Below are 288,358 nucleotides of genomic sequence, written 5' to 3' on the forward strand. Positions count from 1 at the left end.
GAGCACATGCATGCTTAAAGCCACAGGTTGGATCCTGATGTCTGCAGGTGGTGCTGGGAATAGACCCATGTCTGAAATCCCAAAGAGCTGCTGAGTGAGTTGGTTCTGACTCCATCTGCACTATATAGATTTAAAGCAGTATCGTAGCACCTTAAACAGTCCTGGCTCCACCCACCCCCCACCCCCCAGAAAAAAGGGGGGAAATCCTGGAAACTGCCATTTGTTAACAGAGGAAACCCCTGTTCCCACCACAGAGCTACAGTTCTCCAGGTGGTTTAACCAGTGATTCCCCCCCCCCTAAAAATAAAAATGTTTAGGAGTTCTCTCATTTTGACTCAAGAAAATCACCATTTTATAGTTCAAATCAGGGGAAATAAATACAGTAAATGGGCAAAAGTACAAAGAACATGCACAACACCCTTGGCCCATCTTTTGTCTTCACAGAGGCATCATTAACTTTATGCTTCTTTGCTGGCTGTGATGATGAAAAATAGTTAGTAATTTTCCTGCTCAGATTGAAATACTGCCCCTCAATGAGGCCAAACTTTCATCAGTAAAACACCACACACTGCTTCACACATTAAACGCTCGCTTCCGTCTGAGAAAACACAGGGAAAGGAAATGAGGCCACCATTGGGGGTAGCAACAGAACTGATGATTCACCATGCTATTCAACAGAACTGACGCTAGAGAAGAAACTAAATGGGTTTTATTTAAAAAATGTTTCTTCTCTCGTTAGATTCACAAAGTGTTTAGGGGCATGCAGAAAAAAGCACTGGGTTTAACAGGCAATCTTTCCTCCCAGGGAATTCTGGGAACTGTCACTCTGTGTTGGGAACAAGGGTCCCCCTCACAACTTTCAACACCCTTAACAAACTACATTCCCTAGGTGATTGTTTAAAGTGGCCTGTTGCTTTAAATGTTGCTTTGCAGATGGGGCGTTAGTATAAGGCAGTTTCCTTTGTTCAAATAAAGTAGCGGACATGAATTAAACAAGGCCCTTGTGTGCGAAAGTGAAAACAAGATAAATGACTGCAGTTGACAGATTTCGAATTTGTAATCGTTTTGAATTGTTTTCATTTCAATCAGGACGCCGAAACTTGTGATATGAAAAGCAAGAGAGGCAGGAAGGAATTGAGCAGGCAAATGATCATGTAATACAAGTCGACCCCCCCCCCTCCTGCTTCCTAACAACAGTTCCATAAATGTGCCATACAGAGGGGGAAGTCTGCCAAAATTGCCACCAGGGTTTAATTACATTTTGTGGAGTCACCTCATATCGCTGCATACACATGGCACCGAGAGCTTTTAGCATTTGTAATGGGAAAACAGCAGCTGAAGAGAGTCGGCTCGGTTTAATTAGTCTACGATGTCCAGAATTCAGACTCCTTGTCAATGTAATGTCCACGTCTGGACGTAACCCCTGGACACGGCAAAGGAGCATGCCAAGCAGATCATCATGTCTCTAATTAAAAGTTCACTTGTGTCATAAACTCAACCGGGTAGCCTTGGGCAAGCCACATCTCTTAGCCTATTCTCTTATCCTAGAGTTTAGGATTAATGATACTGACCACCTTGGAGGGGTAAGTGACCTTTTTGGCTAGGTGGGTCAGATTTTTTTCACACCGCACCCCGTGGGTAAACTTTGACAGGTAATGATGATGCCAGGTAAATGATAGGTGAATATTTCTGCCCACCTATCAAGGTTGCCAGTACATTCATCACAGGAAATGTGCTAGAGAAGCCTCACCCAGCACGATTGAACTCTCCCTTCACCAGCACAGTGCTGAGTTCAATACTGCTCTCTGCCGCCTTCTGTTTTGCCAGCACATTCCCCCCAAGGAATATGCTGGTGAATTAGCACCCAGCAGGATGGAACATTGCCCATCAGCTGTTGTCACCCAGCAACGTCATCTGATTGACAAGTGGGAGTGGTTTGGGGGAAAATGTCCACATGGGCCAAATTGAAACCCCCTGGCAGGTCAAGACTGACCCATGGGCTGGAGGTCCACCACCCCTGATGTAAGGATCACTGAGATGACTTTGTATTCCCCGAAGAAGGATGGTAACATGCACAGACATCTGCAAATGATCAAGTTTAGATCTCTGGCAAGAACAATCTGCCCCTCCACCAGTTGCCCACTGGGTGGGAAGGAACAGAGGGTGAGAAATGTGTTTTTGGGGGAAAGAGAGAAGAAAAAAATAGGTGATCCTGTCCACCACCCTGGTGATGCATAAAGCCGCTGACAGATTATCCCCACGGAAAGGCAGCCATCAAAAGAAAATGGCCCCCACCCCTGTTCTTAAGTAGTTTGTATAAAAATGCCCTCCAGAAGACCTTAAACCTCAGTTGACCCTTTTGTGCCAGAAAACAGGGCTTAGATCTGCTAGTGGTCTCTGCTCTTGGACCAACAAGGGCCCCCAACTTATCATAGGGTAGGGATAGGGGATACAAGCTTTGTATCACCTACCTTTGACTAATGCCAGTGTACTCCTCAATTTGTCCTTATGTTCTTCGGAGATAGGGGGTGGAAGTGTCTCGTAGCGGTCCTTGGTCCACTGGCTGGTTGCTAAACCATTGAGCTTCCCTTTAACTCTGCAGTCCTAGAGTAGCTATCTTTTCACAATGTAGCTCGTTTCATAACATTGCAGATACTTGGTTCTTTCATTTCACTGGCAAGCAGGTTGATGATGGGCTAATGAGGCACAAACAAGTTACACAAAGAATGAAATATAAAAGTGAGGGCAAGACATGCATTATAGGAAAACATCATCCTATGTACCAGTGGTGGAAAATATAGAACTCTTGTTCCGTTCTGTAATAGTATGCTGATCTCGCTTACAGTCTAATTGCCTGCACTCTGCAATAATAAAATGTGCAAATCAAATTCCAAATACATGAAGGAGGTTTTTGATAGTTGCCATATTTTCATACACCATCCAGATGAAGCATCTGCAGAAGGAGCCATTTTCTTTCACATATCTTTTCATTTCCTATTTTATTTTTCCAGGACAGCTGTTTTTTAGTAAAGCATTGCACAATTTTGAAAGTTTCGGTGCTGTTCACACAACATAACTTTTTCTATTGTGTATGTCGCTTCCTGTCTGAGCTTCACATTTCTGCTCTTTATGACTGAATGGCTTTTCCTTAGCATTCCACAAGCAGTGAAATGTGGAGAAGTAAAATGCAATGAGGAAAATGTGAAGTATTTAGTGCAAGAAGAAACATGAAAGAAACGTCACCAATACCCTACTTACTGTTCTCATTTGTTATCAGGTGGAGCTGCCAGCAAAGTGTTTCCAACAGCTAAATTCAAAGTAAAGTTTTGCATTCCTCTTCAGGTGGAATTCTGAAGAAAGTGAACAGAAAGCAAAAAAAAAAGTTCAGATAATTCTGACAAAAACGAATGGGGAAAGAACAGTCTGCAAAGCCTTAGCTGTGGTAGATCAATAGTAGAACAGCTGTTATGCATGCAGAATGTACCAGATTTGACCCCTGGCAACTCCAGTGGTGGTATTGCATTAAGTGTTACTCAGAGTAGACCTATTAAAAATAAAGCACCCAAGTTACTTATGTTCTCTAATTTCAATAGGGCAACTCAAAGTAAAATTTAGTTGAATGCTACCCTTAGTTCTTTGAATGTAAGTACCATTCATGTGCTTGCTGGTGTTGTTATTTTGCTGAGGACATCCTGAGCCACTTACTCATGTGTAAAAGTCAACACATGGGTGGAGAAAACAGGGGAGAATTTGTTTGTTTATTTTGTAAAACCGATATGCCCTCAAAGTGGTGAATGTGTGGTGTGTGTTAAGCTCCACCCCCTCTTGCCTTCCACAAAATGGAGAGCAAAATCCAGTTCAGATGGAGGCTGTGTGAAGGTTATTTGAAATGCAGGTGGCAGTTTCTCGGCACAGTTCCTTCAGGCCCTGGGTGAAGTCCATCGACTCAGCCAGAACATTGGATCCTCCTGGGCAGGAATGAGTATCAGAAGATGTCCTGTTCCAGCTGAAAGTTGCTTGAGCAGCAAGCCCTTTCTGAGCTCTGGTGTGCTCCTGAATCCTTTGGTCCATGAGAGCCAGCATGGTGTAGTGGTTAAGAGCGGTAGACTCGTAATCCGGGGAACCGGGTTCGTGTCTCCGCTCCTCCACATGCAGTTGCTGGGTGACCTTGGGCTAGTCACACTTCTCTGAAGTCTCTCAGCCCCACTCACCTCACAGAGTGTTTGTTGTGGGGGAGGAAGGGAAAGGAGAATGTTAGCCGCTTTGAGACTCCTTAGGGTAGTGATATGGCGGGATATCAAATCCAAACTCTTCTTCTCAACTCTACTCTTCAGTCCTCACAAGCTCTTTGGACTGAGCTTTTGGCTCACTTCACAACCAGACCTCAAACCTCTGAAAATACCACGTACGTTGACATTGCTGTGTAAATAACAAATCATCCTAAATCTCCTTGGTGTTGCCACTGCTGAACTCAGTACTGGCTATGATCTTCTCCATGTTTACTGTCTCATCGCCAAGCAGTGATCGCGTAGGGCCCCCTTCAGGAAACACCTCAAGTTGCAAAGAAACCTTCGTGCCCCGTGCAATTCTCTCTCTTTTTGATTCCTCTCCTTCCCAAATGTATCAAACCAGTTGAAAGCACACTTTAATCTTCCCAGAGATAAAAGGTGGAGGAGGAGGAAAGATGAAGGCTAGGGCTAATAAGATATCAGAAGAGCCTGAGGGAGACAGTGAACGTAAGATGGAACAGTAACTCTGACAAAAGAAGGGTTTGCAGAAAGACAAGGGGGTAGTATATGAAGCTATAAAGAAAAATTAACAAAGCCAGGAGACCATTGAAGAAAATGCATTAAAGGACCCAACTTGAAGCCAGATGAGAGCTGTCACTGAGTAGCAGTCTTCTGAGCAGCAATTTGTACCAAAAAGTACAGGAAATATTCAAGAGGGCATGTGTGTGCATAAGCAGTGCAGCTTTAAACTTGCACTATAATCGCCTCAAAATGGTTATCTGTTTTGGGAAGGTGAATCAACAACTCTGGCTGTAAATTTGATGGAGGAACATTTCGTGGCCTTTGCTGTATAGATGGGCATGGCAAACATCCCTCCCTTTATCAAAGGGATGGGGGAGCTTCCGGCACTTTACCAGCTGAATAACTCCCAGGGCATATGCTGACAATGCAATTGGACACATTAATTAAAAACATAAGGAGAGACCATCTAATCATGCATCCTGTTCTCACAGTGGCCAACCAGGTGCCTGTGGGAAGACCACAAGCAAGACAAGAACAGGAGAGCCCTCTCCCATCTTGTGGTTTCCAGCAGCTGACATTCACAAACTTTACTGTCTCTCACCATTGAGACAAGTGTAGCCATTATGGGCAGCAGCCATTAAACCAGGCATCCCCAAACTGCAGCCCTCCAGATGCTTTGGCCTACAACTCCCATGATCCCTAGCTAACAGGACCTGTGGTCGGGTATGATGGGAATTGTAGTCCAAAACATCTGGAGGGCCGAAGTTTGGGGATGCCTGCAAACCCTCTAGGGACTTCCCACTCCCCAACAGGAGGTTGTCTCCATGGTCTATCCCCTGGTTTTGCCCCTTTCTGCCCAGTCTCTGTTGGCATAGTTTCTATTTGATATCTGTTTTTGGAGAGAATGGGGTGGGGAGTCCTATTTCTTAAATTGCATTATCGCCATCGCCATCATTTGAACTTGTTAGCTACCCAGTTACACACAAAGATGTCCCTAGGTGGTTTACATTTTTAAGAGCACAAGCGTAGGTTAAAAATACATGAGAGTAATAATGCATATAATTTATAAAAATCGACAAAGCAATAAGGAGCTCTGACTGCCCCATTAACAGCAAAGATCACTGTCGTCCATTGAAAGCATGGGAACAGTGTTTGGTTGCTGATGAAATGATGTCACCATATAGGTTTGTTTGTTTGTTTGTTTGTTTGTTTGTTTATAAGGTGTATATAAATTCATTTAATTAATAAATAATAGCAGCACTGCTAGAACAGCGGACCCTCAGTCGGCCTTGGGGTCTCGGCAAATGCCCAACCTCACCACCAGCTCTGACTGATATTCCCTAAAGTTTGACATTTGCTAAAGAAAAATTACTCATCCACTTAAGTAAGCAGAACTCCATCAAGGCCCCAAGGCCTAGAAACAGAGAAGTTTGGTATGTGGTACTTTTATTTTCCTCTTTCTAAAAGAGCCATAGAAGAGCTATTGTGAACGATATTTATGATTATACTGCAAGAAATTCTAAAAATAGTCAGCCAACTGGAGAGACCACAATTAACTATAATTCGGCAGTTGCCTGGCTGCTGCACGCACTTGGTATTTCTGCTGAAATGTGGCTAACTAACTTTACAATCCCACAAGGTGGTATTATGTGTGAAGAGAAAAGCTATTACCTGCTCTCCTCTTCATTTATGACATTTTTTCCCTTCGCAGTAAATGCTACGCTGTGACTCTATCTGTTTCTAAATCAAGATTGAAATTGTACCTTTTCATGACTTTGCTTCCATCATTCAAATAAGCTGAAAAGGCAGTTATTTTACTCCAGTAGCAGGCTATTGTCCTAGCATCTTTCAATGTCTCATATTTAAGGAAGTGCTTTGTGGTGAATTGTTGGGAAAGGCTTTCAGAACTGATGCAGATTTCAGCTCATTTAAAGCAGGCCACTAGCATTAGACAATGATAGTTTTCCCAGACAGGAGTCCTCGCTGGATGCTGATAGTAGCCAGATTATTTCCAGCACTCCTCCCTCCAACAGCAAACTTGAGTGGTGAGTGACAACAGGACTAGAGCCAGGGGCGTCTTAGCCATAGAGGCTAGTGGCACAGGGAACCACGGTGCCGGGCGCTGGAGGGCGCCAGGGAAGAGGTCCGGGGGCCATGGCTCGGTAGGGGCGGCAGCCTGCCCGTGAGCCAGGTGCACAGCGATCAGCCCTCCATCCTTCCCTCCCTCCGCCCGTCCCTCTCCGGCTGGTCAGCGCCGCAATTGGTGGCTGGAGCGCTTCTCCAGCCTTCCACAGCAGCCAGCCAGCTCCCTCAGGGGTCGCCCTGCCGCTTCGTGACGGAGGGTGCATAGCACGGAGGTGAACTGGCACCAAGCGGTGGCTGCAGAGGAGAACAGCGGTGGAGAGAAGAGCTTCCCGGGGACGTGGCATTGCCATTTCCCTCAGCCTCGCCTGCGCAAAGAGCCCCGCTGCCTTTTCCCACAGCCCCGTGCCTGCTGTTGCTGCTGCTGCTGCCGCCTCCCCCCCCATCCCAACCGCCATCTTCCAGCCCCCACGGCAGCGGTGTCTTCTGTCTTCGTTTCCCTCCCTCCCCAATGGCGCCCTCTGTCCCAGGCTAAATTTTGTGAAGGGAGGGGGCGCCGGAGGGACCTTTGCACCACAGCGCTGGATGTGGTTAAGATGGGCCTGACTAGAGCCAAAATAGGACCACCAAGAAACATCTACAAGATCTTGCCAGAAATCAGTGTAACTGTCACGGTCCAGTCGGCGGGCAGTTGAAGCCCTGGCGGAGGACATCAGAACCAGAGGCAAGATGGTGGTGTAGAAGCAGGAACAGGTGCAGGGCTGAGGGTCCAGCAGCAGGCAGTCGTAGGGTCAAGGAGCAAGGCAGAGGCGAAGATGAAGGTCTGGGAGTCAAGGAGCAAGGCGTCGGCAAGGCAAAGGTCCAAGGAGCAAGGTGTCAGCAAGGCAAGGGAACAAGGAGCAAGAGACCAGATGCAACAAGGCAGGGATAGCGTTGCTGTGGCAAAGAGCTGAAGGGAAATGCTGAGCTTTTATCCCTCCCAGCTCTTGCCACCAGGTGCAGTGATTTATCAAGTGGCCTCACCTGAGTGGCCACTCCTTGCTTCTCCAGCACAAGCTGAGGCAGGCCCCAGTCCTGCAAAGCACTACAGGCCCCAGAGCCTGACTCCTGCCCATACTCCTGACAGTAACCTCACTTGAAATCCCTGCTGATGCTGGTGCTGCTTCTCTGCCAGTAGCTGAGAGGGTGGGGTGGGTGGTGCAGGTGGCAGAGGCAGCAAAGGACAGAACTTCCCGTTTCACTTCATGTGGCAAAACAGGACGCGCTGGCCCTGCTTGAGGTTTTAAGTTTCCTTCCTTAAGCCTCAGAGGACTAACAATCCTGGCCTGACACTGCCTGCCAATTAGTTTATGGGCCCCATTCAAAGTGCTGGGCTCAAGGATTGCTTCCCCCCTAATAATAATAATAATAATAATAATAATAATAATAATAATAATTTATTTATACCCCACCCATCTCCAGCCACTCTGAGCGGCTTCCAACAGAAGATTAAAATGCAATAATCTATTAAACATTTAAAGCTTCCCCAAAAAGGGCTGCCTTCAGATGTCTTCTAAAAGTCTGGTAGTTGTTGTTCTCTTTGACATCTGGTGGGAGGGTGTTCCACAGGGCGGGTGCCACTACCAAGAAGGCCCTCTGCCTGGTTCCCTGTAACTTGGCTTCTCGCAGCGAGGGAACCGCCAGAAGGCCCTTGGCACTGGACCTCAGCAGATCCTGCAAACCACTATTCCTGCCCACAGAGTTTTCCTTGTAAGGATGCTATGTTGTCATTCCATGGGCACCATCCCAGACTCTGCGTTCATCGTCTGAGGCCCTTCTCTGTGTGCTGCCTCCACATAAACTGTGGAGGGTGGCAACACGAGAATGGGCACTTTTCTGTGGTGGCTCCCCATTTGTGGGATCATCACACATGCTCATTGGAAAAACCACCATGGCATTCAGGAAACCCTCAGATTTCACAAGTTTCCAGAGCTTCAGCAGTGTATTTTCTGCTGAAATTGTTTACCTGGTGACTCCATGAAGAAGGGATGCATCCTGCCCGCTGATCAAAGTGAACAGAGATTCCTAATGCAAGAACTGCTAGCAGCAGACCAGTCCACTACACACTCTTGCCACTGCTTTCTAATAACAAAGTTATTTTGTTGATCTGTACAACAAAACTTTGAGGGTAGTAATGGAAAAGGCAGTGTGACATCTAGAAGGAGCTTGCCAAAAGAATAAAATACCAACCAGACAACTGCTGCACGAAAAAGGTAAAGGACCCCTGACAGTTAAGTCCAGTCACAGACGACTCTGGGGTTGCAGCTCTCATCTCTTTACAAGCCAAGGGAGCCAGCATTTGTCCGCAGACAGTTTTTCCAGGTCATGTGGCCAGCATGACTAAGCTGCTTCTGGTGCGATGGAACACTGAAACCAGAGCAGTGCATGGAAACACTGTTTACCTTCCCACTGGAGTGGTACCTATTTATCTACTTGCACTGGCATGCTTTCGAACTGCTAGGTTGACAGGAGCTGGGATGGAGCAATGGGAGCTCACCCCTTCACGGGGATTCTTACTGCCGACCTTCTGATCAGCAAGCTGAAGAGGCTCAGTGGTTTAGACCACAGCGCCACCCACGTCCCATTGTTGCACTACGTCGCCACAAAGTTTTTTATATTTTCACCTTATTTGTCAAGTGAAGCTCCCACGTTTTCAGCAAACCATTCAGGCATTGCAGGGATTTCCTTAATGCTCCTAGAAAGGGCACTTAACTTTTCAGCGGTCAGAGACTGCACTTCTGAGACATCCTTTAATGGGCTCTGTGACCACTGGACAGTCCTTGTTAAATAGATCGAAGCTCTGTTTGGAAAATGCATCACATTAAGAGAAGGAATGGATTCCCAAATGTCTGCCTATGCCAGACAGTTTAGACTGCCTTCCAAAGTGTTTTTTTTTTTTGGAGTTGTTAATGAGTTACGTGGCAACCCTCCACTTAAAAAAGGAAGTTAACTTTAATGAGGAGGAAACTTCTAACTTCTGATAGTTTGGTAGGAACGGCTGGGATCTGTGGGCAGCTGCCCCAAGTGAGGAGCCCCTGAACTGCAGGTGCAAGTTTCTCAGTGAAGTTCCTTCAGGTTCTGTTCTGACTCTGTTCACCCAGATTGGCTATTGGATCCTGCCCCACGTGAAGGACCATGAAGCGACTTCCTGCTCTAGTTGAGCCTTGCTTGAGCAACATGGTCTTCCTGAATCCTGGGATGCCAGATTATAATTTGCTTCTGATTTAGTCTTTGGTCTTGACTTACCTCAGAATGTTGCTTGTGTCCCAGCCCTGATGCAAGTGTGTGTGTGTGTCTGTGTGTGTGTGTGTGTGTGTGTGTGAGAGAGAGAGAGAGAGAGAGAGAGAGAGAGAGAGAGAGAGAGAGAGAGAGAGATGCGCAAGAAGCAGGATACTTAGGAATCAACCTATTTTGGAGGTGACACCTCAATGGGCTACAAAGGATAACTAGTCAAAGGTCGGATTTCACTTTGGGTGACAAAGTATGGCTGTATGGAATAGGAATACAAGAAGCTACCTTATGCTGAGTTAAACCATTGGGCCATCTAGCCCATGATTTTCTATGCTGGCTCTCAAGGGGGACATTATTGTCCCTGTTGAACTAGGATACCCTGGGGGCTTCTGTATACAAAGCAGATGCTCTGCCACTGAACTATGGTCCTTCCCCATCCTGAGAAATGTCACTACATCAGAGAATCACAGACTTGTAGAGTTGGAAGGGATCGCGAGGGTCATCTAGTGCTATCAGCTTTATTCATTTCCCTCAGATGTTTCACTCTGGCAAAAAGACTATGCGTACACACTCCGCATACTGAAGATAAACTGGAGGGAGCACTGGATTGGCTCTACTGGTGTGTTCATGTAGCCTGAACTTTCCCACTGCCCTCTTCCCCCCCCAGCCCACACCCCACTCAGAAATACTGCAGTGATGCCAGTGATGGGGAAGCATCTCTACTGCATTGACCACTAATGAAGTTGGTTTTGCGCAAAAGGCGTATAGGTGGAGTGATTGTGCTTTCTAATCAAGTTCTAATCTATCATGATGTCCACCACCAAGGCAAGTTGATGGCAGATGAGTAGGCCCAGGATTCTGGAAGTTCAAGCTAAGATCAGGACCATGGACAGCAGTCCTGCAGCTGATAAAGGAAAATAAAACAAGTACTGTAGTCTCACCAATGTTTTTGAGTAACCAGCAGAGTTTTGCAGTCTGGGCTAGGTAATCAAGATGAAAGCACCACTCCATGAGTGTTGCATCTAGCTAGTTCAAGGGATGGTGCCTTTCTCTGCAGCTGTTGGCTTCTTCCTCGCAAAAGGGCTTTCACATTTTAGGGACTTTGAGGAAAGTTTTGTGGTCCAGCCCTCAGAGTCGAGTGGCAGAGATGTCTCCTGGGTTCCGGTTTCTGCCTGCAGGAATGGCGGACCTGTTTTCCATCCCTCTGACCTTCGTAAGGAATTTGGCGGTTGCTAGGGGAGTAAATGGCAACCCCCTACCCTCTCCGGGGGTTACGGAGAGGGGCCGCTGGCCCGCGATGCCCCCAGACCCACTCCGACTGTTTATGGAGTGGGGGGAGCTTGGGCTGAAGCACTTATGAGGGCCAGGACTCCCGGACGCTAATCTGCATGGCGGGGATTTCCATGATTAAAGAAGATAATTAGGCTTAAATCTATGGACATACTTCAGAAGGAGGGGCAGAAGCGCTGTTTACTGCCGAGAAATCTATGCTGCTGAGGGTGAGGAGTTAAAGGCTGTATTTCATCTGGAAGAAGGATTGATGGGGACGGAGCGATAAGGGAAGCGAGTCTTTCTTTTTTATTTTTTTTCATATGAGTTACTTCGTACCTTCCCAGACGTGATGTCCTGGCTTGTTTGGAGTGAAAGAGAAGCAAAAGACTGTGTGAGTTGAACTTTATAAACTGTTGTTATTGAGTATATTTTTTGAAGATGAGGAGTTGCTGACGAGAAAAGCCCCCCTCTAGTTGGATGGGAGGAGTGCCTGGACGCGTTCGGAGGATTTATGAGTTGTGGCGCACTTTGAATTGGAGCAGCGACCTGAAGCTAAGTTCAGCTATAGGGCAAGGAGATCCATTAATTTACCAAGAGTCTATGCATGGTGTGAGGTCTGGTTCTTCTGCCTGGAAAAGCTGTAAATTTTATAAAGATCGTTAATCTATGAGAGAAAACGAAAGTGATTTGAGTTTTTTTAAGATGGCACTGCTTTGTGTTGAGAGTCGACGCAATAGGGACGCTCCAGACCAAGAAGATTTATGGGGAGGCTGGACTGATTAACTCACACAGGAGAAAGAACATTTGTGAAACTTTGTTTGACATTTATCTCAGCAGCTGGGAAATAATCGGTTGAAAGAGGAAAACATCTATGTGACTGTAAGGGAAAGATCTGGATTATTATGAACTCGGAGAGACGATTTGAACTTTAGAAAAAAGACGGCAGTGGACGGTTGTGAGGAATCCCCAATTTCTTGAAGCATGGGAACCCCAAAAAAATTTTCTAGATGATTTGGCATAACATTTGGTTTGATTGATATATATGTGTATAATTTGAAATAATGAATGTGATATAATTGGTTTTAATTGGAAAATTAATAAAAATATATTTTAAAAAAAAGAGTGGCAGAGATGTCTCCTTGGGGTTCTCAGGGGACAGGTTATGGGCCCCAGTGCCGGTAGATCCACAAACATGGATCAGTACAACCATGTATTGCTTGATCTGTCTCTTTGCAGTGTTTTATCAATGTGTACGAGTGTGCATGTGTAAAACCCTACACTAAATGAATGTGGACACAATCGTGCAATTTGGGTGGCTCAAGGCGCATTTCTCTTTCTGAAGTGCTTTATCAGTGCAAACATATATCGTAATAATGTAGTGTTGTGGGGGGAGGAGAGAACAGCAATCTTTTCATGCACAGTACTCAGCATAAAAATAGGAATTTTTTTAAAAAAGAGGAAAATGAGATTTTCCTAATGCATTGGTTGGTCCCTCATTAATAATAAGTGCAGGTAGCTCAGAACACCAAAATCTGGGGAGAAATTTGGATGGCAAAAATACTCAGAAACTTCCCTAAACAGGAAAGATTAACTGTGACAGATACAAACCAAACACAATCTATATCAATAAAACCATTGAGGAAAGGTTGAAAGCAAAATATTCAAATAGCATGCCCAAAGGCAGGCTTTCCTCGTTTGCCATTAGCCCCAGTTTTGCTGACTGTAAAGCTATAATTTGATGCAAGATAGTTTGTAATTATTATTATTACTGAAATAAATATAAAATAAAGAATATATGCTTTTTATCAAGGCCCCAGTGACCTCTTCTTATTTCTGGATTGAAAATTATTCCAAACATATTTATTTTGTTTGATTTGTAATAGAGGTTGGGGGGGGGGGTAGAATTAAAAAAAAACATTGTCCTTGTTGGCTTTCATCTTTTTGCATGCATATGTTGCTCTTTTGTCAATCATAACTGGGTTGCAACTTTTCTTTTATGCAGTGCTATTCATAGTGTGATGATATACAAGAAAATCACATTATGCTCCCTGCATATGCTGTTATCCAAGCCTCTCTGACTTGACCCTGGTGGAGGGTTATCAGTAATATGTGTCAGCCCAACATAAACTCAATAAACTCCCTTATTTTGCTGTTTTCCTGGGACTCCTGAAAGGTCACGACATGTGCAGTACTAGGCTTGGTGGGTTGCAAGTTGTGCAGGTCTACTGTAAGGCATAGCTTCAAAAATAATTGTACTTTCCTTCAGGACCAGAAAGAAAGGGAAAAAAGGAAACAAATTGGATCAACTCAGAGTTATTACAGGTTAGATTTTGTGGACAGGTTGACCACTTCTCTGGGAAATTGGACAATATTGTTACACAGCTCTGTCAGTTGCTATACACATTGCTGAATTTGCCTCCTGCTGCTTCTACTGCTGAATCGTGAGCGTGGGGAGGGAGGGAGTTGACTGCCTATTGGTTGCATAAGGAAGCTTTCACCAACGTGGTGTCTTCCAGAGAAGAACAAAATAAGATCTTGCTGGATCAGGCCAATGCTCTATCTATTTAGTCCAGTGGCTGACCAGAGGCCTGTAGGAAACTCACAAGCAGGACCTGAGCACTCTATTCTTCTGTGGTTCCCACTAACTGGTACACTGAAGCATGGCTGCCTCCAACCATGAAGGCACAACATAGCCTTCATCATGGCTTGCAACCGTTGATAGCCTTATCCCCCATGAATTTGCCCAATACTCTTCTAAAGCTATCCAAATGGGTGGTCATCATTTGCCTCCTGTGTGAGCAAGTTCCATAGTTTGACTATGGGCTTAACTACGGTAAGTACTTCCCTTTTCTGCCACAAATCTTCATTGGGTGTCCACAAATTCTAGGGTTATGAGAGAGGAGGATTCCCTCCCCCATATCTACTTTCTCCATGCAATGTATAATTTCACGTGCGTCTATCATGTCACCTCTTAGTTGCCTTTTCTCTAAGCTAAAAAGTTCCAGAAGCTGCAATGTTTCCTCACAGGAGTGCCACTCCACCCCATTCATCAGGTTGCTTGTCCTATTCTTCTTAAGGATAATGGTTTAATTTCCTGAAATGGGAACGTTGCTTATGTTGAATTGCTGTGTATTTTTAGCATGGGGTTGCTCCGTCTTGTGACTGGCTGACTGCGAGTCACATGAGAGAGGCATTCCATTCTGGTGTGACTGTTATTCAAGTAACTGTCGTTTTTAATTGTTTTCTGTTCTTCTCTATGTGTGAGAGGGAGAATGGCATCTGAGAGAGGTTTCCTTGGATGCTGCTGAGGATGGTGTGTGTCCGAGTGGTCTGCCTGGGGTGAAGCACACAGATGAAGATCCCTAAATATTAACAGAGTGAAACCTGTGCTAGCTATAAGGACCAAAGTGATTAAGGATGAGATTGTAGATATGTTCTTCTCAGTTATATGTTTATGAAAGTAAAGCTCTTTTGAAGATAGAGAGTCTGGACATTACATACCTCTCATATATATATATATGGTAAAAGGTAAAGGACACCTGGACGGTTAATTCAGGTCAAAGGTGACTATGGGGTTATGGCACTCATCTCACTTTCAGGCCGAGGGAGCTGGCATTTGTCCACAGACAACTTTCTGGGTCATGTGGCCAGCATGGCTAAACCACTTCTGGTGCAACGGAACACCGTGACGGAAACCAGAGTGCACAGAAACGCTGTTTGCCTTCCCACCGCAGCGGTACCTACTCGCACTTGTGTGCTTTCAAACTGCTAGGTTGGCAGGAGCTGGGACAGAGCAACGGGAGCTCACCCCGTCGCATGGATTTGAACTGCCAACCTTCTGATCGGCAAGCGCAAGAGGAGAGGCTCAGTGGTTTAGACCACAGCGCCACCCGCATCCCTTATATATCACACACACACACACACACACACACACACACACACACACAATTCTGACCCTTGTTTTAGACTATACCTTCCATCAGCTGTATCTCTATCACTGGAGGTTTTTAAACAGACATTAAATTGCCATCAGCCAGGGATTCTTGAGTTGTTATGACTGCTCTGCAGGAGGTTGGACTAATGTCCCCTTGGGTCCCTTCCAACTCTACAGTTCTATTGTTCTATGAGCTGTAGTCCAAAGGATCTGGAGGGCACCAGGTTGGCAAAGACTAGTATAGGGCATGTGTGCCTCTTAGGGATATTGCCAACCATAAGAGCATAACTAGTAAATCTGACTCAAGGGAGAGGGGGAGGCGAGAGGTCATTTTCCAGTGACTTGAAATATTTTGAAAGGATTTACATTCCATGCAAGTAATTTCCTGCATAGCCTCAGGGGTGTGGAAAGCATTCAGATCTAATTCACCCTCTCCTCTTCATCAGCCTTTCAACTCCTCTCAAGCTTCAGTTGGATGGACTTTTGTTCAGACATTTCAACTCTTCTTCAACCCTCCTTGGCACAGACACACACATGCACCCAAAAACCGCACTCAATATTCTCTTCTGAAACCACAATAAAAACAACCAGGAGCCTTAAATAAAGGGGGGGTGTCATATGAGAATAGGTTGCAGACTGAGGTGAAGGGACATGATAGCTTTCTTAAAATATCTGGAGGGCTGTCATGTCTTATTAGTACTACCCACCTTCATAAGATTGTGTTGGTGGCAGCCTGGGAGAAGACATTTGCTGTGGCAGCCCCATAGCCACTGAAGGAATGCAGCCTATTACTTGCTCTCTCCAGCCTCGTGGCTTTTAAAATCTAGCTGGAGGGGATTGATCAGGTGAGCACATGTTCTAATTTAAGAATGTAAATCAGAACCTGCTCAATAAGGCCAAGGGCGCATCTAGTCCAACACCTCGAATAATGCAATCTTTCCTCATAGGGTACACTTGGGAAATAATTAACTGTGATTATAACTGAAGACCTGGGATACCTCCATTGGTAAAGGTAAAGGTAAAGGGACCCCTGACCATTAGGTCCAGTCGTGACCGACTCTGGGGTTGCACGCTCATCTCGCATTATTGGCCGAGGGAGCCGGCGTATAGCTTCCAGGTCATGTGGCCAGCATGACAAAGCCGCTTCTGGCAAACCAGAGCAGCACATGGAAATGCCATTTACCTTCCCGCTGTAGCGGTTCCTATTTATCTACTTGCGTTTTGACGTGCTTTCGAACTGCTAGGTTGGCAGGAGCTGGGACCAAGCAACGGGAGCTCACCCCGTCACAGGGATTCGAACTGCCGACCTTCTGATCAGCAAGCCCTAGGCTCAGTGGTTTAACCACAGCGCCATGACAATTTTAAGCTCCGGGTCAAGGGTTTGAGCCCCACATTGGGCAAAATATCTCAGCATTGCAGGGGGTTGGACCAGATGATGCTTTGTGGTTCCTTCCAGCTCCATGATTCTATTATCACAGCTCAAAGCTACACAAAGCTGCCCATAAAAATGAAAGAAAGTGCCCCCCCAAATGCATCTGCCCCCTCCACTCTTGAACTACAGCCATTTCCTCAGTCAGATTGGTTTCATTCATCAGAAAAGAAAGGGGGAAATGACTGTGGGTTCAACCGTGGAAAAACTGCGGCAGCAGATCTACTTAGGTGGTTAGGTACTTCCTGATCCACTACAGCATGCCTTGTTAACAGTATGGACTTGTTGACTTGTTAAGTTGAAGAATTGCCCCAAAGCAACCCAATTTGCCTTGTTATCCAGGGCGCACCTGAACTGATGCACACCTCTGCTTTATGATACTTCATGGACTCGGACCCATTAGAGCTTATGATGCCACAATAAATCCTTTAAGATGCTACAAGGATAATTGCTTCTGCTGCAGCAGCACACTAGCACAGCTTCACCTCTGGAACTTGTCCATGAACATATTTAAATTTTTATCCTCCCTTTTCAGTCAGTGTTCGAAAATTAGAAAAGATGGCCGTCGTTGAATCAGACCAAAAGGCTGATCTAGTCCAGCATTCTGTTGATATAGTGACCAAGCAGGTGCCTGAAGGGAGCCCACAAGCCAGACCGGAAGGTAGCAGCAGTTTCCCCTCTTATGTTCCCCAGAAACTGGTATTCGGAGGCAACACACCGCTGGAGATAGCATATATAGCTATCATGGGTTGTAGCCATTGGTAACCTTGTCCCCCCACCAATTTGTCTGGCCCCCTGTTAAAACCACCCATGTCCCTGGCCTCCGTGGCATCATGTGAGATCAAATGCCATTGTTTCAGAAGGTACCATGTGAAGAAGAGCTTCCTTTTGCCTCTGATGAATCTTCCAATTTTATTGAGTGCTACTTAATGTCTAGCAGCCATATTTGCTCCACTGAGAAACCTTTCCGCCTTTTTTTTTAAAAAAAGGATCAAAACAGGAAAATAAATAAATAAAAGTATACTCCTCGTTCTGAAATATAAAGAAATAAATGAATGGAAAGATGAAAAGAAACAATACAGCAAAAGAATGCATTCTACAAGGTTCAGTTTCTGCAGAACACAGTTGTTTGAACATGTTTGAAAGCTACCCTTTGATTCACTTTGATATCCACTCTGTTTGGGAGCTGATGGTTATGACAGAAACAAATAATGAAGGGAAAGGAGGAGGGAAGGGTTTTTTATTTTATTTTTATTTTTGATTTATCTCTATGAGTGAGGCAGAACAGATTGCTGGGCATCTCCTTACAGGAAGAAGAAGGTTAACCAGGACCATTATTTATTTCACCACATTTTGGACGAGAGACGTTGAAGCTCAAATCAAGTAATGCTAGGATGTTGTCTCCTCATTAGTCCAACAGCCACAGCATCCATACATTAGTCGATTACTCAGCTTAATTGCTTCTTAATTTCCAGCAATGTTTGTTTGCAGTTGGTTTTTAATTAAGTGACAGAGGTTAGTGGAATGTTAACTAGCACTATCGTCCTTTGTTTGATGGGATGGTATCCTCTACGGCAAAGATGGAGAAACACAGCAGATGCCATTGGGTTTCATTTCCCATCAGTCCCATCTAACTTAGCCAGTGTTCAAGGATGGTGACACTTCAAGTCCATCACATCTGGAGGGTCACAGGTTCCCCATAATCTATGGGTTGCATCCCGATGTAGACATGCTTAGAGTAGACCGTTTGAGGTCAGTGGGGGAAGGATAGTTATGACTAACTCGAGTCCCATTGATTCCAATGGGTTTAGTCTAAGCACGGTCAAGCCTGGATCCAACCCTATTTCCAACATTCAGCTTCTGAATGTTTCTCTGCAAGGCTTGGATTTCACCTCCTCAGAGCGCAGAGGGGAGGAAGAAAAGAGGAAGACCCATTTGTGCAAGCAGAAGTTCAGTGTGATGCAACAGCTGGTTATCACACAGTGAGGAGAAGAAGAAGAAGAAGAAGAAGAAGAAGAAGAAGAAGAAGAAGAAGAAGAAGAAGAAGAAGAAGAAGAAGAAGAAGAAGAAGAAGAAGAGTTTGGATTTGATATCCCACTTTATCACTACCCTAAGGAGTCTCAAAGCGGCTAACAATCTCCTTTCCCCTCCTCCCCCACAACAGACACCCTGTGAGGTGGGTGGGGCTGAGAGACTTCAAAGAAGTGTGACTAGCCCAAGGTCACCCAGCAGCTGCATGTGGAGGAGCAGAGATGTGAACCCGGTTCACCAGATTACGAGTCTACCGCTCTTAACCACTACACCACACTGAGAGGAGAACCATCAACCATTAACCAACATATTAATCTATTTTGCTCAAACATTTGCCGGGTGTCATTCAATACAATACCTGGGATTTTCATCCTACATTTATCTCTTATGCTCACTAATTGCAAATTTTTGTTTACTGAGAATGAATCACATGGGTCTATGCAGGCAATAAACCATGTGACATACCTTCCTAGATTCTGTGGAGCAAAATTGCTGCTGGTGGTGGTGATACTTCTTCCACTGTTGATGCCATATGCTTCTGAATACCAGTTGCTGGAAACCACAGGAAGGAAAAGTGCTGTTGTGCTCAAGTCCTACTTGCAAGCTTCCTCTCGGTAGCTGGCTGGCCACTGTGAGAACAGAATCCTAGACTGGATGGGTCACTGGCTATTTTATGCTTTTACGATGTTTATGTGGTTTGATATTATTTCATTTACTTTTGTATATATTTTTTGCTGTTTATATAATTTAGAATGTTGGCTATTTCATAATAGTGTTAATATTATGCAAGCCTTGGAATATTTTTCACGGCTTCTTCCCCCCCACCGCCCCACCCCAAAAAAACTAAATAAAAATTGAATGAATAATTGAATGAATACCCTTTACACACAGGAATTGTTGAGCATTGGCACATCGCATAAACAGGAAACCATCAGCACATTAAATCACATTGGCCGGGACAATAATTGACATGCTGTCTCCACAACTGCATGCCATAACATGGTAACATGATTACAGCCGGATGACCATAGCTGCCAAGTTATCCCTTTTTTTAAGGGATTTTCCCTTATGCTGAATAGGCTTCCTCGCAAGAAAAGGGAAAACTTGGCAGCTATGCGGATGACTGTGTTGGCAATGTTGCACAAAACACAAGTGAATATGGTTGAACATTTTGCAAGAGCTACTGGAAGGGGGCAGACACTCAGCCCTCTGAACCAGAGATCAGTTCTCAGCAATAGAAAAAAAGTAATCTAGACATGGGTGAGTGATTTAAACTCAGCTCTAATTTTAACCAACTAGCAATCTGTGTGGTATACATTACAGAAGAAAGGAACATAAATAAATAATTGGCTTGGAGTGTGTACATATGGAGGAATTTGGAAACTTTGCCAGCTTAATTGGAATCCTGTGTGTGTGTGTGTGTGTGTGTGTGTGTGTGTGTGTGTATTCTCCACCAGGGAAGTTGTATCCAATTAAGGAAGCATATTAAATTGGAGGTATTAGTGTGCTGTAGTCTCTTACTAATTCAACTTTTTATGGGCACTATCAGAAAGCCTGATCCCTAGCAGGTGGCATATATAAATCATCAATAAATGAAAATGACCTTAACATCTGGGTTTTTTTTTTTACAAAAATAAAATAAAATTACAGAACCTTTAACAAGTCTGAAATCAAGGCTTGGGGAAGTAGGAATGGACTCATTATTCTCTTACGGCTGTTCAGTCCCAATTTCTAGACATCTGAATAGGCTTTAATCAGTGAGAAATTATATTTGCATTGCAGGTGACCCACAGCACAACCGTATGCATACATTGAATAACCCTACCAGGAAACTGCTTTTACCGTACTTTAAACATTTTTTGCAAGGGAAACGGAAGGGTGTCACAAAAAACCTGCAATGCATCAATGTTCAAAATGTATTGAGGGGGGGAGCAACGTGAGCTCCTTTCATTTCAAATCTGGCTAGTTTTGGTTTAGAATCAGTTTAGCCTGTGGGCCATTTACCATATTGATAGCCCTTTTTTGCTGATAAGCTTGATTTAGTACACAATCATCCTTTGAATCATAGAATTATAGAGCAGGAAGGAAGCCTATAAGTCAAGCATAGGCAACCTTGGCCCTCCAGATGTTTTGGGACTACAATTCCCATCATCCCTGACCACTGGTCCTGTTAGCTAGGGATCATGGGAGTTGTAGTCCCAAAAACATCTGGAGGGCCGAGGTTGCCTATGCCAGCTGTGAGTCATCTAGTCCCCTGCAGTGCAGGAATCTCAACTAGATCATATATGGCAGATGGTCACCCAACTCCACAACCTCCCAAGGGAGTCCTTTCCACTGTCAAACAGTTCTTAGTGGCACAAAGTTCTTCCTGAAATTTAGTCGCAATCTCCTTTCTTGCAGTTTGAAGCCATTAGGTTGGGTCCTACCCTCCAGAGCAGGAGAAAACAAGCTTGTGCCATCTTCCATGTGACAGCCCTTAAGATATTTTTTGGGTGGCTATCATATCTTCTCCCAGTCTCCTCTTTACAGGCTAAGCATTACATTCGGTTATTGAACACCGGCATGAAAAGAACACCTCATAGTCAACATAGTCTAATTAGATGTATCTAAACTGCAGGGGGGGGGACATAGTAAGTCTGATAGGGCAATTTGATTTTGCTATGTGATAAATGGTTCAAAATTATGTGAAAGTTCTTAACAGTAATTGGAATGTATTTCCAGGTTTTGTTTTTTCACCAGAGCTTCCATGTACAGATTATTCTTTATGATGATTCCCAACCCCCTGAATTCACAGTTGCTCCTTTTCTCTTCCATCATGGTATTTTGTTAAAAAAATAAAATAAAATCCCTCCCCTCCCCCCATCAACTACGAGGATGGATCAGACAAAAGGCTCATCTAGTCCAGCATTCATCAGAAGCCTTCATTCACATTTCTTCATGCTATACTATAATCATCCACTCTCTTTCTTAATCTGCCTTTTGCTTGGAGTCTGCGTCACTGTGACCTTGATCAGCCTCAAAACTCTACAGGAAAAGTAAATGGAGCAGTTCATGTCGGGAAAAAAGATTTCAGGGAGATTTGCAAATATCCATATGGCCTCCTTCTGAAGCCTTTTGTGATACATTTATTTGCAATGGGTCCTTTCCAATCCTACAGTTCTATGATTCTAGGATAGAGAAAGCCGGGTGTATTCAGACATGCACTCTAGACTTTAGAGAATGCTGATTTCAAAAAGTTTAAGGAACTTACTGCTTGAGAACCTATGGTAAGAAATACTCAAAGAGAAGGGAGTCCAAGATGGATGGGAGTTTCTTAAAAGTGAAGCACTGAAGGCACAAATGCAGTCAATTCCAAGAAATAAAAGTGCAAGGCACCTAAAAACAACAACCCAGTGTGGCTACATAATGAGCTTAAAGCGAAGCTGAGATGTAGCCAACAGTTGTAGGGAGAACATCAGGCAGGCCAAAGATCAGAATAAGCTCAGGCTTGCAAGAGAGGTTAGAAATAATTACAAGGTTTCTTTGGCTGTGTTCAACAGAAGAGGAGGAATAAGAAGGTAGTAGGTCCTCTGTGTGGAGAAGACAGAGAAATGCTATTGGGTGACAGAAAGAAGACGGAACTGCTCAACACTAATAATAATAATAATAATAATAATAATAATAATAATTTATTCTTTATACCCCGCCCATCTGGCTGGGTTTCCCCAGCCACTCTGGGTGGATTCCAACCGAATATTAAAAACAGTACAGCATCAAACATTAAAACCTACTTTTCCTCTGTCCTCATCCAAAAGGAAAACAGTGCCCAACCTGGCAATAACAGATTAAATGATGCAAGGGAGAGCTGCAGCCCAAGAAAGGAAAAGAGGTGGTAATCTATGATTCTATGAATTCCAACCACAACCAAAATACAGTGGTACCTCGGATTACAAACACTTCAGGTTACAAACTCCACTAACCCAGAAATAGTACCTACCTCAAGTTAAGAACGTTGCTTCAGGATGAGAACAGAAATCGCACGCTGGCAGTGCGGCGGCAGCAGGAGGCCCTATTAGCTAAAGTGGTGCTTCAGGTTAAGAACAGTTTCAGGTTAAGAACGGACCTCCGGAACGAATTAAGTTCTTAACCAGAGGTACCACTGTACTAAATTAATTGGTTTGTAGTTTGCTAGAATGTCCCAGTAGTGTGTTGTTGTTTTCTTCCACACACAGACACATCTACACACACATAGCCTAATTTCAAAATGCCCTCAGGAATATTCTGGAAACGGTGGGCAGTATCTCCTATGTGTCTCCAGCTTTCACTTTTAAAGCAATATTCCATATTTTCATGTTCTGGAAACAACAATGCATAAATATTTTATTCATAGGTTCTTTGGGGTTCCAGACATAGTTGCATGAAGCATTTCCCCATACCGCCACTGCTAGCACATCTGTGCATTAATGTTTTTAAAAGCTTTTGCTACTTGGCTGAAACTTCCAGAAGGAATCCCACATGGCTGGCCTTTATTTAGATGCAAAACTTCATTCATCTCTCTCTCTCTTTCTCTGCCTTCATTCCCCACAGCACCAATGACAAGTTTGGAAGCTTTGTGCTCATGACTATTGCACTGATGGGAGAACTGGATGCCCACCTTAATCCGTCCTGCCTCTGCTGAGCCATCAGTCTGATTCTCCTCCCGTGTTCAGTCAGCACCTCTGGAAGCAGAGGCTCTGGAGAGCTTTTCAGAGTTGCTGATTTAGTGCGCTGGAAAGGCGCTCAAGCAGATGAATGGCAGCAAACAGATCAGCGCGGAAAACTAATGAAGGCTTTAAAGCCATTAAGTCCTGCAAGTGAGGAGGATAATCACCATAATCCTTAGCGCTTATAGGGCCCACACTTCCAAAGGGCTAAGCACCTTCACCAAAGTACATAGCAGCTGGGAGGCTGAGAGCCGCACAGCGCTCTACAGACGTGGGAAAGTTATTGGGGCATTTCCACACAACTCTAATGCAGGGATAAGGATTTTCTGGCCTGCAGGCCAGATGTGGCCCATGGAGCCACTGGATTGCAGTGTGAGTAGAGTATATCCAAAGGTGACCTAAAATCAACTGTAAGTTTGATCATAAAAGCATCTTGCTACACATTCTGGCTGCACAACTAATACTAGCAGTTTAATTGGGGAAAGATTCAGGTAGGTAGCCTATTTGGTCTGATGCAGTCGAAATATATATACAGTGGTACCTCTACTTACGAATAACTCTACTTACGAATGTTTCTACTTACGAACAGAGCTCCGTTCGCCATCTTGGATGCGGTTTATATAGGATTTTTCTACTTACAAATTTTTAGATAGGGTTGCTTCGACTTACGATTTTTTTCTCCCAATGCATTCCTATGGGATTCGACTTACGAATGTGCGTTCGGAACGCATTAAATTTGTAAGTAGAGGTACCACTGTATGTATGTTCTGGGTATGAGTTTTTGTGTGCATGCATGCACATTTCTTTAGATAATTGGGGGGGGGTCCTTGGGGCAATGGTCCCCTTCATGGATCACTGCCTTGTCATGGCGAAGGGGCTTGGATAACTCCAAGAAGCTAGGAACTATGCCGTGCAGGGCCACCCAAGACAGACAGGTCATAGCCGAGAGTTTAGACTAAATGTGATCCACCTGGAGCAGGAACTGGCAATCCACTCCAGTATTTTGCCAAGAAAACTCCATGGACATAAAAAGGGAGAAGCTTTGAGAAGAAAGTGAGAGTTTCAAAGTCATGCTCTGGTTCATGGGGTCACGGAGAGTTGAACGTGACTAAGACAACTAAGGGACCCAGGTGGCGCTGTGGGCTAAACCACTGAGCCTAGGGCTTGCTGATCAGAAGGTCGGCGGTTCGAATCCCTGTGACGGGGTGAGCTCCCATTGCTCGGTCCCAGCTCCTGCCAACCTAGCAGTTCGAAAGCACATCAAAATGCAAGTAGATAAATAGGAACCGCTATAGCGGGAAGGTAAACGGCGTTTCCATGTGCTGCTCTGGTTTGCCAGAAGCGGCTTTGTCATGCTGGCCACATGACCTGGAAGCTATACGCCGGCTCCCTCGGCCAATAATGCAAGATGAGCGCGCAACCCCAGAGTCGGTCATGACTGGACCTAATGGTCAGGGGTCCCTTTACCTTTACCTTTAAGACAACTAAACAGAGGGCAAGGGTAGTATGGTACCTCTGGTGGGGGACATGTCATGCTCCTTCTGGGCTAGTTTGTCCATCTTTTGTCCACCCTGGGCTAGTTTGTCCACCCTGCACTCAGCTCCCACCTGTGGCTCCTAGAAGCTGTCAGCCAGCCACAGCTACACCCCAGGAATGGCTTTGACTGACCAGCTAATCCAGGTGAGGCTAGCTAATGGGTCTGAAACCCTCGGTGAGTTAGGGACTTCCCCTGCCTGTGAAGACAGACTTTGGAGGATTCAATGGATGAGACCAATAGTGGGCCCAACAGTTTAGCAAGCAGTTCCTGCACATGGCTGGAGAGGGAAATGAGTGGCAGATGGGGCTCGTCAACCTAGGAAGGTAGCCCATCTAGGAGAAGGAACACTCTGATCCTAAACCTCTGCTGTCTTGCATGATATCTTTGGAAGAAGAAATGGCTAAGGAGTGAACCTGACACGAATTCAGAGTGGAGCCCTTAAGATGGTTCAATGGCATCTTGTACGCCTATTTCCGGCAACTCCTACAGCCAAGCTGGTGCCAAATATATTGCTCTGCTTTCCTTTGGACCACTGAAACAAGGGTGAGGGTGGCAGGTCTTGTCAGCTATGCAGTCCAGGACCTCCATACGCACTGGCCAGGCTGCCAGTGCAGCAGTCTGACTCCATCCCCAGAGGCATACTCCATTGTCTCTTGAGACAGAAGGAAGCCAACTAATTGCCACCACTCTCAGTTAGGTTCATTTATATTCCGTGAGATTTTCATGCATCCAAATATGATTGGATATAATACTTGAGTTCTGACTGGCTGGGCTCACATAGTGAATGAGAAAATAACTTCACTGGGAGAAGAATGTTACTGAATCAGCACTACCACCTTAGGCAGCAAACAGGTGTGGGAAAAGATGACCGTTCAGGGTTGGGGAAAGTTTGCTGAAAGGTGAACATCAAGGGAAATCTCAATTCAAGCTTAAAGGAGAAAAGTAGGGTTAACTCAGAGGAAGCAAAGCACAGAAGACATGTTGGGGGGGGGGGGGTGAGAACAAAAATGAAGGAGTTACAAAGAAGCTGTATATCATAGCAAATAAAAAAAACAGTCATCTGAATTATTGAGCTATAATTCTATCTCGAGTCATTGATGAAAACATACATCACAGAAGCTTTGCCCTTGTGGTTCATAATTTCAGTGGTGCCCCTCTGGAGAATTTCAACCTATAATTTATGCCTTTGATATGGGCTCCCCCCCCCTTTGCTCCTTGCAAGTTCAAAAGGCCTGCATGCTAAGTCATAACTGTGCATAGTACTAGCAATCTTAAACAAATTCTCCACATATTTTTAAAGTCAAGTGTATATTCTTGTTCCAATGACTCCAAGTCCGGTAAAATGAAGGCTCACCCAGACTTCAAGGTTCATTAACTTGGGCCCTGTTAAAAACTGGCAAGATCCTTAAGAATTAACATGCAAAATTGTACACCATTTCCCCAATTAACTCTTTAAGGGTAAGGTTGTATCAAGTTAATGCCTTTTTATAACACAAAGGTTTCTTTGCTCTGCGTATATGTGCAAAGTCCAAATATGAGACATGTCCTTTAAAAACATTCTTCCCGAAAAATGACTTTCGGCTTTTTTTAAGTTTTAAAAATAAGTTTTATTTCTTATTAAAGCATCAGCAAATCATAACAAACAAACAAACACATACATATAACAAATCATAACAAATCATATCAACTTCCATCCAAATAAAGAAAAAAGGAAGGAAGGGAAAGAAAAAGAAAGGGGGGAGAAGAAAGAAAAGGTATAATAGAATAAAATTCAACATCCAATCATTTGAGTATCGCTTCCCTTTTTCAAGATATTACAATTACTATGCTTCTTCCTCAGTAAGTATAATTAAAAGTAAAACATATCATATTTTTCTTACTTTATCTATCTTTGTATTTATATTCTTGTGGGCAAGAATGATGGCGGTAATTAGGAGTGTCCCGAAACAAAAACAAAAAGAGGAATGAAGATATGTGGAAGATTATCTGTGCAAAGAAGGTATAAATACAAAATTAGTGATATGCTTAGACTAAGACCCACAAGACTTTCGTTATGATATTGCTGGAATTGGAACCTTTGAATGGGGAGCTGCAGTGGTAGTTTTTACCCAGTTTTACAAACCTAGACAGATTTACAAACTAGACTTAAAAAGCAGAGTCATCACCTTGCTGACAAAGGTCCGTATAGTTAAAGCTATGGTCTTCCCAGTATTGATGGATGGAAGTGAGAGCTGGACCATAAAGAAGGCTGATCGCCAAAGAATTGATGCTTTTGAATTATGGTGCTGGAGGAGACTCTCTTGAGTCCCATGGACTGCAAGAAGATCAAACCTATCCATTCTGAAGGAAATCAGCCCTGAGTGCTCACTGGAAGGGCAGATCGTGAAGCTGAGGCTCCAATACTCTGGCCACCTCATGAGAAGAGAAGACTCCCTGGAAAAGACCCTGATGTTGGGAAAGATTGAGGGCACTAGGAGAAGGGGATGACAGAGGACAAGATGGTTGGAGAGTGTTCTCGAAGCTACGAACATGAGTTTGACCAAACTGTGGGAGGCAGTGGAAGACAGGAATGCCTGGCGTGCTATGGTCCATGGGGTCACGAAGAGTCGGACATGACTAAACAACTAAATAACAACAACATGCACTTTGAGAACAGGATGCTGTGCTAGATGGGCCTTTGGTCTGTTCAAGCAGAGTCTTCTTACGTTGGAAAATGTGCTTGACTTTAAGGTGTCCAAAGGGTTGTGGTTTTTCCTGCAACAGACTAGCCTGGGTACCATGCTTAATGTTAGATTATACACAGCCAGCAGTGCAGAAAGGAACCTCCACATTGGTCTTTATAAAGCTAAGAATATGGAAAATCACTTCCCCCAAATGTTATTGCCTTATCAATACTCTGTTGGCTTTCCTTGAAACTTCTCAAACATTTCAACTAAGGGAGGATCAAACCCTAAAGTCATTTTGAAAGTTGCTTCAGTCAAAATTTCAGCGGCGATGCCACATAAAATTGTGTTAGATTAATGTCGTACTACATCAAAGCAAAACCTCCTCTTCTTTTTCCTCCCCCCTCCTTCATTTTGCCATCTAATCATTTTATGTATAACATCCATCGACCAGCATACAGGACTTTTTTTTTAACTGCTGCTTGCTGACTCCAGTAGCTTTTGTTTATAGTCTAATTTACAGACCTCAGGAGAGAGAAGAACATTTGTGCCAAGAATCTCTTTAATGGATGCAATTTTTCCCCACAACACATTTATACGTGGAAAACTCACATCATTTACTAGATCACACATGCAAGTATAAAAAAGAGAGATTATTATAACATTCCTTTAAAGAAAAGAGGAAACTGAGATGCTGAGATATATATTAGCTGCTGTCTTGTGTTCTGTTTACTGCAATTTAATAACAGAATGTTTGGGGTAATTATGCTGACCAAAAAAAGAAGTTAAGATTCAGGAAGATTTTAAATCATTGTGACCACAAAGTAAAAGCTTTTGATGCAAATGAGGAGGGAAATTACTCTGGAAGTTTAGAATCACAGATTTGTAGAGTAGGAAGGGACCCCAAGGGTCATGTAGTCCCACCCCCTGCAATGCAGGACCCCCAACTAAAACATCCATGACAGGGAACCATCTATCCTCATCTTGAAAACCTCCAAGGAAGGATAGATAGATTCTTTATTGCGGCTAAAAGCCCACACAAGCGAAATACATCAAACACAAAAAGCAAAAAAACTGCATTTCAGAACAAACCAAAGACAAACAGAGGCAGCATCTCTATAAAAGTTACACCACAGCCATTTGGGGTGAACGCAGTCGAATATATATATATATATATATATATATATATATATATATATATATAATTCCCGAAGAATAATAGAATAAAATAACGTATTAAAAAGTTTCAATAATCACACAGCATTCTGGTTCGTCTCTTGTAGGAGAGAACTGAGGTTAAGAACCTTGCCACCTGCAGAGTTCTGTTTGAGTCACTGTCTTGCAAAACAAGTGCAAGACGGGACTCTGATGGTTTATCCGCAATTTCCTGAATTGTTGAATTCAATATATTTGCGCGGGCCACACTGTATAAGGGGCAGTTGAACATTATATGCTGGAGAGATTCTATCGTTCTATTGTCGCAACCACATAAAGCACAGACATGACCTTTGGGAAATCTGTGACTCAAAACATTTGAGGGGAAAACATTAAATCTTGCTCTGATAAACGCAAACCTATGTGACGCAACAGAGAGAGAGGGAAGATATGCTGGAACCTGATAAATTGGGGTGATACCAATATTCAGTGGTGAACAGACCCCTCCACCCGTCATAAGATTGTACTGTAAGTCAACATCATCCAGTCTTTGTTTAATGGACCTTTTGGCTGAAACAAGGTCTAAATTTAGAGAGTCTGACGGAGAGATTCCATAAAATAGGAGTTTGGCATGGATTTTACTCGCCCATGGGCTAGAAAATTTGTCTCACACCTCCAAGGAAGGAGAGTCCATAACCTCCTGAGGGAATTTGTTCCACTGTTCAGCAGCTCTTACCACCAGGAAGTTATTCCTTTAGTCATTGTTTTAAAAGACCAAAGTGTCATATAAGTCACTGGGTTTGTGAGTGTGATGGGTTGGTGTAGATTGGGAGTGGGAGGGAAATTTGATTCCATTCACATTTAAGAGCGAACCTACCAGATTTGCGCTTTGTGAAACAATGCATGGACTGAAACATAGCCATCCTTTGACATTTGCATTTCTCGAATTTTGCAAGGCAGTTCTCCAATGAGAACGAGCGATTGTAAAGAAAAAGACTACATCTGTGATTTATGAGTTTGCTTGTTTATACTCCTTTTCATGGAGCAGTTGCCCTCGGTGACATATTTAGGTGTGACTTTGCATTTTGCTATCACTAGTGACCCTGTGTATTGTTTGCAAGAGGGCCTTCTCATCAGGGGAACGCTCCCTGCGGAACACCCTCCCATCAGAAATCGAGGAGATAAATAGCTACACAACTTTTAGAAGACATGTGCTGGCAGCCTTGCACTGGGGAGTTTTTAATGTTTGGTTTTTTAAAATGTTTTTACTTGTGTTGGAAGCTGCCCAGTGTGGCTGGGGCAAGCCAACCAGGTGGGCGGGGTATAAATAATAAAATTATCATTATTTTTATAAGTCCAGAACATGCATTACAATAGCCAGGGAGGGATACTTTCGAAAAATGGTATCATCACTGTGAGCAGCACCTGCCCCAGCCATAATCTGTAGGACTATCTGCCACCTGGATTCCCATCACTGTCATGTGAGTCTCCTCACCATCCCTGGGTGGGCTGCTCAGAGCAAAGGTGCAAAGACTCACAGCGTGGTCGTGGTGGTACCTTAGAAGATGATGAGATACAGACAATGTAGCACAAAATACTGAGAGAATTTGGAGTCTTTGATTTCAACTCATCTTCTCACGGTGTCCATTGGCATTCACCGTGTGAGGATGAATAAAATATCAGGGCAGGAATGGATCTGCTCAAGGAATAACGGACTGCGCCAAATGAACCTCTGTGAGCTTGACCTCCATCAGCTATGCCCAGGAATGTGAGTCCTTAAGTTAAGCATTAGCCATAAGATACTTCGGGAAATCTAATTGTTCGCGAGTCTGTGGCACAGCTAGTTTTACGGTGTCAAGGTTCCGCGATGATTTCTTTAGATTAGAATGTGCAGATGTAAGATTTGTATAGGGAATGGTACACTTAGGCAAATCGGGATGCACATGATCAGCCATTACGAGCTGTCTTTGTAATCGAGTCGGTATGACTGATAGGCAGCTATTGTCGAGTCTTTGGGGTATATCAAATCATTATTGCTCTCCTTTTAGACATGTCATGTTGTCTATAATGCCTACAAAGGAGACAAGGCCTTGATTTAATGTTTTATTCAAAGGACAGGTCTTTCAGCAGGATTACAGCAGCCCCCTTAATCCTTTGCAGATATCACTGGATTCTGCACACCAGTTGAATCGCAATTTTAGGGTTGGAGTCATACAATTGCATCTCTCTGCAACATGTGGCAATTTTTTTTTAAGTGATGAGGATTTTGCATGCGAGGCCGTGTGCTGAGGCTGAATAAAGAGCTCCCTGTCAAACTTTTCCAACTAGATACAGAGACATGGAGGGGAGTGAGATGAGTTTTGCTCACCAGTTCCTTTCATCACCTACTTGTGGAACTGGTTGTGGCCACCATGCTGTTTGGCACTATTTCCCTCTCCCTTTCTTTCTGCTTCCTTGGAGGTTTGTCAGAGGTTGGATGATCATCTGTCATGGATGCTTTAGCTGAGATTCCTGCATTGCCGGGGGTTGGACTTGTTGGTTTTTTCTTTATCTTCAAGTGCTCAGTGATGCTACACAGGAACGGGGTTGGTCAATTGAAGCTCACAGGTGTATGTTTGTAGTTTGACCTACTTAGCTGCACACCTGTGGTCTCTTGACTTCTTGCCTAATTAGAAAGGGGAGTTCCTTTCTGCACCAGATGCAGGAAGGGATGTGATAAGATAATTGATTATTTGAAAACTGTATTTAAGTTGATTAAATGTTTTGTACGTGTACTGGTGAGGAGGAGTGACGACTTGCAGCATTTGGCTGTCACGTTTTTGAAAATAAAACTAAGCAAAGATATTGCAGACAGCCTTTTATTTCTATGCTATAGTCACTGTGAACATTCTGTGTTGGTGCAAAAGTCCAACAGGACTTGGTGGCCCTTGGGGTCCCTTCCAACTCTACCGTTCTATGATTCTATTTATAAGCCATCAGGAAGTGCTTCCCTCACTCTGATTTGGCTTCAGATCCTGGCATAGTTAAATCTCATTAGCCGCTACATGCCATGAAGCCAAATCAGATGAAGAGCAAGACTTTCTGCCCTCACTCTGCTGCATGTGAAGAAGAAGAAGAAGGAGGAGGAGGATTGTGATGATGATGAAGAAGAAGAAGTTGCATTTTATGAAAATCCCTCTGCACATCCCTTTCAACAAGCTAATAATTGGGAACCAATTGGGAGGATCAGGTAAGTAATGCAATGAGCACAGCCTTGAAACCCAGTTCACTGGTGTGAATTCATTTTATTCAGCATAAGAGGTATGTGATTTAAGAAAGTTGCTACTCATCTTGGGCAATATTTCTTCTGTTTTTTGACTGATATAAGGAGAAACTAGTAAATAGCTTTGGGCAATAAGAAGAAACTAGTAAATAGCTTTGGGCATAAAAATTTGAGTATGCATTGCTGTATCTTCGCCATCACTCTGAAATGTAGGGACAAAATACAAGTTCTCTGGGCATCAAAGGTTTTCAAAGGGAGAGGTTGTGAATGATGTTCCCCCTTCTCAGTAGGGACCAATTTCATACCTTCCAATATGAAGTGGCCCAAAACTGGGACACCATCTTCTGGATCTGCACTCCCATAAGAGTCACATGACATGTGCAAGATTACTGCCCCCCAAAGTGCTTTTGGGAGGCACAGTGCCCCAAAATGTGTGTTTTGGGGTACCACACAAGATTGCTGCCCCATAGATGCACCTTTTTGGTTGCAGCAGTCTTGCACAGCATCCCAAAATGCACATTTTTGGGCGTCATGCCTGAAAAAAGTGCAGCCTGAAATCTTGTGAGATGGTGAAGGCCATTTTGGCCACTCATGAGAAAAAATTTAACGTCTCATTTTTTCCTGGGCAGTTGACGGGTATGAAATTTGCATTCACACACACACACAGAGAGAGAGAGAGCGCTGAAAGGCACTCAGGTTGGTTTATCCCAAGGCAGGGGGTAAGTAGTCACATGGGCAGAAGCAGTCAATCAGAACTACAATTCCCAGAGTTTGCTGGGGAAAGGGTTTGACTGTTAAAGCACTCTGAGAATTGTGGCTAGATGAGGGGAATAGGGGTCTCCTGAGAACTCTCAGTACCTTTAACAATTTACAGCTCCCAGGATTGTATGGGGGGAACCACAGCTCTTTAAAGGTATTGCTCTTTAAAGGTATGGTAACGCGCTTTTAATGTTTAGTGCAGATGGGGGCTGAGTCATGAAACAAGGTAATGGGGTAAGGGGTAAGGTGGGGTAAGGAGAGAAGACTTATATAAGCACACAATACAAAGGCAATGTGTTTTTCATTTACACCATCACCGTGCTCTGAATACTGTTAAAGATGGCTGGTTGTGGATCTCCATAGTTATTCCTGCATTGCACATTGCAGGGGGGTGGACTGGAAGACCCTCGGCGTTCCTTTCAACTCTACAATTCTGTTTTTTAACTCCAGATTTATTTATTTGTATTGGCTGGTGGAGCTTTAGACAATGAATTTGCACTTCATTGAACTATTCAGTACCTTACGACCAGGGGTGTAGGAAGATAGAGGTGGTGGGGGCAGGCCGCCCCGCCCCCAAAATGCACGCCCTGCCCCTGCCACACGTGTGCCACATCCCTGGGGGCACCGCGCCTGCTCTCTGCTCCCGGTGGCATGAAGTTCCGCCGCTGCTTACAACCATCTTGTATTTCCTTTTCGCCTTGCAGTTTCATCTTGCAGGAGATGTGGCCCTGCTCCCTTACTGTTATATAACTCATATGTGGAGGCACACATGAAAAGAGTTTGGTCTAGCTAGGTATCTATGCTCGGTAGCAAAGCAGATAAGAAAAACAGCAGGGGCAGATTTGGGGCAGGGTGAGCATTTGTGGTCGCGCCAGACAGAAAGCTAAGAAGGGCACCTTCTCAAAGCCTGCTAAGCACTTGCCCAGCTTCTGGAAGGAGGAGATTCTGACATGGTCCTTGTGCCTCCTTCTCAAATCCAGGAAACTGCTTACAGGCTTTGGGAAGAAGCTTGAAGGGCTCTAGGACCCTCCCAGAGCCTCACACCTCCTTCCCAAAGCCCAGCTTAAGTCCAGCACTGTGAAAACTGGGGGAGGAGGGAATCAAATGACCTCGCACAGGGTGGTATATTACCAAAGGTGCTATATTATCAATGAAAGCAGGGATAAATTTGGGATCTGTTTTAATTTGACTACTCCTTAAGCTGGAAAATGTAAATCCTTGGCTGCGCTCATGCATGCAACCAGAGCAGTGAAACCTCTGCAACATTGCTAAAGAAAAATAACAGGAACACAAATCATCTTCATTTCCTATCATTTGCTGTGTCCTGTATCCCGAAGTTGCATAGACTGGGGCTCGTGCATTTTCACAAAACTCTTACACTCATTTCCCTGCATTTGTAGCAGCTTCTAGACTCTTACATGGTTAAGAAGATGAGGTTGTCGAATGGGGTGGGGGGTGGGGAACACGCAGACATTTATCCAGGGGAAAAGTGCTATAACTTAATTGTTCCCATAAATAATGTTCACTTCAAATAATCATTTATAAACACTAAAGTCAAATGGTATTCCACTAACGTTTATCTGTAGGCTGCCCAGAAGGCTTATGGGTTATTCATTTTTATCGGTGTTCCTGCTACAAGTAGCAGAAATATTTTTATCCTAGTAAATCTTCATTACTTGCCTTGACAAAATAACTGCTACATATTATTTACTTAAGTGCTGCAAATCAATGTATTTTTTATTTTAAAGAAGATAAAGACTGTCTGCTCTGTTTTTCCGCTATATTAAAAGTCTTTTTCTCCCCCGCCCTAAGCTTTCATACTTTTATCTTCCCTCAAATGCCTCAATTTCTTTCCGCGGTCACATTTTTCATTAAATGACATTTTCATTTACCGAGAGCATTTTCCAAAAATAGTGTGATGGTCTAGAAATACTGTGGTGGCCTCTACAAGGAAAAAGTCATGTAAGTGGTTGTTCTCTCTTCATTTCTTACCTACCAGCTGGGATTATTTTATTTGTTTGTAAAATTTATTTATAGGCTGCCATTTGGAGCAAAGGCCATTGAAGGCAGCTTTCCATCTTACAAAAGCACAGTAACATTCAAAAGAAGCACAGCAAATTAAAATACACAGAACAGAAAAATATAACCGCTATATACTGGAATGTCAGATCATTTTCATCCATAGGTGGCAACTCCTAGGGGAGTTCCGCCCCCACAAAGTTGATTGACATTGCTATTCAAAGGGTGTCTTGTGATTGATGATGCAGGGCAGGGCTTACCTGGCTGCCAGGGACCGTGCTGAGGAGGACTGCACTGAGGAGGAATGGTGGGAGGAACCCCCTCCCTCCTCCCCCTGATCCTGAATCTTCCCAGGAGCAGGAGGACAGTATAGATTCCAAACAGTGGTTTGCAGAGGGGCATGGTTCAGAAGGCAGAAGCTGGGAAATACTGGATGGGGAACAGATAGGAGAAGAAACACTGGAAGAGAACGAGTTAACAGATTCACAGTCTCTGGATAGTATGCACCCCCCTTTCCCCAAATCCCAGAGAGTTTTGAAAGTGTCAGAACAGAAAACACAACAGCTCTGAACTCAGATTACAAGATGTAGGAGTGCCGTAGATTAAATTGAGAGAACCGCCATTTCTAGGTGATGTGTTCTTTGTTCTCTTGCCGCGATTATTAAAGTTTCTAACTGGTAAGAAGACTCCTTTTCCTTTGTTCTGCTTATCTACTGCCACGGGAGGAGGAAGCCGATTCCCTGAAGCTTGACACTGGCCCTCCTCCCCAATATTTTATTCAAATTGGCACCCCTGTTGTCAATGCATACACGCTGAAGAACTAATGACTGCATATTTGCTTAGGGAGGAATCCTATGCACAGCAAGCTGGCATAATGCAAGCCAGTGTAAGGGCCCATCCAGACTTCCTTTTGTGCCACGTTTCTAGGCACAGCTCTGTGCTTTAAAGCTCCAGGTACACGCACTCCCCCCCCCCCCCGCCCCGTGAAAACCCACTCTTTACTGCTGAATCAGAACAAGCAGTGATCCATGGAAAAACCAGATTGCCAAGTTTCAGCATGGCCAGCTTCAGGATGGGCAAGTTATGCCAGTGTGCCAGGGACTGGCTGGATGAGGAAAAGCAGGGGAATCCACCCAATCAAGAGTACCCTCCCACGAGGAAGGGACAGAGGAAGAGGATTTTGAGCCTGGGGACTGGTGGTGGCACACTGGCCACACCTCAGAGGAAGGGATAAGCTGGGAAGTGCTAGAAGCAGGAAGCTTGAGGGATAGCGAAGCAGGCAGGTGACCCAGCACAGGGCAGGGTGAGAAGGTTTCCTGTTTCGATGCAGGCACCAACAGCAATGGCAAAGAGGAGTCAGACCCTCCAGTTCTCCCTCAAAGCCACTCTGACAGCTTCTCTGCTGGTAGTTCGGCAGCGCCCCGCTCCCCTACGGTAGAATGAGGCATTTACTGCATGTTGCCCAGCAGTGAGCCAGGCAGAGGGGGTCCCTTGGAGCTCTCCATAACAAACGATCACAGAAGGAAGGGCCTGACACAGAGAACCAGAGAGCGAGGAAGGCGTTACAAGCCACTTCGAACAACGGCTCCATTTAGACAGCTTTACCCTTTAGAAGTCTCCATGTGGTCTTTGTTTTGCTTTCCTTAATAAAGAAACTAACTCGGGGGTCCCCCCCAAACTAAGGCCTGGGGGCTGGATGCGGCCCAATTGCCTTCTAAATTCGGCCCGCGGACGGTCCAGGAATCAGCATGTTTTTACATGAGTAGAATGTGCCATTTTATTTAAAATGCATCTCTGGGTTATTTGTGGGGCATAGGGATTCGTTCATTATTCCCCCCAAAAAAATATAGTCCAGTCCCCCACAAGGTCTGAGGGACAGTGGACCGGCCCCCTGCTGAAAAAGTTTGCTGACCCCTGAACTAACTGAAAGTCGCCCTCTCTTTCTCCCCCCCTCCCTCCCCCCCCAACCTATGGGCTCCGTGACACAGTGTATCTTTGGCTAAGCCAAGCCTGGGGAGCTAACTCCAGCTGAGCCCAGCTGAACCAGGAAATCCACTGCTTCCTAAACTGCTCATCCCAGCAGATTTTTTTTAAAAAAAGAAAAGAAAATCCACTCAAAAGGGCAGACCTCTTTCTAAACCAGCAGTGAAGTAGCTGTGGCCCTATAAATGTCGCCAGGCATCATCCCTGATTATTAGTCATGCTGGCTAATTGCCCCTTGTTGTTGTTTAGCCGTTTAGTCGTGTCCGACTCTTCGTGACCCCATGGACCATAGCACACCATGCACTCCTGTCTTGCACTGCCTCCCGCAGTTTGGTCAAACTCATGTTCGTAGCTTCGAGAACACTGTCCAACCATCTCGTCCTCTGTCGTCCCCTTCTCCTAGTGCCCTCAATCTTTCCCAACATCAGGGTCTTTTCCAAGGATTCTTCTCTTCTCATGAGGTGGCCAAAGTATTGGAGGCTCAGCTTCAGGATCTGTCCTTCCAGTGAGCACTCAGGGCTGATTTCCTTCAGAATGGATAGGTTTGATCTTCTTGCAGTCCATGGGACTCTCAAGAGTCTCCTCCAGAACCATAATTCAAAAGCATCAATTGCCCCTTACAATATGACTAATACACAAGAGGACACGACCTGAAATTTGGAAGTTGCATTGGGGCTTTGGGGCTCTAGTTCAGTGCAGACACAAGGAAGACCCATGATGTGTCTACTGTACTACACTTTCGTTCTGAAGATACAAGCTACAGTACAGCTACAAATGCACTGAGAAATGTGAATTACCTCTTCAGAATTTGATGGATACTCAGAAAACAAAGGTTCTTCAGCATTTTCATAACGGTTTCTGTGACCTTTTAGGGTAACCTTTTGTCAAAACAACAAAAAGAAAACACCAAATGACAAAAAAAAACGTAACTAGTAGTTGTAGCAGAAGTAAGATAAACCAGGGATTGATGGAGGTCCCCCAACTACCGGTTGAGAAGAACAGAAATTTATTTTTCTCCTCTTTACTCATTTCATTGAATTAAAAAAGAAAAGAAAAACCCACTCCCAGTGTGTTGGGAACTACATATTTCAATCTAACAAATAAACTTGAAGTCAGTCCACCCTCAGTAAAAACTATTATTGCTTTCACAGTTTGGCATGTGAAGTTTAAGCTTTATTGATTTAGGCCACTGGATGGATTAATAAATATATGAAATCTCATTCCCTAGAATAACATGTGTTTGAAAGAGGAAATAATCTTTCAAAATAGGGGGGGAAAATTAAATTACATTTCCTCAGGGCAGTCCATTGCAATTGATTTCTGAGACACTAAATGAAATTCTTTTGAAAGCCTAAGCAAGTGCCCTAGATACAGCTCACAACTGTGGTGAGGAGTTTAAAATTAACAAAAACCACACACACCAAGTGTTGCACAATAGGCAGTTCTATTTTAGAACTTGGAGATCATAGCAACGTATGAATATTCATCGTACCATTTTTACTGCTCCTCTTGGGGAATATTTACGAGGCTCACAGAGAGAGAGGGATTGACATTGACAATGAAGAAAACAGGAGAGAGAAAATGGCTGAATCAATTTGTTGAAGCAGTGAGGGATGGATTGAAAGGTTCAGTCTCCTTGGCAAATTATGTAAATTGCTAGCAAAGACTACAAGGTGGGGAGGGAAGAATCTTTGCAATGGGTACAAATATAAATGTTTAGGCTGCAGTGCTGTGAACCCTTGAAGATGGCTCACACAAAAGCCTGTAAACCACTGCTGAAGTGTACAGAAGCCTCTAGGTGAGTGTGATAGTAGTTCTGAGAACTGCTACAAGCACCTGCAAAGAACCCAATTCCAATCTTTTGAGTAGCCGCAGTGCCATTACTGCCACAAACCACTCACTCATCATCAGTGTTTGACTTCTGCAGTCAACAGGGAGGAAGAAGGAAGCTTCACCTATTTCTTTATTCTATTTCATTTTTTGAATAAGCCAGCTGTTATGAAGCAAGTGACGGCAGCACAGGTTATGTGTATATGGCAGAAGTGAGGCTCTATGCTCAAGTGCCTGTAGCAGCTGTCAGAAATGATAGCTACTGCAGACAGCCAGAGGCTTCTTTACGCACGGGATCCAGTTCACAGAATTTGCTTCCTAGTACAGTACCGGTAATATGCATTACATTGGCAACGAACCCTTCCTGTTGAAAGCAGCAACAGAGAACTTTAGAATTGTGGCATTGGAAGGGACCAAAACACTGGCAGTTCTGCAATGATCAGTAAGTCCATATAAACCGATCGCTGTGAAAGCAGTAATGATTGAATTAATATTATGGAGGGAATTAAGGAGACGCGATTGCCTTGTTTCGGTTGTTTTGAAGTTAAATTAAGCAAAGGGTTTTTTAAAAATAAAAAACCTGTTAGGCAATACCTCCTGTGGTGCTTAATTATGTATAGTGATTCATTATGTAAGGGAAATGCTTATGAATCAAGCAAGGGAATTTTTCATACTGATGAGCAAGTTGTACGTAATCTGGAAGCCATTGAAAGTGCCACAATAATTGGAAAAGCTCTGGACGTTGCATAATGTTCCCAGAAGAGCCTGATGCAGGGACCTGATAAAGAAACTTGAATAGTTGCATGCCTTGAGTTGGCTCCCCTTTTCTCACCATTATGCATTTAGAAACTCTCCTAATCAACAGTAATGAGGAAAGAGGATTATTAGTTATCGTTTCTGAAATAGGCATGAGTTGGAAGCCCCTTGTGAAGAAAAAGAACAGTGGGGAAACTGTAGGGGATATAGCAGGGGCATTGTTGCAAGTCTTTGGGACTGGGGTCTGAATCTCATACCTCCCCCAAACTTAGGCCCATATTTTTAATTACTTGAGGGCACTGCAAGGCACAGTTATGGTGAAGTACCAGATGACCATTATCTTAACTTGCCCAGAAGCAAATTTATGCCATGGGCCTATGCCATGAATCTATTAAGTACCCAGTAACATCCTTGACATATAGGACCAAACAGACACATCATGTCAGGGAGCAGGGAGCTGGGAGAGACAATGGAAGCTGGATGACATCAGAGTAGGGTGGGTGGATATACTGTGAGAATGTTGGTAGTGAAAGGTGAATCCATCTGTTTTGATTACCTTCAGATTCTCATTTTTATTAAATTCAATTCCCATAGACATGGTGGGGGGGGTTAAGTCCTCACGAAAATACATAAGGATTTTAGCATGTAATTATTCTAATGTGCATAAATTAGCAGGCCAGTGTGGTAAAGTGTTGGTCAGGGACTTAGGTGACCAGAGTTCAAATCCCCACTTCAGTCATGAAACTCATTTAGGTGGCCTTGGACCAGTCACAGTCTCTCAGCCTTACCTACCTCACAGGATTGTTGTGAAGATAAAATGGGGAGCAAGAGCAAGAGCACATGACATCATCTTGAGCTCCTTGGAGAAAATGCAATAAAATGAAATATTTTGAAAATATGTAATTTTGTCTAATATATACATTTTTTCAAGCATATTTCCCCCTAATATTTGCAATTTCCCCAATACGATGCATTTTGTATCTTATTTTCACAAATATGTGCATTTTCTTTTGTTCTTGCTTCAGTCAGTATTTTACTCTCATCTCCTGTTGTCTTCCCTTGTTTTTCCCTGGTTACTATATGTCAGGCATGTCCAACAGGTAGATCGTGATCTACTGGTAGATCACTGGATGTCTGCAGTAGATCACTGGTAGATCATTGGCTCCCTCCAAAGAAGCTGAACAACTGTGGCTCTCCTTAAAAAAGCTCAACATTTTACCTCCTCCCTGAAAAAACTCAACAACTTTCACCTGAACACCCCCCAAAAGGGGGCAGATCACTGCCAGTTTTTAACTCTGTGAGTAGATCGCAGTCTCTTGGGAGTTGGCCACCCCTGCTATATGTCTCTCTGCTTGTTCCTCCTGTTCCTCCTTCCACCTCATCCTCGCTCAATCACTCCTCCTCCCGTCTTGTTCTCCCTTCTCTTTTTCAGTGAACAGGACCAATACCCAATGCATCCCTCAACCCACTCTCAACCCATCCTCTGCTGCATCCTCAGTGTGGTCCCCTCACTTCATCCCTTCCAGCCAGACTGTCAACACCTCTACCAATTGGAGAGGAAGCCTTCCTCACCTCTCCTCACGACCATGTGCATTGGGGGGGGGATACTAGACGATTTCCTCTGCTGTCCTCTTCCCCCCTCTCCTTTTGACACATTTGATATTCTGAAGTTTGTTTTTGTACTAAAATTCATTGCTCCCTTAAGAGTCCTTGCTCCCTTAAATCACTTCTTTGAGCAAGGAAAAGACAGGAAATGAAATCTGATGGTGCAGACCTTTGAGTCCCTCTGGAAGACAGTAATTCCCCAGCGTACGTAAATCCAGATGGATCTACCTGAAAAGATTTCTCACCCAGACACATTTTCTTTCTGTCCCCGCTCCCCCCTTGCTTGGCAATGACACCGACGGGCTGTTAAAAAAAAGGATGTTTGCCAGCAGGAGCAGTCCCTTTGGCTTCATGCGCTTGCCTGGCAGATCACATGTGCTGGGAGACCTCGAGACAAAGCTCAGCGATGGTTCCACTTAATGTAATGAGCAGGAGAGCATGTTGCTCTCTTAATTAAAGCAGGTCGGCAGGCCACCTTTCGAGACGAATATCTGCATCAGGAAACACTGCTTTCAGGAACACACTCTGCTGACCCTTTCTAATTAGAACTGACAGGAATGAATAGGTTCAAGAAGACTTGATACCTTCAGGGCATGGGGTTCAATTGAAAAAGACTCAAAAAGTTGCCCATCTCGTCCACTTTTTTCTCTCTCTCCTCTGTCTGTCTGTCTCTTGCTCTGTTTTCTTTCCCTCTACAGTACCTTCAGCATTCTTCTAAATTGGAGCTAGAATGAAGAGCAGCTTGGGCAACAGAAAGGAAATTGCAAAGCATTGTTGCACTCTGGCAGGAAGAATATCACTAAAGCAGAGCAGATGTGTTCGGTGGTTATTGATGCTGGTCCTTACCTGAGACCAGATTCATTACCTTTGTGTGTTTGTGTGGTGTTCTTTGAACAGCATGCAAAATGGCAGGCATTGCTTCCTTGTGATAATCCACATGACTGTGCAGACTCCCATGTGACCAACAGACCCTTCTAAGGTTGCTTCCAAGGTTGATTCCTTAGAAGAATATTTACAACCAAGGGTCTTGTGTTGCCTCGAAGACTAACAGATTTATTATGACATACACTTCTGTGGACAGGAGTAGATGTGGAGAACCTGTGCCCCAACCCCCAAGATGTTGCTGGACTCCCATCATCCAACTGGCAATGCTTAACGTAGATCAAGGAAGGGCCTCAGCTCCGTGGCAGAACATCTATTTTGCATTTTTTAAAAAATAAATTTTATTGCAAGTAAATTAATAATACATATCTATAGCAAATACAGTGGTACCTCGACTTACGAAGGCGATCCGTTCCACGGCACTCTTCGTAAGTCGAAGTCTTCGGTTGTCGAAGCGCCTGTTTTGTGCATGAGCGAAGAGTGATGTTGCACTTCTGCGCAGGCACTGACCACACACGCTGCTTCTGCGCAGGCACAGAATGCACACGTGGCGAAAAGATTTCCGGGTTTGCCGACTTTGGAAGTCGAAACCTTCGGAAGTCGAGTCATTCGGATGTCGAGGTACCACTGTAATATAATTCCACTAATACAAAAACCGATAAAACCAAAAGCATTTAAACCCACTGTGAGGGACAGGGGATATCGCGAAGTCCCTCCCCTCCTGAGTTCAAGCCAATCACCGAGCACAGGGGAAAGCAGAGAGAGTTCCGATTCCAGTAGGGAAGCAGGAAGTCGGGTCCGAGGCTCAGGCAAGGTAGAGGAGCCAGGGTCCCAGGCGGGACAGGAAGGGGCGAATAAGGGAGGGAGACCCATCCCCCCAACGCCAGAACTACGCAGAAAGAGGAGGGGAAAGAGGATGGGTCTGCCAAAGCTTTTGTGTTGGAGAAAGACGCGCCAAAAGCCATTAGGAGGTTCTGAAACCGACTGATCACATCACTCCGTGTAAATAGCAATGACTTTAGCACTGTAAATACGCAGCACCAATAAAAGAATAAAATGCAGAGCTGCGTAGCGTCGTTACTCTGAAGTAGTCCGCTCCGGCCACTGTGACAGCAACCTCCTAATCCTTTTTGGGCTACTTTGGAGTTGCCGGGATGAGCGTGTCAGAGGCGGAGAAATGGCGGCAGATCGCGGAGCAAGCCCAGCAAGAACTGCAGCAGCTGTCGCTGCAGGCGCAGGGGGAATTGAAGGCAGCTAAAGAAGAGACTAGGAAGGTCCAGGACGACCGGCTACAACTTGCGGAACAGGTGAGAGCGCTACAGGAAAGAGAGCAGGAATTAAGGGCGGTGGCGGTAGACCTCCAAAACAAGCTGGATGCAGAGAAAAACAAGGCGGGAGGGGCACCCCAAGTCCAAGTGCTGCCAGGAAGGAGAGCCGGGACCCTAGTAAGTAAGTTCAATGGAGACCCGAGGGAATATCAGGGCTTTGAGACTGAGATTGTGTATGCTCTTGAGCTGCACCACGCTGAGTTCCCTGATGATGAGCACAGGGTAGCGTTTATTGTGGAGCACCTTACCGGGGCAGCCAGGGAGTGGCTAAGACCGTTAATCGCAACAAAGAATCCTTGCATGAAGAATGTCAAACTATTTCTAGAAGGTTTGAAAACGATGTATTCGTCCGATAGTCATATGGACCAGACTAAGGAGGAACTTCATAATTTACGCCAAGGAAATATGACAGTTCGCGCGTATTGGGCGAAATTCACCATGCTGGTGCACAGATTGGGGTGGGAACTCGAGTCACCCCCAATGCAAGCGGCGTTCTACTTGGGGTTGCATGAGGAGGTGAAGGATGAGCTCTCAAGAGGTCCAAAGCCCAGTAATATGGATCAGCTGAGCAAAGTGGCTCTGGCGGTGGGGGTGAGACAGGAATCCCGGTGGAGCGACAAGCAAGCAACGCGCGCAAAGCGGGCTTGGTTCCCACGGTCGCAGGAGAAGCCACTCCCCCAACAACCCTTTCAAGCCACGCCTGGGGCCAGTCAGGACCAGGAACTCATGCAGATTGATAGCGCGCGCGCACGGGCTTTTCAAACCCCAGCGGCGCCAAGACGCAAGGAGGGAAGGGGCGGGAATTGCTTTCTCTGCAACTCCCCCCAGCATCTCGTCAGAGACTGCCCACATCGCAGGGAGTGGCAAGGAAAGGCGGGAACGGTTGTGCCCTCCCCCACTGACGCAGCACCACAGCAGGGAAACGGGAAAGCCTGGCTGCAGGAGACAAGGGGCAGCAGCCAGGCACAGTCAGCAGACAACAGCCCCAGCCCACCCACCCGCACAGACAGGAGCAGAGCCAGCCCACCCCTCCCAGAGCAGGAGTGGTTCTAGAAGTGACGCTCACGCTCCCAAATGGCTATCCCCTGACAGTCCTCGCCTTAATTGACAATGGGGCGTCAGCGAACTTCTTCTCGAGAAACTTTGCAGAAGAGCACCAGATCCAGCTTCTGCAGCTGGATTTTCCTCTGCACGTGGCAACCATTGACGGCAGAGAGCTGCTGGGAGGGGCCATCACTCATCAAACCCCCCCCATGAGAATGACGGTGGGGAGGCACTCAGAGACACTGGCTTTCAACGTCACCACCATCTCAGACCCCCCCATCGTCTTGGGCATGAGCTGGCTGGCGCGCCACGACCCCTCCATCAGTTGGCACCAAAGATGCATCACTTTTGGATCGGACTTTTGCCTGGAACATTGCATGCAGCACCAACCAGGGGAGGGGCCTCCCATAGCCACGGTGGCCACCATGCACGTCAAGGGGGGTGAGGTGATACCCAAGCCGTACTGGGACCTGCAGGAGGTCTTCAGCGAAGCGGAGTCCGACCACCTACCCCCACACAGGCCTTTTGACTGCCAGATCAACCTGGTGCCAGGGGCAACTATACCCCCAGCCAAGCTGTACGCCATGTCAGACCAGGAACTGGAGGATCTGCGCGCTTTCATCGACAAGAACCTCAAGCGGGGGTTCATCAGAGAAAGCAAGGCAGCAGGGGGCAGCCCGGTCTTCTGGGTGGACAAGAAAGACACGCAACAGCGCCGTCTTGTGGTGGATTTTAGACGACTGAATTCAGTGACAGAGGCAGTGGCTTTCCCCATGCCCAGAGTGGATGATCTCCTGACAGCGGCACGCAGGGGCAAGATTTTCACCAAGCTAGACCTGAGGGGGGCGTACAACTTGATCAGGATCCGGGAAGGCGATGAATGGAAAACCACGATGTTCACGCCTCTGGGCTCCTTTGAATATCTCGTGATGCCCTTCGGGTTGCAAGGGGGCTCAGCATGCTTCCAGGCCTTCATGCACCACGTCCTGGGGTCCCTCCTTTTCAGGAAATGCTTGGTCTTCCTGGATGACATCCTTATCTACTCCGATGACCCAGTGCAGCATGTGAAGGATGTCAGGGAGGTGTTGCAGCGCCTGAAGGAGAACCACCTGTATGTGAAGCTGGAGAAGTGCAAGTTTCACACCAAGGAGGTGGACTTCCTAGGCTACAAGCTGTCAGACAAGGGGCTGGCGATGGACAAGGACAAGGTGCAGGCCATCCTGGACTGGCACAGCCCCAGGACGCGCAAAGATGCCCAACGCCTACTAGGCTTCGCCAACTTCTACAGGAAGTTCATCAAGAACTTCTCTCGCGTTACGGCTCCCATCACTGACTGCCTGAGAGGCAAGCAGAAGTTCAGGTGGACACCAGAGGCGCAAGCAGCGTTTGAAAGCCTCAAGAGGGTGTTCGCCTCAGACCAGAACCTGTTCCACGTGGTTCAGGACGCGCCCCTACGCGTGGAGACAGATGCTTCTGATAAAGCTGTGGGCGCCATTTTGTTGCAACTGGACGCCAACAGAGAGTGGAGACCCTGTGCCTTCTTCTCCAGGAAGTTGACCCAGCCAGAGCGAAACTACACGGTGTTTGATCGGGAACTTCTTGCGATCCACGCTGCGTTCCAGCACTGGAGACACTTCCTGGTGGGCGCCAAGCACCCCATCCAGGTGTGCACAGACCACAAGAACCTGGAGTTCTGGAGAACTGCCAGGGTGCTCAACCAGCGGCAGATACGGTGGGCAGAGTTCTTCTCGAACTTCAACTTCTCCATACACTACATCCCGGGAGAGCAGAATGTCAGGGCGGATGCCCTCTCCCGCAAGCCAGAGTACATGGAGGAGGAGGCGCCACCGGCACCCAGGCACATCTTCCCCCCGTCAGCTTGGTCCTGCGGAGCAGCAGTGGTAAGCGAGGCAGAACTCACAGCACTGACGGCAGCGGAGGAATTTGCCAACCGCATCTTCAGAGAACTGAGAAGGGGGGGGAGCAGGCAAAAGACTTTGCAGAACGCAGGGGGCTGCTTTTCTACAAGGGTGCACTGTACCTGCCCACCACCCAGCTCAGACGTACGGTCCTCAAGCAGATGCACGACAACCCAACGGCGGGTCATTTTGGGAGGGATAAAACCACTCACCTAGTCATGAGACACTTCTGGTGGCCAGGGGTGCGGGAGGATGTGAGGGATTATGTAAGGGGCTGTGACACCTGCCAGCGGGCAAAGGTGGTCAGAGCGCCACCAGCAGGTTTGCTGGAGCCCTTAGCCACACCGCACAGGCCGTGGGAAGTAGTGTCCATGGACTTCATCACAGACCTGCCCTCATCCAGGGACAAGACCGCAGTGTTGGTGGTGGTGGACCTCATGTCCAAAATGTGCCACTTTATACCGTGTGCCAGGGCGGTCTCTGCAGAAGAGACAGCCAAACTGTTTGTGGATCACGTATTCAGACTGCATGGATTACCTTTAAGGGTTATTTCGGATCGTGGCCGCCAATTTGTTTCCAGGTTCTGGCGGCGGCTCATGAACCTCCTGCAGGTGGAGGTCAGCTTGTCGACGGCTAGACACCCGCAGACCAATGGACAGGCGGAGAGGGTCAACGCCATTCTGCAGCAGTACCTGAGATGCTACGTCAGCCAGCGGCAAACGGACTGGGTGGATCGCCTGCCACTGGCAGAATTTGCCTACAACAATGCGGTGCACGTCTCCACAGGGGTGTCGCCCTTTAAGGCCAATTACGGGCGTGACCTCAGATCTTTCCCAGAGAGGGAGGGGGAGGAGGAGGAGGAGGGCCCACAGGCTGAGGATTGGGCAGAGGAACTGGAGACGGTGCACCAGCAGCTCAGAGAACACTTGGAGAGAGCCAAGGAAGCGTACAAGAAGGGGGCAGATCGCCACAGGCGACCGGGGGAGGTCATTAGGGTGGGGGACAAAGTGTGGTTGTCCTCGGAGGGCCTTCCCATCAGAGGGCGATGCAAAAAGCTGGCGCCCAGAAGGTTGGGCCCCTTCACGGTCACGCAACAGGTAAACCCGGTGGCATACAGGCTGGCACTGCCAGAGGACATGAGGGTGCACCCTGTGTTTCATAGATCGCTGCTGTCGCCGTACAGGGAAAGCAGCAGGCTCCGAGACAGCGAACAAACCCCTGAGGGAGGGGGGGAGAGGGAAAGCAGGGAGCAACTCAATGAGGCCACGGCCATCCTGGATTCAAGGTGGGGGGTGGGGGGACTGGAGTACCTCATGGCATGGGAGGATGCTCCACCGTCCCAGAATGAATGGGTCCCAGCCACTCAGATACAGGAGGAATTCCTGGTAGAAGAATTTCACACCCTCTTTCCCCATAGACCCAAGCCCTGGCACATGGAAAGGGAGGGGGAGGGGGAGGAAGCACGGGAGAGCAGTTCACCATGGCGCTGGGAAGCGGAGTTTGAGGAACCAGAGGATGAGGTATGGGTGTCACCGAGATCCACCCAGTCAGAGGAAGGAGCAGATTGGCAGAACATTTTTACCCCCACCAGCTCTGACGCCACGGACTTTTTGGGATTCCCATCCTCCCAGGCGGAAGGGGGGGGCTTGCAGGACTGGGGGGAGGTGTTCACACCAACGGGCTCGGAAAGCACTGAGTTCTTAGGCTTCCAGTCGTCACCGACACCTGGGGGGGACCTGGGGAGGGGTGAAGGAGAGCTTGGGAGGGGGGTGGATGTGAGGGACAGGGGATATCGCGAAGTCCCTCCCCTCCTGAGTTCAAGCCAATCACCGAGCACAGGGGAAAGCAGAGAGAGTTCCGATTCCAGTAGGGAAGCAGGAAGTCGGGTCCGAGGCTCAGGCAAGGTAGAGGAGCCAGGGTCCCAGGCGGGACAGGAAGGGGCGAATAAGGGAGGGAGACCCATCCCCCCAACGCCAGAACTACGCAGAAAGAGGAGGGGAAAGAGGATGGGTCTGCCAAAGCTTTTGTGTTGGAGAAAGACGCGCCAAAAGCCATTAGGAGGTTCTGAAACCGACTGATCACATCACTCCGTGTAAATAGCAATGACTTTAGCACTGTAAATACGCAGCACCAATAAAAGAATAAAATGCAGAGCTGCGTAGCGTCGTTACTCTGAAGTAGTCCGCTCCGGCCACTGTGACACCCACCATCTTCTCTCCACCCATTCCCACCACCCTTCCCTCCACCCCCGCTAGATTTCCTTTTATGTATCTATATATTCTTTAATCTTTGCATTCTATACTCTCTATTTCTTCAATTCTATTTGGATTTCGATTTTAACTCTCTATCTATACACATTTTACTCTAGACATGTCAGCGTGTTTGTTTTTTCCTGAGCAGTGTTTTACCATGTATTCATCAAAGCATTTCCACTCATCTTTCAACTTTTAAATAGATTGGTTCCTTATTATCGCAGTTAGTTTTGCCAAGAGTAGATATTCATTTAGTTTACAGATCCATTCCTCTTTTGCTGGTGCTATTTGTCATCTACTTTGCATTTAGGAGGTCCCAGTTTCAATCCCTGGCATCTCCAGGTGGAGCTGGAGAAGCCCTTAGACCCTAGAGAGCTTTTGACAGCTCAGGTTATACTGAGCCAGGTGGACAGGGTATAAGACTGCTCCCTCCCTATGTTCCTATAAGCTGGAAAGAATGGGACTTACTAAAGTCTCATTGATTTCAATGGACATAGCTGCCAAGTTTTCCCTTTTCTCGCGAGGAAGCCTATTCAGCATAAGGGAAAATCCCTTAAAAAAGGGATAACTTGGCAGCTATGTCAATGGATCTACTCCTGCATGACTAAGTCTGGATCCATCCACTACGTCCTTCACTGGGGTGTGCTGACCAGGAGGGCCCAGGGGCTGGGCACGTAGGGTAAACAAAACCCACCATACCAGCCCAACCCTTGCCGCCACTGCTGCTGGGCAGGCGGGGGACACAGAGGGTTCACAGGGCTGTGCTGCCTGTCCAGCCACCTGCGCACTGCGGAGCCAAGCCGGCCAACGCAGCCCCTGGCATGTGCATCCCCTCAACACTGGCCAGGCGGCCATTCAGTGAGGGGACTGGGGACGCAGTGGCAAGGCAAGGCCAGACTTCTAGACCCAGAGAACCTTGGCAGCAGGCAGGGTGGGGATCCCTGCGCTTGGCTCACAGCCCCTCAAAATCATGTGTCTTGGCCTTCTGCACGCTATGGCCCTGCATTTAGTCTTTGCCCTCCCAACTCATCCATTCCCAACAAACAACTGATTAGAAATATTTCAGTTCTTTAGGAAAGCTATGCATCCAACTGCTCTGCACACGCTCGCTCGCTCTTGGATCAGTGCCCATGTGTTTATCTATCTTTCCCCATCTAATCCTAGGAATAAATACTTGGTCTCCCATAAAAATGCTGAACTTTGGAATTATTGGAGCAAATCAGAGCAGCTAGCGAGAAAAGCTCTCTGGAGATTGCAAGGGTCTTAAATACTACAATGATTGTAATTTGATGGTAATTTAATTAAGGATCACGGTTGGAAATTGCAGAGAAATCATTATTCCTTTAATACAGAACTAGCAATGTCTGGGCTTTTTGAAAAAATAAAGAGGGAGAAAAAAAAGAAAAGGAGTATTAAATGGTGAAATATAGGGAGTTCATAAAGTGACCATAGTTCTTCTTGAAGCAAAACACATATATTTATTCCATTCCCAATGTAATTGGCAAACGCATTAACATTTTAAAGGGGTTAAGAAGAATTCTGGCCAAAACTGAAGGCTTAATCCTTAAAGGGGGGGGGGGGGGAATCAAGATAAGAATGACTGCAAATACAATAAGATTAGTGAAAGAGCTTAACTGGCAGAGATCCGACATGCAGCTTATTTCAAAGACTGCATTTAGATTTCTACCTTGAACATGGGAAAAGAGAATGGGAAGGGGCTGTATTTTATGCCCCCAATCTGCCTCTAGCAGTGGGGCAGTTCTTCCTACAAGAATTGACACCCCCCCAGGGGTGTAGGAAGATAGGGGCGGTGGGGGTGGGGAGCCTCAAGCAGTGCAATCCCAGGGGCGCCATCGCAGCTGCCCGCCCCAAAACCCACGCCCTGCCCCTGCGCACAGTGCACGCCCCACCCCATAAAGCATGCCACGTCCCTGGGGTCAGTGCGCCTGCTCTCCGCCCCCGGTGGCGGAGCATGAAGCTCTGCCGCTGACACCCCCAATGCTCTTCTAAATCCCTATGTTCCTTTACACTTTATTAGAAGCAGAGAGAAACTAATCAGCTCATAGAAGCCAATCAGAAATCTCAACATATTCTGCCTGTAGTATCAGGGGACACCATAGCGTATATCTGGGACAGGAGGGCTGACAGTTCTTGCAAAGTCTAGGGAAGGGGTAGCCAATGCAGTTTCCTCTAGATCAGGGGTCCCCAAACTAAGGCCCGGGGGCCGGATGCGGCCCAATCACCTTCTAAATCCGGCCCACAGATGGCCCAGGAATCAGCATGTTTTTACATGAGTAGAATGTGTCATTTTATAAAAAATGCATCTCTGGGTTATTTGTGGGGCCTGCCTGGTGTTTTTAAATGAGTAGAATGTGTCCTTTTATTTAAAATGCATCACTGGGTTATTTGTGGAGCATAGGAATTCGTTCATATTTTTCCCCAAAATATAGTCTGGCCCCCCACAAGGTCTGAGGTACAGTGGACCGGCCCCCTGCTGAAAAAGTTTGCTGACCCCTGCTCTAGATGCTGTGGCCTACAATTCCCATCAGCCCCAGCCAGGATGGCAAGTAATCATGGACAATGGGAGTTGTAGTCCAAGGCATCTGGAGGAAACTGCATTTCTCCTGATAAACCCTCTCTTTAGCGCTAAATCAGAACAAACAGCCATTTGCAGAAAACCCAATTGCTGTTTGTTCCAATTCAGTACTAAAGATCAGGTTTCCCTGGGGTAAAGCGGCAGAGCAAATGGGGGTGTGGAGTGAGGTTGCTAGGAGTGACGGGATCACGCCCCCCCCCAAAGTAATAGCAGCTGGCAAATTTGGAGCAGATTTGTGCTCCTGTGGTTAGGAGGAAACTGCTGGGGGGGGAAGTATGTTTGTGTTCAGGTCCTGCTTGCAGGTTTCCCACAGAAACCTGTTTGGCCACTGTGAAAACAGGAAGCTGAACTACATAGGCCATTTCAGGCTCTTCTTATGTGTGTACTCAGCCTGATACATCTGGAACTGGACTCCTCTATTAATGGGAGGGGGAGTACAGGACCCCTGGATGGCTAAGTCCAGTCAAAGGTGACCATGGGGTTGGGGCACTCATCTCGCTTTCAGGCCAAGGGAGCCGACGTTTGTCCACAGACAGCTTTCCGGGTCATGTGGCCAGCATCACTAAACCACTTCTGGTGCAATGGAACACCATGATGGAAGCCAGAGCGCATGGAAATGTCATTTACCTTCCCGCCGCAGCGGTACCTAATTACCGACTTGCACTGGTGTGCTTTCAAACTGCTAGGCTGGCAGAAGCTGGGACAGAGCAACGGGAGCTCACCCCATCACGGGGATTCAAACCGCCGACCTTCTGATCGGCAAGCCCAAGAGGCTCAGTAGGGAGCTGGCTTATACCACTGGTCCATCAGTATCGATGACACTAACTGCCAGCTGCTCTCCCATAGCTGCCAAGTACCCCGTTTTCCCCGGGAAACCCCTGTATTTTCTTACCGTTTCCCGCAGGTGTCCCGAATGGCAAAATACCCCCGTATTCCCCCGGATTACAGAGCTCCTGCCGGCGGCCATGTTCTTCTGGTGCCACGCCAGCACCGGAAGTCGCTTCTATGCACTTCTGGACATGCGTAGAAGCAACTTCCGATGCCGCTGTGCCCATTTCCAAAATGTCTGCAGCGCCAGAAGTCGTTTCTACGCATGTCCGGAAACCTATGTGCTCTCCTGGGTTTTAGACAAGGATCTTTTCCCAAAAAACTACCTGGAGATGCCAAGAATTGAACCTGGGACCTGTGTGCTCTGGCTCTGAGTTACAGCCTCCCTCCCCTAAGAATGGATTCAGGAACTGGTTAAATTCCCTTTCCCCAAGCAGCTCATGATTTAAGTCCACGTTTTAAATGCAGGACATTTATGGCTTGTTCCCCATGTGCTTTGTTACAGGAGTTTGATAGACGTCCTGATTTCATGCATTCCTATTTGATGCATGTCTTCGCATCAAGATAGCTACACTGAATATTGTTGCTTTAATAATCGTTGCCCTTTGATGATAGCAAGTACTGATCGTCGTATCAAAGAAAGCAACACCAAGAGTTTGACACACTGAAATATGCGACCGGGAAAGCTTTATTAAGAACCTTTCCTGCACACACCCCACAAAAAATAAAAGAATACCATACCCTTCCTTTTTTATTAAAAAAAAAAGAGGGGGAGCTGCAATAATATTTTTTTCAAAAGAACAGAGCTATTTCATTGTGTTCACGCAGGAAAGCAATCTGAGATATAGCTTTGGTGCACTGCATGTGTTACTGGTAAATGTGGAGTCAAAGTAACCTTTATCTTCATAAAATACAGTGCCCACTGGGGTGGCTTTCCTATCAGAATGCTTATAAACTCCTACAAGAAAGCGTTTCGTTCTGCGGAAGTGACACCACATGGTATATTACCATTAAGGAATGACCTGGGGCCCTTTCAACATTTCTCACAATAAAATTAAATGTGAACCTACACTTGGGAGGGTTTCCTTCTTCTTCTGTACTTGTAAAATAAAATGCTGTTCCACGGTGTGTGAAAAGGGGATGCTGTCTGAGAATCGTAAATGGCAGAACCACCAGGCCTACTGTAGCACTGTATTGAGAGGAGCTCGCTTTCTGTCTGAGAATTAGGCCTCATCCACACCATACATTTAAAGTAGCGTCATCCCACTTCAGTCATGACATCTGCGACAGCCTCCATCACTGAACATGGGAGCTGGGTAACATGGCCGATTTCCTGGATGTTTAAAATATTCAATTCTCCCTGTTAATAACACTAAAGAAAAGTCTGTTTTAACTGTTTTTATATGCCTTCAGCTCGACTGAAGACGGCGTATACCTTCCACCTGAGGAGTGACAAGGGTCTGCTCAACTTGGCACATCAGGATGCCAAGACAAAAGTGTGGCAGGTCCGTATCTGAGAGATGCTGTTTGCAGATGATGCAGCCTTGATAGTGGACTCCCAGGAAGCTTTACAGAGACTCATCAATGGCTTTTCCCTAGTCTTGATGGAAACCAACATCCTGGGTCAGGATGTCACCAGGATGTCACCAGCACTCCATGCATCAGCATTGGTGACCACACAGATGGTTTGGTCTACCGTGTTTCTCATATTATAAGACATGTCTTATATTTATTTTTTCCTCAAAAAAACACACTATGGCTTATTTTCAAGGGATGTCTTATTTTTTTCCTCCTCCTCCTGCCGCGGCCGGCATTGCTGCTGCGCCTATCACTATGTCTTATTTTCGGGGTATGGCTTATATTCCTTGAATGCTTAAAAATCCTGCTATGGCTTATTTTATGGGTATGTCTTAAAATATGAGAAACAGGGTACCTGGGTTCCACCATAACCAGCAACCTCTCCATTGACACTGAGCTGGACAAGCATATTGGCAAGGCAGCTATGGCAATGGCTTGTCCCAAACCAAGATGAAGGTCTACCAGTCTTGCGTGTTGAGCGCACTGCTTTATAGCCGTGAGTCGTGGGCAATTTACAATTGCCAGGAGTGACACCTCAACGCCTTCCACATGTGCTGCGTCAGGAAGATTTTGGGCATCACGTGGCAGCACAGAGTCTCACACAAAGATGTGCTCTCCCAAGCCCACATTCCCAGCATGTTCACACTCCTGTCTCAGTGACATTTACGCTGCCTTGGTCCTGTCCACAGAAAGGAAGATGGCAGGATCCCCAAGGGCGTGCTCTACAGGGAGCTGACTTCAGGCCCCAGGCCCCTTGGTTAACCAACTCTGTGTTACAAAGCTGTGACATGAAAGCTGGCAACATCAACCCCGCCCTGTAGGAATCCCTTGCAAATGACCGCTGTGCCTAGAGACAGTCAGGTATCCATAGCAGTGACCAGAGGAGGAATGACCGCTGAGAGGAGCACAAAGAGAAGAAACTGGATACCTTCATCTGCCTCAGCTGCAACAAAACATGCCTTTCCCATATCAGTCTCTACAGTGGTACCTTGGTTCTCAAACGCCTTGGAATTCATGTGAACTTGGAACCCAAACACTGCAAACCTGGAAGTAAGTGTTCTGGTTTGTGAACATTTTTCAGAAGCCGAACGTGCTCCATTTTGAGTGTTACGCTTCCGATTTGAGTGCCACACTTCCATATTGAATGCCACACTGAGGTCTGTTTGTTTTTGCTATTTATTATGTGTTTTTGTTTTTGCGGCTCTTTTGTGTGTGTGTGTGACTGTGTGGAACCCAGTTCAGCTACTGACTGATTGATTGTGTGACTGCAGTACATTGTTTATTGCTTTCATTTTATGGATCAATGGTCTTGTTAGATACCCTGTTTCTCATATTTTAAGACGTAGTCATAAAATAAGCCATAGAAGGATTTTTAAGCATTCAAGGAATATAAGCCATACCCCGAAAATAAGACATGGCAGGAGGAGGAGGAGGAGGAAAAAAAATAAGACATCCCCTTAAAATAAGCCATAGTGTGTGTTTTTTGAGGAAAAATAAATATAAGACGGTGTCTTATTTTCGGAGAAACACGGTAGTAACGAGGGGTTGTTTTAGGGGTTGTTTCCAAAAAGTCTGGAACGGATTGTTATTATTAATAATCCGTTTTGCATTACTTTCTATGAGAAATAGCGCCTTGATTTTGGAACGCTTTGGTTTTGGAACGGACTTCCAGAATGGATTAAGTTTGAGAACCAAGATACCACTGTATAACTATCAGGGCCGTGTCTCAAGCAGGTCGAGCACCCTGGCGCTGGGGCGCGGAGATCGCTCCGGCGCCCCTGCCCTCGCAGCGCGGCTTTGCCACGCAGCGCCACCCTGCCACCGGCCCCGCACCACTGGGACTACACCTAGAGCCGGGCCTGATAACTATTAACCTTCCAACAGTTTTACTTCACCTTCAAAGGCCCACTCCTCCATTGCTTCCTGAGACTGATGGATGGCAACCATAGAATACCAGCTAGGAGAGGGCTATTACCTTCAAGGCCTGGAGACCTCCAGTTGCCTGCTGGGAGAACAAGGATGCGGGATTAGATTATCATCATTAGATGGTCATCATCCCATGTTCTTTGGCTCTAAACCAGGTGTGGGGAACCCTCACTGTTGGACTCCATCTCCCATCATCACTCACCATTGGTGAGGCTTGCTGAAGCTGAGGGGAGTTGTAGGGCAACAACGTATGGAGGGCCACAGGTCCCCCAAACTCACTCTAAACTTTTTGCATCTTCAATGTCAACAACAGAATTTGCTTCTCCTTTAGTAATGAAATTGTCTCGGTTGACCTCTGTCCAAGGGATGCAGAGCATCTAATGCCACCTCCATGTAGCAAAGGCTAGGTAGTGGCATTAATATTCTACAGATACATTAGTAAAACTATAAACCACATCCTCCTGTTGGGCATTCAGGAGAGCACAATTTGTTTGAGCCTGGGAAGAAAGGAAGAAGGGGGAGGAAACACCCCAGTTCATTTCATATGCAGTTTATCGGCGCAAAGCAAAGTAAAAGTTGTTAAGCCTACCTCACCCACCCACAAAAGAAAACACATCCAGATTTATTCCCAGAGCAATGGAAAGAATATAGAAAGGTGAATCAAAAATTTCATGGGCAAGCTTGGTGTACATTTACTAATTAGTGTATCTACATTAAAATACACCAGAAAGTCAGCTGGCTGCAACTTCATTAATTAAAATTTATGTGTTTAACCTTCTCTACTAGTGAGAAGGTTACCTACTACTGTACATATATAGATTGCTTTAGTAATTACCTTCGGTGGAGGGCAATTCCTGGCATGCATGAGGGCCGCAGAGAACCTTGCAGAAAATGTAAGGCTTTTGCAGACCTGTTACCTGAGATCTTGGGAAAGATAGCCGGCTGAGGAAATTTGGGGTCCATGTTGTTTAAAATATTACCCTCTTTATGTGTTCCAAAGAATATGTGTGAGTATGCACTTCCACTCAACCCCAACATCCCTGCATGTGCCAAGCGTTTTGTTTTAGTCTCTTGCCTAACAATCCCTAGCATGGAAGTTGCCTTTTGGGGAGGGAAGTTACTGCAGATTGGGTTGATGTTTTGCGTGTAAAGGTAAAGGTAAAGGGGCCCCTGACCATCAGGTCCAGGTGTGTCCGACTCTGGGGTTGCGGTGCTCATCTCGCTCTATAGGCCGAGGGAGCCGAGAAGCATGACAAAGCTGGTTCTGGCGAACCAGAGCAGCGCACGGAAACGCCGTTTACCTTCCCGCCGGAGCGGTCCCTATTTATCTACTTGCACTTTGATGTGCTTTCGAACTGCTAGGTGGGCAGGAGCTGGGACCGAGCAACGGGAGCTCACCCCATTGCAGGGATTCGAACCGCTGACCTTCTGATCAGCAAGCCCTAAACTCTGTGGTTTAACCCACACCTGGGTCCCACCTGCCTGCGGAAGTCAAGGCGAGGAAAACAAATTGAGGAGAGAATGGAGACAGGGGTCTGAGACTCTGCTCTCCTCAACTGCTCCCAGGGGCTCTTCCGTGGCCCTAGCCCCTTGTAGGGGGTACGGACGAAAGCAGGGTAAGCCCCTGGAATTCCCCGCAGCAGCGGCATTGTAAGGTCAGGCATGGCCAACCATTTCCCCTACAGCAACCATTGGAGGGTCAGGCACAGCCAATCCTGACCACTCCACCAACCAATTTATTTAACCAATGCCTAACCGCAACCTTACAAGTTGCGACGAATTGCTATGCAGTAGGCAAAACCCAAGTGGCACCAGCCAATCGGAAAAATTCCTACCAGGCCCCTGCCTCAAAAGCAGATGACACCATGAAAGGCATAAGCAAGGGCCTGTCTAACTAAAGGGAGGGTGGGTGGGTGATCCGAAGCTCGCAGCAAAGAAAAGTCCCCTCCCCTCTGCGAGCCCAGAATATAAAGCCAGTCAATCAAAAATGGCAACATAGAAATCTCCCCAACAACCTAAAACCTCCAATCACAGTTGTGGCCATGCAAACAATCCCGCCCCAACAGCAAGAGGAGGGTGTTTTGCCAGCCCCAACTGCAACACGTGCTCTCCATGAAGGAGAACACGCTTTGTTACAGAGGAGTTCAGCCTTGCTGTTATTCTCAGTATCCATCTATCAGCTTTATTCCGGAATGTCCCCAAGTGGCACCATTGAGCAGAGACACTTAGGGCAAAGTTCCTTTGTTTTTATTTATTTAAAGGGTTTAAGAACTGCTTTTTGAGAAACTTAAGAAGAGACCAGTTGGATCTGGCTGAAGGCCCATCTGTTCCAGAGTCTTGTTCCCACAGTGGGCCAACCAGATGCTTATAAGAAGTCTGCAAGTGTGACCTTAGCACAGCAGAGTGCTCAGAAAGTCTCCAAAAAAGTTCGTTTTCCTAGAGGAAATTTCCCAAACTCCTATTGCGACTTTACCAATACCTCGGTTTAAGTACACAATTGGTTCCGGAAGTTCGTACTTAACCTGAAGCGTACTTAACCTGAAGCGAACTTTCCCATTGAAAGTAATGGAAAGTGGATTAATCTGTTCCAGACGGGTCTGCGGAGTACTTAAACTGAAAGTACTCAACCCGAAGCGTACTTAAACCGAGGTATGGCTGTATTTAGATCTCCATAAATAAGCTGCTCCCATTTGTTTGCTATCTTAAAGACAGGATTTGTCAGCTATCTCAGTGCGTCAGCCCAGGGGGGTTAGCTCAAAGTCAGTGCAATGCACTGAGGGAAATGTTGCTTTCTAGATTTCCTTTTCCTACTTTAGTGGAAGATCTCTGTCTCCCCTTCTTCATAACCCACTCCTATTCTTATTTGATCTATGACAACCTGCCAGGCATTTCTGCTTCCCTACACATTTGCAAGCCGGCAACATCATGCTGCTATGTTGCTATTGTCAGCTCGGGGAAAAGTATTGCTCAGACATTTCGAAACTAGGGAGAGAAAATGTCTGATAGGAGGGCACAGAAGGAAGTTATTTGGTATTACTTTTCAGGACGGTGAGAAGTGTAACTGATGAAGATGGGGCTGTGTCTCTCATAATTCATAGCTGCACTGGGTTTGAGACTTTCCCAAAAAACCTGTGGTGTTTTGTAAAAATGCGTGCTTGAGTTTCTGCGTATCTTAGATTAGGCACACCAGCCAGGAACCGGAGGTACCTGGTCAGATGCAAATGAAGAGAGAAAAGAATGCAACAAACTAGAACCCATCAGTGCCAAATCATTGTTTGTGGCAACATTGGAAAGGTATCATCTCAGTTAGCAATGTGTGCCAATAACTCGGGAGGGCAGCTTCAGGGGGCCCTAATTCTGTGCAAAAGGTGCAAACTTTTAAATCTGCCACTGAACCCAGTTAGTTTTGCTACGGCCTGATGGTTCTTGGCTTGTGCTAACCTGAAGGTGGTGGCATCGGTGTTATATAATGCACTCCTTGCTGAAATGCAAAAAGCTCAATCAGTGTTGGCATTCCACCGGCTCCTGAAGACACAGCTGTTTAGGCAAGCATTCCAGTGGGTGAACTTCTGGCTTTCCAGTTTTAACTGGGGTTTTTTTTCCCTAAAAGGTTTTTAACTATTATGCTTTTTAATGGCTTGTTTTTATTGTATATTTTAATTAAAGGTGTTCTCATGTCGGATTGATTTGTTATGGTGTGTTTTAAACGTGTATTGATTTTATACTTGTAAACCACTTGCAAACTTGCAAACCACTTAGAAGCCCATATAAATGCCCATAAAAACATGTGATTAAAAAAAATTACTGCTGCCTTCCCCAGTGCTACTAACATTGGATAGCTTTAGCATATTCAGGAATCAAAAGTTTTGTGTCTCTTTTGTAGGAAATGCATCCATTTCTGCGCATTCTTCAATTTCCATATATAGACTCTATATATAGAATATATAATGAAGGTGCCAGGCGAGCTTCCCTGGGGAGAGCATTCCACACACAGAGGGCAATCGCAGAAGAGGCCCATTGTTGTGCTGCCAACCTCCAGGCCTCTCATGGAGGGGGCACAAAAAGAAGGGCCTCAGATGACTGGCCAGTTCATATGAGAAATAGAATCTAGAATCATATAATCTTAGAGTTGGAAGGGACCCAAGGGCCATCTTGTCCAACCCCTGCAATGCAGGAATCTCAGCTAAAGCATCCACGACTGATGGCCATCCAACCTCTGCTTAAAAACCTCCAAGGAAGGAGAGTCCACCACATCTTGTGAGAGTCTGTTCCACTGCCCAACAGCTCTGTCAGGAGTGTGGGCAGGAGTCAGGCTCTGGGGCCTGTAGTGCTTTGCAGGACTGGGGCCTGCCTCAGCTTGTGCTGGAGAAGCTAGGAGTGGCCACTCAGGTGAGGCCACTTGATAACTCACTGCACCTGGTGGCAAGAGCTGGGAGGGATAAAAGCTCAGCATTTCCCTTCAGCTCTTTGCCACAGAAACGCTATCCCTGCCTTGTTGCATCTGGCCTCCTGTTCCTTGATCCTTTGCCTTGCTGACGCCTTGATCCTCAACCCTTGGACCTTTGCCTTGCTGACGCCTTGATCCTTGACCCTTGGACCTTTGCCTGCCGACACCTTGCTCCTCGACCTTTGGACCTTCGCCTTGCCGTCGCCTTGCTCCTCGCCCCTTGGACCTTCGCCTTGCCAATGCCTTGCTCCTTGACCCTGCGACTGCCTGCTGCTGGACCCTCAGCCCTGCACCTGTTCCTGCTTCTACACCACCATCTTGCCTCTGGTCCTGACGTCCTCAGCCAGGGCTTCAACCGCCCGCCGACTGGACCGTGACAAGCTCCTGCTTGTTAGTATGCCCTGTTCAGCCCATGTCTTAAGTGCGTGCATGGGCTAGGCAACTGGAGCACCTTCGCCGACCTTCCAATCACAGGAACATAGACACAGACAGGTCCTGGTGCAGTGGACTCACATCTGCTCATTGTGAGCACCAAAACTCAGCAGAGTAAAACAGAAGCAAAGCTGTGGAGGTTTTGAAGCATACCTAATTGATTTCTAACAGTCACTACAAATCACTACAGGCATGCATGAGAAGAACAATTCTCATGCAGCCATCTTATCTCTACACAGTTAAGAGCGAGGAAACTTTCAGTACCAGAGACGGAAGAACCAAAGAGCAGCTTCCGCCCCCTCCTTTCTCATAACATGAAAGCAAAACAAAAGACCAGGTGATTCTTGCAATGGGAGGGGTGAAAATGCCAACACTGCTGTCAGAAAGTTTTTCTGAGTGTTTAGTCGGAATCTCCTTTTTTTTGTAACTTGAAGCCATTGCCTTTTGTAACTTGAAGCCATTGCCCTCTTCCATGTGACAGCCCTTAATATATTTGAAGGTGGCTATAATATCACCTCTCAATCTCCTCTCTTCCCAGGCTAAACATACCCAGCCCCTCCAAGTGTTCCTCATGTTGCTTAATTTCCAGGCCTTTGATAAGCTTGGGTGCCCTCCTCTGCACACATTCCAGCTTGTCAACATCCTTCTTAAATTGTGGTGCCCAGAGAGAGGTGGTCCTTGAGGTATTGCAGTCCTGAGCCATTTATTGGGTTGCAAACAGTCCCCTCTGCCTCTTCGCAATAGGCTAGAAATGCCTCCTGACCGGTCATTTGTTCATCCTGGAGAGCCTGCAGCCCTCAACCATCTGCAAGTTATCATCTCAGACCTCTGGCCAGATCTGAGCCAGTTAAAGAGAGGATTGGGTAGCAGTAAAAGAGAGAAGTCAAAGGATCTCATTCCAGGTTCTTCTGCTTTAGAAAAGGTTTAGCTCTAGTGAGCTGTTTGGTGATTCTGTGAAGGTTTATGGATTCTTACTCAGAATCATTCCAGAAGGACTCTGAAAAAGCATTTCCATTTTGAACACAGATTACCTTCGAGGCATTCCCTCCATTGGCTTCATTCTCGGGTCACTAAGAATTAGCCTACAAGATGCTCTTCTGCAATCCCAGGGCTCTTTATTATTGGAGAAAATAAGACACCTCTGCAACAGTGCAACATCTGAAAAAATAAGAACAGAGCCAAGCAACCTGCTCCACATGTTAATAAGCCCACACTAGTTTAAGAACGCTTCCAGACATCCTGTTTATTGATAAATTCGTCATGATTTTTTCGCACAAAGTTTGCAGGGAGGTTAGACAATGTCAGTTGCTTCTGAAGCATCCATTCTGATTTGTTCCCCAAGTGGTTACATGACATTGCATCGAACAACTGTTACTAGTGGTGGCCCTGCCCAACACTAACATGTGGCCCTCAGAATTTTGGCCAGAAGGGGATGTGGGCCTCACCTAGACATAAACTGTTGTTGTTGTTGTTGTTGTTGATAATTTATAGCCTGCAATTTTCCCTGATGGGACTCAAGGCAGCCTACAGATTAAAAATATGAACCAATAAAAACATAGCAAAAAAAAAACAATCATTAAAAAACAATTAGACATTAGTAGTATTAAAGCTATCACATATTAAAAATCTATTAATACCCTACCAATAATTACAATAAAAACAGCACTAGAGCCAGGGCCTTTTTGGCTGTGGCCCTGGACTGGTGGAACGCTCTCCCACAAGAGACCAGGGCCCTGCGGGATTTGACATCTTTCAACAGGGGCTGCAAGACGGAGCTGTTCCGCCTGGCCTTTGGGCAGGATGCAGTTTGACTTACTTTCCTTTGCGTAAAACAAGCCCGAAGGAGGCCCCCAACCCGCTCATAGGTCCTTGTATGATCAGTGGAAACAGTTGGTCCTGGCAAGTATTAACCACTCTCAATTCCAACCTGATAATTGCCACCTGCCCAGATTTTAACTTATCTGAATTAATTTTAAGATGTATTTTAATTAATTGATGTCTATTTTATGCATATTGTGTTGTTTTTATGATGTTAGCCGCCCTGAGCCTGGCCTCGGACGAGGAGGGCAGGATACAAATAAAATATTAGTAGTAGTAGTAGTAGTAGTAGTATTATACCAGGCCCTTCATTAGAACCAGTCAGTTCCCAAAAGCTGTTGGAACAAGGAGAGCTTCACCTGCTGGTGGAATGACAACAAGGAGGGAGACCATCTAACTTCTCTAGGAAGGGAGTCTCAATGTCTGGGAGCAGCCAACAAGAAGACCCTCTCCTGAATCTCCCTGATCTCACTTTGAGAGCCATTGTTATCTGTGATTGTTGCTGTCATATTATCATGGAGGAGCTGAATGGTGTTTACAAATTTATCTGGGCAGTCAATTTTCAGAAGCACAGTCCACAGGGCATTATGATTTACAGTGTGGAAAGCCTTAGTCAGGTCAATACACGCCATATACAGGGGTTGGTTTTGCTCTCTGCGTTTTTCTTGAAGCTGTCGAGCAGTGAGAATTATGTCCACTGTCCCCCTAGAAGGCCGAAAACAACCCCTCTGCAGTGCCACAAATCCAACTCAATGGTGTAACATTGGAAAATGTTGATCACTTCTCCTACCTAGGCAGTTATCTTTCCACAAGGGCCAACATTGATGCTGAAATCCAGCAACGCCTGAGCTTTCTCCCGATTGAAGTGCAGAGTGTTTGAGGACCAGGACATTTGCAGGGAAACCAAAATCTTTGACTAAACACTTGCAAGCAGTTAAAATAAGATAACATTTATGGAAGGAAATTTGGACTGAAACATTAAAAACTGATGGTATGTAATTAAGATAAAATAACAAGGATAAGAAAAAAAGAGGTTTAAGAAAATATTATATATATATATTCAATGAACTAGGAAAGGAAATGGAGGGAAGTCAGGAGGTTAAAGAGAACCTCCAAAAAGATGTGTTGTTTTTTGTTTTAGTTCTTATATTCCATGTTGGCCATTTTGTATTTCTCATTCTTCTTTTTTATGGAAAATAATTGTTCAATTTGAAATTGTAAAACCAATAAAAATTATTTACAAAAAGAAATAGAAACAGACTGGTAGCCAGGGGAGATGTTGTCTGCTATAACCAGCCCAATTCAGCAATCTGGCAGCAGCTCTTTGAGTCAGTTGAAGTTTCTGAGCACTTTTCAAAGGCAGTCCCATGTAGCACACATCACAGTAATCCAGGAGTCAGCAAACTTTTTCAGCAGGGGGGCGGTCCACTGTCCCTCAGACCTTGTGGGGGGCTGGACTATATTTTTTTTTTGGGGGGGGGAAATGAATGAATTCCTATGCCCCACAAATAACCCAGAGATGCATTTTAAATAAAAGGACACATTCTACTCATGTAAAAACATGCTGATTCCCAGACCATCCGCGGGCCGGATTTAGAAGGTGATTGGGCCGCATCCAGGCCCCGGGCCTTAGTTTGGGTACCCCTGCAGTAATCCAAACAGGATCTAACTAAGGCAAGTGTTACATGAAATGTTTCGCGGCTAATTTGGAAGTTCTTACCAGGAAAACCATCTAAGGAATTTGAATGGAAGCAACAACAACAACAAAAAGGCTGTAGTAAATCTAGTGCATTGCCCACCCCCAACGGTCATGCACAAATCTCTCCAGAAGAGATTGTATGAAGATTGTTAGACAAGCCATCTGTGATTCTGAATGAGATTACATTCTAATCTTTCCAGTGAGCATTGGCTGTTCTGTTCAGAGGCTCGAAGCATTGCAGGATGGCTCCAGAAACAGCGTTTCCCTTTTGAGCACATGGTCATGTGGAGGTCACGCCCTCCACTGGATTCTCAGGTCAATGAGTCGCAATCTGTGACATGTACTTTTTGCAGTCCCAGGATTCTTGTTAGTTAAAATGACAATACACCATCGCTGCAAAATAAGAACAGAGCCAAATAGTTTGCTCCACAGACAAGCTGGCCTAGAATATTGATGGGGAAACTCAACATTTATGCAGTGGAGAGAGATGATAAGACCCGAGACTAGATTTGTCATTGAAATTCGCCCACGTCACAAAATGTAATGGTTCGTGCTTAGGAGAAACATCTAAGGAATTTTGATGGATTAAAAAGGGAGGAGAAAGAGAGAGCTTCAATAGGACTAGTGTAATTTCTCAATTTCATTGAAAATATAGATCATGGTGGACCATAGCTGTCACGTTTTCCCTTGTCTCACGAGGAAGCCTATTCAACATAAGAGAATTTCCCTTTAAAAAATAATAATAATTTATTATTTATACCCCGCCCATCTGGCTGGGTTTCCCCAGCCACTCTGGGCGGCATCCAACAGAAAAATAAAACACAGTAATCTATTAAACATTAAAAGCCTCCCTGAACATTAAAAGCCTTCAGATGTCTTCTAAAAGTCTGGTAGTTGTTTTCCTCTTTGACGTCTGTTGGGAGGGCGTTCCACAGGGCAGGCGCCACCACCAAGAAGGCCCTCTGCCTAGTTCCCTGCAACTTGGCTTCTCGCAACGAGGGAACCGCCAGAAGGCCCTCGGTGCTGGACCTCAGTGTCCGGGTAGAATGATGGAGGTGGAGATGCTCCATCAGGTATACTGGACCGAGGCCATTTAGGGCTTTAAAGGTCAGCACCAACACTTTGAATTGTGCTCAGAAACGTACTGGGAGCCAATGTAAATCTTTCAAGACCGGTGTTATGTAGTCTTGGCGGCCGCTCACAGTCACCAGTCTAGCTGCCGCATTCTGGATTAGTTGTAGTTTCTGAGTCACCTTCAAAGGTAGCCCCACGTAGAGTGCATTGCAGTAGTCCAAGCGGGAGATAACTAGAGCATGCACCACTCTTGCTAGACAGTCTGTAGGCAGGTAGGGTCTCAGCCTGCGTACCAGATGGAGCTGATAAACAGCTGCCCTGGACACAGAATTGAACTGCACCTCCATGGACAGCTGTGAGTCCAAAATGACTCCCAGGCTGCACACCTGGTCCTTCAGGGGCACAGTTACCCCATTCAGAACCAGGGAATCCTCCACACCTGCCCGCCTCCTGTCCCCCATGAACAGTACTTCTGTCTTGTCAGGATTCAACCTCAATCTGTTAGCCGCCATCCATCCTCCAACCGCCTCCAGGCACTCACACAGGACCTTCACTGCCTTCACTGGCTCTGATATGAAAGAGAGGTAGAGCTGGGTATCATCCGCATACTGATGAACACCCAGCCCAAACCCCCTGATGATCTTGACAGCTATGTGGTGGACAAGTTACCCTGAAGACAGCTTGTTTCAAATAGCACCGGTTTCCCTGAGGGTGGGGTGTTTGTACTCCATTGTATGCCTTCTGCTTGTCTGATTTCCATGGTTCATGGACACTTCAAAACACGCCGGTGTGGCAAAGGCTTACAAGTTCCTCCCTGACATTTCTTCAGCTCTCCCCAAAGGGAGACCATTTAAAGGAAACTCATCTCAGAAGTTCTAAATACCAAAGGAAACTTTGGGAAGAGCAAACATCACGTGGCCTGAAAAACAACTGGCAGCTAATTTTCAAGGAGTGCTCTCCCAAGATTAGCACAAGTTTAATGAGTAGGTGTCGAAACATCAACAATATCTCTGGAGGAAGAACCTGAGGGGATGAATCATATTTTTATCCAAGCTGCCTGGATTTTATTTTCATGCAAATCTCTTTCCAAATAAAACAGAGGTGGGAAACCTCAAGGGCCCTCCAGTCGTCTCTATCTGGAACTCTCCCCAGTCCTGTAGCAGTGGCGGACTTGGGTACTACGGTGCCCCATGCAAGGCCAAAATTTGGTCTGTGCACACAGCGCAGTCCTTTCAATGCCTTCCCCGAGGCAGGTAAGGAGGCACCCGACTTTGGGAAGGAGGTGCAAGACTCTGGCAGGTCCTAAAGCCCTCGCAGCTCCTTCCCAAGCTGGTGAAGTGCTAACTAGGACTTGAGAAGGAAGCGGGAGGAATCTAGGACCCTGTCAGAGCCTCGTGCCTCTTTCTCAAAACCTAGTGCCTCATTTAGCAGATGCTCACACAGCCCTAAATCTATCTGTGGAGTTCAGTACCCCTGCTGCACACTCAGAGTGTTTTTGCTTGGCTGGAATGTGTGTAGAACTCCGGAAATGCCTCTTGATTGTCTGCATAAGGGATAGAGCTGGGTGTGTGAATGTGTAGAGAAACTAGTCTACTACTACTACTACTACTAACCTACTACTAGCCTACTAACTGTACAAAGATATATTTTGCCTCTGTTCCTTTGGCCACTTTGGCCTCTGACCCTTCCTAATACTGGAATGTTGTCCTTAAGGAAATGTAGCCCTCAGGCTGAAAAAGGGGTCTCCCACCCCTGAAATAAACAAACAAAGGTGGAAAACAGGCTGCTTTTCCAAAAGGGCCATTTCGTCTTTCCTACTTTTTTAAAGGTTGAATGAGGAAATTGCATTTTCCCACATTGCCTTGCCAAGTGTTCTTTGCCCCTTCGCCCATTAAGAAGACTTGAGAGGCAATCAAATGGTAGAAATGTTTTATTAAATGTTAACGCATAGAAGATCTGCAACCAGATAATCCGAATTCAAAAAGTACAGTCAGGGAAGGTTCTGGAGAAATCTAGTAGGGACACATCACTCCTGTCCCTTGGACGTGCTTACAGTTGTGGCCTGTAACTCACCAGCCAAGGATTGGAAGGAAATAACTCCCTCCTTGCTAAGTGAGACTTGGGGATGTCAACCTTACACACCTGCCCAGACTAATTCCAAACAATTGACCAAAGCTGTGAAGCACCACACCCAGCAAGCCAAATGGGAAGTGGTCAAAGAAGAAAGCAGATGTCATGGAACAAAGCCATTTTACTACATTTATCAAAATGGATCAGAATGGATGGCGGCTAACAGATTGCGATTGAATCCTGACAAGACAGAAGTACTGTTTGTGGGGGACAGGAGGCGGGCAGGTGTGGAGGACTCCCTGGTCCTAAATGGGGTAACTGTGCCCCTGAAGGACCAGGTGCGCAGCCTGGGAGTCATTTTGGACTCACAGCTGTCCATGGAGGCCACTGTCTCGCTAGAGTGGTACATGCTCTAGTTATCTCCCGCTTGGACTACTGCAATGCGCTCAGCTAAAGAATGCGGCAGCTAAACTGGTGACTGGGAGTGGCCGCCGAGACCACATAACACCGGTCTTGAAAGATCTACATTGGCTCCCAGTACGTTTCCGAGCACAATTCAAAGTGTTGGTGCTGACCTTTAAAGCCCTAAATGGCCTCGGTCCAGTATACCTGAAGGAGCGTCTCCTCCCCCATCGTTCTGCCCGGACACTGAGGTCCAGTGCCGAGGGCCTTCTGGCGGTTCCCTCGCTACGAGAAGCTAAGTTACAGAGAACCAGGCAGAGGGCCTTCTCGGTAGTGGCACCCACCCTGTGGAATGCCCTCCCACCAGAGGTCAAAGAGAACAACAATTACCAGACCTTTAGAAGACATCTTAAGGCAGCCCTGTTTAGGGAAGATTTCTGTGTTTTGATGTTTTGTTGGAAGCCGCCCAGAGTGGCTGGGGGAACCCGGCCAGATGGGCGGGGTATAAATAATAAATTAATTTAAAAAATTAAAAATCATGCTTTCCTTGGCTTGCCATTTTTCCATATATCTAAACCCTTTAGCAGAAGGAAGACTCTGATCCTGCTGCCTTGTGGGACATCTTCAGGAGAGGAAACGGCTAAGGAGTAAGCTCTACACAAATCCAGAGCAGAGCCCCTAAGACGCTTGGGTGGCATCTTGTGCACCTCCTTCAAGAAACTCCTACAGCGAAGTTGCTGCTAAACCTATTGTTCTGCTTTCCTTTGGCCCACATCAGCAAGACCAAGACAGGGGTGTTGTCGTCTGGGCAGCCCAGGACCTTCATACACACGAGCCCAGGCTTGCACCTTGGGGAGGTCACTTTAGTGCTGCTAACGCACCAGTTTGACTTCACCCCTGGAGGCACACTCCATTGTCTCTCGGGACAGACAAATGCCAACAATAACAACCCCCTCTGTGTGGAAAATGCAGTTTCTCACAGAACAATCCTAACCATGTCTACTTGGAAGTAAGTCCTGTTTAATTCACTTTTAGCTGCTAAAAATGCCTGATTTTACCATTACTAATTCGCAAATCAACGAGAAAATGTCTTAACATCTCTTGATGGAAGAAAAATACACACTTGGGATGTAGAACCAATTTACAACGTTGAATTACCTCTGTCTAAAAACTGCGTAACCTGAATACACTTCCATATCATATCATGCATGTTAAGGCAAGCAAGGACTATGAGTCATGCAATGATAATTTATGTTATTTTCTGCAAGCTTTCTCTGCTGAAGTCTCTGAGGAGTTTCCAGTTTGCTAAAAATAAGATTTTCCATTGCGTAAACTAAAGCCAATGCCTCCACTGTTGGAGGCAGTATGCCTCTGACTGCTAGTTGCTGGGAATCACAAGTGAGTGGGAGAGAGCTATGGTCCTTCATAGGGGCATTCCATGGGCATCTGGTTGGCCATTGTGAGAACAGGATGCTGAACTAAATTTGCCTTTGGTTCGTAAAGCCTGACATCTTTCAGTAAAGAAACATTTTGCCTTTTATTACAGTTGTACCTTGGTTCTCAAACATAATCCATTCCGGAAGTCTGTTCGAAAACCAAGGTGTGGCTTCCTGCACTCAATCAGAAGCCACAAACCAGAACACTCACTTCTGGGTTTGTGGCGTTTGGGAGCCAAAATTTGTGAGTACCAAGGCGTTCGAGAACCAAGGTATGACTGTATATGCAGAGTAGTCTATACTCACTGCTTAGTCCCCAAGAACATTGGCACCCAGGAGTGACAGCTTGGCCCCGCAACTGTGGGTGCCCAGGGCTGTGGGTGCCATGCAACTTGCATGGCCCTGCCAACAAAATTTGTGGGTGCCCGGCCCGTTCATGGGGAATTTTGTGGGTGCCCAGGGCCCCAGGGAGTTGGCACTTATGTTGGCACCTGTTTCTGCAAGTTAAACATTTCATAATTACTTTTTTAAAAAACTAACAACATCCTCAGATACTGAAGGATATATTTTTTAATGAATCCTTAACAACAACAACAACAACAACAACAACAACAACAACAACAACAGATTTCTAGGAAAAAAACAGGCAGATTAATCACACTGTGAAGATCATTTTAAAGATTCTCAAATGATACCATTGAGTTTGCAGCAGTACTCAGTGGACACAATTGCATTAAGTCTCATTCGTTTTGTGAGTTTGTGCTTGACAGTATAAAGGGTTAATATTTTCTGCCAGCTTTAACGTGCATCTAATTTGACCCAGGCTGATGAGAAGCTGCCAGCCCTGTTGACTTTTCAACAAGCCGCCATTCATAAAAATAGCTAAATTTTATTACTGTGTTGAACTGATGCCTAAGGTAGATATATTTCCCTCCGGCGAGTATATGTGCAAGAGCACAAGATATATGACTTTTCCCTTCACTGCTCCGACCAGTTCCTTTGAAGAAAGATTGCCCATTTTAGTGCTCAATTGAACAACTGTCAGAAAGGTTTCATGGTGCGGATAATAATTTTCGCAAACAAATCTCGGCCACTAATTTCCTTTGGAAGTGGTTCAGGCCCTCGTGACTTTTCCTAGAGGGTAAGTGGTTTGAGTCCAGTTTATGGAAGGAGCCAATGACACAATGTCAATTTCCTTCCCAGCCGCATGCCATGTCTGGAAATTAAGCGAGTAATTAGACAAGACTAAATGGAATTCATTTCAGAATTAGACTTAGGCAGCTTTTTTTTCCCTTCTCTCTCTCCCCCCTCCCCTGATTATGCTATAACGGCCTTGTACATTAGCTGAAAACACGATCAAAGATCATGAGCTCATGTAATTACAAATGTGAAATTCCCTGGCCTTTAGTACAGCAAAACATACTGTTGAAACTCCAATACATCTGATATACAAGATTCGGGGGCTGACGAGTGACACATTGATGTCTGGATGCAATCTCCCCCTCCCTGCTCTCCTCCCCACAACCTGTTTTGGAGAGAGATGCTTCCCCCCCCCCTCCTTGGCTTTGCCCTTCATTACGCCCACAAACTGAATGAGATTCCAGAATAACCCATGGGTCAGTGTGCATTAATTACAGCTGCAACTAATTAGCATATATTTAGCATCAACAGTCTGCTAATTGCTGTGCCGAACATCTAAGTAATGTGGGGAGACAGGAAGAGCAGAGAGAGAGAGAGAGAGAGAGAGAGAGAGAGAGAGAGAGAGAGAGAGAGAGAGAGAGAGAAGAGGAGGAAGATCCTCTGTTGTCCTGGTTTTTTAAAAAAAATATTCAATGTCTTTAACACTTGGATAAGAACGTAAGGCACTCAATCCTGCCCACATCCCAGTTCCCGCCGCTGCTTTGTTTCATTGCCGCAAAACAAATACCTCTGCACATAACCTATATTGCAACCAAGAAGAAAATGATGAGCGAAAAGTTCAAGCACACATCAGCAGGAGCTGAGACAGGCTCTTCTCAGACTTCCTGGAGTGGGAAGGTAGCTCTTGATCTGGATGAGTTCCTCATCGATGGTGACTGGGTGGGCTAGCCAGAGTCAACCTCCACCTTACCTCTGGCAGTAGGCTGGAGAGCCCCACCATCTCCACCATTGGCCACTCACTTCCTGAGGGCACTAGCCAGTGCAGCACCTGGCTAAGTTGTCTTAACAGTGGACATTATGTGTATTCTAATGAAATGCATAGAATGAAAGACTGTGAGTCATGGGGGTTTAGAGAGCATGTGTATGAACTTAACCATGCTTAGCTTATTATTATTATTTAGTTGCTATTGTCTTAATGTTGTCAATATTGTTATATAGATTCAAAGAGGATTGGACAAGATCATGGAGATATGAAGTAACACAAATTGATTTCCTAATTACATACACACAGATTGCATACATAAAACCAGTTAAAAACAATTACATATTTATAACAGTTTACATATACAAAAACAACATGAAAATGCATATTTCCACATGCAATATTCCTGTGTGTGTGTGTGTGTGTGTGTGTGTGTACACACAAGCACTTCCCCCTCATATAATGCATCCCCATGGTATTTTTACTATTTTTATGCACACTTTCACTGAATAGATACATTTTTGTACACATTCGTTTGTTAGGAAACTCAATCACAACATTCCGGAAGTGCAAATTTCAAAGTATAGCTACTTTTTGGTTCGCATATTATTTCAGGAAGTGCAAATTAGAAAGATTAACATCAGTATGTGAACTCAACCAAAGTTCTCCCCATTCTTAGTTGGAACCACCAGTTGTTGAGTTGTTGTTGTAAATTTTACAAGTTCCTTGGGTGACATAATTGCCATTGCATTCAAACCCCATGTGGCAATTCTTCAATCCGAAGAAACAGTATGTTGTCCCTTGTTTGGGCTGAAGAAGTAACACTCCTTGTTATATTGACTTTGATGAATCTTGGAACCTCTAGCAACATTGGCTTAATATGAGCCCTTGGCAGGTTTTATTATTGACTGCCATTCGTTCTCTTCATAGCTCTACTTTCTTAATGTTTTGCTCAAAAGCAGTGCAAGACTCCTCCATACTTTCCTTTGGTCCCAGAGCTCTTGACAGAAATTGTCAGAGCATTCCCCACTTTTACACAGCTACTCTTGCTGGAACCTTTGATTAATAAATAAAAAAACTCATTTACAATTCTTTTACATTTGTATTTACATAGTCCTCTTGTTGCTTCGTTGCTTTGAAACCTCTTTGATCTTACCAATGTGTTTACTGTAGCACCTTTTGTTTTCTTCCTTGAAATCTCTCTGCTTGATTGGGAAGGCATTTAATCTCACAAATGACATAAGGAATAGAATAAAGCTGCATAAAGTAATTCATAAAAATTAGAAGGAAGGGAGGGAGAAATTGTGAAAGAAGCTAATGGATAGCTGTGTGTATGCGTGTGTGTTGGGGTTGTGTGTGTGAAAATGTAATCCAGGAGTAGCCCCCAGATGTTGTTCGGCTGCAACTTCCATCATCCCCAAACCATTGGTCATGCTGGCTGGGGCATCCAACAACTTCTGGATGACACCTTTGTCTAGAGTGGTTCCCCCTGGCCCAGTCTGATTAAATCTCATCAAATATTAGATTCAAACAGCAGATAGATGGCCTGCTGGATTCCCTGCTGTAGCTGGATCCTTTGACCTGCTGTCTTGGTGCAAGATAAGATCAATACCCTTTTCCTGCTACTTTAAAGAAGCGCTGGGAAAGTGTTGTGACTGTGGTAGATATTCAGCCAAATCTAACAAAGTGCATCAAAGTGCAAGTAGATAAATAGGGACCGCTCCGACGGGAAGGTAAACAGCGTTTCCGTGCGCTGCTCTGGTTCGCCAGAAGCAGCTTTGTCATGCTGGCCACATGACCTGGAAGCTGTCTGTGGACAAATGCTGGCTCCCTCGGCCTATAGAGCGAGATGAGCGCCACAACCCCAGAGTCGGACACAACTGGACCTGATGGTCAGGGGGCCCTTTACCTTTAATAATGCATATTCTTGTAGTTAGCACGTGAAAGGGTTAAGACCATAGAGCTGTATTGTTGATAGGCAGACTCAGACCAAAGAAACATAACTGGTAGAGAAGGCTCTGTGTGATGTCATTTCCCCTCCTCTTCTGGGAGGGAAGAAGCAAATAAGTATTTCCTGTTCCTTTTTTCCTTCTCTCTCTCTCCCCCCCCCCCTTTAACCAGCCATGAAGAAAGATCTGCCTCTCATTGTTCCAGGCTGTTTTTGCTGTAAACACAAGCATTTTACTTGCATTTACTTTTAATGCTGTTGTTGCTTAGGAGGAATGTTTGTGAGTACACTACGAGCCTTTAACTTACATTTCACTCTATAGCCTGTTTCTTTGAAAAACGGGGTAACAAAGGGGAGAGATCAGACAAATGACTAATTCTTATGCAACTGTTTAAGGTGAGAATTAACTCTGCTCAGCCGCACATTTTTAAACGCAAGTGGTAAGCTGATCCCTTTGTCTGTTAACCCTGACACGTGGGCCTGTAGGGGGATAAAATACAGTTACTTATATATCCTCACCTATGTAATAAAGCCCATCTGTGTGCTAAAACACATGTTTTGTATGCAGAATGTTGGTGGTTCAATTTGCATCTCTGAGTAGAGCTGTTGAAGATGCCTTCTAAAGATTTCTGAGCTGCTGCTGTTAGTCAGCGTAAACAACATGATCTGAGATGGTTACCAGGATGGTACCAGGAGATTCTTATTTTCTATGGCAAGGAGAACATGAACAAGTGGAGCCTTTCCCCAATAGAGAGTCAGCTTCACCTGCTGAATTACTGCCTACAGCAGGCTTACCAGAAGAATGCAATTTCCAGTGGGGCTGGGAATCCTAGTGCCAGGATGGAGGACACATTTTGCCTTCTCTGCAACGACCAGGTTCCTGCATGCATCCTATATAATCCTAGCACGCTCTTTCCCCATGTTTTATTCCATATGTAGCACCTTCCCTCCCCCCCCCCCCAAAGCACCATCCATGCACAAGAGAAAGGTATCAACAGGCTTGGAGGACATGCCTCCATCCAAGGTTTGCAGAAGTAAGGGGGGGGGAGAGGGAGGATGGGAATACAAATCAGTTAAAGGAAGTCTGCACATGGTCAGTGGGTAAGGAATGCTGACTGAATATTGGGGAAGAAAACCAGAGGGTGGAATGGAGCAATAAGGAGCATCTTAGAAAAAGGCAGAGCTGACTGTGACCCTAAAGGGGAGCCATTCACACTGCAACATTTTTGCTTCAAGCCCTACTTGAGTATATGAAAGCTGACTCTGTATCAGTCTCTGGAGTGCAGAAAGCAAGGGCCCAGATTGCGCCTCGTAAACGAGGAAGTAATTTCCTTTAGCTTTTCCCTTCCCCGTTTCTGATTGTCATAATTCATACCCAACATCAGCCCTTGGTAGCCTGATTTATAGTTCTAGCCTCGTCCCCTGTCGCAGAATCTACCAGCTTTCCCAAAGAAATTCTAAAAATGAAAGATTTAAGTCATTAAATTACTTTTTTTACACTTCCAAGGGTCAGAAAAGGTCAGAGCAACAATATTTCAAGCGGCAAAGAGTCTTTACAAGCTTGTGGCACATTTATGAGAGTGAATGTCTAGTTTATGTTGAGGGAATTCTGGCAGAATTGGATGTAACTCAGGAAAAGCACAGATGTGTATGTACTACAATAAAGTCAGAACTCTCTGGAGCTTACTGACTCGGAACAAGAAGACAAAAAAGCTAAGTGCAGCCACTGGGAACTTTCTATTGGTTGGAGGGACCTTAGCATGCCAAGGACACAACAGGGGAGGGCATTGCAGCCAATCACGGGCAAGGAGCATCTGCTTCTGTATACAGATGTTAGACAATCTGGGGCTCATAGCATTTGACCATCTAGCCCAGCACCCAGTTTCTGTGATCTTAACTGGAGTCACAAGATTTTGCCACAGTTACATCACATTACATAGGTTTTCTTTTCCCCAGTACAATTTACTCTTTGTAAAATACATGAGGGTGAAAGAGGAGAGCGCAAAATATGGTCTGAAGCTCAACATCAAAAAAACCAAGATCATGGCCACCAGTCCCATCACCTCCTGGCAAATAGAAGGGGAAGAAATGGAGGCAGTGAGAGATTTTACTTTCTTGGGCTCCTTGATCACTGCAGATGGTGACAGCAGTCACGAAATTAAAAGACGCCTGCTTCTTGGGAGAAAAGCAATGACAAACCTAGACAGCATCTTAAAAAGCAGAGACATCACCTTGCCTACAAAGGTCCGTATAGTTAAAGCTATGGTTTTCCCAGTAGTGATGTATGGAAGTGAGAGCTGGACCATAAAGAAGGCTGATCGCCGAAGAAGTGGTGCTTTTGAATTCTGGTGCTAGAGGAGACTCTTGAGAGTCCCATGGACTGCAAGAAGATCAAACCTATCCATTCTGAAGGAAATCAGCCCTGAGTGCTCACTGGAAGGACAGATCGTGAAGCTGAGGCTCCAGTACTTTGGCCACCTCATGAGAAGAGAAGACTCCCTGGAAAAGACCCTGATGTTGGGAAAGATTGAGGGCACAAGGAGAAGGGGACGACAGAGGACGAGATGGCTGGACAGTGTTCTCGAAGCCACCAACATGAGTCTGACCAAACTGTGGGAGGCAGTGCAAGACAGGAGTGCCTGGCGTGCTATGGTCCATGGGGTCACGAAGAGTCGGACGCGACTAAACGACTAAACAACAACAACAACAAAAATACATTTTCTAACAAATACTGATAGTTCTCTGAGGTCTTCCTAGCCCTACCAGGAGCCACCAGGAATGGAGCCTGGGACCTTCTGCATGCAAAACTGGGCTATGGCCCTTTCTCCCACATGACACTATAAGATCCAACCAGCAGTAGCAGCAAAAATTCCACAGCTATCATGGATAAATTTCTGTCCAAGATGCACTGTAAATTACTAAAAAATAATTTTTTAAAATATATTTCTACCTCTCCATCTCCTTAAGTCACGGCGGCGACACATACCGTTGGACTGTGTGTGTTTTCCTGCAAACTGCTATTGATGTGTGTGTCATCTTCCTGGGGGGGGAGGGGAATTAAGTCATATAAATTTATGACTCCGAATGAAAAAGTTATAGCTGTCACATTGCTCATAAATGTATGCTAAACTAAACAGCCATTTATAACGCTGGCTCATTACCGCCGAAGTGAACACTGAGCAGCTTCAAACCAATAACTAATGCCACTTTTAGAAGTGGTTTCATTAATATTTCAGACACAGGAGATCTCTGTATGGTTATCGGTTCAGGGTGCAGAAGCTGTGGGATGAGAAATTGAATGCAGTTTCTGTTACAAACTAACTTGGGGCCCAGCCATGGTTCATGGTGGCTTGTGGGGTTGCTGCATCCATACCATCTAATGGCATAAGGCTTCCTTTGCCCGCCTGGTACACTCCAACCCCCATCAGCATGGCCAGTGGTCATGGATGATGGTAGCTGAAGGCCAGCAACATCTGGAGGGTATCAGGGTGGGAGAGGTGGCATAAGACATATAGGATAATATCCTTAATGTGTTCAGCATTTTGGCCCCCTATAAGCAGCTCTGGAGCATACCCTCCAACATTTTTCCAGTAAAAATAGGGGTGCCCTATCCTTAATAATAATAATAATAATACCCTACCCAGTGTGGTATAGTGGTTAAGAGCGGTAGACACGTAATCTGGGGAACCGGGTTCGCGTCTCCGCTCCTCCACATGCAGCTGCTGGGTGACCTTGGGCTAGTCACACTTCTCTGAAGTCTCTCAGCCTCGCTCACCTCACAGAGTGTTTGTTGTGGGGGAGGAAGGGAAAGGAGAATGTTAGCCGCTTTGAGACTCCTTCGGGTAGTGATAAAGTGGGATATCAAATCCAAACTCTTCTTCTTCTGCCCATCTGACTGGGTTGCCCCAGACACTCTGGGTGGCTTCCAACATATATGAAAATATAACGAAACACTGAATATTTATAAACTACTAATGTCTTCTCAAGGTTGTATAGTTACTTATCTCCTTGACTTGGGAGTCAGATAACTCATAGAATCATAGAGTTGGAAGAGACCACAAGGGCCATCCAGTCCAATATAGGACAAGGCTGACATTGGCAGCCAGCTACAATGGCTATGTTTGGCCTCCAGTTGGAGGCATCATGCCTGCAGACACCAGTTGTGGGGAATCATAGCTGGGCAGAGTACTGTGGCACTCACATCCTGCCAGCGGGCTTTTCTTAGGCATCTCGTTGGCCACTGTGAGAGCAGGATGCTGGACTAGATGAGCCATTGATTCAACTGGCTTGTCTCATGTTCCTATGGAACGGGCAGAGATATACTGAATGCAATGCCATCACACCATGTGTTTACATAGCTGCCAAGTTTTGGCCTGAGAAATAAGGGACTGTACCGGAAGTAGCAGACCGGAAGTAGCGCTGCCGCCATTTTGGAACTGGGCGGAGCATGCTCAGAAGCTACTTTTGATGCTGCTCTGCCCTGTTCCAAAATGTCCGCTGCACCAGAAGTCACGCTGCAGCCATTTTGGAACTGGGCAAAGCAGCATCAAAAGTTGCTTCTGAGCATGCTCCGCCCAGTTCCAAAATGGCCGCCGCGCCAGAATAAACCGGGGGAAAACAAAATAAATCCATTTTTTTGGCTGGGGACAGCTGGAAAAACGGGGTTTTCCCAGGGAATACGGGAGACTTGGCAGCTATGTGTGTTTATTTAGCTAAGGTGGCACATGGCAGCAGCGGGGAAGTCTGTTGCAGGTTCCACTTGTGTTTATTACTGAACTTCTCACAACCCCAGCTCCCAACCCTACGTCGGTGTTAACCAAATGTCACCGAAAAGTCAAAAGACCAGCGGTTCCCAGTTCGGCGATTTTCTATGATGCATTTAAAGTTAAGTGCCTACCGGCAACCTCATCCCAAAGTGTTTCTGGGAATCGTCATCAGTGCTGGGCTAAATCAATCAGTAGGCCGCATTATGAATTTTTATAGGTGCTTCTCTCTGTACCCGTCCAATGCTAGCTTCATATAAATCAGCGAAGGATTGCTCCAGAGCCAGTGACTTTATAGCTCAGACTTCAAGGCTCCGCAGTTTCAACCATTAAGAGCTGCTGGGTTCCCAACATGGTTACCTTGGGCACAGACTTCTGCTACCAACATATCCATGAAGCAAGAAGCAAATGGAGATTAAAGAAGAGGGTACCTTAGAAAGTGATCACAGCATGGAAGAACCATTATGATTACTGTGTCAGCCCTGAGCAGATGCAAGCAATGTAACCGTGTAGGTAATAATATTGAGCTGCTGCCCGGATTGCCTACAGCAGCTCTAGTTCAATATAAAATTGGCCAAAGGAAAAGGAAAACCTCTTGATCTTTTTGCCAGCTGGGGTCCATTCAGTGGATACACTAAGGGACATACGCAAGGTCTTCATCTTTGATCTGCCTTCCTGAGAAAGTGAAACACTGTCTAAAGTCGCTTCTGTCCTCGGCCATTTGGACTCTAATCTCTTCAACTTGGATATCCTCAGAGGCTTTTCAGCTGGTTGTTCTTCTGTGGGTGGGTGAGGGAACTTACTTGTTTTTATATTGCTGTTGTTATTTTCTCATGATAATAATAAAAACACCGAATTTATTACAAGGATGAGCCTCAAATACATATCGTAAAGTACCATAATGACAAATACCACATAAAATGCTTCCTTACACAATCAGTGGCCAATATCTCAGGGTTATTTAGAATTCCCCCCATCAAACCCACAGGAAAGATCTGTGTGCCAGAATACAATCCCCCACACTTCTGTCTCTTTACTCCCACTATTTTTTTAGGTTAGGTAAAGGTACCCCTGACCATTAGGTCCAGTCGTGAGCGACTCTGGGGTTGTGGTGCTCATCTCGCATTATTGGCCAAGGGAGCTGGCATACAGCTTCCAGGTCATGTGGCCAGCATGACCAAGCCGCTTCTGGCGAACCAGAGCAGCGCACGGAAACGTTGTTTAGCTTCCTGCCTTACCTATTTATCTACTTGCACTTTGATGTGCTTTCGAACTGCTAGGTTGGCAGGAGCTGGGACCGAGCAATGGGAACTCTCCCTGTTGCGGGGATTAAAACCGCCGACCTTCTGATGGGCAAGCCCTAGGCTCTGTGGTTTAACCCACAGTGCCACCTGCACATGCCCCCCCCCCCATGTTTTTTACGTTAAAGAGCTGCAAATTTATTTTTCTTTTCTGGTACCAAATAGCATGATGAACAATAACACTAAACATACAGTATATTCCATTAATATACAATGTGGAAATTAACAGTTAGGGGAAAGATTGGGGGGGATGGAATAAACTGCCATGTCAGAGGCTATTGATTCTCCAGGGTTTTAATTGAATTAGCAGGCTCTGTTGTGAAACCTTTTCAGGACATTTATTTATTCATCTGAGCATTTATAATCCATACCTTCATAAAGTATATCAAAGTGTCTTGCAACATACAAATGGCACATCAGTAGATATAAGTTGGTCCCGAGGGGAGCATGGCACGTTCCCGAGGGGTGCGTGGCATGGAAGGCAGCTGCGTGGCATGGAAGCCACTCAGGGGGCGGAGCAAGCCGCCCACGGCAGACATTCAGCCTGCCACCCACCCATGACTCCCAAGCCTCCCCCAAGCTGTCAAAATGAAGGGGGAAGGGGGGGGATGCCATCGGCAAAGTGGCGCAACTCTCCCCTTACCCCGACAGCTTGGGGTAGGCTTAGGGTCGTGAGTGGGCGGCATGCCAAATGTCACACACCCCCTCAGTGAGGGCATCCAGGGTGGCCTGCCCCCCTTCCTATGCCCCTGCCTGCAGGTAGGAAGATCTCCAAGGCATGGCCTGACACACTAACAGCTTGTAAAGTGTTCTGCATGTGTGTGTTGGGCATCTTAAAAGTTTGAGGTATTTTAAAAAAATGATGATGATGATGACAGAACGGGTTTTATTTTTTGCAAGAGCAGTTTGATTTCACACTGTGCAGGCAAAAGAAAACAGGTCACCTGACGACACTGTGATATCAGGTGACTGACAGGTGTGTGGTCTCACCTACTATGTCAAACTCAGTCCATAGAGGGTAGAAAGCTGCTTCCAGTCCTCCACCCCTGCCTTAGAGTGACAAGTGCAGAGAGACACCACCTTGCGAGTAACCGGGAAGCATTAGGCTTCAGAAGTTTCCTTATCACACTTTCATTCAACTGCTCTGCGGCATCCAATCTGCTATATGCTCCCCTAGCTACTCCTGGTTTCTTGAGCTGCTCTGCGTCTTCATCCTCAGATTTCTGAGTTGACCTGACAGCATTAGGTCATTTAGAAGCCAATCCTCAAGCAAGCACAGGGTAGAGAATGTGCAAACAGACGCTAGGAATGGGTAGACATAAGTATTATGTGAGAGTCGATTTCCCAAATGCTGCTGAATGTGACTGTATTTGCTATCAGATCATGTTTGCCTGAGCAGAAACAGGTGTGCTGCAGCCAGGTACAGGAAGAGCTTGCGGGGAGATGGATTACCATTGTAAAGCAGGATTTACCTACTAGTATGAGTATTGTGCTTAGATCAGGCATCAATTCATGGCCATTACATTCCCCAGGTCTGAAATATACTCAGAGTCGAGAGTGAATTTCATGCTCTTTATTCAGCTTGTAGTAGCAAAGGAGAAGAAGAGAAGAATGGCTCTTTTCCCAAAACGGCTGCTCATATACATTATTTACACAATGGGCCTTGCATGATTGGCTGACCTGCAGGCCAATCAGGTTGCTGATTCACTTCCACCTGGACCTGGATGGGGTGGCTCCTGCGAACCAATCAGACTGCTGCATTTTGGATCCTATTGTTCTAGGATTCAGCTCAGTACATAACAAGGTCACAACCCAGAAAACCAAGTTTTGCTTAACAGAACCGATGCAATGAGAAAACTGATAGCTGCTGCAGAAAAGATTGCCTTAAAATAGCCAGTATGTTTTTATTGCTGTGTGTGGAATGTTGTGGCTTGATGAAGTTGTTATTTAAGAACCTGCCAGTTATTGGGCCATGGATACTCCATTGTTATCAGATGTCATCTTCAGAGTAGAAGGGAGCCTTTTAACCCATTAAATCACTGAATCAAATGTAAATTTATTAATTTTTTAAAAAGCAGCAGATGTGGTAGCCCTCCATATTTAAGTTGTTGTTTAGTTGTTTAGTGGTGTCCAATTCTTTGTGACCCCATGGACCAGAGCACGCCAGGCACTCCTGTCTTCCACTGCCTCCTGCAGTTTGGTCAAACTTATGTTGGTAGCTTCAAGAACACTGTCAACCATCTCGTCCTCTGTCGTCCCCTTCTTCTTGTGCCCTCAATCTTTCTCAACATCAGGGTCTTTTCCAGGAAGTCTTCTCTTCTCATGAGGTGGCCAAAGTATTGTAGCCACAGCTTCAGGATCTGTCCTTCCAGTGAGCACTCAGGGCTGATTTCCTTCAGAATGGATAGGTTTGATCTTCTAGCAGTCCATGGGACTCTCAAGAGTCTCCTCTAACACCATAATTCAAAAGCATCAATTCTTCGGCGATCAGCCTTCTTTATGGTCCAGCTCTCACTTCCATACATCACTACAGTGGTACCTCGGGTTACAAACGCTTCAGGTTACAGACTCTGCTAACCCGGAAGTAGTACCTCGGAAGTAGTACCACTGTACTGGGAAAACCATAGCTTTAACTATATGGACCTTTGTCGGCAAGGCGATGTCTCTGCTTTTTAAGATGCTGTCTATCAGATTTAAGTAGCTAGAGCCAAAGGGTGTTTGCATCAGGAAAATCTCATTGTCCCTCAAGAACAGTGAAATGGTTTAAACTAATTTCAATATTATGCTTCAATATTTTTTTTAACGCATCCTGCTACTTTGTTGTAAAAAGTTGATATCTAACAAATAATACTAATGATAAAAATTAAAAAGTATACACCTCTTGTAAGTCATGGATATTGCCCAGTTGCCAGGTGACAAGGACCAGCATGGAAAGCTCCAGGTTTCTAGCCAGCTTACTAGCCATGCGTACACAGTCAGAGGCAGTAATGCTTCTGTTATAGCAGTTGTTGGAAACTGCAGGAAGAGAGGGTGCTCTTATGCTTGGCTCCTGCTTGTGGGTTCCCTGCAGGCATCTGGCTGGCCACTGTGAGAAAAGGATACTGAACTAGATGTGTAGGGAGAGAATTGCCAATTGTGTTATTGAGCTAGATCTGATCCTATAGTTTGCATTGCTTGCATTGTATGAATTCTGACTGTATGGCTGTAGCCCTGGGATGTCTTGCTTAAAATGCTTTCCTCTTTGCCTCTATGCCTCTGTGTGTCAAAGTGCAATCAAGGCCGGATGAGCTGGCCCTGTCTGGAACACAGAAGGGCTTATCAGCTGCTATGCCTGACGCATAGTCTTACTCAAGGCTGCTGGAAGTTGCTAGCTTGACGCGTAAACTGAAGGCTAAAGGCTTTGTTGAGCCAGCATGTGTTTACGCACAGGACCGGACACAGGAAGATCCATATATGTACTTGTGACCCCCTTGCGTGAACACATTTACAGAGCCCAAGAAGTGTATAAGAAGCTTTGCAATTTGTGTTTCTTTACTCTTGTCATCAGGAGTCTCTCTAATTAGAGATTAAAACTCTTTCTCTGGAACTCAACCCCGGTGTCTTATTGACTGTCTCTGTCCTTGCCTGGGCGCAACTTAAAAGGACCCTTAGTAGCTAATAAGGATGCAGATGGGCCATTGGCCTGATCCAGCAGGCTCTTCTTATGTTGATAACTTACACTGGCGGTTCCGGTTTCCGCCTGCAGGAATGGCGGACCTGTTTTCCATCTCTCTGACCTTCGTAAGGAATTTGGCGGTTGCTAGGGGAGTAAATGGCAACCCCCTACCCTCTCCGGGGGTTACGGAGAGGGGCCGCTGGCCCGCGATGCCCCCAGACCCACTCCGACTGTTTTTGGAGTGGGGGGAGCTTGGGCTGAGCACTTATGAGGGCCAGGACTCCCGGACGCTAATCTGCATGGCGGGGATTTCCATGGTTAAAGAAGATAATTAGGCTTAAATCTATGGACATACTTCAGAAGGAGGGGAAGAAGCGCTGTTTACTGCTGAGAAATTTATGCTGCTGAGGGAGAGGAGTCAAAGACTGTACTGCATCTGGAAGAAGGATTGATGGGGACGGAGCGATAAGGGGAGTGAGTTTTTATTTTTTTTTCCTTCATATTGTTGCCTCGTACCTTCCCGGACGCGATGTCCTGGCTTGTTTGGAGTGAAGGAGAAGCAAAAGACTGTGTGAGTTGAACTTTATAACTGTTGTTACTGAGCATATTTTTTTAAAGATGTGGAGTTGCCGATGAGAAAAGCCCCCCCCTAGTCAGACGGAAGGAGTTCTGGACGCGCTCGGAGGATTTATGAGCTGTGACGCACTTTAAATTGGAGCAGCGACCTGAAGCTAAGTTCAGCTATAGGGCAAGGAGATCCATTAATTTACCAAGAGTTTATGGTTTGATGTTTGGGTCTCCTGCCTGAAAAAGCTGTAAATTCTATAATGATTGTAAATGAGAGAAAACGAAAGTGATTTGAGCTTTTCAAGATGGCGCTACTTCGGGCTGCTTCGACGCAACAGGGAGCTCCATTAAGAAGATTTATGGGGAGGCTGGACTGATTAACTCACACAGGAGAAAGAACATCTGTGAAACTTTGTTTGATATTTATCTCAGCAACTGGGAAACAATCGGATGAAAGTGGAAAACATCTATGTGACTGTAAGGGGAAGATCTGGATTATTATGAACTTGGAGGACGATTTGAACTTTAGAAAAAAGACGGCAGTGGACAGTTGTGAGGAATTCCCAATTTCTTGAAGCATGGGAACCCAAATAAAAAATTCTTTAGATGATTTGGCATAACATTCGGTTTGATTGATATATATATGTGTATAATTTGAAATATTGAATGTGATATAATTGGTTTTAATTGGAAAATTAATAAAAATATTTTTTAAAAAAAGATAACTTACACTGGCTACCACTTCTCCATTCATCTTGCCCAGGAGGACTCCCCTGCTCATTGCCTGAGGGCCCTAGTCCAGCCACTCTCCACCTGGCCCAGGGTAGGACCTGACAGGCTCCATAAAGGACTGCTGCTGCCACTGCTGCTGCCACTGCTGGGCGGAGAGGGCTCTGTTTTGGTTTTGGGTTTTTTTAAAAATTGCTGTTATTTTTTACCTTTGTCATTTTAAACTGTGGTATTAATGCTGTATTCTTAGTTTTAGATTTTGATTTATGTGGAAATTGTTTTCCATTTGGTTGTGTGTGTTTTTTAAAAATATGGTTTATTTATTGCTTATGACTTGTGTAATTATGTAAACCTTGTCATGTTGTAAGCCTCCTTGAGCATTGTTTTTAACTGTGGAAAGGCGGCATACAAATAAAATGATGGTGATGATCTTGGACCTGAGAGCCTGCATGGTGCCATCAAATATAAACGCCATTCTGGGACGCAACCCAAGCAAGCACAACAGCCCAAAGCCTCCAAATTTGAGCCAGAGAGCTCTCTAAAGCACTTTAGCCGAGTTCCTCGAGGAACTGAAGTGCCACCGCTCTTTCTTCTGTTTTCGTATTGCCTTGCAACAGGGATAAGGCTAATCTTTTCTTCTTTGAAAACTGTTTGCTTTGGTGGGAATTGCTTTTTTTTCAGTATTGCTTTTGAGATGTGCTTCGCATGATATGAGTAGAAAAAAGAAGGACCAGGATGCAGGGAAAGAGTGAAAAAGTGTTTATTGTGTTTTTCTGTGAGTGTTCCTTTGATGCACGGGCCTTTGTTACTGTCTAAGGTACAATCCTGAAGAAAGGGGTGGGGGGGTGGAGAGAAACGAAGGTGGCTGAACTGCCTCATCCCCCCTCCTGCAGCAGAGTGCAAGTGTAGAAGCATGCTCTTGTCCTTGTTTCCAGTGGAGAGCCAATGTGGTGTAGTCCAGTGTTTCCCAACCTTGTGCCTCCAGCTGTTTTTGGACTACAACTCCCATCATCCCTAGCTAGCAAGACCAGTGGTCAGGAATGATGGGAATTGTAGTCCGAAAACAGCTGGAGGCACAAGGTTGGGGAACACTGGTGTAGTTGACCAGACCCGGGGGCAATTTGGGGCTCCCTTGATCAAGTCCAGACAAATCCCAGTTTAGTTCAGGACCTGGGATTTGTCTGGAATGGATGCACAGCCCTAGCAGTAACTGGAACCAGCAGAGGCATGTCCCTGGCCATTTATTTCTCTTTATCCACATGACAATGAAGATGAAGGAGCTAAGCGCATACCTCTGAGCTTCAAAAGAAAACCGTGTCAGATAGGCAGAAGCCTCCTTCCCTTCAGAAGCCTACAAATGACATTACAGAATTGATCTTTCTATCAGATCATATAAATGGTGAATCGCCCATCAATAGCCAAAGGCATTGGAAGGACAAGGAAATATGCTCACTTTCCAGCAGGAAATAAATTGCAATGCCTATAAAAAGCAAACCGCATACCGTGTGTGTGTGTGTGTGTGTGTGTGTGTGTGTGTGTGTGTGCAGGGGTGGCATTAAAAGAATCTGGCAGTGCTCAATCTGAAAAGAAAATACTTACTGTATATTCCTGCGTATAAGACTACTTTTTAACCCAGGAAAATCTTCTCAAAAGCCGGGGGTCGTCTTGTACGCTGGGTCGTATTTCTTATATGGCGAGTATATCCCAAACCCTTCTGTCGGCCGGGCTGCCATTTTGGCTCCCCTTTCTGCATTGTGAGGGGTCCAGCTCCATCTGGTTTTGGGCAGGAGCACCATTTTGTTTTGGCGGGAGCACCATTTTGTTTTGGCGTGAGTGCCAATTTTATAATACCCCTCCACCCGGTGAGGAAGGGATTGAGATGCCTGTTAAAAGGAATCCCAGTCCTACTCTCCCTTCTAAGAGGGTGATTAGGGGCCCGTTACAATCCCTGCATTCGGCGCCAGCCTCTGCGGTCCCCCAGCATACGCTGGATTGCTTGGGAGCAATTGTGGGTAATATTGCTGCCATTGCAAGGTTCAATACTGAAGGGTATGCCATTAAAGGAATTCAGGGACTCAACTTGGTTTGGTCGAGAGGGGGTTGTGCCCATGCCTGAGTCCAGGGGAGCATCTGGGGGGGTGAACAAAATCTGTTCCCGGACTTTTCACCTATCTCAAGTGTTGGCTGACCTATGATAGAGCTCTGGGTCAGTGCTACCTGTAATGGTGTAGGGAGCTAGTCGAACCAGAGCCTATGCAACCACTCTCTTTTTTGTAATCAATAAAGTTGTGGCCTAAATACTGCTCAAAACCCAAACTAAAATTTGACTCAAATGTGTGATTATTTAGGGGGTGGGGGAGAAGAGAGAGAGAGAGAGAGAGAGAGAGAGAGAGAGAGAGAGAGAGAGAGAGAGAGAGAGAGAGAGAGAGAGAGAGACAGAGCAACGTTCAAACATGACAGATGAGCACCTTAAGGATTCCCTGAAGCTGGCCCTGACACAGTACTCGTCTGATATTGAACAGTTGGTTACCAAAATGGTGGTGCAGGTGTCACACTAACAATGGATGAAGGCATGTATTTTTTAAAAAAAATCTTGATAGGTAGGTTAATGGAGTGGGTAAAGGAGTTTGTGCAGTGTACAGTTTTGTGAGTGCTTTAATGCAATTCTCTCCCAAGAAATCTCTAAAAGTTTCTGTTGTCCCCCGTAAGAAAAGTATTTGGGCAGTGCTTCCCCCCAAAAAGGTTACCAAATCTGGTCACCCCCCTTTCCTTCTCCCTAAAAAAAGCTCAACAACTTTGAGCCGAACCCCAAAAAATGGGGGTAGATCACTGCCAGATTTTGATTCTGAAAGTAGATCACAGTCTCTTGAGAGTTGGCCACCCCTGATTTAGGGGGTAGGTCTCTGGGTCTGAACTCACAATACGTTTTTCATAAGGCTACCCTTGAAGGCGATTCAGAATTAGACTGCCAGAATTCTGTCTGGCCTGGATAAGTGGAGCCTATATTCTTAAATAACAGGAGTGGGCCAGAGAATTTCATTCAAATACCACCTGTCTTTGTTCCCCAAACTCACCTCCTGCAAAGATTAGTTTATGCACTGGGATCTCCCCTATATCTTCCATTGTGAAGACAGATGCAAAGAACTCCTTCAACTCCCCAATCTCTCTCTTATTATTTTTAAAGGGAGGGAATAGTGAGTGGAGGAAGCTATGAAAAAAAGCAGGGTGGGGACACAGAAGTTTTGATTTTCAGTGCCAGACGTGTTGCAGGAAAGCACTGAATCCATAATTATTTGATCTCTTGCTTGTGGCATATGCCAATTGACAAGTGCAATTGAGCTCAGACTTCAATGGACTGTTCACCACAGGAAAGAGATACTAGCAAACATAAAATGCGACACAACAGCGAGGATTTGGAATTACTCAGCTGACAGGAAAAAGGTGTCTTCCATATGGTCCTCTGGTCATTCTGCCAATGTCAACTTGGATGATCAAACCGCAGCAGATATCAAGGGATGTTGCTAATATCACGTCGCCAACCAACCCTTCCATCAACTTCTGCAGCCAAGCCAGTGCCTAACATATTGCTCTGCTTCCCTTTGGACCACATCAGTGAGGACGAGAGGGAGGTCTTGTCATCTGCGCAGCCCAGGACCTCCATACACACTGCCCAGGATTGCAGACAGGGAAGTCAGTTCAGTGCTGCTAATGCAGCTCTTTGACCCCTGAAGGCACACACCATTGACTCTTGAGATAGATGGATGGCAACAAACAACCCTGCAATGCTACTATGTCATGCTGGGTTCAGCAATGGCGGCGGAATGCAGATTGTTAAGTTGTGTTGTCTTCTATTGCCGCCTTTGTCAACCTGGTGCCCTCCAGAGGTTTTGAACTACAACTCCCATCAGCCCCAGTCATCACACCCATAAAAGGAATTATAGTACCAAACATCTGGAGAGAAATGCTAAGGCTGAAGCTGATTCGGTCATCTAGTTCAACTTCATGTGATGTAGCAATCACAACTAAAGAATCCCTGACAGATGGCCATCCAGCCATGTCAACAGCAAAATGACCAAATAAAAAGGTAAAGGTAAAGGGACCCCTGACCATTAGGTCCAGTCATGGGGTTGCGGCGCTCATCTCACTTTATTGGCCGAGGAAGCCGGTGTACAGCTTCCAGGTTATGTGACCAGCATTACAAAGCTGCTTCTGGTGAACTAGAGCAGCGAACGGAAACGCCGTTTACCTTCCCGCCGGAGCGGTACCTATTTATCAACTTGCAGGTGCTTTCGAACTGCTAGGTTGGCAGGAGCAGGGACCAAGCAGTGGGAGCTCACCCCGTCACGGGGATTCGAACCGCCGACCTTCTGATTGGCAAGCCCTAGGCTCAGTGGTTTAACCCACAGCGCCAGCCGCGTCCCATAAAAATGTAGCTATCTGTCCATAATTAAAGTGCATAGTGCAACAATTTCATCAAAATACTAAAACGCCCATCATTAAAGAGAAGCCAATTATACCAGTATAACAGTTAAAACAAGAATTAAGCCAGGAGGGTTCAAGTCAATAGATCAGGAGAATGTTTGTCTAAACAGGTGTGTCTTCACAGACCGGTGGAACGCCAAAACTGAAAAAGCCCATCCCTGTATTACCACAAACTGATACTCATCAGGCTGTGGTAAAACTATTTGGGTTTCATTTGTTGATGTTAATGCAGATCTAAAGGAAAATTCCAATCTAATCTGTGTTTTAGCCCAGAAGGTATGAATTAGGTCTGTTCACTTTAAAAAACATGGACCCAACAAAATTCTCCACCACTTCTGAGAGCAACTCTTTGTCAAAATAGCATCCCACCCTTTATTTGCCTGGTTGCCCCCTCCCCCGTCCCCTTATCCAGGACCACAATAAAAGCTGGAATAGAAACGTATTCTCTTGAGGGGAAATCTGTGGAGCCAGACAAAGCTATCAGCCAGAATGAACCGAAGATCAGCTCAAATGTTAAATACAAAAATTTCTGAAGTGGAACAACTCAGGCCTTCCAAGTGGAACAAATGAAATGATGAATTCTAAAAATTGAATTTTGATTACCCATATCATTGTGTCTGACATGCACATTTATGAGTGGTTATAAAACTAGCCAGCCACAATATTACGAATGTCTTGGATGAGGCCTAGGTAGACCACGTTAATATTATTTTTTCAAAACCATTATCGACGTGATTCAGTCAAAGTTAAATGTCAGACCTGTGGCTGGCTGGAGAATGTAAGGTTAGGGCAAGGGTTAGGAACCTCAGGCCCTGGGGGCCAAATCCTACCTTCCAGGGATTCTATACCCTCAGGCCTCTTCTCAGAGAATTCCTCAGTCATTGCTCCTCTCTAGCCCTGCTCCTGTCCCTCTGTCGCTGGAATGTGTCCTCAAACTGTGATCAGCCTTTTTGTTTGCCTGGTTGGAGATTTCTGCATTGGAACATAGGGATTTTGGCTTGGAAGTAAGGGTCACACCCATTCCTCTGCCCGCTTTTACTCTGGCCCTCCACCCATTGGCATGCGGCCCCCAGATGGCAGCCCATGTGGCAATGTAGCCCTCAGGCTAAGAAAGGTTCCCCACCCCTGGGTAGAGAGTTTATTAGAGAGCTGACACCCTCAGATGAAGGGTATAGAGCAGACATGATGAAGCCGTGCCCCTTGAGATGATGTTGCTATCCAATTCGGGGGACCTGGAAGAGGGTCTTCTCCTGGATAGAAAAATGGGATATCCTGATACGCCCTTCCCTGAGCTCAGCAGAGGAAGACCAGTACAGAAATGTGATATAAGTGTCTTTTGTTTATGCTGGCAGACTCCACCCATGTGAGTGGTGTTGCGAGTGGTTGAAGACACATCTCCCAGTTCCAGACGTGAGGCTTTATAGATGAGTTTATGGAATGTCAAATCGCATTATCTGCAACATGAGTAAATGGCCTGGCTGTCAGAAATGAAAGCTTCCAAGTGTCAGTGTAGTGCTCTGGGGACATGAAGCCACTGACCTGCCTTTTAGTGATAGAAACCTGTTTGCTGCATTGCAAAAAAAATCAATCTCCACTGTAAGGACAGAAGAAAGGATTTTGCAAAGTGAAAGGTCAGGTGTTTTAATCACTTGTTGGTTTCTTTTTTATATATATAAAAACAGTCTTCGTATTTACCTAGCCCAAGTGTTGCACCAGAAATTTTGAAGCAATATTATACAGTGGTACCTCTACTTACGAATTTAATGCGTTCCGAACACACAAAGTCGGGAAAAAATGTGAGTCAAATCCCATAGGAATGCATTGGGAGAAAAAATTCGTGCGTCGAAGCAACCCTATCTAAAAATTCGTAAGTAGAAAAAAATCCTATCTAAACCGCATCCAAGATGGCGGACGGAGCTCCGTTCGTAAGTAGAAACATTTGTAAGTAGAGTTATTCGTAAGTAGAGGTACCACTGTACCACTTTAAGAAGCCATGGCTTCCCCCAAAGAATCCTGGGAATTTTAGTTTATTAAAGGTGCTGAGGGTTGTTAGGAGACCTGTATTTCCCTCACAGAGCTGTGGTTTGCAGAGTGGTTTAACACTCATTGACCTCTGCTGCAAAGAGCCTGGCGGGGTTTTGGTGCTTCGGGCCTTGCAGGATTGCATTCACAATCCTGTGCAACCCTGAACATGTCTATTCAGAAGTAAGTCCATAGACGTCTGTGGCATCTACTCAAGTAAATGTGCATAGGATTGCATCACTGATGTGACAAATAAATCACATTGTCTTGATCTAAGATGAGCCTTCTGGACTGGTAAAAATCCATTTAAGTTGTGGTCATTTGTGCTTCCAAAGGTTCCCTAACTGAAGTACTGTCATTGAGGTTGTTCCAACACTCAAATCCAGCCTTTCTCAACCTTAGGTCCCCAGTGGTTCTTGGATTACAACTCTCATCATCCCTAGCTAGCAGGACCAATGGTCAGGGATAATGGATGATCAGTCAGGCAGATCTCCCCCCGATATGCTAGTTTCTACTAGCAAGGAGGTACATAAGACAACATTTAAAAATGGGATCTCTCCTCCAATCTTCAGCCTAAAATGGAATGGCCTGTTCTATGATCTGAGTGCTCTACCTCCTCGTTTCCATCTCATTCTGTGGCCAAGACCAATCCTACGCCATGGTAGGGACATAATTCACCAAGGGCCTCAAAAAGATAACATTTCAGAGTTAGCCACCACAACAGACTGTTGCATTAAGCCCTCTGAATTTATTCCCGAGCATTTGTCTAATGCTGTGACCTTTTCTACAGAACATTGCACTCATACATTAAAGTCCAGGAAGAACAGACTGCCTGCCAATGGTTCTGCAGGATCAAGAGGACCCAAGAGCCACTCAGGACACATTTATTAATTACCCCCTTCCTGCGCAATAACAATACCATTCATTATTGTTACAAGCCATGAGGAATACAATGCATTAGGTGCCATATGGATGGTCATTCCAAGCGGTTTACCAGAACACCCTGAACTGCAGAAGATTACATGGAGGGGAGGGAGGGAGGGAGAGGGAAGAAGAAATTTATCCAGAACATGGCAGGCCGCACAGTATATAGGTAGTGCATAAGAACACAGGAACTGGCCTGCTGGATTAGGTCAATGGCCCATCTAGTCCAGCATCCTCTTCTCACAGCAGCCAACCAGATGGCTTCCCATAATGGGATGTGTTTGGCTTGGTCGGTCCCAAGTTGCACAAGCATCCACAGATATATATGGACATGTCACACACACGAAAAGAGCAAGTTCCCAAACAGATGCAGTGACAGTTATCTGGCAGCAGCTGGCAAAGAAACTTTGCATTCTATCTAGGAGCTGGATCTTCAAAATTAATGAGCCCTGCTAATTGATTTTATCCTCATTATTTGGAAGCATTTTAGCCCTTATTTATTAAAGAGCAGAGGTTGTTAATACACAGCGACTGGAAGGTCATACGCTCAATCCATAGGCCAGTGTCCTTTAAACTCTTATGATTAAAAACTCCAAAGAAAATCGGGTTTTTTAAAAAAAAAGTAAAAAGAAAAGAAAAAGCCACATTGCACTGACAGTTCCTCTAAAACTCGTTACATTTCAGCACTATAAATTAGTTTGAGAGTGTGTTTACCATTTGTTTCTGGGAATTTCTTTCTCACTTTCAAAACAACTCCCCCCCAAAAATCAGCTTTGTGGTTCTCATAATCAAGGCTGTTCAGGCTAATTAACACTTAAACACTTAAGCTCATTAGACGCCAAGCAGAAGAGATAATATTTTCTTCTGTAGTCTTCACTCTGCTTATGTAAAGTCAATTGTTGAGGCAGCTGGTGCCTCCCGGCGAATGGAGGGGAGATCCAGCTCTCTTCCCCAGCCCTGGAGGCACATGGAGACTGTTACCCAACTGTTCAAAAGAAGCAGGGAAAAGCATCCTTCCTCTGCTAGGTTTGCTTTTACCTTTCCACAGGGAAGAGCAGATAGGAGACCAAGGTCTTCTTCAAGGTGATGATCTGCTGAGGATTGCCTTGGATAGTAGCACAGCTTCTGCTGTGACTTTAAGGCAGCCCCAATCCACCTGCTCAGAATCCAAAACTGCTGCTACTCAGCCAGTACAGTCAGATGCAGGAAAGGGCAGGGAGGGTCTGCTACCACCAGGGCCTAAGGAACGGCTCAGGAGGTGAAGCAGCCCAGAGGGAGCACACATGAAGTGATTTCCTGGAGAGAGGAGCAAAGAGGGACCACCTTCATTCGGCTCCACTGCTGTCCCATCTCATGGTTGTAGGAAAGCAGAGGGAGCCTGGAGAGAAGATGTCGCTGGTTTCTCCAACTCTACGGGGATTTGCATTTGGGAGAACTTGGGTGGCCTTAGGGCTTTTTAAGATGGGACCAGCAGCAGAGCCCCTGGAACTTTCACTCCCCAAACACTGATGCCTTGGAGGAAGGCTTATTTGTAAGCACCAACTGGGAAATGAGGACTGTGGGCAGGTGGGAATTGGAGGCCTGATCCTGTATCTTCTGTGAAACCTCAACAAATTGTGAGTGGCTGCACTTGGCTCCTTTGTTCCTCATTTGGGACTTGATCTGAATTTATTCCCCCCCCCAAGCCTTTAAGCGGGACGCGGGTGGCGCTGTGGGTTAAACCACAGAGCCTAGGGCTTGCCGATCAGAAGGTTGGTGGTTCGAATCCCCGCGACGGGGTGAGCTCGCATTGCTCGGTCCCAGCTCCTGCCAACCTAGCAGTTCGAAATCACGCCAAAGTGCAAGTAGATAAATAGGTACTGCTACAAGGGGGAAGGTAAACGGCATTTCCGTGTGCTGCTCTGTTTCGCCAGAAGCGGCTTTGTCGTGCTGGCCACATGACCTGGAAGCTGTATGCTGGCTCCCTCGGCCAATAACACAAGATGTGCACTGCAACCCCAGAGTCGGTCACTTTACCCTTTACCTTTAGCCTTCAATCTGCCCCTTCCACAGAATGGTCCCACACTCAACTCCAATATAGGATGGGATTTATTCTGCAAAAAGTTTACAAAAATTGAAAAAAGTACTTCCAGATCAATGCAGATTAAGTACATATTGATTACTAAACACACACCCAGTCCAAATCTAATACTGCATATCCTACAACAAAAGTACTTATTCAGAAAAGGCAAGGGAGAACGGGACAAGAAAACGACATTTAAATAATTCCAATCTATACATGAGGAAGATTACAGAGTTAGAGGGAGATAAAATAACAGCCTGTAGCCTAAGGCAGGGATGGGCAAAAGACAAATCAATCTACAGGTAGATTTCTGGGTGATTTGCAGCAGATCAGCTAGAGTTTTCTGACAGGGTTTAGGAGCAGGGCAACTGAACACACATATGAAATATATATAAAAAATAAAATAATCTGGGTATAAGCTTTCGTGTGCATGCACACTTCTTCAGATACACTGAAACAGTATCTGCATTTGCGCTGTGGTTAAACCACTGAGCCTAGGGCTTGCTGATCAGAAGGTCGGCGGTTCGAATCCCTGTGACGGGGTGAGCTCCCGTTGCTTGGTCCCAGCTCCTGCCAACCTAGCAGTTCGAAAGCACGTCAAAATGCAAGTAGATAAATAGGAACCGCTACAGCGGGAAGGTAAACGGCGTTTCCGTGTGCTGCTCTGGTTTGCCAGAAGCGGCTTTGTCATGCTGGCCACATGACCTGGAAGCTATACGCTGGCTCCCTCGGCCAATAATGCGAGATGAGCGCGCAACTCCAGAGTCAGTCACGACTGGACCTAATGGTCAGGGGTCCCTTTAGCCCTTTTAGGGCTGAATTACCCTGCTGCAGTCCTTTGCCCACTGCAATATTTAATATCTGCAACACTGTGTAGGATTGCACTCTGAATCTGAGATCTTCTCAAAGCAGCTAATATTTGTTCCCTTCCACCTTTCCCTTCGTTTGCTTTCGTCTTGAAGGAGACCTATGTTATACGGACGCAATCTGTGCCAAAGTCACCTTTTTCATTAAAAATCAAATCATTTCAGTAATGAGTAAGGGCCCATCCTTGCTTTTAAATGCCCTCTTTTATTCCACCTACCTTTATCCCTTCAACGTCTATTTATGTCTGCAATGCCTTCATTGCATCCCTTACTCAGGAAAGCTCCTGCTGCAAGAGCTCACAATTAAAATCCATTACAATAAAATAAATACAAAACACAAATCAACTGGTGACACAATGAAATACTAAATCAGATACAACAATTACAATAGATTAAACAGCCAGCAGAGAAACCAATAAAAGAATTCTAAAAAAAACCATCCATCAACCTTATGGAACAATTGCCTTCTGAAATAAGATCTTGCTCATCTTTCTGAAGGTCAGGCCTGATCCAGATTGTCCTTTTAAAAGCTGCCATTAACTGAAGAGGGGGATTATATAGGCACTAAGGATTGGGGAGAAAATTGATTCCGTTCTCTTTTAAAGGTGAACCCATCTAATTCACACTTTCTGAAACGATACGCTAATCCAAACACATCCATCCTTTCGGAATTTGCACTTCTCTGAATTTTGCAGCATTCTCTTCCAACCAAGTAACGTGCACATGAATCAGGACACATGTGAAGCATGCATTAAAATGCAGGTGTTGGTGAAAATAATGTACGGAACACATTATATTAGGGAGAAATTGCTTTGCAAAAACATGTATACAGTGGTACCTCAGAAGTCGAACGGAATCCGTTCCGGAACTCTGTTCGACTTCCAAAAAGTTTGGAAACCAAGGTGCAGCTTCCGATTGCAGCCAATCGGAAGCCGCAGAAGCCCCATCAGATTTTCGGGTTCCAAAGAACATTCGCAAACTGGAACACTCACTTCCGGGTTTGGGGCGTTCGGGAGCCAAAACGTTCAACTCGCAAGATGTTCGGGATCGAAAGTATGACTGTATTAGACAAAATTGCTTTCAAAAAAGTGTATATTAGAAGTTCACACTAAAATACTGCTTAATTTTCATGATTAAAAACACACACACAAATTCGTAAACTAAAGTGGAAATTTGGAGAACTGAGGTTAAAATTGGGGAGGGGGGGGGATGAGGAACTGAGAAAAACTGAAACTGACAGATTTGCCCAGTCCAAATAGACCCTATTATATAGTTGGCCATTGTGGGAGCAGGATGATTGGCTAGATGGGCCCTTGGCCTGATCCAGCAGGCTTTTGTTACATTCTTATGTTCTTCCTATATGTTCCTGTATGTTTAATTTCTCCCTTCAATGGCTGATTGCAGCTACTGGGAGAGGGTTGGAAATCTGGAACAGGACTGGAATAATAATAATAATAATAATAATAATAATAATAATAATAATAATAACAACAATTTATTATTTATACCCCGCCCATCTGGCCGGGTTCCCCCAGCCACTCTGGGCGGCTTCCCCCAGCCACTCTGGGCGGCTTCGAACAAAATATTAAAATACAGAAATCCATCAAACATTAAAAGCTTCCCTAAACAGGGCTGCCTTAAGATGCCTTCTAAAGGTCTGGTAATTGTTATTCTCTTTGACCTCTGGTGGGAGGGCATTCCACAGGGTGGGCGCCACTACCAAGAAGGCCCTCTGCCTGGTTCCCTGTAACTTGGCTTCTCGTAGCGAGGGAACCGCCAGAAGGCCCTCGGCGCTGGATCTCAGTGTCCGGGCAGAACGATGGGGGAGGAGACGCTCCTTCAGGTATACTGGACCGAGGCCATTTAGGGCTTTAAAGGTCAGCACCAACACTTTGAATTGTGCTCGGAAACATACTGGGAGCCAATGTAGGTCTCTTAGGACCGGTGTTATGTGGTCTCGGCGGCCACTCCCAGTCACCAGTCTAGCTGCCGCATTCTGGATTAATTGCAGTTTCCGGGTCACCTTCAAAGGTAGCGCCACGTAGAGCGCATTGCAGTAGTCCTGATAGAGAAACAGGTCAGATATAAACACACACCCAGTACTTCAGCACCAGCCCAGAACCACCCGGGCTGGTTTTAGGAGAAGAAAGTTATCTGTGGACACAATGCAGTGGCAAGATCCACTGAAATGAACACCTTAGGACGCAGCGGATCTCAGACCCTCCCAGTGCCCCTATTTTCCAGGAACCGTCCCAGATTTACAGAAGTCATCCCAGTTTCCAATTTGATCTCAGAATGTCCCACTTTTCCTTAGGACATCCCTATTTTCATCAAAGAAATGTTGGAGGGTATGGGGTTAGGCGACCCCCCCCCCCGAGCCAAGGCGATGAAAGCAGCCGTGTGTGGCAAAGGGTTTTTTTTTTAATGTTAAATGTTTTTATATATGTTGAAAGTCACACAGAGTGGCTGGGGCAACCCGGTCAGATGGGCAGGGTTTAATAAATAAAAAAAAGATGATGGAATCCCTATTTTTATCAGAGAAATGCTGGGCGGTCCAGTTAGTTTTTAGCTGACCTGGAAGAATCTCTTATTTGTGTCCTAATTCGGAGAAGGGAGAAAACCTCTGTTGTGTAAGTTTGCAAAATTAAGCATGCCTGGTTTTGTTTTTGTTTTTGCAGTTGTGTGACTTCATTTGAGGTAACCCAGGTTCTATCATCGGTTTGCTGGTTGCCACACTTATTTCTGCACCCCCGTCTACCTCCCTGGAACCTTCTGTCTAATGTTGATGACTTCCCATGTTTTATTTGTTGGCTTGCCCCGAGCTTCCCCTTCCTCTCAATTTTGTGCCAAGATCAACAAGCAGGTGATACGGTTTCCTGTACATCATCCAAATGAAACACTTTGATAAATATTTTAGCATTTCTCCAGCGTGCCTGCAGCAGAGGCTATGGGCCAAGGTGGGGGTGAGCAGGATAACAAACGCCTTCTGTTGCTTTGCAATACAGCGCTCTTTGATTTTTTGACACTCCAGTAAATATCAGAGAGCAGAAAACTCAAGGCTGGACTTTTACTTGGGGAATGTGGGGAGGCGTTTCCCAAAAGTTTTGCCAATCATTCAGAGGTCGGTAAGTTCCACCTTCTGGCCAGCAGGAGGCTACAAAGTTCCAAAATATCAGCAGGGGTTCACCTCTAATGCATCTACTCACAAATTAACAGCACTAGCAGGTGGAAGAGGAGTGGAACTCACCTGGTAAGGACAATGATGATAGCAAGTGCTCCTCTCTTTCCTGTTACCTTCATTCAGAAGAAACAGTTGGACAGCTCCTCTTGTCCAGTCTGAACAGTTATAACCTGCTTCCACTGACTCTGAAAGCAGCTTATAGCAATGGGAAGCAACCAAAGATTTCAAAGAGCGTTGTCAAGTTTCCCCTCCTGGCAGGCGCGTAGCGAGGCGCCGCGACACCCAGGGCGGCAAATTGCCATGCACCCAGGGGGGCATGGCGTCGCTACATATGTGGCAGGGTATCGCCGCCGCCCCCGCGCCTCCAAAGCTGCGCACCTCCAGCTACAAACTCCGGGTAGAAAGCCCGCTGTGCTGAGCGGGCTTTCTACCTGGAGTTTTGTAGCTGGAAGCTCGCAGCTTTGGAGGTGCGGGGGCGGCGATACCCCGCTACATAACACATATGCGCAGCGGTGCGGTGAGGGGGGTGCCACTTGGCACCCCCTCCCCTGTGACTCCCAAGCTGAGCCTCCAGCCTCCCGGTAAAAAGTCCACTTGGCGCGGACTTTTTACCGGGAGGCTGGAGGCTCGGCTTGGGAGTTGCGGGGGTGGGGACGCCAAGTGGCACCTCCCCAGAGTGGAACCCGGGGCGTACCGCCCCCATCACCTCTCCCCCATTGTGATGCCCCTGCCCTCCTGAGCGCTTTCACAGCCCCAGAAAGGTTCTTTACTCCAGGTTCAACACCACAGGGAGGAAAAGACCCTTCTCATCACAGGAGAACTTGAACCAAGGAATTTGGTAGCAGGACAATATGCCAGCAGGACAATATGCAAGTGGAGGAAATGGCTGGCCTCAACTTTGTCAGTCTACAGTGCCATCCTAATAGTGGCAAGAAGGAAGACACCCCAGAAGTACCCAGAAATCTAAGAAGCTAGCAAGGCACTGCCAGCCTTACTTAATAATGGTCCTAGGCTCAGTATACCTAAAGAAGCATCTCCACCTCCATCGTTCAGCCCAGACACTGAGCTCCAGCTCCAATGGCCTTCTGGCGGTTCCCTCACTGTGAGATGTGAGGTTACAGGGAACCAGGCAGAGGGCCTTCTCGGTAGTGGCGCCCGCACTGGGAAACGCCCTCCCATCATACCACAGGTTGCAAATGTGATCTGTGCGGGAGGCACATTAGCAACCCGCAGCATTTGCAGCCTGAAACGCCGTGTCTGTGCACACGCGTGATGCGATTCGGCGCTTCTGCACATGCATGTGGTGCCATTTTGTGCTTCTGCGCATGCGCAAGCGCCGAACCCCGGAAGTAACCCGTTCCGGTACTTCTGGGTTCGGCGCGGTCCGTAACCCAAAAATGTGCAACCCCCAGCGTTCGTAACCCGAGGTATGACTGTATCAAGTAAATAAACAACTATCTGACTTTTAGAGGACATCTGAAGGCAACCCTGTTGTTGTTGTTTAGTCGTTTAGTTGTGTCCGACTCTTCTGTTTAGTCGTGTCCGACTCTTCTGTTTAGGGAAGTCTTTTTCTGTTTGATGTTTTATCGTGTTTTTAATATTCTGTTGGGAGCCGCCCAGAGTGGCTGGGGAAACCCAGCCAGATGGGCGGGGTATAAATAATAAATTATTATTATTATACCCCAAGCTCAGCAAGTCATTAAGTAGCCATTCACTGGTCCTTGCCTTCTAACAGCCTTCCTGTTTTGGACCGTGCCACCTGCTTCTGGGCCATCTGAGCTTGGCCTACCCAGCCTACCAGTCTTTCTTGGAATATATCATCTAGACTCTTGGTCACTGATTATGGATTTCTGTGCTGGCCTTGGGTAGCGCTGTTCACTTCCGACCCAGCTGAGCCCTGTCCTACAAATGCCATTGCCCTATCTACCCTCTCTAGGTAACATTCCTGTTTTAGAATCTGAGCGAGAACCACAGATCTCAAGAAGCTGAATCTCATCCTATCTCATTGGCAGGCTATCCCCTAGTACCCATCAAGTCTTCTGCTACAAGACTTCTGCAATCATCAATTAAATCTGATGGCCGCTTTCTTTATGCCAACCAAAGACACGCCTCGGCCTTTCCAATGCAGTCGTCTTAATATTTCTCCATTCCCCTTCCGTGTCTCTGTCTGTCCCATTACCTGGTTTCAGATCCATAAATGCACTGCCAGCTTTAAATCCATCAGTTAATGTAATCCAATCCATGCTTCCAAAGTAACAAGATGGCCACATATGCTTGTCAGCATTAATCACTGTGGTTCCTAATGCACTCTAATTTGTCTTCCAATGTATTTAACATGAGGGAAAGAAAGGGAGAGAGAGGCTGGTTTGTATTATTGAATTGTGGGAAGTTTCTTTAGCTTAGTGGCAATTTCCCCCCTTTTTTTGGCCTTGTAGCAACCAGCTACTGATCGCCCTACGTCCAGCTTTTAAAGAAGAAATCCACCACAGACATAAGGTTCTTATTAACTCAGTTGCATTACTTTTTTAGTGGAAGTGCCAAGCAATCGAGTGATGAGAGATTGACTGATGGACCCACAGAGATATGTGCCAGTCCTTATTGGCCAGCGCAAGGTTCCAAAGTTGGAGCTACCCTGTTTCTCATATTTTAAGACATACCCATAAAATAAGCCATAGCAGGATTTTTAAGCATTCGAGGAATATAAGCCATACCCCGAAAATAAGACATAGTGATAGGTGCAGCAGCAATGCCAGCCGTGGCAGGAGGAGGAGGGAAAAAAATAAGACATCCCTTGAAAATAAGCCATAGTGTGTTTTTTTGAGACATGTCTTATAATATGAGAAACACGGTAGAGATTTGGGGAAAGAACAGGCACCCACCATAGCTGCCAAGTTATCCCTTTTTTTAAGGGATTTTCCCTTATGCTGAATAGGCTTCCTCACGAGAAAAGGGAAAACTTGGCAGCTATGGCACCCACTGACTGTTCTCCCCCTTTGCGATGTGTAGCAAGACTTACCCCATGCAGGCTACTCCAAAAGAATTTAAGAGCCAGCTGCATCAGACCAAATGCCCATTTAGTCTAACATGCTGTTCTTACTATGGCCAACTAAATGTCTATGGGAAGCTCAAATGCAAAACCTGAAGTGGAATGCCCTCCCGTCAGATGTCAAAGAGATAAATAACTCCACAAGCTGTAGAAGACATTTGAAGGCAGCCCTGTATAGAGAGGTTTTCAAATGTTTAGTGTTTTATTGTGTTATTCTGAAATATACTCGGAGTCGAGAGTGAATTTCATGCTCTTTATTCAGCTCGTAGTCATCAAGGAGAAGAAGAGAAGAAGAATGCCCTTTTCCCAAAACCATCTGCTTATATACATTATTTACACAATGGGCTTTGCGTGATTGGCTACTTCAGGGCTACACCTGTGGGCCAATCAGTTTGTGGATTGACTTCTGCCAGCAGCCTGATTGGCTGCTCCTGCAGGCCAATCAGGTTGCGGATTCACTTCCACCTGGAGTTGGATTGGGTGGCTCCTGCGGACCAATCAAACTGCTGATTCTGGATCCTATTGTTCTATGATTCAGCTCAGTACATAACATATTCTACATGTGAGAAGCCCCCCAGAGTGGCTGGGGCAACCCAGTCAGTTGGGTGGGGTATAACAACAACAACAACAACAACAACAACAACAACAACAACAACAACAACAACAACAACAACAACAGAATAGGACGCATCCCTATTTTCGTCAGAGAAATGTTTGAGGTAAATCCTTGTTCTTACAATGAGTACATTGAATGCCACACTATGTTTTATCGGCCATTGTCATCTTGCCTCTTTGATTAAAAAGGCACCAAGACAGACTTTCTTTGAGATTCTTGGAGAAGGGCAACTGGAAGCTTCGCTGGTTTTATTGTCAACCCCATGTGTGATAATAATGAGTCCAAGGGAACCAAACATTTCCAGCCGTTAGATTTGTTCTGCTGTATGAATTTTAGTTTATTGTAAACCGGGGGGCTCCCACAAGGTAATTATTACAAAATTAAGAGTCTTCTGGAGGGACATTAATGCTGTGCACTGACTCAGCACTCTTTGCAAGGTGCCTCCAGTCTGTGGCGTGAAAGTAAAATCAACAGAAAGACCGGTTTGTACCATCTGCTGACTAGATAGGTCCCCCATTGATGACTTAGAGGGGATACAGGGACTTTATTTTCTGGCACCACATGCTCATGCCCTCCAACATTTCTCCATTGAAAATAGGGACATTCTATTCCATACCCTCCAACATTTCTCTAATGAAAATAGGGAAGTTCTACCATACCTTCCAAGATTTATCTGATGGAAATAGGGGTGTTCTACCATACCCTCCAATATTTCACCGATGAAAATAGGGACTTCCTAAGAAAAAGCGGGACATTCCAGGATCAAATCAGAAACTGGGATGGCTTCTCTAAATCCGGGACTGTCCCTAGAAAAGAGGGACTCTTGGAAGACCTGGATTCTACACATTAGCAACTTGCCACCATCATCTGCAACCAGTTGGCATTGATTGGTTACATGATTTCTAATTATTCGCTATGCTGACTGGGGCTGAGGGCAGATGGAGTCCCAACACCAACTGTGAACATTTCCCCATCCTTGCCACATGTGATAGAGGGAGACTGTAGAAGCAATATAGCCATACTCTCTATGACACCTGAGTAAGGATTTGAACCATTGCCTCCTCAATACTTGTCTGACAGTCTAGCTATACTGCACCGGCATAGCTTACTCGACAACCTTTCAAAAATCATTTTCATTGAATAAGGTTTGGAATGTATAATGATTTGTAAGCAAAGTTGAGTCTAAAGTTTGCACGTGTGGGTTTTTTTAAAAAAATCCCAGGCAGCCATACTGAATACTTGGGATAATATTTCATCTCAAGTTGTGCTGACATGTAATAAAATGCCATGGCAATAACGGGAGATTTCCATTCCCTGCGCTAAGAAGTTGATGTAGAAGCCAGATTCCGTGTAAATAATTCTTCCAACGATCACAAATTTATTTTTTTTAAAAAATGGTTAAATGAAGACTGCACATCATGGTGGGGTAGGGGAAAAACACACATAGTGGCACCCAAAAAATTCCTATACAATCATTCTGAAAACTTATTAATACAACACCCACACCCCACCTTGCGACCTTGCTTAGTATACATATTTGCTATGAATTAATCATCAGCTAATTAAAAGAGCATATATTAAGAGCATTCCTAGGTCCGGATGGGTTTTGCTATTGACCTGTCCACCAAGCAAGAGAAATTTGACGACCTCCAGTTTTTGTCCTCTGCTGTTATTGCAGCATAATACCAACAAACGTAATGATGCTATATATCTTAGATGCACAGAGAAAGAGGAATACATATTTAGGACACTGGCCTTTAATGGTGGGAAAAATGCTGTTATTCAGAAAACAACACTTTTAATTAACAGGGAGGCACATCGCCTCATCAACCATACATGTGTCCACAGAACCCAGAGATGTGTTACCTCCTAGTAATGGTGGTAGAAGAAAGAGAAGGAAGGTTGGTTTTCCTCGCCGGCTTGGAATAAAATCTAAACCAGGGGAGACCTCAGGCCATTATGTTTGACCTCACACAGAAAGCAAACACTGTGCACTGCCTGAGTTTATATTCCGAGTCAGAAATCTATGCATTTGTGTCATCTTGACTTGTGGGGTGTTATACATAATTATGGTTATAGCTTAGAACCATAGAATCATAGAGTTGGAAGAGACCACAAGGGCCATCCAGTCCAACCCCCTGCCAAGCAGGAAACACCATCAAAGCATTCTTGACATATGGCTGTCAAGCCTCTGCTTAAAGACCTCCAAAGAAGGAGACTCCACCACACTTCTTGGCAGCAAATTCCACTGCCGAACAGCTCTTACTGTCAGGAAGTTCTTCCTAATGTTTAGGTGGGATCTTCTTTCTTGTAGTTTGAATCCATTGTTCCGTGTCCGCTTCTCTGGAGCAGCAGAAAACAACCTTTCTCCCTCCTCTATATGGCATCCTTTAATATATTCTTCCTAATGTTTAGGTGGAATCTTCTTTCTTGTAGTTTCATAACATGCTTGTTTCATAACATCTTGGAAAGGCTGTGTACAAATATTCTAAACAAACCAGCAACAAAGTCCTCAGTTTCATTTCCAGGGATCTTCACTTTAAGGGATCTCAAATAGCAGGAGAGGTCTTACCCCAAGAGCTTGGGAAACTGCTGTCAGTAAAAAAAAAAAAAAGGCTCAAGTCAGCAGAAGACACCAATGCCATGTTGGAAGTTGGAAGTTGGAAATTAGAGCTCACATGGTTAGTGTTAACTCCCATGGTTCCTCATGCAAGAGGATGGAATAAAAAGAAGCATGAGGAGAAGAAACTATGCAGTCTTGCTGGGAAACTCCAAAGTCTGTTTCCCCTGACTGTTAGCCTCAGCTTTGCCTTCTGCTGGCTAGAGACAAGGTTGCTTATATACAGGAGATACACTGGATGGTTCACAGATGAAAACAGAGGTGGTTGCACATTTCTATAAACAGGAATGCTTAGGAAATCAGATCCTTGTGGATTCCTTTAAGAACTGCATGTTGGACTAGGAATAGTCAAATGAATTTAGTTTCACCCCTCTTATATTTTTGTCTAGGTGTACACCTTGGTCTGGTTTGTCTTGTTTCTATGTAGGATAACACCAGTGGTGGACCTTCGGGTCTCAAATTTCAGCGGCACCCTGTGTGATACCAAAAATTAGCACGCACATCCTTCACCTTCCATTTGACATTATATGAGATGCGGGTGGCACTGTGGTCTAAACCACCAAGCTTCATGGGTTTGCCAATCGTAAGGTCGGCAGTTCAAATCTGTGCAACGGGGTGAGCTCCTTTTGCTTTATCCCTGCCAACCTAGCAGTTTGAAAGCATACCAGTATGAGTAGATAAATAGTTACTGCTGTGGCGGGAAGGTAAATGGCATTTCTGTGCATCTTGTCCTGTTGCACCAAAAGCGGTTTAGTCATGCTGGCCACATGATCTGGAAAAGCCAGGGCCATCTTAACCATATCTGGCGCCCTGGCGCCAAGATCCCTCCGGCGCCCCCCGTGAGTGAGACGGGCAGGAGGGGCGCGAGGGGAGCTGAGAGGCGCGGAGGAGGCAGCCCCAGGCTCCTGCGCACCTCCGGAGAGCGGCCTGAAGCCGCTCAAAAACTGAGAGGCATGGAGGAGGAGGCCCCAGGCTCCTGCTCCCCGCGCGAAGCTCCGCGCTGCGCCTCTCAGCTGTTCAGGCGGCCCCAGGCCAGCGCTCCCCGCGCACCTCCAGAGAGTTTTTAGTGACTAGGAAGCAAGTCTGTTAACACACAAATGAAAACAGGGCTACAAATAACCCAGGGTATGATGGAGCATAATGGCGTTCCATCAGTCCCAGAAACATTGTATGTAAAAAAAACATGGCTGCCCCTCTCAGACCACCTCACAGAGCTGAGATGAGGAACATGCAGCCCTCAAGATGTGACTTCATTACATCTCCCATCATTTTTTACCATTGCCCAGGCTGGCTGAGACTGTTGAGAGCTGGAACATAACTACATCTGAAGGGCCACCAATTTCTTACGCCTTTCATAGGATTTCATGGAAGAATGCACCATCCTGTCCATCAGTCAATGCCATTCAACAACTTGCTGCCTGCAAGTTGCAAACATCAAATCACCAAGTGATTGTGATGCCAGGTGACTGACAGGTGGGCAGCCCTGAGAAGGATCTGGCCCATGGAGCCAGAACAGTTCCCCATCATTGTCCTAGAGGGTGGTGAACAGACAGGTACCATAAGGATAAGTATTTAATAGAATATTTGTCTCACAAGGGATCTGGGTGTACTGCTAAATAGCAGAGTGGGTGCAGAAAGCATAAGGAGTGATCCCTGGCATCTCCAGTTGATATGAGCTCAGAAAACAGAGCTAGGAGAAACCTCTGCCCAAGGCAACAGAGTGCTACTGCCAATCAGAGGACTAAAGAAAGTCCTAAATCAGGGTGGGGAACCTCAGTTCTAGGGGCCAAATGCAGCCTTTCAGTGTATAACTGCAGACTCTCAGTCAAGAACCTGGACTGGCTCCACTCACTAGATTAGCTATTGGCTCAGCCTGGGCATGAAGGACTATAAGAGCACTTCCTGTTTCCATTGTGCTTTGCTTAAGGAAGGAAGTCAGCCTGAGATCTGGTGCGACTTGTTCTTCTGATCTTGAACTTTGGTCCTGACTAGCATCTTCTCTGGTCCTGCCTTCCCATTCCTGGCTCCCTCCGGACTTAACCCATCGCGGACAATCCCAAGCATCTTTGCCGATCATCAAACTTCTAATGTGCTGGGCTCATATTCTGCACCAACCTCTCCCCATCAGATCTTACCTGGTATTTCGGTGGGTTTATGAGGAGTGCACTGAGAGCAATTAACATTTGAATTAAGCTCCATGAGGATAACAACAGGCGATTACCCCATTTAGCAGCTGTTATGTGGTGTTAATTGCTGGCTATAGACCACAAACTGAGCCATTTTCTGCTGCCTGTATAAACAGAACAAAACAAACTGGGCGAAGCAGCAGAAGAAGTGGAACAGGAAGCTAGTGCGCACATTTACAGCATTCACACAGCTGGAGATTATATGTGGAGCATGGTGAGCTGTTTTGCAGCAGGCAATTTGTCATATTCAGCCCCGTTCTTTTCTGTAAGGGAAAACTCATAATAATTACAGTACTTCTAATTTGATTGTTGTTGCTGTCAGTTAACAAATGTTTTATGCGAGGATATTTTCCAACTCAGAATGGAAAAGAACAGAGCTGCCTCAAAATATCCCCAAAGCCTTTCCAAAATGGGGAATGCAGCCGTGCTTAACAAAACCTCCGAGTCTATGCAGCTCAAGACAAACCCTGAATAATGTGCATCTTCCTGACTCTAATCAGGATGCTGCTAAAGGACCACCTAGCACAGAGTCTTTGTTAGAACATGGTACCCTGGAGTCTATGTCAGGCCCACTCTAGGGATGGGCTGAGCGGCTAATTCATTGTGGTCTAGGTGGCACTCAGCCATTGGTCCATTCCACCCAGCTCCATCTATCCTGTTATCTGCCACTGCATCCAAATGAGTGCCATTATATTCTATTGTATGCACCTTATGCACACTTTTCGTCTGGGAGTTATATTCCACAGTGCAAGCAAGTTCAGGAGCATTTGTCTGGTTTTGTTTGTTGTTGTTGTTTAGTCGTTTAGTCATGTCCGACTCTTCGTGACCCCATGGACCAGAGCACGCCAGGCACTCCTGTCTTGCACTGCCTCCCGCAGTTTGGTCAAACTCATGTTCGTAGCTTCGAGAACACTGTCCAACCATCTCGTCCTCTGTCATCCCCTTCTCCTTGTGCCCTCCATCTTTCCCAACATCAGGGTCTTTTCCAGGGAGTCTTCTCTTCTCATGAGGTGGCCAAAGTATTGGAGCCTCAGCTTGTCCTTCCAGTGAGCAATCAGGGCTGATTTCCTTCAGAATGGATAGGTTTGATCTTCTTGCAGTCCATGGGGCTCTCAATAGTCTCCTCCAGCACCATAATTCAAAAGCATCAATTCTTCGGCGATCAGCCTTCTTTATGGTCCAGCTCTCACTTCCATACATCACTACAGTGGTACCTCAGTTTATGAGCATAATTGGTTCCGGAAGTCTGTTCATAAACTGAAGCGTTCATAAACTGAAGCGAACTTTCCCATTGAAAGTAATGGAAAGTGGATTAATCTGTTCCAGACAGTCCGCGGAGTACTTAAACTGAAGCGTTCATAAACTGAAGCATGGGTGTAATTGGTTCCGGAAGTCTGTTCATAAACTGAAGCGTTCATAAACTGAAGTGAACTTTCCCATTGAAAGTAATGGAAAATGAATTAATCCGTTCCAGATGGGTCCGCGGCGTTCATAAACCGAAAATTCATAAACCAAGGTGTTCATAAACCGAGGTTCCACTGTACTGGGAAAACCATAGCTTTAACTATACGGACCTTCGTCGGCAAGGTGATGTCTCTGCTTTTTAAGATGCTGTCTAGGTTTGTCATTGCTTTTCTCCCATGAAGCAGGCGTCTTTTAATTTTCTGACTGCTGTCATCATCTGCAGTGATCAAGGAGCCCAAGAAAGTAAAATCTCTCACTGCCTCCATTTCTTCCCCTTCTATTTGCCAGGAGGTGATGGGACCAGTGGCCATGATCTTGGTTTTTTGTCTGGTTGGTCCACCCCAAAATGTGGAGCTAATGAAATCCTCTTCAGATCCCTAGGCCACAGACTGTCACATTCTACAAGCACTGATAGCTGGTCCAGGGCTTTACATTGGGGAAAATGCCACGGCCATCACCAGGTAAGACCATGAACATGGTTCAGTCATTAGCAGTGGTACAGATGGTGGTCTTATAATTGCTGGGGCCATTGGGGTTGCAGACCTGATAATTGGCAAGGATGTGATTGGCAGTGGTGCAAAGGCCATTTTGCTCATCCTGGCATCAGCCTTGACTTAGCATACAGAACAAAGCTGCCTTCAACAAGCGCCCAAAGTCTTTCCAACATGGGGAATGTAATCTGGGTTAAATAAAATGCTGTACAGCTATGAAATTCTGATGAAGTTGGGTCTTCCTGATCCCCATTCGGATCCTCAGCTGGGTCCTTCAGACAAAGGACTCCCTAGCAATGTGGGTGTTTCTGAAGTTTCTGCTCTCACTTCTTGTACTCTTCTGTACAGTAAGGCGCATTGCCATCCTAATGGTAGGAGGCTGGATCTGGGAACCACCATTTTAATTTCCCCCAGTGTAGCAACACTCTGGAGCATTGTGAGACATTGAAATGGCACATGCGCACACAGCAGCCTGCCACTAGTTGGAGCACTTGTGCTAGCATGCCTGTCCCGTTCAGGGTTCCGCAGCCCTGCAAAAATCATTTAAAACCAGAGAGTTTGCGTCCTTTTCTTTGAAGGGCTGTCACAGAACAGTTCTACAGGCATGGCTGTTTGGTCAAAGCCCATCTAAACAATGAAAAACCCAAATATGGGCTTTGACGTTGTCCATCACCCGGACAGCAGACAGGTCCCTGAACACAGTATCCCCCACTGTGGTGAGGTGGATTGGGTTTCTAATGAAACCATAGTCATTCATCCATATAAATTATCCTATGCCATTTTTGTTTGTGTGTGCGCATATGCGCACACTGTTTCAATGTGGGGTTTGTTTGTTTGTTTGTTGGAAGGGGGCATCCCCATGGATGGCATGAGTGATGGGCCCTCCCAGGGGCCCAGGATGCCATGTGATGGTGCCCGTTGCCTTTTGAGCAATTTCGTGAAGAATTTTTGATCATTATTATTTTTAAGTCTATTTCAGCTTTAGTTGTAAATGAACCCTGCTGAATTGAGATACGAGTCTTAATACACTTCACGGTATCTTGGATTGGGCTTTAGCTTTGGACTGACGTTCATTTACAAATATTAATTGGCCCAGTTTAAAATCAAAAATTCAGCATCAGTGTACTAAAATCCATGAAATTAGCCCTGATGGAAGAGGGGCGGAGGAATGCTGAGAAATGAAAAGCGAAGTCTGGAGTCTCTTTTGATTTATAGACAAGTGTCTGCGCTTGATTTAAATTCTACCACAACGTTGTTATTAATGCTGTTTTTCCAATGGATGCTGGATGGAGCAGCCTGCAGTGGGGGGCTTGCCTTCCTCTTGCCAGCATAACTCGCAGCTGTAATGAATTGTGTCAGTTTCCCAGGCCTAAGCAATTCCTGTGAACGGCGTAATTAATTTGTATGAAGACCCCAGCCAACTGTAAAGACTGAAGTCAAAAACTGCAAATCAGAAACCGGTTGAAAAATAATCCTCGCCGTAAAAATGATAACAATGGCAACAAAGGTAATCGAAAAGCGGCGTGTAAGTAAATTACTGTTGTGGTATTCGTCTCGCCGTGGTTAATGTTGTGTCAGCACTTTCATTTTAAGCTACATTCCATTCCTCCCCAGATTTTATAACTTGCTAATAAAGAAAAATAGTTTCTAGGATGAAACCTGTTCGGCGAGGTCTTACACTTAAAAGAATTGTGGCGGGACTGTTATTCAGTAGTGGTTGCCCTTTGGGCTTTTTTCCCTAGAGTTGTTGAGCTTTTTTGGGGGGGACATCTCTTCTTCCCCTGCTCGCCCCACAACCACAGCAAAATAATATTAACTTCCACCAATGAGGTGCCGGACTGGACCAAAGAGGTGCCAGAACTTGGTTCCTGTGAGTTCTGGCTTTAAAAAAAAAGCCCTGGTTGGCCTGATGTTTTTTGTATTCAAGGACTCAGGTTATATCTAAGGAAGTCCTGTTGAGGAACAGACAGTTCATGCTACATTATGACCTGTTTCAGTTTCTTCGGCATGCAATCATAGAATCATAGAATAGTAGAGTTGACCCCCCAGGGCTCCTCTAGTCCAACTCCCTGCAAGGAATCTCAGCTAAAGGATCCATGACAGATGGCCATCCAACCTCTGCTTTAAAATCTCCAAGGAAGGAGAGTCCACCACCTCCCAGGTGAGTCCTTTCAATTATCAAACAGCTCTTACCATCAGAATGTTCCTCCTGATGTTTAGTCAAAATATCTTTTCTCTTAACTTGAAGCCATTGTTTCAACTCCACCCTCCAGAGCAAGTTTGCTCCATTATAGGTCTGTTCTGTTTGATGCAGTTTTTAAAAACAACAACAAAGGAATGTATGATGCCTGCAATTAAATCATCTGGTATGCATTTGCCCTAAAATGCTTATTTTTCAATGCTTTTTGATTATTTTCTTCTGAAAAATATACTCAGCCCACAACTGCCTTGCAGCCTTGGGGAGGTTACCTGCAAAGGGAGTACATCCCTTGGGCTGGAAAATATTCCCCCTCCTCTGCCCTATCAGAAAGTGTGATGATTCACACATATGCCTGTTGTTTCGTCAAATCACATCAATGAGTTTTGCCAATGATATGCATGGGGTCTGTGGCCTCTTTATTTGCAAAATACTTCCAGTGATTTCTCCCACTTTCAGATCTGCCCTTTAAAGATTAGGTATCACGCTGGTATGATTACATTAGCATTAAACATGCAGTTAGTTTTTAAAGGTATAAATGCTTGTTTTTTAAAGGAACAATGTAAATTATATGAAAATTATGCATGCTAAAAGTAGGCTTGATTGCATAATCATCTGTTTGTATCTCTGACTAATTAAATATTTCAGCAGAGAAGTGTGGGTGCTTTGCAGCTCTGTAACATGGGGGTAGTTTTGAAAAGATTCTTTCTCCAGACTTCATTTCTGATTTCTTTTGCAAAATGCATCATTCAATAGGCATGAATTCATGCCAACTTTACATGCTCCTGGATCCATCTTTGCCACTAGAGGTACGGGTAATCTCACTGGCTAAGAATGCCTTTTTACCAGCTTTGGCTGGTAAGGCAGCTACAGTCATTTCTGGACCAGGATAGCCAGGCCGCTGTCATCCAAGCACTGGTAACATCGAGGTTAGATTACTGCAATGAGCTCTATGTGGAGCTGCCTTGAGGTTGATCTGGAAACTGCAGCTAGTGTAAAATGTGGCAGCTCTACTGCTCACTGATCCATCATGGTACATCATTATGAAAGAATTGCACTGGCTGCCAATTTCTTCTTCTTCTTTGGTGATCACTCGTAGCTGAGTAAGATTGTCTTCCATGAACACAGTCTTAACAGTGAATCCATAAGTGACTGTGGTGGCTAATTCTGGATCCACACGTCCTTCCACAGTGGGGACATAGGTTTCAGGGGCAGGGAGTTGTTCACAGTGAGGGTTTGCTAAACATGCCTTCCTCTTAGCTTCTTTCTCCTTTTTTCCCTGAGTTCGTGCATGTTCAAATTCCATGACAACTCTGGTAAAGGCTGTTCTCCAAATGGAGTGCTCGCAGGCCAGTGTTTCCCAGTTATCAGTGCTTATACTACATTTGTTTTTAGATTTGCCTTGAGAGCATCTTTAAACCTCGTTTGTTGTCCACCGGTATTTCGCTTTCCATTTTTAAATTGGGAATAGTTGCTTTGGAAGACAATAATCAGGCATCCAAAGAACATGACCAGGTGATGTTGAAGAACAATTGCTTTGACACTGGTGATCTTTGGTTCTTCCAGTACACTGACATTGGTTCGCCTGTCTTCCCAAGTGATGTGTAAAAAAATTTGGAGACACTGTTGATGGAAGCTTTCAAGGAATTGGAGATGGAATTTATAACTGATCCATGTTTCACAAGTGCCCGTGAAGATATTTAGGATACTGTAGTTTGGATATCATTGGACTACATTATCATCAGCATACTGAAGCTCTATGATGGAAGTTACGGTATGGTGACCTTACTCTTTGCTTTCAGCCTACTTATATTAAAGAGCTTTCCATCTGTTAAATATATGATTTCTACCCTGGTGGGGAGTTTCCCTCTGACAATGTGTAGAACCATTGCAAAGGGGAGGAGGAGGAGGAGGAGGAGGAGGAGGAGGAGGAGGAGGAGGAGGAGGTTGGATTTGATATCCGGCTTTATCACTACCCTAAGGAGTCTCAAAGCGTCTAACAATTAACAATGAAGATAATAAATAGAGTTGGGGCAATAACACATCCCTGTTTAACACCTGATCCCATTGTGAATGGTTCACTTTGAGAGTCATTGTTATCCGTGATTGTTGCTATCATATTATCGTGGAGGAGCCAAAGAATGTTCAAAAATTTATCTGGGCAGCCGATTATCAGGACAGTCCACAGGGCAGTATGATTTACAGTATCAAAGGCTTTAGTCAGGTCAATAAACACCATATTCATGGATTGGTTTTGCTCTCTGCATTTTTCTTGAAGCTGTCGAGCAGTGAAAATCATATCCAATTTCCCCCTAGGTGGTCAAAAACCATTTTGCGCTGCCAATTAGCTACTGGGCTAAGTTCAGTGTGCATGTTCTGGTATATAAAGCCCTATACAACTTGGGGTATACCTAAAACATCATCTCATCCCTAATATACCCAATTGATCACTGTGCTCTGCAGGTGAGGACCTCCTCCAGATACCACCATACCAAGAGGTTCATTCTGCATAATACAGGAATCTGACCTTTAGTGCTGTGCCACCTACCCTTGGATATGTTGTCTTCTCAGAACCTGCTGAAGACCTTTCCTCTTTCTGCTACAGAGAATGCTCACGCTTGAGCTGCCACACCCTGAGCTTCTGAGAGCAGTGTTTCAACCAAGAGGGTTCCCTCTGCCAATCTTAGCACCTGAGAGGATCTGTAAGGAAGGAGACGGTCTTTCAGGTATTTGGAGCCTGAGTCATTTGTGACCTGTAGTCATGCATGGAAAAGGAATGGTGTCGAAATCAAAACAGACAAAAGAAGTGCTTCTTCACTCAGATAGTGAAACTATGGAATTGACTCCCACAATATGTAGTGATGTCCACCAAATTGGATGGGGGATTTAAAGGGGAATTTGATAAATTCATGGAAGATAAGGCTACAAGAGGGACACAGGTGGCGCTGTGGGTTAAACCACAGAGCCTAGGGCTTGCCGATCAGAAGGTTGGCAGTTCGAATCCCCGCGACGGGGTGAGCTCCCGTTGCTCGGTCCCTGCTCCTGCCAACCTAGCAGTTCGAAAGCACGTCAAAGTGCAAGTAGATAAATAGGAACCGCTACAGTGGGAAGGTAAACGGCGTTTCTGTGTGCTGCTCTGGTTCGCCAGAAGCGGCTTTGTCATGCTGGCCACATGACCTGGAAGCTGTAAGCCGGCTCCCTTGGCCAATAACACGATATGATAACACTGCAACCCCAGAGTTGGTCACGACTGGACCTAATGGTCAGGGGTCCCTTTACCTTTTTAAGGCTACAAGAGGATAATTGTAGATTGCAACTAAGCATTAGGAAGAACTTTATGATAGTAAGAGCTTTTTGACAGTGGAATGGACTATTTTGGAGGGTTATTCCAATGCCAGCTTCCTGCACACAAAACACCACCCCAAAAGAATGTGGTTTTATTGGACATGGGGTTCGAGACTGTGTTTTATCAGTGTAGTAGTGGTTGGTAATTCAGAACTCCACAAGCTAGGGAGAAATTCAAAGGATGAGCATTTTGGGCGCTTCCTTGGCTCCAAGGTCTTTTCTGAGCAGACCTTCTTCTCCTCTGTGGCAACATTCATTCCAAACATCATTAAGAATGGGAGGGCTTCTCCCCTTAATTAAGAACTAAAAGCCTTCATTTCCTAAAACAAAAAGCATGTGGCAGGTTGGATCGATTTAGTCTATGTCGCCAGCTGAACACATTAGCAGGAAATATTGATTATTCTAGCAGTAATGAGCTTTGTTCTTTGTCAGGTATAAGCCCATATTCCTAACAAGAGTATCTTGGACTTTTCAAAGACTCCATGATGCATCTCAACTTGAGCCAAGATGCAGCAAGCTTGGTTGGTTTTAAGAAGTCTTTATTGCCTACATATCAATTTGTTTGAGACGTAACTGGAGTAATCAGAAATGTTATTTTCTAGTCATTATGGTCTTATAATTTCTCTGGAATACTAATGATGCACTTAAGAAAGGGAAGTAAAGCCAGAAAAGGCGGGGGGGGGGGTTATAGGCTTAATGTATACACATGCAATTATTATGATGCTCAATTCTATAAGCAAATAGAGAACCCAGTCATCTTACTGTGGGTCTTTAAGTAGCTGAACCAGCATCATTCATGAACAAGAGGAAGGCACCTGCAGGTTTGTGGGGAAGGTGTGTAGCTCCGCGGTAAAGCATTTCCCTTGCAGGTCCCAAGTTCAATCCCCGGCATCTCCAGGTAGGACTGTGTGAGGTTCCTGCCCAAAACAATGGAGAGCCACTACTAATAAGTGTGGACAGTATTGAGCAATCGGTTGATTCAGTTTAAGATGCCTTCCTGTGTCCAGGTTTGTAGCCCGCACATCTTCCAATGGCATTTCCCAGACGCCACTTTGCCCTCTAAAGGTGTATTAGGTTGAATAAAAAAAACCATCCAGAGAAATGGGAGTGAATGGTTGAGGTTGCTGAGAGGGAGGGATTGGGGATTTGGTTCAGTTTAGGGGACGCAGGTGGCACTGTGGTCTAAACCACAGAGCCTAGGGCTTGCCGATCAGAAGGCCGGCAATTCAAATCCCCGCGACGGGGTGAGCTCCCGTTGCTCAGTCCCTGCTCCTGCCAACCTAGCAGTTCAAAGCAAGTCAAAGTACAAGTAGATGCAAGGCACCATCCAACCAACTTAGGAACTCCACTACGGATTTGTGTGGGCTTTACTCCTTAGCCTTTTCTTCTCCTGAAGATATCCCGCAAGGCAGCAGAGGTTTAGGATCAGAGCTTTCCTTCTCCTAGATGGGCTACCTTCTGAGGTTGATGAGCCTTATGGATCCAGATGGGTAGCTCCAGGGATTTTTCTGGTAGCCATCTGTAAAGTTAAAAATGTTCTAGAACTAAAATAGGCATGGGCTTTTTGTTTTCAGCACGAGGGGTAGTATCAAGAGAGACACCAATGTCAGAGTATTTATGCCCTGTTCAGCCCAGTTCTGAGAAGTGGAGGAATTGCTTCATGACTGACAGAAGGACTGGCAAGTGAGCACTGTGGAAATCCAACTTCTGGTCTGATAAAGAAAGCAAGTTGGTCCTGAGTCTACATCTGTAGAACAGTGATACAGTGGTACCTCTACTTACAAATAACTCTACTTACGAATGTTTCTACATACGAACGGAGCTCCGTCCGCCATCTTGGATGTGGTTTAGATAGGATTTTTTCTACTTACCAATTTTTAGATAGGGTTGCATTTTCTCCCAATGCATTCCTATGGGATTCGACTTACATATTTTTTCGACTTACAAATGTGTGTTCGGAATGCATTAAATTTGTAAGTAGAGGTACCACTGTATTTGTCAGAAATGTGGCAAGTGCACTTCGGTAGTAGTTTCACTGGTGAAATTATTAATTTCTGGAGGCACTGAGGGAGAATGACTAGCGCAAGGTCACCCACTGAGCTTTAATTTCAAGCAGGGAACTGGACTTGATCCAAGTCCAACATTTTAGCCAACACCTAAAAACTATTTAGGTCTCTAAATACTATTTGCAGCTGACGTTTCTTCTTAAAGATTTGCAGAAACCTGGACACTTAAAAAGAAATATGTTCATTTAATGCTTCCAACAAGCTAATGAAATGCAGTGAGGATACAGAACTGATTCCAATAGACAGATTGTCTCGGGCGCGAATGGGAGGGGGTAAAGAAAAGACTGCTTTTCTTTCATGAAAATTCAAATGTTTGTCAGATGGCAATACAAATGCTGCCAGTTTGATATCTCTGAGATTGTTTTCAATATGGATAAGCAGTGGACGCCAGTTGGTTAGACATCACGTCAAGCCTTGTTTCTTCAAATTAATAATTAAATTAAAATTAAAAATCCAGGGAAAGGGATTTTAACATCTAATCAGTCTCATAGCTGTATGCCTTTCAACGTCGTGAACCAACTACCCAATAAATGATCCATCGATCTCATTTCATAAGTGTCTAAAGGGTCCAGGCAATTACTAAGATATATCTACCCATGGAGCATAAAACATAAAGAACACACTTGCACTGGACTCATTATTTAAATTGCAAAAGAGTCACACGGTTTCCAAGAGAAACAGAAGGAGGGAAACAATATACATAGTTTTTAAACAGAAACCCATTCTTATTCTTATTCTTCTTTGGCGATCACTCATAGCCTTGTGGGTTGACCTCAGATTGCTTTTTCTCCTTCCCTTCCAATCTGGCTTTCTTCATTTTGTAGGTTGACCTGATTCCCTTTAACTCCTTTGTCTCCCCTCTTGCCTCTTTTGCTTCCTCCTTGTCTCCTCTACCTTTCTTCATCTTCACTCCTGTCCCCCTCTGACTTCTGCTTTCAACTGGGACTGGGACAGAATACTCCCTGATGCTGGCCTGAAATCTGTTAGGAGACTATTTCAGCATCTTCCCCCTGCCACATTATTTCACTGCCACCTTTTCTAGCTCCAAAGCATCAGCTGTGTCTTGGGTCAGCTGTGCAGCTCTGCTAAGCACAACATCACCCATCAATATCCTTTCACCATGGTCCATCAGCCAGGCATTCTGCGGCCAGACAAATGCTTGGCAGATAATCCTGCTTTGCAATCCCTGCTCAGAGTAGGTTGGGATGGGAGCAAGGGTCAGTAGCAGGCCAGCAGTTGTGGTCAGGGCCAGCACGTCCATTTAGGCAAACTAGGCAGTTGCCTAGGGCGCCAAAATGGAGGGGGCGCTGGCCAGCCTGCCGGGGGGGAGGAAGCCTCCTCTTGTGAGAGGCGGTGGTGGGATAAGTGCCCCGAAAGGAGCACTTTCGGGGCGCTGATCCTGTTGCCACCTCTCACAGGGGCGGGCAGCCATATCTCCCTTATCCCTGGCTCACTGTGGGGGGGGGGAAGCGGCCCAGACGGAGCCCTCCCTCGCTGCTCGCCCCAAAGCAAGCAAGCCGGGGAGCCGGGGAGCTGGGAGACGCGGCCGCCCCTGCGAGAGGTGGCGACAGGATCAGCGCCCCGAAAGCGCTCCTTTCGGGGCACTCATCCCGCCGCCTCTCGCAAGAGCAGGCTTCCCCCCCTCTTTTTCTCTCTCCTTTCTTTCTTTCTTTCTCTCTCTCTCTCTCTTACCCACCCCTTCCTTCCTTCTCTCTCTCTTCCCTCCCTGCCTCTCTCTCGCTATTTCCCTCTCACCCCTCCTCCCTCTGAACTAGATTTCTCCCAGTTTATTTTAACTAGAGTCTGCAAATCTGGCTCTGTGTTTTGAGAGGAGCATCAGTAAGATGCCCTCAGTGAGCCTAATCCTATCATAGTGTCCTAGCATAAGGTTTGTAGGTGTTTCACCTGGTGGGCACAGCAGTGTGCTGAACACATTTCCCAAATGTCAAAGCAGGGATGGAGACCGGGACAGGCAGACGTGGCCTATCCATAAATTGATCCAAGGGACATAACCCTAAAATCCACGATTCAAGCTTTCAGCTCTACGGGGAATTTTTCTTCATCCAACTGGAAGCCTGGACTAGACAGATTCTGATCCAGCACTCCTCTTCGGCATCATTCTCATTGCTGTGACTATCGCTTCCCCCAGATCAATAACACTGATTGTCAACACTCCAGCTGAAGGTGTTTGTCATTGTACTTTGTCACTTCTCATCTGTGCAGAATCGTATCATTAACAGAAACATCAGAAGAGCTCTGCCAGCTCAGACCAAAGTTCCATCTAGTCTGGAATCCAGTTTCCACAGTGGCCAATCCGTTGCCCCCTGGGAAGCCCACAAACACAACAGGAGGACAACAGCCCCTCCCCTGTTCTGTTTCGCAATAGTTTTAGAACGTAGAAATGAAGGTACTTCTTCTTTATCACCCTGAAGGAATGGAAAGCAAGACTTAGCCACTTCAATGTATAATACATAAGCAGCTTGATGATAGGAACTAGCTAGAAATTGTCAGGAGATTCAGTTCCACCTTAAGACTTAGGCATGTTGCTGCTGATATATGTCACATGTCTAGGTATATCCTTTTATGGACTTCTACTTTCAGTTCTGTACTGGTTCTGTTCTGAGTTCTGTTCTGAACTGTTTGATCTGATGGAAGAGAGAAAGCATCGTTCACTCTCTCTTCATGCTGTAATATAGCTGTAAATAAACCACTTTAAAATGCCTCTCTGCTGCTGCCTTATCATCTCCGCTGAAACTGCGTGGGCATCTCTGCTGATTGCGTGCTCAGGTTGCTGAGACCCTGAGTCGTGTTTGTGTTCCATGGGAATCACCGGGACTGAGACGAAGAGGGAGCTGCCGGCTGGACCTCCCAATGGTGAAATCCCATCAGAAATAACATATTTATTTTAGAGGGCTATGTGCATATTAGTGCTGCACCAACCCCAACCCCCCTTCTCCATCAATTGGCGAGAAAAAGATTGCATTCCAAAATTATCAAAAGGGAAGGTTGGTGAAATTCTCATGAGTGATGAGGTGCAGGGGGTTTAATCTGCTTACCTTTCCTTCTAGGTAGCCAAGTGATGTTTGGGATTGTCCCGTCTTTCATTCTGCAAATCGTATCTCCAGTGGTCTGCACTCTTCCACCTTTCCTAGTGCCCACATTTGTACATCAGGTGGGTTTTCCTGTAAGCGCAGAAATGTAGCCCAGTGCGCAAATGATAGTTTCTTGCTCTTTTTTGTTGTTTGAAGTGAAGCCATTTTACTTTTAAACAAATTAGTATGTAAAGCTTTTTTTTAAAAGTGGAGGTAAAATTACTTCCTTTAAAAATGAAATTAGCCAATATACCAAGCAAACTAAAAACAGAATTTAGCCTGGTTTACAGTAGTTTTCTAGGGGGATGCGGGTGCCGCTGTGGGTTAAACCACAGAGCCTAGGGCTTGCCAATCAGAAGACTGGCAGTTCGAATCCCCGCAATGGGGTGAGCTCCTATTGCTCAGTCTCAGCTCCTGCCAACCTAGCAGTTCGAAAGCACGAAGTGCAAGTAGATAAACAGGTACTGCTCCGGCAGGAAGGTAAACGGCGTTTCCGTGTGCTGCTCTGGTTCGCCAGAAGCGGCTTTGCCATGCTGGCCACATGACCTGGAAGCTGTACGCCGGCTCCCTCAGCCAATAATGCGAGATGAGCACCGCAACCCCAGAGTCAGTCACGACAGGACCTAATGGTCAGGGGTCCTTTACCTTTAGAGTAGTTTTCTAGCACATGCAACTTCCAGGGTCATATAAAATTGACATGGAGTAGTACACATTGACACATAGAGTTTTATGTAGTAGTATTCTACACCAAGCCAATAATATTATCCCAGGGTGGTAAAATATCACAAAACAAAGCCAGGTTTGTTGAGTCAGAAGGTATGCACTTATTTGCTTCTCTGCATTCATTTTCTGCTTGAGAAACCACAAGACATCTTATTTTATTCGCTAGTATAACACTGACTAAGACAAAAAGACACCCCAATGGCAAAAGTGAACAGGATTTGTAGGATGTTGTTTTGTCCCATGCGTTTTTCATTTGCAGAAGGACATTTGTAAAGGATGAGTATCTGGAATTTGGGGGCACTGTTTACTACTGTGAAGGTGATGGGGGAGAACTATGTTGTAGGCGTAAATTCTAGGTAAATTTTGAACCAATTTTGGACAATGAGACCAAGGTGGATCATTCTGATCTTTCCTTGGAAGAAGGTTGGAAAGAAAAACTCACAATCCATCCTTGGCCACCTCAAAGCAATAGCTGACACCGCATTCACTGAAAGCCTACGGTACATTCATACTGAAGTTGCCTGTGAATGATACAGGAAAATGGGACATTCTGTTGCAGGAGAAGAGTACTTTCAAGAAATTGGAGAGTAGGCCTCAGCATAGCACTAGTGAATTACATTTCTTGGATGAGGTCCAAATCTTATTCTAAATAGGACCACCTAGGACCATGCTGCAATTCTTGTATTCTGCAAGTGCAATCAGTTGAGCAACGGGAGCACATTTCCTTCTTCCAAATTGGCATATAAGCCAGAAACCACGAATGAATGAGCACATTAGGAAAGACCTCAAGCATCTGTAACTCATACTAAATGCTATCCAGTATGAGAGACTGCTTTATATAGCCATCTGTTTCCAAATAGCCATGGCATTTACAGTTCTATTCTGAAATACAGTAGTCTATGAAACTTTTATTGGTTGGTGTGTTTTTTAAAATATTGATAAAAATAAGCTATGATGATAAGAAAGGTTCCTTAAACTCAAAGATATTGTGGATGTATATAACAGATCCTGAAGCTGAGGCTCCAATACTTTGGCCACCTCATGAGAAGAGAAGACTCCCTGGAAAAGACCCTGATGTTGGGAAAGATTGAGGGCACAAGGAGAAGGGGACGACAGAGGACGAGATGGTTGGACAGTGTTCTCGAAGCTACGAACATGAGTTTGACCAAACTGCAGGAGGCAGTGGAAGACAGGAGTGCCTGGCATGCTATGGTCCATGGGATCATGAAGAGTCGGACACGACTAAATGACTAAACAACAATATAACTATCATGGGATAAATCCCATCAATGGGATTTATCTCCCAAGTATAATGGATGGAAGTGAGTTTTGGGACAGCCTTAAACCTAACCAATGTCTGTTAGATCTACAATCTGATTTTATATATGTTTCCTCAATTTTAGAAGTATGTTCAGGGTTGAGGGTTCATGTCTCTACCCCCCCCACACACACACACAATTAGCCATTAATTAACTGTCCTTGGGTTGGGGCTGCTCGCATTTTATTCAGAGCTGAGGTCTTACGAGGTAAGCACTGATTTAACAGAAAGCCAGGGTCAGGCCAGATGCAGAGCTCTGATGTTGCTTCAGCAAGGAACAGATTGAGACTTACCCCTGAAAAGTAGCAGCAACAGTATCCTAATTGCATGCAAAAGTTAGTATGGGGCATAGCTGCCAAGTTTTCCCTTTTCTCGCGAGGAAGCCTATTCAGCATAAGGGAAAATCCCTTAAAATAAGGGATAACTTGGCAGCTATGGTATGGGGTGGCATTTTTTGTTTGTGCAAATTTCTCCTAATGCACACATTTCTGTAACAATGGAAAAGCTTAATATACACAATTTCGCAAAGCAATTTTTCCCCAACAAGGCATTTGTGTAAGTTCTTTTCACTAAAATATGCATTTCATGCACATTTTGCTCTAGTGCGTGTCTTTTTGTACACATTACTTAGCTAGAGAACTGCACTGCAAAATTCAGAGTGGTGCAAAGTTTGAAGTATGGCGTTTCGGTTCAGAAAGTACCAATTAGCCAAGTTCACCTTTAAATGGGAATTGAATTGAATGTCTTCCCCATCCCTACTCTATACATGAGGAAACATGGGCTTTAAATTACAGAACATTTGTGATTCAAGGTCTGGCGTTTTGGACTAGCGAGGACTCATTTCTCAGTCTGCTCCAGGCAGGCTGCACTGAATAGGCAGCTGTGGAATAATTCACTCAGGAACATGTGATTTGCAGGTAGTGCCAATTTAACAAAGCTGTTGGAAAGATGGGCCATCTGGCTGCGTTTGTGAGAGCAGGATGAAGCCTTCCCTAAGAACTATTAACTGTAATTTAAATGCAATCAAAAGAAAAGAAAGAAGGATTTCTGTGTGTGAAAAAAAGGTGATGGGTTTTGATCTTAAATCCATGGATAAACGTAAGAACAGTGAGCCATTAATGTAAATGAAAACACCATCCGAATCTGTACTAGAGAGATGCATGCCCAGTTTCAAATCTTTTTTCTCCTGTTTCCAGTGATGTGAAATAAGAGGACACAAAGGGAAATGGAAGTCTTTAACAGGTAAGTGTTTTGCAGTTTCGTAGAGGAGGTTTCCTCAAAGTGGTTCGGTTATTCACAGATGTTGGTGATTATCGCCAATGTTCTTTCTGCACAGGATCTAACAGTGAAATAATAATCAAGGCTGACAGTGTACAAACAGAAATACAAGAAAAAAATCTGTATTCAGAAATCGGAGTTATGGTTTTGTATACTTTTGTGAATTGCTAATAATAATAATAATAATACATTTTTATTTATACCCCGCCCTCCCCAGTCAGAACGGGGCTCAGGGCGGCTGACATCAATAAAATTACAATAAGACATAAAAGAAAGAAAAACAATTGATTAAAATGGTAAGTTGGTCTTGCCCCTGCACCCAAAATAATCTTCAAATGTGAAGCAGGTATCTTCCAGATGCCCTCTGGTTGTGCAAATATTCAGAAGACAATGGATGTTCAACTTCAGCCATTGGTAGCCAATGATTCTACAGCATCTGACGGCTAGAATGCAAGAGCCACGATCAACAGCACTTGATAATATTCTAGCTGATTTGCAATAATTTGTAGAACAGGGATGGAGGGAAGAAGGCTCCACAGAAGTTGTTGGGCTCCAACTCCCATCATCCCTGACAATTGGTCGTACTAAGGCTGATAGGAGTCCAGCAACATTAGAAGGACTACAGCTTCCCCCGATTTAGAAAATGTTGCATATGATTCATTTAACCAATTAGGAAAGGTGCTTTGAATATATTCACACAAATGTTGACTGCTGGCACCAGAAAGAATTCTGAAATGCAGATGTAAAATTCTGCAATCCAGATTGATTAAAAAAATTGAACAATGGAGCCTCTTGCCTACTTGAGCTTTTGGGGGTGTATGTGATGAGTTCAGTCTGTGATGGTCTAGGAGTTCTTGGGGGCACAGACCTCCAGCAACTGCAGCTCTAAAGAAGAGTTGGATCCCTGCCCTGTGTGGGCCCAGGATCACTGAAGCCCACCTCCCTCTCCTGCTCCCCAAGAAAACAAATCTGCTTCCAGCACTCGCATCGCAAAACCTCCAGTAAATGACTATCTAAGCCCGCTATAAAACTCCAGGACCTTGCTGAGGCATCTTGGATGCTCCATTTGAGCGGCAGGTGAACTATCCATGGTCCAAATCCATATACTAATCTCTCTCCATGGTTCTACCTTTTTGCCTTGCCCTGTCTAGCCTCAGAGACCATCACCTCTGCTTGGCCTCTCGGTGGATCATGACATAGAGGAGGCATAAGGGAGGCATCAGCAATGGGTCCTGTCAGGGCATTATATGCCAAAGCATGCCAGGCACTCATGCTGTTACTGTATGGAAGAAAGACAGAATATAATAAAGTAGGAAAGGTGCTGTGCATTTATAAAATACACAGATGTGCTCAGAGGATAAGATACTAGAGAAGAAGAAGAAGAAGAAGAAGAAGAAGAAGAAGAAGAAGAAGAAGAAGAAGAAGAAGAAGAAGAAGAAACAGCTAGGCATTAGAGCCAAAGTATGCTTTCTACAGGAAATGGCAGCAAACAAATTGGGAAGGACATAGACCTTTAAAGCCCTAAACGGCCTCGGTCCAGTATACCTGAAGGAGCATCTCCGCGCCCATTGTTCTGCCCGGACACTGAGGTCCAGCGCCGAGGGTCTTCTGGCTTTTCCCTCACTATGAGAAGCCAAGTTACAGGGAACCAGGCAGAAGGCCTTCTCGGTAGTGGCACCCACCCTGTGGAATGCCCTCCCACCAGAGGTCAAAGAGAACAACAATTACCAGACCTTTAGAAGGCATCTCAAGGCAGCCCTATTTAGGGAAGCTTTTAATGTTTGATTTCTGTATTTTAATGTTTTGTTGGAAGCCGCCCAGAGTGGCTGGGGGAACCCGGCCAGATGGGCGGGGTATAAATAATATATTATTATTATTATTATTTATTTATTTATTATATAGCTCAGCGGCAGAGCAGTTGCCTTACATGCAGAAGGTATTGGGTTCATTCCCTGGTATATCCGAGCAGGGCTGGGAAATTCTCCCACCTGAAACCCTAGAATGCCTTTGCCAATCAATGTTGAGCCAGCTTCACCAGTGGTCTCAGTTGGCATAAGACAGCTTCCTATGTTACTTATGTAGCAGGTGCAAGGAGGTAAGCTCTGTGGATTTGGAGATAAACTCCAAAAAGCTCGGTTTTCACACCAGAAATGCTCATCCCCAACCACCCAGTGTGAGTCTCATAAAAACATGAGATAAAAGTAGACAGACCTTGGAGAAAGGTGAGACGAAAGAAAGAAAGAAAGAAAGAAAGAAAGAAAGAAAGAAAGAAAGAAAGAAAGAAAGAAAGAGAAAGAAAAGCCCTATACAGCGATGAAGCTTAGAGTAACAGAAAAAGAAACCAACATTAGCAATAGGGAAAGGCAAGAGATGTTTTTTTAAAAAATATTTTTGTTCTGAAAGAAGGTTGAAGCTAGCCAAATATGCAAAGGCCAGGAGTTTCACACAGAAAAGGTTATGAGAGAAAAAAACACGCCCACAGGACATAGTGGAAGGCAGAGAAGGTTTCATATATGATTAATGGAATGATGGAGAAGAACAGGAAGAGAGCAACAGAAATAGATGGGAAGGGGCAAGCTCAGAAAGGAATTCAAATAGTATCCCAAGTTTAATCTTAATATGGGGCAATAGAAGAAGCCAATGAGGATAAAAACACAGGTGGGCAAGTCATAGGAAGCTGCCTTCAGAACAGGGCTGCCTTCAGATGTCTTCTAAAAGTCTGGTAGCTGTTTATTTCCTTGACATCTGATGGGAGGGCATTCCACAGGGCAGGTGCCACTACCCAGAAGGCCCTCTGCCTGGTTCCCTGTATCCTCACTGCTCGCAGGGAGGGAACCACCAGAAGGCCCTCTGAGCTGGACCTCAGTGAACGATGGGGGTGGCGATGCTCCTTTGGGTATACTGGGTCGAGGCCATTTAGGTCAGCACCAACACTTTGGATTGTGCTTGGAAACATACTGGGAGGCAATGTGGGTCTTTCAAGTATCGGTGTTATATGGTCTGGGTGGCCATTCCCAGTCACCAGTCTAGCTGCCATGTTCTGGATTACTTGTAGTTTCTGAGTCACCTTCAAAGGTAGCCCCACGTAGAGCACATTGTGATAGTCCAATCCTATACCAACCTGTGTCCATTCACCTGCATGCAAGCCCCATTGAATTCATAGGTACTTGCTTCTGAGTAGACACATGTAGGATTGTGCGGTTAATTTGTGAAACCACATTCTCATCTAACCTAAAGGAACTTTCCTCTTAGTGCTACAGTAATTTCCCCACATTTCCCTTGTCCAGAAAAAGCAGTTATCTTTCAATAAAGGAAAATTGGATTAATCTGGCATGATTGACACACTGTGAACATATTCTGTATTGCATCTTATTTGCACGTACCATTCATATCTTTAATTATCCTTTCCTTTAATATTTGCAAGGTCTTAGCAGTCTATTTGTGTTAAGCCAGCAAGTGTATAGTTTCTTCGGCTGCTTTAATTTCCTACCTATAGATATGATAGCTGCTGGAGCCCAGGGGAAAAATACTTCTATACAGCTGACATTTCCTGTGCCCATCTCCTTTAGTACCCTGTGATGCAGAGATAGGATCCAACTCCACTTCTGATCATGAAGAATCCATTTTAAATGGAACTGTGAATGAAATTTGGTGGTTTCTCACCCAAATAATCAAGCTAGGGTCATGAGTGCATGTTTCTTCTACCACCAGGAATGAACTAGACCATTGTCCTAGTATGCTGTTCAATCATAGCTGCCAAGTTTTCCCTTTTCTCGCGAGGAAGCCTATTCAGCATAATGGAAAATCCCTTTAAAAAAGGGATAACTTGGCAGCTATGTGTTCAATGCAGAGCTAAAGCATAACTTGAGACCCACCTTGCTGAATGCACCCCATTTTTTTGTAGTTTTAGGCAAACAACAAAGTAGGGGGTGATTTGCCCCAGTGGTTTCCCATTATTTTTGTGTTCGCTCTGATTCTTTGTACAGACCTGAGCCACAGCCCATTATATTAGAAGGAGAGACAAATCCCACTTATAAGCACTTTTAAATCCCATTGATTTTAGTAGCGGGGATTTAAGCATAATACATAACTGTCTTTCTTTCTTTCTTTCTTTCTTTAATCATTAAAGATCTCTTAGTTTACAAAAGTATGTACAATGTCTCTTTTTTCAAGTTACATTTTCTACAGGTCAGTTTCATTTGTTGAGAATTTAGTGTTACTTTATTGTTGTTGTTGTTGTTATTTAGTCGTTTAGTCGTGTCCGACTCTTCATAACCCCATGAACCATAGCACGCCAGGCACTCCTGTCTTCCACTGCCTCCCGCAGTTTGGTCAAACTCATGTTCGTAGCTTCAAGAACAGTGTCCAACCATCTCATCCTCTGTCGTCCCCTTTCTGAAATGAAGGCAAGCACATGCTGAAATCCCTCTTAAAAGCATAAGAAGAGTGCTTCTGGATCAGGCCAAAGGCCCATTTAGTCCAGCATCTTGATCAATCAAACACCAATGGGGAGCCAGAGAGCATCCCTTGAACAATAGCACCCGCTTCTCCTGCAGTTACCAATAGTTGGGATTGTGAAGCAGACTGCCTCTGACTTTGGAGGTAGAACAAAACCACCAGGGTAAGCAACCTCCATGAATTTGTCAAAATCTCTTTTAAAGCCATGCAAACTGCTGACCATTATCACGCTTTGTGGGAGGGAATGCCATGTTGTGTGAAGCCGTACCTCTTTTTGTCTGTCCTAAATCTTCCAACATTTGGCTTTGTTGGGTGGCCCAGTTCTACTTGCTCCACACTGTGCATAAATTTATAAGCCATGAATGAATGAATGGGGGTTTGATGGGTCACATGTTGTGCCAGAAAACAAACCAACCAAAGTATGGCTGCTTTTTTTATGCACACATAATGCTTAACAGCCAAAGGAATATCTGTGGGATCCTAGTCCGTAATATTTCCTACACTGGGCACAAGATGTGCTAAATGACTTACAAGTTGTTCCAGAGGGCTTCCAACTCTATAGTGCTATGATTTATGTACAGAGAAGTGCATGGTTCTTTGCAATTTACAGACAAGCTGTTTCGCCTTGCCTTGTACTGAATGAATTTGCCAAGCAAATGAATGGTGTCTCAAGGAAAGGGAATTAAAGAGGAATCATAGTGTATTCTTTCCAATTCTGCACAATGCACCAAGGGGTTGCTTCGTCTTTGATTTTTTTCTTTTTTAAGAAAATCACCAAGAGATATGAAAATGCATAATAAGTACCATTACATCATTATCTTGGACATTGGATGAATGCATTAAATATGCATCTGGTTCTTTACCATATGCTGCAGGTACAGCAGATGTTATATGGAACACTTGCAGACAAACATGACAATAGCAGCTTACTTGTGTCTACAGTAATTGAGGAACGGAGAGAAAAACATGTCCCTTTCCATGAACGGGGCAAAGGAGGCATTACTGGAAGCCTGAACATATGGCGTTGTATACAGCTAAGGCCCCATCTAGTACACTATACTTTTAAAGCAGTATCTTCTTTTCTTTTCTTTTGCCAAATCATTATTTGTTTTACATACATAAACATTTTACATTAAATCCTACTTTCTTTATCTTTCTTCCACTGCGGATTTTCCAAGCCTCGACTTCCTTCAACCCGCTTCTAATGACTTTCAAACATTACTTCTAAATACTATATTTCCTAATTCTAACATTATCCAAGTTCTTATATTGTCCTTTCATATTACACTGTCCTTTCGCAATATCTTTTACTACTTATATCTACAAAGATTCTTTCAGTCCTACTAACATTTTCATTTCTGTATCACTGTCTTTCAAATATTCTGTAAATTTTGTCCAGTCTTTGATGAACTTCTGGTCCTGCTGTTCTCGGATTCTTCCCATCATTTTGTCCATTTCTGCGTACTCCATCAATTTTATAATCCACTCCTCTTTCGTTGATAATTCTTCTTGTTTCCATTATGGGCTAATAATATTCTAGCTGCTGTTACTGCATATTGGAAAAGGTTTACATCTACCTTCTTAATCTCCTGTCTTAATATGCTTAATAAAAATGCTTCTGGTTTTTTAACAAATGTATATTTCAACATTTTTATGAGTTTATTGTGTATCATCACCCAGAAACTTTTCACTTTTTTACACTCCCACCACATATGATAAAATGTTCCTTCTTTTTCTTTGCATTTCCAACACTTATTATCAACTTTATACATTTTAGCTAATTTTACTGGTGTAATGTACCATATATACATCATTTTAAGCATATTCTCTCTTAACGCATTACACATTGTAAATTTCATTCCTTCCTTCCACAGCTTTTCCCAATCTGACGACATTATGTTATACCCAAAATCTTTTGCCCAATGTATCATTACCGACTTAACCTCTTCATCTTTTAAATGCCATTCCAGCAAAATTTTATACATTTTTGACAACAATTTAAAATTGTTGTTGTTTAGTTGTTTAGTCGTGTCCGACTCTTCGTGACCCCATGGACCATAGCATGCCAGGCACTCCTGTCTTCCACTGCCTCCCGCAGTTTGGTCAAACTCATGTTCATAGCTTTGAGAACACTGTCCAACCATCTCATCCTCTGTCGGCCCCTTCTCCTTGTGCCCTCAATCTTCCCAACATCAGGGTCTTTTCCAGGGAGTCTTCTCTTCTCATGAAGTGGCCAAAGTATTGGAGCCTCAGCTTCACAATCAGTCCTTCCAGTGAGCACTCAGGGCTGATTTCCTTCAGAATGGATGGGTTTGATCTTCTTGCAGTCCATGGGACTCTCAAGAGTCTCCTCCAGCACCATAATTCAAAAGCATCAATTCTTCGGCGATCAGCCTTCTTGATGGTCCAACTCTCACTTCTTTACATCACTTCCGGGAAAACCATAGCTTTAACTATACGGACCTTTGTCGGCAAGATGATGTCTCTGCTATTTAAGATGCTGTCTAGGTTTGTCATTGCTTTTCTCCCAAGAAGCAGGCGTATTTTAATTTCGTGACTGCTGTCACCATCTGCAGTGATCAAGGAGCCCAAGAAAGTAAAATCTCTCACTGCCTCCATTTCTTCCCCTTCTATTTGCCAGGAGCTGATGGGACCAGATATTGAGCTTCAGACCACAATTTGCACTCTCCTCTTTCACCCTCATTAAAAGGTTCTTTAATTCCTCTTCACTTTCTGCCATCAAGGTTGTGTCATCTGCATATCTGAGGTTGTTGATATTTCTTCCAGCAATCTTAATTCCGGTTTGGGATTCATCTAGTCCAGCCTTTCGCATGATGAATTCTGCATATAAGTTAAATAAGCAGGGAGACAATATACAACCTTGTCGTACTCCTTTCCCAATTTTGAACCAATCAGTTGTTCCCCATCCAGTTCTAACTGTAGCTTCTTGTCCCACATAGAGATTTCTCAGGAGACAGATGAGGTGATCAGGCACTCCCATTTCTTTAAGAACTTGCCATAGTTTGCTGTGGTCAAAACAGTCAAAGGCTTTTGCATAGTCGATGAAGCAGAAGTATATGATGACTCTACACATGGATATCACCAAATGGGCAGCATCGAAATCAGATTGATTATATTCTCTGCAGCTAAAGATGGAGAAGCTCTATACAGTCAGCAAAAACAAGACCTGGAGCTGACTGTGGCTCAGATCATCAGCTTCTTATAGCAAAATTCCAGCTAAAACTGAAGAATTTAAAATTACTATCCAATATTTCAATTTCAAATTTTGATCTTATTTCAGCAAATCCATTTTTCTTCATATCTTCTTTAAACATTTTATTTATCTGGTGATAATGCAACCAGTCATTTACATATACTTTCACCTCCTCATTACTTTTAAAGCAGTATCATGCCTCTTTAAATGGCCAGGGCTTTCCAACAAACAATTCTGGGAACTTTAGTTTGTTAAGGGATCTGAGAGTTGTTAGGAGACCCCATAACTCTCATAGAGCTATGATTCCCAGGCCACACTTACAGTTCCGAGGATCTTGGGGGGAGGGAGCCATGATTGTCTGAGTTGTATGGAGTGGATGTGGCCTACAGAAACTCCACCCTGCCCTTGAAATTGAAGATCCACCATTTGTTAAGTGAGCTGAGAGTTGTTAAGAGACCCTATTCCCTCTCCCGGAGCTACGATTCCCAGAGTTGTTTGACAATCAATCCTTCCCAGAGAACATGCAGAATCGGAGTCTCTTAACAACTCTCAGCACTCTTAAGATTCCATACTATCTACCATATATCTTTGTGGTCTCTCCTGAATACAAGATTTATGCTGCTGTTTACTTTATTGTTTGTTTTTGTTTTTGCTTTTGTTGTTTTGTTTAAAGGGAGAAATATATTTCAAAGCTGATATGAGGTATGGCTAATGCTGGTGATCTTGCGAAAAACCACATTTTGATTGTCTAATAGCTATGATGAATTTGTCACAGATAAGAGTGACCTGATTTGTGATTACTGCATGAAAGCTGAGGAAAATATTTGCCAATATGGTGAATTGTAGAGATGTTATATTATAATATATGACTTACTGATCACCGTTCGTTTCCTTCATTCCACAGGGAAAGTATATTTATAGCTTTTAATTCTACGACTTCCAGAGATAATCCCTCTATGCACCAGGGTTAGTCATTGTGGTTTCCTCCAGGTTTTGCTGGACTGCAACTCCCATAATCCCTGGCCATTGGCCATGCTGGCTGAGGCTGATGGGAGATGGAGTTCAACAGCTGGAGAGCACCATGTTGGCACCCCTGCTCATTAGCCATAGAGTTGTTTTATTTCAGGCATTGTTGATAATGTGTTTTTATCTTGTTTTATTGATATGTGCAATGGACCATTACTGTTGAAATGATAAGTGCTCCTTCAATTTCAGAAACAAAGTTGCTAATCAGCGGTACTTGAGGGGCCTCAAAAATGTGATGGAAATCCAAAAGTGGTTTTTCTAACAGGACTGTCAACTATTGAAAGACAAAGTGTTGGTGCTGACCTTTAAAGCACTAAACGGCCTCAGGCCAGTATACCTAAAGGAGCTTTTCCGTCCCCATCGTTCATCCTGGATACTGAGATCCAGCTCCGAGGGCCTTCTGTTCCACTCTCAAGCAGCTCTGACCACTATGAAGTTTCTTCTAAGGTGTGCCACCAGCTGTGAATAGAATCATAGGCTGGACTTTTATAGAATCATAGAGTTGTAGAGTCAGGAGGGACCATAAATCCAACCTCCTGCAATGTAGGAATCTTTTGCCCATCATGGGGCTCGAACCTACGACCCCGAGATTAAGAGTCTCATGCTCTACTGACAGAGCTGTGCTGCAGGACGATATTATTTCCATACAGGTTGTGATGCCCTCACTTGGGTGGCTGAGAGAGACAGCAAGATTACGCTCTGGAAAGGAATATGGGCTAGGAGCAGTTGCCAGCATGATGCACAGGAAGTGCTAAAGCCTTGCAAATGGGAGAATAATTACACGGGGAGTAATTAGAATGTTTAGATGAAACACAGAAGCCAAATCGTTGCCCTGGGATTAGAACCGGATGTAATTACTTTGGGGGGGAAACCACAGAGGGTGGCAACATCCGCAGCAACATTTCCTTGCAAACTTTCCGAGATGGAGCTTATTTTTAATTCGAGAAGGGAGGTTGCAGAGAAAATAATGAGCGACTTTTACTGCCGAGGAAGAATGGTTACGATAAAAATAGGTTGATCTAAGGGAAACAGCTGCAATACGCTCATTGCCATTGCTTAAAGAGAAAAGGGATAATAATGCAAAGCGCTGGCAATGTAACATTCTGCCGCCTGCCACTTTAATCATCACAGCAGGAAATCAAACAAGGAAATTTAATGAACCAGAGTTGGAAGTGAAATTCCTTAATATTTGGGAGAGGGAGAGAGATGGGTGATTCTGTGAAGACGGCTCGTCAGTTACAAAAATGTCTCTTGACTTGAGTGAATCATATAGAAGTGTATATTAAGGAAATTTATGCAAACAGTAATTATGTAAATACGAGGGCAATTTCGAATATATTACTTCCTTGCACTGTTCAACCTATTGCCGTAGAACTTAAAGTGGATTTACTCAGGGATGGTTCCATTTCACGCCTTCTGTTTTATTTTTGTGTGTTTCAGTTGAGAGAAAACCAACTGACAATGAAGGAAAGTGCACACACACTAGAAATATATATCTGTTGCACTGATTTTGCAATATTTTCCACTCATGTATCATACATGCAGAAATTGTCCTAATATAACATTGGTATCAATGTCAACCTAAGCGCTACATGACCTGCAATCAAGTTCTTCACTGTCAGAGTATTTTAGGACATACATCACGGGGTTTGTCAGAAAACATAGACATTGTGACAGGTTTCTAGGAACATTAATACAGTTTGAGAAACTTCCATTACAGCACAATCCTATGCATCTCATCTCAGATATGCATATAAACTCGACAGCGGGACTTACTCCCTGGAAACTGTTATTTGATGGAATGATATCGCCCTGTTCCTTCCAAAAGAGCCCAGGGCTGCAAACACCAAACAAGGTAAAACAATAACAATAAAATTAAGGCATAAAAAAAAATCAAAAATATTTAAAACCTTTAAAAATATAAACACCACCCAAAAACATCTAATGACATTAATAACTGAAAATAAAAATCATTACAAACTCTCACAGCTAATAATTTCAAGGTTGCCAGGAACAATATATTTCAACCATAAAATGCCAGGGGAAACAGGAATATAATAATATTGGGCAGCTCCCAACATAACACTAAAAACAGAATAAAACTTCAAACATTAAAAACTTCCCTAAATGGGGCTGCCTTCAGATGTCTTCTAAAAGTCAGATAGTTGTTTATTTCCTTGACATCTGATGGGAGGGTGTTCCACAGGGTGGGCACCACTACCGAGAAGGCCCTCTGCCTGGTTCCCTGTAACCTTACTTCTCACAGTGAGGGAACCGCCAGAAGTTCTACCTGAATGCAACTAATGAGGGAGATAGGCACACCTCACCAAGATGGAAGCCTTAATCTACACAATTTTGGCTTATTTCCTAATAATTTTGAACTCTTGCTGGACCTCAGTTAAGTTGGCTGTATGGAAGCTTCATGGTAGCCAAATGTTCTGCTTTGCATCATGGGTATTTCCCCTCCAGCTACATAATGGAAGAGATGAATGGAGCAAACACCCAGGTAAGTAAGGAGCGGTTGGTGAAAATCCCTTGAAACCTCTTTGTAAAGGGTCTGCAGGGCCGGTGCTAGGGCTTTTGGCGCCCTAGGCGGGATCACCTTCTGGTGCCCCCCCCCCCGGCCTAGACGGCGGTTTTACAAGAGGTGGGCGGCGGGGGGACCAGGCAGCGGTGAGAAAGGGCTCCTTTCTCACACTCGTACCTCTCCCGCCACCTCTGTAACTGACAGCAAGGACAGGACCCGGGGTTTGGAGAGGGAAGCGCCTCTGCAGCAAGCAGCAGTAGGAGGGAAAGCGGCGAGCAGAGGGCGGGGGCAGGCTGGCAGCGCCACCCCCCATGACGGCGCTCTAGGCAGTTGCCTAGCTTGCCTCTATGGATGCTCCGGCCCTGAGGGTCTGTGTAGAATGAAGTGAAATCATGGAGAATTGGGAAGGTTCTAGTAGAAGTGTAATATCTGTTGGAACTTGGAGGTAAGTTGAATGAATGCAGCAAGGGTGTGTGTGTGGAGTAGCTCTTCACAACCGATAGCTGAAGCTGTAGTCAAGTCAGAAAGCAGCCTCTGTAGCCGGAATGAAACATTTGGCAGCAGACCTTGGGTCAGGGTAGCTGCCAGTTCAGCAACTGTAGTGGAGTAGTACTGTGGAGAAAGAAGATACAAGCAAGGTGAGGGTGCTTAACCCACTCCCACCCATCATTTACCCTCACAACTTTCTCTCCCCAAACTACTTTCCCAACCCCCCAGCAACATAATAACTTTGGAGCCTGCCTTATACTAGAGTCACACCATTGACCCATCTAGCTCAGTATTGTTGACACTGACTGGCAGCAGCTTTCCAGAGTTTCAGACTAGGGTCTCTCCCAAGCCCTACCTGGAGACGCTGGGAATTGAACCTGGGACCTTCTGCATGGAAAGAGGATGCTGTGCCACTGTCAGGGACTGTGCTGAGGAGGGCTGCCCAGATGAGGAATGGTGGGATCCTCATCAGGATCCTGAATCTTCCCAGGAGCAGTGGGACAGTATAGATTTGGAACAATGGTTTGCAGAGGAACATAGTTCAGAAGACAAAAGTTGGGAAGAACTGGGGGGGGGGCTAACAGCTAGGAGAAGAAGAACTGGGAGAGAGAGATGTAACTGACTCTCACTTGAAAGCCTATACCCACCCAGCCCAAGGTCACGACAAACAGATATGGTGGCTACACAAAAAGCACGGTGGCTGCGAGATCAGGTTGCAAGCAGCAGAAGTGACTGGGGGTGTGTGGAAAGCTTAATTGGGAGCACCTTTTCTCCAAGATGGACTCTTTGTTCTAGAGCTGTGATAATTAAAATCTCTTTAAATGGTAAAAAACTAATTTTGCTTTGTTCTGCCTATCCATAGCCAAAGGGAGGGAGGAAGCCACTTTCCCGAAGCCTGACAGCCACTGAGATATACCCCTTCCCCTTTGAACACCCCCCCCCAATACACACATCTGTTGCACTGTTGGGAAAGAGGCTGGGGGCGATGTTTCAGAGCAAAACCAGCAAGCGGGGGAGAAGTCAAACCCAGGGGTGTCCGGTATGGTGTCTTCCAGATGTTGGAGTACAAGAACTCCCAACAGATCCAGTCTGACTCAGGTTTGCAGACCACTAAATTTGTTTCTTCTCTGTTATTTATGTATTCATTCCTTTATTGAATTTATATCCCACTATTCCTTCAAGGGACTCAATGTGATGTGCTGGGTTTTCTTTCTTCCCATTTTATCCTCTCAATAACCCTATGAGTTGAGAGATTGTCTGACCAAACTGCAGGAGGCAGTGGAAGACAGGAGTGCCTGGCGTGCTCTGGTCCATGGGGTCACGAAGAGTCGGACATGACTAAACAACAACAACAACAACGGGCCCAAGGTCACCTAGAGAGTTTCATGACAGAGTGGGGATTTGAACCCTAGTCTTCCAAGTCCTAGTCCAGCGTTCAAACCACCACACTAGCTCTGTAAACCTGTCTGTTCAGATGCTAAGTATAACCTCTACGTTCCTAAACTTCCACTATTCATTCGTTCCTTAACTATCCTTCAAGCCATCATTAAGCTATACCAAACTGTGCATCAGGGAGCCTTTCGAATCATGCCAAAATGGAGAAGAAAAAAGGAAAACAACCTCTCCAAAAAACAAACAACAGAAGAGGTCATTGATATTTTGTTTCCAATTAATTTTTAATTATGCCTGACCACCTCGGGCCAAAACAATTTCACCTTCCCCTCCCCACCTTTACGAATACTTTCGCCTGTGTCATCTTCAGAAGCGCTTCAACATTGGCTGCTTATTTGCATAGACAAATTAGAAGCCAGCGGTGTTCCGGGCAGCTTCAAAATGACACTTGTAAATACCTCTGGGAGATAGTTAGCATTGTTCCGAGCTTTCCTTTCCTTAAGAAGAACCAGACATTTCAAAGAATCAAGTGCAAATAGGAGAGCAAGTCTGACAAATAAGGTCAAAATACACTACAGAACTGCTCTTTTGCGGGGGGGGGGGGGGGGGACACGTACACAGATCAGCCTGCAAATGAAAAACATGGGACTCTGCATTGGTCTACACTCACTGACAGATATATCTCCAGAGTTTCAAGCAGGAAGTCCAAGGATTGAAACTGGCACCTTGTTTATACAGAGTGTGACTTTGCATATTTATTTCACACATAGAATCATAGAATCATAGAGTTGGAAGAGACCACAAGGGCCATCCAGTCCAACCCCCTGCCAAGCAGGAAACACCATCAAAGCATTCTTGACATATGCCTGTCAAGCCTCTGCTTAAAGACCTCCAAAGGAGGAGACTCTACCACACTCCTTGGCAGCAAATTCCACTGCCGAACAGCTCTTACTGTCAGGAAGTTCTTTCTAATGTTTAGGTGGGATCTTCTTTCTTGTAGTTTGAATCCATTGCTCCGTGTCCGCTTCTCTGGAGCAGCAGAAAACAACCTTTCTCCCTCCTCTATATGGCATCCTTTAATATATTTGAACATGGCTATCATATCACCCCTTAACCTTCTCTTCTCCAGGCTAAACGTGCCCAGCTCCCTCATAAGGCATCGTTCATCACTTGTTGTCAAGTTCATCACTTGTTGTCAAGGAGTTGCTTGCCTGGATGAAGCAGCTATGCCAGATTAAACCCTTCATGTCAGTTGGTACCCAATACTTTTAAATGGAGACACACTTCGCCAAGAGTCATAAATGAAGAAGATGGGGGATATGCTCGTGTGAATGAACCCGACGTTTCTTTTGCTAAACCTTCAGGTTTTAGCCTCGCCATCATTATTGGTCAGGGAGCTGGGGCAACTTCCCTGTGATAAAAGGCAACAGAGGCCACATTCACACATACATTTAAAGCACTGTGCTACCCCTTTAAACCAGTGTTATTTTTCTAGGGAAAGAGGTGTCAGAACTCACCATGAATGCCTCCCTTGTTCTCTTAGAATGGCAGTTGAGTTCCAGCAAGTTCCAGCTGAATAAAATCCCTGCTTTAAACAGGCATGGCTTTCCCAAAGGATTCTGGGAGCTGCAGTCGGTTAAGGGTGCTGAGAGTTGTTCGGAGAGCCGTATTCCCCTCATGGAGCTACAATTCCCAGAGTGGTTGAACAACCCACCCCTCTTCACTGGGAACTCTGGGAATTGTAAATATGGGAGAGGAATAGTGTAGTGGTAAGGCTGTTGGCTGACGACCTCGGAGACCGAAGTTCTAATCCCCCCAAAACTCACTGGGTGTCCTCAGACCAGTCACTCACTCCCAGCCCAACCTATTTCACAGCATTATTGTGGGTATAAAATGGGGATAAGGAGAACCACATATGCCACCTTTTTGCTCCTTGGAGGAAATGGTGAGAAATTAGTGTAATTAAGAACCATTATTATTATTATTATTATTATTATTATTATTATTATTATTTACTGAGGTCCAGTGCCGAGGGCCTTCTGGCGGTTCCCTCGCTGCGAGAAGCCAAGTTACAGGGAACCAGGCAGAGGGCCTTCTCAGCGCCCTCCCACCAGATGTCAAAAAGAAAAATAATTCCCAGACATTTAGAGGACATCTGAAGGCAGCCCTGTTTAGGGAAGCTTTTAATCTTTAAGAAATTAGTGTATTTTAATATTTCTGTTGGAAGCCGCCCAGAGTGGGAAACCCAGCCAGATGGGCGGGGTATAAATAATAAATTATTATTATTATTATTATTATTATTATTATTATTATTATTATTGGAAAAGAAAAGCATGAACTCATTTCCAAATGAGTACAAATGCTTCCCTATCTTGCTATCTGTAGGGATTCCTTATTTGCCAAAGGTGGTGGACAGGCACCTAACTATTTGCAAGCCTACTGTAAGGAATGAGTGTCCAGAAAGAGCAGCTGCAGCTCTGTGCTGGTGAAGAGGGAGAGAATGTGAGCCAAGAGGGAAGCAGCACCAGAAATATGTCATAGCTGTTGGCCAAACCATGTCACTTGTTCATCTCGGCTCACATTTCTTTTCATTGCTTTCCAAGGCCGTTTCATCACTTGACTGGACACCTGAAATTACCTAATGGATTGATTCTCCCCCCATTTCTACAGGGTTTTTTGGCTCATCCAAATCCTGGGCACTTCATCATACAGAGCACTTGGAGAAAATTAAAACAGCACCGGGCTGCAATTTTTAATTGCAAGCCTGACGCCGTTGAGCAAATAACGCTGGATTGTCTTGGAATTTATTGGCAAGCAGCTTGTTTGTTGGAGTCTGATCTCTGATTAACAGTTCACTTTGGCTCTGTTCAGCATTCAGATGGGGTCATTCCGCTCAGATGGAAAGTGCCTCGAAAGCTTTTTGAAAACCCGTTGCTTCCTTGGCAAAGGCCATCCCGTGTGCCAAGCTCATTACAGCCTAAGCAGAAATAGCATCCTGATCACCAAACTAATTTCACCCAGTACATTTTGTGGGGACCTGCTCAATGTGTGTGTTTTTTTATCACCATTTATGGATTCAGTCATTGATTGAATGCATTTGTTGAGAATCCTTTGTTTTAATCATGTTTTGCTGAAATGTTATATATCATGGGTCGTTTCTCTTAAAAACTTTTTCTTCTTACTTTGCAGAGAGGGGGGGGGAGGGCTAAGGTTGGTGAATGCAGTTAAAGCCATCATCTTGAATTGGGTTTCCGGAAAGAGAACAACATGTCAATGTACACGCATGAATCATGTTCTCCCAGTGACAAATTCCTGGTAGAAAGCAGGTCAGAATATTCTGCACCAGCTGAAGAAGCTGACAGAAAGTTTTCAGGGGCAGCCTCACATACAATGTTGTTGTTTAGTCGTTTAGTCGTGTCCGACTCTTCGTGACCCCATGGACCAGAGCACGCCAGGCACTCCTGTCTTCCACTGCCTCCCACAGTTTGGTCAGACTCATGTTGGTAGCTTCGAGAACACTGTCCAACCATCTTGTCCTCTGTCGTCCCCTTCTCCTAGTGCCCTCAATCTTTCCCAACATCAGGGTCTTTTCCAGGGAGTCTTCTCTTCTCATGAGGTGGCCAAAATATTGGAGCCTCGGCTTCAGGATCTGTCCTTCCAGTGAGCACTCAGGGATGATTTCCTTCAGAATGGATACAATGCACATACAATGCATTGCAGTAATCCACTCTTGCAGTAATCCACTCTTGTGGTAACAGAGACACCAGTAACAGACTCCACATTTAAAACCAGGTAGCTGTTTCCTACATTAACACTTGCGCTTTCTCACTTTCCACAATTATTCACAAAGCAAAAGGCATGGGGTGTTGGTGGCTGCCAAACCCTGAGAAATGGAACTAGAAAAGCCACCAAGAGATTTCACAGCCAAACCAGAGCCTTGAAAGAAAGTTATTTTACACTCGGACTTTCCTCCAGAGACAGCTGGCGAAGCTCGCATGGTGGACAACTGCACTTTATTTGCTGAAATGTCACAAAGCATTGCTGCGGTGATTCCCTCTTCTCCACTAAAACATTGCAAAAGGCCACAGCCCTGTAGGTTTTGATATGTCTGCAGCTGAAAACTATTATCTGAAAAACATGCCTTCTGGAACAGGGGGTCGTAGTCTCCTGCCGCGTGGGGATGCACTCTGGCTCTGAGCAGTGAAGATAAAGGAGGCTTCTTCTTTTCAAGCAAAGTAGCCTTGGGATTCATAAACCTGTAAGGAAGGTCAGGAAGTGGCTGGTGTATTTGCTTTGTTTGTTTGCTTGCTTTTGTTTTAAGCCCATCGCTTCTTAGAACTATCCTATGTCCTTCCAGTATTCTGTTCTGATTGACAGCAAAGTGGGGGCTGGGGAGAAAGGTAAACTGTGATGATGACTTTGGATGAGCCGCACGTTAGACCAGCTCAAAAACTCAGAATCTACTAGAAGCAGCCCTCTTGAACCTAGCACTCTCCAGATATTGTGGAATACAATTCCTCAGGGAGCTGTGGTCCAAAATGTCTGTAGGGCAACACCAGGTTGGGAAAGGCTGCACTCAGAGCACAGGAAGCATGTCATTAAATTGTGTAACTCACTCCCACAGAACGCAGTGATGAGCAACAACTTGGATGGCTTCAAAAGATGACTGGACAGAATCGTGGAGGATAAAGCTGTCAGTGGCTACTGGACATAATGACTTTGGTCTCCCTTCGCTGTTGAAGAACAGTCGCTGGAAACTGCAGAAAAGGCAACTGCTATTGTACTCAGGACCTGCCTGTAGGCTTCTCATGGGCTTCTGGTTGGCCATTGTATGAACGGGATGTTGGATTGGCCTGATCCAGCAGACTCTTCTTCTGTTCTTATTGTCATAATGAAGGGAGAGATTTGCCAATTCTGTTATTGAGCTAAATCTGATCATATAGTTTGCATTGTATAATTCTGATTGTATGGCTTAGCCCCCCATATCCCTAAAATGCTTCTTAAAATGCTTTCCTTTTTGCCTCTGCGTCTGTGCACCAAAGTAGGCCAAAGTGTAATAAAAACATTCAACAGCAAGACAGAATGTCCTGCTAAGCTATCAAGGCCGGATGACTGTCTTGTCTGATGCTAACAGTCTGACGCAAAGAGCAGGCAAGATAGATAGTGAGGATGCTACCGAGGTAGCATGAGTCAGCATGTGTTTATGCACAGGACCGGACACGGATCTTCCTTATATGTACTTGTGACCCCCTTTGTGTTTATGAGAAGGACAGGATACAGATTGTCCTAATATGGATTTGTAACCTGTGACCCCCTTGTGTGCGCACATTTACAGAGGAGGGGGAAAGGAGCCCAAGAAGTGTATAAGAAGCTTTGCAAATTTGTGTTCCTTTACTCTTGTCGTGAGCTGATCACCAAGAGTCTCTTAAATTTAAGAATTAAATTCTTTCTCTTGATTCAACCCTTGGTGTCATTATTGGCTGTCTCTGTCCCTGCCCAGGCGCAACTTAAAGGACCCTTAGTAGCTAATAAGGCTACAATATCATTAGTCCATCTAACTCCACATTGTCTAAATTGTCTGGCATCAAGTTCTTTGGGGTTTAAGCTAAAGGTATTTTTCAGCCCTACCTGAGACTCACTGCATGTAAAGCATGTCCACTACCACAGATGATGATGATGATGATTTGGTAATAAAATGTCTCATCTGTGACACCCGTTTCTCCCCCAAATATCTGCAAATAGTGGCCAGACTGAGGTTCCCCAATGTGTTTGAAGACTAAGAAAAAAAGACAGACATCGAGCGAAAATAATAATAACAACGCTAACAACAATGCCATTTTTATTATAATTGCAGTTAATATATTGATTGCCTTCTAAACCAATGTCTCAAGATGATTTAAATATGAAAGAAGTAAAAACAGTTAAAAACAGAAAAATAATGAGCCTGGGGGTGGAATGAAGGGGTGGAAGGGAATGAATTTAAGGGGCTAATTGAATAAAAAAAAGGAATGAGGTCAAGGATCCAAGGGAAAGAATGGAGTTTTTAAAAATGAAAACAAGAAGGAAATGGAACTGTGCCAGTGTTTTTTTTATGGGAAATGTATTTCAAAGGTATTAACTTTCCTCTTCAGTCGCTCCCACTTTCCTATTTGGCCAGAGGCATGTTACCATGTGGCCCTTGGGTGACTGGCCACTGGTAAATGTGGCCCTCAGCCACAAAAAAGTTAGCCACCTAAGAGATCATTTTAATTTAGATCCCAGCCCTTTGGATTTTCCTCCACAAGGGCAGCCTCATCTCTTCCATTTGAATTGTTCGCACAGTTCCTTGAATGCCATACGCAAGATAGGCGTTTTACACTCCTCTATACCAGCATGTTTATTGATGCGATAAGCCTGCGCACTCTGCTGATAAGTAAATAGACCCGATTAAGTGCTTCAGCAGAGCACGAGAAAGCGCATTTACAACTGAATGAGAAATCCGTGTTCCCTGAACAAATATTTAAGATTCAAGTATACACTGGAAAGCTATTACCGGGAGCCAAACAAACAGCATACAGCACGCCTTTTAAAAACAACAAAAACACTTTGTTATCATTCAGCAGGTAGCAAATTGGACAATTGTTTTTCATTGATTCTCCTGCCTTATTGGTTCCTCTAGCCCAGTAATGTCTGCTCTGACTGGAAGTGGCAGATTCCCAGGGTCTCAGACTGGAGGTATTTCTTACTGGAGGGTAACAAAAATATCCCAGGCACCTAGTTCTTCAAAAGTTGTCATTATGAGGGTGAGATTTGCCACCTTCATAGTTATGTCTTGGCTTTTTGGACTCTCAATGGATTGCTATAAAGCTAGCTTAGGCCAGTTCAGTCTATTCGTCTATCTAGTCCAACATTGTCTACTCTGGCTAGCAGCAGCTCCCCAGATTCTCAAGCAGAGGCTTTTCCCATACAGTGGTACCTCTAGTTATGAACTTAATTTGTTCCGGAGGTCCATTCTTAACCTGAAACTGTTCTTAACTAGAGGTGTGCTTTCACTAATGGGGCTTCTTGCTGCCGCTGCGCCACTGGCACACAATTTCCGCTCTCATCCTGGGGCAAAGTTCTCAACTCGACGCAGGGGCAAGGGGCAGTGCGCCCCCGGTGCCATGTCTGGGGGAGTGACAAGAAGGCACCCCACGGGGGCTCACGGAGGCACAAGCAGCCATCGTGCCACCGCAGCCGCATGTGAAGGATCCTCCATTTGTGGCTGCAGCCAAGAGCAGAGGATCCCAGCACCAGAGGCAAACCGCTATGTACAGCGCATGTGCGGCATCACACGCATGTGCTATACATAGCGGTTTGCCACCAGAGCCACTCCAGCGCTGTACAGATGCCGGTGGATCCGTCCGTCGCTGCTACAGCCACAAACGGAGGATCCTCCATTCATGGCTGCAGCCGTAAGCAGAGGATCCCGGCACTGTCCGTACAACGCTGGAATGGCGGCGGCAGCAAACCGCTATGCACAGCGCATGTGCAGCAGCACTATGTACAGTGCATGCACTGTACATAGCAACGCCGCAAATGCACTGTACATAGCGATTTGCCAACGGCACCGCTCCAGCGCTGTATGGACGGCAGCGGGATCCCTCCCTCGAGGTACCACTGTAGTGTGTTACCCAACCCCCTTTAAAAAAAAAAAACTGGAGGTTGCCAGGGACAGGACCTAGGACCTTCTTGCATGCAAATCATGTGTTCTGCTGTTGCAGAGCCTGCAGTAATCACACAGCCAAAACTTTGAGTTAACTCTTTATTAGCAAAAATACAATCTTCACTTGGCTGAGTGTCAGGCCACAGGAGCACAGCAGCTCATTCTCGGTGAGCCTTCCGCCATGAAATTAGTTCCTGAGACTAAATGCCCTGCCTCTCCACAGATGTCTATGTCTCCTCCTCCCCAAGCAATTGGAGACTGGACCTGTGTGTAGCCAATCTCTTCTCTGCCCTGGTTCTGGGAGATGGGAAGACGGGAAGAGGTCACAACAGGAAGGAGAGACACCCGTGACTCTTCATAAGCCAAACTCATCTCAGCCTCTTGACCTCCCTCCTCCCATTCGCCAGCTTCAGCTTCTGATTCTTGACTTCTCTCTGCAACAGACAAAGCCCTGTTACCCCTTCAGCTTCCAACATCTCCTCCCCCTCCCAGTCTTCTCCCTCAGACCACTCATTGTCATCCCGCCACTGCTCCCTGTTCTCTGAGCCTTCTTCCCTTGGGGGTTCCCCAGCTGGTTTCTCCCACTATTCCTCTGCATCCAACCAGTCCAGGACGTCTGCTACTGAGCAACAGTCTTTCCCCAAAATGCCTTCTCCAATCTGTTACCCTCCTGATGTTTTGGACTATGACCCTCAGCAGACCTGGTCAGCAGCGCCAATGGTAATGGGTAATGGGAGCTGTAGTCCTAAAGATCTGGAGGGCATCAGTTTGCAAAAGGCTGATCTAGAGAATCCACTACAGTCAAACAATACGAGAGAGATGTTAACTGAACATGTTAACACTCACAGACCAACCTATTTTCCTGTTTCTCCTTTTTTTCTTCTGTTTTTCCATCCTGACATTTCCTCGCGTGCTTTTGTGACAATTGCATTATTTGCATCCTGACAAAGGGTTAGAGTCGTTATTAGCTGTGTTACGAAGAACTGCAACATGCAGCTCTTCCACAGAGGCGTGCGAGCTTTAATTAGGCAAAGAATAGTCAAGTGAGATGACATTTTTTTTCGAGAACACAGCAATAATGTTCAGTTGCTACACTGAAAGCTAAGCAAATGGGCAACAAGTTATTTATTTGGTTCCTTTCAGAATTGAACCCAGACTGTCAGTCTGAACTTGCAAGGAATTTTATTATGATGATGATTTGGAGGAAGGGATTTACACAGAGGAAAGCTCAAGGAATTACCCCTTCACTAAAATGTGCAACAAAGCCCTTGACGATGCAAAATCTCTGTGTGTTCATGTGCAGGCATGCTCACTGATAAAAGAGTTCTAGTTACAGGTAGGTAGCCGTGTTGGTCTGAGTCGAAGCAAAATAAAAAAATTCCTTCAGTAGCACCTTAAAGACCAACTAAGTTTATATTTTGGTATGAGCTCATACCAAAATATAAACTTAGTTGGTCTTTAAGGTGCTACTGAAGGAATTTTTTTATTTTGATAAAAGAGTTTTATGCATGCATAGCAATGCTTACAAGACTCTGGACTGGCATGCATGGACCACTGGCGTAAGCTTCCTTGCCTGGTTGGACTGTGTCCTTGAAATGTGATCATGCATCTTGCTTACCTGTAGTGATGTTTGTAGACATCTGGCTTTTGCATGGCTGAAATGCATGGCCTACCGTCCAAAAATAAGAGCCAATTCTGCTGCTCTGCTCACTCTCTGCCTGTGGCAACATTCACCATTGCCTTGTGGCCCCTAGAAAGTTGCCAGGGGTCCCTGCCAGGGTTAGCTCATCTGTTGGCCGGGCATGAGCACAACCAAGAGTTTGGACATTTGTATCTATGGCTTACACGAAAGATATGACAGGAATAGGAGGACGGCGCCCAAAAATGGAAAGAAGCAGAAGTCCCAGCAAAGGAAGAATGGATACAAAAGCTTATGGAATATGCAGAAATGGTGAAACTTAGTTGAAGAATAAGAAATCAAGACAGCAAACTTTTTATAAAAGAATGGAAATGTTTATTGAATATTTACAGATAAATTGTAAACAGATAAGAACATTGGCAGGATTGTTATAATAACCTGCAGTATTATAGGAGTATATATTTAAAGTAGATGAATAAATGAACAAATTAAAGTGATTTGGATATGCAGAAGATATTAAAATTGAATTTAAGGAACCGTAGAAAGAGGGGGAAGTCAAGTTTTGAAATGTTAAGATGATTGTAAAATTGGTAAAATTATAAATTTGAAAAGTAAAAAGAAAATTAAGAAAAGAAAAAGAAATAGGAGGAAAGGTTTCACAATACCCCAGTTTTTCTCATTTGACAGAACGACAATGAGTGCACTTGAAGACTTAATGAAACCACATTTTCATCAGAGCTCTTTCTAATGTTGGGCTAAACTTAAACTGTGAGAAGAATGAGGGTTTGGAAGTTGGTATCCCAACAGACTAGTGTAATTACTTGTCAATGGGTATACCCAGTCCTTGGCACTGGTGCTGTTAAATATGTTTCTTGATAGAAAATCAGATCTTAATCATAAAGAGCTGTTGAGTCATTTGCTCTCGGCCAAACAAGCGGTGGTAGCTCATAATTGGAAGCCATTCCAGAGTGTGAATATTGACCGACGGTACCGAAGAATTTGGCAATTTGCTCTTTTAGGGAAATTAACACACACACACACACACACACACACACACACACACACAAAGAAGGATAATAAGGGGCACAAGACAAAGGATTCCTTTGAGACAACATGGGAAATGTTATACAAATGTGACAGATAATGCCTGCCTTCTGCCCCCAATGTATATCAATGATTGACTTCCTTAGTTATTTGTGTTTCAAAACGCTGCAAAGAAAACATAAAGAAAAAAAGGAAGTGTTAACATTACCAGCATGTATGTCTACAGCTGTCTTAGGCTTGTTATATAATCCTTACATTTCTGTGCTTTCTGGGATGAATTTGTTTTGTTTTTCATTTGTATTTTTGAAAAGTTTAACAAAGAAAAATGGGGGGGGGGAGAATGAGAGTTTGAACAAACAAAAAAATTCAGGAGTTAAGAAACCAGGTTAAGAGAAGTGTTGTCATGAGACAATAAGGCATAACTTAAATTGTACAATTCCCCCACCATCATAGCTGCTCAAATATCCCATTGGAGAGCTGTAGGAACGTGTGTGTTTTTATTTAAAGAAATATCTAAAAGTGATGTCAGTGGCTGTGACATTGCCTGGGAAGGACAAGGGGTCATTAGTTTCTTCCGTCTCTGATTTCTACAGTTCACTTTGCAGGTTCTAATTTCTCCCGCAGGAATTGGCAAAGGCTAGGTTGTTCTGAGTGGACCAAAACCCAAAAGAAAACAAATTCAGGGATGCCAATGAGTTCAAGGAGCTGGACAAAATGCCTTGATGATGAAATCCCAACTCCTTATTCTGTATTTAAAGAAAAAAATAGTGTGATCATTCTTATCTGTATTTAGATAAGCAACATTTTCCAGATCCACACAGTTTGTCTCTACAAGGTGACTAGCAGACAATTTCCAGAACCTTCACCAAACTATAATTCTCAGGATTGTTAATATGTATTGTGGCTTATTAAATTTGTGAGTCTCTTTTTCTTACCCAAGGCAGCTCAAAGTGACTTGCAACCAACAAAACAAGAAAGAAAGAAAAACCCACATAGATACATTAAAGGGTAGTGTGGAGAATTATGTTACAAATATATTAAAGATTTCTTAGTTTACAAAAATGTGTGTGTTGTCTCTTCTTTTCAAGTTGCGTTTTCCACAAATCAGTTTCATTTGCTGTGAGACATCAGTGTTGCATACAATGTTAGGTTAGGAAGGAAAGAGGGAAAGAGGGGGAGGGGAATGGTGAGTGGGGTGAGATCGGGTGGCAATGCATCTATTCTTCTACTTAGTGTATGTGTGGGGTTTTGTGTCAGCGTCCCTTGTGTGGGTTCTCTTTACTATTCGCTTGTTGTATTTCTTTGGGGGTGAGAGAGGTTGGGGGTGACCTAGGGTGTGGTTGGTTGTATTTGATTGGCTGTACAGTGGTACCTCGGTTGAAGTACACAATTGGTTCCAGAAGCCTGTACTTCACCTGAAGCGTACTTAACCCAAAGCGAACTTTCCCATCGAAAGTAATGGAAAAAAGAAGTAGAAGAAGAAGAGTTTGGATTTGATACCCCGCTTTATCACTACCCGAAGGAGTCTCAAAGCGGCTAACATTCTCCTTTGCCTTCCTCCCCCACAACAAACACTCTGTGAGGTGAGTGGGGCTGAGACTTCAGAGAAGTGTGACTAGCCCAAGGTCACCCAGCAGCTGCATGTGGAGGAGCGGAGACATGAACCCGGTTCCCCATATTACAAGTCTACCGCTCTTAACCACTACACCACACTGGCTCTGAAAGTGGATTAATCTGTTCCAGGCGGTCCGCGGTGTACTTAACCTGAAGCGTACTTAACCTGAAGCAAACTTTCCCATTGAAAGTAATGGAAAGTGGATTAATCCATTCCAGACGGGTCTGCAGAATATTCAACCTGAAGCGTACTTAACCCGAAGTATGAGTGTAATTGGTTCTGGAAGTCCGTACTTAACCTGAAGCGTACTTAACCTGAAGCGAACTTTCCCATTGAAACAAAATTAAAAAATTCCTTCAGTAGCACCTTAAAGACCAACTAAGTTTATATTTTGGTATGAGCTTTCGTGTGCATGCACACTTCTTCAGATATATTTTGCTTCGACTCAGACCAACACGGCTACCTACCTGTAACTTTCCCATTGAAAGTAATGGAAAGTGGATTAATCCGTTCCAGACAGGTCCACGTGTAGGGAGAGATTTGCTAATTGTATTATTGAGCTAAATCTGATCCTGTAGTTTGCATTGCCTGCATTGTATAATTCTGACTGTGTGGCTTAGCCCCCCCCATATTCCTTGGATGCTTTTCTCCTTAAAATGCTTTTCAGTGCCTCTGTGTCTCTGGGCCAAAGTAGGCCAAAGTGTAATGTAAGCAAAAGGAACAGTGAGACAGGATGCCCTGCTTGCTATCAAGGCCGAAAAGCTGGCCTTGTCTGGAAGACAGAACGAGAGGCGTAGAGGGGCTTATCAGCGGATGATGCACTTCCAGCTTGATGCACAAGGCTGAAGGCTTTGCTGAGTTTACATTGTCAGCATGTGTTTATGGATCTCCCTATATGCGTATTTGTAACCTATGACCCTCTTGCGTGCGCACACTTACAGAGTGGATTCCTGAGGAGTGGGAAGGAGCCCAAGAAGTGTATAAGAATCTTTGCAAATTGTCTTTCTTTGCTCTTGTCGTGAAGATTGATCACCAAGGGTCTCTCTATATAGAGATTAAACTCTTTCTCTGAATTCAACCCTTAGTGTCGTTATTGACTGTCTCTGTCCCTGCCTGGGCGCAACTTAAGGAACCCTTATTAAGCCAATAAGGCTACACACGGAGTACTTAAACTGAAAGTACTCAAACCAAAGTGTACTTAAACTGAGATATGACTGTAGTTAAATTTGGTGTGTGTGTGTGTGTGTTTGGATCAGGTTAGCTAAATTGATTGGTGTGCCGTTGGCAGGTTCTTGTTATCTTGTTGGACTATGTATGTGATAAAGGGGAACCATAATAGGGTGAAGGCGTCTTCTTCTATTTGCCCCAGTGTCAGTTTCAGTTTATTGGTTAGCTTTTCTAGTAAGGCCATTTCCCATACAATTTGATACCATTGGTCCATGTGTACTCCTAAAGGTCTTTCCAATGTCTGGCTATGAGGCTTCTGGCTGCTGAAAGTAGGTGGGTTATGAGCTCTGTATAATGTGAGCGGTCATTATGATCTTGGAAGATGTTCAGTAGGGCCAGTTCTGGGGTGACTTCTAATACTTGTTTAGTTATTTTGCATACTTCTTGTATGATTGATGTCCAGAAGAGTTGGATGGGAGAAATACATTTAAACCACCCCGTCCATTCTAATTCTTTGGGGATTCTCTGAGGAAAGCTGTGACACTGGAACCGATGTAAAACAAGTACAGTGGTACCTCTACTTACGAATTTAATGCGTTCCGAACGCACATTCGTAAGTCGAAAAAAATTGTAAGTCGAATCCCATAGGAATGCATTGGGAGAAAAAATTCGTAAGTTGAAGCAACCCTATCTAAAAATTCGTAAGTAGAAAAAATCCTATCTAAACCGCATCCAATATGGCGGACGGAGCTCCGCTCGTAAGTAGAAACATTCGTAAGTAGAGTTCTTCGTAAGTAGAGGTACCACTGTATAGGCTTCTGATATGCATATATCCTCAATCTGGTGCAGTATCCAAATGACAGAGAGGAAAACGTCAGGCATGTCAGGGCACAAACCAGGATCCCTGCCAATCACACCAGGCTTCCTTTCTTTCTGCATCACCTACGCCAGCGATGCAGAACCTGGAGGTCAGAACCTGGAGGTCCACAAGGTGGAATGAAGTGGGGAATGCATCTGGTTGGCTTTTGTAAGATTAGGATGCTGTAGTGGATGAGCCTTTGTCTTGATCCAGCGAGACATGTCCCTATGAAAGAGTGAGGAACAGGATCTGGGATGCTTACTGTAAGTCCCTCACCCACCACGGGCCAATGGAAAGTATCTCCATCCAGATCCTTTGTGTCCAAACCAACCCACCTGACTACACTGACTCTCATTCATGTTAACATAGCAATCAATTATATCTGGAGTCCCTGGTTCATGATCATATTAAAAAGAAAAAGAAGAGTTTGGATTTGATATCCCGCTTTATCACTACCCTAAGGAGTCTCAAAGCTGCTAACATTCTCCTTTCCCTTCCTCCCCTACAACAAACACTCTGTGAGGTGAGTGGGGCTGAGAGACTTCAGAGAAGTGTGACTAGCGCAAGGTCACCCAGCAGCTGCATGTGGAGGAGCGGAGATGTGAACCCGGTTCACCAGATTACAAGTCCACCGCTCTTAACCACTACACCACATTGGCACACTGGAATAGTATATCCCTTTATCAGATTTAAATGTTTTATGCAAAGATACAAGATGTTCCTTTCTGCATTCTACCACAAAGGCGCAGATTCATAGCTGCCAACTTTCAGATTTGAAAATAAGTGACCAGCAGCGTCACCTGTCCCGGGGACAGTCTACGGTATATCTAACCATCTAGGATAGCAGTGGGAAACGGTGCTAGAATAAGGGAATTTCCAGCAAAAAAAAAAGGAGGGTTGACAGCTATGCGCAGATTTGGGATTTGCGGTCTCTCACTGATACTGGGTACTCAGCCAGCTATATTTTAAAAATAATAGCGTAACTAATGGTTAGCTAACCAACTTCCACTGCATGATCATTGAACAGTTCATCACACTTAAGTCATCCTCTATCGCTCATCTGTCTCTTGGCAGGTTCTGGGAACAATGTCCTTTCCTTTTCCGTTTTTTATGAAAAGATTATTTTTACAGATTTATCAGTGTCAGAGAGAAATTGTAGGAGGAAAATGAATTCATTAAAAAGGTGTGAAGATTAACTTTCAGTTAGGTCGAAGCGGCTGATACAGAACTATATTTAAAAGCGGGCTTCAATAACCTACATAGATAAAAAGGAGAAGCAAGAAGCATCATTTCTTTACAGGGTCAGATAATCAGAAGGCACTGCAGGCCTACTTACTAGCAGTTTGTTGTGACCACAAGTTTTGACTTGTATCTGCAGCACTTGGAAGCAGTCTGATCTGTTTCAGATCTGCTGCGTGGACTTCAATTTGATTCAATTTGTTATTCAGGTCCAAATCTGCTAAATCCAAAGTTCTGTTTCACTCCCATAAACAAGAATGGGGAATCTTCTCCTAGCCCAAAAATGGAAAGAGGACAGGATACCAAAGAAAGAAGAATGGCAAGTTAAACTTATGGAATATGCAGAAATGGCAAAACTTACAGAAAGAATCAGAAACAATGATAATGAAGATTAACCTGAGGTACCACTGTATTCCAATCCATGTGCACGTCGCTTGACCAACTGTGTCCATTCCCAATCATTTAATCCTTGAACATCTACCGACCTACCTGTTTTGCTGCTGCTGCTGCTGTTTGCTTTTACCAGATCCTCTCCTTTGGCAATCACTCATAGCCAAGTAAGATTTTCCTCCATGAACACGGTCTTAGCAGTGAGTCCATAAGTGACACCGCACCCAGTGGGCTAATATTTATATACTGATTTACAATGCATTTTACCAAATAACAAATGGATAATAATTATTATTATTATTATTTTATTTGTATCCCACCCTTCCCTGCCGGAGCTGGGCTCAGAGTGGCTAACATCATATTAATAACACAGTATACATAAAATCAAGCAATCAATTGATTAAAAAGCACCCCAAAATTAATTCAAATCAATTAAAATTAAACTAAACAAATGGCAGTCCTCAGGTTAAATTGAAAGCCCTTGAGGAGCTTTCTTTCTCTCCAGGGAGAGGCAATTGAAGGAAGTGGGGAAGATGAGTGTACCAAGGAAAGAACTAATGTTCATTTCAGGGGCAGTATAGTCAGAAACTGAATAGTGAACCGGGATGGCTAATGGTGGCTGCAATCTAGTAGACTGGCCGCCAACACACTTGCATCATAAGCAAAATGCTCCGGTGTAAACTGAGATCATCGCAAAGGTAATTAGTAACAAGTGACCCAGCAGTGAGTTTGTTATGTGGCTTAGACATCGCAAGGAGAGTTGCCTATTGATCTGGAGCTTCTGTTTATGGACTCCTGATGAACTCTCATTTGTAAGAGTCCTTCAAGTAAATTTCAATTTGAAGAAAATACACAAAGGGAAGGGAAGTGCTTTGACCCCGCTTTGCAACCAAGGATTTTTTTTTTCCTTAAAAAAATGTATTTATTTATTACAACCACCGACATACATATGACACAACAAATATACATACATACAAACATACCTACATACAAATTACTTTGTTGTTTTTGTTGTTGTTGTTTAGTCGTTTAGTCGTGTCTGACTCTTCGTGACCCCATGGACCATAGCACGCCAGGCACTCCTGTCTTCCACTGCCTCCCGCAGTTTGGTCAGACTCATGTTGGTAGCTTCGAGAACACTGTCCAACCATCTTGTCCTCTGTTGTCCCCTTCTCCTAGTGCCCTCCATCTTTCCCAACATCAGGGTCTTTTCCAGGGAGTCTTCTCTTCTCATGAGGTGGCCAAAGTATTGGAGCCTCAGCTTCAGGATCTGTCCTTCCAGTGAGCACTCAGGGCTGATTTCCTTCAGAATGGAATTACTTACAATCACACAAACACCTACATTTCATTACAATACAATACATATAATCATGTTTATTGTGCTAAAATGTAGACCCCCCCTTAGGCAACGCCGGTACACGATGAACCACAATCACGGCTGTCTCTAAATAGCAGCAGGAGGCCCAGTTATGCTTCCTCTTGCATATTCTAGGCTGGCATATGCGAAAGTGCCTTTATTCAGCTGCTGTTGAGGATGGAGCAAAGAGGTATCGGGAACCTTTACCCCTGGAAACTGCCAAGGCATTTTAAATAAATGATGAATAACAGATTGCAAACGAAACAAGTAAACAAAATATGTTATGGTTGGCAGTTGTGGTTTTGCACCATTCTCTCCAGAGGACTGTGACCTCTTCCTTCAACCCCTGCTTCGAGAGGGTATGTTTCCATCTTACGTAGCCTGAAAAGATTATAAGTTATTGTACACCTTTTAAATTAGCATTTTGCTAGCACCTGATCTGCTTGCACTGTGAATTATAAGGTGACACACACTTTCTCTCCATCAGCTGTTCAGTGCTGAGAGGAGCAAGTGGATAGAGAAACATTTCTTCTTCTTCTCTCATAGCACGAGAACTCATGGACGTTCGGTGAAGCTGAACGTCAGACGATTCCAGGCAGATAAAAGTACAGTGCTTCTTCACACAGCACATAGTTAAACGGTAGAACTTGCTCCCAGAGGAAGCAGGGGTGGCCACCAACCTAGATGGCTTTAAAATAAAATTAGAACAAATTCATGGCTATGCTCTACTTCCACAGTTGGAGGCAGACATTTTTGCTCTGGAGCAAAAGCCCTTTCATTCTAAGCCCTAGAGAAAGAGCCAAACTGCAGGATCAGACCTCTCTGCACCTCTCTGAAAGCAGGAGCCAAGCATGAAACACCCTCTACACATGCAGGTGGTGGCGACGGTTCAGTGACCCTTCAGGTTCCCAGATGAAAATGGCAATGAAAGGCTTATGGTGGAGAATTCAGGACTCTGCCTGACCAAGGGAAGTAATAGTACCACTGTATTCTGCTCTGGTCAGACCTCACCTGGAGTACTGTGTCCAGTTCTGGGCACCACAGTTCAAGAAGGATACTGACAAGCTGGAACGTGTCCAGAGGAGGGCAACCAAAATGGTCAAAGACCTGGAAATGATGCCTTATGAGGAACGGCTTAGGGAGCTGGGTATGTTTAGCCTGGAGAAGAGAAGGTTAAGGGGTGATATGATAGCCATGTTCAAATATATAAAAGGATGTAATATAGAGGAGGGTGAAAGGTTGTTTTCTGCTGCTCCAGAGAAGTGGACACGGAGCAATGGATTCAAATGACAAGAAAGAAGCTTCCACCTTAAGATTCCACCTTAACATTAGGAAGAACTTCCTGCTTGGCAGGGGGTTGGACTGGATGGCCCTTCTGGTCTCTTCCAACTCTATGATTCTATGATTCTAAGTGAGAAGCCGTGATGGCTGAAGGGTCTTCATGAAGCTCCCGGCATTTCTGTGCCAATCGGAGACTATGGTAGAAGTCCCTGACCCATCTCCTTGAGAAGCGCGTACTTCGGTCCTGTCTGTTCAAATTAAAATACCATTCAGTTTAGCCAGATTGTGTCCTTCGTCAAAGGTCGGTTTCTGCAGCCTTTCGCTACGGCTGCAGAATGATGAGCCATTTTGCTGCGTCGCTTGGACACATGGGCAAAGGTAGAATTGTGGCCTGGGACTGAGGAAAGTCAAGGGTAGCTGTTCACCAGCACACCAGGGGCAAATATCACAGCCATGCAAGGAGCTTTGAAGGAAGCAGCTAGTACCAGCTTCCCATTACAGCAGCAGCAGAAACCACACAAGGTCTAATGATCAAAAGCATTGATTTATTCCTCTCACAGGCCTTCAGCCTCTCCCTGGCTTCTAATTAAGTCCCACTTACATTCAGCTCCGGTATATAACCCTTCTGCTCTGCAGGAGATAAAACCCATTGCTATACCTAATGCCCCCATCCATGTCGTTCCTTTCACAAAGCTCCTTTTCCTCAAACAAAGGAAGGGGCCAAGATTAGCCTCTGTGAACACGAGCAAAAGTTGAATTTTAAGATTCCCCAAGTATGTAACATATGTAGGACTAGACTCACTTCACTTCGATTAAAAATATATATAAAAATTCAAAGGGTGTAATGATATGAGAGATTACTATTTTTGTAGTTTTGTCATGAAGAGTAGCATATGGGGATTTCTTCATAAAACATCGGCTTTGGGAAGTCCTAGAAGTCAGCTTTTTATCATTTAGAAAAGAATTTTTTCTAGCACGATGGAAAGGAAACGAAAAGCCTTAGGCTTCCAAATCTAGGGATGTAAATTCAGGCCTTGCTGTGGATCTGCTTTATTTCTTGAATATTTCAAATTGCGCATTAATGCTTTCCAAGTAGGGGCTAATCTTCTGCATGATACTGTAACCTAGCGGCCAAAGTCAGAAGTGCATGTTATGTTCCAAAATGGCTTCTCAATGACAAACGCTTATCTTGGGGAAACCCCCAAGGTGCGGTTGGACTCTGATTCCCAATGGGCAGGGATGCTGGGTGTCATGATCCATCAACATCTTACAGGCCACAGGTTCCCCATCCCTGACTTAACCCTTTGCCGTGGCATCGCCACTTCTTAAATTCTCTGGCTCTTTTTCAAACCATCGGTTATCACTGGTGGGGCTGGGGAAATGCCCAATTTTATGACATGTTAAGACTGATTTGGCATAGTAAGAATCATGGACAATCAGTTTGTGCATCCATAACAGTGACCAGACGACGAATGGCCACTGGGAGGAGGGCAGAGAGTAGAAACGCCATGGTGCACCTGCAGCAGCGCAAACAGACACCTTCATCTGCCCCAGCTGCAACAAAACATGTCTCTCCTGTATCGGTTCTCTAAAGCAACTGCAGGCGCTGCAACCTTCCAACAATTCGACTTCACCCCCAAAGGTGTACTCCTCCGTTGTCTCCCGAGACAGACAGATGCTCCAGAGAAGCAGACGCGGAGCAATGGACTCAAACTACAAGAAAGAAGATTCCATCTAAACATTAGAAGAACTTCCTGACAGTAAGAGCAGTTCGGCAGTGGAATTTGCTGCCAAGGAGTGTGGTGGAGTCTCCTTCTTTGGAGGTCTTTAAGCAGAGGCTTGACGGCCATCTGTCAGGAATGCTTTGGTGGTGTTTCCTGCTTGGCAGGGGGTTGGACTGGATGGCCCTTGTGGTCTCTTCCAACTCTATGATTCTATGACATGTGGCCTCAGTTGTCCATGACCTCTCGCATGGACTACTGCAATGTGCTCTTCGTAGGGCTGCCCTTGAAGTTTGCCCAGAGGCTGCAACATCTGGAGGGTACCATTCTGGTTCTCTCTGTCCTAGTCCCCCACCTTCCTTAGCCTCACTTCCTCTTCCTCTGCCACTTTCCCTGCTGTCAGCATTTACGTAATTGAGAGAGGAAAGGGGCAGAAGCAGGGGCTGCCTTTTGCGCTTGAGAAGCTCTGCAAAACATTTCAAACCTGGACGGCACCGTATAAATAGCGATAACAAATACCTCAGAGAGTATTGATTCTGCTACAAAACATGCTGATAGCTTGGCTTAATACAGGGAAGCCTTGGTGCGCACTCCATAGCAGAAAGCACACAGAGACCACACAGGCATTTTGGAGCTAGTTTCTGGTTTCAAGCCTTTGTTCTAACTGCTTTGCTTTTATCAGCTCTCTGCAGACTTCTGTAATAACCAGAAAGTCTTTGTCAACAGTCAGTCGCGGATCAAACAGGGTCCCGTGTCAGAGTCGAGACTGTAACATTTTCTTCTGCACAGTTGCCTTGATTGAAATTGTTCCCAGGGAGTGAAATACACCCCGACTTCCACACACACAAATCCACTGCGCTTCCCAAACACATTCTTGTTTTGCTTGCCAAAGCCGCATCTCCCATAATAACCTGGCACCATTTTTCATTTTCAAGGCTTGACTACCAGAATTCTATCGCAAACATCTAGAGTATTTTGTTTTGCTGATTAGAGATGGCACGGGAACTGGGGATCTGTCAGATACTTGGGCTTCGATAGCTGGCCAAAATCTGAGCGGCGTTCTCTCCAGAATATTGATGAAATACACGCCACTTGGAAGTTCCGACTGTGGTGTGTCCTCTGGAATTTTCCTTGTCACATTCTCAGTCCAGTCCAGTCCACGCACTGCATGAAACTGGCTCTGTTAGGTAGGTGAGAGGCATAGGAAGCTGCCTTAAAGCGAGTCTCGGCTCATCAATCTGCCTAGCTCAGCATCCAAAGGGTTTCCGACAGAGTTCTTTGCCAGTCCTACCTAGAGACATCAGGCATTGAACCTGGGACCTTCCGAATACAAAGCACACGCTCTAGCACAGCCCTTCCCCCCACAGGCGGATTTAGGGACATGCGACTGGTTCTGCAACACCAGGCACCGAGCCTAGGGGGCGCTGCAGGGCGCCACACCTATGATGTAGGGAAATGAGCAGAACAGAAGGCAAAGGGCAGGGGGCATTGAATGTTGGGCTTGCATGGGGCACCGCTGAAATTTGAAAGCCCCAAATCTGCCTCTGCTTCCCCCCGAGTGGCATACAGTGGTACCTCACAAGACAAATGCCCTGCAAGACAAATTTTTCGCAAGACGAATGCGTTTTGCGATCTGATGGTGACTCACAAGACGAATTCATTTTGCGAAAAATTCGTCTTGCCAATCGCGGTTTCCCATAGGAATGCATTGAAATTTAATTAATGCGTTCCTATGGGCAAAAAAAGAAAATTCAATGCATTCCTATGGAAAACCGCGATTCGCAAGACGAATTTTTCGCAAAACGAATTGACTCGTGGAACGAATTAAATTCGTCTTGTGAGGCACCACTGTATTCTTACCATTTGAGGTTCTTGGGCTGCCAAAAGTCATGTACCTTGTTCCATCTTTCCCAAAGATGTGGCAGACATGGAGATGGAGGTGTTGCCGTCTACCTGGTCACCTCACTCGCAGGACTTCATTTTGAAGAATCAAGATGAGTCAACAATTAGCTGGTTTACAGTCATATACGTAGCAAGAGAGCACCAAGTGATTGCGGTCAGTTTTCTGGCTTCCTATTAAAATTAAGTACCTGAGTTTGCAGGGAAGAAACAATTGACTCAAAATCAGCACCAACATTTGTTTGTTTGTTTGTTTGTTTGTTTGTTTGTTTTAGTAGTGGTACTGTACTGTATTTTTTTTAAAAAAAATACTACCCCAAGTATCAGAAAACTATTTCCAAGGCAGACTTACCCAATCTTGGGTGCCCTGATGCTGCTGGGCTGCAAACTCCATCAGACAGGGTGAATGTCAAGGATGAAGGATGTAGTACAACAATATGGGGTGTGGGTGGCGCTGTGGTCAAACCCACTGAGCCTCTTGGGCTTGCCAATCAGAAGGTTGTTGGTTCGAATCGCTGTTGTGACCGGGTGAGCTCCCGTTGGTCTGTCCCAGCTCCTGCCAACCTAGCAGTTCGAAAGCACGCCCGTTGCAAGTAGATAAATTGGTACCACTGCGACGGGAAGGTAAATGGCGTTTCCATGCACTCTGGTTTCCATCACGGTGTCCCGTTGCGCCAGAAGTGGTTCAGTCATGCTGGCCACATGACCCAGAAAGCTATCTGTGGACAAATGCCGGCTCCCTCAGCCTGAAAGCGAGAGGAGCGCTGCAACCACATAGTCGCCTTTGACTGGACTTAACTATCCAGGAGTCCTTTACCTTTTTGCAACAACATCTGAAGATCCCAGGTTGGCAAAGGCAGAATCCTGGAAGGAAGAATCCTGAAAAACTATTTCTACTAACCAATATATTTCTACATTAACTCAATGATGTACTTAGGAGAGTCTTTAACTAGTTGAGCAACTAATTTTAAGACAAGAGTCTAATTTCATTTTGTTTCGCCCCCAAAAATACCTTTGATGTGTGCCTGGCCAAACTTTTGAATTCCCCACAACAATATATTCTGCAAGAGCATCTAGGATATACTCTTTTTTGCCACCCTTGGCTATTTTAAGCTCTTGATGGTTCAGACAATAGGATTTTGTTTGTTTAATACAAGCGCAATGTCAGCTCACTCCATTTGTGAACCTTTTCTGACAGAGAAAGTTAGAAACTTCTGAGTTAAGTTAAGAATCAGGATAGTCTTTACAAAGTGTAATGATTTGCTCCAAAACTCCCTGTCTTGTTTTCAGATCAGAACACAACAGAACTTAGCAAATTCCAAGTTTCTGGAACAATATGTGAACCAAAACACAGCCATCCTTCAAAATCCACATTTCTCTAAATTTTGCAATTCAGTTCTCCAGCCAAATAATGTGTTCCAACAATGCATATATTGTGGTAAACTGTGCATGAAAATGCATTTACTAGTAAAAATTTACAAAAATCCATATGGATATTGGAGAATTCCTAACACTGATCTGAGAAAATATGTGGTTTGCACAAGTTTGAGACCTGATATTAATGTAAAAATGTGACTAACAAAATTTGAGATCAAAGAAATTTCATAAAGCACAATTGTACAGCTTTATTTCCTATGCAATATCAAAAGAGCAGGGCTATAGACCACTAGCAACTCATAGGAATATATGGAAATATAGTTTTATTTGAGAAACATTTGTGCACTTTTGAATGGGTCTAGGACTGTGCTGGGGGGGGTGATTATTTGTACGTTTATTATGACAATGATAAATAAAGCTTTTTAAAGCATATAAAATATGTTAAAATGCATTACGTAAAATTGCTTTGCAGAAGTGCTGAGAAATTAAGAATAAGATGCTAATGAATTTCCATGAGAAGTCTTTGGTGGGGGGGCGGTGTTAAGAAAACCTATGTCTTAGTGTGAGAAGAAACCAAACAGAGATGGAATTAGCTGCTTAGTCCATCCCTAGTGATAGGACTTTAATATCAAATATAATATTAACGCACAGCAAAAGGATATAAATCCAGATAATATATAGGCTGCTGCCTATGAAAGTAAGTGCCTCAATAAACCAGCTCAAGTCTATTGGATCTGATTTGATAGTTGACATGTAACGGCATTTAGTATCTGACAGCATTTGACAGATGCCATGCCACGATGTTTAATACTTGAGAGTCAATAGCTTATGATTTGATATTTGATGCCTGTGCAAAGAGTCAGGAGATGCTAACAAGTCTAAGGCTCCACTCCTATACAGCATAAATGGGACAACGTTCTTTTGAACTCACCTTTTGAATGTTGAGGTTTGTGGGGTTTTTTCACATTCAAAATGTACATTTTAGTGCGGGACACTTGGAAATTTGTCCATTTGCATATTGAAATACTGCCCCTCAATGAAGCTAAACTTAGATTCACAAAATGTTTAGGGGGTTGTGTACCCCTGCATAGCCCCCAGGAAAAAAGCACTTGACGTTACCCCAAATCGGTGTGTCACCTTGTGGGGGGTTACCTCTTCCCCCTGAGGTAGTGGCCTCATCCTGCCTAATGGGTGTGCTGGCTCTGGCGACACCTCCTCAAAACTCTCAGGTGCGACTCGTCCTTCCCATTTGGGAATCAAGATCCGCTGATTGGGAGCCTGATTATCGGCTCCCTCGTTCTCTTAATTCTGATTTCACTCATTCATAAATAATTAATTTCATCAGGCCTAAGTACAAATAAATGAATATGCAGCTCCATGTCAAAAATACACAGCAATTTTGTGTGTGTGTGTGTGTGTGTTTGGGGGGTAGGTTTGGAGGGGGGTGATGGGGGTGTCTTTTTTTTAAAGAGAGAGAGAGAGAGAGAGAGAGAGAAATGGCTTGAATATAATTATATGCATATTGCACCAAAGAATGTTCTCATTTCCTCTGCGGAAAGCACAATTGCCTCCAAATCTCTTAAACAGACGTAATTTTTGCTAAATACACGAGCGTATTTATCTGGTGTGAGCTTTGGGAAATGAGTGATCGTTATGCTAATCAGCGGTAATGATTCCTCCCAATCAGCTTTATCTTAATGTAGTTCTTTGCCATTACTGGTGATGGAATTCATACCAGTTGACCCGCAATAAAAAGCAATTACATTAGCCACCTAATCACAGCCTTTGCAGAACAGAGAAGCACATTTAGAAATGAAAAACCTTTCAAGAGAGAGAGAGAGCCCGTATAACTTAAGCAAACACCAATAAAGCATATTTATGACTTAGCAGGGAGAAAGCATAACACAGGACGAGAATGGCAAACAATGGAATGGAACTGTAAATTTCGGGACAAAAAAGTGTGGCGGCTGTCGCCTAGCGATGGGATGCGTTTGGCTAAATTGGAAATTGTGTTTTATCGAAGGATTCTGTGTGTGTGTGTGTGTGTGTGTGTGTGTGTGAGAGAGAGAGAGAGAGAGAGAGAGAGAGAGAGAGAGAGAGAGATGGTGAACAGTGTTCCCCTCTGATACAACAACTAACAGATCAACATGATTAGGAAGGTCTGTGAGGCAGCTGTTGTTGTATGACTTTTATATAACAGTTCCCTCCAGGCGATGCTGTCAAGGGTAATCTGAGGTTAAGTACATTGCCTCCTTGAGTAAGCGAGCTTCGTGTAGTACTTAGCTCTCTTGTAGGCAAAAAAAAAAAAGAAACAGAAGAAAAATTCTGTTAGCATCTTCTCTGAGATTCGGGGCTCAGCATAAAGAGTGGCAGCAGCCAAAGTTAGGCTTTGATTCCCACCTCCCCATCTCTCTCTCTATCTCCTTCAGCTCAAGGACGATGTAGATGAGCACTGGGCAGCTGAAAGCTCGTTGATAAATGAAAGTAAATACTCTATCCTTCACAAGACCGTAACTAAATAGAGGGCAGAGGGGAGCTGACTGCCTCTTCGTCTACATAAATATCAAATCATTCGCTATAAGTGTTCAAGGACTGCGCCCACCAAGAATGCCTGGCCAGGAATTTCGAAACTGAACGCACCCCCGCAACGTAAATAAATTGCAACTAGAAAATGAGATAGTGCAGGGAGCGAATTCTAGCTAATTCATCTCCTCCTTGGTGGTAACCCGAGGGGGAGAAAACCAAAGACACTCCATTTCGCCTCAAATACCAGGCATTAGATTGAATCAAGACAGGCATAAACTTAGCCTTCTCTGCGACTTTTTAACCTTTCTAGCACATCTTCAAACTAGCCTGGAGAAGAGAAGGTTAAGGGGTGATAAAAGGATGTCATATAGAGGAGGGTGAAAGGTTGCTTTCTGTTGCTCCAGAGAAGCGGACACGGAGCAATGGATTCAAACTACAAGAAAGAAGATTCCACCTCAACATTAGGAAGAACTTCCTGACAGCAAGAGCTGTTCGACAGTGCAATTTGCTACCAAGGAGTGTGGTGGAGTCTCCTTCTTTGGAGGCCTTTAAGCAGAGGCTTGGCAGCCATATGTCAAGAATGCTTTGATGGCTTGGCAGGGGGTTGGACTGGATGGCCCTTGTGGTCTCTTCCAACTCTTTGATTCTATGATTCTACCTCAAAATAACACTGCATTGCAATAGCAGAAGCTGACAAGAAGCTGCTAACATCCCATCACGCTGCAGAGGTGGAGCAAGGTGGGTGCGGCCCCCCCAGGTGTCATCCCTGAGGGGGGTCGCATCACCGCGCCGTCTCCCCGGGACACTCGCCGGGGGCAGCGCACCTCTGGGACGCTCATGGCAGGTGGCACCCCCCTGGGATGTTCACCCCGCCCCCTGGGATGCTAGCCCCACCCCTAGCTCTGCCTCTGTCACCCCGTCTTGTAGAAATTCAAAATGCCCTTTTTACCTCTCCCACTTCCCCCAAAAATGTACTGACCAGTAAATTAAGCTAAAACTGCCAGACCTCCCATCACCCCCTAACCTGTTTACCAAGAAGCTCTAACTTCTGGCTTTGCAAGATGACATAAGACAAAAAGAAGTTACAGTTTTCCACTGGGGTTGCTTGCACTAAATGCTGATAGCCAGTAGAATCATAGTAAGTATTATTGTGTGGAATTAAACTGTCCGGTCGGCGAGCGGTTGAAGCCCTGGCTGAGTATGTCAGGACCAGAGGCAAGATGGTGGTGTAGAAGCAGGAACAGGTGCAGGGCTGAGGGTCCAGCTGCAGGCAGTCGCAGGGTCAAGGAGCAAGGCAGAGGCAAAGGTCTGGGAGTCAAGGAGCAAGGCGTCGGCAAGGCAAAGGTCCAAGGGTCGAGGAGCAAGGCGTCGGCAAGGCAAAGGTCCAAGGGTCGAGGAGCAAGGCGTCAGCAAGGCGAAGGTCCAAGAGTCGCGGTTCAAGGCGTCGGCAGGGCAGAGGGTCCAAGGAGCAAGAGGCCAGAGGCAACCAGGCAGGGATAGCGTTGCTGTGGCAAAGAGCTGAAGGGAAATGCTGAGCTTTTATCTCTCCCAGCTCCTGCCACCAGGTGCAGTGAGGTATCAAGTGGCCTCACCTGAGTGACCACTCCTTGCCTCTCCAGCACAAGCTGAGGTCTTCACCTGAATGGCCACTCCTTGCTTCTCCAGCACAAGCTGAGGCAGGCCCCAATCCTGCAAAGCACTACAGGCCCCAGAGCCTGACTCCTGCCCATACTTCTGACATAAACAGTATAAAATGTGTGAGCACACCATGAGAAGACACATGAGAAGACATTTGATTCCCTTGTACCTTTCTTGCTGCAGCTTGAAAAATAAATCACCACCCCAGTATGATTATTGACACGACCCCAGCATTGGTCTTTTGTCCGTAACTTCCTAGTTTTCAGTAGGCAGAGTGTTGCTTTCTGAGCTGAAGGATTCAAAGCACATGAGTCCTTTACTTCAGGGATGTGGGGGACCTGTGGCTCTCTAGAAGTAGCTGGACTACAACCCCCATCATCCCTCATATTAGCTTCATATAGGTTGACAAGGCTAGGAGTTTCAAAGGAAGCAGGTAGCATCCAGTGAAGGCAAGACAAGTCAGTTCAATGCCAGAGGGCAGACCAGGGGACAGCTCTAAGTAGTCACTGGTTAGCTGAAATTCTCTCTTCTCAAGGCAGCTACTGACCATGAATGTTATGCTCTTTCTCCAGGGGGGCAGTAATGCCTCTGATTATCAGATGCTGGAAGTTACAGGAGGGGAGAGTGCTCTTGTGCTCAGATCCTGCATGTGGGTTTTCCACAGTCATCTAACTGGCCACTGTGAGAACAATATGGTGGAACAGATGTCCCATTGGCCTGGTCCATCAGGCCCTACTTATGTTCTTCAGATGCCATCTCAGCAGAGAGCTAGAGTTATCCAAACACTTACATAGGTTGAGAAGACACCTGGGGTGTGGTGACTTCTTCATCCCCAGAGAAATTGACTGGATGGCTAAAGGGTCCTTCCTTTGTTCTGTTGTCTGGGGAGATGGAGGTCCTTCAGGAGACTCATCCCCTGAGTCAGAAGATGGTAGCAGTGTCTTCTGCTCAGGACAGCCCTGAATACGGTACTGACGCTTCTCTCCCAGAAGGAACAGTCTTAACCTCAGCCTCATTAGAGTCCTTCACTACATACGGCAAGGTCCCTGGCTTGTGAGTCATGCCACAAACAGAAGATATTTTATTACTAATTGTATTGATAACACGCTCTTCACCCTGAAGGTTTCCAAGGTCACACATAAAGAATTCATTAAAACACAACACAACAATATCACATGCAAACCACAAAACCAATGATCATCATAAAGCAGAAACCCAGCAGAAGAAAACAATTCTTAAATCAACCTTCATAGGCCTGGAGGAAGAAATGTGTTTTAATTGGATAGCTAAAAGCAGAAATATGCCTAATAGAATGTCTAATATGATGAAATCATCGGTACATTGAGCTCGGCCTTCTGCACTTGGTGCTCTCAAGATACTTTTTTGTTTTTCTGTTATGGTTGATTTTCACCTGTAAATCGCCTTGGGGGATTATTTTCATTATTATTATTATTCAGAAAGGTGGCATATAAACTAATTTGCTGTCCTTTTGTGACATATAAAACCACCTTCCTCACACTATCTGAGGAAAATTATTTGGATTGTGAAACAAAAAAACCCTTTCTTGAACACCTCTGCTAATCTGCGGGTGGACCCCTGCCCCCAGAAATCTATTCTGGGGCTAAACTTTGCCTCAAATTTAGCATTGAGTACAGCGAGATAAAACGCTGTTGAAATTCTATCTCCATGTAGATAGTTACGCCCTTTGACCTTGCAGAAAGAAGAGTGTGATGTCACTGTGGGGCGTCTCCCTGCCCACAAGTATAGATGTAATTCACTGTTTCCTTGGGTACATGCTACGTATATTATTTAGATGTTCAGCTACATCCTCTCTCCATCACCACATTTCTGTCTGGTCCTGGGTTGTAACAGGTGACCAAAGCTCTCCAGCGTAGAAGTGAATGTTCTTGAAAGAAGTGTTGCTTCAGAATGATAGCATTTTCCTCTCCCAGGCATATTCAGATCAAGGTCAGCAAAAACACTTTGGAGGTTCACAGTTCATTGGGGAAATCAGCAGCTCGGCTGGCTGCAGCTGGAGCTTATGTTAAATCACGCTGGCATCTGTGCACATTTGACGGCACCAAAAAATTATTGTTCTCAACAATGCCGCCCTGGTCGATGTGGTCACCTTCCAGGGAACATATTCAGGAGAACAGGCCAGCTCTGCGAGAGAGCCCGACTGCAAGAGCTGAGTTATAGGGCACATTTTGTGTCCTGAAAAGTAAAAAAAAAAAAAGGATAGCCGTGGGATTTATGGCTGGCAAAAAAAATTATTTTGCTGGATTTAGATCAATAGAATGAGGTTATAAACCCATGTAGGTTATCATTAATCACAGCACCCCAAACCTTCCTGAATTCTCCAGCTACTGTATCTCAAGATGACCATGATCACAATTGCCATAGAGATCTTCACAGAATTGTACATTTCCATGGGCTGGCAAAGTCTTGGCTGAGGCACGGATGGGAGAAACAGCTTCTTCTTCTTTGGCGATCACTCGTAGCTGAGTAAGATTGTCTTTCATGAACATGGTCTTAACAGTGGGTCCGTAAGTGACTGTGGAGGCCAGTTCTGGATCCACACATCCTTCCACAGTGGGGCATAGGTTTCTGGGCGGGAGTTGATCATGGTTTTGGAAGACGCCTGTGCATGAATTTGTTTCATGTGTGTAGCTGACCAACACACAGTCTTCACAGTAAGGCTCTGTGTAGTCACGACGAACCGATAGATTCTTATCTGCTGCAGCCTTCATCCGCCTTTATAGCCATTGTAGCATACCGCTTGTTATCATCCGCTTCTTCTGCCATTGAGGACTTCTTGGATCATTATTTGTCTAGCTCCTCCCCTTTGACCTTACCACCTGGGTGACCCTGCTGGGAGTACGAGATTCTCGACGGCTTCGCTCACAAGGGTCATAGGAACGTGCAAGCTCACTCAAGGAGATGATCCAGCGAGTGAGGCAAGAAACAGCAAGAGCCTTCCAGCTGCTGGTGGTGTGTCAGAGAAACAAGAGTCAAACCATTATTTATTTTATTTTTCAAAGCCTTGCCACTCTCCTGTGGCAAGAGAACCAGCATGGTGTAGTGGTTAAGAGCGGTAGACTCATAATCTGGTGAACCGGGTTCGCGTCCAAGCTCCTCCACGTGCAGCTGCTGGGTGACCTTGGGCTAGTCACACTTCTTTGAAGTCTCTCAGCCCCACTCACCTCACAGAGTGTTTGTTGTGGGGGAGGAAGGGAAAGGAGAATGGTAGCCACTTTGAGACTCCTTCAGGTAGTGTGATAAAGTGGGATATCAAATCCAAACTCCTACTCCTCCTCCTCTTCTTCTTCTTCTTCTTCTTCTTCTTCTTCTTCTTCTTCCTCTTCCTCTTCCTCTTCCTCTTCTTCTTCTTCCTGTAGGTTTGCTGCTCTCATACACAGCAAGCCTATTTGCCGAGGCCGCCCAGAGAAGGGTGATACCTAGAGGAAGAGGAAGGGCAGAAGCCGCTGCCCTGTTGTGCTGCCGCCACCATTTCACACAGTGACTATGGCGACCCCACCATGGAAAGCAGCAGTGGGGAAGAGGCTTCCTGTACCTATTCCTCCTCGGTGCCACTTCTCTCAAGAGCTGTGTGAGGCAGCTGCCTTGCCCAGTATCATTGGTGGGCTGGCTCTGGTTATGTCACTCAGAGCAAGGAATCATGAGGTAATTCCTTCCATGGGGCTTCTTTCTTTTCTTTTCTTTTTGGATCAGGAAGTGTGGGAAGCTAAGGAGTTTGAAGGAATGGCTGCATTCACATGGCAGTTTATTTTGACTTCCCAACATTTCCCAGCTGTCTGTTTCCACATTGGATTTGAGCTTTTACACAACATCAAAGCCACTTCTGGAAATAGAGTGGGATATAGCACAAGATCAGCACTCATTCTGCGCTATTTGCTTCCGGGGTGTGTGTGTGTGTTGCAAATAGCATGGTAATAAGCACTGCACTTGCGCTGTATTCTGCATTTCTATAAGTGGTTTTTACTTCACACGAAAGATCAAATATAATGTGGAAATTAATAGTTAGGGGAACGTCGGGGGAGTGGAATAAACTACTGTTTGAATGTAGTAAGCACAACACTCCACAGCCAACAAAATTCAAAAGTAATTCAAAAGAAATGAGGCAGTGATATGGAAGCCTCCTTGACAGAGGGAAGGTTTTGACACAGCACTAGTCTGAAACATCTAATATTACAATCACCAAACACACACACACAAAAAAAACACCTCTCTTCCCCCGTCTTGACTGAATGCCAACTTGTGTCTTTATAGCACCTCAGGTGCTGGGCATTGAAATGTGAACCTTAGAAAGGGTGTTTTGTGGGCTGCTGCAATTATATATCTCAGCTTCTACACGCAATGCCAGCTATTTCATGGAGTGTCTTTGGGTCATCCAAGTAGGTGGTTTTCCTTCCCCACTTCAGTCCTTTGCCTCCATTCTCAGAGATGTGTTTCTTTAAAATGCTGGGTTGTTAGCTTGATCACAGTGGGTGTTCTGTGAAAAAGAAAAAAAAGTCTGCTACTCTTTTCATCTGAATTTGTAAATATGTTTTTCCTATCCTCCCCTTCAACGTTCTGTAAATTTCTGCAGGGCTGTTTCTTTTATTTATTTATATCCTCTTCTTTTTACTAAACTAAACACAATTGTCCTGCCATTCCGGGTGTCCAGATCTTTTCTACCCCCAAAATGCATATAAAGAAAGGCGATAAGACTTATTGGAGCTCAAATGTCCCTGAACTCACATCCCTTTAACCTAAAACTCCTGATCTCATTTGCGTGGTGAAGAGTTGTGACTGCAAATTGATAAGAAAAGTGCACTGTGTCCACTGTGTTTGTGTTTTTTTATTCCTTCCCTAGCTGAAGGCTGAGTCCTGATAGTAAAAGACTGGGAAGAAGTAGTGATTGTTAAACCAATCTGGGAAATGTGGTTCTGGGAGGGAAATAGGGATCTCCTGGCAACTTTCAGCACCCTTAACAAACTACAGCCCCCAGAACAGGGATAGACAACCTAAGGCCTGGGGGCTGGATGCAGCCCAATCGCCTTCTCAATCCGGCCCGTGGACGGTCTGGGAATCAGCATGTTTTTACATGAGTAGAATGTGTCCTTTTATTTAAAATGCATCTCTGGGTTATTTGTGGGACCTGCCTGGTGTTTTTACATGAGTAGAATGTGTGCTTTTATTTAAAATGCATCTCTGGGTTATTTGTGGGACATAGGAATTCGTTCATTTCCCCCCCCCAAAAAAATATAGTCCACCCCCCACCACCACCATGGTTTGAGAGACAGTGGACCGGCTCAGGGCTGAAAAAGATTCCTGACCTCTGCCCCAGAATTATTTGGGGGAGGCCCTGTGCTTCATGGGGGGAGTGCTATCATAGTGCTTTAAATAAAGGGTGTGAATGTGATCTGTGTTGGGACCATTGGCCCTAGGAGCAAATCACTGAGAAGGCAGCAATGTGCCACTCAGCAGAGATGGAGAAAGGGGATCTTGAAGACATCCAGTCACCTGTTAGGGGAAACAGAACTGTGTTCAGTCCTGCATTTGCTCCTTTCTGACCTTCTACTGAAGAGTGCCATCAAAACCCATAACACAACATGCTTCATAAAGCTATATCCACTGCAGGAAGATGTCATTTCCCGACACATTTATCATCTATCACGTTGATTCCACTGGCTGCATTTCCCATCCGTCTTGGCCCTTTTAGCCGACTCTTATTTGCATTTCATACATTTCTGTTTGGGTTTTCCTCCATCATCGATTTTGATTGATCATCAGAGAATGTAATCAATGTTGCTCTTCCCCGGGGATGTGTCATCAGTAGGAAACAGATGCAATATTCCGCATCCTTCCCCTTTTCCAAATCTACCTCACCGGGGAGGGGAGAATCAGGGATCATAATAATAAAAAAACGCAGGAAGAAAATGTTGAATGAGAACCTGGGGGAGCAAATGATTAAGCGTCAGTCTGCATATGCAAGAACACCTGGTGGAACACATTTTCCATAGGAGGCTGCAGGTATGTTGGAATGCCCTCCCTCATTTTTCCTCCAAGGAGGAGAAGGTCCTCCTCCGGTTTTATCACAACAGCCCTGTGAGGTAGGTTAGGCTGAGAGAGCGTGACTGGCCCAAGATCACCCAGTGAAGATTCAAGGTCCATCATCCCATCCCATTCTATCCCATTGCATTTTGTCCCCTCCTGCTTCATTGTGCACATTTCTGCACACTTTTACATAAAACACACACACACTCCTAACATAAAAGTGCACTCTCTTCAGTGGCCTTTCAATGCAGTTGTCAGCAAAATGCGCATTTTGTGTATGCATCAAAACAAAATATGTGTTTGCGTGACGAAGCCCCCCAGAAATCCCAGTAACTCACAACTGACACGATATTTTAGGTTTGGTTTTTGGGCATTATTTTGGCCACAACTTTATTCAAAATACATTTTAATTCTGAGTGTTGGCTTAGGCTTTGGTTAATCCATCTGTCCACTCTAAGGGACAGGACCATTTCCATCTGACCCCCTTTGGGTCAGGACCATACCATCTGCCCGGTTGGGCAGGACCAATTCCATCTGACCCATTTGGGTCAGGACCAGCTCCGACTTACCTAGAGGTTGGTAAGTCAAGTAAACACCCCAAGGGATTGGAGGTGCGGTTCACAGGCACTCTCCTTCCCCCAAGGAGTGTTCCCCAAGGCTCGGCTCTGTAATGGACGCACCATCCTTGCCTATGGCAGGATGATGGACTAGAGTCCCTGAGCCCCAGGATTCCTTTAACGGAATACTTCTATAAGAAGCAAGTAAGGGGGGTAGGCATTTTATGCCATGCCCCTCCTATACCATTTTAACCAAAGCCTAACGGCCAAACTAACAAATTGTGACAAATTGCTTGACAGTAGGCAAAAACCAAATGGCAACAGCCAATCAGCCAAGTGGCAAAATTCCTACTGGGCCCCTGAATACAGGCGACCCCCGCGAACGGGCAAGCAGTGTCGTCTAAGCCTAAAAGCAGCGGCGGGTGGGTGGGAGATTCAAGGCTTGCCGAGAGTGAGGGGGAAAGTGAAACTGACCTGGCGTTAAGTAGGATGCTGCTGTCAATCAAATTCAAAGACACACCCCTTGACTCAGGCTAACTACAGCCCACCCACCCCTCCCGGATTTCTTTTGAGCTCGCCCGCAACCCCCATTACACTTTATGAGCGTAATGGGCTTTCTGCATGAAACATGCCAAATACTGTAGAATCATAGAATCATAGAGTTGGAAGAGACCACAAGGGTCATCCAGCCAGTTCTTTTAATACTCTTGGATGTAGTTCATCTGGCCCTGGAGACTTGAATACATCTAAACTAGCCAAGTATTCTTGTACTACCTCCTTACTTATTCTGGGCTGTGTTTCCCCTGCTGAATCATCTGCTCCATATTCTTCAGGTCGGGCATTGTTTTCTTTTTTGGAGAAGACTGAGGCAAAGAAGGCATTGAGGAGTTCTGCCCTTTCTCTGTCCCCTGTACATGTTTCGAAATCTTAAGAAGTGTGCGGTCTGACTGGGAGTTGCATTTCGATCCGCAGGTAAGTTTGGGAGCATAGGATCAGATTCGTCTGCTGTGAAAAAATGAACCAAAAGAATGCCTCGCCACCCTCCACCCTTAGGCCATTTAAATTGGTTGGATTCAGTGGCTATGAAATGCCTGGATCATATTGGATCCACCTCTATAATGGAGTCGGAATGCTAGAGTCAGCAGGACACTGGTGTTTTCCTATTAGTCCTCCACACCACTGCTGCAATGGCATTTCAGTAAATCACCTCCCTCTGCCTTTTCCTCCCCACCTTCATCCATCTTGTCTGCTTAAATTGGAAGGTCCTTTTGGAGAGAGGCTATAACTTAACTTAACATGCACTGCCTAGATCTGTGGAAGTCTCATCTTCAGCTCAGGCTTCCAGGGAGCTGCAGCGATACAAAATAATTGTGAACTTTAGGACTCAAATGAGGCAAGCTGAGGAAGGAAGGAAAAAAATCAGTATTGTGTATTTGCAAGATGTCCCCTTTGAGCTGCATGAGGAGGGAGAGAGAGGGCAAGATGCCTCAAACAATACATGTTTGGCCCTGAGTGTAGACTGAGCTGGAAATGTTGGCCAGTTCCAGCACATAAGTCATGCTCATTTCACGTACATATATATGTTGATATGTTTTTTTAGGCACGCCTTTCAAAAATTGGGTACTAATCCCGCTTGGTAATCATTAACGTTCCATTGAAACCAATGGAACAGTTCACAATTAACTTGCATCCTGCCATTTCCAATGGGCCTTTCTGTGCAGTCCTGTTCATGTCTACTTCGGAAGTAAGCCCCGTTGAGGTTCATGGGAAATATCCACAGGTGAGTGAGTGTTTCAGGAGCGTGCCGCTCTGATAATAACACAGTTCGAAGATGGAGTTAACTTTTCATTCACAAAAAACAGACTTGATTGAGTGTCAGCTAAGCACAGCAGCTCATTCCAATTTCTTTCCTCCCAGTGCCTCCACTTGGGCAAAAAAAAAATGAAAGGTACAAATACAGGATGGGAGACACCTGGCTTGAGAGCAGTACATGTGAAAAGGATCTAGGAGTCTTGGTAGACCACAAACTTGACATGAGTCAACAGTGTGATGCAGCAGCTAAAAAAGCCAATGCAATTCTGAGCTGCATCAATAGGAGTATAGCATCTAGATCAAGGGAAGTAATAGGGACCCAGGTGGCGCTGTGGTTAAACCACTGAGCCTAGGGCTTGCTGATCAGAAGGTCGGCGGTTCGAATCCCTGCGACGGGGTGAGCTCCCGTTGCTTGGTCCCAGCTCCTGCCAACCTAGCAGTTCGAAAGCACATCAAAATGCAAGTAGATAAATAGGAACCGCTACAGCGGGAAGGTAAACGGCGTTTCCATGTGCTGCTCTGGTTTTCCAGAAGCGGCTTTGTCATGCTGGCCACATGACCTGGAAGCTATACGCCGGCTCCCTTGGCCAATAATGCGAGATGAGCGCGCAACCCCAGAGTCGGTCACGACTGGACCTAATGGTCAGGGGTCCCTTTACCTTTACCTTTAATCTGCTCTGGTCAGACCTCACCTGGAGTACTGTGTCCAGTTCTGGGCACCACAGTTCAAGAAGGATACTGACAAGCTGGAACATATCCAGAAGAGGGCAACCAAAATGGTCAAAGGCCTGGAAACGATGCCTTATGAGGAATGGCTTAGGGAGCTGGGTATGTTTAGCCTGGAGAAGAGAAGGTTAAGGGGTGATATGATAGCCATGTTCAAATATATAAAAGGATGTCATATAGAGGAGGGAGAAAGGTTGTTTTCTGCTGCTCCAGAGAAGCGGACATGGATCAATGGATTCAAACTACAAGAAAGAAGCTTCCATCTAAACATTAGGAAGAACTTCCTGACAGTAAGAGCTGTTCGGCAGTGGAATTTGCTGCCAAGGAGTGTGGTGGAGTCTCCTTCTTTGGAGATCTTTAAGCAGAGGCTTGACAGGCATATATCAAGAATGCTTTGATGGTGTTTCCTGCTTGGCAGGGGGTTGGACTGGATGGCCCTTGTGGTCTCTTCCAACTCTATGATTCTATGATTCTATGAAAATCAGTTGCTGAGACTAAAAGTCCCCGCCTCCTCACAGCTGTAAGTCTCCTCTTCTCCAGGGCTTTCCCCAAACAATTGGAGACTGCGCCTGCATGTAGACAACCTCTCTTCCTCCCTTTCCATGCCTCTTCTGGTTCTGGGAGACAACGGAAAGTGGAGCCTGTCACAACAGGAGGGGGAGACTCACGTGACTCTCCATCAGCCTGACTCATCTCTGCCTCTTGACCTCCCTCCTCCCACACTCCAGCTTCAGCTTCTGCCTCTGACTTGTCTCTGCCACAGACTCTCCCAGCTCACTAAGCCCTGTTACCTCTTCATTTTCTGACATCTCTTCTTCACAGACTTCTCCCTCTGACCACTCATCGCTGTCCCACCGCCACTCCCTGGGATCTGAGCCTTCTTCCTTTGGAGGTACCCCAGATGGATCCTCCCACCATTCCTCTGCATCCAACCCATCCATAACTGTAAGTATAGGATTGCAGCGGTAGTCACTTAAAACCTGGATTTTGGCCAAAGTGTGTGAAATTACCCCGAGGGAAGAGCATTGTGAAAGTGGATCTGGAATGTGTTCAAGACTCTTCTGTGAGGTGAGTCCTTCATCTGGATGTTTATCTAAACTACAGGCCTGAATGGATTTCATAGCCAGAGAGCTTCTCAGAAAACTGCTTTCTTGGAAACTTTAGGCCAGCAGAAGCAAACATGGTGCTGTCCAGATGTTTAGGGACCAGAAGTCCAAACAGCCTAGCAGTGTGGTAACTACTCTGTTCCGAACTTAAAAATGGAAAGGGTAATGCTGGCGGTCAAGAAAAGAGGTTTAAAGACTATAATTATTAGTATTATTATTTATATCCCGCCCATCTGGCCGGGTTCCCCCAGCCACTCTGGGCGGCATTCCAACAAAATATTAAAATACAGAAATCCATCAAACATTAAAAGCTTCCCTAAACAGGGCTGCCTAAGATGCCTTCTAAAGGTCTGGTAATTGTTATTCTCTTTGACCTCTGATGGGAGGGCATTCCACAGGGTGGGTGCCACTACCGAGAAGGCCCTCTGTCTGGTTCCCTGTAACGTGGCTTCTTGTAGCGAGGGAACCGCCAGAAGGCCCTCGGCACTGGACCTCAGTGTCCGGGCAGAGCGATGGGGGTATAGACGCTCCTTCAGGTATACTGGACCGAGGCCGTTTAGGGCTTTGAAGGTCAGCACCAACACTTTGAATTGTGCTCCGAAACGTATTGGGAGCCAATGTAGGTATTTTAGGACCGGTGTTATGTGGTCTCAGCGGCCGCTCCCAGTCACCAGTCTAGCTGCTGCATTCTGGATTAGTTATAGTTTCCAGGTCACCTTTAAAGGTAGCCCCACGTAGAGCGCATAATAATAATAATAATAATAATAATAATAATAATAATAATAATTTATTATTTATACCCCGCCCATCTGGCCGGGTTCCCCCAGCCACTGTTACAGCCACATTACAGTAGTCCACATTACATTACACATTACAGTAGTCCAAGCGAGAGATAACTAGAGCATGCACCACTCTGGCAAGACAGTCCGCGGGCAGGTAGGGTCTCAGCCTGCGTACCAGATGGAGCTGATAAACAGCTGCCCTGGATACAGAATTAACCTGTGCCTCCATGGACAGCTGTGAGTCTAAAATGACTCCCAGGCTGTGCACCTGGTCCTTCAGGGGCACAGTTACCCCATTCAGGACCAGGGAGTCCTCCACACCTGCCCGCCTCCTGTCTCCCACAAACAGTACTTCTGTCTTGTCAGGATTCAGTCTCAAGGCAAACCTTTAAAAATGTAGTATAAACATCAACAATTGGGAAACAATTGGGAACAGCCTTTACCAAAGGTGTCGTAGACTTTGAAGGGAGAGGCGTCGCATGCCAGCACCACTGGCAGCCTCTCGTCGAAGTGTGCCAAGACCGAGTTCGAGACGAGCAAGTCCTTGACTGCCTGGAATGCGGCCCTTTGTCGCTGGCCCCACACCCAAGGGGCCCTTTTATCTAGGAGTCTGTGTAGGGGCTCCGCTACCGCTGCCTTATGGGGAAGGAAGGCATGGTAAAAGTTCAATAGTCCCAAGAATGACTGAAGTTCGGGCTTGCTCTTGGGCGCTGGGGCCTCACAAATGGCCCGTACCTTGTCACCGGTTGGATGGACCCCTTCTGCGTCCACCTTAAATCCCAGAAAGTCCACCTGCGGCACTCCCAGTAAACACTTTTCCCGCTTCACCTTGAGGCCCGCCGTCTGGAAACGGTGCAGGACGGAGCGGAGGCGGTCCTCAAATTTCTCTGGTGTGGGCCCGGCGATCAGTACATCATCGAAGAAGGGGGTGACGCCAGGAATCCCTTTAAGGAGAGAGTCCATTAGATTCTGGAATATGCCTGGTGCCACGCTAACGCCAAATTGCAGCCGCTTTACTCTGAATGCCCCTCTGTGCGTCACAATCGTCTGAGCCTCTGCTGTGGCTTTGTCCACAGGCAACTGTTGATACGCTTGGGCCAAGTCCAGTTTGCCAAAGATTTTTGACCCAGCCAGGGTGGCGAGGACATGGCTGACCACTGGCACTGGGTATGCATGGGCCGTGAGAGCCTTGTTTATGGTGCATTTGTAGTCTGCACAGATGCGGACCGAACCGTTAGGCTTGACGGGTGTGACAATTGGAGTTTCCCAGGGGGCGTTGGGCACCGGCTCCAGCACTCCTTGCTCCACGAGCCGGTCCAATTCCTCGTCTATGCGGGGTTTCAGGGCGAACGGGACCCGGCGGGCCTTGTGCCTGATGGGTCGTACAGCGGGGTCTAGCTGTAGGGCAATGGGGGGTCCTGTATATCGTCCCAATGCCCCATCGAAAACCCCTGGAAACTCTTTGCATATGGCGTCCACGTCCACTTGTAAGCTAGTGCGGTTCACCCCGGTAACGGCTAGCCCCAGAGGTCCAAACCATGCCAGTCCCAGTAAGCTAACGTAGGGGCCCTTAACTACCAGCAAGTCCAATTGTTGCTTTCGCCCTCGATATTGCACCCTGAAGGTCCCCACCCCCATTGTAGGGACCTTACGTTTCTGGAAGTCCCGGAGGGTGAATGGGGCCGGCCTTAGTTTGGGACCCCCATTAGGGCACAGTTCCCTTAATGTTCGGGCCGAGATTATGGATAGAGTTGAACCCGTGTCCAGCTCCATGCGGCATGGGGCTCCCTCTATCTGTACCTCTATATAAATTTTCTCTGTGCTGGGATGGGGCAACTGGAATACCTGGTAGTCCGTGATCTCCGTCGAGTTGCCTTGGTGCATGGTGCCGTGTGACCTGGGGCTCCTGGGTCGGTCATCTGATGCTTGTCGACGGGTGAGTCGAGCCCGACACACCCGGGCGATGTGTCCCAATTTTCTGCACTGCCTGCACTCTGCGTTGCGGAAACGACAGGTCCTCCTCTCGTGGTTCTCCCCGCAGCTTGCACAGTTCCCTCCTTCTCGTCGAGGCTGCTGTGGTGTGTGTGCTGCTTGAGTGCGCCGCTGTACTCGGTGTACTTCCTCCCTGTCAGATTCGGATTCGTCGGTGAGGTCTTCGTGGTAGACCCTCGGTTGGGATGGCGGGGCCGGTCGTGCCTCTTGCGTTGACCTCTCGGCGGCTTCGGTTGCCAGGGCTTCCTCCAGAGCAATCTGGAACGTGAGGTCTTTTTTTTGGCGTAGAGGCGTCGTTGCAACATCTCGTCCCTCAGGCCACCGACGAGGCGGTCACGAAGCATGTTCTCCAACTCTGAGAAGTTGCATAACCGGGCGGCTTGGCGGAGGGAGGTCACAAACCCAGTTATGGTTTCCCCTGGGGCTTGCCGCTTTGCGTAGGAGGCATTTCGGCAAGCTACCACCGAGGGCTGTGGTGAAAAGTGCTCCTTCAGCCGTTCCATTATTGTTTTGTAAGAGACGGTAGCGACATCTCTAGGTGCAAGGAGAGCCCGGGCGATTTCAAACGTCTCCTCTCCACAGACGCTGAAGAATGTCGCCCTCTTCATGGCATCGTTGGTGACTTCTTTCGCTTGCAGGAGGAAGTTGAAACGGGCGGCGTACCCTTCCCAGTCTCCTGATGCTGGTTTGAATGGCAAGAAGCTGCTGTCGGTTGCCATTCTGGGTTCCTTGGGTCCTGGAGCTGAAGCCTGGATGCACGGTGCGATGCAGCGGTGCAGCAGGTGGCGGTGCTGCGGTGCAGTGCGTGGTGGCGGTCAGCTCAGCAGGATCCCACCTTCGTCGCCAGTGAAATATACTCGGAGTCGAGAGTGAATTTCATGCTCTTTATTCAGCTCATATTCATCAAGGGGAAGAAGAGAAGACGAATGGCTCTTTTCCCAAAACCATCTGCTTATATACATTATTTACACAATGGGCCTTGCGTGATTGGCTACTTCAGGGCTACACCTGTGGGCCAATTATATTGTGGATTGGCTTCTGCCTGCAGCCTGATTGGCTGCTCCTACAGGCCAATCAGGTAGCAGATTCACTTCTGCCAGCTGCCTGATTGGCTGCTCCAGCAGGCCAATCAGGTTGCGGATTCACTTCCACCTGGAGTTGGATTGGGTAGCTCCCGCTGATTCTGAATCCTATTGTTCTAGGATTCAGCTCAGTACATAACACTTTACCAAAGGTGTCGTAGACTTTGAAGATGCTCAAAGTCAGGATGAAAGGGAGAAACGTGCTAAGAGGAAGGCACATTTAGCAAACCCTCACTGTGATCAACTCCCACCCGGAAACCTATGTCCCCACTGTGGAAGGACATGCTGATCCAGAATTGGCCTCCACAGTCACTTACGGACTCACTGTTAAAACCGTATGGAAGACAATCTTACTCGGTTACAAGTGATCGCCAAAGAAGAAAGAAGAGGAGCAGCGTGGTCAATGGTGAGGGTTGAAAGGAGCTGTAGTCCAACACCATTTGGACTTATTAGGAGAAATTTGTGCGAAAACACTGGTGGTTTTTTGTGGTTTTATGTGGTAAACTGCCCTGTGGTCCTCAGATGAAGGGCAGTGTGGAAATTTAATAAATAATACTGATAATAATTTTCATGAGGTCTTCTTTAAAAAAAATTAGAAGCACACTGCTGTAGGAATGTGAAGAAATGAAGTTAAGAGTGCAGAAATAAGAAAAAATGAAATGGACACCATCACCCTGTCAGTAAATCAGCCGTCCCGGGGGCCAGCTGTTAGACTGGTCCCACAGGCCAAATATGTGATTGCTCTCACAAACGTGATGAACAACACACAAGTCAGTAAATAAGGATTAACTGCTTTATTTACATATAAACAAACCGGGAGCTCTACATCATGGCTCCCTCTCTCTGGCATAACAGCCAGTAAAGAGAAAGAACAAAGGAAAAACAGTCCCACTTAGGAAGATTGTAAGACAAACATCCTGTCTACGTCACATCCACTCTGTGGGAATGAAAACACATACAGTCATATGATACACAATAACCCTATGACTGCAGACGGGGAATGAATCCTAACAGTAATCTCCCCCTAACAGATTAATGGACCAGTAGCCATAACAGCTCCGTCTGCCTATCCGTCCTCTGCTCCCTCTCATTCTGGGCTTTTCCACATTTACACACACCCATCCCTAATGAAGACATGTCCTCCCACAGTGAGTGGCTGAAAAATATGACAAGGACATGTTAAGTGTGCTCAGCTCTTTTCTGTGCTGAGCTATAGGAGGGCTTGCTATTTGCATAAACATGACAGATCTTCTATCAAAAAATCTGCTGCATAACGTTCGCGAAACGGACCCATTCCTGCCTCTGGACAGTGCATGGGGACCACAAGAAACTATGCCGATCATTTCATCCTCTAGGGGAAGAAATCAAAAATCAGTGTCAGTACATGGGTAGTTGGTTGGGGGTTTTAGAAAGAAAGAAAGAAAGAAAGAAAGAAAGAAAGAAAGAAAGAAAGAAAGAAAGAAAGAAAGAAAGAAAGAAAGAAAGAAAAGCTCGGCTTCTTTACACACATCTTCATCTAGATCATAAAAAACCCAGCCAATGTGCCATCTGCTGCTGATGACTGACAGTGACTCAGAACAGAAATATTTAATTAAAGTAACAAGGAGGGAAACAAGAATGGCTGGGAATTGTGGGTGGCTTTCTTCACTCGCGGTGTGATGTGTGAACTTAGGGCCTCAGCTGTTCCACCTCCATGATCTCTGAAGCATAGTATCAAAGCACGCACATGGTCGAAGGTGCATGGCTGGATAACACGTTCAGCACTGTTCGTGACCGAAACACTGCTTTCTCTTTTAACAGTATGGAATCCACGTTTACTTTGAAAACCTATTTCTTGTACTCCTCGAGAGGTAAGTGAGCCTGAGAGCAGGTTCTATCCAGCATGGGTGGTATTCATTGAAATGAATGGACCTAACTTCGCCATGTACATTAAATGCCACCTAACATGTCTTGCAGCGCATGTATACCTGACCAAAAAAAAGGAGAGAAAGAAATATATCAATTTTCCTTGCGCACGATAGGTATTTAGGCCACACTGCATCATAAAGATTCCCGACGTATCACTAGAGATGCTATCAGCAGTATAATCCACTGCAGAGAATTGGATTATTGCAGAAGTCACCTCCTTGATGTAGTGCTTTTGCGGCTTTGAAATTGGCAGGAGCAACAGCGCCTGCGTCTGGAAGTTTGCAAATTTGGAGAGATCCTAAGTGGAAGGCTGAAGGTATAGGAAAATGTGTAGCTTACAACGAGATGAAATAGAGAGGGCACTGCACCATCAATAAAACATTTCAGCAAGAAGGGGGATCAATACTATAATTATCATTTATTACCATGTATTATTTACATTATAAGATCAGCACAGTGTGCTCCATTAGAGCCAGTTTGTTCTGCCATTGATTTCAGAAAATAAATCCTGTCGTGCTGGATTCATACGGTTTCTACCATCCCTCCAGTGTGGTTTCTCTGTCGCTTCTCTTCCTTTTCATTCAGGCTCCTTTTGCTCAAATGAATCTTCTTCTTCTTTTTTACTTTTGATGTTTCAGAGTAAGAAAAATGAAAGCCTTACATAGAGAGACGCTGGAGGAATTTTACCTTTGTGGACTCTGATCCAAGCTGACCTGGTCTTCCCTGCCTGGTCCAATGTGCAAATCGGAACTCAAGTTATTCAGCAGAATTAAAAACCATGCCAACATTTTATATTTTGTTTTTTACGAATACCTTTCTAGGGGTATGTGGCAAGATCTGCTGGGATGAGCAGCTTAGAATGCAGTGGATCTCGGGCTCAGCTGGCTGATTCCTGGCTCAGCTCGTGTTAAGTCCCTAACCCTGGATCAGCCAAAGATTTGCTGGGGATCAGGCAACTGAGCTAGTCACCCACCCACCGAAGAAAAGGTTGGTGTCGGATGGGACCAGAGAAGGGAGAATTAGGCTGGGTCCTAAGCCCTCTCAGCTCAGTAACATGAGCTGACAACCCGACATAGCAGTTCAGAATAGCTTTTAAGTAAATAAAATCTATTCCCTGCCTTTGAACGTTTTAAAACAGGTAATGCAGTCTGCAGTGGGTTGTGTACAGAGCTCCTTGCTGCTCTGTGCTTTGAATCTGATACTGTAAGTCTCCCTGAGAAACATCAGGATCTGATGTTGTGTTGTTCTCAAGTGGAATTGTATGGGGGGGAACATGGCTGTTCTCAGCTTTTACATGGGGTAGCCATGTGCGTCTGTGTTTTCTGTGCAGTCCCCCCCCCCAAGAATTTGCAACAACAACAAATTACATCCCCTTACATAATCCCGAACATCCTCCCGCACCCCTGGCCACCAGAAGTGTCTCATGACTAGGTGAGTGGTTTTGTCCCTTCCAAAATGAAGGGGATGTGACACCTGCCAGCGAGCAAAGGTGGTCAGAGCGCCACCAGCAGGTTTGCTGGAGCCCTTAGCCACACCGCACAGGCCGTGGGAAGTAGTGTCCATGGACTTCATCACAGACCTGCCGTCGTCCAGGGGCAAGACCGCAGTGTTGGTGGTGGTGGACCTCATGTCCAAAATGTGCCATTTTATACCGTGTGCCAGGGCGGTCTCGGCAGAAGAGACGGCCAAACTGTTTGTTGACCACGTATTCAGACTGCATGGATTGCCTTTAAGGGTTATTTCGGATCGTGGCCGCCAATTTGTTTCCAGGTTCTGGCGGCGGCTCATGAACCTCCTGCAGGTGGAGGTCAGCTTGTCGACGGCTAGGCACCCGCAAACCAATGGACAGGCGGAGCGGGTCAACGCCATTCTGCAGCAGTACCTGAGATGTTACGTCAGCCAGAGGCAAACGGACTGGGTGGATCGCCTGCCACTGGCAGAATTTGCCTACAACAATGCGGTGCACGTCTCCACAGGGGTGTCGCCCTTTAAGGCCAACTACGGGCGCGACCTCAGATCTTTCCCGGAGAGGGAGGGGGAGGAGGAGGAAGAGGGCCCACAGGCAGAGGATTGGGCAGAGGACCTGGAGACGGTGCACCAGCAGCTCAGAGAACACTTGGAGAGGGCCAAGGAAGCGTACAAGAAGGGGGCAGATCGCCACAGGCGACCGGGAGAGGTCATCAGGGTGGGGGACAAGGTTTGGTTATCCTCGGAAGGTCTTCCCACCAGGGGGCGATGCAAGAAGTTAGCACCCAGGAGGCTGGGCCCCTTCACGGTCACGCAACAGGTCAACCCAGTAGCCTTCAGGCTAGCACTGCCGGAGGACATGAGAGTGCACCCAGTGTTTCATAGATCGCTGCTGTCGCCGTACAGGGAAAGTACCAGGTTCAGGGACAGCGATCAGCCTCCAGAGGGAGGGGGGGAGACGGGAGACGCCCGACAGCTCAATGAGGCAACTGAGATTTTAGACTCAAGGAGAGGGGTGAGAGGACTGGAGTACCTGATAGCATGGGAGGACACTCCGCCGTCCCACAATGAGTGGATACCGGCCACAGAAGTACCTGAGGAATTTTTAGTGGAAGAGTTCCACGCCCTGTTCCCCCACAGGCCCAAGCCCTGGCACATGGAAAGGGAGGGAGAGGGGGAGGGGCAGGAGGAAGGGATAGCAGGCAGCAGCTCTCCATGGAGATGGGAAGCGGAATTTGAGGACACGGAAGAAGAGGTGTGGGTTTCACCGAGGTCAACGACGTCAGAGGCAGGAGAGGACTGGCAGAACATTTTTACTCCCACCAGCTCTGACGCCACTGACTTCTTGGGATTCCCGTCTTCTCAGGGGGAAGGAGAAAGATCGCAGGATTGGGGGGAAATTTTTACACCCACAGGCTCGGATGCCACAGACTTCTTGGGGTTTCACTCGTCCCCAGCAAGCGGAGAGCCACTAGGAAGGGGGGGGAGGAGCCTGGGAGGGGGATGGATGTGAGGGACGAGGGATACAGGGAAGTCCCTCCCATCTTAAGTTCCAGCCCATCCCCAAGCGCGGGAGAGAGTAAGGAGAGCTCTGCCTCCAGCGGAGAGTCAGGAAGTGGTGTCCGAGGCTCAGGCAAGGTTGTGGAGCCCAGGCCGCAGGTGGGACAGGAAGTTGGACGCACAGGGGGGAGGCCAATTCCCCCAACTCCCGAATTGCGACGCAAACGTAGGGGGAAGAGGTTGGGTCTGCCAAAGCTGTGGTGCTGGAAGAAAACGCGCCAATCGCCATTCGGGAGTTCAGACACCTCACCTTAAGGATGCATTTTTACTGCTCTGAACACTGTAAATAATCAGCACTTAATAAAAACCTTAAAAGACCATGCTGGAGTCGTTACTCTAGAGTAGCCATACCAGGCCCTCTGACATATATAAAAGGAGAATTCTCTGGATTCCAGTATCCTGGTTTGAGGCAAGTACTCTTTGGCGAGAGAACCCCAACAGAGATTTAATATATGTAGCATATAGCCTGTTAGACCTTTAAAATATGTCTTTCTAAGTGAGTTCCAAAATAGTCCACTCTTCCGTCAGCACAGGGGGGGAAACTACATGTTTAGTAAGTTAAAAATGGATTACTTACAAACTCTCCAAAGGTCAAGTTCATGGGTTTTTCCATATATCAGTCAGAAAACACAGGCAGTAAAACTTGGCTTAGTTACAGTGGTGAAAGTTTCTGAATTATTGGCTTGTAAAAGCCATATGGACTGAAATTGGCACAACCAGCTTAGCCCACACGACAGTGAGTTTCTTAGGTAGACATATAGAATAATTAACAAATCATCTATAAAGCAATTACAATCCATAAAACACGATTAACAAAACAGCAACTAAAATGAGCTAAACATCACACTTACAGGAAAAAGTCATATTATATGGTTAACAAAGCATTTATAATCTATCAAACGATATGAATAACATTAACAAAATAGCAACTAAAAAAAGAAGCTTTCACTAATAGATGCATTTTTATGGTCACTTTCACCGACTATAGCATTTTTTTTTGTTGTTGTTAAATAGCTCATCACAAAAACTGAAGAAGCGTTCATTTTGAAGGATACCCACATTTCACTTTCTGAATTGTTTCAGGAAGTGTACATTAGGTTCCCTTTGAAATGTGAATTAAACTAAATTTCTCCCCCATCCCTCAAATTGGATGTGGGGTTGCCTCCAAAGAAGCCGTCTCATTACTGCAAGGACTTCTGCCTGTGCAATGCGACTTCCCCTCCTGTACCTCCCAAATCTGCTCTGGGGGGCTGAGAGCACCCCAAAACAGATGGGGGGGCAGGAGGCATAGGGGGAGAGGGAGCCCTGCTGCACATGCAAAACTACTAATAGTAACGGGATGGCTTTGCTGGAAATAGCCCATATATAGTACTTTCTGTTTCATGGATTGCTTTGCATGCCTTGTGCTGAAGAGCAGAGAAGCAAAACCAGGCACGCTGGGAATTTTACTGAAGGGGAGAGCATGAATCCCTAAAATAAAGAAAGCACCAGGTTTAAAAACAAATAACAATATGAAATAAATCACCACCACGTGTGTTTGACAACCAATCTATCACTGCTCCCATGCTGCCTCTTGGCTTAATAGCGTGCCCTTCAATCCTGAGGTCACATAGAGATCCTCTTGTTATTTAAATGTCAAGAAGCAAATATTGAGCAGCCTGCAATGTGATAACCGCCCTGCTTTTGATCCCACCAGCTTCACATCGTCCTCTTTCCCTCCTTTCCTCTCTCCAACTGATATCTTCATTTGTTAATCACCTTTTGTCTCTTCTCCACCACACTGCCTGCAACGCCCATTTCCACAGGATTAACAGATTAGACAACTGGGCCAAAGCAAACAAGATGAATTTTAACAAGGAGAAATGTAAAGTACTACACTTGGGCAAAAATAAATGAAAGGCACAAATACAGGATGGGTGACACCTGGCTTGAGAGCCGTACATGTGAAAAGGATCTAGGAGTCTTGGTAGACCACAAACTTGACATGAGTCAACAGTGTGATGCAGCAGTTTAAAAAGCCAATGCAATTCTGGGCTGCATCAATAGGAGTATGGCATCTAGATCAGGGGTCCACAAACTTACCTGGCTTTGGGCTGGTGTCCTTCGTGCCATCGGTGCGGCGGGCCAGAGAGCGGGGGAGGGCGCGGGATGTCAATCAGCCAAAGGCTTGGTTAAAGAGGCATGTGTTTACCTGGCACCTAAAGGTGTACAATGAAGGTGCCAGCTGAACCTCCTTGGGCAGAGCATTACACAAAACGGGAGCTGCTGCAAAGAAAGGAAAAAAAGGCCTCTTCTAGTGTTGCCACACTCCCAACCTCTCGTGGAGGAGGCACACAAAGAAGGGCTCTGTGGAACTCAAAGCTGCTTATCTCTGGCCAGATTCTGCTCCCTGTGGATGCTGAATTTCCCTGGCCCTCAGTTCTACATTGTCACTATTCTGGTGTGACTCCTATGAGCTCCAAAAATAATGATTTTCCATTAGACAACAGCCATGACTACACAACGAAAAGCTTTATACACCTTTGCATAGATGCTTTTGCATCTCAGAGTACGGCCAAAGGTTATGGTGGATTGTTTTAATGATCAATAACAATATAGAGTTGGACATCCTGTTTATCAAATCACAGTTTGTGTACGCAAACAGTTCCGTCATGACCTTTGTGCCAAACAAATCTGTATACGATGCACCCGTGCAAGGGCTGCTTTTGGCTTGTGTTTTGCATTGATCTTGAAGTGTTGCTGTTATGGCTCATGGCCAAACACTTTTACTTACATACAGACTACATCGTGCACCAGATTTGCTTACTGCTTGAACTGTGTGGAATTTTCTTCAATAAAACTTCAGCATACGGCATGATGACTTCTATTCTGCATGGCTGTCTCCTTCTATGAATTTTGAAATTGAAAAGTATTTTTTTCTGACTTCCAAGGAAGGAAGGAAGGAAGGAAGGAAGGAAGGAAGGAAGGAAGGAAGGAAGGAAGGAAGGAAGGAAGGAAGGAAGGAAGGAAGGAAGGAAATGAGACTCTTAATCTCAGGGTCACGGGTTCAAGCCCCACATTGGGCAAAAGATTCCTGTATTGCAGGGGGTTGGACTAGATATAGAATAGATGATTCTATTCTAGGAAGGAAGGAAGGAAGGAAGGAAGGAAGGAAGGAAGGAAGGAAGGAAGGAAGGAAGGAAGGAAGGAAGGAAGGAAATTTTTAAGGAGGAACTTTTTAAAAGAAAAATCTGCAGATACGTTTTCTAATTAGTTGCTCTTGGCAGGCAGCAATAAATATTTTATTTCCCAACCTCAGCTGACAATGGTGCTGAAAGAAACACTTTCACCTTTACCTCCAGACTGATGTCACTCCCTGTGGTGCAGTGCATTATTTGTTTTGCTGACAACAAACACTCGGGCACCTGACATTAGATCACTTTGATAGAATGGCAGGCCGGGAACCACAAGGGAAGAGGCATTTTGACTTAATACCTGTTAAGTACAGACCGTCCTTTAGCCTGAATCTGCTGGAGGCCCACCAGGAGGCTGTTTAACTAAGTGTGCATCCTTTGAAAGACATTGAAAGAGGGAGGCAGGATATTTGGCTACCAGCTGACTCATCTCCAATCTCCAGCTTCTGGGTTGCATCTCTGAAGGGCAGGGATGGGGGGGGACCTGTGGCCTATCCAGATGTTGTTGGACATCAAATCCCATCGGCCCCAGCCTGCATGGTTGGGGATGATATGAGGATTAGTCAAACAGCCCCCATCTCTCTCTTAAGGACACAAAAAACGACTTGGTAAGTGAAATCAAGGGGGTGGGATGTGGGAGGCTTTCCACATTGTATCTTTAGGGAGCAACCCAAGTCCAAGATCTACCAGGATGAATGGGTTTGGATCCAGCATACTGCTGGTGCTGCCAGCGCAGAAAACGGCCACAGGTGATGATAGTTGTGGTCCATCAATATCTGGAACGTCACGAGTTCCCCACTCTGGTCTAGGCCTTCAAATTTTTGCAATCATCATCGTCTCACGGTGTTGATAGAGAATATAGAAAATAAGGCAGTCAATGCCGAAGGAACCCCAAACCATTGAAAATCTTGAACTTCATCTGTCTTTTGCATAACTGAGGACCTCCTTTTTTGGTTCGATAGAGAATATGGGCTACATTTAAGAGACTGTTACTGAACAAAGTATTACTGCAAACTTTTTATAAAATAAAAAAAGCACAGAGAGAGAAAAAAGCCAAATTTGAATTCTCTGCAAACAGTTTAAACCCAGGCTGTTACTGCCTAATCGACATAGTTTCTTTTTTCCCTCACGCTCTTCAGAGATTTAAAAAATGGGCCATTGCTGGTCTACATGACATCGATACAACCACCCAAAGAGTCATGAAAGAGCTTAATATTCACAACACATTGGCTTCAACTGGAAAATTATATATCCCAGGGCCCAAAGGAGGCACCGGGGTGCTGACATTTAGCAGCTACATTTCACTCAAATATTAAAAACGGAGAAAAATATTTCCACTCATCTGACAGTGCCATAGTTCAGGGGTTCTCAAATTATGAGTGCCAGGTGCTATCTTTATCCCTTTGGTGCCATGTCATCCAACTCGTGGCATCGTTCCAGCGCCACGAAGAGGCCTTCACTGAACAATGATGCCCTGGTGAGGTCCCGTTGGTTCCCAGTGCAATGAAAAGGTGTCATATCAGTGACCTAGTATGGAGATTTCTTTATGGCTGTGGGGGCCTCTTGGAGCCACCGGTTCTGTTGACTGTAGGCAAAGAGAGCAATGGAAGTGAGGAGGAAATTGTGTCGTTTGAGAGGAATGTATATTTACTATTATGTGAAGGCAGAAACTGATATTATTGTACACTCTACAAGAGGACTGGAGGAAGCTTTATGAAGAGTAGAACCCAAGCCTACAAAAATTTAAAAATAATAATTTTATTATGTAATAATAATAATAATAATAATAATAATAATTTATAATTTATACCCCGTCCATCTGGCTGGGTTGCCCCAGCCACTCTGGGCGGCTCCCAACACATATAAAAACATAATAAAACATCCAGCGTTAAAAAATTTTCCTATATAGGGCTCCCTTCAGGTGTCTTATTATTATTATCTGGACACATGGACAACAGACCCTGGAAACCTTCCACCAGACATTCAATGACTTTCACCCCACCATCAACCTAACAATGAACCAATCTATGCAAGAAATACATTTTTTGGACACTACTATAAAAATACAGGATGGACGTATAGACACCACCTTATACAGAAAACCAACTGACCGACAAACATATCTACATGCTTCTAGCTACCATCCCAAACATACCAAACAATCCATCGTATACAGCCAGGCCCTACGTTACAACCGTATCTGTTCCAACTCTACAGACAGAGAATCTCACCTAAGAGATCTACAGCAAACCTTTTTAGAACTAAAATATCCACCTGATGAAGTTAAACAACAGATCAACAGAGCCAGACTGATACCTAGGGAGAACCTGCTGCAAGACAGACCCAAAAAAGAAAATAACAGAACACCACTAGTCATCACATACAGCTCCCAAGTTAAAACAGTACAACGCATCATCAGAGATCTACAGCCTCTCCTGGACAATGACAGCTCCCTTTCTCAAGCTCTGGGAGGAAGACCTTTCATTGCCTACAGACAGCCACCCAATCTTAAACAACTCCTCACCCACAATAATACAACCACCAGACTTAACATGGACACTGGTACCAGAGCCTGCAATAAACCCAGATGCCAACTTTGCTGCCACATCCACCCGGACAACATCATTACTGGCCCCAACAACATCCAACATACCATCTCAGGACTATTTAATTGCTCATCTTCTAACATTGTGTATGCCATCAAATGCCAACGGTGCCCTTCAGCTCTCTATATTGGACAAACAGGCCAAACCCTACGCCAAAGGATAAATGGACATAAATCTGACATCAGGAACCATAAGACTGAAAAACCAGTAGGAGAACACTTCAATCTCCCAGGACATTCTATACAAGATCTCAAAGCAGCTGTTTTATTACAGAGAAATTTCAGGAACAGACTGGAAAGGGAAGTTGCTGAATTGGAAATCATTACCAAGCTTAAAACCATGGAAGCACCTGGGATGAATAGAGATATCGGATTCTTATCTCATTATGCATGATCAAGCTCTCTTTAGCACCTCAGCCCAGGACGAATTGCAGCCATCAGCAGCCATTAACACCCATCTACAGGTTTACCACTCCCATCAGCCCATCTCCCATTCCCACCCACCCCCACCACCCTCTGTATATATATAGGGTCTGACACTTCTGTTTCTAGTGTATCTGAAGAAGTGTGCATGCACACGAAAGCTCATACCAAAATATAAACTTAGTTGGTCTCTAAGGTGCTACTGAAGGAATTTTTTTATTTTGCTTCGACTCAGACCAACACGGCTACCTACCTGTATTTTAATATTTTATTGGAAGCTGCCCAGAGTGGCTGGGGAAGCCCAGCCAGATGGGCAGGGTATAAATAATAAGTTGTTGTTGTTGTTGTTGTTGTTGTTGCTATCCCTTGCAAGTCCCTCCATGTGCACTGCCACATTTTTCCCTCCTACTTTCCTTCTACTTCCTCACCTGCCCATACTCAATGTAAACCGCAGGCCATGTGACCACAGGCCACTCCCAGAGGGCCAATCAAATTAATCCCAGGAGGAAAAGGGAAAGAAATAGGCCAATCAATGAATCTCTCTGCAAAGATTCCTTTTTAGGCCCTTACAACAGCCAACAAAGTTCAAGCTCAAACTGCATATGGAGATTTGCAACCAAATGCCTTTGCCATATGATCAAAGGCACACACCCAGAGCAGAGAACATTCACAGTTAATTATCATCCAGTTAAAGCTCAGAGAATTGAACACACACACACATATATATTTTTTATTATATATTCTGTTTGGCAATTTAAAATACTCATTTTACATCCTTAAAATATAAATGACTTCCCTTCTTCTCTTTCCGTGGTTCATTTTACACATCATAAATCCCTGCATATTTGACAAAAACTATACCATTCACCTTGCCGACAAAGGTCCGTATAGTTAAAGCTATGGTTTTCCCAGTAGTGATGTATGGAAGTGAGAGCTGGACCATAAAGAAGGCTGATCACCGAAGAATTGATGCTTTTGGGTTATGGTGCTGGAGGAGACTCTTGAGATTCCCATGGACTCCAAGAAGATCAAACCTGTCCATTCTGAAGGAAATCAGCCCTGTGTGCTCACTGGAAGGACAGATCCTGAAGCTGAGGCTACAATTCTTTGGCCACCTCACGAGAAGAGAAGATTCCCTGGAAAAGACCCTGATGTTGGGAAAGATTGAGGGCACAAGGCGAAGGGGACAACAGAGGACGAGATGGTTGGACAGTGCTCTCAAAGCTACGAACATGAGTTTGACCAAGCTGTGGGAGGCAGTGGAAGACAGGAGTGCCTGGTGTGCTCTGGTCCATGGAGTCATGAAGAGTCAGACACAACTAAACAACTAAACAACAACAAATACTATTCAGTAATCCATTGTTGCATCCATCAAATCTTATTTACACTGTTGAATTTATCTTAATGCTGCCAGTGTTTTCAGCTGTACACCATTATTTCCCATATATTCAATACTGTACTTTTTCCTATCTTCTTTAAACGTTTGTTCTTCTTGTTCTCTTATTCTATATGTTAAGTCTGCACTTCTTTAGCTTCCATGGAATTTCCCCAGAGTTAGCAACACACATTTAGCCATTCTCTACTTCAGTGTGAATCAAGCAATTATACTTAACAGGAGCATAATTGGTCATCCCCTGCATTGGTGGAGCTCATTTGTCAGCAATAAGAAGCTGAGCTATTAGTATCATCAGACCAGCCCTGTGGAATGCTCTGCCAATAGAGATTCAGCAGGCACCTTCTGTTTTTCCATGCTGCCAAGTTTATGCAGGCAATTTTTGATCCAAGTGGATAGCTCAGTTGGTTAGAGCATGGTGCTGATAACACCAAGGTTGGAGGTTCAATCCCCATATGGGACAGTTGCATTTTCCTGCATCACAAGGGGTTGGACTAGATGAGATCCTCAGGGTCCCTTCCAACTCTACAATTCTATAAACTAAGAAAACATATTTCCATAATACAGTGGTGCCTCGCTAGACGAATTTAATTCGTTCCACGGGTCTTTTCTTATAACAAAAAATTCATCTAGCGAATCCCATAGGAATGCATTGAATTTTTTTTTTGAATTTTTTTTTTTGCCCATAGGAATGCATTAATTGAATTTCAATGCATTCCTATGGGAAACCGCGATTCGCTAGATAAATTTTTCATAAAATGAATTTGTCTAGCAAGGCAAGCTCCACTCGAAAAATCCTTTCGTTAAGCGGAAATTTCGTTAAGCAGGGCATTCGTTAAGCGAGGCACCACTGTAATTAGTTGATGGTCTCCGATTTTACAATCTAACTTTTTTATTGCACATAGACATTCTTGTGGTAAATTGCTTTTATTTTATTATTTTTGATACAGCAATATATATTTTTATAAAATAAAAAAGTATCATTCTCTTCCGTTAGCATAACAAGGAACTGAATAAATTAGGAGCGGCATCTTCACCTGATGCCCTCAAGCTTCATTCACGGGCCACGTGTTCCTTACTGTGGTAACTGGACATTTTCACCTGTATTTTATAAACGGAGAACCTTGGGCTAAACTTTGTCACAGATATTAATTTCACAGTCTCTGAATTTGGAAAGTCAGCATGGATATGCACCTGTCTGCTCTCCCTAGAAGGATTGGATCTTAAATTATACATACTGTTTGCCTAGTGGGAGATCAGTGATGGCAACTGGTGAACACAGAAGCTGGAAAACAGGACGTTGTCGTATGCTTAGGGCCAGTGTGCATCTGTGTGCAGAGGTGTGTGTGTGTGTGAAGGCGGATATTTGTTTCACTCCAAAACACAATATATTGGAGAAAAGCTTTCTGAAAGCATGCTCTAATTGCATGCAATTTAACAACCCACAGTACTGAAGAATTATTTGGAGGAGCCTAAATGAATCCATCCACAAAACCACTGAGGAAAAAAATTGCGACCCTCAAATCACCTTCTAGGTCTCAGTCCATTTAGGCTACCGCCAACCTCTTAGCTTCAATTGGAAACAAGGTTGCGGGAAATAGTATAAGGTGCTCTCAAAGGCCTCCCCGCCCCGGCAAACCCTGTTACCTGTGAAAAGAGATTTCTAAGGAGGATAAACTGATTCTGAAGGTATCTGAAGAAGTGTGCATGCACCCGAAAGCTCATACCAAAATATAAACTTAGTTGGTCTTTAAGGTGCTACTGAAGGAATTTTTTTATTTTGCTTCGACTCAGACCAACACGGCTACCTACCTGTAACGAGGATAAACTGGTTAGACAAGCTTAGCCTAGCACATTTCCTTTAGCTAAGACAGGGGTGTCCAAACCATAGCTGCCAAGTTTTCCCTTTTCTCGCGATGAAACCTATTCAGCATAAGGGAATTTCCCTTAAAAAAAGGGAGAACTTGGCAGCTATGGTCCAAACTTTTTTTCAAAGAGGGCCAGATTTGATGAAGTGAGCATGCGTGAGGGCTGACCAAAGTTGTTGACCATTTTTTAGGATTGAAGTTGTTGACTTTTAGGATTTTACCCCAAACTTGTTGACCTTTTTTTTTAGAATTGAAGTTGTTGATTTTATTGATCTTTTTTTAGAACCACGGGAAGGAACTGCCTGTGGGACATGCCTGAGCTGAGAGGATGTAACTTTGCACAACTAAAGAGATGGTGGCCAAGTGCAGGTGATTTGTTGCCAAAGGAGGGAGCAGCTGGAGAACCTTCTGGAAGTAGATACGCATTTATTTATTTCCTCCCCAGGTGATCATAGAATCATAGAGTTGGAAGAGACCACAAGGGCCATCCAGTCCAACCGCCTTCCAAGTAGGAAACACCATCAAAGCATTCCTGACATATGGCCGTCAAGCCTCCGCTTAAGGACCTCCAAAGAAGGAGACTATGTGTGTGACATCACATGTGCCAAGCCCCCCCCCCCAATGTTGGGCGGAACCCAGTGTGCCTGTTCTGTGGGGATCTACTGCTGCAAAGGTTCCCTTAGAAATCTGATGAAGAGCAATGTCTGTTGGGAGTTCATGCTATGACGCCTCATTGTATGTTCAGCATATATGTGTGCTGAGCACTTTTTTTCAGCTGGAACTCAGCTACCGTGTTTCCCCTTTTTTAAGACACCGTCTTATAACTTTTTTCCCTCAAAAAAACACACAGTGGCTTATTTTCAGGGGGTGTCTTTTTTTAAAAAAAAGTGCTGGTGCAACTGGGACCCACTGGCTCAGGACGCTCAGTGCTCTCTTCTGCGCGCTGCTGGGCGCGTTGTTGGCGCTGCCAGTTCCGAGTGCCTGCAGGGTGGGGTGGGGGTGGCAGTGCTTTAAACCCCCAACACTTTAGAAAGTAATGGAAGTTATGGACCGTAACAATCCTTAAGAGGCGCAGGTCTTAAAAAACCCCTGGTATCACCCTTGAAGCACAGCCTTCCAAAGTCAGGGGGGAAGAGAAAAGGATCGGGGGTGATTCTGCGCCCTGGGACCCACAGAACTACTTTAAAAATCCCAACCTGGGGGGGGTCAAATAGTGAAGCCCCATAGCCCTGTAGCAACAGAAGGCACATTCTGAAGCACCCGAGCTGTTCGATTCCATAAAAAATCCAGGAATTGTAAAATTAACAACAATAATGGGGGGGGCCACTCTATCCAAAGAGTTAAGAAGGAATGGGAAAGTGTTGAGTTATATATGGAAAAATATGGAAAGGAAAGTTAGTTAAAGATAAAAAATAAATAATTATCGCAAGGGAAAAAATAACATCATAAAGGGTAATAATATTAAATATAAAATAGACAACACAACAGAAAAAGCAAGTATATGACTAAATGAGATCACACAGGAGTGAGGGAAGTGGGGAGAGAGGGAGGGGGGTAAGTAATGGAAGGAGGCAATGGTTGGAGGAGGGTATAGGGGGATGAATTAAAGGAAAATTAAGACTGAGAGGCGCATGGTTTTTGTTTTTTAAAGATGCAAAGGCTTGCAATCAGCCAAAGTATAGAGCCCAACTTCCAGGAGACTGCGATCTACTTGCGGATTTATAAACTGGAGGTGATCTACCCCCGTTTTATTGGTGTTCAGGTCAGAGTTGTTTTTAGAGAGAGGAAATATCCCATTTTTGAGGTTAAAGTAAAAGTTCCTGACCTTTTTTTTATAATGAGGAAATGCTGCTAAAACTCCGTTCTTCATTCCACGAAGGGGAGAGGGGGCGGGGCCGGGTGCTCAAAGACAAAAGAAATGGAAAAGGAGATAGCGATCAACTGCAGCCTCCTGCAGCCGCAGGGAGAGGCAGGGGCTGCAGCCGAGTGCTGCTTCGCAAACAAACGGGGGGAAAGTGCTTAGAACCCAGAGAATCCAGCTGAAAAACACGAAGCAGCAACAGCAATTGCACACACACCATCCCAAGCCAGCACAGTAACCAAGTCCCAAAAGCAAGAAAGGACTCAGCAAACACTGCTGCGGCCGGCGTTGCTGCTGCTGACTCGGGGAGCTCAGTGCTCTCTTCCGCACTGAAAATAAGCCTATCACTATGGCTTATTTTCGGGGTATGGTTTATATTTCTCAAATGCTTAGAAATGCTGCTATGGATTATTTTATGACTACGCCTTAAAAAGGGGGAAACACGGTATAAGAGAACAAGCAAACACTGGATGAGTTCCGACATCGCTTTTTCTAGAAAAACAGCACTGTATGTGTGTGTAAAGAAAACCTTAAATCAAATGAAATGTGAATGTTTTCACAAAAATCCTCTTTAAAGCAAAAAGCAAAAACCAAAAAGGTGTGTTTCAATATTGCTAAAAATGTTCACGCAAGGCATCATGAGCAGTTTCAGCTCAGCCCTAGTGTCCTCCCAGAGCCCAGCTTCTTCTTAGAAGAAGAAGAGTTTGGAGTTTGGATTTGATATTCCGCTTTATCACTACCCGAAGGAGTCTCAAAGCGGCTAACAATCTCCTTTCCCCTCCTCCCCCACAACAGACACCCTGTGAGATGAGTGGGGCTGAGATACTTCAAAGAAGTGTGACTAGCCCAAGGTCACCCAGCAGCTGCATGTGGAGGAGTGGAGACACGAACCCGGTTCCCCAGATTACGAGGCTACCGCTCTTAACCACTACACCACACTGGCTCTCATGCCAACGTGGCGGGGAGACCTGTTCACAAATACCCTTCCTTTGTTGTGTGCTTATTTTGAACCGGCAGTGCAGGCCACTGCTTGAACTTCCAGAAACACAGCTGCAAGAGGGGGGGGGGAGGTGTTAACTCTCTGTCTTTAAGGAGAGATTTCCACAATAAATCCTGGAAAATGTAATGTTTGTGTAAGCAGTTTGTATACTCCAAGCTAAAAAAAATCCAAATACTTCCCCACTGATTCCTGTCTGAGCCTATTTTGATTAAAGCCATCATTTTTCTAATCCGATGGTATCCCTCCTTTCATATTATTCTGTGCATATCTTCTGAGTGTAGTTTAAGTGCCATTCAGTACAGGAATCTGTCAAGTCCATCTTATGTAGGACAATAATTGCTCATCTCGTCATTATAATGAGTGTTCTGGTGATGTTAGATCTGACGGGTGTAGCAAAGAGAGGGAGAGAGGAGGAGAGAATAAAAAGCAATGTGTTGTATTCCGTAATCTAGCTTATAAATGTTTCAACTCCTTACATTCACATAAGTGAAACTTGACAGGCTTTCAACATAGTTAGTGTAGAAACAATTTATTTCTTGTTTTACACCTGCTCTTTTTCCAAAGTACACCCTTATGATAAGGCTTTCCCCTAACATCTACTTTTAAGGAGCAACATCTGAAGGGGAACAAAAACCAAATATGGTTTATTTTTATGTATGCCACAACCGCGGCGAGAACTTTATTAGCCCAAAAATGGAAAACACAAGAGGTTCCAACTATTGAGGAGTGGCAGACAAAAATGATGGACTATGCTCAACTGGCAAAGTTGACCTGTGCCATCCGAAATCAGGGAGAGACAAAGTTCCAGAGAGAGTGGAGTAAATTCATTGACTATATGGAGAAAAACTGTACATTCATAAAGACACTTGCAGGACTAAAATAAATCCTACGAATTGAGAGCGAAGTTATAAGGAACTGCGAGATAAGTCTAAAACAACAAAGCTGTGTGAAGGGAGGGAGGGAGGTCTCAGCTCATGAGAGCAAAAAAGAGATGAGATGAAAAGGTTATGATGAGGATAATTGGTTTAATTGTTGTGTGTGTTTGTGTTTGTGTATGATGTTTTGTTTTGTTTTGTTTTTGTAATGTGTAATTGGAAAATGAATAAAAAATTATTTAAAAACAAAAACAAAAACCAAATATGATTTAAAGGCAAAGACAAGAGCTTATCTCTTAGTGAGCTTCACTTTATAGCATATGGGCACTGAAAATGTGAAACCAGAAAGATGTCCAATCTGTAAGGACAACAGAATGTATAGCAGAATGTGCAGCAATAATTGGATAACTTTGAGAGTAGGGGCCATTCAGGCATTACAACATGGGTTGCCAACATGGTGCCCTTCATATTAGGGATGGAGGAAAAAATTGATTCAGTGAACATTTAAAGTCAAATCTATCAAATTTGCACTGTCTGAAGCCAAATGTGAACTGAAGCACAGCCACGCTGCAACATCACCTGAATATTTGTGATGCTCTTCTGCTGACAAAATTGCATACATTAGATTAGAGGAATGCATTTGGGGAAAGCGAGCATGAAAATGAAGCTATTAGTGCTTCTAGAATCAACTGTGCAAAACTGGATGGGAGCTGGATTTGCTCACTTGCTGGCAAGCCCTTAAACATTATATCCTCCTAGTGGTGCAGTAATAAAACTGCTAGCACATTTGCAAAGCTAAGCAGGGTCTGGTGAGGTTTCAATTTGGACGGGGCACCATGTGTTGACATAAACTTCATTGCAGGGGTTTGGACTAGAACTAGATGGTTATCAAGGTCCCTTCCAACTCTATGATTCTATGACTACATGAATGCTGTGGGATGCACCACAGACAACCAGCTCCTATGTTGTTTAAACAGCAGCATCTTCTTAACCAATTAGGGAGCACACAACTAAAGGTATTATAATTCTACACAGCCAATCAGATTTAGCAGAGTGGTTATTTTATTGAGAGCAAATGAAACCAGGTGTGAGTGAGGAGTGGTGCCACTGAATGAGGATGCTGCTTCTCCCGAAATAATTGGGAAAGTTTGAGAGAAGTCCAAAGAGCTTCTGGTTCACAAGGTGGTGGGTATGGTCTTAAGGTACAAGTGACTGGAACTAAGCAGGTCAGGGTCTGGTCATTGACTAGGTGGGTGACTGCCAAGGGTGACTAATCCTACCTTGAGTGCTTTGAAGGAAGGAAGGTGTGATACAAACGTAAGAAAACATAGGCATCCATCTGTCTCATAGAATCAAGGAATCATAGAATCTTAGAGTTGGAAGGGACCCCAAGAGTCATCTAGTCCAACCCCCTGCAATGCAGGAATCTCAGCTAAGGCAGCCATGACAGATGGCCTCAGGAGACAATGGAGGAGTGCGCTTTAGGGGGTGAAGTCAAACTGTTGGACAGTTGCCTGCTGTGGCTGTAGAGACTGATATGGGAGAGACATGTTTTGTTGCAGCTGGGGTCAATGAAGGTGTCCAATTGTGCTGTTGCAGATGCACCATGGCGTTTCTTCTCTCTGCACTTATCCCAGTGCAATAGATATGCATAATATACATGGTATAGATGGATTAGGGGACGCGGGTGGTGCTGTGGTCTAAATCACTGAGCCTCTTGGGCTTGCTGATTGGAAGGTTGGTGGTTCGAATCCCCACGACAGGGTGAGCTCCCGTTACCCTGTCCCAGCTCCTGCCAACCTAGCAGTTCGAAAGCACGCTAGTGCAAGCAGATGAATAGGTACCGCTGTGACGGGAAGGTAAACAGCATTTCCATGAGCTCTGGCACTCGTCACGGTCCTCCGTGCATCAGTAGCGGTTTAGTCATGCTGGCCACATGACCCAGAAAACTGTCTGTGGACAAATGCCAGCTCCCTCGGCCTGAAAGCAAGATGAGCGCCGCAACCCCATAGTCACCTTTGACTGGACTTAACCGTCCAGGGGTCCTTTTGCTATAGATGGATTATGGAGAAAGACTTTGACCCAGTGAGCTGTGTGCAATGCTGCTGTTCCACTTGCGCAACAGGTCTCCACTTGGGCAGCAACGCTTACTCAAAATCCGATCCAGTAGGCTCTGGAGCCAATTTTGTGGGTGTGCAGGTAAAGGAGAGGAAAGGGATGCCCCACTGCAAAACCAGAATGCAGCGCATGCAGCATTGAACCCAACCCAGCGGAAAAATGTGGAGTCAATGTGTCCGGCTCTATGGCATGTAAAACGAAAATAGATGTTGCCTTCTGTTCTTTAGATAAGAGTGCAGCCCTCTGCATTCTTGAGTTTCCTCCGTGCACAACGCCAAGCAAAACAGCGCACGTCATAAGCCAACTTTGTGAGGCCATTTTGTTAAAACACAAAAGCTTATAGCCTAAGATACCTTTGTCCCAGGCCAGCGCTGAGCCTCTTCTCTCCAAAGTCGAGCCCTATTGAATTCAGGAGAAGGACGTCTGAGCGAACAGATCAAAAGTTTGCAAAACGCTGTGCTAATTTGCCTGGGGAGGAGAGTGGGTTGCGCCAATGTCAGCAGAGTTGCAGAGCATGTCAAGCACGCAAATTAAAATCTGCTGAACTTCTGGCCGAGCGTTCCCAAGCATACGGTTTTCATAGTCTTCCCCTAAGGGCATGTCTAGATGAGGAAATAGGACTAATTTTGCAACATCTGTATGTTCTAAGTTGACATAAGGAACAACACATGCTCCCAAAGCAAAGGAGCCGATGAAAGGGAACTTTCATGAGTTCACTGCCTCCGCTTAGAGACCAGACTGTCAAATTGTTTCTAAAAGAATGGTTCCTTATATCAATGTAGCAGAAGAAATAAGCCAACCTTGCATGAGGACACGTGCCAAAGGCAGAAAATTCCCTGCAACTCAAATTCTGAATACGTCAGAGTAGAAAGAAGAGCTTTTCCCAAAATCCAGTTTTATTATTTTCTCATCATCCGGTTCTTGAACATAAACTAGAAAGCTGCCTTAGACTATTGGTCCATCTAGCTCAGTATTAGGGGAAAGTGTGCATAAAAATGCATAAGTACAGTACAGGGAAATTACATATTGCAGAATCGTAGGATCATAGAATTGGAATGGCACTGTAGAGTTGGAAGGGACACAGAGGCTCATCTAGTCCAACCCCCTGCTATGCAGGAATCCCAACTAAAGCATCCATGGCAGGTGACCATTCAGCATTTGCTTTAAAACCTCCAAGGAAGGAGAGTCCACAACCTCCCGAGGGAGACAGTTCCAGTGTTGAACAGCTCTTACTGTCAGAAAGTTTTTCGACTGTGGTCCCAGTCTGGTGGAATGCTCTGTCACAAGAGACCAGGGCCCTGTGGGATCTGATATCTTTCCACAGGGCCTGCAAGACGGAGCTGTTCTGCCAGGCCTTTGGCCAGGGTCCGGTCTGATTCCCCCTCTCTCCTTATAAGAACTTGCATGAAAGTGGCCCCCCAACTTTTATCACAGGTTCATATAAGATGAGTATAAACAGTTAGCCCTGGTGAGTATTTAAGGTCCCTATCCCTAATTTGCGGGTTGCCATCTGATTAGATTTCACTGTGATTCTGATTTGATTTTAGGATGTACAGTGGTTGTTGTTGTTTAGTCGTTTAGTCGTGTCCGACTCTTCGTGACCCCATGGACCAGAGCACGCCAGGCACTCCTGTCTTGCACTGCCTCCCGCAGTTTGGTCAAACTCATGTTCGTAGTTTCGAGAACACTGTCCAACCATCTTGTCCTCTGTCGTCCCCTTCTCCTAGTGCCCTCAATCTTTCCCAACATCAGGGTCTTTTCCAAGGATTCTTCTCTTCTCATGAGGTGGCCAAAGTATTGGAGCCTCAGCTTCACGATCTGTCCTTCCAGGGAGCACTCAGGGCTGATTTCCTTAAGAATGGATAGGTTTGATCTTCTTGCAGTCCATGGGACTCTCAAGAGTCTCCTCCAGCACCATAATTCAAAAGCATCAATTCTTCGGCGATCAGCTTTCTTTATGGTCCAGCTCTCACTTCCATACATCACTACTGGGAAAACCATAGCTTTAACTATACGGACCTTTGTCGGCAAGGTGATGTCTCTGCTTTTTAAGATGCTGTCTAGGTTTGTCATTGCTTTTCTCCCAAGAAGCAGGCGTCTTTTAATTTCGTGACTGCTGTCACCATCTGCAGTGATCAAGGAGCCCAAGAAAGTAAAATCTCTCACTGCCTCCATTTCTTCCCCTTCTATTTGCCAGGAGGTGATGGGACCAGTGGCCATGATCTTGGTTTTTTTGATGTTGAGCTTCAGACCATATTTTGCGCTCTCCTCTTTCACCCTCATTAAAAGGTTCTTTAATTCCTCCTCACTTTCTGCCATCAAGGTTGTGTCATCTGCATATCTGAGGTTGTTGATATTTCTTCCGGCAATCTTAATTCCGGCTTGGGATTCATCTAGTCCAGCCTTTCGCATGATGAATTCTGCATATAAGTTAAATAAGCAGGGAGACAATATACAACCTTGTCGTACTCCTTTCCCAATTTTGAACCAATCAGTTGTTCCATATCCAGTTCTAACTGTAGCTTCTTGTCCCACATAGAGATTTCTCAGGAGACAGATGAGGTGATCAGGCACTCCCATTTCTTTAAGAACTTGCCATAGTTTGCTGTGGTCGACGCAGTCAAAGGCTTTTGCATAGTCAATGAAGCAGAAGTAGACGTTTTTCTGGAACTCTCTAGCTTTCTCCATAATCCAACGCATGTTTGCTATTTGGTCTCTGGTTCCTCTGCCCTTTCGAAATCCAGCTTGCACTTCTGGGAGTTCTCGGTCCACATACTGCCTAAGCCTGCCTTGTAGAATTTTAAGCATAACCTTGCTAGCGTGTGAAATGAGCGCAATTGTGCGGTAGTTGGAGCATTCTTTGGCACTGCCCTTCTTTGGAATTGGGATGTAGACTGATCTTCTCCAATCCTCTGGCCATTGCTGAGTTTTCCAAACTTGCTGGCATATTGGGTGTAGCACCTTAACAGCATCATCTTTTAAAATTTTAAATAGTTCAGCTGGAATATCATCACTTCCACTGGCCTTGTTATTAGCAGTGCTTTCTAAGGCCCATTTGACTTCACTCTCCAAGATGTCTGGCTCAAGGTCAGCAACCACACTACCTGGGGTGTACGAGACCTCCATATCTTTCTGGTATAATTCCTCTGTGTATTCTTGCCACCTCTTCTTGATGTCTTCTGCTTCTGTTAGGTCCTTACCACTTTTGTCCTTGATTATGGTAATCTTTGTACGAAATGTTCCTTTCATATCTCCAATTTTCTTGAACAGATCTCTGGTTTTACCCATTCTATTGTTTTCCTCTATTTCTTTGCATTGCTCATTTAAGAAGACCCTCTTGTCTCTCCTTGCTGTTTTTTGGAAATCTGCATTCAGTTTCCTGTATCTTTCCCTATCTCCCTTGCATTTTGCTTGCCTCCTCTCCTCCGCTATTTGTAAGGCCTCGTTGGACAGCCATTTTGCCTTCTTGCATTTCCTTTTCCTTGGGATGGTTTTCGTTGCTGCCTCCTGTATAATGTTACGAGCCTCCATCCATAGTTCTTCAGGCACTCTGTCCACCAAATCTAAATCCTTAAACCTGTTCCTCACTTCCACTGTGTATTCATAAGGGATTTGATTCAGATTGTATCTTACTGGCCCAGTGGTTTTTCCTACTTTCTTCAGTTTAAGCTGGAATTTTGCTATAAGAAGCTGATGATCTGAGTTACAGTCAGCTCCAGGTCTTGTTTTTGCTGACTGTATAGAGCTTCTCCATCTTTGGCTGCAGAGAATATAATCAATCTGATTTCGATGCTGCCCATTTGGTGATATCCATGTGTAGAGTCGTCTCTTGTGTTGTTGGAAGAGAGTGTTTGTGATGACCAGCTTGTTCTCTTGACAGAACTCTATTAGCCTTTGCCCTGCTTCATTTTGAACTCCAAGGCCAAACTTGCCAGTTGTTCCTTTTATCTCTTGATTCCCTACTTTAGCATTCCAATCCCCTGTAATGAGAAGAACATCCTTCTTTGGTGTCATTTCTAGAAGGTGTTGTAGGTCTTCATAGAATTGGTCAATTTCACTTTCTTCAGCACCGGTAGTTGGTGCATAAACTTGGATTACTGTCATGTTAAAAGGTCTGCCTTGGATTCGTATCGAGATCATTCTGTCATTTTTGAGATTGCATCCCATTACAGCTTTTGCCACTCTTTTGTTGACTATGAGGGCCACTCCATTTCTTCTACAGGATTCTTGCCCACAGTAGTAGATATGATAGTCACCCGAACTGAATTCACCCATTCCCTTCCATTTTAGTTCACTGATGCCTAGGATGTCGATATTTATTCTTGTCATCTCATTTTTGACCACATCCAGCTTACCTCTATTCATGGTTCTTACATTCCAGGTTCCTATGCAATATTTTTCTTTACAGCATCGGACTTTCCTTTCGCTTCCGCAGTGGTACAGTGGTACCTTGGTTTATGAACACAATTGGTTCCGGAAGTCTGTTCATAAACTGAAGTGTTCATAAACTGAAGCAAACTTTCCCATTGAAAGTAATGGAAAGTGGATTAATCCGTTCCAGACGGGTCTGCGGAGTACTCAACCTGAAGCGTACTTAACCCGAAGCATGGGTGTAATTGGTTCTGGAAGTCTGTTCATAAACTGAAGCATTCATAAACTGAAGCAAACTTTCCCATTGAAAGTAATGGAAAGTGAATTAATCCGTTCCAGATGGGTCCGCGGCGTTTGTGAACCGAAAGTTCGTAAACCAAGGTGTTCATAAACCGAGGTTCCACTGTATTTTAATTGATTGCTTGATTTGATGGTAATATGTTATATATTTGATGTTAGCCACTCTGAGCCCGTTTTTGGCCAGGGAGGGTGGAGTATAAATAAAAATTATTATTATTATTATTATTATTATTATTATTATTATTATTATTATTAGTTGGAATCTCCTTTCTTGTAACTTGAATCCATTGGTAAAACCACATGGAAATCTGCTTCCTCCAGGTGTACCCTTTCAATCACCTTGCCCAAATGATCAGGAGCTCCTCATTTGGCAGAAGAAGACAGCGGGCTAACTATTGACATTGACTACAGACAGGAAATTACACAAGGCCAAAGGAATCAAACAATTCCCTTGTGCCTTTAGTCACAGACCCCAGTGGATCTTAATTGATCAATATAGTGCACTCAATCAGTTCCACTTACTGCAACTCAACAAACAGCAGGCAACACAAATCACAACTGTCTTTGCAACGTGAACCTTTCAGGGAAGAGGAGGTCAGAATGAAGCCTTGAAATGGACTTTTCTGCACACTCTGTTTTCAGCAGCTGCCTCTTTGATGCTATTTTCTCCCACCCGAGGCCTCTTACTATGGCCTTGGAGGGTCTTAATTGGCACACAACATGGGGATGTTGTGGTCCTCAAACCAAGCTTTTACGGAGAAGAAGAAGAAGAAGAAGAAGAAGAAGAAGAAGAAGAAGAAGAAGAAGAAGAAGAAGAAGAAGAAGAAGAAGAGGAAGAAGAGGAAGAAGAAGAAGAAGAGGAGGAGGAGGAGGAGGAGGAGGAGGAGGAGGAGAAAAAAATTCTTTTGGGGGGGGTCAGATTTTTTTAAAAAAGAAAAAGTTTGAAGAAAGAAAAAAAGATCAATAGGTCACAGGTCTTGCTTGCCCAGCTATAGTGTCCAGGAGATGAAACAAGTCCCGAAAGAATCAGCAGAGATGTTGGATGGAGCACAGGGGAGCTGCTACAATGTGATCACTAAGATTATTAGACCACACTTCGCACCGTGGTCCTAGGAGTATCACAAATATTTGAAATACAATACAGTGGTACCTCTACTTACGAATTTAATGCGTTCCGAACACATATTTGTAAGTCGAAAAAAAATGTAATTCAAATCCCATAGGAATGCATTGGGAGAAAAAATTCGTACGTCGAAGCAACCCTATCTAAAAATTCGTAAGTAGAAAAAATCCTATCTAAACCGTATCCAAGATGGCGGACGGAGCTCCATTTGTAAGTAGAAAAATTCGTAAGTAGAGTTATTTGTAAGTAGAGGTACCACTGTATTAGAACAGTTTTAAAAAATAGTCACAACGATAGGGTTCCACCGTTGTTGTTGTTGTTGTTGTTGTTGTTGTTGTTGTTGTTGTTGTTGTTAAAATTTGTATACCACCATATACCCACAGGTCTCAGGGCATCTCACAACACAAAATTACAATACCTAAACACAAAGTACACACCAAAAATAAAAACAAGAACAACCCAACAATTCCCTCCCCCAGCACATTTTAAAATGGCATAGGATGTCAGTCAGCCCAAGGTCTGGTTTTTGCCTGGCGCCTAAAAGTGTATACAGTGGTACCTCTGGTTAAGAACTTAATTCGTTCTGGAGGTCCATTCTTAACCTGAAACTGTTCTTAACCTGAAGCACCACTTTAGCTAAGGGTGCCGCCGTGCTGCCGGAGCACGATTTCTGTTCTCATCCTGAAGCAAAGTTCTTAACCTGAGGTACTATTTCTGGGTTAGCGGAGTTTGTAACCTGAAGTGTTTGTAGCCTGAAGCTTTTGTAACCCGAGGTACCACTGTAATGAAGACACCAGCTGAACCTCCCTGGGGAGAGCATTCCACAGACAGGGAGCCACATTGCAGAGAAGGCCTGTTCTCATGTTGCCACCCTCCAAACCTCTCATGGAGGAGGCACACAAAAAAGGGCCTCAGAAGATGATCTCAGGGACTGGGTAGGTTCATATGGAGAGAGGCGGTCCTTGAGGTATTGCAGTAAGCCAGGCATCCCCAAACTTCGGCCCTCCAGATGTTTTGGACTACAGTTCCCATCTTCCCCGACCACTGGTCCTGTTAGCTAGGGATCATGGGAGTTGTAGGCCAAAACATCTGGAGGGGCGCAGTTTGGGGATGCCTGCAGTAAGCTATTGGTTGTTGATGATGATGATGATGGTGGTGGTGGTGGTGGTATTAAGAACATAAGAAGAGCTTGCTGGATCAGGCCAAATGTCAGTCACAGTGGCCAACCAGACACCTGTGGGAAATCTGCAAGCAGGACCTGAGCACAAGCGCACTCTCCTCTCCTGTGGCTTTTGTTATTGGCAAGCTTGACTTGCCTTTCAAATCTCTCCTACCTTTTGCCAGTTTGTTTGTTTACTCCCATGGCCTGCGAAGCCTGCGCAGCTTTTCACAGACTTGGCTTACTTACATGGCGCCTTGCGTCGAGGTCTGTGGATCATGCGCTGGGGCTGAGTTAATTGCCTTTTCTAAAACAAATGCTGAAAATGTGCACAGGCAGCTGCACACCCTACAGGCACCAATGATTTTACTGGAGTGTACAAAAAGAAGACGGCGGCGGGAGCGATTTTGGGAAATGTCTCTCAGGAGTTATGAAGTAGCTTGGACTTGCACTTTTCTTTTTCTTGGTGGGGAATGGTGAATAGTTGGACATGTGCACAACTAGATTTCTTAAAGGAAAAAAAATTCTAATATAAACAGCACTGTGGCATGTTAATCCAAATGGTCAGCGATAACCATAGTAAGCTTCCATCTGCACTATACATTTAGAGCAGGCATCCCCAAACTTTGGCCCTCCAGATGTTTTGGACTACAATTCCCATCATCCCTGACCACTGGTCCTCTTAGCTAGAGATCATGGGAGTTGTAGGCCAAAACATCTGGAGGGCCGCAGTTTGGGGGTGCCTGATTTAAAGCAATGCTCTGCACCTTTAAACAGACTCCCCATGTGTCTCTACTTTCCAGGGACAGTCCTGGATTCATAGAAGCTGTCCCAGTTTCTGATTTGATCCCTGAATGTTCTGCTTTTCCATAGTATGTCCCAATTCTTGTCAGAGAAATGTTGGAGGGTATGGAGTTCTCTGACCTCCAAGCCATCTGAAGCAGCCCTGTATAGGGACATTTTAAAATGTTTTATTATGTGTTTATCTATGTTGGAAGCCTCCCAGAGTGGCTGGGATCCCCCTAGCTCAGCATTACCGACACTGTCTGGCAGAGTCTCTCCAGAATTTCAGAATTTCTCTCAGTTTGACCAAGAGATGCGCAGGATCAAACCAGGGGCCTTCTGAGTGCAGAACAGATGCTCTGCCACTGAACTACAGCCTTCCTTCCATTGAACCAATGGGGCTTGCTCCCCAGGTATGTATCAACAAGACTGAAGGCAATGGCATGTCGTTTATATATTGATATGCTGTGGAGATATTACATAATTCTGTCCATCGTCTCAGAATCAGACACACCACTGAAAATGCAAACAAGTAGGTTGGGTCGACTGCCAAACCAATTCCCAAAACAGATCAATTTTCAGCCGTGGCAAAAATGAATTCAAATGCGAGTTTGCAATTTTAGCTCAGAGCTAGCTAAAAATCAGTGTGCATGTATGCTTTCTACACAGATACCCTTTGACTTGCCCTGAACACATTGTAAAAATCCACTTCTGAACGGAAATCAATAAATATGCAATAAGATAAGGAGTTGCAATTATATCCTTGTAACTCCATTATTGGGGCCGCTGTCCTTTAATCGTTTGCTCCAGAAGACTCCTAGCGAAGTCAACTACATTTCACTTAGTAGCCATTAGGGGTATAAAATGATGACTTATTCGGCTGTCCGTAACCATCTTTCAGACAATTAGCTTATCGCAAATGTGAGCAACCGAGCAAAGCTGATCCCATTGACTTTAATGCTACCAGGATTTGATTCAGCGTCCTAGAAAGGTCAAACGGGATAACTTAAGAGAACCAGATCAAGCCGTCAGACACTTCTGAAAAATGTCAGTCGCTTTGAACATTAGTGGGAGTTTTTGCTTGAGATGCGAGGCGATCAATTGCAGCTGAAGCCTGTTAGACATTTATAAGTTCCTTTTGTCATCGCTGGATTTCTCCCAAGTATGAATTTCTCAGCCTATTGCAAGTATCTCCCCAGTAAAGGGAATTTTCTACCACCTGCCGTGCACCAGACTCCTTAAATCCAAGCTATCACACAGCCATGGATTGTATACACTGTCTTTACAATGGTATCACGCTGGTCAGACATACCAACCTGCCGTTGCAATTGAGATCTTAGAAACTCCCCTACTGAGAAGGCTTAAAGAGTTGTATATAGCGAAATCTTTTTAAGAGGTGGGGGGGGGAGAGAGAGAGAGAGGTTGGTCTTTATGGAAGCCGGTGAATTATTTATGCGATTAAAAGTGTGTGTTTGCAAAGAGAATATAAATTGCCTCAAAATGTTTCAAAGGGAAAACACCGTTCGTTTTGCTGAGCGCAACGGCGTGTGGCTTCAGAGAGGGAAAACACCAAACGACATGGTGGCAGGGGGGTGGGGAACGATGGCTGAATGTGGCCTGGACACAGTCGCGAGCAGAATTGATCTCTACAGGAGGCCGAAGGATCTTACAGGTGTCCACAGCGAGACAAACTGCGCAGCCCGCGCTAAGCAGTTTTCCACCTTTTAAATATGTTTTCCCTTGTGAAGGCTCCCTGAGATAGCAAATGGCTGCTCAGCTTCCTAGCTTTGAAAGAAGTGGTGCCGTGTTCAAATAATTCCACTGAAAAACATAGGGCTGCAGCCAAGGAAGTTGTTCCGTGAGTGGAATGAGTGGCAGTTGCGCTACAGAACTTTGGGTGTTCACCCAGCATTCTGGAATAGATTGGAGGAGGCGGGTGGGGGAACGAAAGGGAGGGGAAGTTCCATTGCCCCACGGAAGCCATTTCCACTTGTGCAATGACATTGCTGGATTCAACATCAAAGGATTGCCTTGCTGGTATGGATGAGTGAATCCCCACCCCCTTTTCCTCTCAGATTCTCATTTTTCCAGATTTAAGTTCAGTTCTCCACATTTCTGCATCCATTTGCCATTAAGAGAAAAGAATTCCTCATGAAAATTTGCTGGCATTTTAGTGGAAATATCTGCTCAATTTGCAAGTTTGCCAAATATACATGTGCATAATGCATAATGTCGTTTTCGCTAATATTGCATTATTATTATTATTATTATTATTATTATTATTATTATTATTATTACCCCGCCCATCTGGCTGAGTTTCCCCAGCCACTCTGGGCGGCTTCCAACAGAACAGAACATTAAAATGCATAAATCTATTAAACATTAAAAGCTTCCCTAAACAGGGCTGCCTTCAGATGTCTTCTAAAAGTCTGGTAGTTGTTTTTTCTCTTTGACATCTGGTGGGAGGACGTTCCACAGGGCGGGAGCCACTACCGAGAAGGCCCTCTGCCTGGTTCCCTGTAACTTGGCTTCTCATAGCGAGGGAGCCGCCAGAAGGCCCTTGGTGCTAGACCTCAGTGTCCATACTTCAAAAATGTGCACTTTTTTTACAGTCGAAGAGCTGCATTACAAAATTCGGTGAAGTGCAAATTTCAAAGGATAGCTGTGCTTCAGAGCACAGAAAGGGAGAGCAAGGTAGATTCCCATTAGAATCCTAACCAAACCTAATTTTCATCCAATCTCTACTTGCCTGATAATACCATGAGGTGCCTCCCCGGGATTCTGTTTCTAACATTGACCAGCCAGATAGATGCTAACAGGGGCGGGGGGGGGGGCTCCTCCTGTCCATTTGGGACAATTTGTCTCATCTTAAGTTCAGTTCTCTACATTTCCACACCAGTTTGTAGATTTGTTTTTATGAAAATTCATGCTCATCTTAGGGCAATGTTTTCCTAATATACTCTGGTATGTGTGCAATTTTGCAAAGCATGCACCTATTAGCTTGGTTTAAAATCTGTATGAAAATTCATGCTCATCTTAGGGCATTTCCCCCCTAGTATGTATGCAATTTTGCAAAGCACATACCTATTAGCTTGGTATGCCTGGTCCTAGTCCAACACTCATATTGACTAAATGCACCAGCTCATTGTGAAGCCGCTGTCATGGCTAATACCTATTGGCATATTCTTTTCCATATGAATATGTCTAATCCTTTGAAAGTAGGACTGTGCAGTGACCGCAAGCTTCACCTTGCATCTGTAACATTTGGAAACTTTTCCAGATCTGCTTTGTGCCATTCTGATTCATTTCATTGTTCAGGTAGGAAATAGGTCTGTTAAATATTCCTTATCAAAAGCAAACCCACTCCAGAGTGGGTTAAGCCTGCCAAATTCCAGACAGGTTTATCTGGGGGAATTTGTGCAGGGAATCTTTTTTTATTGTTGTTTTAAAGGGAGGGGATCTTTTTTATTTTCTGTCAGCACTGCAGGCGAACGTCAGGCATGGTCACAAAGGGGTGTGTGGTTGCGGTGGCAAGGAAGGTGCCTAGGGGAGAGTCATCCGCATGTGCCTTTCTCCTCATGTAAATTGTGCTCCTCCCAGTTCTTCAGGCAGCTGACGAACTAGGGGGAGCGTGACCTCTCCCTGCCGGTCTGGAGAAGTGTCTGCCCTTCCAGTGACAGACCTTGGTGTCTCAAATTTCAGTGGTGCCCTGTGCAATACCTAAACCTGTGTGCCCCGACCTGCCTCTCGCCTTCTGTTGGATGTCATAGTTGTGGGGCCTTCTGTGGCGTCGCAGAAGCTCTGCACCAGTCGCATGCTCCTAAATCCACCTTTGCCCCTTCTCTGTCCCGGCAGGCATAGCCTTTGAAAGTGAGGATTGGATCACAAAAGCATAGATTTGCAGAGTTGGAAGGGCAGCTCACCATCTCCAGTGAGAGTCCATCCCACTGTCGAACAGCTCTTACCGTCACTGTCCTACCCTCCAGTGCAGGAGAAAACAACCTTTCTCCATCCTCCATGTGACATGACAACCCTTTATATATTGGAAGATGGCTATCATATCTCCTCTCAGTCTCCTCTTCACAAGATACCCAACTCCCTCAACTGTTTGGCTTGGTTTCCAGACCCTGGATCGATCATCTTGGTCTCCCTCCTCTGCACACATTCTACCTTGTCAATATCCTCCTTAAACTGCGATGCCCAGAGCTCTTGATGATGTGATTCCCATTATCAAAGTGTTTTTCTCTCTCTGCTGGGGGGCAGGCTGAATGGAGAGAGGGAGAGAATGTGCCCACAGGCCACAGCTCCAGCCTCACAGCTTGCATGCGGCCCTCAGGTCCCCACCCACCACTACATTTGGCCCCTAGGGCCCCTACATTTGCCCATCATTGATATACACACATGGGAGTGGACAAAGAGGAGGGAGGTCAAGGAGAAATGGACTCACAGAAATGCACTGTGGATGAATGGCAATTACATGAAAGCAAAATTGCTTCCGTGATCATTAACAAAGCTGTGTGGGCGATAACACAAACATCCTGCTGCTGGCAAGCTAACTAAAGCAAGCCGGTGTGGGATGAAACACCTAATCTTGATTCAAGACGATAGGATTGGATTTTCTGGTCAATGGTAATTCAGCAGTTTCATGCTGAAGTTCTTCTTTGAAGTTCCTTTGTTCCACAATGGCTAGTTTAAAGTCAGCAGCAGGGTGCCCTGTGAGGTTGAAATGTTTTTTTCCGCTTTCTGAATACCACCTTTGTAGTGTCTGTTTTGTTTCCATTTACCCTTTTGCATAGAGATTGGCCTGTTTGCCATATGCAGACTGTAGAAGGGCATTGCTTGCAGACAGTGGCATTTATCACGCTGGAGATGAACAACATGCCGCCCAACTTTTTCACACCCTCCATTTAAAGCAGTACCATACTACTATAAACGGTAATGGCTTCCCCCCAAAGAATTATGGGGAATGATGGACCTGGCACAAGACTCTTCCCTGCACCAGGCCTTCTCCGACTCCCAGGAACGGCGACAGAGGAGGAGGAGGAATAGGTGGCCACAGTCCGCAGCTCTCTTCCCTCTGCTTCCTCCAATGTGAAGCCATTCCGATTAGCGTACCTCAACAAAAATGGGAATCACTGTGACAAAGTGAGAAGCCATGATGGCTTAAGGGTTTCCATAATGGTCCTGACATTTTCAGGGCTGTTGGACACTATGCATATATATATATATATATATATATATATATATATATATATATATATATATATATGCAGACAGCATCTTAAAAAGCAAGCAGAGACATCACCTTGCCTACAAAGGTCCGTATAGTTAAAGCTATGGTTTTCCCAGTAGTGATGTATGGAAGTGGGAGCTGGACCATAAAGAAGGCTGATCGCCGAAGAATTGATGCTTTTGAATTATGGTGCTGGAGGAGACTCTTGAGAGTCCCATGGACTGCAAGAAGATCAAACCTATCCATTCTGAAGGAAATCAGCCCTGAGTGCTCACTGGAAGGACAGATCCTGAAGCTGAGGCTCCAGTACTTTGGCCACCTCATGAGAAGAGAAGACTCCCTGGAAAAGACCCTGATGTTGGGAAAGATTGAGGGCACTAGGAGAAGGGGACGACAGAGGACGAGATGGTTGGACAGTGTTCTCGAAGCTACAAACATGAGTTTGACCAAACTGCGGGAGGCAGTGCAAGAAAGGAGTGCCTGGCATGCTATGGTCCATGGGGTCATGAAGAGTCGGACACGACTATACGACTAAACAACATATATATATATATCCCGCCCATCTGGCTGGGTTTCCCCAGCCACTCTGGACGGCTTCCAACCGAATATTAAAAACAGTACAGCATCAAACATTAAAAACTTCCCTAAACAGGGCCACCTTCAGTTGTCTTCTAAGAGTAAAATAGTTGCTTATTGCCTTGACACCTTAGATTATATATATGCAGTCCCTCTTCCCAGGGAACTCTGGGAATTGTAGCTCTGTGAAAGGAACAGGGTCCTCTGAACAACTCTCAGCACCCTTGACAAAATGTCCCAGGATTCCTGGTTTGATAGTGTCTAAAATGTATAGTGCAAATGGGGCCTTAGTGAGTTTCCTACAGAAAGCAACACAGCCAAAGATTGGAGAGGCAGTTAAATGGGTATGATTGATGGAGGACGGGTACAGTTACAAGACCAATACTAACTGCACCCTCAAGACATTTCATTCACCCTCACTAATACAGCCCCTTCAAGTGTCCCTATTTTCCAGGGACAGTCCCAGATTTACAGAAGCCGTCCCGGTTTCTGTTTTGATCTTGGAATGTCCTGCTTTTCTTTTTTAGGACGTCCCTATTTTCATTAGAGAAATGTTGAAGGGTATGGAGTTATCCAACCACCGAGCCCTCTGAAAGCAGCCCTGTATAGAGAAGGATTTTTAAAATGTTTTTATATATGTTAGAAGCTGCCCAGAGTGGCTGGGGCAACCCAGTCAGGTGGAAGGGGTATAAATAGTAAAATTATTATTATGGAATAGGACGTATAAATAATGTTGGAGGGTATGCTTTTTCAGATCATAAACCGGGACGTGCATCTTCCAGGACACTTTTTCAGATCAAGATGGCAGCGCGAGATCACATCACCCAAAATGGCCGCCATGGTCTCGCGGGGGGAAACGGGATGTCCTCCTTTCCCCAGGACACTTGGCAGGTATGGACCAATCTTCTGATGTCGTGGCTGTCTTGTGATAGTGTAGAAACAGGGACATAGGCTAGGCCACATTCATCCCCTACATTTAAAGCACTTTGATACCACTTTAAAAAGACATCGCTTCCCACAATGGATTCTGGGAACTGTAGGTTGTTAAGGGTGCTGAGAACTGTTAGGAGGCCCCAGCTCCCCTTACAGAGCTATGTTCAATACAGTTTAACAATCAACCCTTCTTCCCAAGGAACTCTGGAAATTGTAGCGCTGCTTTAAATGTATGGTGAGAGTTGGCATCTGGGTTTGTTGCAGAGTCTAGTCACTGCTCTCGTGTTACTGCTGTGCCAAAATTTGTCAAACAATTTCCCCCCCAACCAAATAATGAGGCATAGAGGAAATATATTCAGAAATTATCAAAAGGGGGAGACGTTTTTTACTGAAACTCTCATAATTGAGGTGTGGTATTCCTGTTCCATTTACCTCACTTTTATAGGGGCTGCCCGGTGTTTGTGACATAGCTGCCAAGTTATCCCTTTTTTACAGGGATTTTCCCTTATGCTGAATAGGCTTCCTCGCGAGAAAAGCGAAAACTTGGCAGCTATGGTTTGTGAATGTCCTTTCATAGGGTTGCTATGACATTTTAGCAATTTCCAGAAATTCTGCCCAGACCTCTGTTTCCGACAGAGGAATCCCAGATATATTTCGGAAAACCCGAACATATGGCAGCCCCACCTCTCAGTCTATAAGCCAGATTCTAACCATTGGACTCCACTCTGTAGCCCTGCCATTACTGAAGTTGAAAAGAAATCATAAAGCCCCTTAGAATGAGGCAGAAAAATAGGAGCCTTGCAGAGGTAGAAAACTTTGAGAAACTGTGAAAAGATGCAGCCCAGTGCGTTGTAGTGGCTAGATAGTCAGACTAGGATCTGGGAAACAACTAATACACTGCCCATAAAGCAGCTGATATTTGCTCATACTTGCTACTGAGAATCTTAGCTATTGATACTGCAATGGTTGATGATTTGAGCAAAGTTTCCTTCAATATAAAATGTGCTTACTTGAAGCTACTGGGAGGAGAAAAACAAACATGATTTCAGTTGCAGGTTTCTTTTTTTCTCGGCAAAAGTTCCCTATTGTAGTGGGTCCTTTTTCAGACGTTCTGAGGTGGAAAAAACAGTATTTATACATCTTTTAAGATGACAGAGAGTTACTGAAAAATGATACCACGCAAGGTTTAGAAATATTCCTTCATATAATGTTGGGTTTCAACGACTGACCCTTAAATATTGCACCTTTTCAATAATACCCTCTGACAAAACATAAATTCTTCCCTATTATTATTCAAAAATGTTTCAACAAGTCAACAAGCATTAGCTCCTCTTTTTCTTCTTTCACACCTTAACGATTTTTGTCACATAGCAACAGCGAATACTGGTAGAAGTAAAGTGTTGTTTACATCTTCCTCTGTTTATTTATTTACTTCAAAATTACAGGCGGTATCCTGACAAACTGAAATGTTTTCAGGTGCCACTGATTTCAGAGGGAAGAGTTAAAACACAGACTGAAAATTCTCCCACGGAAATCTATGGGACTTCAGACTGGGTTCACGCAGCCAGCAGAATCAGGTGGCAAAAAGCTTCTCCAGGCCTGTCCCACTTCAGGATTCAGTTGGGGCAGAGACTGCAAGTCTCAATATTCTCCCCACCAACCATGTTTACTCTTTGCAAATAGAAAGAGAGCGTGCCAGGCATTGTGGGCATCATGCCAGAATCCACCACTTTAACAGTCCTGGGTTTTGAAGTGGATTTTTTTGTTAGTGAGGCCTAACCACAGACTGCGACCTCACCATAAGACCAGTAAGAACCAGCTAAAGGGGAACCTAATGGCTGAATGTTAAGGTGAAAAAACAGGTCCATATAAGGTACAAGGAGGGTTCTGACACATACTGTAAAAAAAAAAAAAGGATTGAGTAAGTTACATTGCATGGACTGTGGTTGGGTGAGAAATTTACAAGTGCTGGGTTGGGTAGAGGATGAACAGCTAAGATGGCATATATTTGCTATATTGTGTGTGTGTCCTAATGGAATTGCTCTCGCAGGCTCTTTGGATTCCAATGGTGTTCGGCAGTGGAACAGACTCCCACAAGGGGGGGGTGGACTCTCCTTCCTTTGAGATTTTTTAAGCAGAGGTTGGCGAGCCATCTGTCATGGATGCTTGAGCTGAGATTCCTGCATTGCAGAGGGTTGGGTAGTTGGGTCCCTTCCAACTCTAAGATTCTATGGTCCAGTAACGCATTAGGAAATAAAGTCTGACCGATTAGGAACTTGGTATGAGCCTCCATGTCTGAACCCCCGAGGAAACAGTGGAGGCAGAGCATATCCATTATGTGTAATACCCATCAATAGCCCTCTCCTTCATGAATTTGTCTTCTAAAGCCATCTAGGTTGGTGGCCATCAATGCTCAACGCAGGAAGCTTGGGGGTGGCAACAGGACAGGGCCACCTTGCACAGAAGCTGCCATGGGGCACATGGGCTATGTGCCCTCGCCCGCTTTCCCCACATTTTCTTTGAGCACCCAACTAGGCTTTCAACTGACTGCCAATGCAATCAAAGGCATCGCACCGAGAGAACCCAAGCACTTTATGCAAGCATTTACTTAAGCATCCTAACATATAAAATATGAATTATTTACCTGATGGACTGTGTGAGCCTCAAAGGAACTCAATTCTCTGTCATAGCCATGCCTTTCAAACACATCCAGAGAAAGAAAACAAAGTCTTTTGATTCGATAATCCTGTGTGTGCACACTCAAGTTAACACTTCAAAGGGAGTATTTCCAGATATTTTGCATTTCCTCCCCCCTCAAAATTACAGAAACCCATTAGGCATGTCAAGTATATTCTGAAGCTCAGCTCGGGTGCGAATCTTGTTTCAAATTCCCATATCCAGGCAGAGTATTTATTGATGTATTAAACCATTGTGTGCATGGACGATGAGCAACTGGGGGGGAAATCTTTAAGCGTGTTTCCCAGCAAAGAAAATAGGTATTTTTGGTTTGTCCCAGATGTATAAAAAACAGAATAACATTTTGCATGTTTCAAAAGCCTAGTCCAGGGTTGGGAGGGGGCTTCCCCTCCCCACATTCCCTCAGGGCTGATCTATTGGGGGCCACATGCTGGGGGTGGGTCAGGCAGGACCAAAGCCAGTGAGGAGTAGGGTTAGATTCAAAACTGGTTGGGGTTCCCCCTTTTCTTTCCTTCTCTTTGTGGAATGGCTGTAGCTCAGCGGTAGAGCATCTGCTTTGCATGCTAATTCTCCCAGGTTCAATCCAGGTAGAGCCTTGGAAATAATGTTACAGTGTTGGACTTACAGTGTTGGACTTGGATCTAATATTTAAATTAATGCCCATCTTTGAGGCCCTAGAGAGCCACCCCCATTGTGTGTTGATGATACAGAGATAGATAGACCAAGGATTGACTTGCTATAAGGTGCTTCCTATGTCCATCAACCACCAGCTTTTCTCTCTGCTTGTCATCCTGCTCGGCCCCTTTTCCCCTCTCCTTCTCACCTGCATTCGACGGAGGGCCACATGAAAGGAGGTCGAGGGCCACATATATCCCTTTGCTGTCCCAGAGCAAGAAAGGGCACCTAAGATGAAGCCTGGCAAGCCTATTCTGTGCAGCTGCATCCCATTCTCACACACAAAGGGCCAAAAATACAGCACACTGAGAAAATAGATCAGGACAAGTGGAAGAATTCCGAAAGAGTTTCCTCCATCACCACCAATAGCCCATGTCGTGGCCACGTGTGGAACTCGTGCGATGGAAGTCTAGCAGTTTTTCTAAGGACATTTCTGTACCTCCAGATGTCAATAAACAAGCAATTTTCACCCTGCCCACCCCACCCCCCCAAATATCTAAGCCAGTGTTCCTGCTAGGTCTGTTTGAGATTCCACTCCAAATGTGAAGTGCATTCTGAATTGTATCTGGCATCGATTTGGACTGATTGCATCAAATAAACAATCTTCCTGGAGTTAAATATATTTGATGGAGACAATTGAGGTGCTTCAGTCCCTATCCAACATTCATGGATAATCCTTTTACTTGGTTCAAAATCTATTGACCACCTCCATCGCTCACGCAAGCTTCTCGTTTAAATTCATTTTCTCTCCATAGGCTCGCTCCAAAGAATTTCCTTTTATCCTCCCTAAATAATGGATATAATAGCATGAAAACATTGCCTGTTAGCTCTGGAATTCCCTCCTTATTACACCAACACTTGGTGCACACACACACACACACACAAAAAACCACTAATAAGGCAAATTCTAATTGTCTATTTCTTTTTTTAAAAAAAAGTATGACAGGGTTGTTAATTGGAAAGGGCTCAGAACCAGGGATAGCACCGTCAAAGATCAGTTCGCTTAATTCATTTAAAGAAAGGTGTCAAAGTGTTGTGGTTGGCCTTAATGATTTCAGCAGTGAGGGAATGGCACTCTGCACATTGAGGAGTCAGTGGCTGCTACCAGCTTAGATGACTTTAAAAGAGGATTGGACAAATTTATGGAGGAAAAGGCTTTCAATGCCTACTAGTCATCAGGGCTACTAGCAGTAATGCTTCTGAGTTTCTGGAAGCTACAGGAGGGGAGAATGCCCTTGCGCTCAAGCCTTGCTTGCAAATTTCCCCCAGACATCTAAGAAATACTCTCTTTGCCAGAGAGTTCTTGGCATCCGTCTGTCTCAGGAGACAATGGAAGAGTTGTCCCTTCAAGGCTAAAGTCAAACTGTTGAAGAGTTACAGCGCCTGCTGTGGCAGTAGAGACTGATACAGGAAAGATGTGCTTATTGTAGGTGGGTCTGGTTTCTTCTCTCTACATTCCTCCAAGAGAAGAAACACCACGGAGCAGCAAAACTAGGTGTCTGCCCCACCTGCAACAAAACATGTCTCTACAGCCACAGCAGGCGCTGTAACTCTCTAACAGTTTGGCTTTACCCTCGAAGGAATACCCTTCCATTGTCTCCTGAGACAGACAGGTGTCAACGACTCTCTACTTCCACAGTAAAATGTCTCTTTCAATATAATGGAAGCAGTTCTTTCTAAGAAGACAGAATAACTTTGAAGATGAATGGGTTCTCCTCCTGTGCACTGTGTTTTGGACCTAGCACCTTTTTCTTATGTCCCTATCATAGAAGCCAACTCCTAGGGACAGAGGTCCCTTTGCCCCCCAATAAAATATTTGAGGGGGCCCCAAAGTTGACGGCCATTGCCATTTAAATGGTGTGTGTGTGTGTGTGTGTGTGTGCCGCATCTTGTGAGTGATTATGTGGGGTGGGACTTACCTGCCCCCCCCCAAATAAAATATTTTATTTAAGTTGGCACCCCTGGTCCCTATTCAGTGTAATAGTTTCTTTTACATCAAAGGGAGCTGGAATAAAAGAGGTGGAGGGAGAGAGAGAAAACGAAAGCAAAAAAACCTAAGGGAGTAGGGACTTCAACATCTTGATGGAAGACAGTCTGTAGAAATCACCCCTCCATCACTGAGCCAAATCCTAACAGAGATATTCTGGACAAAAAGCTGTAAAATAGATCTTGGCATAGAGTCTTTCAAAAAGTTCTTCATCGCATTACTTTTTTCTTGGTCACACTTAGTATGTTCTGATCAACATTCAGCAGAGATATTTGCCAGGTCTTTAGGCTTCATACAATGATGCATGTATTTTCAGATTCTCAATGCAAAAGGGCTGCCTGGGAATCATAACTGTTGCTGCTTCTGCTTAATTCATCGTGTCAGGGATTACACTGAGGCAGGGCTCAGAAATAATTAACCCAGAACTTGCCTTCGATACCGGGAATCACCCTGTATGTTAAGCCTGTTGTGTCACCTTGATTATTCAATTCTGGCTCTCTACACAAGATCTGGGGTTGTAGCGGCCGCATTTGACAGCTCTTATACACCTCCCTGGCACAGCTCTTATACACCTCTCTTAATACAGGCCTGCAGCCGGGCTTCTCCTAATGCAAGAGAAGAGAGCAGTTTGGAGGCTTAATGAGACAACGAACAATTAATTCCCTGTGCTTGAATACAACACATATCGGAACACAGCAAGCTGCCTTATCTAAAATCAAATTGTTTGTGGTCATCAGCATGCATACCAGGTTTCCGTATTCTGCTCTCCCTTGCCTTTTGGGGTGAGGTGGGGGGGCTCGGGGGGCTCTTTAGGGTTCAACGTCTCTGGCCTGCGGAAGAATCTTAAACTTCTTTGGTATCTGAGGTTCACCCTTGCATTGTAAAAGAGGCTAGATAAAACTGGCTCAAAGCGCCACCTTCTGGATGCGGAAAATACAGCTGGATTAAACTCCCAAACAGTAGAACTCATATACTGTACTTGCATGCATTCAAACAATCACCTTTTAATTCGGCACAGAGCTGACTCTCTCACACACACACTCTTTCCCCCCCTTCCTGCTGTGCACACTGGTGGTTTGTCAATTACTTTCTCTGTGGAGGCATATTGATTCTGTTGTCAATAGGGATAGAAGGAACTGTCAATTCTGGCCTCTCTCGACGTCCCTTTTTCTTTCATTCTCCACATTTCCGCATCATTTTGTGAATTTTAAAAGGCATCACGCACACACACAAAATTGCCAGAATATTTCAGGCACATTCTTCCTAACATAAACATGGCTGTATGCATTTTTGCCTTAGATGGTTTCTGCAAACAATTTGCCCAAACAGGATGCATTTCTGCACGTTATTTTCATATGCGGTCTTATGCATGCCTTCCCCGAAGCCGTGCAGTTTTGTACGCATTATCTGCTTGGGGAACTGCACTACAAAATCTGAAGGAGGAGAAATTCCAAAGAAGAGTTGTGTTTTGCTTGGCATATTGCCTCAGGCACTGCAAATTAGCTAGATTCGCAGTAAAACGTGAGCCAGGCTGAATTTCTCTGCCAATCATAATAAAAAAAGGAAATAGGAATATAGAGAGCAATCCTATGCACAAGAAGCTGGCATAATGCAAGCCAGTGTAAATGAAGTTACACCAGATCCAAGCCATGTTTATTGTGGGGGGTGGCGGCGGCTGCTCTGCCAAAGCCTGGCAGAGGGAAGCCAACTTTTTTTGGTGCCCTATGCTGGATTTCATGAGAAGAGAAGAATCCTTGGAAAAGACCCTGATGTTGGGAAAGATTGAGGGCACTAGGAGAAGGGGACGACAGAGGACAAGATGGTTGGACAGTGTTCTCGAAGCTACGAACATGAGTTTGACCAAATTGCGGGAGGCAGTGCAAGACAGGAGTGCCTGGCGTGCTATGGTCCATGGGGTCACGAAGAGTCGGACACGACTAAACGACTAAACAACAACAACAACATGCTGGATTTCCAGTCATGTGACTGAGCTGAATGGGTTTAGGATTCTGCCTAAGTCCCCACTGGTTCTGGGATAGCTCAGTCAGTAGACTCATAATCTCAGGGCCATGGGTCTGAGCCCCATGTTGGGCAAAAAGATTCCTGCATTGCAGGGGGGTTGGACCAGATGACCCTCACAGTCCCTTTCCAACTCTACAGTTCTACGATTCTATGAAATTTCCATTTGGGGGACTTACATCCACCTCAGCTCAGCTGCCTGAGATGAGGCTGAGCCAGGATGAGCAAGTTGCACCAGCAGACTAAGAATTGTGGAGGTTAAGATTTGAATCATAGCAATCAGCATAGTAACAAAATGCAGAATTAGAAAGGAATTTAGAAAGCCATTAGAAGGGGCTGAAGGAAGTCTTAGGCTGTGATAGCCAGAGATTTGTTATGTTGCTTTTGAGTTGTTATATTGGAAAATATGTGCAAAAACCAATAAAAAATTCAGATAGATAGATAGATAGATAGATAGATAGATAGATAGATAGATAGATAACAAGTTGCACCAGCATATCTTTCGCTGAGGTGGAGCTGGGGACTATTTCTTTGCTTTTTATTAGATGGAGAAATGAAAACTCAAAAAGAAAACCCCCAACATTCTTTTTTAAAAAAATAAATAAATACAGAATTAGAAAAGGGGGTTATTACACCACTCACTATGTCTGCCTGTTCATGTGTCTGAAGACTTGTTCATAAGACATGGCATGTATAGAAAACTGAGAAATAGGAGGGATATGGGCACACACACACCTTGAGGAGTTTGCAATCTAAATACCATAAGGTGGAATGTAAGAAGCGCCTGATGAACCGGGTCAATGGCCCATCTAGTCTAGCATCCTGTAGCAGACACACAAGGCTGGTTTGTAGTCATTGATGCCCTTCTCCTCCATGAATGAATGGAGAGACACAGGATCATTCCTCTGACCTCTCACTTTGCAGGACATTAGACCTGGCCAGTTGAACTGCCTTTGGATTTCCCACACACCCAATGTTTTGTTTTGTTTTCTGGCGGTACTCAACAGTACACAGTACCAAATCCAAATCCCCCCCCCAATCATCACACACACACACAGTCTCTCTCTCTCTCTCTCTCTCTCTCTCTCTCTCTCTCTCTCTCTCTCTCTCTCTCTCTCTCTCTCTCTGCCCCAACCATACAGCTGCACTAGTTTCCCCCTCAGACAAGTCTGGAAGCTGGCGGAGCAAGCAGTAATGTGATTTAGACAATGTGGAGAGAGGAACCTCCAACAACAGCCAGTGACCCTGCTCTGAAGGGTGACTGTGAAGGGAAAGGGAGAGCAGGTTAGGGTGTGTGGATTAAAAGGAGAGCGAGAGGCACAGAGGGCCTTCTCAGTGGTGGCACCCACCCGGTGGAACACCCTCCCATCAGATGTCAAGGAAAGAAACAACTATCAGATTTTGAGAAGGCATCTGAAGGCAGCCCCGTATAGGGAAGTTTTTTTATGTTTAATAGTTTAGTGTGCTTTTAATATTCTGTTGGGAGCCGCCCAGAGTAGCTGGGGCAACCCAGTCAGATGGGTGGCATATAAATCATAGAATCGTAGAGTTGGAAGGGGTCCCAAGGGTCATCTAGTCCAACCCCCTGCATTCCAGAAATCTCAGCTAAAGCATCCATGACAGAGGGCCATCCAACCTCTGCTTAAAAAACTCCAAGGAAGGAGAGCCCACGATCTCCCGAGGGGGATGGTAAATTATAAAATTATTGCAAATTATTATTATTATCAAGCCATACGGGGCAGTGAGGGGGGATGGTGTTCTTATGTTTGGGGAGAGAAAAGGCTGGAGGAAGTTGAGGGAGAAAGTGGAGGGGCTGGGGAACGAGAAGAAGGGTAAGACATGGGAGGAAAAAATAGGAAACTTCCTGTTTAGCGAAGTTTTTAATGTTTGATATTTTGTTGTGCTTTTAATATTCTGTTGGTAGCTGCCCAGAGTGGCTGGGGCAACCCAGTCAGATGGGCGGCATAGAATTGTTGTTGTTGTTGTTGTTGTTGTTGTTGTTGTTGTTGTTGTGTTTGCTTTTTAAGCCAACTAAGGGAAAGGGTAGGCGAGGAGGAAGCATTGGCATTTAAATTAGTGTTGAGAAAAGCAGGAGGAATACAACTGTGAATCCCCACATGTTTTTTCTAGGGGAAAAAACATTGCACACACCAAGTCTGATTGCTATCTCTGCTGAAGTTCCTGTGTGTTTGCTTAGTAAATCTTCTGGCAATTGTTGCATCATTTTCGAGATGCAGACCTAATCCTATTATCTCCTTTTAGCATCCCTGCACTAACTGCTCCATTTCTCGGAGTTCTCCGATAACTTAAAACAGCCTCACATTTTGAGAGCAGGCATAAGCTGCAAAAGGGAAAAGGAGAAATTCTTTCACAGTGACACAGGGAGGGGAGCGCTCTGCAAAGCGTTGATGCTCCCCCGGCCCCCAATTATTTGCTTTTTATAGTACTTTTCTGTGTTTGATCTCTCAGAGGGCCCAATCAAATCCTTCCGCTTATGTTTCTGCTAAAACAAGATGAATCACAATGTCTTTATTCATTTCCTAGCGAGAGGGAAACCCTCAAAACTTAAATTTAACAAATGTGTCATTTTGTACCCAGTTGTGGGTGTGCATACACAGAAGAAAGGATATAAGCATGGGAATCTGAAAAACCCATTTTGACTTTGACTACTGATTGACTGAAGAAGTCCCATTCATTACTAAGAAGTTGTTCACTTTACGCTTCAACTCAGAAAAGTCTAGGATAATTATTGTTGTAATCTTTCTATTGTGGGGTGAAGTAATTAAAGCCATTGCATGATCAGTAGGAAGGGCCATAGCTCAGTGGCAGAACATCTACTTTGCAAGCAGAACTTCCCAGGTTCAGTCCCTGGAGAGACTCCTTCCTGAAACCCTGGAGAGTGGCTGCCAATCAGTGTAGACTATACTGAGCTGGGGGGACCATCAGTCCGACTCAGCATGATGCAGCTTCTTAGGTTCCTAATGACTTCAAGTCACACAGCAGAACTTCCTCACTACAAATGCCACCTGCACACACACACACACACACACACACACACACACACACACACACACCTGCTCTGAGAACCAGTGTGGTTTATTTTTTTTTTTTTTTTAAATTTATTGAAAGTAAATTACAGATACAATGCAAAAGAATACTTCATACAATTAAAACGAAACTACAAAACAATATCAATAAAAAATGATCAATTTTACGGTTTCTTGTCTCATTTTCCTACTACCTTTACTGTGATTCCTAATTTCTAACATAAGGTAAGCAAATAATACATCCTTTTTTTCTTACTCCCTCCACCAAACCATGATTTCTACAATATAACATATTCAACTTTAAGTCATTAAATCATATTAATACCCCTGACTTCCGGTCGCTTATTGCCATGCGACTCATTTAGTTATTCTATGTACCGTCTTTTCTCTTCAAAATTCTGTTAATTCTTTTGTACACACTTATACTGATCATACCCAATTAACTGAATCATTTTTCTATACCAATCAATTCAGGGCAGCCATAAAGATTTCGTCATTGTTATAATATTCTTGTAAATATTTCCTAAATTTTCCCCATTTTTCCAGAAATTTTTGTTTCGAATTTCCCCTTAACTTATCTGTTAATTGAGCCATATCAAGAAATTCTAGTAGCTTCGTTCTCCATTCTCCAATGGATGGAATTTTGTCCCCTTTCCAGTTGGCTGCTATCAGCAGTCGCCCTGCCGCAGTGGCATATAGGAAGATCTCTCTACACTTCAGTGGGATGTCTTTCGCTAATATTCCAAGAAGGAATGCTTCGGGTTTTTTAACAAAATTGATTCTCAAGATTTTTTTTCATTTCCTCATAAACTTTGTTCCAGAATTCTTTAATCTTAGAGCAACCCCACCACATATGTATCAAGTCTCCTCTTACAACCCCACATTTCCAACAATTGTCTGATGCCTTTTGATACATTTTAGATAGTTTAGCTGGTGTGAGGTACCACCGGTACATCATTTTATACATATTTTCCTTGATTGCGAATGACGCCGTAAACTTCATATTGTGATTCCACAGGGTCTCCCAATCCTTCATCATTATTGTGTGGCCCAAATCCTGGGCCCACCTGATCATTACATGTTTCACTGCTTCTTCTTGAACTTCCCATTCTAAGAGTAGGTGGTACATTTTAGAGATAATTTTACTGTTGTTGTTCAACAAATCTCTTTCTATTATGGATGGTTCTTTATTAAATCCCTTCTTTTTGTCGTCCTTAAAGACTTCTCTTAATTGATGATAATCTAACCAACTAACTAACTCGCCTTTAATTTCCTCATATCGCTTCATTTCAAACTCTTCCTCATTCCAGCTCAGCAGTGTTCGATAAGTTACCCATTTTTCCTTGGTATTTTTTTTCCTTACGGCTTTAGCCTCGACCGGTGATAGCCAGAGTGGGGTTTTGGGCTCTAATAAGTTTTTATATTTCTCCCACACCTTATATAGGGCACCTCTTAATATGTGGTTGGAGAATCCTCTGTGGGCTTTGACTTTATCATAATAAAGATAGGCGTGCCATCCGAATCTTAAATCAAATCCTTCTAGATCTAATAGATTTGGTCTCTGAAGCACAAGCCATTCTTTTAACCACATTAGACAAGTTGCTTCATAATATAATTTCAAATCGGGGAGTCCAAAACCTCCCCTTTCTTTGGTGTCAATAAGCAACTTGTGTTTGATTCTCGGCCTTGTGCCTTGCCAAATAAATTTAGAGATTTCTTTTTGCCAATCCATTAAACACCCGGTGTTGCGGATTATGGGAATATTTTGAAAAAGAAACATAAGCTTTGGCAGTACACTCATTTTGATTGCCGAAATTCTCCCCAAGAAAGATAATTTGAATTTGCTCCAGGTCACCAAATTTCTTTTAATCTCTTCCCATGTTTTCTTATAATTGTCCTGATATAAATTTATATTTTTTGGGGTTACCCAAATTCCTAAATACTTAATTTTTGAGAAAAAATTTAACTGGGTTATTCTCTCAATCTCTGATTTTTCTTCAGTTGATAAATTCTTGGCCAGCATTTTGGTTTTTGCCCTATTTAATTTGAATCCCGCCACCATTCCAAATTCATTTATAATTTCTAAGAGTTTAATTATACTTTCTTTTGGGTTTTCCGTTGTAATCATTAAATCGTCGGCAAAGGCCCTTAATTTATACGTTCTGCTACCGAGTGTGATTCCTTTTATCTCCTTTTCACTTCTAATTTTATTATTCAATATTTCCATTACCATAATAAAGATTAACGGAGACAGGGGACACCCCTGTCTGGTTCCCTTATTTATTTCACACTCTTCTGTAATATTATTATTCAGTAATATTCTTGCCCTTTGCCTGGAATAAATCGCTTGGATTCCCTTACAAAACGAATTCCCGAGATCCATTTTTTCCAAGGTGGCTTTCATAAATTTCCATGAAATTTGGTCGAACGCTTTTTCCGCGTCGACCGCAATTAGGGCTCCTGGCTTGTCTATACGCATGTCTAAATACTCAATTATATTTATGATATTCCTGATGTTACTCTGCATTTGTCTTTTTGGAAGAAATCCTGTTTGATCCTCATGTATAACTGTTACCAATATATTTTTTAGTCTGTCTGCTAAAATAGCAGCAAACAATTTATAATCGTTATTCAATAACGCTATGGGTCTGTAATTCGATGGTAATGTTAAATCTGTTCCCTGTTTGGGGATGAGAGTTAAATAACTTTCTCCCCATGTTCCAGGCATTTCACCCTTTTCTAATATTATATTCATGATTTCCTTTAGCGGGTCAATCAGAGATTCTTCCATTTTTTTATAGAATATCGCAGGTAGTCCATCAGGACCTGGTGTTTTCCCTTTTTTTGCATTCTTTATAGCCTGGCAAATTTCAAATATAGTGATCCGGGCATTCAATCTTTCAGCTTGTTCCTTGGATATTTTTCCTATGTTATTTTGTTCCAGGTACTGCACTATTTCTACGTTTGTTTCCTTCCCTTCTTTATATAAATCTTGATAAAAGTCCAGAAATTTTTTTTCAATTTCTTTAGGGTTAGATGTATACTTTCCTCCTGACTTCAATTTATTTACAATACGCTCGCTTTGTCTTTTTTTCAGTTGCCAGGCAAGTAATTTGCCTGGTTTATTTGCCTGTTCAAAATTTTTTTGTCTCATCATTTTTAGTTTCCATTGAACTTCTTCATTTAATATCGTAGAATACTGTGTTTGCAGTAATTTGATAGTTTGTTTGATTTTATCATTTTCAGGATTTTGATATAATTTCACTTCATTTTTTCTAATCTCTTCCAGGAGTTTTTGTCTCTTTTTTTCCTTTTCTTTCTTTTGAATGGCATTCTCTTTAATAAAAAAGCCCCTTATCACCGCCTTTCCGGCATCCCATACCGTCAAGGCTGGGGTCTCCTTGTTTAAGTTAAATTGAAAGAATTCTTGAAGGGTCTTTTTTGCTTTGTCCACAATCAAATCATCGTCAAGTAGAGCTTCATTTAATCTCCATCTTTTCATTTTAGGTTGTTCTTTCTTTAACCAAATAAGCACAGGGCTATGATCTGATAGTGCCCTGGGTTGTATTTCGGCTTCTGCTATCGCTGTTGTTAATTCCTTAGGGATCCAGATGGCATCAATCCTACTTGCTGTCTTGTTTGGCTCTGAAAAATACGTGAATTCTCTTTCCATCGGATGCTTTACTCTCCATGCATCACTCATATTCATAGTTTCCATTGTTTGGGTGAATATTACCGGTAATTTAGATTGTTTTAATCCTTCCCAATTCTTTTTATGCGTTCTATCGATATCTGGTGTCGTGACCCCATTTAAGTCTCCTAACAAAATGGTCTTTTCTCCCACATATTCAATTAACTTTTTCTCCAATTTTTGATAGAATTCTTTCTGTCTTTTGTTAGTTGCATAAATTCCTACAATGACTATCTTTTCTCCCTGTGTTGAGACTTCTATAATAACAATCCTCCCCCCCGGATCTTTAAACAGCAGTTTGGGTTGCAGATAATCTTTAGCGTAGATTACCACACCTCTCTTTTTTTTTGTTTTGTCAGCCGAAATAAATTCCTGGCCTAACTTTCTGTTAACTAAAACTCTTGCGTGTTTTTCCGTCACGTGGGTTTCTTGTAAACAAATCAAATCAATTTTTTGTTTACTTAGTTCATGCTCAATCCTATTTCGTTTTTTTTTATCGTTTAAGCCGTTTACGTTCCAAGTCAAGAATTTAAGATTCATTTTTTGTTTATTATATTTATTTACTTATTTATTACTAATTTCCTTTTTTTTTAAATGCCTTTATTGTTTAAAAATAAAATAAACCTGTACAAAATACACTTCTTGTGCAAAATACACTTCAGTTCCCGACAGTGTTCACCAAATATTTAGTAGTTTGTGGTTCTTTAAAGTACTTCTCTAACTTTCTTCTAACTCCCCTGGGTTATCCGAATCCTCCCCTCCTCCACTTGACCTTCTTACTGTCCCAAGCTGGTTCGGGTACTTCCTCCAATACTTGGCAGCATCATCTGTTGCCACGAATTTCCTCCTTCTACCCTTGAAGAAGAAAGAGAAACCCTCTGGAAATTCCCATCTATGGGTTATTGCCTTTCCTCTCAATGCTTCGATGTATGGTTTAAATTTCTCTCGTTTTTTTAAAAATCTTGCTGGTATGTATTTGTGAATAATTATATCACTTTCATCTATTTGTAATTTTTTCTTATTACTTGTTTGTAGGACTTTATCTCTGATATCTAAGTTCTTAAAAGTTATCAGACAGTCCCCAGGCCAATTATTCTCCTTTGCAATGTTTGATTTTATTCGGAAAACTCTGTCTATTTGTTGTTCCATATCCAATTCGGGAATTTCCATCCATTTAGCTAGTTCAACTGTCAATTTTTGTCCAATTTGCTCATCAGGTTTCTCCGGTATTGCCCTCAACCTCAGAGTCCTTTCCCTCCTATGCATCTCTATCATAGAGATTGCATCCATTACAGCCTCATAAGTCATTTTCATTTCAACTATATCTTTCCTTGTTTTTTCCCCCTCCCTCTTTAGTTCTCTGTTCTCATTCTGCAATTTCCTCACTGTCTCCTCCAAACCTAAGGTTTTACCTTTCCATTCTTGCACCGTTTTTGTAAGCTCTGCATTTTTTATCCCCAATTCGTTCATCTTCTCTGTTAGCTCAGTTACTATCTTAGCATTTCCATCAATTTTTTCTCCAAAAGAATCCAATTTCTCATTCATATCTTTTTTCATTTCTACAAAATCCCTTTTAAGACTTAAGATTAATTCCTTCACATCCATATTCATATCCATATCTGCTCCTGATCCCCTTCTAAGTTGGTTATTAACGTTTCCGGAAAGAGTTGTTGAGGTAGTAGCAGTTTTTTTCCCTGCCATTTCTCTTAGCGTTCCTACTATATCCCAGGAACCTTGCTAACGGTAATCACAATAACATTAACAAGAGGAAAACAGCTAAAGCACTATAACAATCCAAATAAGATAAAAGAGAGAAAGAAGAAGAGAAGATGGAGGAAGAAGAATAGCAACAAAACCTAGAAAAGGGCACACACAAAAACAAAACAAAAACAAAAACAAAAAGAAAGGAGAGAGAAAGAAAGGAATAAAGGAGAAAAAAAAGGGGGAGTGGGGAATTTACAATATATGTAATTTGGTTTAAATTGAACAAATTTAAGAGTTAAGATGAGACCTGGTATGATTTTAGTCCGAATGAATTAACAAGGTTTTGCCAACAAACCGATACAAGTAAAAGTTCTGACGTTGTTCAATGAATAAGTAGAATTTTTATGGCCAGTCCCAGTTGCACTTAAAGGCTTTTAAACGTCTTTTTACGACCTTCCTGGAGGTGGCGTAGCTCCCCAAATGGGATTGTTCTTGTCTGGCTCACCCTTCTGCAACCACTATGACTCGACAGTTTGTTGGTATAATTAATTGTCCTTACCCATAGGAGGCCGACATCCGAGGTTTAGGGATATCCTGGGTTTCTGCTTTAAATTTGCTTCTCAAGTCCACTTTATTTTACACCCTTCTGAGTCTGTAGATCACGTCAAGCATAGAGGAGGGGGGGGATAAGTTTTAACACAGTTCAGTTTCCCCCATCTTCTTCTTTACCCCGTCGCTTGAGAAGAAAGCTCCGAAATTAAGAGATGAAATAACAATTGTAGGGGGTGTGCGTTTCAGAATATCAATTTAGGTGATACAAAAGTTTCTAAGGTATCAAAGTATCAATTCCGCTTAAAGGCGCCTTTCAGTTGTTACCGCTGGTTTCGCTGAACTTTAGGCTGCTAGATATACATGAAGATATTATCTCTCTCCTCCGTTGATTTTACTGTGTCTGGTATCTTAACTCCAGCAAGACACAGCAAGAGCGACCTCCCAAATCGCCATTAAGCAGAACGCCGACCTTCACTCTGCACGGAAGTCCACCGCCCTTCGGCTTTTTTAAACAAAACAAAAAGCTGCTGTTCCTGGCGAAGTAGGACTTGAGTGAGGAACAAAATAACACAAAAATAACTACCTTAGGTCGGCTTGGTTTTCTAGGGATTCCACCGCTTCTTCGCTTCGGTTTTCGAGCTTCCTCGCCTCAGGCGGGATCTATGGGCAGGCGTCCAAGGGAGATTCCACTCCACCGCGCTTCCTAGCCCGGTACTGGGTTTCTCCCCGACGCTGCTGCCGATCTATCGGGTCTGGACACCCTCCAAGACCTTTTAGGGGGGCTTTGAAGCCCAATACCCCCCCTTTTCCGCCTTCAGTGAGTGCGCTTTTCGGGAACGACCCGCAAGCGCGTCCGAAGCCGATCTGCGGGAAACCGGAAGTCTGTCTTTGCCAAGAACCAGTGTGGTTTAGTGGTTAAGAGCGGTAGACTCGTAATCTGGTGAACCCGGTTCATGTCTCCGTTCCTCCACATGCAGCTGCTGGGTGACCTTGGGCTAGTCACACGTCTCTGAAGTCTCTCAGCCCCACTCACCTCACAGAGTGTTTGTTGTGGGGGAGGAAGGGAAAGGAGAATGTTAGCCGCTTTGAGATTCCTTCGGGTAGTGATAAAGCGGGATATCAAATCCAAACTCCTCCTCCTCCTCCTCCTCCTCCTCTTCTTCTTCTTCTTCTTCTTCTTCTTCTTCTTCTTCTTCTTCTTCTTCTTCTTCTTCTTCTTCATGTTTTACCAACCCTCTGGAGCAGACTCCGGGGTTGCAGGGACATGCAGGGGAGGAGATGCAGTTCTGTTGGATGATTAGAAGTCGTTCCACTCCTGCAATGATCTTGGATGCAAGCCGAGCAAGATCTCATATTCTGTATCATACCATCAGTGTATAGAGGGAGCATTCCACTTCCATCACAGGCAGATCCCTTATACTTTTTAAAATTAATTGTTGTTATTGTTTAGTCATTGAGTCGTGTCCGATTCTTCATGACCCCATGGACCAGGGCACGCCAGGCACTCCTGTCTTCCACTGCCTCCCGCAGTTTGGTCAGACTCATGTTCGTAGCTTTGAGAACACTGTCCAACCATCTCGTCCTCTGTCGTCCCCTTCTCCTTGTGCCCTCCATCTTTCCCAACATCACGGTCTTTTCCAGGGAGTCTTCTCTTCTCATGAGGTGGCCAAAGTATTGTAGCCTCAGCTTCAAGATCTGTCCTTCCAGTGAGCACTCAGGGCTGATTTCCTTCAGAATGGAGAGGTTTGATCTTCTTGCAGTCCATGGGACTCTCAAGAGTCTCCTCCAGCACCATACCCTGTGCTATATCTCTAGGTATCAAGGCAACTTAGAAAAACAAATACAACAGTAAAGTAGTAGTAGTAGTCCTCTAATTTGTACTATACTTTCGGGTCCCAGGACAAGTTACAACCATTTAAAAATTCAATATTAAAATCAGTTAAAACAAATTACCGTCAAGAGAATAACATGTGCCCTGAAACATATATCTCAGGTGTCAAAGACGTGCATTTTCAGCATACAATGAAACCCACATAATGAAAGTACCAGGTGCACCTCTGTGGGGAAGCAATGCGACAGCTTAGGGGCTCCCACAGAGAAAATTACTTCAAAACCATCAATTATCTACATTCTGTACTCCTGGCATATTTTGTATCAAAGCCATGATGAAAATTGCGCTTCCCCCCTTTCTCATCTAAAGCTAAGCAAAGTTGGCAGTAAACAAATTTCCAAGGAAAGTGTTGTTCCAAAGTTGGGGTGCCAAGCTGGGAAAGCCTGTTGCGAATTCTGTGCACCCATTCCCTAAGAGTTGACTGTCTAAAACAGAAAGGGCCCTGTCATTGGGCAGAGTGGAGCAGCTGCTTCAGACGGCAGGTGCAAGAGGGGGGCGATGGACATCCACCATTCCCCTGGTGTGCCCTCCTCTACCCTGCTCTGGACCTCCTAAGCTATCCTGTTGCCTTCAGTTACGGTGGAGAACATCATCCCATTGCCAGTGTTGCAACAGGATTAATCTTCCAGTCCGTTGGATTCTGTATGTGGAGTGAAGGATGCTATCTTGTTCTTGGCTTCAGGCAATAAAATGTCTTGAGTCAGTTCTTTTCCTTATGATCCACATACTGTAAGACCACGGCTCAGGTGACAACTGCTTTAACAAGGAAAACAAGAACACTCCAGTGTTTTATTCATACAAAACAAACGGTACCTCTTACATATTTTTAAACCACTTTGAGGTTTTTAAAAATCAAGTTTTACGAAATAAATAGATAAGATGAAATTCACAAGACAGTGGGTGAGAAGAGATGTGCAAGACGTCTCGCCTAACATTACAGGAAGTCCTGCTAGCCAAATGCAGACCTATCTGTACACCTTTGACCTCGGACACTTCAAAAATGTTGAGTGTTGCTGTCCATATCTGGCGCTGCTCAGCTGCTCAGCTGCTCAAATCCAGCAAATAGATCCTTACATTGCAATCAACAGACCATTTACTCTGGAGTGCTCCAACAGAATTATATAGTGCTCCAATCCTCTTTTTCAAGATTAAGTTTCTATGATATTTTCTCCGTGGTTATCTACCATTCTCACCCCCTAGAGCACCAATATACTCTCACTTAGAAAAACTTTTGTTTTTCCAAGTCGCCTTGATGCCTAGGGTATGGTGCTGAAGGAGACTCTTGAGAGTCCCATGGACTGCAAGAAGATCAAACCTATCCATTCTGAAGGAAATCAACCCTGAGTGCTCACTGGAAGGACAGATCCTGAAACTGAGGCTCCAATACTTTGGCCACCTCATGAGAAGAGAAGACTCCCCGGAAAAGACCCTGATGCTGGGAAAGATTGAGGGCACTAGGAGAAGGGGACGACAGAGGATGAGATGGTTGGACAGTGTCCTCAAAGCTACGAACATGAGTCTGACCAAACTGCGGGAGGCAGTGGAAGACAGGAGTGCTTGGTGTGCTATGGTCCATGGGGTCACGAAGAGTCGGACACGACTAAACAACAACAACAATTATTAGTGAGAATGAGTGTGACCTGCTAAGAACCAGTGAAAAAGGAAATCAATGATTGACTGTTAAAGTGAACAACAATTCCATACAAGGTACATGGACTGTGGTTGGATGAGAAATGGTGAAGCACTGAGGTGGCAACAGGTAGTTGGGTAAAGGATGAGAAGCTAAGGTGACATATATTTGCCTACATAGCATGTGTCCTCGGGGAAATGCTCTCAGACTCTTGAAACGCTGTCCAGTAATACCTTACTGAATAAAGTCTGGGAATTTGGTATGAATCTTCGTACATAAACCCACAAGGGGAATTTCTCCAGCACTCACCACTAGGACTTTTTGTCCCAGAACCTGACTCCAATAGATCTCTTTTTTTGTTGCCTTATTTGCTTGAAATTTGCCCCCCTCTCCACACACACACACACACACACACACACACACACACACACACTTTTGGAAACTGCTTTAGAGGACTTCACCCTCTTGTCTCTGTTCCCTCAAATTTAGGGTTGCCATCTTTCAAAAAGTGGAAACCAGGACACCCCAAAATTGTTGAGCTTTCTTTTTTTAGACAAACCCCAAAGTTGTTGAAGTTTTTTTCTTTTTACAAAAATGCCAAAAATATGTGATTTTTCCATTGACTTGATATGTTTGTTTATTTGTTTGTTTATTGATTGATTGAAGAATTATTATTATTATTATTATTTATTTGTACCACACTGGGCAGCTTCCAACAAGAATTAAAATACATTAAAATGTCACCCATTAAAAACTTCCCTAAACAGGGCTGCCTTCAGATGTTTTCTAAATGTCAGGTAGTTGTTTATCTCTTTGACCTCTGATGGGAGGGCAATCCACCGGGCGGGCGCCACCACCGAGAAGACCCTCTGCCTGGTTCCCTGTACAGTATACCACCCTATACCAGAAAAGATCACAATATATAAAAATCAAAATAAGAACAATAACCCAATAAAAGCCCCACCCTACCCCATCAGTGCTTCCACTTCATCTCTGCATTCTGAGAGGACAGGCGTGACCTCCTCTGATTTATTGCTGGTGGGGCTTCCTGCAAAAACTTGCAGCAGCTTTGTTGTTTTCTCCTCACAGGCTTAAATGCCTCCAATTAACAGGTCCCCAGTTCAATCCCTGGCATCTCCAGGTTGCGCTGGGAGAGACTCCATGTCTGAAACCCTAGAGACATGTCTGACTCAATATAAGGCAGCTTTCTATACTTCTATGATCCAATTGCTTCGGTGGGTGATCTCTGAGCAGCTCACTACCATACAATCCAGCAAAGGGCCCTATATCTTCTTTTAAAGTTTGGTGTCTGGATGATTGACAGTTCTCTGATAGCAGCACCAGAACAGACTGAAATTGAGGACCCATTTTTCCAGATGGTATACAAATATTTAGACAACTAAAAGACCCTAACCCTTATGTTAAACCAGGGACACAAGCCATTCCTGTTGCAGATATTAATATTGCACAGTTTGAAGCAACTGGATGCATGAAAACTGACTCCTTTTGGAAATGAAACATTGTCCAGACTCACAAAAATATTATTCAATTTTTTTCTAGCAGAACTCTTCAAAATAAAACAGGAACCTCAGGTGATACATCCCAAAATATCCATGCAATGTACTGTGCTGTTCAGCAGAGGCTCAGCATCTTAGAAAATATGAAATAATCCAAACAGACCTAGAAGCAAAAGTCTCTCTCTCTCTCTCTCTCTCTCTCTCCCCCCCCCTCTCCCTCTGCCTCTGCCTCTCCCTCTCCCTCTCTCTCTCTCCCTCTCCACAGCCTGCATTCTAGCCATTACTCATTTACTTCTTTACTACAGGGAGCTTAGGACAAAGGAATCAAAGGCAACTCCCTTCAAAATGGAGATTTGCAACTCAATACCTTCATCACATGATCTAAGGTTACAACTCTCACATGTTAGCTACCAGACGCAGGTGGCGCTGTGGGTTAAACCACAGAGCCTAGGGCTTGCTGGTCAGAAGGTCGGTGGTTCAAATCCCTGCGACGGGGTGAGCTCCCGTTGCTTGGTCCCAGCTCCTGCCAACCTAGCAGTTCAAAAGCACCTCAAAGTGGGAAGGTAAACGGTGTTTCCGTGTGCTGCTCTGGTTCACCAGAAGAGGCTTCATCATGCTGGCCACATGACCTGGAAGCATGCTGGTCAATAATGCGAGATGAGCGCCGCAACCCCAGAGTCGGTCACGACTGAAACTAATGGTCAGGGGTCCCTTTACCTTTACCTTCATCACATGATCTAAGGTTACAACTCTCACATGTTAGCTACCAGAGAACAATCAGTTAGTTAATCGTTAACTTGGCAAGAGCTCAGCATCCACTTAGAAAACTACTGTGAAAAAGCCCACTCTTAGCAATACAGATTTAGCCATGTTCTATTTTAAGCCTTCATTAATACACAGACATTTTCCATTTCTGTGTCAGTCAAATCAATTATACTTCTCAATGCCACAACATGCTGCTGCTGAATGGGGTTTGAATCTGGTGTAACTTTATCCCAGCTTGACTTACACTGGCTTACTTTATGTTGCTCCCTTATAATCTTATATATAGGTAGTTAATGCTAAAATAATTCAAGAAATGTTTCCCATGTTATATTTTTTAGGATATTTTAACTTTAGATAAAACAAATATCATCATTACAGTACAGTCATGTTGTTGCAGTTGTTGTTGTTGTTGTTGTTGTTGTTGTTGTTGTTTAATCGTGTCCGACTCTTCGTGACCCCGTGGACCAGAGCATGCCAGGCACTCCTGTCTTCCACTGCCTCCCGCAGTTTGGTCAAACTCATGTCCGTAGCTTCGAGAACACTGTCCAACCATCTCGTCCTCTGTCGTCCCCTTCTCCTTGTGCCCTCCATCTTTCCCAACATCAGGGTCTTTTCCAAGGATTCTTCTCTTCTCATGAGGTAGCCAAAGTATTGGAGCCACAGCTTCAGGATCTGTCCTTCCAGTGAGCACTCAGGGCTGATTTCCTTCAGAATGGATAGGTTTGATCTTCTTGCAGTCCACGGGACTCTCAAGAGTCTCCTCCAGCACCATAATTCAAAAGCATCAATTCTTCGGCGATCAGCCTTCTTTATGGTTCAGCTCTCACTTCCATACATCACTACTTACGTATACAGAAGTTGCCCGTTTTCAGGTTGCGCACTGCGCTGAACTTAGAAGCACTGGAACGGGTTACTTCTGGCTAAATCGTGCTTTGCGCATACGCAGAAGCACCAAATCGCAACCCGCGTGTGTGCAGATGTAGCATTGCCAGTTGCAAATGCTGCAGGTTGCGAACGTACCTCCCGCACAGATCACGTTTGCAACCCAACCGTCCACTGTACACAGGAGTTAAATTTAGCTGTTCTGAAAGGCCAGGTTTTGTAAAAATCCTTTGTGAGTGTTCTGTGGAAGGAAATGTCTCTTGGGCAATTACTGAAATAGCTGAATAAATGAGAGAAACAGCTAATGATAATGTGAAGCAGACCTAAGGCTGGCATATTGTGTTTCTTTGTGGGAAAGGGCAGGCAAGGCTCAATTTCATTACACTGGCATGGCGTAAACTCAGTTCCTCTTAGGGGTTGGGATAATGGACCAAATGATGGATACCCCTGTCCCCGTAATACTGAACAACACTTAACATCCACAACAAAGCTCTTTTAAATCTCATTTTCATGTAAAATCAGAAAAGGGGCTCATTAATAAAACAAGGATGTCACCCAAAGGAATCTCTAACTTAAGCCGACACTTAGAGAACCATCTACAAGCAGGCCTGATAGAAAATAACTCGGCTGTCCTGATGGTCAAATATGACATCTATTGTACATTACATTTGGACACAGCTGTGTCAAAACAGTTCACAAACGTGCTTCTCTTTTTGGATGGTTCGTAAGCATGACTTGCAAAAAGAATTTTTCATTTACTGTGCCGTTTCTAAGTTGACTCCATTTGCCCTCCATGACCTTGTGGGAACGTAAGCACCTGCTGAGGATTAAAAAATAAATAAAGCCATTACCAGGACCCAGAAGAAAGGAGTCAAGAAGCATAAGGAGAGCCACTCCAATTCTTTCTTCATACAATCGTAGAATTGTAGAGCTGGTAGGGATCCTAAGAGTGATCTAGTCCAACCCTCTGCAATGCAGAAATCGCAGCTAAAAATCCCTGACAGATGGCCATCCAACTTCTGTTGAAAAACCTTGAATGAAGGAGAGTCCACCACCTTCTGAGGATTTTAAATCGGATTTTTTGTTGTGCAAATTACAGACTGCACAGAGAGGCATTCTCATACTCAGCGTAGACCCATGGAAATTGATAAACCCAAGTTACTCATGTCTATTCTACTTAGAGTAAGGCTAAAACTGGTTTCAACCCCAAAGGGATTTTCCATTTCCTCCTTTGCTGCCTTTTTTTTTTTTTGGCCCAGTGCTTAAAACCAGAGAATGTTCTGTACAGTCCTACATTTGAAAGAATGTCTCTGCCATTCTACTCTTTTCCAGATTAAAATATACAGATATAAAATGAAACAATTTCATTGCAAGGCCAGCCCCATTGTCCAACAACAATAATAATAAGCAATTCCGATTCTCCATTAGCTCGGAATGAAAGCGTAAAAGAATGATGCGTCTGATTTTTACCCCTTCTGTGTATGACAGAACATTACCGTTTGATGTATGCCTTGGCTTTTTCAATCCTTTCCATTTATCAGCTTGTTACTGAGTTGACTGTGTTAGCCGCAGAGCAGGGCAGTTTAAATTCTGTGCCTGAGACTATATTTACTCGCTTGGTGCAAGTCGGGGGGGGGGGACAGAAAGCCAGCTATGATTTGAGACTTTCTCCCCATAATTACCCAGTAGGAGAAGAACTTTGAAAGAGGGACTGTTGCCATCATTTGGGGAAGCCGCCTAATTTACAGGAACAATTTCAAGGCCCTTTCCAAATGCTCAAGTAGTACAGAAACTGCCTGAATATCCACTCCAGAAAAAAGGAAGCAAATACTTAGGGCCAAAGGATGCATTACATCCAGTTTCACACAACTTCCCCTCAACTTCTCTTTTTTAAAAAAATAATAATGAAACACAGTTGTGGAAGGCTGCAGTCTTGAGTGGAGGACAGTCAAAAGAAAGGATGTTTTCCAATTCAGAATGACACCTCGTATGTCATAAGAACGTCAGAAGCTGCCATATACCAAGTCACTATTAGGCCAGGTAAATCTACCTCAGTGTTTATTGCCTTTATTAATATTGCACATTTGGAAGCAACGGAATGAATAAAAACGGACTCTCCTTGAAATGAAAATGGTCCAGTCCAAAAATATGGTTCAAAAGCTTTACTAACGGAACTTGCTTCAAAGCAGACTTAAAACAAAAATGTTACATCCAAATAGTTGCATAATAACATGTGCTGGTCCCAGCACAGGCAAAATGTCTTAGAGATATGAATTTCTTCTATCCAGAGCCAGTGGCGAAGCTCCATGCTCCCGCACCGGGGGCAGAGAGCAGGTGGGGGCGTGGCTGTCGCATGTCCAAGGGAGAGTTGCGTACATCCTGGGGGCGTGGTGCCCGGCACTGTGGGGGGTGTGGCGCATTTCCGGGGGTGGCCGTGATGGTACCCCTCCCTCCCGAATGGTGCCAGGGGCGATGTGTTCCCCCCCACCCCCTGTTCCTCCGCCAGTGTCCAGAGCTAAAGATAAAGCTCCGTCTCTCCTGCAAACAGCCTCCATTAGCCTTTGAGCTGTTTTCTCCCGGAGAGAATCGTTTTTTTCTTCTCCCCTGCTTCAGAAAAAAGTCACACAAAAAAGATTGCCCACAGATTAACATATGTACAGAGTTGAAATTCAATCTCTTTCATGTGATCTAAGTTAAACATGTGACAGAAGAGCGGAGATACATTCTCAGTTAATTTATAACTGTTTGGCTCTCTGCAACTCTTTTGGTTAGCTCAGTGGAACTTTACATGCTATGCTTTTAGCAGTACAGTCATACCTTGGAAGTCGAACGGACTCCATTCTGGAAGTCCGTTCGACTTCCAAAACGTTTGGAAACCAAAGTGCGGCTTCTGATTGGCTGCAGGAAGCTCCTGCAGCCAATCAGAAGCCGTGGAAGCTGCGCCGTATGTTTGGCTTCCGAAAATCTTTCGAAAACCGGAACAGTCACTTCTGGGTTTCGATCGATCGGGAGCCAATTTGTTCGGGAGCCAAGGCGTTTGAGATCCAAGGTATGACTGTACACATATAGTACACATATTACAGAGTTATTTTCCATTCCAATGTACAATTAAACCATTATACTTAACAGTATTGCCAGCACTGGCTGGCAGCAGTTCTCTTGAGTTTCAGGCAGGGTTTGCTGGAGATGTTAGGGATCGAACCTGGAACCTTGCAAAGCAGGTGCTCATGCACTGAGTTTCACTGACTACTGGCAGGCTGTTGTGAATGGCACACAGGCTGTGCCCAGCTCGCAAGCCACAACGTGTTCAGGCCGGTGTTATGGGACGCAAGTGGAAACAGAAACACATGTTACTGTGCCATGTTACTGAGAGCCAGTGTGGTGTAGTGGTTATGAGCGGTAGACTTGTAATCTGGGGAACCGTGTTCGTGTCTCCGCTCCTCCACATGCAGCTGCTGGGTGACCTTGGGCTAGTCACACTTCTCTGACATCTCTCAGCCCCACTCACCTTACAGAGTGTTTGTTGTGGGGGAGGAAGGGAAAAGAGAATGTTAGCCGCTTTGAGACTCCTTCGGGTAGTGATAAAGCAGGATAGCAAATCCAAACTCTTCCTCTCTTCTTCTTCTCTTTCCATCTTAACATATGGAGCAGCTTGTGCCCACATTGCGCCGCATCTCCTTTTCTCTCAGTAATGACTCCAGTGCCCTTTTGAGAGAAAGGCTCTCATTGAAGGTAGTACGCTAGAGCAAGTTATGTTTTTAAGACCCTCACCAGGAGCACAACAGTAAACCTCAGTTGCTCAGGGGCTTAATTTGTGAGTCTGTCGTCTGCTAGTGCACAAGGTACAAAAAGGCAAAGGTACAAAAAAAAACCCCACAAAAAACAAGAGGTGATGAAATGAGACATTTCGAAGACCCCAGAGAATCTCTGTTGGTTACATTTGATCTGATTTTCTTTGGGATGTTTTTGTTACTGCTGTTGTTCACTTCTGACGCACCTGCCAAGAGACACTAAATAAAATATTTCCAGCTAAAAACACAGCCCTCCAGTTCTCGCTCGCCCCCCCTTCCTATGCATGAGCTTAGAGTCATTTTGCAATGTCATGTGACAAAGGAAGTGTGTGCGGCACGGAGAGGGAGACAGAATTCTACCAGGTGCTGCCTGCTCGCCAGCTTGCTAGCCAACAGTCCTGGTTTCCTAATGAAATGAGCAAGTGGGGTGAACATTTGTGGAGTTTGTCGCAGAAAAGCTACAGATTGACATTGTACAAGGGCTGTATATACCATTCGTCGGAAGCACATTTCCTTCGCTCCCAAAGGATCCTGGGAGTCATTGGTTGCCCTTCTCAAAACGTCAGCTCCCAGCACCTTTAACAAAATCTTAGGATTCTTTGGGGAGGAGGGTATGCTTTATATGCTTTAAATGTGCTTTATACTGGGCGAGTCCTTTAAAAAGAGGCCCCGTGGATACAGAGTACACATGTTCCACAGGGCCTCTTTTAAAAGACTCCCCCTGTACATAGGATCATAAGAAGTCTGCTGGATCTGGCCAATGGCCCTTCCAGTCCAGCATATTCACAGTTTTATTTTAAGATCCTCATTAAAACCCATCAGTATATTAGTGCTGATATGCTCCTCATATACACCAAGTACATTTCTCCTAATTTAAACATTCTATGTAATTTTGCCCGATTTATTTCTGCAAGCAATTTTCTCAAACGCAATACAGTTTTGTATGTTATTTTCATGCACACTGTCCCATCATGCATGTGTTTTTGTGCACATTTTGGGGGTGGGAGGGGCAGAGAACTGCATCACAAAATTCAGAAAAGGTAAAAATTCGAAGGGTGGCTGTGTCTCAGTTCACCTGTTGCTCCAATTCACATTAAACAATGTGAATCACACTGAATTTCTTCCCCAACCCTAATCCAAATTATAAGAGGGTAAAGTGGGGTGCATTTAGACTGTGACCCCACCATCCCATTTGTAATTTGAAACATGCTTCCCAGGTTTAAAAAGTTTCCCCACCCCAATCTTAAAATTTGTCTATTGAAGCATCTATGCATAGTTACTGTATAGACCAGGCATCCCCAAATTGCGGCCCTCCAGATGTTTTGGCCTACAACTCCCATGATCCCTAGCTAACAGGACCAGTGGTCAGGGATGATGGGAATTGTAGTCCAAAACATCTGGAGGACCGAAGTTTGGGGTGCCTGGTATAGACCAGTGTTTCCCAACCTTGTGCCTCCAGCTGTTTTCGGACTACAATTCCCATCATTCCTGACCACTGGTCTTGCTAGCTAGGGATTATGGGAGTTGTAGTCCAAAAACAGCTGGAGGCACAAGGTTGGGAAACACTGGTATAGACCAAGTGTGAGAAACCTTTGGCCCACCAGAACAGGCATAGGCAACCTTGGCTCCAGATGTTTTGGAACTACAACTCCCATGATCCCTAGCTAACAGGGCCAGTGGTCAGGGATCATGGGAGTTGTAGTTCCAAAACATCTGGAGAGCCAAGGTTGCCTGTGCCTGTTACTGAACATCTCAACATCCCTGGCTGCTGACCATACTCACTGGAGCTGATGGGAATTCAAGTTGGGAATAGGCCTTCCAGTCTATGAACAAATCACATTTTATTTGCAGGGAATCACCGTCTATTATTTTCTTGGTGTCCTATCTTTCCCCCCCCCCCTTTATGATGATTTAAAGAGTCCAGTTGGAACAAAGGGACCAGCCAGCACAACCCAGTATCCTAACTCTAAGAGGGGGCAGCCCAATGTCTCTAGGAAGCCCATGAACATGAAGGGCTTCCTAACTGGATGGATATTATTAAGTTGCTCTATTCAAATTCCGCAGAATAGATTTGAAATACAGACAGTTGAGAGCTGCAGGTTTGTTTCCCCCCCCCTGGTGGAACTTTATTGTAAGCATGAACAAAAAGGACACTAGCATACTTGTGCCAAAAGCCTTCTGAAATCTATTGATTGTATCACATCACATTCTACAGCTGGATTACTTTAAACATTTACTCTCAAAGAAACTTGTATGAAACAAGCTAAATGGTGTTTGTGTAGTGACAGCTTGGCGAGATATTTTCAGCATCTTCAATTTACGCCGTAGATTTTTTTAAAAAAAATAAAAAATTATGAGCCTCATTGGTTTTAAAACTATGCAGGATATATTTATGAGGAGTCTTGTTTTGATTTGTTTTTTTATTTTAAATCCAGCTTCATCTCAGCCCTACAGGAGTCAGAAGATGAAGCACACAAACAAACAACATTGCAACAACGGAAATCTGCACACACAGCACAGTGACTTGATAACACCATAAATCAAACAATGGGGGGATGAGAAAGACATGTGTTTCTCTGAAGGCTGGAGCCTACAAATAGCTTCTTTTCAAGAGCCCATATGGAAGAATTATCCTCCAAAACATCCCCGCTGCCTAGGACAGGACTGCTATGCTCCCTCCACTTTCAAACTTTGCAGTGTTAAGTACATAGAGGGATAGGTGGATAAATAGATATCACTTTGGAAACATTTTGTTAGGAAGCAGTTTATAACCTCAAGGACCTCATCTCCCCATATGAACCAACCCGGACCCTGCAGTCATCATTGGAGGACTTTCTTCATGAGCCGCTTTCAGGGGTCAGCAGCACGAGAAAGGGCCTTTTCTGCGGTGGCTCCCCCTTTGTGAAATGCTCTCCCCAGGGCGGCTCGCCTAGTGGCTTTGTTACATATCTTAAGGGACCAGGCAAACCATTCTTCTTCTCCCAGGCCTTTGGCTTTAAACTGTGTGTGTGTGTGTGTGTGTAAGGGTGATTCCCTACAGGGAGCCAGCCCCCATCATCCTGACGTCCACCTCGTCAAGTACAGAGAGCACCAGTGGTTCTGAAGCAGCCAGAGGGGGAGGAAGAGACTCAGAGGGGGAGAGAAATCAGAGTGAGGAACAATGGGAAAGCTCGGGGGTGGAGGGATGCAAGCGGACGCTTAGGGATGCTGCAGAGCCAGGGAACCGACTGCTGAGGGAGGAAGCTGAAAGGGCATCACTCCTTCCGGCGCCAGAAGTAAGGAGAGTGCCGCAACGCAGGTCAAGGGGGCGGCGTTTTGGGGTGCCCAGACTACTTTGCTGGCGTAGGAACAGACGTACGCCATTGCCGGATTCTGATACGGGATGAGAGGTCATGTTTTAAGCTGTCTCTACACTGTAAATAAATAGCACAATAAACTTCTTTGAAGACAAACTGGACTCAGGCGGAGTTACTCTAGAGTAGCCACGACGACCCTCTGACAGTGTGTGTGTTGTTTTGTTTGTTATTCTATTATGTGCTTTTGTATTTTTATACTGTAAACTGCCCTGTGATCCTTGGATGAAAGGCAGTATAGAAACTTAATTAGTAAACAAACACACATACATACATAAACAAATATAAAACCTGACATGCATCCACATGAATCGTTCGCGGTGGAGTGTGGGGCTTTTGTTTTGGCGGGGCAAAGTAAAACACCGAAAAGTAGGAGCAGGCTAATTTCTCTCCAGAAAGAAAAAAAGAAAGAAAAGAAAAGAGATACATTTTGTGCCATCTTTCAGGTTCTACAGATTCTAGAAATACACTTTTTAAAAAAGAAAGAAAGAAAGAAAGAAAGAAAGAAAGAAAGAAAGAAAGAAAGAAAGAAAGAAAGCTGAAAATCTGGGGGTTATGGTTCATCTGGGGGGAGGGGTATCTTGTTGTTGTTTAGTCGTTTAGTTGTGTCCGACTCTTCGTGACCCCTTCGTGCATCTTCCCACCCCACCCAAAAAAGTTGCCCATTAGCAGACACATGTTCTCAGAGACTCAAGGAAACACACTGTGGTGCCCTTGTTGTTGTTTAGTCGTTTAGTCGTGTCCGACTCTTCGTGACCCCATGGACCAGAGCACGCCAGGCACGCCTGTCTTGCACTGCCTCCCGCAGTCCAGTCAAACTCATGTTCGTAGCTTCGAGAACACTGTCCAACCATCTTGTCCTCTGACGTCCCCTTCTCCTAGTGCCCTCAATCTTTCCCAACATCAGGGTCTTTTCCATGGATTCTTCTCTTCTCATGAGGTGGCCAAAGAATTGGAGCCTCAGCTTCACGATCTGTCCTTCCAGGGAGCACTCAGGGCTGATTTCCTTCAGAATGGATAGGTTTGATCTTCTTGCAGTCCATGGGACTCTCAAGAGTCTCCTCCAGCACCATAATTCAAAAGCATCAATTCTTCGGCGATCAGCCTTCTTGATGGTCCAGCTCTCACTTCCATACATCACTATTGGGAAAACCATAGCTTTAACTATACGGACCTTTGTCGGCAAGGTGATGTCTCTGCTTTTTAAGATGCTGTCTAGGTTTGTCATTGCTTTTCTCCCAAGAAGCAGGAGTCTTTTAATTTCGTGACTGCTGTCACCATCTGCAGTGATCAAGGAGCCCAAGAAGGTGCCCAGGTTGGCTATAATTCCCCAGCTCAAACCTACAGCAAATTAAGAAATGCATATCTTTCCTACAGCACCTGGTATCTGAAGAAGTGTGCATGCACACGAAAGCTTATACCAAGGACAAACTTAGTTGGTCTCTAAGGTGCTACTGGACAATCTTATAATATATTTTCCTACAGCACTTTAGGGAAGGGATGCAGTTCAGTGGAGAAGGTGAACACAGAAGGTCCCAGGCTCAATCCCCAGCATCTCCAGGTAGGGATGAAAAATAGTTCCTGCCTGACACCCTGGAGAGTCGCTGCCAGTCAGTGTGGGCAATATGGAGCTAGATGGACCAAGTGGCATAAGGCAACCTGTTACTTTCTTCCTGTGCTTGCTGTGGAGACTGCAGCTTGGCTGCAGCAGGCATGATGGCCTGGGAAGAGAGAGCCTCCCAGAGCATCCCAAACAGCGAGGGCCTTTCCGGCACAAGGGTTAATCTGAATATTTTGAATTCCGCTCATGCAGCCGCACACAACACCTCGTTGGCTACTTGAGAGATGGGAAATAAATATGATAAATGTAGCAGCAGGCAACAGGAAAGCTGAGCAGTCAAAGTGTGTCCCATTCATTTGTAAACTTTTATAGCTTTGGATAATATAGATCGTAGAATGTGTAAATGGCCCTTTATCAGGATTTACTGACCTGGAAGGGGAAGGGTGAGACGGCAAACACCCACACTGTTAATAAAAACCCAGAGCAGGGGCAAGCTTGCCTGCCAGCTCTCTGAATCATTTTATGGTAGTTCAACAACATCCTTGCTGAACAGTTTATTGACTTGTGTTCCATAATTAAGGCCGCTGTCTATGAAGGCCCTGCATTTGGTGCAGGCGTGATTGCAGGCGTCTGCAGGAGATCTGACATTTCCCTGAGTTTTGTTTTCTCTGGTTTCTGCAGCCTTCCCTGACCGGGGGGCCCTCCAGATGTTTTAGACTACTGCTCTCCATCCCTGGTCACTGGCCAAACTGGCTAGAACTGACAGGAGCTGGGGTCCAAAACATTTGGTTTTGTTTTTTATTAAAATTTTATTCCATTTTCTCTTTCAATTATTACAAACATCACATATCCATAATATTCATATTACATTCCTTTTCTGCGGTGGCTCCCAGCTTGTGGAATGCTCTCCCAAGAGAAGCCTGTTAAAGCTGTTGCCTGGCGGGGGGTGGGTCCCTGTTATTATGATTATTTTATTACGACGCTGTCTATTATTATGCTTCATAAAATGTGTTCTTTTTTAATATATTTTTTTATTTTATAAGCTTAAAAAGGATGCAAAAGGGAAAAAAACAACAAAAAATAGAAAACCAAAACAACAACAATACAAAAGAGAAAAAAGACAAGAAAAAGACTCTAATTATCTATCATATGTTCTTACATTGTTGACTTCCTCCAGTACTTCCCAACTGCGTTACAATGTATATCATCTTTAGTACTTTCTACATCTTGTTTCCAATCTTATTTATAGGTTATATAAACATATTCTTCTCTGCTTAACTTCACAGTCGAATAATATCTCTTATTACTTCCTTAACATACCAATCAATTTTACCTTGACATTTATATCTAATGCTAACTCAACAATATAGTTAAAACACATATTAGAATTTTAATATCTGTAAATTCTCGACCAATCCTCCTCTACAACTTCCATATACTTCCAGATCTTATATTAATTATTTCCGATCTTACATTTATTTTTTAAATAAACTTTGAATTTCTTCCAGTCTTCCACCGACTCTTCCCTCTGGTCACGAAGTCTCCCGGGAGACCGACCTGACCATAAAATGTGCTCTTAATGTTGTACACTACCCTGGGATCTTTTGATAAAGGGCCATATATGAATCAAATAAATTCGGTAGTAAGCTTCTTTGAAACCAAACACCAGCTAAGGAGCTTGTTCTCCTAACAGCCTGTCCCCAAAGCTCTGTTTGCTCTGAAGCCTCTTCCTGGATGGTGCAAAAGATTTTAATGGGAACTGAGGCCTCTTGTGAAATTCAAGGTGAATTTGAAAGATCTCGCTCAGGAGAAATCTGTGTAATCATAGAATCATAGAGTTGGAAGAGACCACAATGGGTATCCAGTCCAACCCCCTGCCAAGAAGGAAACACCATCAAAGCATTCTTGACATATGCCTGTCAAGCCTCTGCTTAAAGACCTCCAAAGAAGGAGACTCCACCACATTCCTTGGTAGCAAATTCCACTGCCGAACAGCTCTTACTGTCAGGAAGTTCTTCCTAATGTTTAGGTGGAATCTTCTTTCTTGAAGTTTGAATCCATTGCTCCGTGTCCGCTTCTCTGGAGCAGCAGAAAACAATCTTTCTCCCTCCTCCATATGACATCCTTTCATATATTTGAACATAGCTATCATATCACCCCTTAACCTTCTCTTCTCCAGGCTAAACATACCCAGCTCCCTAAGCCATTCCTCAAAGGCATCGTTTCCAGGCCTTTGACCATTTTGGTTGCCCTCTTCTGGACATGTTCCAGCTTGTCAGTATCCTTCTTGAACTGTGGTGCCCAGAACTGGACACAGTACTCCAGGTGAGGTCTGACCAGAGCAGAATACAGTGGTACTATTACTTCCCTAGATCTAGATGCTATACTCCTATTGATGCAGCCCAGAATTGCATTGGCTTTTTTAGCTGCTGCATCACACTGCTGACTCATGTCAAGTTTGTGGTCTACCAAGACTCCTAGATCCTTTTCACATGTACTGCTCTCAAGCCAGGTGTCTCCCATCCTGTATTTGTGCCTTTCATTTTTTTTTGCCCAAGTGTAGTACCTTACATTTCTCCTTGTTAAAATTCATCTTGTTTGCTTTGGCCCAGCTGTCTAATCTGTTAGGGTCATTTTGAAGTGTGATCCTGTCCTCTGGGGTATTAGCCACCGCTCCCAATTTGGTGTCATCTGCAAACTTGCTCAGGATGCCCTCAAGCCCATCATCCAAGTCATTGATAAAGATGTTGAATAAGACCTTTAAAGGAAGCGGGAAATAATTTTGACAAGGCTGAGGCATCCTCCCAGCCGCAATCCTTATGCAATCCTCTCAACTTGACCCACCCCGCACAGCCTTGTCTGTGAGATAAAAACTGCAAAACACATAAACACTGAAAAGTTAATTGCTTTGCAAGTTATTAATAATAGAGCAACAACAAAAAGCAAGTGATGCTCTAAGAAAGTAATCCACAGATGCACTCGGCATCTCTCTCTCTCTCTCTCTCTCTCTCTCTCTCTCTCTCTCTCTCTCTCTCTCTCTCTCTCTCTCTCTATATATATATATATATATATATATCCTAAGCACTGTAGATAAATGCAGGGTATTTGCTTACACAAGTGGAATGCTGGACCAGCCTGAAGGGCTGAACAAAGATGCTTTTAGTTTAGTGAACCATATTTAATTGTCGGGGGGGGGGGGGAATGGCAGCCCTCACCTGCGCCAGTCCTGGCTTAGCCTTACATGCTTGGGAGCCGTATAATTAGCGCTTGCCGAGTACCATCGTAGGAAAAGCACCTTACCCTAATATTCAGATTCAGTATCGAAATGGCATGGAACTGATGGGGGGGGTTGCAAGAAACTTAACAGGAGAGAACAAACAAGGCGTTCCTGGAGAAGAACATTCTACATTCCCCTCCAGGTGTCCCCATTTCCCAGGGTCAGCCCCGGAATTACAGAAGCCATCCCAGTTTCTGATTTGATCCCGGAACGTGCCGGTTTTCCTTTTTCCTCTTCGCCCCACCCCCACGTCTCGCACAACAATTAAAAGTGGTGGTGGGTGTGTGATAATATTTTATTCTTCTTTCCATATAGGAAGTTACATTTGCTACTCAACAATTACATTCCAATTCTAGAAAACTAGGGACTTTCCGGTGACCCAGCATCAATGTTTATAACTCAAATTACATACAATGGTGTTTTAAGGTTCTGTCTAATTTCTAATTTCATCCTCTCTGACATGTTTCTTAATACATTCTGCTATTTTCTTACACTTCAAACCCTGCCGTGACCTTCGCATATGGGAAATAACTTTTTATATAAGATTAGAAATGATTTAAAATATTCTAACTTTGCATGTTTTATCAGTGCCATCAATTTTGCCATCTCTTGCCATTCCAAGGTTTTCACCAACCATTCATCCTTTGAGGGTGTCCTTTCCTCCTTCCATTACCCAACTTCCCTGGCTAAGTTGTATGTGGAGGCTGCACTAGCCCATCTAAACACTAGCTGAGTCTTCCTTCCCCAATCTGATGCCCTGCAGATAATGGTGGACTACAACTCCCAACACACCCGACAATTGAATAGGCTCACTGGGGCTGATGGGAGTTGTAGTCCAAAAGATCTGTACCACACTACATTGGAGAAGGCTACTTTTTAATACAGTGGTACCTCGACTTACGAAGGCGATCCGTTCCACGGCGCTCTTCGGAAGTTGAATCCTTCGTAAGTCTAAGTGTCCATTTTGCACATGCGCAAAGCGCGATGTTGCGATTTGCGCATGTGCAGACCACGCACGCGGCAAAAATACTTCCGGGTTTGCTGACTTTGTAAGTCGAAACCTTCTGAAGTCGAGGCATTCGTAAGTCGAGGTACCACTGTAATAATAAAAAGCCATCTAAGATAATGGCTCTATCTCCCCAGCTTTGTTCTACTGAATTCTGTGAGTTATTAATGCATGGAAGGATGCTGAGGGGAGGGTGACCAAGATGATAAAGGCCTGGAAACCAAGCCTTGTGAGGAACGATTGAGGGAGATTGGCATAGAGAAGAGGCCGGGAGGTGATACAATAGCTGTCTTCAAATATCTAAAGGGCTGCCCCATGGAAGATGGAGCAAACTTGTTTTCTGCTGCTCTAGAGGGTAAGGCTCAAACCAATGGATCCAAACTCAAGAAAGGAGATTCCAACTAAGCATTAGGAATAACTTTTTGACAGTACAGTGGTACCTCGGATTTCAAACAGCTTAGTTCACGAACAACTTGGAAACTGAACACTGCAAAACGGGAAGTAAAACTGGGAAGGTGTTCCAGTTTTCAAACTTTTTTCGGAAGCTGAATGTGCTCCGTTTTGAGTCCCCTTGTGTTTGCTGCTAATTGTGCTGCTAATTTGCACACACACCCCATTATAATTCAAGCCTTCCATTGCTGATTGCAGTGTTCTGAGGTGATATTTGGAGCTTATATTTGGTTCTTTTGTTTTTGCTATTTATTTTGCGTTTTTTTGTTTTCAGGCTTTTTCAGTTAATTTGCTTTTGTGGCTGTATGGATCCCAGTTCAGCTACTGATTGATTGATTGATTGATTGATTGATTCTGTGACTGAGGAAATGAATAAAAGTCCCCCATCCAAACAATGACTATCATTGATGTAGGTAAGAAAAAAAATAATTTTAATTTTTATCATCTACCATACTTTTATTTATTTATTTTATAGTACAGTACATTGATTATTGCTTTCATTTTATGGATCAACAGTCTTATTAGATAGTAAAATTCATGTTAAACTGCTGTTTTAGGGGTTGTTGTTTTTAAAAAAACGGATTAATCCATTTTGCATTACTTTCTATGGGTTTTGGAAACGCTTTGGTTTTGGAACAGACTTCCAGAACGGATTAAGTTTGAGAAACAAGGCACCACTGTAAGAGGTATATGATAGTGGAACTGACTACTTCCTTCCTTGGAGGTTTTTAAAGCAGAGGTTGGATGGCCATCTGTCAGAGATACTTTCCCGTGCAACTCTACAATTCTCTGATTCTATTATTGTGCTAGGTACTCTCTTCCACCCACCGCGCATTTACTGCCAATCAATCCTCTTCGCTGTGTCACCTTGAGCTCTCGTATAAAGGAAGTTTTTTTTTTAATTGTGCTATCCCCTTTCTCTACATGCAGTTCCACAGGTCAAGACACAAGGAGTTCTATTTTTTTACAGATTAAATCCTCCCTGGCGATAAAACAGAATGTACAGTGGATAGTGTAAGGGGAAGAGAATACAGAGATCCCCCTCCCATCATCAAGAGCAGCTCCTCCAATAGCAGCAATGCCAGCGGGGAGGGGGAGGAGTCTAGTGAGGAAGGAGGAAGAGGGATGCAGGGCTCCGGCAACCCAGAAGAGCCCCTGCTACACGTGAGGGAGGAAGAGAGAGGGGGGAAAGGGGGGAGAAGGAAAACATGGAGCGTAGACCCTTTCCACCCACCCACCCGGTTCCGGAATTACGCAGAAGAAGGAGGGGAAGAAGGTTTGCCGTCCCGAGACTCTTATGCTGGAAGAAGTCGAGGGGCAGTCCATTCCCGGATTCTGCCTCGGACTAAGCAGACATGTTCTACACACCACCTCCACTGTAAATAGACTGCACTAAATAAAACTGTTTAAAGACAAGAATGTGGAGCATCGTTACTCTAGAGTAGTCGCAACAACAGCCTCTGACAGATAGAGATGTGGCTGTGAAACTAGCAGGTAGCTGGGGTTAGTACCCTGCTCGCTTATTACAGATATTAACAGATCTGTAATGCTCCAGACAGCGATCCTGACCTTTACAACAGTTCTAGTTCCATGCATTGGTTTTTTTAAAAAATAAAAGCAAATAAAAATACTCCAATCACACCACTTCTCAATTCCTGAAAACATTTCGACGTGCTGTCATAAGAGAGAAGCTACCCCTTCTCCCTCTCCCTGACTTTCTGCAGTCGACAATAACTCTTCAAAAACTAAAACTGGCAGACAGAAGAGCCCCATATTGAACATGATATCCTATCATTGGATTGTTTTCTCGGTCATCTGGGGAATGATAAGCATGGCTCCAGAAAATAGGAGGCAGCCATCTCAGTTTCAGACAGGGCCCAAACGGGGTGGGTTTTGATATCTTGGACTGCAGCAGGAACCCAGGCAGCTCAGACAGACTTTATCTATCCCCTGTTCTTGAAACCTCAAAAGGGGAAATCTCAAAAAGTTGCAGGCTTTCCCTCAGCAGTGGAAGCAAAATACCTGCACTTTTTGTGCGTGTTTTCCAACAATGCTACTGCCGAAATTCCTACTGCAAATGCTAATGACCAAAAAATTGTTGCCAGTCACTCAGTAAAAGAATGCCCCAGAGCTTGGATAAAATTAATATTTAATTTGTAGCTGTAGAGTCTGATTTTCTTCAAACTAACAGCTTCCCCTGTGAGTCACACCTGCACAAACCCAAGCAGAATCTAACTATATTTATTCAAATGCTTCCTTGCGGTGCTGAGATGACGAGCTACCTGTGGCGCACTCCAGACTACAGGCTTGTTTACATGATGAGCGATACCAAAGCGGGCAATTCAAGGTTGCTCTTCCAAACAGGGACACAGTCAGCCCTCCTTTCTAAAGGGGGCGGCAACATTCCCAGGTGCAGCTTCACAGAAATTCATAGGAAATCAGTACCTTTCTAGTAACCGACCCAAAAGCCTGTGACCCTGGACCTGTGTCAGAGGTGGAGAACCTACAGCCCGCAGGCTGATTGCAAGTGCTCAGTTCAGACGCATTCTTCAGAAGAATGTGTGAAGAAGCCCACTGATACATGCTCTCTCTCTCTTTTTCTTTCTTTCTTTTCAAAAGGAAGGGAGAATTCCAGCAAAACAGCCCTTTCCAAAATAAATTTCATTCTTTTGTTTTCACCTAGTGGAATAAAATGAAGCAATAAAATAGGGGCTTAAAATATTTAAGGAATTCTTGGGGAATTTATAGTAAAGAAAAATGAACTGATTTTTTTTTATGGATTAGACCTTGTTACCATACAATGTCCCTGCAACCCCTGGGCTTTATGGTTTGTTTCTCATTCCTGCTTGTTTGCACAAGACATTAATGTGGTCAACTTTGTGGAAATGCACAATGTGTGCTCCGTTGTATTACTTATGATTCCACTAACACAGCTATATATATATAGACATAGACATAGATATAGATACAGTGGGTGCTCAGGTTGCAAATGTGATCCGTGCAGGAGGCACGTTCGCAACCCACAGCGTTTGCAACCCGCGTCTGTGCGTCTGCGCATGCGCGGGTTGCGATTTGGTGCTTCTGCACATGTGCGAAGCACGTGCTAAAACCCAGAAGTAACCCGTTCCGGTACTTCCGGGTTTGGCACAGAGCACAACCCGAAAAGACACAACCTGAAATGGCTGTAACCTGAGGTATGACTGTATAGAGATATAGATATAGATATCCTCTGAGTGCTTTGATTAAACTTTCAGTTCAGTCCTCTGCAGAACTCTGATGTGCATTTCTTTGGCCTTCAGGTCAAAACTTACAATGGCCTTGTCAAGCTTTATTGATAGCCGAAGGTTTAAGTGTCCCATTGAAATTTCACATGACTTTGAAGCTCCAGCAGCATATCAAGCCCTGCTGCAAATAATTGAAATGTTTGTTTGTTTGTTTGTTTCTGAAATATAATAATAACTGTTTGATTCTAGCAATGCAATACTATTACACAGTTGTCTATTGCACTTAAAACTAGTTACAGATTAAGCCAACCTTTCTCAAACTTGGGGTCCCCAGGTGGGGTTGGACTACAACTCCCATCATCCCTGGCCAGCAGTATCCTGGTAGCTAGGGATGGTGGGAGTTGTAGTCCAACCTCATCTTTGTGAAAAGCCAAAGTTTGTGAAAAGCCGGGTTTAAGTAGGTTGATGTTGTTGGACAGCATTACTAATTTACGTTCAGGACAATTTCAGAGCTTCAAGGAGAATGTTAGAATAAATAGTATGACTCCAAAGTACATGTTGGGTTGTTGTTGTTGTTTAGTCGTTTAGTCGTGTCCGACTCTTCGTGACCCCATGGGCCATAGCACGCCAGGCACTCCTGTCTTGCACTGCCTCCCGCAGTTTGGTCAAACTCATGTTCGTAGCTTCAAGAACACTGTCCAGCCATCTCGTCCTCTGTCGTCCCCTTCTCCTAGTGCCCTCCATCTTTCCCAACATCAGGGTCTTTTCCAGGGAGTCTTCTCTTCTCATGAGGTGGCCATAAGTATTAGAGCCACAGCTTCAGGATCTGTCCTTCCAGTGAGCACTCGGGGCTGATTTCCTTCAGAATGGATAAGTTTGATCTTCTTGCAGTCCATGGGCCTCTCAAGACATGTTGGGTTAGGACTGCCATATTTCAAAAATTGAAAATCCAGACACAAAAGCTGTTGAGCTTTTTTGGGGGGGGGGGTGCAAAAGAGAGAGAGAGAGAGAGATTCTTAATGAAATTTGCCAAAATCTACACTTCCAACATGGGTTTACATACGCTAAATCCCAGGCATGCCCCGGGAAATTCCCGATGTATTGAAACCCTAGGGAAAATAAGAAGCTGCCTTATGTTATGTTACACACACCATAGGGCTCCATCTAGTTCAATGTTGGTTATGCTGACTGGCATCAGCTATCCAGGGTTTCAGGCAGGGGACATTCTCAGGCCTACCCAGAGATGCCAAGAATTGAAATTGGGACCGTTCACATGCAAAGCAGATGCTATACCACTGAGCCAGAGCTCTTATGAGATTGCCCTTGATCACATCTATCCTTTGCGCTTTGCATTCCTCTTTGTCACCACTCTCTACCACTAGTGCCACCACCCAGCGTTCTTGGGTGGCTATCAGGGGCCCCCACACCTTGACAGGGCCCACTGCTAATGCTTTAAAAAAATAATAATTCTGGCAGCAAATGGGACTACGAATGCATGGAGGGAAGTTTGGGAGGCAGTGGGTGAAATCTCTCTCGCACACATTATTACTCTTCACAGGTTTCATTTTCTACATCTCGCTTTCAGTAAACCATTCCCATTCCATATCTCCAAAATTTTCTTTTCTCCTCTTCCAAAATCTCTATCTTGCCAAATTAATACCTTTCCCTTGTCAATCACAATTCATTCCTCTTCCTTGACAAGCTCGATGGTTTGTAAATGCATTTGATTTACAGCCTGTAACGTTTCCTCCCATTAATTTCCATCTCTCCAATTTCCAATCTTGGCTTTTGCCCAATTTCCTCTAACAAAGTTGTGAAGAGATGATTGTTTTATTTCGAGGTTCTCATTCTTCCTTAATGCTGTTTCCTACCTTCCAACCTCTTCATGATGGATAGAGCTGTCAAAAATACCTGGGTATGATCCCGGCGATGGAGTTTTCGTACATCAATTACGTTTGAAAGCTGTTTGAAATCACCTTTGCAAAGTGCGCCATATGCCGATTCATATTCATTACCAGCTAGGCCGAGATGAAATGTAAGCCCTAATTAAAAGAAAGCTGGACCTCCTGGCTCACCTTATTCAGAACAGGCCAATCCCTTCCATATGTAAAACTCATATTTCAGCCATCTGCAAGGTCAATGTTGAACTTCATCTCCAACTGGAAAATGAGCCACCATCTCAGTCAACCACACTAATAACTCAGCAGAATTTTCAACTGAGACTTTCAATTGGATAATGGGGTTGACCAAAAATCAAAAGAATGGGGTGGTGGTAACATGATTCCTGCATTGGACTAGATGACCCTTGGGATCCCTTCCAACTCTACAATTCTATGTCCAACAACATTTGTTGTTGTGTTACACCAGGGGTCCCCAGACTTACCGGGCTTCGGGCCGGTGCCCGCCGCGCCGACTGTGTGGCGGACCGGAGGGCAGGGGAGTGCGCGCGCAGCGGGCCGGAGGGCGGGGGAGTGCGCGCCCGTGCGCATGCGCACACGCACACGGTAAAACTCATATTTCAGCCATCTGCAAGGTCAATGTTGAACTTCATCTCCAACTGGAAAATGAGCCACCATCTCAGTCAACCACACTAATAACTCAGCAGAATTTTCAACTGAGACTTTCAATTGGATAATGGGGTTGACCAAAAATCAAAAGAATGGGGTGGTGGTAACATGATTCCTGCATTGGACTAGATGACCCTTGGGATCCGTGTGCACACGCACACGGTCGGAAAAAAATCGCCGAAAATCGCTTGTGCGCATGCGTATGGGCCTCCCCCGACCCGGAAGTGCATCGGAAATGACCTCTTCTGGGTCGGGAGAGGCCCATACGCATGCGCACAAAGGATTTTCGGCGATTTTTTGCCGATTTTGAATATCGCCGCCGCGCCGCACACAGTAAGAGCGGGCGGCGACAGCGGGCGGCGGGGGTCGTCACGGGCCGGATTGGGAGGCCAATTGGGCCGCATCCGGCCCGGGGGCCGTAGTTTGGGGTGTAAATGAAATTTAGTGCATCAATTAAGTGATTGAAAAGCCACATTTCCATAACACAACAACAAATGCATATAAAAGGGGCATTAGAAAATGGGACAGAATCATTAGCGGTATTTCCAGGAAAACCAACCACAATAATCCTCACAATTGAATGAGCCCATACACAAACACACTAGAATTCCTACATATTATGAAATGTTTCCAGCTTCAGGTTGTGTTGAGAGCTATTAGAAATGTTATCTTTACAACTCCCACGCAGGTAAAAGTCAAGAAGTACCTTTTTTTTTCAAAATGATTATCACCATGCCTCTTTAAAACAACCGCAGCTAGCAATGTCCTTTATTAGATCCACAATCTTTGGCATATATGCTTCCTTATCTCCTTGAAATGGTGTCATAAACTCATGATTGAAGCACAGACATTAGGTGTGCTTCAATGAACGTTCATTCTTAGGATCCCAAAACGGCACAAAAGTCTCTCTCCTTTTCCTGTTGTTGTTAAAAGGAATTATTTCTCTTATTAAATTCTCCATTATACCACTGTAATATTTTGGCTCATAGCTCAGGGTCTTTGTCCTTGGAACTTTAGCTCAGGTTTCATTCTCTGAGGGATGACAGCAATTCGAGTTCATTAAACAGTCCATTCTCCTCGTGTGGGAGGTTTTAAAACCTTTCGATAGCCACAATGTATGAAAAGTCACAGACACTGAGGTAAAGTTCCTCTCCAATGGAACTCTGGACTTTTTAACTTTTTCTACAAGAGTCCATGAAAATATCCGACAGCAACAGAAAGAAAAACAGATATGGGAGGTCAGTATGATATACCTGAAGTCACAGAAGGAGAATAACAGTTTAATATACTTTTCTTCTTTCCCCAATAGCAGACTGTTGAGTAAAAGAAAAGAAAGAAAAGCTAGTTTGATTAAGAGAACATACAAGGAACTCAAGACAACTGGGGACCAGAAATCCTTTTTATAAACATCTAGCAACCTTGTACCTGGCATTGCTTGGGAATTCTAAGAGACCTAAAAATCAGTGCAGCTTTGAAACCAGTGGTTAAAATCAGGGCACTTTTGAAAGGTTCAGGCCGCCATCTTGATTCAAAATGGCGTCCAGTTGTATCCAAACATAGATGAAAACCTGCTCCCTCACAGCTAAATCACCATGGTGACTGGCATCTTAAAGATCTGGTGAAGTACATACACAAGCCATGCTTTTGGCTCCATTCACAAGTACCCCCTCCCCAATAACTGATTTCTTTGAATTACAAATCCATAAACGCCTGCCTAGGAATCGCCTCATAAATACGTAGAAATTATTTTTGGTTGGCCCCATTTCATTTCCAAATTCATGCTGCTGTGTGGTCCACATTTCCCATACATTTAAAGCACTATGATGTCACTCTAAACAGTCATGGCTTCCCCCCCCCAAAGAATTCTGGGAGCTGTAGTCTTTTAAAGATGTCAAGAGCCGTTAAGGAGAACCCTATTCCCTTTGGAGAGCTGCAGTTCCTATAAATTTTTATTTGAAAAAACCAAACAACCCCCTTTCACTCTGGATATTGTAGATCTGTGAGGGGAACTGCTAATGACTCTCAGCACTACAGCTCCCAGAATTCTTTGGGGGAACCCATGAATGTTTAGAATGGTATCAAAGCGCTTTAAATGTATGATATGTGGCAACTTGTGTGTGTGTGTGTGTGTGTGTGTGTGTGTGTGTATAGCACAGACATCATATGACTTTGAGCGACATCAGAGGAGTCACCTTGCCAACACAGGGTACCGACAGTGAACAGTATGCAATGTCATCCCTTTTCCAGCATGTTCTTTGTAAATGCAGAAGTAAACACTCAGACAAATGGTTTGCTTCATGCCTCAAAAATAGGTGACTGCTTTCTGGCGGGCTGGTGTTGTGTGACTTGGGCAGCTGATATCAGCCTATTGCTTTTAAAAAACTTCCCTTGCTTCTAATTTCTTTGTAAATTAACTGAGAATCATTTAAAATGAAAAGGGGTTCTCCCCCCCCCTCCCCACTCATTTATTCTCTCCCTTCGAGCTGTTAAAAAGTAATATGGGGACATACAGCAATGCTAAAATTTTCACACTGCCATGGACACTTTGAGTTTTCATTAAAAAGTTGATGCTTTTCTTTACCGCCTCCAGCCAAAATTCTAAACAACATTAATGTGGTGCTATTCAAGCCTCTGTAGCAGGAAAAAACCCTCTCTGTTTCCTTAATACAGTTTACTTCTGGGAGTTGGTAATATCTGGTGTAAATAGTTGCTATGAGATCAAACTTGTGCAAATTATGAGAAATGAAAGTTAGGCTGGTGTGTTCCTCATATAGAAATGTGCAAATGTATATTTTAAACATTTTTCTGCCTTCTGAAACAAAACAAAGCAATCCAGATTCAGATTCCTTTATTTGTATCAGGCTATCACAAAGGAAGTCTCATAACTGTGTAAATTGAACCGCCGTGAGACTACCGGGTATAGGGTGGTATAATAATAATAATAATAATAATAATAATAATAATAATAATAATAATGGTACAATTAAAATTAACTGAGAGACAAATAAATCTATAGTTGCTCAAAATGTATATTCATTTTGCACAAACTTCTATGTTTATTTAGATGGCCAATAAAATCTCACCTCTTTTGCCAACCTTTTCGAGGCTGACAGGTTACGTCGGGTTTTTTTGTTAAGATGTTTTAAAATTAGGATGCTGCCAATTATGTTAATCATACATTTTATAGGAATTGTTTCTTCCTTATTCTGTTTTATATTGGTCACATCCACAACATTCCTTTAAAGCGCATTTGAAGCATGTGGCTCCTTGCAAAGAATCCTGGGAACTGCAGTTTACTCCTTACAGAATTACTATTCCCAGCACCCTTTGCAAACTACAGTTCCCATGATTCTTTGCAGGGAGTCACATGCTTTAAATATACGGTGCATAGTTAACCATTAAGCTGTGTATACCTTTAAAGTACATTTCCCCCCCTCGAAGAATTCTGGACATTATTATTTGTTGAAGATTGCTGGGACTTATAATTCTGTGAGAGGTGAACTAAAGTGCCCAGAATTCTTTGAGGGGGGGGGATGTTTTCTGAATATGCATTAAAAGTAGTTGGGTGTTGTTGTTTTTTCTAGGAAAGTAGGTACTGGGGAAGCACGAATTAAAAGTTTAGTGTGTAAACACGGTCTTATCATGTGTAAATGACTATTTTTGGCGAGTGGCAGCAGAGAGAATTATTGCCAAATAAATAAATAAAAAGTTCTAAATTTTACTGGAGGAAGGTTCCCTCCACCTAATGAAGCATAAGGATGCATGATATCGGGGGAAATTGGTTGCATTTGGCACAACTGCATACAAAAAAATAGGCATACAATTTTTTGTACAAACTTTCTGCAAAACGAAGTGCAGTTTTAAAAAATAAAATAAAAAAATGCTTGTTTGTTACATTTTATATGCCACCTTCCCCAAGAGCTCCAGGTGCTGGACGTGGTTCTCTCCTTCCCATTTTTTAAACTCACAACAACCCTTTGAAGTAGGTTGGGCTGAAAGGCAGGGACTGGCCCAAGGTCAATCAGTGACCTTCATGGAGTGGAGATTGAATCACACCTGTCTTGAAAGATCTACATTGGCTCCCAGTACGTTTCCGAGCACAATTCAAAGTGTTGGTGCTGACCTTTAAAGCCCTAAATGGCCTCGGTCCAGTATACCTGAAAGAGCGTCTCCACCCCCATCGTTCTGCCCGGACACTGAGGTCCAGCACAGAGGGCCTTCTGGCGGTTCCCTCGTTGAGAGAAGCCAAGTTGCAGGGAACCAGGCAGAGGGCCTTCTCAGTAGTGGCACCCGCCCTGTGGAATGCAACTACCAGATTTTTAGAAGACATCTGAAGGCAGCCCTGTTTAGGGAGGCTTTTAATGTTAAATACATTGTATTTTATTTTTCTGTTGGAAGCCGACCAGAGTGGCTGGGGAAACCCAGCCAGATGGGCGGGGTATAAATAATAAATTAAAATTATTTTTATTGTTGAGTGAAAGGGAAACTGAGAGATTCATCCCTCCTCACATTCCATTCCTACCTACCCTTTTGACAATGCCTCCCTCCAGGCTCTCTTTTTAAATCGTAGTTAATCAAAATAATAAGATAGGGTTGCATTATTCTTTCTGCCTGTGCATCTGTGATCCCCCCCCCCCTTTTGCTCATGCTGCACTGGACAACATAAATCAATTTCTTGGCAGAAAACAAAAACCTCTTCACTTAAAAACCGGTGGCTGGAACAAACTTTTGAAGCATTCACCCCTTTTGTATAGGAGCTATCAAATAATAGGCAGCATCGGACAAGTGTAACATAGAAAATACATTTATGTTTCACGCTACGACAGAACGATCTGAGGAGAGAGACTAATGTAGCTGAATGCCGATCAGACATCAAGGAAATGCAGCATAACATCAAAGCCTGAGTCAAGGTCTTGGAATTGCTCGACATATTACTAAATCAATGATGGACTAGTTTGTTGTGCCATCTGTTTTCCAAGAAAGAATATCACTGCAGTTGTTTATCACAGGAGAGGAGCTGCTCCTCTGGTGCTCTTAAGAAATCATCACACGTTGGCCCAAACTTGAGGTGATCATTGCTCCCCACTACCTAAGTTTCCCAAGCAATTTATTGTATGGCATGAGGCAGTCAGCTCTTCCAGAACGACAAGAACCACAAATTCAAAGCTCATCTAGACAAATGGAGCTGGCCAACGTGGCAAAACCACCTGACCAGTTCCATCTGTCCAACTGGGCTTCGAATTTGCAGGTAAGATTTACCTTCTGTTGTGTGGGCAGGGTGGTCCCTCCCCTTACCTGGCCGATCCCCTGGCAATGCCTCCCCAGGCGGGATTGGGCAATTGGCTGAGGTAGGCGGAGACCTCCAGGTATCCAGCCTGTGGAGGATGAAGCCAGTCCGAACTACCAGGAGCCGTACTGGGATCCAGGAGGCTGTGCATGACCACGCAAAAGGCGCCCCCCGTTTGATGTGGGGAGCGGTCATTCTTGAACCACTGTGTTTGTGGTTCTTGGATTCTGGCTAGCAGTGGCTTACCAACTACTTCCCAGTAAAGGGAAATACACAGCACTGGCTCCAGGTGTTGGGGGGCCCCCAGAGGAAGCAGTTTCAGTGCCCCCCTTAAAATGTGAGGGGTGTCCTTCTCAACCATATTTGGGGAGTTTTCTCCCACCCATCATTACTGGCTACTTCCACTCACTATAGATGAATGAAGCCATCTTCGGATATCTGAAGGGCTGTCACATGGAAGATGGAGCAAACCTGCTTTTTTCCGCTCCAGAGGGTGGGACCCAAACTAACTGATTCAAATTACAAAAAAATGAGATTCTGATTAAACATTAGGAAGAACTTTCTGGTGGTAAGAGCTGCTCAAGAGTGGACAACCTCAGTCGGTGGTGAGCTCTCCTTCCTTGGAGGTTTCTGAGCAGAGGTTGGATCTCCATCTGTCACAGATACTTTAGTCGAGATTCCTCCACTACAAGGGGGGTTGGACTAGATGATCCTCTGGATTCCTTCCCATTCTACAGTTATAGGATTCTATCATTCTAAGCACTAATTTTGAGACACTTGGCCACATACTTGTTCCACAAGAAATCGCATAAGCAGGTTGCTGGTAAATTTGCTACAAACAGTGGTACCTCTACTTATGAATTTAATGCGTTCCGAACGCACATTTGTAAGTAGAAAAAAATTGTGAGTCAAATCCCATAGGAATGCATTGGGAGAAAAAAATCGTAAGTCGAAGCAACCCTATCTAAAAATTCGTAAGTAGAAAAAAATCCTATCCAAACCGCATCCAAGATGGCGGACGGAGCTCCATTCGTAAGTAGAGTTATTTGTAAGTAGAGGTACCACTGTAATAGATTCCTGGAAATAGTAGTTCCATGATGGGGGCTGGGATGTCCCAAGTAACATTCTCAGCACCTTACCAAACTACCATTTCCAGAATTATTTGGGGGACACCACAAGAGTTAAATGGGTATCTAAAGCCAATCGGAGTTTGCAGTGTTGACATAATTGCAGAGTTTCTAACTACACTCATTTAACAGAGAATTCAAGTGATTATAAACTATCTCACCCAAATTGTCTTCTTTCTTTTTCTTTTTTGGTCTCACGAGCATTTTAATTACAATGCTGGGTGAATTAATATATGTGGGGTTGTTGTTGTTGTTGTTTTCAATCACTCGTGATTTTTTCCAAGTTTGCCTTGAGCAGACAGGAGGACTGCAGCAGTGTTTTCCCATTCGACCTACTGGCATAGCGAGAGACTGCAACGGCTAAGGAACATTTATTTCTCTGGGAAGTATAATTTCCACCATCCGTTGACAAATTGGAGGGAATTGCAGAGAAGAGCAACCAAAACAGGAGGGAGAGGCAGAAGGCGGTGACTTATGAGGAAAGATTAAGCTAGCTAAACGTGTGTCTCTTGGCCAAATAATGATTAAGGAACAGCATCTTGACATAGACAATCTGAAGGCTGTTGACACCACCAAGGTTGAGGGAAAAATTATTTGGATATTTGAGGCAGGATTGTGACTAGGGGAAAAATGGAGGGAACAAATTTGAACACTACAGGCCTCTTGACAGTGAGATGTGTTCAGTCACAACATTTATTCCCAAGAGAATCGACTGAAACCATTTTTAATATATATTTTTCCATGGACAACTTGAAGGTGGCTTTGACTGACCCTGGCAAGCACAGAACAGTGATTCCTCTTCTCTTTTCTGGGTGAACTAATAAATCTTCTTCTTCCCTAATTCCTGCCTTTCGGTGATAGGATGAGTATCAATTCATTCCAGAAGACACTATAATAGCAAGAGGTGGGAGAGAGAGGGATAAGATGCTACCTACTTTGTCAACAGTCTGAGGATTCTGGCGAGGGACTATAGGTACCTACATATATGTCAGCGTGGAAATGGTTTCACCAGCGTGATTTCCTGTCCACCCCGAGGAATGAATTAAGGCCACCCACTGGTGATCCGCCACTTGGTGAAACACAGCACACTAACACATCGTCCCATTTTAAATACATTTGCTAAATCCCCCAGCAGATTGTAGAGTTGAGCATCTGAGATGAAAACAGAGTTCAGGAGGCCACTGCCTTGAAATTGTAAATGTTTTGGTCCTGTGGGGATATTTGCAAACCAGAGGTGCTATAGCAGGCTCCACACATGCACTACAGCCAAGAACAGGCAGCAACCGATTATTTCAGCTGCAACAGAATACTTCGTTCAAGCTCAATTTTAGCAAGGAGAGGAAACCCTGTGGGAACCAGGGAAGGTCTCTGTGGGCACATGTAGGCCCATAGGCTGCTGATCCCTGGTGTACATTATGTGGCTGAGATAGATGCACCTGCTACGAACCAACCAACCCTCACTGTGTCTGCCCAGTAAAGGTACTGTAGTTCTAGGAAGTAGCAGTAATAGGTGCCATGGCAATTTCAAGTATCTTATTTTTTAAAAAAAATATTTGTATCCTGCTTTTCCATTTAAGCATTAAAAGGGCTTTACAAAATCTTTTTGATGATGATAATGATGATAATGATAATGATAATGATAATGATAATGATAATGATAATGATAATAATTTATTATTTATACCCCACCCATCTGGCTGGGTTTCCCCAGCCACTCTGGGTGCTTCCAACAAAATATTAAAATACAATGGTCTGTTAAACATTAAAAGCTTCCCTAAACAGGGCTGCCTTCAGATGTCTTCTAAAAGTCTGGTAGATTTTTTTCTCTTTGACATCTGGTGGGAGGGCGTTCCACAGGGTGGGTGCCACTACCAAGAAAGCCCTCTGCCTGGTTCCCTGTAACTTTGCAAAATGGCAAGATTAAATAATAACTTAGGCTGGCTGGTGGTGCAGGGAGTAAGATGATGGTTCTCAATCTGGATCCCATGGATCCCAGAGACAATATCTTATGCAGTAGCAGATGTTTGCTGAGGGCTGTACGGTGGGTTCAAACAGAAGCACCATGTTCCTCTGGCTCCCACATGCAATGCAAAACATCCATCAAGGGTTCCCAAACGTTTGCTCATCATTTCAAAGCAATCTAGCCATTAGTGAAAGTCCTGAAGAACATCCCATACTTCCTCCTCTCCCCCCCCCTTTAGAAAGTGAGTTTTCAATTTGGGTCACTAGGTTTCTCCATTGTCTGAGCATGATAGACAAAGCATAACCACCCACCTGTCTCAGATGCTAATTTTTCATTTCAGATTGTGTTTTGGCTGGGGGAAATCAAGAGAGGTGAAAGCATTTGTCCCAACTTTAAGGAAAAATCCTGACAAAATCCCAATTGCATATTCATTCAACACAGGTCAGTGTTTCCAGATTCATAAACAGAGTGCTTTTTATCTGTATAATGTGAATAATGTCTCAGATCTCCCAAGTATTTCATTATGCAATCGTTTTCTTCAGCAATGTGCACAAAGTAGAGTGTGTAGGACACATTGCAAAGCAGTTCTGAGTCAAAAGGGCAAGGGATGTAAGTGTATGAAATCCTTCAAAGCAGCAATCTCCTTTTTTAAAAAAAAAATGCACTATTTCTCATGTTGAGCATGTCTCTTGGTTCTATAAAAGATGGGAAAGTACTTGGTAATAGCCTCTCCATAGCATTTGGGACGATGTTTTCTAGGTATTTCAATAGCTAGAGGCCAATCAGTGAGCTGTCAATCAGCTGAACCAATGTGACACGGTGGATCACCATACTTATCACAGAATTGTAGAGTCGGAAGGGACCACGAAGATCATGTAGTCCAAACCCCTGCAATTCAGGAATATTTTGTCCAACATAAGGCTCAAACGCACAACCCTGAGATTAGGAATCTCATGCTCTACCAACTGAGCTATCAAAATAACAGTAGCTAGCTTAACAAAACTAGACATCAGAAAAAACTTTCAGACAGTAAAAGCTGTTTGACAGTGGACCGGACTCCCTCGGGAGGTGGTGAACTCTCCTTCCTTGGAAGTTTTTGAGCAGAGGTTGGGTGGCCATCTGTCATTTATGATTTAGTCAAGATTCCTGCACTGCAGAAGGTTGGACTAGATGACTCTCAGGATCCCTTCCAACTGTACAGTTCTATGATTTTAACATCTAAGTTTTGTCTCTGATAAATGGATAGAAAGCATCATTCAAGTGCAAAACAAATAGAACAGCAGGAGAGGAACCTCCCGCCTAAGGACCTAATTTGACCCTCAATGTCATTTCATTCAAGCCATGCCCAGCTGCCTTACACCCAAAGTCATATTGTCAGGAGTATGGGCAGGAGTCAGGCTCTGAGGCCTGTAGTGCTTTGCAGGACTGGGGCATGCCTCAGCTTGTGCTGGAGAAGCAAGGCGTGGCCACACAGGTGAAGTCCTCAGCTTGTGCTGGAGAGGCAAGGAGTAGTCACCCAGGTGAGGCCACTTGAGATCTCACTGCACCTGGTGGCAGGAGCTGGGAGGGATAAAAGCCCAGCATTTCCCTTCAGCTCTTTGCCACAGCAACGCTATCCTTGCCTGGTTGCATCTGGCCTCCTGCTTCTTGGACCCCTGCCTTGCTGCCGCCTTGCCTCTTGTTCCTGGATCCTTCGCCTTGCTCCTTGCTCCTTGGACCCTTGCTTCGCCTTCGCCTTGCTCTTGCCCCGTGGACTTTCGCCTTGCTTCTTGTTCCTGGATCCTTCGCCTTGCTCCTTGCTCCTTGGACCCTTGCTTCGCCTTCGCCTTGCTTCGTGCCCCGTGGACCTTCGCCGCTGCCTTGTTCCTCGACCCTGCTTCTTCACCACCATCTTGCCTCTGGTCCTGACACCCGCCGACCGGACCATGACACATATATTATGTCAGATGTAGGCAGGTTAGGACGTGATTGTGTCCAAAAGGGGTCTGCATGGAGCCATGTGTCGGTGCTTTGAAGTCTCATCCACCTGTTGATGGTTGGGCCTTCAAAGTGCCCAGCAAGGCTCTGGTGAACAGCTTATAGTTGGTGCTTGTCTCAAGCCCTGAGTGATGCTTTGAAGCTCTGATGGTCAGCTGATGGTCAGCCTTTTAAGAGCCACACACACACTACTTGCACAGGCATAGTTTAATTTCTAACTGCACGGGCAAAAACATCTTTGTGATGCCTTGACACTGAGCAATTCATAGAATCATAGAATCATAGAGTTGGAAGAGACCACAAGGGCCATCCAGTCCAACCCCCTGCCAAGCAGGAAATTGGTCCACAAGGATGGCTTTGGCAAAGGAAAGTCCTGCCTCTCTAACTTTTTAAAATTCATTCAGATTGTCATTATTTATTTACTCATTTCGTTACAGTTATGGATCATTCTTCATTTAGAAACACAACGCAAGAGTGCTTTGCATTACAAATGAAAGCATAACATGCAATTTTACCATGATCACAAGACAGCAGCAAATGGCTCAGTATCTAGCATTATTAAGGACCCAAAAGCTGGAGTGAATAAATCCATATTAACCTTAGGATGAATGCTGAACACTAGGAAACATAGGAAGCTGCCTTATGCTGAGTGGAACAGTCTCCCGCAGGAGGTTGTGGACTCTCTTTCCCTGAAGGTTTTTAAGCAGAGGTTGGATGGCCATCTGTCTGGTTGGTTTAGCTCAGGCATCCCCAAACTGCGGCCCTCCAGATGTTTTGGCCTACAACTCCCATGATCCCTAGCTAACAGGACCAGTGGTCAGGGATGATGGGAATTGTAGTCTGGAGGGCCGAAGTTTGGGGGTGCCTGGTTTAGCTGATATGCCTATATTGAGGGGGGTTGAACTAGAGGACCCTTCCAACTCTGCGATTCTATGATTCTATGATTGTATGAGTCAGACTGTTAGTCCATCTTGTTCAGTATTGCTACACTGACTGGCAGCATGTATCCATGGTTTCAGTCCTGGAGATCGAACCTGGGACTTTCTACATGCAAGCTGGGTGATCCACCACCGAGCTATGGCCTTAGTTTAAGATTGAATTCATTGGAGAGCCTGCTCGACTCAAGCTGGTCCCTTGCAAAATTTAAACCTTCTGGAAGATCAGAATTCTAAATTACGCAGGAAGCCTATGCCAGAAGAGTAGAAAACAGGTCACTCCTGTTTTTTCCACAGTTTCTAATTCAATGATAACATCGAAGAGGGAACTGAGAAATAGATGTCTGTTGGATTCCACCCCAGAACATTTTAAACCGTTTACCTCTAACAATTGCTATTTAGAGGTCATAATGGAACCCATCATAAAAAGCAAAGTGTATCCAAAGAATGGCATAAACACCAAGAGCAAAGCCGACAGAAAGTGGAAATAAAGGCTATTACTTGTTTATTGGAAAATCCACTGCTGATTGCAAGTATAAGGCAATCTTGCCACTGTACAAATAACCCCACTTTTCCTGACTTTCATTAACAAGAGGAAGTATGACCAGAATTAAATTGAGCCACATATACTATACTTGAGTGGAATTGTTCTTATCAGTTCCGTGAGAATCCCTCTGCTGTTTCAGACGGAAGACGGATGGAAAGTTGAAATTGGTATGGATCCAGTGTTAGTCCTACTCAGAGGAAACCCATTGGGGGAGGAGCCAGCAGCAGTTCTGTTTAGCTGATTGCTAGGGTCGCCAGGTCTGCTTCCCAAAAATAGCGGACAAGCGGGGGGGGGCGGTTTAAATTAAATTAAATTATATATTTCCTTACAAACATTTTAACACGTATTAAAATAATCACTTCAAAACTTTACTTAAAATTCAAAACATCAAATATATTATAATAATATGTAAAATATTAAGTTACATTTTACTTTGCTATCGCGTGTATTTTTTTATTTGACTGCGCAGCTTTGATCAATTCTTTGTGTTTAAGGAATAATTCTTTAATTTCAGTACAACATTGAGAAATATTTAAAAAATATACAAAGTTCACTTCGAACTGATGGTACAAGCAGTCGGTACAAGCATAGAAGCATAAAGGTAAAGGGGCCCCTGACCATCAGGTCCAGTCGTGTCCGACTCTGGGGTTGCGGCGCTCATCTCGCTCTATAGGCCAAGGGAGGCGACATTTGTCCACAGACAGCTTCCAGGCCATGTGGCCAGCATGACAAAGCTGCTTCTGGCGAACCAGAGCAGCACACGGAAACGCCGTTTACCTTCCCGCCGGAGCGGTACCTATTTATCTAGTTGCACTTTGACATGCTTTCAAACTTCTAGGTTGGCAGGAGCTGGGACTGAGCAACGGGAGCTTACCCCGTCGCGGGGATTCGAGCTGCCAACCTTCCGATCGGCAAGCCCTAGGCTCTGTGGTTTAACCCACAGTGCCACCTGGGATGGTGTTCCATAGAACTCTACAATTCTATGCTTCTGTGCTTCTTAGGGATCCTTGGGGCAAAGCTACCCAAGTTCCTAACAGGGGTTCCTTCTTACTGTTTCTGTATCAAGGAGGCGATCCTTGGGGCAAGGATCTCGCTCCCTCAGGTCGTGGGGCAAGTCTCCTCCAAGCCCGCCTCCCCCCCCCCCGCGCCTCTACTGGTTTGCTGCTGCTCCTGCGCGTCAGGAACAGGAAGAGGCATCATTTTCTTTCGCGCCTCTCCCTTTTGTTCTCCCCGCGAGTCAGGAACAGGCGGGGCAGAACTCCGGCAAGAGGCGCCTCCCCCCCTCCCCATTTTTTAAATGTCTTGTGAAACAATTATGATTAATATTTTTTTCGGAGAACCGAGTTCAATGGATATTCTATCTTTGTCTCGTTCTTACTTATGAAAAAAAAAGACAAAACGCGATTCTCCTATCCTTATTCTCTTAGACTGTACAGCTTTAGATTACGTACCATTTCATCATAAAGCTTTTGAATAAAAAAATGTCCACTATTTTGTGGGGGGGGGGGAATAGTGAACATAATGTGAAAAAAGCGGACTGTCCGCTCAAATAGTGGACACCTGGCAACCTTACTGATTACAGCCTCTGGGAGCTCATGACAAGGACTTTTAAACAGGGGGGGGGGTTGCTAGGGCGTTTTGAGGGGGAGAGTGCTGTCTCATGGCATGGACATGGATGGTGAGGTAATAGCTGCAGTGACCTGCAACATCTGTGCTGTTATGTACTGAGCTGAATCCTAGAACAATAGGATTCAGAATCAGCGGGAGCTACCCAATCCAACTCCAGGTGGAAGTGAATCCGCAACCTGATTGGCCTGCTGGAGCAGCCAATCAGGCGGCTGGCAGAAGTGAATCGGCTACCTGATTGGCCTGTAGGAGCAGCCAATCAGGCTGCAGGCAGAAGTCAATCCACAATATAATTGGCCCACAGGTGTAGCCCTGAAGTAGCCAATCACGCAAGGCCCATTGTGTAAATAATGTATATAAGCAGATGGTTTTGGGAAAAGAGCGATTCGTCTTCTCTTCTTCTCCTTGATGAATATGAGCTGAATAAAGAGCATGAAATTCACTCTCGACTCCGAGTATATTTCATGTGCCATGTTTGTCTTCCTGCCTGAGAACACAAAACTACACCTGCCGCAAGTGCAAGCTGGTTGCCTTGCTGGAAGAGAAGGTACAGCAACTTGAGGCCCCCCAATCTACATTTTGAGCTACTGGGCGAGGGGAGGGCTCTCTCAGCAGAGCAGAGTGGTCTGTCCTGGAACAGCGATGCAAGTGGGGGAAGATCAGCCATTGCAGGAGGCAAACCCCTGGAGGGACATGACACACAGAAGCAGGACTGTCAAAAAAGGTTATTTATGTATGCCACTATTGGGACCCGTGCTTTGTTAGCCCCAAAATGGAAAGCGAGCAAGGTCCCAGCTAAAGAAGAGTGGCAACTTAAGCTGACAGAATATGCGCAGCTTGCAGACTTAACATATAGAATATAAGAACAAGAAGAACATGCGTTTAGAGAAGATTGGAAAACATTCATTGAATACATGGGGTGAACTGTGTACACTTGAAAACGTTGGCAGCCTTAAGATAAATTCAACAGTGTAAGTAAGTTTTTATGGATGTAATAATGGAATACTGAATGGTTTAGTTTTTGTAAAATATGCAAGGATTTATGATATGCAAAATGAACCATGGAAAGATAAGAAGGGAAATTTTAAGGATGTTTAAATGAGTATTTTAAATTGCAAAACAGAAAATTTAATAAAATTATATATATTTATATATTTACACACACACACACACACACACACACACACACACACACACACACACACGGCAACATCGATTCCATGCCCTCACCTCAGACACCGATTCTGGGTTAGAGGAGCTAGGACAGCAGTTGCAGACCTCAGAATACACCAAGGTGGCTGTGGAAAGCTGTTCCTGGGACAGGAAGGGGGAGGAGCTTGAACAGACAGGTGACTCAGACTCACCATTCTTCAGATCTTAACCTCCTGAGACTCTTCCACGTAAAAACCAGCAGGAGGAGACCACAAGTGACTAAAGTTTCATGTCCAGTTTGGCACTCATTTTGTCTTTTGTTCCATAAGTGTTGAAAAGCACCTCATATTCTTTAAATCGTCTTTAAATCTTCTGGATAGCTCAGTTGGTTAGAGCATGGTTCTGATCATGCCAAGGTTGCAGGTTCGATCCCCATATGGGACAACTGCATATTCCTGTATTGCCAGGGATTGGACTAGATGATCCACTGGGTCCCTTCCAACTCTACAATTCTATGATTCTATAAATTTGAAGGCACATCAGGGCCACTGCTTTGCTGAACCTAAGCAGGTCCAAGTCTGGCTCACACCTGGATGGGTGACCACCTGAAAATCATATCTATGCTATCATGGGTACCATTGATGGAAGGAAGGTGAGGTTTAAATTCAATAGACTTCACAGAACATGTTCAACCTGATCCAAAGGCAGGGCCGGCCTACATGAGGCAGAGTAAGGCAGCTGACTCAGGTGGCAGAGTTGTGGGGAGTGGACAGAGCTGTGGGTGCTATGTAGCCTGCCCTATACCCCTTATACTAGCCAGTGTGGTGTAGTGGTTAAGAGCAGTAGACTCATAATCTGGTGAACTGGGTTCGCATCTCCACTCCTCCACATGCAGCTGCTGGGTGACCTTGGGCTAGTCACACTTCTTTGAAGTCTCTCAGCCCCACTCACCTCACAGGGTGTCTGTTGTGGGGGAGGAAGGGAAAGGAGATTGTTAGCCGCTTTGAGACTCCTTCGGGTAGTGATAAAGCGGGATATCAAATCCAAACTCTTCTTCTTCTTCTTCTTCTTCTTCTTCTTCTGATGCCCTCAAGTGCTGAGAAAGACACTGTTCCTTCATCAGTAATGAAGTAAGATTCAACTACCAGTGCAGTTGGTTTCTGTGTGTGCTTTGGGGAAGGGCACTACCTTGTCGTTCACCTCAGGCCACAAAATATCTTGAGCAGGCCCTGCCAAAAGGGCATCCCAGATTATCGCTATTCAAACTTCAGTTTGCTGTTGCTGAGTATATCATGAAATGACCTTCGGCACAGATTAAAGTTGAAAACTTTTTTGAAGCTTCCCCTTAAAAATAACGCCCAGGTGACTAAGATGTATCTGCCAGATTGCCATGTATTTTTCAGCCCTCGTCTCTGCTGTTTGCCTGCTATTTTGGATATTTCAGAATTTTGCAAGTGTGCCAAACTGCATAAATTTCAAGTATGCCTTTGAGCCATTTAGATACTTTTCTCATTACTGGAGACAAGTTAAATTCACTGTCAGAGGGAGAACTACATGGGTGCAGTCATCTCATTTACCCAGAATATTAGTTTCTTTACGTCGCCATTTATAGGCAATAATGCAGCTGTGCTAGATATTTGCCGATTGTTAACTGTGGGTTTTTTTCAAAAAAAAAAATTAATGCATGTGCTGAGGGCTCTGAGGATTTAACTGCCCAAAATCCCATGAAATGTAGGGAAAACAATTAAAAAGAGCACAGCTATCATTGAGTAATGCAATCCAACTAAATTTGTTTTATTTAGTTTATTGTTTAAGAGTTCTAACCCTCCATTTTAGGCAAAATGCCCATCAGAAAATGTATAACAACATCTTATCAACAACAAAACAGTTTGGAACCTAAGCACCTGAAAAAAAGTCTTTGTGCATCAGGCAAAAATCTAAACAAAATAAAAAAAAATCCTTCCAGTAGCACCTTAGAGACCAACTAAGTTTGCCATAGGTATGAGCTTTTGTGTGCATGCACACTTCTTCAGATACACTGAAACAGAAGTCACCAGACCCTTATGTATAGTCAGAGGGTGGGGAGGGGTATTACTCAGAAGGGTGGCTGATAGTAGTGGTGAACCTGTTGATGACTGTTAACGATTGTAATTGGTCTTGCAGGAAAAAGCAAGGGCTGAGGTGCTAAAGAAAGCTTGATCATGTATAATGAGATAAGAATCCAGTGTCCTTATTTAGACCAGGTCTCTCCATGGTTTTAAGCTTGGTAATGAGTTGCAATTCAGCAACTTCTCTTTCCAGACTGTTTCTGAATTTTTTCTGTAATAAAACAGCTACTTTGAGATCTTGTATAGAATGTCCTGGGAGATTGAAGTGTTCTCCTACTGGTTTCTCTGTCTTGTGATGTCAGATTTATGTCCATTTATCCTTTGGCGTAGGGTTTGGCCTGTTTGTAACAGGCAAAAATCTAGTCTAGCTTTCACTGTGGCCAGCCAGAATCCTATGGAAAGCCCATGGATGAGTCTATCAGGCAAAAATTGCATCACACGTGTCTGTTAAAATACTGGTGCATTTTTGTGTGGATTTATTTCTGTGGGGGGCTAGTGGAAATCACAAAGTGATGTGGAAAGGGGGTGAAATGAACTTTAAAATAAGGGTGGAGGAAGGCAATGGTAAAAACCAAAATTGCCACATTTGTTGTGTGCCTCCAACTGGGATTACAGCCATGACTCAGATTCTAATGGGGGTCCTGAGCTCGGATGTCTGTTGTCACACAGTCCTAAAATGCCCGATTTGACACACACACACACATTCTTTTCTTTTCTTTTCTTTTTTTTAAGACCAAACCTATTTTTTAAATTATTCAAGTTGAGCTTCCATAAGCAGAGGCACCCAGTCCCCATTTCACTACTGGACCCCTTTTCCACTGCTGCTTTTGAAATGTTGCTTAGTATCAGGAAGTAAAAGGTCAGGAAGAAAAATATACCGGGAAGCAACCAATTTATTGTCATGCCTCTCCATACCAAACGCAACGGAGAAGCCACAGAAGGTCATCTTTTGACTGCAGTGTTTTGTTATGAGCTGCATCTCAGAGATAGCTTATGGGTGCCATGTAGGAGTTACTATTATGACCTTGCGTTCAAAGATAACAGCAGCCAAATATCTGTTGCCTAGGATTCATTGCTTCCCTCCTTGAAGCATTGCAATCCCCCCCCACACACACCTTTTGTTGAGAGGGTGGGTGACGCTGAAAAATGAAATTTGGAGAAGATATGTGATTAATCCTCTAGTTTGAAATTGTCCACTCTCCAGGGAAATGCAAACTAAGGATGTGAAGGCAGAGAATTCCAAGGAATTTCACTAATTCTTTTGCTTTTTTCCAGTGGAAGAACTCTCAAATTCAAGATTTCACTTCATTAATACAGGGATCCCATGCATATTTATTCCACAGTAATGTGTACTGTGTCCAGTAAATCATGGATGGGCAACTACCGTATGTCAATTTTGGTTTCTCGTTTTTCTAATTTCTAATTTCATTTCCCACATTTCCATATCCATTTGCAATGTTTTAGAAAACGCCCTCATAAAAATCCATCTGCAGTGTGGTGTAGTGGTTAAGAGCGGTAGACTCGTAATCTGGGGAACCGGGTTTACGTCTCCGCTCCTCCACATGCAGCTGCTGGGTGACCTTGGGCTAGTCACACTTCTTTGAAGTCTCTCAGCCTCACTCACCTCACAGAGTGTTTGTTGTGGGGGAGGAAGGGAAAGGAGAATGTTAGCTGCTTTGAGACTCCTTCGGGTAGCGATAAAGCGGGATATCAAATCCAAACTCTTCTTCTTCTGCATTGTAGAGCAAATCTCTGCTAATATGCAAACTTTCCCCTAATATACAAATGCGCACAAAGCAATTTATGCTAATATGATGCATTTTTTAATATTATTTTCACAAACATACAGTGTAATAAACACTTCCCCTTGGTGTATGCATTTTGTATGCATTGCAAAATTCTGAGAAGTGCGAATTTTGAAGTATACCTGCGTTTTGGCTCACATATTGTTTGGGAAACTATGTTTTAGGTATGTTCTAATGTGAACCAAATTGATTTTTTCCCCTCCATCCCTACTCCCATGTAAGTGTGCATAGGGATTGCAGCCTACACCATATCTTTCAGCAGCAGATCTAATGGAAACTTTTGCAGTGAAACACAAATGTCGTGGTGTTAACATCAGGTTTCAAGATGGCTAGCATGAAAACCTCTGGAGCTACTCAACTGAAATCTGATAGGTTCAATCCCCTCTGTGCACAGACTAACATGTCACTAAATTACATGCCCCTATATGAATCAACCATAAATTTATGACTGTTTTGGTTTTGCAGTACAGCTCCATGGGACTTCGGGAGATTTGTGGATTTCTGAATTATGATCCGGATTCAGATCTAGAGTGAGTTAAAAGAAATCTACACTAGTCCTTACCAAATCGGGCCTGATCCAAATTTACAAAACAGCAACACAAATCAGATGGGGGGGATCATGCACAAGCCTAGCGTTCACACACAAGGAAAACTTCCATCTCTTGATTTTGAAGGCCTTTTTGATTAAATATTAAGAGTTTATCTGGTAGAATAAAGAGAGGGTGCATCCTCTAGCTGACTCCCCTGGCATTAAAGGCCATCTCAGAATACTGGTTCATAACAGCAATTACATATACTGTATATACGCTCTTGCTTAGGAAATGGACAATTAGACCATTAACTATCTGAAACAAATCAATGGACCTTGCCTGAAGTTACTTGCAATGGTTTTGTGTGGCTGCATAAGATCATCGTCAGAGAAGAAAGAGCCTTCTATTTGAAACTGTCTCTCCAGTAAAGCTCAGAGTCCCACATAAAGACCTGGTGGACCAGGGTTCAACTCCTCACTCAGCCATGCGCCTCACCTCGTGCCAGTCACTATCTCTTAGCCCAACCTACCTCACATGGATGTTTGTGAGGAGAAAATGGAGAACATAATTATGTATACCACCTTAAGCCATGGAAGGAAAGCCGGATACAAATGTACAATAATAGCAATAATGATAATGATCAGGCAGGAATCCAGGACGACTATTACCCAGACAGAGGAAGCCCTGTCAAGGGACCCTCAATGCCTTGTCAAGGGACCCTCAAGTCTGCAAATTCTAAAATGGACTTGGGATCTGATCTGGCTCATGATCCACCTGGATCAAATCAGGTGAGTCTACTTTGGACTCTTGAATTCTGTGGATTCCTCCCCCATCCCTAAGAGTTTCCCATCTAGGCAGCTGAAGAATGAAGGTAGTGTTTCGTTCACCATGCAACCCTACATATATCCGGTCAGAAGCAAGCCCCACCGAGTTCTCTTGCGTCGTAAATTTCCAGGTACAATGAATTTCAGGTGAATAGACTTGGAAGGAGTAGCTAGAATAAGCTAGAATTATGGACAGTGGCCCATAATTCCCTGGTCCATTGTTTATCGCTGTTTACCTTATCTCTCCTTTAACAGCTAATTTCCCCTAAGGATTAAGAGGAAAAGGAACAGAGAAAATAATCAGCCCCTGAAGGAAGCATAAGATAAGGAGTGATAAATAATGGGTGGGTGGAGGAAAACAGCCACAGGCTTTTGTCCTGTTCCCTCCCACCCACCCACCCTGTCCTCCACTGCTTAACATGACTAAAATTCTCCCCAGTTTACTCTTCTGGTCTCTTGAGAAAGCTTCGGAAGCCTCAACAATTAGAGCACAAATTGTCCTGTAAACTAAGAGCAAGCTCATTCTTCGAGTATGGATGCTTATGTAGCTCAAGGAGCACCCCCTCTCACACAAGAGGGCAATATCAGCAGACTGAGCGGAACCCCATGTTTTGCAGTAAAACGCTTTAGGAAATAAGTTAAGGAGGGAAAACTCCCCCCGAACAGGGCTAGGTGTACTCTGTTCTTGCGCTCCAAACTGGATTTCTAGATTTACCTGAACTGCGTGGGACGTTTGTGTATGTGTAAATAAATATGTACATATTATGGGTGGCTTTCTCTTAAAGCACCACTGTCTTTGCTATTGGGGCAGCCCATCTTTCTGATTTATGACCTCGAAGGCAGACCCTACACTAAGAGCATGATTTTGTAAGCATTAACCGGGCTGCTTTTGGCCCTGCCTTTTGCCAATCCTCCATTGGTTTCTGTCTGATTTTGGAGAAGGCACAGCTGTTGCTTAGCGATTTTCTTTTATTGTACCCCAAAGCCTGTTTGTGATCAGCAGTGCACTCGCTCCGTGCTCAGATCAGCAAGCCGCTTTATTATCGGGAAGTGCCTTTGTGCCGCAGAAGGCACACTCGGCGGCAGGAGTTTTGTAATGAATCCAGCTTTTTAATTGACGGCCGGGCAATTTCTGTTCCTTAGTTTTCGAGGTTTGCTTGGTGCGTCCCCACACCCACCCCGAGATTCATAGCTCGTGAAAGGTGTCGGTTTGATGACTTTGTCTGGAGACAGACATCTTCTCTGCAAACACAGAGCAGAGAACAGCAGCTGCAGTGCCCATAGGCTGACCTCCTTGGCTTGAGGGCATCAAAGAGATGCCTTGTCCTCAAGGCCACATGCTACCTGTTACCCTTTGCTGAGGACAAGATAATTAGAACTGCAGAGCTATGGCATGGACTGGATGCAGAGGAGTGGGGGGGACCAGTTGGGGAACCCCCAAGGGAAGAAGACTCAGAGCCAGGGGGATGGCGGAGGGACGATGATGAGTGGTTAGGAGGAGAACAGGGATCAGACTGGGAGGAGGAGATGTTGGAAGCTGAAGAGGCACAGGGTTTATATTAGAAGACGAGACAAAACAATGGGTACACCTAGAGAGGGACTCAATTGAAAATATCTGCACCACAGCATACCCAGTCCTCCCGAATAAACTAAGGAAAATTGCCACAACACTCAACAGGTACATGTTCAAAGCATGGAAAGCAGAAACAAGCAAACTTTCCCCAACCCCATCCCTACTAATTCCCCTGGCTTACCACCCATTATTCCATCATGCAGCACAAAACCTCCAGATAAAAACCTGGCAGACCAAAGGTTTACATTGCCTATAAAAACAACAAACCTTTGTCAACACAAGAAATACAGGACAAACTAGAAGACTTCCCAATGCCCTGGTTAGCACAACATCAATTACATGCCTTTCTAAATAACCCAACAGTAAAATCAACAACAACTAGACCCCTGACAGCTTTCGAAAACCTCCTCCTAATGACAAAAGGACACGGCAAAGGAATGGTATCAGCAATATACAAAATGCTACTCCAAAATCCCACCAATCCCCTAGACACAATAAAAAGACAATGGGAGGTTGACATAGGATATGAAATCAACCCTACCCAATAAACCAGAATGTGGTCTAACCCCCCCCCCCTTTAAATCTATATCAATGAAAAGAAAAGAACTCACCCTAAAACTCACCTACAGGTGGTACCTAACACCAAGAAAGCTAGCACTAATACTCCCAGGAACCTCACCAAAATGCTGGAGAGGATGCACTTCCGCAGGTACATATCTACACATGTGGTGGGAATGCCCCCCAATCCAATTATTCTGGGCAACAACCATACGAGAAATATGTAAAACAATGGGACAAGTAATAGAAATTACCCCAGAATTGGTCCTACTAAACATCTTTCAAGATATTAGTGCCCATTTAGACCACAAAGACCTCATAACCCACCTACTTTCAGCAACCAGAAATGTCATAACCAGATATTGGAGAGACCTGTCAGGAGTAAGCCTGGACCAATGGTACCAAGTAGTATGGGAAACAGCCTTACTAGAAAAATTAACCATCAAGCTGAAACTGGCACGGGGACAAATAGAAGAGGATGCCTTCACCCCGGTATGGTTCCCCTTTATCACACACACAGCCCAACAAGATAATGACAAAAAAAAATTCACCAGCATACAAATCAGTATGGCTAACCTGACCCAAAAATAACCACCCACCCCACTCACACATGAAAACAAAGACCATCATAGCCAATCACCAATGAACAACCACACCCTTGGCCAACCCCAATCTCTCTCACCATCAAAAGAACACAAGCGAATAAAGGAGTACCAACACAAACAAAGCTGACATCAAGCCCTACATATATTAAGCAAAACAGAAACACCGTCACCTACTTTCACCCCATCCACCCTCCCATCCCCTATCTACCTCGTTTTCCCTCTTTCTTCTTAGTGTCTTAACAAATGAAACTGATTTGCAAAAATGATACATGTTAAAATATGAGAGACACTGCACACACCTTTGTAATTCAAGAAATCTTTAATAAAAAAATATTTTTTAAAAAAAGAGAGGCACAGGGTTTAGTGAGCAGGAAGAGGCTGGGGCAGAGAGCAGTCCAGAATCAGAGGAAAAAGTGGAAGCTGGAAAGGAGGGGTTGCTGGAGAATCCAGGGGGCCTTCCCCTCCTGCTGTGACCAGCTCTCCTCCACCCTGGTCTCCCGGGACCAGAAGAGGTATGAAGAAGGCAGAGCAAAAACAGATAAGATGAAGTCTCAGGTTGCTTGGGAAGAACCCTGGGGAGATGGAACGTTAGGGAGCAGTGGGGTGGCAGGGACCTCAGAACGGCCACATATTGGGGCAAGACCAACTGGCAAGATTTCCACTAGGCCTGAGCTGTTTTGTTCCTCTAAATAAAGTGTTAAATTCACTGGCACCTTGTGCGTTATTGCTGACTTGCTCCTGCCTCGACAATGTTTCTATGCTGCCAAATCAAGCCACCAAATCAAACCACCTTGATTTTTTCAAGCTGTGTGCCAGTCTGTCCTCCAAGGTCCCTCTACTCCTTGTCCCCCCCTTTTTTCAGTCTCATTCCTCCCAATGCGGTTGTTGCACACCGGTCAGCCGAGCAGCAGGGGAGTTTGCAGGGGAGCGACCCATATTCTTCCCCTCTGAGCAGGAGGGGAGAGGGGAGATGACTACTGTGCATCCGACTGCAAAGCCCCAGTCACACACATCAAGATCTCACTTGCCCTTTACTTACAGAAGCCAACTGAGTTGGAGGAAGAGACAGACCTCATCTCCTATGGGCAGCTGAGTGGTTTAACAGGCAATCCCTCTTCCCAGGGAACTCTGGGAATAGGAGTCTCCTAACAGTTATTGGCACCCTTAAACTACAGCTCCCAGAATTCCCTAGGGGGTGCCATAAGTTATATCATAGTACTTTGAATATATGGTGTGAATGTGGCTGAATGAAACAGTCAGATTGATGTATGAGGATTTTTAAAGAACTGTTTCATGTTGCCATGTTATGAGCCTTAAAAAGGAGAGAAACTCAGATCAAAATTTCATTGAACAGTACAGTATCAATATCTGAAGAAAAACTGTTCCTTCGGGTAATATGGGCCTAGACTGTGTAGGACATAGGTTGTGGTGAGTTCCAGTTGTGGTGGGACTCGAACTATGATCATCCTTCACCATTGGCTATGCTGGCTAGAGATAATGGGGGTTGGAGTCCAGCAACATACAGAGGGTGACATGGGCACCCCAGCTCTAGTCTAGGGTTTTGAAATGTGATGTAGTGGTTAAAGTGTTGGACTGGGAGCTGGGAGATCAGAGTTCAAATCCCTGCTCAGCCCTGAAACTCACAGGGGGATCTTGGGCCAATCACAGTCTCCCAGCCTAACCTACCTCACAGGGTTGTTGTGGTAATAAAACAGAGAGGAAGAGAATCACGTGCAGATCCTTAGAGGAAATGTAGGATATAAATGTGAATGGAAAATAAAGCCAACATCTTTGAGCTGAAGGTTAAAACAAACACCTTGAACTGAACTTTGAGGGCAATTCTGTGATGAGACGGGTAAATAAGCTCTAGAACAGAATGAGCAAATCTTTCACTGCATCTCAAGGAAGAGTTATTCTTCCCATTAAGGAATGTAATTTTTTAAAATAAAATAAAAACCTTTATTCCTTTTCTTTGTTTCTTATCATCTTGGGAATGATGAATTCATCTGCCCTAAAGACAGATATTATTAGTTGACAAAGGAATTCCCCCATGCTGTGGGAAGTCATTTTTATGCATTAAGGCAGAAAATTTCATTACAGCTTCAATTCCACTTTCTGTTTTACCTTTACATGTCAAAATTATGAGCTTGGGATTTCACTTGGTTCTGATTTTCATAGCTTATTGACTCAGAGTTAATAAACGTGGACAAGTACAGGCTGGATTAGATTTTTTTTTAATTTGATTTTTTTAAAATAAAATAAAATAAAATAAGCTTCAAAAGGTTGAAGGGGATCAGAAGTCTTTTACAAATGATTAAAACCGTAGGTTATAAATAGCCTGTGTCACGTAATGGGCAGAGCCTAGAACTTTGAGCCTAAGATCCGAGTCAAGTAGCCTCATGGGCAGGCAGGTGCAATCTCTGTGAGCATACCTCGCAAGGTGGTTGTGGTGATGAAATGGGAGATTCCCACAGTGGCTTGGGGGCAGAGCTGACTTTCTCTAATGCCCCCGTATCCTTGAAGCCCCCATTGTAATATCCAACACTGTTCCAGAGAGTTGGGGAACCCCCAGTGGGGGAAGGGACATTGCAGGTGGCAGAGAGAGGAAGAATAAGCAAATGCCATTTACCAACCTCCACTGGATTAAAAAGCCTTCTGTGGGTGGGAAGAGCCATTCAGTCTGTGGAAGACCAAGCCAGGATATAACCCATAGTGAATGAATTGGGATACAATCCCAATTCGGCCAATTTCAAGGTTATTAATACATTGTCTCAACCGCTGTTGACACCATCCTCCTTGACCATCTCGGTGAGTGGTTCCAGTCTTACCTCATGACTTGTACCAAAAAATAACATTGGGGGATTACATTACTGCATCTTGAGAGCTTAGCTGTGCGGTGCCACAAGGCACAAGTCAGTCCACAGTAGTATTTCACATCAACATGATGCCATTGGAAGCAATCACCAGGAGGTTTGGGGGGCACAGTGTCATCAGTATGACACTCAACTCTACCTTTCCATTAAGTCAGGGGGCGTCATGCGCAAGTCGAACCACTGCTTAGATGTAGTGGTGGAGTGGATGAGGGTCAGTAGACAGATGCTGAATCCTGTTAAGACAGAGAGATTGTAGGTAAGTGGTTCGCAGGTCCAAGAATTGCCTGTGGGATTTCACTCCCTCTGAAAGAAAGCAGCTTAGGCGTGCTCTTGCAGCAGCCTTCATCCATGGAGGCCCAGGTAACATCTGAGGCAAATTGTGTGTATCATCAGCATCAGTTCATGCATCAACTGAACCCTTTCCTGGACAGGGATAACTTGGCCACCACGACACATGTGTTGGTAAGTTTAGGAATGGATTTACACACTAGGAGAGGATATATTGTTTAGGTATTATGATTCCTTGCTCATGTTCGTGAGATCAGTAAAGTATGATTGTTTTCAGCTAAGACAAGGTTGACTTAGCCTTCAATAATTCAGCATGCTTTAAAGCAGACTGAATTTTCCTGGTATTACCCCTCCCCCCACTTTAAAAACAATCTCACACACATTGTTTTGTGTAGAAATAAAAGTATTATTTACTTAGATAAACTAGGTCTTGAAGCAGCAATTACAGAAGCAAAATGATAACTACTATCTAAATTGCAGAAGTACAAAACGCAAGTTCAAAAATGGTGTCTGATCTCAGGCATGCACATGTGGTCAGCTTGGAAGCATGATGATGAAAGGGTGACATGTCCAGGCAGGAAGGAAGCTTCCTGCCAAGGCAGACAAAGGAAGTGATCTCACCAAGTTCTGTCTAGCAAATTTTACAGGAAAGCTCTGTGAGCCTCAGCCCCTTCATGTGCCCATCTGGCAAAACATGAATTGTTGGTTTGACTCCAATAATGTCCTGCAGTAACCTCACATCTGGGCTACTGCAATGTGCTCTTGGTGGGACATCCCTTGCAGCTGGTTCAGAATGCCGGAGTCTGGGTGGTGTGTGACGCTCCTTATCAGGTACACATCATACCAATGTTGAAGGATCTGCACTGGCTGCCTATTAACCACATGGCAATTTTTAGGTTCTGCTACTTACATTTGTTGTTGTTGTTTAGTCGTTTAGTCGTGTCCAACTCTTCATGACCCCATGGACCATAGCACGCCAGGCACTCCTGTCTTCCACTGCCTCCTGCAGTTTGGTCAAACTCATGTTTGTAGCTTCGAGAACAGCTGTCCAACCAGATCCCCTTCATGGATCAATGGCTTGTCATGGCGAAGGGGCTTGAATAACTCAGAGAAGCTATGAGCTACGCCATGCAGGGCCACCCAAGATGGACAGGTCATAGTGGAGAGTTTTGACTAAACGTGATCCACCTGGAGAAGGAACTGGCAAGCCACTCCAGTATCCCTGCCAAGAAAACTCCATGGACAAAGACAACAGGCTACTTACATACAAAATCCCAAATAAATCTGGACCAGGTTTACCTTGGAAAACCATCTTCTTCTTCTTCATTACACAGTAAGGGCACTATGAAAAGTCAGTGGGACCTGGTTAGCTTTGCGATGGCCTGATGTTTATCGGTGGTCACTGTGGTTTAACAGGGAACTCTGGGAATAGTAGCTCTCTGAGGGGAACAGAGATCTCCTAACAATTCTCAGGACCCTTAACAAACTGCAGTTCCCAGGATTCTTTGGGGGAAGTCATGACAGTTTAAAGAAACAGAACACTGCTTTAAATGTACAGTGCAGACAGAGCCTCAGTTAAGTTCTAGATCTCTATATTGTTTCCTGTTTGGACTGTATGTTGGACAAACAAGTATTAAGAGCACAACGTTTTTAGAATCTAACACATTCTGGCCTGAAATATTCAGCAGCAATACCTGCTGAATATAACTACAATGTAACAGTACTTAGTCATTTACATTCAAGCAATAGATGTGTTTTAACAGCAATATGTTCTGCTCTGATTCAAAGCAAATTACTTGTTTTCAGCTGCTTATGCCTTACAAGGCTTTTAAAGCAATTGACTTAAAATTTGAAACACTTACCTCTGTGATTCGCACATGGTGTGTATCTATTGAAGCTCTGCGGAGTTTGCTTCGGTTGTTTAATTTAAATTTCGGCCTTACCAAACCACAGAGAAATGGGAAAGGAAAGTTGTAAGTTCTGAGTCTAAATATAAAAATTGATGGAGGTTTCCTGTGAAGTTCCCCCACCCACCCACAATTGAATTTTGTGCAGAAATTAAGGTTTCTGGAGTTCTTGGTTCTTTTGTGGTTCACAAAAACCATTTTTTTCTGGCCCAATTCCAAAAGGGTATGAGTCTTTGAGTAATGCCAGTGAAAGGAATTGCTCTGGAATAATCTTAATATTACTCCTAATAAAATAAGTGTAAAATTATATTATTAATTTTATTTCTTGTTTATTAGTTATGTGAGTCAAAGGAAGGGTAGATATTTGGGGAGACAGTTTTAGCTGCCTGTTACTTAACAACTGAAATCTGCTCCCCTGTAGTTTACCCCCTTAGATCTGGTCTTCACCTCTGATGTATTAGGAGCATAGGAAGATCCCCTATGAGAGCTAGTGTGGTGTAGTGGTTAAGAGCGGTAGACTGGTGATCTGGTGAACCAGGTTCACGTCTCTGCTCCTCCACATGCAGCTGCTGCGTGACCTTGGGCTAATCACACTTCTCTGAAGTCTCTCAGGCCCACTCACCTCACAGAGTGTTTGTTGTGGGGGAGGAAGGGAAAGGAGAATGTTAGCCACTTTGGGACTCCTTCGGGTAGTGATAAAGCGGGATATCAAATCCAAACTCCTCCTCCTCCTCTTCTTCTTCTTCTTTTTCTATACTGAGTCAGGTTCTTTGATTTCAATGGGATTGGGGATGTCAGGGAATTCCATCAGAAATGAAAATGGGAGTGGAAATTCCCTCAATTCATCAGAGTTCAGGAAAGAATATCATACAAGCAAACATGAGCAGTATTTGTTGCTATTGTTGTTTTAGCCTACAAATCCTACATAAATTATTGTGTTACTTACTGTGTTGTTTTTGCCATTTCCCTTCCATTGAAAAGCATTGAAATTAATTACACAAGTTACAGCCATAGCAAATAGCAAGACACATAACAAAATAACAAAAGTTTCAGCAGAAACCGAAGTGTATCAAAATGGAAACAGTGCTGATTACAACAAACCCAGGACAGGAAAGAAATTGCTACCTCCTGATATCCCTGCTCTGAGTAGAACAACCCTTTGTAATAATTATCTATTTCTGTCCTTCATTTCTTTGGGAGTTGTTGTCTCCCCCCGCCCCTTCTCTCTGGAAGGCCTTTTTTGCCAACGATTTTCTACTGTTTGTATTTCATGCAATTAGAACAAATAGTCATTAATGCAATTAGTGCAGGCTGTAAATGTACTTCAGATCGATTAGAGGGGAGCTGAAATAACCACAGGGTTGTAAACACTTCAAATTACATTTGGGATTCTTGAAAATCAGAAATGATATGTCAGTAAGAAGCAATGATAAGCTGCATTTTCAAATAATAGCGGCTCTGCGCATGTGTGTGTGTTTAAGCCTGTGAAACCACTGTGTACTCTTCAGTAATTGAATGAGACATGCTTAACCAACAGATGATCAGGGTGGAAAGAGCTGTGTTAGGAATGTGGTTCGAATTGGAAAATAGAGAATTAGCAGCGCTGCCTTTCTCCCAAGTCTCCTCCCAGCAGCTGTGTTATTTATAATCACTCTTTCCCATTTCTTTTTATTTATCCAGATGTGAATATTTATGTAGCAAGGTTTTTCAGCGGTGCTGGGCCAAACTTTCCCATTCCCCTCGTCATCCTGAAACAAATATGGCCTCTACTATACAGCAAATTGGAGGAGTCAGTGTGCCTGGCAATACCAAGGGCACCTGCAAAAGATCTTAGTAAACATCCCCTCAAAAATCCACAATGCACAAGAGATGGTTTGCTCTTTTTGCTCAGTTTCTCTTTGCACTGCTTTATCCCCTCCTATACCCTTCATGGCAGCCATTTTGTGACGGCCATTTTGTGACGGGTGGCCCACAGTACCTTCTCAGTTTTCCAGATGTTTCCACTGGCCCAATAATTTCAAACCACCTGGCATAAAGTATAAAGATAGGACATACTATAGCCAAAATCATTTCACAGGAAGCGCTTGCTATGGAAGAGGCTGTAGGGATTACAATGCGCCAATCCATTTCCAGTTATTTTTGTCAACGGCCAAGGCCTCCTACTGCCTTTCTACCATTAAACAGCATGCAAACCATCTCCTTCCCCCCTCAAAACCAATATCCCCCCCCCAACACACTCAGTGTTTCCATTCAAGGAAATTAAGTCCGTATGCCATGACAAAAGATATTGACGCTGTTCAAAATTGAATGTAGGCAGGAAACCCCATTAATGGGGTTTCCTTTTTGTCCTAGGAATGGAAACAAATGTCATTGTGGATAGAGGTAAGTAAAGTAAAGCTGTAACTTTACAATAACCAGTGCTTCCTTTTAGTAAAACAAAAACCCCAAAGCAAAACAAAGCACCTGTATTGTGGGTGCAAGAACAAAATCGCTGTCATGGTCAGCACACACACACACAAAACATGCCAGTACTCCATACTCATGAGGTAAGTTAGGCTGAGAGGCAGTGTATGGCCCATGGTCACCCCGTGAGCTTCATGGCCAAGGAGGATTTGAACCCTGGTCTCTCAGGTCGTAGTCCAACACTCAACCACTACACAACAAGTGGACCAAGCTTGGTGGGGCAATGCCCTGTCTGCCCTAATGGACCAGTGGGTTTGTCATGGAAGGGCACAAACTAAGGTTATGCACAAAAATTAACCTCCCGTCCCTCCCGCTTCTTTCTCTCTTTGTCCCCTGGCTCTCGAAATCCCTCAGACGTTAATTGTCAGTCGGGTCGAGCTGATTAAATGGCAAATGTGCCTGTGTGTGGCATCCTTCCCTGACACTGTTCTGCATCCACTGGAGATTCCCGCTCCAGATTGTCACTCTGTCAGAGGCATGAATAGCACCAGGCGGTTCCAGCTGCTGGGTCTGCATGAGGAGCATCTGTCGAAGCAACCAACCATTTTTCTCTTCCCTCGCAGCCTGCAGGGCACTTACCAATTGTGCCAGCTCACGGAGACCTCTCTATCTTGTTATGCCACTAACAGCCTGTCAATAAAGGTAGAAAACAGAGACGGTTCTTCCAGCTTTTTTGTTTTGAAGACATCACTCCAATCAGCTCTTTTAATTCCCCCACCCCCACCCCAGCAGCAACATACTTGACTAAGCCATTTTCAAGTCTGGCGCCGAAGCGCCATCTCTTAGGAATGCTCACCGTTTCCCATCGTTCTGGGACTCAGATAATTAAGCAATCTATCAAGAAGGAGCTTGGCGGGGCTGGCCTGCTTTCCTCATTGACTTGACCTTGGTTCCTTGGATGCTCCTCTCGAAGCTGTGATGGATATTGTTAGCTCTAATCATTCCCTCAAGGTTGTGGGCATCTATTTTGTCCCAGAGATGAGAAGAAGAACAACATTTGTATCTTTCAAATTACGCCGCTTTCCGCCATTCCGTCGGAAACTTCCTGCTCCAAGCTGTGTCTTGGCTGTGCGATTTGTCACGGCGTTTAAGCCCAAAGTCCTACGGAACAGGTGTGAATGCTTTAAAAACTGGAGAGGTAGAAGCAGGGAGGTGGATGAATCTGTCAATTCTGTTTTCTCCCGATTTTTTAATTTTTCCTGTTTTAAATTCAGTTCTCCACATTTCCGAGTGAAAATCCGCCAGCATTTAAGTACAAGTTTTGCTAACCGTGCAAAATTGTGCAGAATCCATTTTTATATGCTATTTTCACTAATATATTCATTTAATGCATGATTTACCCAACTTACACACTGGCTGGCTGCAGAACTGCACTGCAACATTTGGGGAAGGACAAATCTTGGACAGGGGCTATTTTTGGGTTTTGGCAAATGCAAATTAACAACAGCAGCAGCAACAATAACAATATTTTAATTATTTATACCCCGCCCATCTGGCTGTGTTGCCCCAGCCACTCTGGGTGGCTTCCAACACATGTAAAAACATTGAATGTTAATTTGGGTAAGTTTCTCCCCCATCTCTAGTGAGGAGTAAAAAAATAAATAAATCTTCCTTGCTCATTCCTTTCTATTGTTTCAGCTGCTTAAGTGTAGAGCCAGACAAAAATTTGCAGAAGATATTTCTTTCCCTTGAGAACAATTTCTACTTTCAGCAAGACTAACCAAAACCTTTTTTTTTTTTGGCAGTTGGATAAAGAAGAGGTGCTTTTAAGAGCAGGTTTCTATCTATGTTTAGATACGATTGGATGCCATTTTGAATCCAGATGGTGGTATAGGGTTGCCATACGTCCGGAATTTCCCAGACATACCTGGAATACAGCAGTGTCCGGATTCAAGACAGAAATCACAAAAGTGTCCAGGAAAATACGGACGTATAGCAACCCATTGGCAGTGTCAATTTTAGTGATTTTAGTTAAAAATTGCTCAAAAACTTCATTGTTGGCATTCATGTTTTGGTTGCTTAGGATTCCTGAGCAAGGTTGGGTACAAGACAGCTCATAAAATCTATTGTAATGCTTTACGATTCTTTTGTAGCTACCATGCATGCTTAAAATAGGATGTCAGAACTAAGCAGTGCTATTCATATCAATTCGCTTAGGGAGAGCAGATTATGTACAGGTAAGTGTACGCTTCAAGTGTCATTAAATGCTTCGTATTTTGAAATAAATGCCGGGAAGTTGATATTGAAATACCTGACCTATTCTGCATGAAGAGGCACAATCAACTTGAAAATCAACTTTCTCTTCTCTCTCAAATCTATTTCTTCTAGAGTTTCAAGCAGCATCTAAAAGATAGGGTAGTGGGGGTGGGTGGGGAATTCACTCAATTGTGTGTTTGTCAGCAGTTTGAGTATTTTCATTTATTTACTTCCTCCTTTGCTTTGAAACTCAGAGGCCTCCCAGAAAACATCAGCAGGAAAAGAAACGGTTCCCACCTTTATGTTCCAGGGGATAATGGGCCTCTTTGTCAATTGGCGGAAATCTACTGCAATCACAATAATTGTGTAAAAGGGCTCTTTACAATGCAATCTCTAGCACAGAGCTTTCCTACAACCTTCCCCTCTATCAGCCAATCAAAAGTCTGCTGCTTCCTTAAACATCTCTATCCATCCTCCTTTACTGTCTCTTATGCCTGGACCCTACCTCCAGGATGCCCAAACAAGGCTACCTTCAAATCCCTTAGGAAATTATTATTATTATTATTATTATTATTATTATTATTATTTGAATCTATATATCCCATCCTTCCAAAGAAGGCTTAGCTGTTCATCCCTAACTTTAACTTTAACTTCCTGCCACCACTTCCTGCTTTCTTATCAACAGTGGTTGGGGTTTTGTTTTGTTTTGTTTTTGCATAAAGTCCCAGTTATTTGTGCATAAATCAAAGCAAACTGGGAATACAAGTCCCTTCCCTATAAAGCAGAGTTTACGGCTCTGAAGCATCCTGTATCCGACGGCTGTGTAGGCTGCTCCTGTGCAAATGATGCTCTAAATCATCGAGCGTGGCAGAGATCTCTCTGCATCAACTTTATATACTCCCTGGGCAGAGAGAGAGAGAGAGAGGTTTTTCATTTTGGGTAGTGCAGATGACTATGGGCAATGAATCTGTGAATTACAGCACACGACTCTACAGTTTGCGTCTCTACCACCACCGCTCTTCATTTTAGGTGATGGTTTTACTCTTTCGAATAACACTTCTGTGGTTCTTGTAGTATCCAAAACCAGTTCATTAATCAACAAAAGCTTTACCTGGCTGATCAGCGCAGGCCGGTTTTAATTAGCCAGGGCAAATTTTAATAGGCAGAGCCGCAGTCTAAGGGCATACATGTTGGGTGTTTGCTTTACCGAGCAATTTTAATTTGGGGGCTTTGCTGTAAGAGGGAAATGGAATGAATCCTAAAGCTAACCTTTCCCTTCTCACAATACATGGCAACTTTTGTTTATTAAATTCTAAGCTCTCACCTTTCCTTCCAAGAAAGCAGTTCTCGACTTTACTCCTTAAAATTCCCAGCATCTCCAAGGTAGGGCTGGGCTAGTCTCCTGGCCTCAAACCCTGGAGAGCCACCAAGGGTTGATGCAAATAATTCTCAGCTAGATGGACCAATGCTGGGATTCAGCATGAAGCAGATTTCTATGTTCCTACTGCAAATGGCAAGCAAAGCACCTGAACTGTTCCTTTGCAACATGAAAGAGGCAGGTGCAGCTTGCAATATATCTCTGAAGCAAGTGGAGCTTTTTGTTTATTTACAATTTCTTTCCAAGCAGGGAAAAGAAACCTGGAATGGAATGCGGGAATAGATTGAGGAAGAGAAAGTGAGGCAGGTGGTTTAAATCATTCTAACTCTCTGTAAAGAATCAAGCCAGCCCTGGAGATGAGAGCAGGAAGATCAGGTGTTTTATATCTGTGTATAAGGTTACAGCAGCACCTGACTGCCTTCCGTCTTGGAAATCGCACCCTGGAGGAATCTCAGGCAATGCTTAACATTTCAAGCAGTCATGAAATGCAGCCACCAACATTTGCTGGATGCAGAGCGGTAAACCTGCATTAGGTTACACGAGGACCATGACAAGCGGCTTCCTTTTGGTCAGGCACAGAGCTGATTTTTTTCCCCTTTTGGTTGTATGCAGGCTAGAGGATTTCAAACAGGAGAAATGCTCGATAAACTTTTTTTTGTTTGCTTAGTCGTTTAGTCATGTCCAACTCTTCATGAACCCATGGGCCAGAGCACGCCAGGCACTCCTGTCTTCCACTGCCTCTCGCAGTTTGGTCAAACTCATGTTTGTAGCTTCGAGAACACTGTCCAACCATCTCATCCTCTGTCGTCCCCTTCTCCTTCTGCCCTCAATCTTTCCCAACATCAGGGTCTTTTCCAGGGAGTCTTCTCTTCTCATGAGGTGGCCAAAGTATTGGAGCCACAGCTTCAGGATCTGTTCTTCCAGTGAGCATTCAGGGCTGATTTCCTTCAGAATGGATAGGTTTGATCTTCTTGCAGTCCATGGGGCTCTCATGAGTCTCCTCCAGCAACATAATTCAAAAGCATCAATTCTTTGGCGGTCAGCCTTCTTTATGGTCCAGCTCTCACTTCCATACATCACTACTGGGAAAACCATAGCTTTAACTATACGGACCTTTGTCGGCAAGGTGATGTCTCTGCTTTTTAAG

The sequence above is a fragment of the Zootoca vivipara genome, chromosome 4 (genome assembly GCF_965207765.1).
Source record: "Zootoca vivipara chromosome 4, rZooViv2.hap1.1, whole genome shotgun sequence".
In the NCBI taxonomy this organism is placed as follows: Eukaryota; Metazoa; Chordata; class Lepidosauria; order Squamata; family Lacertidae; genus Zootoca; species Zootoca vivipara.